At 49.7% G+C, this 283,537-nt stretch overlaps 9 protein-coding genes, 1 long non-coding RNA gene and 1 pseudogene across 41 annotated transcripts; 8 read left to right on the top strand and 3 right to left on the bottom strand.

Annotated features, from left to right (window-relative positions):
* Positions 1–46,092: 46,092 nt before the first annotated feature.
* Positions 46,093–195,201, bottom strand: RGS3 (regulator of G protein signaling 3). Of its 13 annotated transcripts, XM_081527905.1 has the most exons (24): positions 195,016–195,201; positions 180,568–180,748; positions 163,050–163,100; positions 159,793–159,851; positions 158,426–158,520; positions 157,378–157,446; positions 147,198–147,258; positions 145,760–145,850; positions 145,096–145,151; positions 138,584–138,665; positions 137,722–137,827; positions 136,402–136,753; positions 135,467–135,506; positions 130,135–130,331; positions 127,759–127,842; positions 121,127–121,238; positions 114,381–114,424; positions 107,775–107,897; positions 61,862–62,824; positions 53,441–53,505; positions 49,031–49,132; positions 48,602–48,663; positions 47,821–47,987; positions 46,093–47,055 (listed from the first exon to the last, which is right to left on the bottom strand). In XM_081527905.1, exons 2-24 carry the CDS (start codon positions 180,668–180,670, stop codon positions 46,870–46,872), a joined length of 3,270 nt encoding a protein of 1,089 aa, XP_081384031.1. In that variant the 5' UTR covers positions 180,671–180,748; positions 195,016–195,201; the 3' UTR covers positions 46,093–46,869. The 13 variants fall into 13 exon arrangements, with proteins under 13 accessions (XP_081384031.1, XP_081384036.1, XP_081384046.1 ...); XM_081527910.1 differs by lacking the exons at positions 180,568–180,748; positions 195,016–195,201 and adding an exon at positions 178,675–179,114; XM_081527920.1 differs by lacking the exons at positions 180,568–180,748; positions 195,016–195,201 and adding an exon at positions 178,675–178,872 and having other exon boundaries at positions 159,793–159,845.
* Positions 195,202–197,593: 2,392 nt separating this feature from the next.
* C1H9orf43 (chromosome 1 C9orf43 homolog) lies at positions 197,594–212,455 on the bottom strand. 8 transcript variants are annotated; one of them, XM_081528048.1, is made up of 14 exons: positions 212,321–212,455; positions 209,900–210,052; positions 209,649–209,796; positions 208,077–208,134; positions 206,388–206,479; positions 204,508–204,574; positions 203,476–203,606; positions 202,646–202,796; positions 202,202–202,262; positions 201,861–201,919; positions 201,553–201,640; positions 199,412–199,494; positions 198,262–198,328; positions 197,594–198,047 (listed from the first exon to the last, which is right to left on the bottom strand). In XM_081528048.1, exons 2-14 carry the CDS (start codon positions 210,048–210,050, stop codon positions 197,794–197,796), a joined length of 1,410 nt encoding a protein of 469 aa, XP_081384174.1. In that variant the 5' UTR covers positions 210,051–210,052; positions 212,321–212,455; the 3' UTR covers positions 197,594–197,793. The 8 variants fall into 8 exon arrangements, with proteins under 8 accessions (XP_081384174.1, XP_081384218.1, XP_081384185.1 ...); XM_081528092.1 differs by having other exon boundaries at positions 201,580–201,640; XM_081528059.1 differs by lacking the exon at positions 212,321–212,455 and adding an exon at positions 210,839–212,260.
* A 96-nt stretch (positions 212,456–212,551) lies between these two features.
* Positions 212,552–215,216, top strand: POLE3 (DNA polymerase epsilon 3, accessory subunit). The gene is made up of 4 exons (XM_081528127.1): positions 212,552–212,700; positions 212,801–212,886; positions 213,240–213,358; positions 213,641–215,216. Exons 1-4 carry the CDS (start codon positions 212,635–212,637, stop codon positions 213,811–213,813), a joined length of 444 nt encoding a protein of 147 aa, XP_081384253.1. The 5' UTR covers positions 212,552–212,634; the 3' UTR covers positions 213,814–215,216.
* Positions 215,217–216,149: 933 nt separating this feature from the next.
* LOC145520737 (small ribosomal subunit protein eS21 pseudogene) lies at positions 216,150–216,451 on the top strand (annotated as a pseudogene).
* A 2,498-nt stretch (positions 216,452–218,949) lies between these two features.
* On the top strand, positions 218,950–229,212 carry ALAD (aminolevulinate dehydratase). 4 transcript variants are annotated; one of them, XM_081527831.1, is made up of 12 exons: positions 218,950–219,018; positions 224,091–224,278; positions 225,705–225,755; positions 226,206–226,302; positions 226,731–226,866; positions 226,973–227,056; positions 227,163–227,251; positions 227,459–227,514; positions 227,602–227,689; positions 227,778–227,864; positions 228,285–228,414; positions 229,060–229,212. In XM_081527831.1, the coding sequence occupies exons 2-12, from the start codon at positions 224,166–224,168 to the stop codon at positions 229,116–229,118; spliced, it is 990 nt and encodes a 329-aa protein (XP_081383957.1). In that variant the 5' UTR covers positions 218,950–219,018; positions 224,091–224,165; the 3' UTR covers positions 229,119–229,212. The 4 variants fall into 4 exon arrangements, with proteins under 4 accessions (XP_081383957.1, XP_081383978.1, XP_081383949.1 ...); XM_081527852.1 differs by having other exon boundaries at positions 225,538–225,755; XM_081527823.1 differs by lacking the exon at positions 218,950–219,018 and adding an exon at positions 220,360–220,382 and having other exon boundaries at positions 224,162–224,278.
* Positions 229,213–236,509: 7,297 nt separating this feature from the next.
* On the top strand, positions 236,510–242,177 carry LOC145520704 (haloacid dehalogenase-like hydrolase domain-containing protein 3). 4 transcript variants are annotated; one of them, XM_081527893.1, is made up of 3 exons: positions 236,510–236,601; positions 237,365–237,413; positions 239,220–242,177. In XM_081527893.1, exon 3 carries the CDS (start codon positions 239,381–239,383, stop codon positions 240,134–240,136), a length of 756 nt encoding a protein of 251 aa, XP_081384019.1. In that variant the 5' UTR covers positions 236,510–236,601; positions 237,365–237,413; positions 239,220–239,380; the 3' UTR covers positions 240,137–242,177. The 4 variants fall into 4 exon arrangements, with proteins under 4 accessions (XP_081384019.1, XP_081383996.1, XP_081384008.1 ...); XM_081527870.1 differs by having other exon boundaries at positions 236,510–236,606; XM_081527882.1 differs by having other exon boundaries at positions 236,510–236,735.
* A 3,036-nt stretch (positions 242,178–245,213) lies between these two features.
* On the top strand, positions 245,214–246,068 carry LOC145520679 (haloacid dehalogenase-like hydrolase domain-containing protein 3). The gene has a single exon (XM_081527802.1). It carries the CDS (start codon positions 245,214–245,216, stop codon positions 245,967–245,969), a length of 756 nt encoding a protein of 251 aa, XP_081383928.1. The 3' UTR covers positions 245,970–246,068.
* A 2,909-nt stretch (positions 246,069–248,977) lies between these two features.
* Positions 248,978–253,842, top strand: LOC145520677 (haloacid dehalogenase-like hydrolase domain-containing protein 3). Its single transcript, XM_081527770.1, has 2 exons — positions 248,978–249,123; positions 250,900–253,842. Exon 2 carries the CDS (start codon positions 251,046–251,048, stop codon positions 251,799–251,801), a length of 756 nt encoding a protein of 251 aa, XP_081383896.1. The 5' UTR covers positions 248,978–249,123; positions 250,900–251,045; the 3' UTR covers positions 251,802–253,842.
* A 3,035-nt stretch (positions 253,843–256,877) lies between these two features.
* On the top strand, positions 256,878–260,676 carry LOC145520678 (haloacid dehalogenase-like hydrolase domain-containing protein 3). Its single transcript, XM_081527786.1, has one exon. It carries the CDS (start codon positions 256,878–256,880, stop codon positions 257,631–257,633), a length of 756 nt encoding a protein of 251 aa, XP_081383912.1. The 3' UTR covers positions 257,634–260,676.
* On the bottom strand, positions 260,002–282,831 carry BSPRY (B-box and SPRY domain containing). Of its 7 annotated transcripts, none has more exons than XM_081527702.1 (7): positions 282,393–282,571; positions 280,143–280,246; positions 278,715–278,813; positions 270,799–271,029; positions 269,404–269,429; positions 262,192–262,316; positions 260,002–260,680 (listed from the first exon to the last, which is right to left on the bottom strand). In XM_081527702.1, exons 2-7 carry the CDS (start codon positions 280,161–280,163, stop codon positions 260,154–260,156), a joined length of 1,029 nt encoding a protein of 342 aa, XP_081383828.1. In that variant the 5' UTR covers positions 280,164–280,246; positions 282,393–282,571; the 3' UTR covers positions 260,002–260,153. The 7 variants fall into 7 exon arrangements, with proteins under 7 accessions (XP_081383828.1, XP_081383856.1, XP_081383838.1 ...); XM_081527730.1 differs by having other exon boundaries at positions 269,404–269,426; XM_081527712.1 differs by having other exon boundaries at positions 280,143–280,897; positions 281,311–282,460.
* Positions 269,043–274,070, top strand: LOC145520695 (uncharacterized). The gene is made up of 2 exons (XR_014064728.1): positions 269,043–269,953; positions 270,747–274,070. It is a non-coding gene; the product is annotated as an uncharacterized LOC145520695 (long non-coding RNA).
* Positions 282,832–283,537: the final 706 nt, after the last annotated feature.

The raw sequence follows: 283,537 nt of genomic DNA, 5'->3' as shown, positions 1-283,537 counted from the left end.
TTGGGGTGGCCAAAAAGTTTGTTTGGGTTTTCCTGTAACATCTTACAGAATGACGTTATGGAAAAATCCTAATGACATTTCGGCCAGCCCAATATTTTTGGACCACAGTTGACTGCAGGTAACTGCAACTGTGGCAAGTGTAACGGTGGATAAGGAGGCTGGGGTGGGGGATGGAATCGACTATACTATTATTAACATTAACGCTGGAGAAAATGAAGAAGGTCCAGTTCAGTATATCACTTCCAATATATTTCCCCAAATGATATCGGCTTCTGGGTGTCCCTAGGCCACAACAAGGAGGACCAGAGCTGGAAGCCCCAGGGGGATGTGATGGGTCAAGCCAGACCTGGGAGCCAGGGTCCTGTGATGTCCCACCAAGCAGCCCCTGTGGCCTCGACCCCCCCCCAGAGAAGTGGGACCCACTGGCTCTGACCTCCCGGTTCTGAAACTCCAGATGTCCTCGCTCCGCAGGGCGGGCTTTAAAATCTATTTTAAGGATGAAGGACAGTAGAGAAAGGCTTATGAGTCCCCCGAGACAGAGTGACCTGCCCTTGGAAGCGAAGAGAGTGACTTTCCAGCCAGAGAGAGGCCACCAGGTCAACCTGACTTATGAGCTTCATTCCAGACACACCAAGGACAGCTCCGGCATCCAGACCAAGTGTGGGGGCTGCTTTATGTGAGACCCCACTCCCGGGACCTGGCCACTCAGGGAAGGGGACTGACTGCCCCAAGTCACAGCTTCATTCTTTCCCTGAGAATGTTGCCCTGCTGGTTCATTGGTGGGTGCGTGAATATTTGCAGGGGGCTTTCTTTGTGCTGGGCTGAGCCTGGGGACACAAAGGGTGCACAGACGTGGTCCCCCTGCTCCCCCGTCAGGACACAGGAAATACACACACGCACGTGAAAGAATTACAGCTGAGGACTGTGAAGAAAGCAAACCGAGGATGTGACTGAGAAAAACTGGGGGACGACTGTTGCCCCCAGGATGGTCAGAGAAGAATTCCTCAAGGAGGAGACAGAGGATGAGAAGGTACTAGGTAGAAAGAAGGGGCAGGGGCGAAGATGCTCCCACATTTCTCCTTTGCAAGGTCCTGTGACCTTGCAGCTCTTCTCACTAAAGAGGCACAGTCTATTTCCCCATCTTAAATCTGGGCTTGGCCATGGACTTGCTGTGGCAATAGCTTTCAGGAGACCTGACCTACACTGAGGCTTGAAAACATGCTTGCAGGAGTCTACCTTTCCCTGGACTCCTGCCTTCACCCCCAGCAAGCCTGCTGGAGAGGTGAGGAAGAGACACATGGATGAGAGATGCATTGTCTCAGCCTTTGTAGCCAAGGCCAGGCTAGACCAGTCAACAGCCCTTGAATCACCTTCACGTAAGGGAACCCAGCCAAGGTCAGCAGGGCCACTACCCAACCCACCACTGCCTGAAGATGCATGAGAGGCCCCAACCAAGATCAACCAAGCCCTAACCAGACCAGCAGAGCAATTTGGCTGTCTCACCGCCTCCTAAGAAAACATGGATGATTATTTTTTTAAGTCACTAGGTTTGGGGATGGTTTGTTACCTGGCAACAGTTAACTGATACAGGGGGAGAGCATTCCAGGCCACAGGAATAGTATTTACAAAGGCTCAGAGGCAAGGAAACAGCTTCATGAGTTGAGAGAAATGAAAAAAGGAAGCCAGAACATCTGAAATGTGATAAAAGGACCAGGTAGGAGAAAGAAAATGAGATCCAGGAGATGAGTTGGAGCCAGATCATGCATAGCCTTGATAGGGGCTGGGCTATTTTTCTAAGGAGAAAGGGGAGCTGGTGGAAAGTTGTAAGAACGTGGGGGAGCAGGGTCAGAGCAATGCAGGCATGTGATGGACTTACTCTCAAAACTCCCCTCTGGGTGTCCTACAGGAAATGGATTAGAAGGAGCCACAGAGCAAGTTAAGAGGCCACGTGTAGGCTTCTTCCCTGTGCAAAGCAGGGGCTGGTCACAAAGCCCTAGAAAGTAGGCATATGGGGAACTGCAGCCCAGGCGAAGGGACTGAAATGAGTGGGATGCAGCTTAAGAAGTGCTTAAGGGGCAACTTATAGCTTCAAATGTTTGTATTAGAAACAAGATAGGTTTCAAATCAATTATCTAAGCTTCTACTTGATGAAGCTCGAAAAAGAAGAGCAAATTTGAAGGACTTAGACTACCTGATTTCAAACCTATGATAACACTGTAGTAATTAAGGCAGGTGCTACTGGCAAAACTACTGATATAAAGATCAATGGAAGAGAATAGAGAGTCCCCCAAACAGACCCAAACATACATGGTCAGTTGATTTTGACCAAAGTGCAAAGATAATTCAAGAAGGAATGAATATAAAAAATAAAAGAAGTTGACATTTCCCTTGTGCCATATACAAAAAACCGATGTGAATTAGATCATAGACTGAGGCACAAAAGCTAAAATTATAAAATTTCTAGAAGAAAATATAGAAGAAATTCTTTCAACCTTGGATTAAGCAAGAATTTCTTATAAAGGACACAAAATGCAGTAAATGTAAAAAAAAAAGTCTTAATTGAACTTCATCAACATTTAAACTTCTGCTCTTTAAAGACATTGTTAAGCAATGAAAGTTTAGCCACCAACTGGGAGAAAATATTCATGATACAATGCTCTGACAAAGAACTTATATCCGGAATATATAAAGAACTCTTTCAAATTGATACTAAAAAGATAAACCATTTTTTATAATATATTTGAACAGACACTTCACAAATAACCAATAAGCACATAAGATGCTTGACATCATTTGTCATTAGAGACATGTAACTACAGCTGACAATGAGATGCTAGCACACACTCACCAGAATGGCTAACATTAAAATTACTGACAATATACCTCATGCTGACAAAGATACAGAGCAACTGGAATTCTCATATATTGCTGGTAAGGATATAAAATGATTCTTTGAAAACAGGCTGACAGCTGCTTATACAGTTAAGCATGAATTTACCACATCACCCAGCAATTCCACTCTGCAGTATTTATCTTAGAGAAATAAAAACAAATGTCCTCATAAAGACTCGTACATGGATATTCATAGTAACTTCATCTGTAATACCCCCAAATTGGAAATAATCCAAGTGTCAATCAACTGATGACTGTATAAACAAACTGGTACATCCATACAATAGAACGCTGATCCACAGCCAAAAGAAGTGAACTACTCATATACACATATGGATGAATCTCAAAAATGTTACACTGAATGAAAGAAGCCAAATACAAAATACTACACACTATATGTTATACTAAGTCGCTTCAGTCGTGTCCAACTCTTTGCAACCCTATACACTGTAGCCCTCCAGGTTCCCCTGTCCATGGGATTCTCCAGGCAAGAATCCTGGAGTGGGTTGCCATGCCCTCCTCCAGGGGATCTTCCCAACTCAGGGATCAAACGTCTCTTGGGTCTCCTGAATTGGCAGGTGGGCTCTTTACCACTAGAACCACCTGGGAAGCCAATATAACAACTATACAAACCTGTGAAAACAATCTCTGTAAACAAAAACTGCTTTTTTCCCCTGTATTTCTTAACTCACTTTTAGAGTCACTCATTATGTTACTCAGTTGAACAGCATGATCCCCATATATACATAAATGTCTGGAAAAGGCAAATCTAATCTATAGTGACAGTAAGCAGACCAGTGTGGACTGAGGCCAGAGGTGGCAGGCATTGTCAAGAAAGGGTCATGAAGGAACTTTTGGAGGTGACAGTCATGTTCTGTATCTTGATGGTGGTGGTGGTTACAAAGATGTATAAGGAAGGAAGGAAAGCTTTCGTCTCTCAGTCATGTCTGACTCTTTGTGGCCCCATGGACTGTAGCCCACCAGGTTTCTCTGTCCATGGAATTCTCCATGTAAGACTATGGGAGTGGATTGTCATTCTCCACTCCAGGGGATCTTTCCAATCCAGGAATCGAACTGGGGTCTCCCGCCTGCATTGCAGACAGATTCCTTACCATCTGAGCCACCAGAGAAACCTGTCAAAACACATCAAAATATACATTTAAATGGGTGTATTTTATTGCATGTAAAGTGATATCTCAAAGTTACTTTTTAAAAGAGTTCTTTAAACATTTGTGGACGTATTTGTTAGAAAAAGTGTTTGTTGGTAATATTTCATAAAATTGCATATCCTACAACCCAGCAGTCCCAGTCCTGGGTATAGACCCTAAAATCTGAGTGCACGTGTGTGCCAGGAGACAAAACAGAACGTTTATAGTGGCATAGTTAAAATGTCTGTTGGCAGTAGAATGAATAAATAAATGATATCATATGATTTTTAAAAAAACTATATTCAAAGAAAGTTAATGAACTGCAAGGATACACCCCAATGTGGCTGAGCCTCACAAACATAATATCGAGCCAAAGAGGCCAAGCAGGCACAAAAATATGTGCAGTGTGACTCTATACACATCAAGTTCAAAAAAGTGGGCAAAATGAAATCCCATGGTTTGGGAAGTTCTTTGTAGAAACAAAACTATAAAATAAAGCAAGAAATGATCAAAAGATCAGCACTGACTGTAGTGGGATAAGAAAGACACACAGGGAGATCTAGTTGCTGATTATGTTCTAAATCTTAACCTGGGTGGTACTTAAGTTGATGTTTGCTTTATAATTATTTGTTAAACTATACACATATTTTATGCACTTGACTCTGTGTATAAATATTCTAGAATTTAAAAATTCATAAACAGAGTAAGACAAGAAAGAAAGTGATGAGAAATATGCAGAGAGGAGAGAAACTGTCTGAGGAAATCAGGGAAGACTTCCTGGAGGAGGGGTCTATTTAGCAGATGTATACTGAAAGTCCTCCACATACCAGACCCATGATGACAAATGTAAACAAAGACACACTCTTCTTGTCCCCGTGGAATGTACATTCCAGAGAGGGAGATGGACAGGAATCAAATAGCACACTGTAAAAACATAACTGACAGAGCGCCTTGGGGATCTTGAGCATCTTAATGGCCTTGATGGTAAAGTCCAGGGGTCCTGGGTTCTGAAGAGTGAGTATGGTTTGCTTGGGAATGAGGGGTAGGAGGAATTGGAGGTGGCAGCATCAGCCCCAGTGAAGGTTCTCAAGCAAAAGAGAACTTGGCCCCAGAGAACTGCCGAAAATCTCACACGATCATGCAGAGAACCCTTGAGGAAGTGGCATGAGATGAATAGCATGGAGAAATGGAAGAAGATATTTGAACTGGACTTTGAAGAGTGGATAGGAGTTCACCAGGCAGAAATGATCCTTCAAGAAATCCTTGAAGACTGGGATTTTGTGTCTTGGTCACCTATGCCTAGTACATAAATGTGCTCAGTAAATAACATGCTAATTTCTCTTGGAAAGTAAAAAGTCAGAGAATAGAAGAATTGAGAGATTATAAAACTAGGGCCACTGGCCTTGGTCTCGGATAACGGGGATGTAGCCGTTTCAGGGCTGGGGGAGGGAGTTTGCTTAGCATCCTGGGCTCTATCTCATCTGTCAGCAGCTTCAGCGGTCCATGAAATGACCAAGAGAGGAAGGAAGGAGCTGGAACGGAAAACTCTGAGAGACAAGCCATCTGCTCCTGGAAGCAGCTGACACACTGGCCACCACTGCCGCCACAAAACTGGCTTGCAACGCCTCTTCCACACCCCCACCTCGAACCTCAGGGTCTCATGAGGGTGACGGCAGCCGGGCCTGGGGACGCTGGAGCCAGACGCAATCAGAGTGAGCAGCCGCGGCTGCGGTGGCTTCAGGAATCTGGTTGTTAGTGGGCAGCTGAGGGAGCCTCGCTGTCTCCCCTGTGTTTACTTGGCTCCACGGAGGGGCTGGAAATTTGATCTCCGTGGGGACCGGGCCCTGGTCAGCCCCTGCCCAGAGTCTCTGACGGAGCCAGGGTCTCTCAGAGCTGCTCAGAAGATACTCTGTTATCTGGGAAACGGAGATCAGAAAGCAGACAGAGGCAGCTATGCCCAATCATAACTAAATAAGGGCAGCCCCCATAGATGGAGGGCTTATAACACGTCAAGCCCAGGGCCAACCCTTTCAAGGAAAGTATTCTTGTTTAACAGTTGGAGAAACTGAGCCTCAGAGAGGGCAAGTAACTTGTTCAAGGCCACACAGAGCTAGAGTCGGGTTGAGTCCAGATCTGCCCAGTTCCAAAGTCTGTGCCCCTAATCACCTTACCATCCTATCTCCGAGGGCAGTATTCATCATATGTCTGGGATGCTGGAAACCCAGGTGCTCCAGCCAGATGCTCCTTGGAGATCTCCATCCATGGTGCCCTCCCCTCTACGACTGATCCTGGAGTTAGGGACTCTGTCCTCACCTAGCCTGACCACCTTCCCACAGAAAGTCTCCATCTCCTGTTGTCCTCTGGGATCTCAACTTCCTTGAGCCCCTGCACCCCTGCCCTGGCTTCTCACTGCCTTGGATGCTTCTGGAATGGTCTGCAGACACCAAATTTCCAACAGCAAGAATTCCTCCTCTGAACCAGCCATCAAGGACAAATTCATGGGGATGGGGGCTGGCCTGTTGTCCCTAGAGCCCCCACCATACGGCACAGCGGCTGGCACAGAAAAGGGATGAGAAAGGTCCCAAGCTCGGACGTCTAGCCTGGGAATACGTGGCACCTTGAGGAAAGACAGTTGTGCCGCTTGACTGCTCTGTGGCCCTGGGCATGGGATATAGCCTCTCTGAGCCCACTTCTTTCTCCTCCAAACAGGCAATGTACTATTTTGTTCATGAATTCCACGATCTCATGTGTGCAAAGGGCTTAGCACTCAGCAAGTGCTCAATAAATACTACATCCTGGATTTGTACTTTGAAAAATTTTTTTTGGAGAGGGGCTTTGATTGGTTTTCAGACTCTCTTCCAGCTTTGCACTACAAGTTTCTGGGGAATGGGTACCTGGGACTGATCCTGGAGTTGGGGTCATCTGTTCTGTACCTAAGAACCAGGTACCCATTGCCAAGATACCCAGCAGAGTACTAAGAATATGGCCGATATGACTAACTCCATTGATGATTTGAAAGCTTATCTTCCCCATATCTCTGCCTTTGAGTGATGCTTCTGTGGATTTCTCTAAGCCTTGTTAAACCTGTTTACAACTTCAGGCTGAATCCCTCTCAGTGTAACTGATCCGAGTGCTTTATCTGGTTAAACTAGGTGTCTGACCTTAAGCCGTCTTGCCATAATTCCAGCCTATTTTCTCACACTCCATCCTGACTGAGGTGGTAGAAGCTATTCTTTGTCCCCGGAGAGGTCACATTCCCTAAACAGGAAGAAAGCGCCCCCCATTCCCATTCCCAACCTAGGAATGTCCCTGATACCTTTCCTACCGGAAATTTCTGCGCCGAATTGCTTTCCTATTCTTTGATGCAATACTGCTTCCTTGGGCTAGTCATTCCCCCACCGGGCCTTTTAGGGGAATACTCCTGAGCATTCCCGGCTTGGGGAATTCCAAGGATGTCGAGCTAGACAGCCAGGGCCCTCCCCACCACCCAGGAGCCTAGCCCTGGCCCCTTCTTGTCTGGATGGGGGAAGCGAAGGTCCCCTCTGTGGGTTGGTGGCACAGCTGGTCCTAACTCACTATCTCCTACTCCCAGGCCCCTGGGCCCCCACCATGGAGCTCCCAAGATCACTGTCTCCCTAGAAGGGATCCCCCTGGCCAGCCCTGGAGAACAGAAGGGTCAAGTTTGCTGCATAAAGAATGTCAGGGATACAGTGGTCACCAAGCCTCCAGCCCTTCCCTGTCATTCTTCCTGGAATTTTGTGCCCATTTCCTGTGTCACCACCTGTGACCCTGAGTGCAGAATATTCCTTGTTAGGTGACCACAGCAGCAGGGCCAGGGCTCTTGACAAGAAAACAAAACAGTGTTGATTCAGCACACGCGTGCGCATACACACACACACACACACACACACACACACACACACACACACACACACGCCACACACACCACCTCTATATGGGTTAAGGCCAGTACAGTGGCCTTCTGGGTCTGTGCGCCTTCTTAGCACCCCCTGGCTCTCAAACCTCATGACCCAGGCCTGGAAGCTCATCAACAATTCCCACAACCCTTCCCAAAATCTAAAATTGAGTCACAGCATTGAGTCCTGGAGCCAAAAGTCATCTGTGCTCCTTCCCAGAGCAGAAAAATCCTCTTTCAGTGCCTGTTGACAGGAGTCTCATGACTTATCAAGGCATCTCACCCCACTGCTAGACAATCCTGGAGACTGCTTGGAGGAGGACGAGAAGCAGGACCACAGGGTCAGAGAGGCCTGAGCTCAAACCCAGAATTGCTAGCTGTGTGACCTTGGGGAAAGTTTCTTCGCCTCTCTGAGCCTCCATATTTTCATCTGTACAATAAAACATTTGCCTCATGGAACTCCAAATAAAACACTTACATCTGTAAATAGAACATTTGCCTCATTGAACTGACGTGAGAATTAAATGAGAGGATATATGGAAACCTGAATATCAGCTACAGTCTCCCCGTCCACCATCGGTGATAATGGAGCAGTGACCATCATGGCAACAACCACTGATTCTACTGAGAAATGAGTGTCCCGGACAGTGCTCTGTGCCTTCTGTGAGTTATGTTATTTAACCGGCCTCTAAGGTAAGCACTGACAACTGCCACCATTCCACATGGGGAAGCCACCACTCGGAGACGTGTGTGTAACCTGCCAAGGCCCCACAGGTAGAAAAGGTAGGGCTGGAATTTAGACCAGGACACCTGAGCTAGGAATCTGCTTACTTAACCACTGTCATACACGCCTCTTCAAACCTGCTGACAGTAAGTGCTCAGTAAATGCTAGTCATCATTAGGGCTATAATTACTGGACTGCCAGGAATCTTTCTCTCCAGTTGAAGGCCCTCTCCAAGATTTCAGCATGAGGGTTCTGCCTTTCTGTGGTCTCTCTGCTTCCAGACTTCTCAGAGTTGATTCAGTGTGGATCATTCATGAGCCCCAGGAGAGCTGTCTCAGTTCCTTGGTGCAATTACTGAGATGCAACACTGGGCCCCTTCCTCCCTCGTTGGCCAGGAAAAACTCACTCCCCCAAGGCACCTGGGAATGTGCCCTAGATTTAACAGGAAGATGGAATGTGGGAAAATGTATACACTTCTGAATACAACTTTATATTGAACATTTGACATCACTGTTTTTGAACATCCTTTTCTCCCCAGCCCCACACCTCCAAGAATTTTCCCTGCTCAATTTGCTTCGTAGAGCCTCTGCCACCCAAGGGTCCAGCACTCGACACACAAGGGTCTCCTCTCTCCTCCTCCCATCCCACACCCCTCCCCCCACCTCCAACTCTAGTCGGTCAGGGATAGGAATTTTGCTGCCACCAACCCTTCATCCCAAACCTTCCCATCGTCACACAGATGGAGGGGCTTTCTAGTCAACTAGACCCACCCTTTTCCATCTTCCCAGCTGACTCGGTGATAAAGAATCCGCCTGCCAAGCAGGAGACACAGGTTCAATTCCTTGGTTAGGGAGATCCCCTAGAGAAGAAAATGGCAATCCACTCCAGTATTCTTGCCTAGACAATTCCATGGACAGAGGAGCCTGGAGGGCTACTGTCTATGGGGTCTCAAAGTGTCAGACACAACTTAGCGACTAAACCAGCAACAATCACCACCCTTTTCCAGGGCAGTGGGGCCTTTGATGGGTCTTCATTCCCTGGCACCATAACCATAACAGCACAAAGAAATTCTTCCTTGGATTAAGTAGCAATAAGCCTGTTTTCCAATAATGATCTCAAAATATTAAAAGTCTCAGACCTTGGTAATTATCTTGCCTAGATTTTCTATGAGATACAACCAGCCCTCAGTGCTTGGACTATCCCATGCAGAGTGGGACATTTAGTGCTTTGTGACTCTATACCCCAACAGCATCCTGCCTCCATCATTGTGACAACCGAAAATGTTCCCCCCACATTGCCAGAGCCCCCTAGCTCTTACTCATGCACAAGCATACAAGTGTGTACACACACGTATACACACACACACAGTGCAGAATCACTCCTCCCTTTCTTCATGAAGAGTAGAATGTGCCATCCCAATATATATCTCTGGTGTGTCAATTATTTTGAGTTGTAGGCACTTAAAAGGCAGCAAATGCGGGGACAGACTTCCTCTGAACTCTCTTTATCTGCCTCTAGACAGATCCTGCAAAAGGAACTCAAATATCATCAATCTCCTCCCCTGGAGTATCCTCAACAGGGCGAGGGAGGCAGATTGAATCTAGACACGAAGAGACTAGAAGTCGATGCCACACCCACCCAAGCTCCATCAGACTGTCACACCTCCAGTCTATTCTTCTAGGAGTCCATTCATCTTTCCTAAAACTCATTTCCTCTCCTGTAAGAGAGCTGCATCCTTCCACCCCTTCCCCTATTAAGTCAGTGTTTCAGTCTGAGCTCTAAGCCACCTCAGGGAGTGACTCTTCCTGGCTTTGGCTGATGTGTGCCCGAGGGATACACGTTCATAAACTTCTGTTTGTTTTCCTCTTCTCAATGTCTTTTATGACAGGGGTCTCTGCTAAGAACTCAGAAGGGTGGGGGGAACATTATTTTTCCTCCCCTACCTACATACACCTGGGCTCGAGAGGTGGAGAGAGGCAGACAGCTCTGCCTGCGGTCGCAGTCATGGTCACGCAGCTAGTGAGGCTGGAAAGCTGGACTCCACCTCCAGAGGGAGGGTCTGGCCCAGGAGAATGGACCCCTCGCTGCCCCACTGTAGGGGCTGAGGCCATTCTGCTCCCAGGCCAGGAGCGGGGAATAGGGCCCCCCTCATTTCCTTCTGCTCCAGATCTCTGCAAACCCAAGTCCTTGGCTCCTCTGGAAGGGCCCACAGGGTGCCAGGCAGACAGCAGCAGAGAAAACCTCAGGCTCTCACATGCTGAGGACTCACGGGTTCTGCTTGGTTCCCAGTAAACCAGAAACATCGACGTCAAATGAGGTTAGCAGGAGCGCTGGCCCCGAGGTGGGGAGGGGAGCCAGCCAGACCTCATCCCAGCAGCTCTCTGGAGAGGCAGTCATCCACCTCTCAGCCTGGACTCCCAGCTTCCTGCAAGGCTGGCCGTGGAATTCCAGCTGTCGGCTGCCCAGACATAGAGGGTGGGGGGTAGAGGGGGCAATTTCCATAATCCAAAAGCTGAAGTGTGCCAGTAAGCTGGACTTTCCAGACGTGAGGACACACCAGGCCAAAACACACAGCTCTGGGCCCACTTAGAGTCACAGCACCTGGGAGATGGGGCAGAGGGCAGGCCCCATAAAGGCGGGCAGGGACCTTCACTCACCTCTGAACCAATCCTGGTTGTGACCCTGCAGGGTAGCCCACCGCATCCCCATTTCATAGATGAGTTTGTCCCAGGTGTTCTTGGGGTGTGGGGGTGGGGTCTGTGGCTTTAAGAACTGAGATTAGGAAGGCAGAGGATGAGGGGAGGGAGGGGCTTCCCAACTGGGAAAGAGGAGGGTCTGCAGGGAGGCTGTGAGGATGTCTAGGGAGGCTGAACCCCAGACACCCTCAACTTTCCCAACCTCCATCCCCAAGGAAGGAGGAGTAGGGGCTTCTCTGGCTAAGTGGACAGAGGCAGAGGGAAGGAACCCCAAATGATACCAAATTTCCCACTGGCCCACTTTAAAAGTCGAGACAAACTGGACATTTCTTACATACCTAAGTTTGTGGTTGTATATCTACCTGCTACTCTCTCTCCCTCTAAAAATTTTTAGAAATTGTGGTATATGTTGACTCTAGTAGATATCGTAGCTAGATTATGTAGCCTGTGTTCTCCCTGTAACACATCATGAGTATCTCCTCTATTATGGAATACACTTTTAATTAATTTTCTGAGATATAATTCACATAGCATAAAATCCATCATTTTAAAACGTGCCGTTCAGTGATTTTTACTATATTCACCATGTTGCACGGTTATCACCACTATCTCATTCCAGAACATTTCAATCAGCCCCCAAAGAAACTGGTACCTATTAGTGGTTAGTCCAAATTCTCCCCTTCCCTGATCTTCTGACAACCACTAATCTACTTTCTATCTATGGACTTGCCATTCTGTATAGGTCATATAAATGGAATCATAATGAATGGAATTATGTCTGACTTCTTTCACTTAGCATCATGTTTTGAAGTTTCATCCATGTTACAGCGGGTAACAGTACTTCCTTTCTATGACTGAATGATGGCTTATTGTATGGATATGCCATATTTTTCTTGTCTACTCATTAGTTGATCAACATTTGGGTGGTTTCCATTTGGGGGATATTATGAGTAATGCTGCTTTGAGCATCTGTATACTACAAGGTTTTGTGTAGATAAATGTTTTCACTTCTCTTGGATATATATGTAGGAGTAGAATTGCTGGGTTATGGTAATTCTATATTTAGCTTTTTGAGGAACTGCCAGACTGTTTTCCACAGTGGCAACACCATTTTACATTCCCATCAACAATGTAAGAGGATTCCAGTTTCTCCACATCCTCACCAAAACTGGCTATTTTTCTTTTGTTTTTTAAATTATAACCATTGTGGTTTTGATTTGCATTTCCCTAGTGACTAATGATGTTGGACATAAATATGCTTTTAAATTGTGATTTTAGTGGCTGTGTAAATTCCATGGTAGATGACTATAATGTATTTTTTAATTGGCTACTATTGAGTATATTTTAATTGGCTACTATTGAGTTGTTTCTATTTTTCTAATTCATGTGTGTACATATAAGCCTTTGTATATCATAATTATCTCTGATGCAATTTTGTTCATTCATTCATTCAACAGCTATATAGTAAGCCAAGCCTATTTTAGGTGCTTTTATATGGTGCTGACCAAAACAGGTCCAATACCTCCTTCCTGGAACATACTGTCTAGTGATTTGGTAAACAATCATGCAAAGAACTTCATCATTACAAAGGCTGATGAGTATTATTAAGGAAAAATATAGGAGGCACATGTAAGAGGACCCTGTCATTCAGAGCAAGAGGTCAGGTGAAGCCTGGGGAAGGGGAGTTAGCCAGGGTCAGATAAAGAATCTACCTGCAATGTGCGAGACCTGGGTTCGATCCCTGGGTCGGGGAAGATTGTCTGGAGAAGGGAATGGCAATCCACTCCAGTATTCTTGCTGGGAAAACCCCTTAGACAGAGGAGCCTGGTGGGCTACAGTCCATGGAGTCACACTCAGACACGACTGAGCAACTAACACGAGATGGAGGTGGGGGAAAGCACTCCAGGCAGAGGGAAGAGCACGTGCGAAGCCCGGGAAACGGCTCTGTCTATTTCAGCAACTTACAGTAGATGTGAGTGTCCGGGCAGACATGGGGAGAAAGAGCAAAGTGGGTGGGGTGGAAGGAATACACGTGGAGAGGAGATGGACAGTACTGACTGATAGCCAGCTTTGGGATGGCTAAATACAGAGACAATTGTTTTCTTTCCAATTGTGTCCATTCAAATAGCAAAGGAGAGATGGTGAGAAGAAAGGAGTAGGGGAGAGAGGATTTCTGAAGACAGCATACTTAAATGATTCTTGTCCTATTTGTCCCTGTGCCAGCCAGGCTGGTACAGGAGATCCAACCAGTCCATCCTAAAGAAAATCAGTCCTGAATATTCATTGGAAGGACCGATGCTAAAGATGAAACTCCAATACTTTGGCCACCTGATGCGAAGAGTTGACTCACTGGAAAAGACGCTGAGACGCTGATGCTGGGAAGGATTAGGGGGAGGAGGAGAAGGGGACGACAGAGGATGAGATGGTTGGATGGCATCACCGACTCAATGGACATGAGTTTGAGTAAACTCCAGGAGTTGGTGATGGACATGGAGGCCTGGTGTGCTGCAGTCCATGGAGTTGCAAAGAGTCAGATACGACTGAGTGACTGAACTGAACTGAACTGATCAGCCAGGCTGAGTAGTACTCAGTGGCCCAGACACTTCTGTCACCTGCCGGGTCCATGCCCATGCCATGTCCTTGAGCAGCTTACTCCTGGGCCACCACACACTACACCGAGCCATCATTTTTATCCCAGCCAGGGCTGCCTGGACAAAAGTGGGTGTTTGACCCAAGAGTAGTCAATCTTGAAGTTCGTTAGTGACCAGAGGTATGGCCAGTAGGCATAATTAAAACAATTAATATTTGGTTTTTGTCCCTGATTCCTGCCCAGAGGTCCTAAATCCCTTGGAATTTCTTTAGTATGCCAATAAGAAGACCTATGGGGAGACCCTGGACAGGTTCAGAATGGGAGCTGGCTGTCTTTACCCTTAAACTCCTGGGAGAGGAAAAAGGCTGGAGATTGAATTCAATCACCAATGGCCAAGGATTAAATCTATCATGTCTACACAATGAATCTTTAATTTTTTAAGAAAAACCCTAACAACAGAGTTTAGAGTCCGACAGTCCATGGAATTCTCCAGGCCAGAATACTGGAGTGGGTAGCCTTTCCCTTCTCCAGGGGATCTTCCCAACCTAGGGATCGAATCCAGGTCTCCCACATTGCAGGAGGATTCTTTACCAGCTGAACCACAAGGGAAGCCCAGGAATACTCTAGTGCGTATCCTATCCCTTCTCTAGAAGATCTTCCTGACCCAGGAATTGAACTGGGGTCTCTGGCACTGCAGGCAGACTCTTTACCAACTGAGCTATGAGGGAAGCACAACATTAATTTTTTAAGAAACACCCTAAACAACAGAGTTTAGAGAGCTTCTTGGTTAGTGACTCTATCAACTTGCTGGGAGAGTGGCGTGCCTGACGAGGGCTGGATACTGCCGCTCATCCTTCTATTTCATCCTCTTCCGTTTGGCTGCTGTGAGTTGTATCCTTTATGACAAACCAGTAACAGTAAAGCACGTTCCTGAGTTTCGTGAGTTGTTCTAGCAAATTATGGAACCTGAGGAGAGGGGATGTGGAACCCCCAGAATTCAGAGCCGGTTGGGAACACAGGGGGTCCCTGGGACTTGTGACGAGGTTCTGAAGTAGAGACAGTCTTGAGGGACTGAGCCCTAAACCCCTGGGGTCTGCACAGACTCTGCGAGTTAGTGTGAAATTGAATGGAATGGCTGGACACAAAGTTGGTGTCAAAGAATCAGAGACCTCGTATGAGAGTTCATTTACTCCATCACCTGTCTGGGACTTCCAAGCCAAGCAAGTCCTTTTCTAAGGGGACAATGAGTATAAGTTGAGAAGCTGGTGGTGGGAGTCAAAGCCGAGAGATGCATGAAGGAAAGAGAAACTCTGGGGCTACCGAAGGTGTGCGCTCACAGGACCATAGACATGAGGATGCAGAGGCCACGAAGAAACACACACCCTGAGATGGAGAAGAGAGGATGCAGCAGGGGACAGTGGCCAGGGAAGGAAGAAGCAGAGAGGAGTCGAGAAGCTTCCACAGGCGGGCGCAGGCTACTCCCAGGATGACCCTCCAGTCCTCCAAAAAGCTTTCCAGACTCCAGAGCCCTGGCTGAGCTGCAGTGGAGATACTGTTTTCCTCATTTCCTTGTGTGTCCTGCTGGCTGGAAGTGACCTGGCAGGATCTCTGCTCCTCACATGCATCTCACCTTCCAGGCACATGGGTCCTGGACTGGCTCAGGAATCCCCAGCCCCATTCTTGCTGAGGGAAAACTTGGAAGTGAGAGAAAGCTGTGAAAGGCATTAAATATCCTCAGCCTGGGCGGATGGGCCAGCTACTGAGAACAGGGAAACTGGGTGAGCACAGAGGGAGGCAGTGGGTGCAGCTCAGATGCAGGAGCCAAGAAGCCTAGATCTGACCCCGAGTCACCAGTAAGACCCTGAATAAATCCTGCACCCTCTCTTGGCCTGAGTTACCCCCACCTGAAAACATAGGTGATTTCTATCCCATTGTGAATGTTTGGTGAATTGCTGACACGAAAGGCAATAATCATCCTTCTAAAAAGAGTCTGGAGTCTCAGCAATCCAATAAAGCATGCATATTGTCATCATTTGTGTGAGAATGCGCTTAGCTGCTCAGTAGTGTCGGACTCTTTGCGACCCCATGGACTGTAGCCTGCCAGGCTCCTCTATCCATGGGGATTCTCCAGGCAAGGAAACTGGAGTGGGTTGCTGTGCCCTCCTCCAGGGGATCTTCCCAACCCAGGGATCGAACCCAGGTCCTCCACATTGCAGACAGATTCTTTACCATCTGAGCTACCGGGGAAGCCCAGTTTAAGAAACATAACATCGAAATTTTAAGGTGATCAATACAAGTTTATTTTTAAAATCTGAAATGAAAAGCGGCACAAGACCAGGATATTTGAAACACTGGGCTCCTACAACTAGTGGAAGGAGAGAGGTCAAGTCTGTAGGTGAGTGTTTATCTCCACATCAAAAGGGCACCTGCCACTCTAGGGTCAGAGCCCCTAGTTTAACATTCCAGACTGTCAAGAATCCAGGATGATTAAAGTGCTCCAGATTTTAAGATTCCGAAGGTGCTAAAATTTTCAAGATTGTAAGACTTCTAAAGATCCTGGAAGCTCTAAAGTTTCCAAGATCCTCAAAGTTCCAAACACTTCCACTGCTCAAATTCTAAAAGCTACCTCCCCACCCCAAGCCTGAGGACAAGCTGAATACCTGGGACCCTTTACTATAGCACTCACACCTGAACAAATGTCTCCTTGAGCTACCAAATACAAAGCCACAAGGGAAGCCCCTAGGGGCCCCCAATCCTTCTCGAGGAAAGAACAGTATTATCTGGGATCCTGAGCCAAAAGTATCATCTCCTCATTTATTTCAAAGCTCTGTGCCCCCAGAAAGCTCGCAGTCTAGTAGAGGACAGATGACCCAGCAGTAAGGAGCCCGGAAGGGACTTTAGCAGGGTCATGGCTCGGCCAGGCTTCATCCCCTTTTGGGGACCTGAGTTCCTGCCTCTTACTGCCTCTCCACCTGCCAGCTACTCTCCGGTCCCGCCCCGCTGACTCCTGCCGGCTTCCCTCTGCGACCTTCTGCTCCGCTCGTCCGTCCCAGGCCTTCCCCTCCCCCTCGCGCCCCACCTGGTGGTCTCCAGCTCAACTTCAGCTCCATTTCTGCAGCTGCCTGAGCTGGACCCTCCCGTCTGACTCTGATCCTCAGGAGAAAAGCCCACCTGCAGGCCTCAAGGAGAGAAGAAAGCCTGCTCAGGCCAGCCCCCACCCCAGTGAGCATCCGTCCCCCGCGGGCCGAGTCACGGCAACCGTGAGTGGAGGGAAGAGACCTCGGGCCGAGACAGATCCAGAGCCCACATCTGACTACACAGCCCTGGCTGTGAACTCTGAAAACTTCCAGTTCCTCCTTATCGAGCGAGATTTTCCTTGCTACCTCTCAAAGTCACAGAGAAACTGAGCCCCTTTTCGTTAAAGGACCCACCACTGCACTCCCCGCCTCCCCTCAGCCCCTCCCAGACCACGCAAAGCCTCCCCACCCCGGGCCCCCCCCCGGCCCCCCCGCCAACCCTGAATGAGTCTCCCCAATGGGCATCACAGAAAGGGCGGGGCCGAGGGGCGGGGCAGGAGAGCTGGAGAGTCGGTTTTAACACAAACCTAATTGTGGGTCTGCAGCGCGGCCCTGCCTGGCTCCATTCATGAAAGCGCTATTTTTAGCCCAGGACTGGCCGCCAGCGGTCCCAGCGGGGGTGGCCGGGCTATGTGTCAGGTCTGAGTGATCATGGACTCACTCTGGCCAGGAAACAGGCCCACGGGGACCAACTGCTGCATCTCAGAGCTGCCACCGCCTCTGGGAGGAGGTGGATGTTCAGCAGGAATAGGAGTTTAAACCTGCTCACCCCCGCAAGTGTGGGTGTGGAGCGCGGCAGCAAAAAAGAACACACACTGGACGCTTACTAGTGCTGGGGCACTGCTCTGACCTCTTTAATCCTTAATGTGGGGTGGATACTATGATTATCCCCAATTTATAGATGAGAAAACTGAGGCTGGAGCCATTAATTTAACCTCCTTGAGCCCACATGGTAGTAGCAAGTGGAGCAGGGGGATTTGAAGCCAAGCCCTTGAGCTATAGCATCCCTTCCCTTACTGTCCATTTCCTTGGCATCATGGGCAGACTGTCAGCTACTGCCTCTAGGTCTTCCTAACTCAGGCTCCAGAGCCTAGGCCCACTCTTAGCCCACAGAGTTTTCTAGGATCACAGGGAACATCCAGTCCCACCCTCCTTTGGAGGTGAGGGAATTGGGGCTCAGAAAGGAGTCCAAGGTTATGAAGCCAGTTGGCTCCGATTCCGAGGCCCAGACAATTTCTGCCAAATGATTCTGTGAGACTAGCTCACTTAGTAACCTTCCGGCCACCTCAGCCTATCCTTGACTCCAGAACTCAGTACCTGTTCTCTTTAGAGCAAGGAACCTGGGCTCTGGAAGCAGATTTGAGAGCTGCTCCTGATGTGCTGTGTGACCCTGGGCAACTCACCTCATGTCTCTGAGCCTCAGCTTCCTCGCCTGTAAAATGGGAGCGATTGGGCTATCTTCCTAAGGCCATGTGCTGGCTATAGACTGCCTGAGGACTCAGTAACTGTGGGTTTCCTTATCTTGGACTTTTCAAATCATTAATTAAGCTTTCCTGTGAACAAGATGCACAGTGTGCACCTGCCCAGAGCTGCTTCTGGAAATGGAAGATGATGGAATTGTAGATACCATGACCAGCTGTTGGAGAGGCATTTGGAACAAATTATGCCATGCCAGCATCTGCCTTGTCCTCAGATTCCCAGCAGAAGAGAATGTAGCAGAAGAGACAGGGGAGACATGGCCTGTCTGTCCTCTGAGCCAGTGGCCCAGATAGGAAAATAGAACAAGCGTGACCGAGATCAAGTTCAGCTTAGCCTCATCCCTTCAAGATGACCTTGGGTCAGTCTCTGGCCCTCCTAGGGTCTCAGTCTCCCAAATGCAGAGATCGGCCAGACCTCCACCAGGACTCTCCCTGCCCTGGTTTTCTGTGACTTGACTAGAGCAAGCCCCTCTTTCAGGGCCTTGGGACCCTTATGTTTTACTAGCAGCAGCAGCAGCAGCAGCAGCGCGCACACACACACACACACACACACACACACACACAAACATATAGATGTGGCACTCCCTGCATCTCTGCTCAGGAGACGGTCCACATCCTCCCTTCTGGATTCACTCCAGACTTGCCCATGACCCAAGTGAGCAGCTCCCCCCATGACGGTCTCCCCCTGAGTCCCATGGCCTACAAGGTCAGCTCCCCAAAGGTGACTTTTTCCAGTTCTGAATTCTAGTTGCAAATCTCCTGGCTAGAGGATCTAAGTACCCAAGTGGATCAAGGGAACTGGGTCATGTGTCCTAGGCTAGAGGTGGAGCAGCTGCCCCAAGAACAGGGTGAGAAGAAGGAGGAAATCAAAGCATCTCTAATTCAGAAGCAAAACAAGTCCACCTGGAATGTCAGTTTGTTACATGGAAAAACGTATCTACACTAGCTTCTCATTTATTCAGAAAGCCATCAGAGAGAGCTGGGCTTTAAATTACAAAGATAAAACTACCCCCATCTACCAGTTGCCAAAATAAAAGAAAAAGTTCATGCCCTTAACTCATCAGAGAATCTTCTCATTTGTTGTTTAATTAACTCTTACAATACAATTGTAACACACATGGGTTATCGGTTTTCCACTAGAGGGCATCATCATGGTCATGCCATGAAGAAGAAATGTTTTAAAATATAAAAATAAAAGCAAAACAAAACTTTTAACAGCAAACATGGAGATTTAGCGTCTTGGAGGACTTTTTGTGACGGATCACACAATTTAGGAGTCCCTACAAGGAAGGTGCACACGGTAGTTGAAGTTCATAGTGACAGCCCTCAGGCATCAAGAAAGAGTACAATTAAGTTACTTGATCTCCATTTAAGATGGTGTAAATAGGTAACACATTGGGAAAGCCTTCCATCTAATATAAAAAGAAAGAAAGAATTTTTTTTTAGTTTTTCACAGAAGGAATAAACCTCATCTGGAAAATGCATTCTTGTGGAATAATGCAGTTATAAATGATGTATGACTATACAAGGGTTTACAAGCCAATCCAACAAAAATAATAAACGGCACAATTTTGAAACCAAACTCTGTAACTAGCAGCTAGAGTTTCATCATTGTAGGAATAAAGTGCTTTAACAGTGACTTCAGTTGGATGGAGGACCCCAGAGACCTTGCCAAGAGCTTGAGAGCAGATAATTTTCAGGAACAATGCCCAGTGCCGAACCACCACATAAGTTTACCCTCTCGTCTCAGGCAAGACCCTCATATTTGGTTATAAGCGAGGAAAGGAGACCATGAAAAACTGTAGTATGTTCAAACTGAAGACCTGTAAGGAAGATTCCTTGAGTCTTTGGGACAGTGGATCCCCAAAAGTCTTCACACCTAGGGCTTTCTGGCTAGTGCAGTGGGAAAGCATCTGCCTACCAATACAGGAGACCCAAGAGATGCAGGTTTGATCCCTGGGTTGGGACGATTCCTTGGAGTAGAAAATGGCAACCCACTCCAGTACTCTTGCCTGGAGAATCCTATGGACGGAGGAGCCTGGTAGGTTGCAGTCCATGGGGTCGCTAGGAGTCGGACACGACTGAGCGACTTCGCTTTTACTTTTCACTTTCATGCATTGGAGAAGGAAATGGCAACCCACTCCAGTATTCTTGCCTGGAGAATCCCGGGGACGGGGGAGCCTGGTGGGCTGCCGTCTATGGGGTTGCACAGAGTCGGACGCGACTGAAGCGACTTAGCAGCAGCAGCAAGTACTCTACCTGGAAAATTCCATGGAGAGAGGAGCCTGGTGGTCCATGGGGTTGCAAAGAGACAAAATTGAGCAACTGAGCGTATGCACTAGCGCGCGCACACACACACACACACACACACACACACACACACATCCCCAAAAGAAAGCGCACTGAAATCAATTAGAAACTCAACAAACTTTAGGGCACCTAGGGGAGGAATCAGGAATGCGCATTTTAAACACATTCCCTATGTGATTCTGACGAATGTGGTCCACGGACCACACGTTGAGAAACACTCCTCGTCCCACTTCACAGATGGGGAAATTGAGGCCCGGAGAGGAAAAGAGCAAAGACTCAAAATCACACAACGAGTCAGAAGCTGAGCTGGCCTTTTGGCCTATCCAGGGCTTCTTTCCACCAAATTCCGCCTGCCCACGGACTGCCTCCCGGGGCTACTAACATTCCAAGGAAACTTGTAACAGGAAAGGATATGTCAGCTGTGGCTGTTCCGATGTTCAAGCATCCATCGTGATTCCAGGTTCTGCCAGACACAGCACTCAGAGCTCGGGCCGCCAAGCTCCGAGAGCCTGATCTTTCCAGATAGGATAGGAGATGTGATTACAAAAGCTAGCATTTATTTTTATTTCCCCAAGAAAATAAATCAGCAGTTTTGTGCCAAGAAAAGTGATCAGAGAAAGCAGTGTTTCTAGACAGGAGGAGGCCCTGGACCCTGGCCAGCCCCTCAACCCCTCCCACCCCCACCCGCCTCACCCTCGCCTCCAGCACTGCCTTAACATCCTGAAGGTGTGTCCAGCAGAGTCTGGTCCTTAGACAAAGACCCCTTTGGGCTTCAAATTCAAAAACCCTCTCCTTTAGCAGTGGCTAAAGGGCTCGGGAGGTGGAGGGTTACTTTCCTCTTGGGGACAAAAGGAATTTTCCCCAGCCTCTCCTATTACACCAACTTCCCCCAAAATATCTAAAAATGGAGGGTGGTGGAATATGAGATTGCTGCCAGGTACCACAGTTATGACAGTGGTTCTCAAAAGAGGACAATTTTGCTCTCTCCTGGGGGAGGGAAGGGACATTTGGCAATAGCCGGACACATTTTTGGTTGTCACGACTTGGCTGAGGGGTGCTACCAGAATCTAGTGGGTAGAGGTCAGGGAGGCTGCTAAACATTCTACAATGCACAGGACAGTCCCCACCCCTTGCCCAAAATGTCTAGTGCTGACGCTAGGAGACCTTGAATCATATGCAAGTGACCCAGGATGTTCTGGGTGTAAGTCCAGGTTTGCCTTGAAATGCTATGTGAGCTTGGGCAAGGCCCTGCCCTCTCTGGGCCTCAGATGCCCATCTGTACCAAGAAGAAGATAAGAAGCTCCTCTCTGGGGCTCTTGCAGTTTTGGTCATTTGGGGGTTGGGAGACCAGGAGGCCCGAGACCATGGGCCTGCCTTCTGCAACGTAGATGTGGCTGTGGGATGGTGGGGGAGGGGGTCTACTCAACAACCCCATGCCTAAGGGGTGGACAATCTGCTTTCCTGAGCCCCTCCCCCAAGGCACAATATCTGGAACTCCTGCTCCACCAGGAACGGAAAAATCATTATCTGCAGATGACATCACTTTGCAAAAATGCAAGTAGCGGGTGGTTGCCGAGCAGAGCTCCAGGGAAGGGGTGGGAAGAAAGGGCTGAGAGCATGCCAACCCCCAGCAGCGCCGGCATCCGGCACCTTCAAGCATCTCAGGACCACCTGGGACAAGCTCCTCAATGCCTATGACTTCAGTCTTCCCATTCCCAGTGTGAGAGGCCAGACCTGGGTGTGGTCAGGAGCCCTTGCTGTTGGGAGACTCCAGAACCTGACTCTTCCAGATCAAGTGTCAGAGGGCCTCTGGGCTGTCAGCACAAGGGAGGCCCCCCAGGCACAGGGAACCCAGGGTTGGTGGATGGAAAGAGAGGAAAGTGATCACCCTGCCAAACTGGGCCACACAGAGGACACTGGTGCCACCAAAGTGCTTGAAAACAGACTCTTCCTGCAGGGCTGGGCACCTGTCGCCCACCAGCCCAGTTTCTTTCTTGGCTGGAGTTTGCTTGAGCATCGTGAACCAGCAGCATGCTGGAAACAGAAGCCTGGGGGGCTTGCTTTCACGGATGGATGAGAATGACCCACAACCCAGTATCTTTCCACTTGGCGGTCCCCAGGAGGCGAGGGCATCATGAGGAGCAGCTCTGATGAGCAGAGTGGACTCAGCTACACTGAAGGAGCTCTGGGACGGCAGTCAGGACAAGCTGGGCTCTAGACCAGCCATAAGGACAGGGCCTCAGCTCTTCCTTCTAGACAAGCTTCATCCAGAGAGCCTGCAGGTTCACTTTCAGTTCTAGGCTTCGGTGTCTTTATCAAAGAGCTTGGCAGAGCGGGGTGTCTTTATCCCGTGACGGTTCCCTCCCTGCTCCCACCCTCATCCAGGACAGAATCACCATTCAACCCTGTTGCCTTCTCAGTGGAAAATGAAGGAGGGAGAAAGAGCTGGATCAGCCTTGGCCACACTCAAGGGTGGGTCTGGTACCCTGGCCAAAGGAGCACCCCTCCCCCACTGCACTGAGCACTGTCTGGAGGCAGTGAGGTCTAATGGCTGGAATATTCGGTCTGACATCACCAAGACCAGGGCTCACATCTTGGTCTGGCAACCTCCAAGCTGTGCCAAACTTGACTCAGTGTCCTCAGCTATGAAATGGAGCTAGCAACGTAACATCTCTTTGGGGGTGGGGGAGTAATTTGGTTTGCCCTGCCCTTTGCCCCCTAGATTCATTCTCGCCTCTCCCTCCCTGGTCCTCAGGAGGCTGACTCCACCCAGACTGAAGATCCGAGTGTGGGAAGGAGGGGAGAGAGGTCAGGGGGTGTCCTCGCTCCCTCTGCAGGGCCACAGTCCTTGCTGTGGCCGTGTCCCCTCCCAGGGTCCCTGCTCCCGTCAGAATGCTTCATCCCACACCTCCTGCTCTGGGGGGTTCTGGCAACACAATGCCAGCCTCTTGCCCCTTCAGGCCTAATGGGCTCACAGCTTCCTGCTGTGGCCGCTCTCTTGAGTTGTCACCACCTGCAGCTGGGTCCTTTAACCTCTTGACCATACTTCAGTAGAATATCCTTTCGTTATTCTCCCAAGATGATAAACAAATGCCCAACAGGCACACGAAAAGATGCTCTCCATCATGAATTGTTAGAGAAATGCAAATCAAAAGCACAGTAAGATAGCACTCACATTTGTTGTGAGGATGGTCGCTATCATAAAAACAGAAAATAACAAGTGCTGGTTAGGATGTGGAGAAATTGGGACGTTTGTGCAGTTGATGGGAATGTAAAATGGCACAGCTTCTATGGAAAACAGTATTGCAGATCCTCAAAAAATTCAAAATAGGATTACCATGTGTGTGTGCGTGTGTGCTAAGTCGTTTCAATTGTGTCCAGCTCTTTTCGAACCTATGAACTGTAGCCCGCCAGGCTCCTCTGTCCATGGGATTCTCCAGGCAAGAATACTGGAGTGGGTTGCCATGCCCTCCTCCAGGGGATCTTCCCGACCCTGGGATCAAAGCCGCCTCTCTTACGTCTCCCGCATTGGCAGATGGGTTCTTGACCACAAGTTTCACCTGGGAAGCCCCCAAGAATTACCATGTGATCCAGCAATCCCACTTCTGGGTATATATCCCAAAGAATTGAAAGCATGGTCTCAACAAGATATTTGTACAGCTATGTTCATAGCAGCATTATTCACAATAGCCAAAATGTGGAAGTATCCCAAGCGTCCACTCATGGATGAACGGGTAAGCAAACTGTGGTGTATACATTGAATGTAATAGTAGTCTTAAAGGAAGTTCCATAGAATGGAACAATAGTCTTAAAAGGAAGGAAATGGATGGACCTTGAGGACATCATAGTAAGTGAAATAAGCCAGTCACAAAAAGAAATATCCTGTATGATTCCACTTACATAGGATGCCTAGAGGTAAGTGGGGCACCTGAAGTCACAGAGACAGAAAGTAGTGAGATGGCTTCCAGGGATGAAGGGGTGGGAAATGGGGAGACATTGGTTAATGGGCAAAGAATTTCATTTTCACAAGATGAAAAAGTTCCGGAGACCCATTGCCCAACAATGTGAATATACTTAGCCTTATTGAACTGTATACTTAGAAACGGTTAAGGTGATAAGAATAAACTTATCAAAGTATATATTTTAAATATATGGGCCTTAGTATATATGTTAACTATACCTCCAAAAAAGTGTTTGGAAAAAAAAAAGACCCTTCATCAAACTCCCATCAAGATAACTGTTGGTTCCTGTACTGCTCAACACATTACAATCTTCTGGGATCTTTCAGAAATTTCAAAGCCCAGGCCAACACCCCAGACCAACTGAATCACACCCCTTGTAGGTAGGACACAGCACCAGATTTTTTTTGATGCTTCCCTGGTAATTCCAATGTGCCCACAAGTTTGAGACCCACTGAATAAATCCTTGGATTGGACCATGTGCTTCTTGTCAGGAGTCTGTATGATTAGCTACTTTTTAGGCTTATTGTGAGGATTAAGAGGAATAGCGAATGCAAAGTATTTAGCAGGGTTCTTGGTACTTAGTTAATGCTCCATAAAATGTACTGAAAATATCAATGACTTTATCATTATTATTTCTCTGTGCCTCCAGGTTGCCGTGGGTCTCCGAGAAGCTGCAGAGGATGTGAGGGGCTGGCTATCAGGACAGACTCAAGTCCTGGCAGGTAGGAGGCATTTGGCCTAAGGCAGAAGAAAGTGGGGATTTTGTGCTGGCTGGAGGGGCCCAGGGCCCAGAGGATGGCAGACCTGCCATGAATCCAGAGGCACCTTCCTCCAGGGGCTGCTGCCCCCTCACAGCTCTGGCAGAGCTCAGAGGCTCCAGAAAATGTTGGCGGAGGGGTGGGGGCACCCAGGGCTGGTGGATTAGTTGATCCAGGAAGCAGCCTGGCAGGTAACCAACAGACTTTGAGCTGATCTGCGACTCTAAGGCACCTTCTAATTTTTCACGGGTCCTCAACCACTCTTTGTAGCCCCAGCAGCCTTGAGGTAACTACTGACCACCATTGAGGGTCTGCCATGGTATCCACTCACCTTGCTGAGCTGGGCACGGTAGGGACTGGGGACCAGGCCTCCCTGGGTCGCTGCGTGGGAACTGAGAGGTGTCGAAGGGCCAGTGCATTGAGGTCGCCTAAAGAGGGGCATCTCTGCTGGCCAGGAAAGGGCTTTGGATGAGGAGGTGATGACCCAGCCTATATTTTCTCCCTAGGCCATCCATCCGTTGTCCGTCCATCCATCCATCCCACAAGCATTTCCTGAGCACCTACTGCGTGCCCAGTTGGGACCCTGAGACCTGATGGTGAGCAAGAGCTTAAGTCTGGCTGGAGGAGCAGGAGTGGCAGGAAGGAGAAGGTCCAGGGGCAGAGGAGCCCATGACATTCAGACCAGGGCTCACAACCCAGCTCCGCTCTGTATCTGCTGTGCTTCTTGGGGAAAGTCACTCCTCCTCTGGAGCCCCGGTTTTATCTTCTTCCAAAGGGTAACAGACCCATCCTCAAGGAGATGCTGATGTAGAAAAGGAGACGTAATGACGTACTGGTCCCAGCTTGAGGCTATCTGAAGCTCTTTCCCCAGGAGGGGAGGGCAGGGCCCTGAGCCCCGACCCCAGCCCAGGCCTCTTACCAGCGGCAAGGCTTATGGGGGAGGTAGCTTTCTTGGGACCAAGCTGTGGTCAGGAGCCAGGCCCAGTGGGCCCCCAAAACCACAGGTTCATACAAGAAGCAGTCCTCTGGAGACTGGAACCTAGGAGCCTGGCTCCGCATCCAGCTGGTGTGCTGGGTAACAGTGGGCAATCTTTCCCCCCATCTTCTTCCCATCTGTCATGAGGGCGTCCTCAGCCTGCCCAGCACTGATATTCCAGGGAGAGGTAATGACTTCATGGTCCCATTGTGCAGGTGGGAAAGTCAGGGCCTAGGAAGGATGAGGATCTATTCAAGGACACATGAGTCCATACCAGAGTCAGAACTAGAAGCCAGATCTCCTGGCTCCTCCCCACACTCTCCTCCAGAGGGGTCTGTGTCCTGAGACGAGGAGGATACCACGAAGTCAAGCTGGAAGTTTTGACTCCCTCTTTAAGAGACTCCCCAACAAAACCTCAGCTCCTACTAGGCAACCAGACTTCCCCTCCAAATATCCTCCAAGCAGCCCTCCCTCTAGACAAGTCCCTCCTCTGCTCAAGCACCTTCATGGCTCCCTATTACCCAATATAACACCTAGCATCCAGGGTCCTAATCTACCTCCCCAAGTTGATCTCCCCTTGTGCTCCCACATTTGCCTTACATTCTGGTCCCCTGGCCCCATCCCCAGGCCTTTGCTGATTCTGGTCCCTCCTTCTAGAATACCCTTCCTTGCCTCTTTTCTTTGTTTTTGTTTAGTCACTCAGTCGTGTCCAACTCTTTGTGACCCCATGGTATGCAGCACATTAGGCCTCGCTGTCCTTCACCATCTCCCAGAGTTTACTCAAACTCATGTCCATAGAGTTGGTGATGCCGTCCAACCATCTCATCCTCTGTCATCCCTTTCTCCTCCGGTCTTCAGTCTTTCCCAAAGTGAGGGTCTTTTCCAATGTCGGCTCTTCACATCAGGTGGCCAAAGTATTGGAGCTTCAGCTTCATCATCAATCCTTTCATGCCTCCTTCTTTTAGGTCCATCCAAACATCACCTGCTGTAGGAAGTCTCCCTCCTCCCCAAATCAGACACAGTCTCTCCTCCTCTAGGCTACCAGAGGACTCCCTTAGGTTAGTTCTTCTTGAGTGCCCACCTGTCTCCTCCAGGAGATGGGGAGGTACCTGCGAGCAGAGTGTAAGTCACACCCACCTCTTGTCATCTTCCCAACCTCAGCACCAAGCATTAAAAGCTGCCGCTGCTGCCGCTGCTATGTCACTTCAGTCGTGTCCAACTCTGTGCGACCCCATAGACGGTAGCCCACCATGCTCCCCTGTCCTTGGGATTCTCCAGGCAAGAACACTGGAGTGGGTTGCCATTTCCTTCTCAATGCATGAAAGTGAAAAGTGAAAGTGAAGTTGCTCAGTCGTGTCCGACCCTTAGCGACCCTATGGACTGCAGCCCACCAGGCTCCTCCATCCATGGGATTTTCCAGGCAAGAGTACTGGAGTGGGTTCTCTGAAGCATTAAAAGAGGAAAGACTAAATGACCCCCGGTGCCCTGAGCCCACACCTGGACGAACGGACAGGGACTGTTCCATGCCTTTTCGGGACCCAATTCCAGATCGGAGGTGGCTGGAGCCTGGGCCCAGAGCCTGGACACAGCCGTTGTCCCCGCCTCCAAGGGCTGTGTTTGTTTTCCTTCTCCCTAGGCAAAGGCTGCAGAGGCCATTCTGAGCCACAGCTGGTTTTTATTGCATCAAGACTCAAAAAAAGGCCTGAGCATATTTTTAGAGAGAAGGGGAAAAAAGAATATTTTCTTCCCTGACCCAAGATGAGGGCTTGCTCCAAGTTTCCATCTGTTCTGCCTTCTGGGTGGAGCTGGCAGGGAAGTTTCTCTGCAGCAGGATCCTCCAGGACACAGGTTTATGAGCTCATAGATATGGCAGCTTAAAGGCTGCCTGCCTCCCTCCCCTGACACACACACACACAAATGCACACTCACATACACGCCCACAACCTCAGGCCCGTGATGAGGAGTGGGGAAGCCATGCCTCAGACAGGAAGGTAGTGGATCAAAAGGGACCCAAAACCCCACTGGAAGAAGGTGTCCGAATGGTGGCCGAACCAGGGGTCTCCATGCTTGCACCCCAAAGCCCTGGGTCATACAGCATGCCCACTGGGTGGCCTGGATCCACAGGACCTGGGGCCAGAATGAAGAATGTGTTTGATGTGACTTTCAATGGCTGGTTTTCAACTGTCTGAAGATATTGTCAGGATAAACAATATACAAATCATTTCAAGTATCACAGAGCTTTTGTCAAAGTGCATTTTCTCAATCAAAGGATGCTAAGTGCACCAGAGTTCTGCTGGGGTGTGTATGTGTGAATATGGTCTCTATGTGTGACACATGTGGTGGAGTGTGTGTATGTGTTGTGTTTGTATGTTCATGTGTAGTATATCTGTGGCATGGTTTGTGTGTGTGTGTGTGTGATGTTTGATGTGTGCCCTGTGTAGGGTGAGGGTGTGTATGTGTGTGTTTGATACATTTCGTGTATAGTGTGTGTGTTTGATTCTGTGATCAGTGTGTGTATGTATTGTGTTTGCATGTTCATGTGTAGAATATTTGTGGTATGGTTTGTGTGTGTGTGTGATATGTTTGATGTATGTTCTGTGTAGGGTGAGAGGTGTGTATGTGTGTGTTTGATACATTTCGTGTATAGTGTGTGTGTTTGATTCTGTGATCAGTGTGTGTATGTATTGTGTTTGCATGTTCATGTGTAGAATATTTGTGGTATGGTTTGTGTGTGTGTGTGATATGTTTGATGTATGTTCTGTGTAGGGTGAGAGGTGTGTATGTGTGTGTTTGATACATTTCGTGTATAGTGTGTGTGTTTGATTCTGTGATCAGTGTGTGTATGTGTTGTGTTTGTATGTTCATGTGTAGAATATTTGTGGTATGGTTTGTGTGTGTGTGTGATGTTTGATGTGGGCCCTGTGTAGGGTGAGAGGTGTGTATTGTGTGTGTGTGATGCCGTGATCAGGCCAGAAGCACATCTGGAAGGGGGTCTGTGTTGGGGTCCGCACTTCCTCTGGCACACTTCAGAGAGGCAGCTTTTTGAGATTTTTCCAGGGTAATTAGTTAGGGAATGCACAGCACACAGAGGAAGACGTTGAAAGGCAGGGGCCACGTTACAAACTTCCTCCCCACCATACCCTGCCCCTAATACCGGAACTAAACTTTTTTGCCCCTGGTGACATCCTGTCCTAAAATCTCCCGTCCAAAAAGATGCAGACAATGAAGCTCAAGTTCAGAGAAGCCTGCGGCCCAGTGTTACCCGCAGAGTAGGAGCTACAGTCCAGCCTCCTACCTCCTCCCCACAGCAGGCTGACCTTCAGTACCAGAGCCAGCAAGCCGAGCCCATAGCATTCCCAGCGAAAGTGCAAGTTCTTTACCAGCTGAGCCACAAGGGAAGCCCAAGAATACTGGAGCGGGTAGCCTATCCCTTCTCCAGCAGATCTTCCTGACCCAGGAATTGAACCAGGGTCTCCTGCATTGCAGGCAGATTCTTTACCACCTGAGCTACCAGGGAAGGCCAGGCTTTCCACAAACTTGGCCTCATTTCCCTTTCATACCCACCTATCCAGGGGGCACGATTATCGCACTTTATCAGAGGAGGAAACGGGCTCAGAGGGAGACGAAGGTGAAAGCAGGCCCCTGGCAGCCACGAGGAGAGAGGCAGTCCCTGGAGACAGGCAGACACATTCTTGGCTGTGAGGATCAGACGGGGGAATCAGGAGGGGGCTTGCAAGCTTGAGGGCTTTTAGCTCCATGAAGCCTCTGCCTCTTTCATGTCTGTAGAGACATGGGCCCAGAATTGGTGCCAGGGGTGGGTGGGCAATGCATGGGGCTTTTCCCTGCCTGCCTGGGCATCCTTCCAGGCAGCTCAGCCAGCCCAGGCACCCTCCTACCCACGGAGACGCTCTATCCTCAGGCAGCTAGAGCTGCTAGAGGCTTGCCCCCTACTTCTTGGAAACTGAGGCAGCCCAGCAGGGGCCAAAGGGAGCTTCATGGGAGATAGGCTTTTCCAGCAGAAAAACTCAGGTTCCAGACCTTCCCAGCCTAGAGACCTTGGGCAAGTTCCCTTCCCTCCCTGAGCCTCAGTTTCCTCCTCTGTGACATGGGGAATAACAGCAGCTGCCTCCTGGGATAGTTAAGGGACCACAGGCAGGTGTGTAAAGCACTTGGCACAGGCCTGGCACAGGGAGGCACTTGATGGATGTATATGTCCTGTTCCCATCCCCTGCTGCCCTGGTCGGCACGAGTTACAGCAAGCTTGACCAGTCCAAAGGTTCCTCCCCTCCTGGCCCCGAGAGAAGCTGCAAAAAAAAGAGAAACAGCAGTTCTTGGAAAGTCACCATGAAGTCCTCCCTGGAACAGGCGGGACATTCACCAAGTTGCCATTGGGCGGTCACCCCAACCACCAGCCCGGAGAGGCCCTCCATGACCTCTCTGCTGCCTCACTCTGAGTTCCGTGGTCCTATGCTCCGTGTCTACCCCTGCACTGGCCACTGCCATCAGACACTTCCCTGCGGGTCTCATCTCACTCCACCCTCCCCTGCTCAAAGTCTCCCCTTGCCCCACTCCCACATTGGCGTAAAGTCCTTTATGCCAGAGCATTCCAGAGCATTCTCGGTCTGGCCGGTACCCACTGTGCTCTCTCCTGCACCTCCTCACCTGGTACCCTGCACATCAATTACAGCCAGTCCCACGTGACCACCTGGTTTCATTACCTGGGGGAAGAGCTTAGTCCAGGCCTGGCACACAAGGGACCCTTTAGCAGGGCAGGATCCACAGTCGGCAGGGACACCAGGCTTATGTCCCATAGGATTCTGGGCTTGGAATGTCACTGGTCTCCTCTGGCAATTTCTGACTCACACCTGAAGACCCACTTTAGTCTTCACCTCCTCCAGGAAGCCTGCCTTGATGCCCACCCCTCTAGGCCAGTGTAGGTGCCTTCCTCCCAGGTGGAGCTGCCTGGTGGCCCCAGCCCTCCTGTCACTGCTGTGTTATCTGGATAAGTTTAGTCCCCACCCATCAGCCTGGCATGTCTTCCCCACAGTCCTCGTGGATTTCAGTAGGGCTTATGTCCATCCATAGGGCTTCTTTGGTGGCTCAGTGGTAAAGAACCCACCTGCCAAGCAGGAGATGTAAGTTCAATCCCTGGGTTAGGAAAATCCCCAGGTCAGGAAGATCCCCTGGAGGAGGAAATAGCAACCAACTCTAGTATTCTTGCCTGAGAAATCCTGTGGACAGAGGAGCCTGGCGGGCTACAGTCCACGGGGTTGCAAAAAAGTCAGACAGGACTGAGCATGCACGCACAGCGTTATGTCCACGCATCGGCCCTCCTTGCTCTCAGGCCCTGCGGCTGCCATCTGTCCCCCCACCTTATCCCAAAGGCCTTGCAATGCAGAGTTAATTTGGAAAACAGAGTTTGCTGCCCTTCTGCAAACAGCAGAGAGCAATTCCTGCGCTGAGTACAAAACAAGCTGACATTCAGAGTCAGGCAGCGCGATTCTTAGGAATTTGTCAATCATCCCTCCCCAGAGAGAATCTCTCGCCAGCTGGGAGTAGGGGAAACCTGACCTCTGGGAAAGTTCTGGAAAATCTTCCCTTCCCCCAACACCCCCCCACCCCCGGCTCAGAGACCCTCTCCCCTTCCTGTTACGTTGAAGAACTTTGGCTGAGACCCTGGGTGTGGGGGTGGGGACCCACCTGAGACAGAGTAGAGTCACTGCAAAGGCAGCTGCTGCCTGTTGTTTCACGGAGCCATTACTCTGGCCTGAACTATGTCCCCTCCCAAGTTCCTATGTTGAAGTCCCAACCCCCAGGAACGCAGAATGTGCCTGTGTTTAGAGACAGGGCCTTTGAATAGGTGATTAAGTTAAAATGAGGGCCTGAGGGTGGGTGTGAATTCAGTAATACTGCCCTTATCAGAAGGGGAAACTCAGTCCTAGACTCACACAAAGGGCAGACCGTGTGCAAACATGGGGAGCAGGCTGGTGCTATCAGGGGAGGATGGAGAGAGATGGGCCCCGCAGGGAAGTGTCTGATGGCGGTGGCCAGTGCAGGGGTAGCCCAGGCAGAGCAGCCCTGCTGACACCTTGACCTTGGACTTCTGGCCTCCAGAGCTGTGAGACCACACACTGTGGTTGGTCAACCATGCGGTCTTCCTGTTCTCGTAGGGCAGCCCGAGGAAGCGATGCAGAGGTTTTGATGTCCCTCACTGTGCTCTCATCACCTGTTCGTGGGCTTGTCTCCCCTTACAGACTGTGAATTCCCCCAAAGCCCTGCGCAGAGCTGGCCTATTTATCCCTCGGAGCCTCATACCACACCCTGAGAGGTGCGGAGGCTATTTCCTGGGTGAACACTCCCAAGATAAACAGAACTATGGTTCATAGGCTCCTGAAGACAGCAAATGCTGGCAAGCAGAGACCCAACCATGGTCCCTTCCTTCTTGGTGGCCACCTGTGGAGCACCTACTTGGCCTCCGGTTCGACCCTCCATAGCCCTGAAAGGAAGGCTCCCGTCCATTTTACAGATGCGTAACTGAGGCCCAGGGAAGGCAAGCAATGGTGCCCAAGGTCGTTCATGGAGTCAGTGCCATTGGGCAGGCAAGCCGGCAGGTTCCAGGATGGGTCTGAGACGGGGAGGGTAGGGGTGGCCAGTTCTGCAGTATGGCAGGCATCGCAGTGTCCCACCCTCTGGAAGGAGAAACAGACAGGACCTGGGATTGCATCCTGACTGCTTCTCTTGGTTGCTGTGTGTGAGCAAGATATTCACCTCTCTGAGCTGAGCCTCAGGTTCCCTCATTTGTAGGACAAGGCTGAGAAAGATGAGCCAGCAGGTGTGGTGCTTAGCACGGTGTCTGGTCCACAGAAAGGCCTCAAGAAATGATGCTAGTGCTGCAGCTCATGACAACAGACTTCTGGAATATGCAGCTGGCCCAGCACCTGGCCTTGCAGGAAGTCTGACAAAGAGCTCACCCTGGAAGCTTTTCCTGCCGGTCAACGTGGGGGGTGGACAACCTCTGTCCCCCTGCTCCCGACCGCTGTCGTTCACCCTCCGCCCAGCCTCAGTGGCCCATTGTCCTTCCTCCAGACTCAAACCAGGCCAGGCCTGCCAGGAACCAGCAGCTAAAAATAGCCCCCCGCCCCCACCCCAGAGTGCTGGGGTCCAGCTGCTCACCTCCTTCCAGGGATCAGGAGCTGCCCCCCTCTTCCTGGCCACTACTCTGGGCGAAGTCCAGCTTGGCCGGCTCCCAGCTCCCTCTCAGGGAGGTCCAAACTCAACACCCGCAAAATATTTTGTGGAAAATTCGAGGGTGGCTATAATTCCCTAGGGCAGAGGCTTGGTGCAGACTTGTAGACTGCCGTGGGTTTGGGAGGAAGGGCCTGGAAGAACAGGCAAAGCAAAGAGAAAGAGGGAAAGGCAGTCCAGGTGAGAGGAACAGCAGAAGCAAAGGGAGGAGGGATGAGGCTGAACAGAGCAGTGGGAGGCTGTGGGACGCCTGTTGGGAGAGCAGGAAGGGAGTCTTCAAGGACAGCTCAGGTCTTTGAATGCCAGGCAAGGCTTTCCTAACCTTCAAGGCTACGCCTTGCCTGCAGCCGGTGCCCAAGATGCCTTCACTCCTCAGGCCTCCTCTGAGTCTCCTCCCTAAGGGGTAGTCACAGCCCTGAGAGGAGAGCCTCCGTCCTGATGAGGACGGAGAGAAGTACCTTCAGAACATCCCACCCCACCCCAGGAAGGGGCTTCTCACCAGTGACATCATTAGTGGACTCCAGAGGCTCTGCCTGGGGGCTGTAAAGACACTGAGCCTGCAGCCATTCAGGCCGGCTTTCAAGAGCCTGCTTTCAAGGCCCTGGGCTGGATGCCAGGGACCCAGACAGCCTTTCAGTTCTAGCCCTGCAGGGGCTCACGGTCTAGGATAGAAAGAGACAAGTGAAGAGGCAACTCCAGGGCTGGGTCACCTGAGCACAGAACTGAGAGGGCCCAGAGAAGAGCCCTCCTCCAGGTTTGGGAAGTCAGCAAAGAGTTCCTGGAGGACACACCCCTTGAGCTGAGTATCAAAGGTTAAGGAGGAGATGGCCAAGGGTAGAGGCAGCAGGAACTGTGTTCCAGGCAGAGAGCAGTGTATGCAAAGGCCCCAGGGTGCCAGTGAGCCTGCCTGGTGTGTATGTATGAGCAGAGACAGGGAGGAGATGTGAGGATAATGAGGCTGGAGAGGTCTTTGGAGACCAGATTCTAAACTTTTCTGAGCGTCCCCATGGACACAAGGATGGGAGTCACCCACAGAAAGGCTGGTGAGTTAATTTCTTGGGAAAAATAATGGAAATGTACCAAATCGAGTACATTAAATCCTATTTTTAAAACTCAGAGTCTGGGAATTTGATCACTGATAATTCAGTAAGGATGGCCTTACTTTTCGTTTGTACGAGTTTGAATTTTGTTAAATTTTTATCAATTGATATGATCATATGAGTTCTCTTCTTTAGCCTGTGAATATGGCGGCTCACATTGATCGAGTATCGAACCAGCTTCATATCACCGGAATAAACTTCACTTGGTAATGATGTATAGTTTTTAAAATATATTGATGAGTTATATTTGCTAATATTTTGTTAAGGATTTTTGCATCATATGCATAAGGAATATCGGTCTGTAATTTTCTTTCTTTCTACTATCTGTTTTGGTTTGGGTATCAAGGTAATGCTGGCTTCCTTAAAAAAATTGAGAGGAGCTCCCTCCTCTTTTATTTTCCTGAAGGGATTGTGTAGAATTGGTACCAATTTTTCTTTCAGATGCAAGTGTATTTTAAGCCTCCGTCTGAAACTTGTCTGCTACTATCCCATTGGCCAAAAGAAGTCACATGGCTGTCCCTAATGTCAAGGGTGGAGGAGGATGATATGCCTTCTGTATATTTCACCAGAACTAAGCTCTTCTCTCCAGGCTGCAGGCACCCACAGCCCATGGGCCTTCCTAGAACCCATATCTGATTGACTGGGCCCTGCCAGGAAGGACTTTTGAAGATTGTATCTGTGTAACATCAGTTCAGTTCAGTTCAGTCGCTTAGTTGTGTCCGACTCTTTGCAACCTCATGGACTGCAGCATGCCAGGCCTCCCTGTCCATCATCAACTCCTGGAGTCCACCCAAACCCATGTCCATCGAGTCGGTGATGCCATCCAACCATCCCATCCTCTGTCGTCCCCTTCTCCTCCTGCCCCTAATCCTTCCCAGCATCCGGGTCTTTTCAAATGAGTCAACTCTTCACATCAGGTGGCCAAAGTATTGGAGTTTCAGCTTCAACATCAGTCCTTCCAATGAATACCCAGGGCTGATCTCCTTTAGGATGGACTGGTTGGATCTCCTTGCAGTCCAAGGGACTCTCAAGAGTCTTCTCCAACACCACAGTTCAAAAGCATCAATTCTTCAGTGCTCAGCTTTCTTTATAGTCCAACTCTCACATCCATACATGACTACTGGAAAAACCATAGCCTTGACTAGACAGACCTTTATTGGCAAAGTAATGTCTCTGCTTTTTAATATGCTGTCTAGGTTGGTCAGAACTTTCCTTCCAAGGAGTAAGCATCTTTTTTTTTTTTTTTTAATAAATTTATTTATTTTAGTTGGGGGCTAATTACTTTACAATATTGTAATAGTTTTTGCCATACATTGACATGAATCAGCCATGGGTTTACATGTGTTCCCCTTCCTGGACCCCCCACCCACCTCCCTCCCCATCCCATCCCTCTGGGTCATCCCATTGCCCCGGCCCTGAGCCCTTGTCTCATGCATCGAACATGGAATGGTGTTCTGTTTCACATATGATAATATACATGTTTCAATGCTATTCTCCCAGAACATCCCACCCTCACCTTCTCCCTCAGAGTCCATAAAATTGTTCTATGCATCTGTGTCTCTTATTCTGTCTCGCATATAGGGTTATCGTTACCATCTTTCAAATTCCATATATATGCATTAGTATACTGTATTGTTGTTTTTCTTTCTGGCTTACTTCACTCTGTATAATGGGCTCCAGTTTCATCCATCTCAGTAGAACCGATTCAAATGTATTTTTTTTTAATGGCTGAGTAATATTCCATTGTGTATATGTACCACAGCTTCCTTATCCATTCGTCTGATGATGGACATCTAGGTTGCTTCCATGTCCTGGCTATTGTAAACAGTGCTGCGATGAACATTGGGGTACACGCGTCTCTTTCAATTCTGGTTTCCTCAGTGTATATGCCCAGCAGTGGGATTGCTGGGTCATATGGCAGTTCTATTCCCAGTTTTTTAAGGAATCTCCACACTGTTCTCCATAGTGGCTGTACTAGTTTGCATTCCCACCAACAGTGTAAGAGGGTTCCCTTTTCTCCACACCCTCTCCAGCATTTATTGCTTGTAGACTTTTGGATAGCAGCCATTCTGACTGGTGTGAAATGATACCTCATTGTGGTTTTGATTTGCATTTCTCTAATAATGAGTGATGTTGAGCATCTTTTCATGTGTTTGTTAGCCATCTGTATGTCTTCTTTGGAGAAATGTCTGTTTAGTTCTTTGGCCCATTTTTTGATAGCATCTTTTAATTTCATGGCTGCAATCACCATCTGCAGTGATTTTGGAGCCCCTCAAAATAGTCAGCTACTGTTTCCACTGTTTCCCTATCTATTTCCCATGAAGTGATGAGACCAGATGCCATGATATTAGTTTTCTGAATGTTGAGTTGCAAGCCAACTTTTCCACTCTCCTCTTTCACTTTCATCAAGAGGCTCTTTAGTTCTTCTTCACTTTCTGCCATAAGGGTGGTGTCATCTGCATATCTGAGGTTATTGATATTTCTCCCCGCAATCTTGATTCCAGCTTATGCTTCATGCAGCTCAGCGTTTCTCATGATGTACTTTGCATATAAGTTAAATAAGCAGGGTGACAATATACAGCCTTGACATACTCCTTTTCCTATGTGTAACATAGGTATGCTCTATTTTAAGACTTACAGAGCTACACAGTGGGGTTCCCTGGTGGCTCAACAGTAAAGAATCTGCTTCAATGCGGGAGACCGCCTCCAATGCAGGGGACACAGGTTCAATCCCTGGGTCAAGAAGATCCCCCTGGAGAAGGAAATGGTAACCCACTCCAGCATTCTTGCCTGGAGGATCTAGTGGACAGAGAAGCCCAGAGGGCTACAGTTCATGGGATCCCAAAGAGTCAGACACAATTTAGTGACTAAACCATCACCACCACCATAGCTACAGTACTCAAGACTGTGTGGCATGGATGGAAGGATAGAAATGTAAATCAATGAACAGAAGAGAGAATCTAGAAATAGACCCATACAAGTATGGCCAATTGATTTTTGACAAAGATGTAAAAGAAATTCAATGATAGGATGGTTATAAAAAAAATTACAACAAATCTTGGTAAAGATGTGGAGAGGTTGGAATGCTTACACTGCTGGTGGGAATGTAAACTGGTAGTTTGGCAATTCCTCAAAAGTTTAAGCTTGAGTTTATGACTCAGTAACTCCACATTTAGGTATATACCTAAGAGGACAGAAAACATATTTCCACACAAAAACTTGTACATGAAGTTTCATAGCAACATTGTTCATAATAGCCAAAACATGGAAACAACCCCAACATCCCTCAGTTGATGAATGGATAAATAAAATGTGGTATAGTTTGTCATATTGGAAATGTGATATATGCATTGAAATACTATCAGGCATTAAAAAGGAATGAAGTACTGATCCATGCTATAAAACAATGAACTTGAAAACATTATGCTAAGTGAAAGAAGTCAGACAGAAAAGACTACATATTGTAGGATTTCCATTTATGTGAAATGTCTAGCATAGGCAAATCTGTAGAGACAGAAAGTAGACTCATGGTTGCTCAAGGTTGAATGGGAAAGGGTATGGGGAAGGGAGTGACACCTAATAGGTATGGAGGATTTTTAGAGGCTGATGACAATGTTCTAAAATTTATTGTGGTGATAGCTGTACAACTCTGTGAATATACTAAAAACCATTAAGTTGTATCATTTAAATAGGTGAATTGTATATGTGATTACATCCCGATAGAGCTGTTATTTAAAAAAAAAATAAATCAATGGATGAAGGATATTCCTTCCAATAAATGGTCCTGGAGCAATTGGATATCCTTATGCAAAAAATAAACCTCAACTTACATCTCACATTGTATACAAGAATTAACTCAAAAGGGATCACAGATATTAAATGTAAAACTTTTAGAAAAAAACATGGGAGAAAATCTTCAAGACCTTGGACTTGGTGAAAAGTTCCTAGATATAACACCAAAAGCATGATCCATAAAAGAAAAAAAAAAAAGGTAAATTGGCCTTGGGCAAAATCCAAAGCTTTTCTTTGAAAAAGATGCTATTAGGAGGATGAAAAGACAAGCTATATACAGATGGAGAGAAATTATTTGCAAATCAGATATCTTGCAAAGGATTCATACATAGAAAACATACTTGGTTTTTCCAGTAGTCACATATGGATGTGAGAGTTGGACTATAAGGAAAGCTGAGCACTGAAGAATTGATGCTTTTGAACTGTGGTGTTGGAGAAGACTCTTGAGAGTCCCTTGGACTGCAAGGAGATTCAACCAGTCCATCCTAAAGGAAATCAGTCCTGAGTATTCATTGGAAGGACTGATGTTGAAGCTGAAACTCCAACACTTTGGCCACCTGATGCGAAGAACTGACTCATTTGAAAAGACCCAGATGCTGGGAAAGATTGAAGGTGGGAGGAGAAGGGGATGACAGAGGATGAGATGGTTGGATGGCATCACTGAGTCAATGGACATGAGTTTGAGTAAACTCCAGGAGTTGGTGATGGACAGGGAGGCTTGGCATGCTTCAGTCCATGAGGTTGCAAAGAGTTGGACACGGCTGAGCGACTGAACTGAACGTACATAGAATGTATAGGGGGCTCTCAAAACTAAACAGTGAAAAAGCAAACATTCTGATTAGAAAATGAGCAAAAGACATGAAGAGATATTTCAGCAGAGGATATAAAGGTGACAGTAAGTACCTGAAAAGATGTCCAATATCACTAGCCATTAGGGAAAAGCAAATGAAGACCTGGATGAGACAGCACTACATACCTGTTGGAACAGTTAAAATAAAACATGGGGGCCACATTACATGCTGGCTAGGAGGCAGAGATCCCTCACAGTCAGCTAGTCAGAGATAGTTTGGCAGCTTCTTAAAAATTAAATCTATATTGGGACTTCGCTGGTGGCCCAGTGGCTAAGACTCTGCACTCCCAATGCACGGGGCCCAAGTTCAACCCCTGGCCAGGGAATTAGATCCCACATGCTGCAACTAAGAGTTCTCAGGCCACAACTAAAGATCCCATGTGCCACGACTAAGACCTGGTACAACCAAATAAATAAACTATTTTTTAAAAATTACCTCTGTAAAAAAAAAAAATCACCTCTGTACATACTTATGATCTATCAATGGCACTCCTGGACATTGAGGACTGGTTTCATTTCCCTAGGGGGAAATGAAAACTTGTGTCCACACAAAACCCCCTCCACAATCGTTCATAGCAGCTTCATATGTAATAGCCAAAAACTGGAAACAACCAAAAGGTCTTTACCTCTGTACATACTTATGATCTATCAATGGCACTCCTGGACATTGAGGACTGGTTTCATTTCCCTAGGGGGAAATGAAAACTTGTGTCCACACAAAACCCCCTCCACAATCGTTCATAGCAGCTTCATATGTAATAGCCAAAAACTGGAAACAACCAAAAGGTCTTTACCTCTGTACATACTTATGATCTATCAATGGCACTCCTGGACATTGATCCTAGGGAAATGAAAACTTGTGTCCACACAAAACCCCCTCCACAATCGTTCATAGCAGCTTCATATGTAATAGCCAAAAACTGGAAACAACCAAAAGGTCTTTCAGTACGTAAATGGTGAAACAAACTACTATTCATCCATACCAAAGAATACTACTCACTCAGCAATAAACAGAATTGAACTACTGACACACACAACAGCTCATGTGGATCTCAAGGGTTTTATGGTGAGTGGAGAAGACAGTCTCAAAAGGTCACATACTGTGTGATTCCATTTATATAACATCCTTAAAATGACAAAATTATAGAGATGGAGAGCAGATTAGTGGTTGCCAGGAGTTAGGGATGGTGGAAGTGGGGGAACGAGTGTGACTATAAAGGGAGACCTTTGCGGTGAAATAGTTCTGTATCTTGATTGTGGTCGTGGTTATACAATCTACACATGGGATAAAATGACACAGAACTAGACACACACAGAGTACCAATGTCAGACTCTGGTTTTGATCTTGTACTATAATTAAGTAAGATGTAATTGTTGGGGGAAACTAGGTGAAGGGCACATGGGGCCTCTCTGTACTATCTTTGCACAATTTCCTGTGGATGTACAATTATTTCAAAATTGAAAACAAAAACCTCTTTCATGTCAGTGAGAACTTGCCCCAGGTGGGTTGCTGACCTTTCTGCCTGAGGGGCAGGGGCACTTGGAGCAGAGCTGAACTCAGCCCACAGTGAAGAGCCAAGTCCAGCCCAGCTCCTCCTGGATCAGTCGACTCTAGCTGACCTGTCAAAGGATGAGGGCAAATAAATAATTGTTTTTTTAAAGCTGCTAAGTGTTGGAACGATTTGTTTTGCAGCATTAGTTCAATAATAGCTGACTAATACACACCCACTTGCCACATCTCCTCTCCACTCCCCTAAGAGGATGGATGTCTGTGGCAGAAACACCTAGATGTTCCCCAACATCTGCTCTACACTTCTGTTACCCCAAAGTAATAGAACCTCTGTTTTTTATCTGGTCATATGGCTGTCTGGATTCAGACTACATTTTCCAGCCTCTCTTGTAATGAAGGGTGGCCCTGTGACCAAGTCCTGACCAATATGATATAAGAGAAAGTGCTATATGACAGTTTCTGGGAGCCTTTTCTCAGAAATAGTTGACATCCACCTTTTGCCCTCTCTATCCTACCCCTTCACCCTTCCCAGATGCAGATGTGATGGCTGGCGCTCAAGCAGCCATCTTGGACATCAAGCAGAAGTTACAGTTTCAGGATGGCAAAAGTAACAAAATAGAAGGAACTAGGGTTCCCAATGATCATGGAGATGCCATGCCAACCAGAGGCTGCATATATATCAATTTCCTTTTCATAAGAGAGGTTACAAAGTTCTATCTTACATTTCCTGTCATGCACAACAGAACTGAATCTTTACTTATTCAGTAGCTTCTTATCTTTTCTCATGAGCTCATCCTGTGCACCTACTAACCATGCTAAGGGCTACTATATGCTTCCCACCCTTTGAGTATTTATTAAGTACTTACTATGTGTCAGGCAATGTAAGGGGGCTGGGAAAATAGTAAGGAGCAACACAGACATGGTCTCTACCCTCAAGGGCTTTGTAGTTGAGAGGAAAAGACAGACAGCAATGAAATGAATGCATGTGTATAAGTAATTACCATCTATGACAAGTGCCTGAAAAGAAAGGCACAAGGCACTTTGTGAGCAGACAAAGGCCCTCTTTTTTGGGGCCCTCTTCTACTCACGGCTATCAGGGAAGGCTTCCCTGATGAAGTGACATCTAATCTAAGTTCTAGGGGAAGTGGGGTTAGGAATATAGCTTAGTGCTTGTTGCTTAGGCTGTTACATCATTCAATCAACTGTGACCTGGCTGATATTAGTAGATATTCTGTTTGGAAATATCCACCGTTATTTCATGGAAAACTTTGGTTCCTGATATGCATTGAATTATCTTAATAAAATGATACTCTGCCCCCCAAACTGTTACTTGTATATAATCTAGTGACAAAAGTGGTTGCAATGTTTTCTGGAATAAATTTTATGATTTAAGCCGAAAAAGGAAAAAAAGAAAAGCTCTGCCCTCAAGCCAAGGAGAATCTGAGTCAAGAGCCCCCAATCCAAGCCACTAAACTTCTCAGATTGGCACAAGGTGAGACTGCCTGGGAGTTAGGGTTAGGGTCCCAGTTCCTACTCAGCCACCACATATTTGTCTACTTTCTCTAAACCCTAACTTTCTCACTTGCGACATGAAAACGATCCTCAGACTTTCTCTAGGCCTGTTTCGAGGCCTGGTGAGGGTGAGGCATGGAACGCCCTGGGTGTGAGGCCTGACCTGTCATTTTTTATCTGCAACCTGACCCTGCCCTCCCCCAGCCCTAGCTATGCCTTCAATCCCAGCGTGCTGAGCAGACTCCTTCATCCTCAACTTGTCTCCTCCAACCCAAGGGAGGGGCCCCCCGGGGGCAGGGGGCCCAGGATACCCCCTTCCCTCCTTTCTGGCTGACCAGGGAGAAGACAGGAAAAGGCAGATGTCTCACAGATGTTGCAGACTGTAAGCAAAACAACAGCACAGGAGCGCCTTCTCTGAGGCCCCCGGGGTCTATTGCTTGAGGGACTGCGAGCACTGAGGGAGAGGCAGGGGTGAGGGGCAGGCTTCTCCGGGAGAGAAGTGAATCAGAGAGTTCCCAGGGTAGGATGTGAGCGGGAGGGATACAGGGAGGAGGAATTAGGCAAAGGGTCCAGCGGAGCTAGGCAGGGGGGTGGGAGTAGGGAGCTCAGGGAGTTTGGTGAGGGCGAGGGGGGTGGGACGGAGTGAAGGTGGCTAACTAGATGAGCCTGTAGGGGCCTGGCTGGACAGGAGACCTATGGGGGCTATTGCTGACCTACCTCCTTTGCCCCACCTCCACCCCAGGATTCCACTTCACTGGGGAAGAACTTTAGAACCAAGAGGCCCCCAGGTGCTCCTGAGCCACTCTGGAGGTATTGAGCTCCCCATCACAGGAGGCATGCAAGTAGAAACCCAAGAAGGGACCCAAGCACCAGCCAGCAGTTGAATCCAGATGGTCTCTTCCAGGTTGGAGAGTCTGGGAGGCTGTATCTGCCCCCAGCCAAGCCAAGAGGCCAAGAGCACAAGGGACTCGACTGGTCCACACGGAGCTGGGTGACAGGCAGGCCAGGGCTGAATCCCCTGTCACTGGTATCCACCAAGAGGCACTACTGTGCTGCCCTCTCCCCTTTTCACCCTTCACACCCAGTTAGCCAGCTGACCCCAGCTGCCCGCAGCCAGGCCAAGACTGGGCAGCGGTACAGGGACAGACTATTTGTGACCTACTCCCTGGAACAGGCTGGCTTCATTCTCCAGCAAAACCATTCCTGGAAGGACAGGGATCTGGGGTCTTCAGGCTTCCCATCCACTCTAACGAAGGTAGATAGTGAGCTTTGCCACTTCCCCGTGACCCTGAAAGTGATGTGGTTGATGGCAACTTGTGCTGGAGGAACAGGCCCCTGTGCCAGACCCTGGGCTCAACTTGCTGCAAACGGCCTCGCTGAGTCACTGCCACTCTGAGGCAGGTGCCAATCCGCACAATTGATAGATGAGAAAACTGAGGCAGAGAGGCTACAGGATTTTTTTTTCCTCCAAAGATTTGCAGCTTGTAGTAAATGGCAGAACCAGGGGCTAAGTGAACCCTAGAGCCTGACTCCAGGGCCTGGGCCCTGCACCTCTACACATTTGCTGCTTCCATCCCTCTGCCTCAGTCTTCCCATCTATGAGATGGGGAGGGAGGTGGACAGGATGTGGTGACCTCACAGCTCTCAGATCCCACATCAACTGGCCTGGAGTTGCTAGATGGAGATCACATGTGAAAGAAGAAAAGGGGAACAGTCCAGACACCATATGGATAAGGGGGCTGCGGCCTAAGGCGGTGAGGGCTGTGCCCAAATCCCTCGGGAGTCCAAGTGGGGGTAGGGCAGGCAGATCCAGGCGCTTTTCCAGGCTGCTCTCCAGCTGTTCTGTGTAGCCAAAGCAGCTTGGAAGCCAAGGGCGCCGGGTGTGAGTAATGGAAACCAGGCAGTGGGGCCTTCCGAAATGGGAATTCCATCTGCCTGACTTGGTTCTCCTGGCCTGAGGTTTCCATAGCAATTTGGGAATGGGAAGATGGAGGGCCCAGCCCAAGGCTGAATCCCTGGAACCTAGGGAAAGGGGAAGGTGAGTCTCCTCCCAGGCCCAGGGTCCCCTCCTTACCACAGCAAGGCCAGGTGAGCCCAGACCCTGAAGCCCTGAGCACCAATGTCAGCTCTGCGGCTACTGTTTTGGGGGACCAGGAATGGTGTTGCAGTCCTCTCTGGGCCTTAGTTTTCCCAGCTGTCAGGTCCTCAAATCTCCAGGCCTGGACGACACCTGAGAGTGTCATCCCTCACTCTGATCCAGGCGCGCATCTCTGTCCCCTGTCCCTCTGGGTCATCGAGGCACTGGCAGCTCCGCCCTGAGAAAGCCCTTCACCATTTACAGAGCCAGACAGGGTTCCCTGGCCAGGCCCGCGGCACTGGGGAGAAGACCCAGCCCCACTCCCAGAGGAGCTCACACACCGGTGCTGGGGGAACAGGCTGTGACACTTATTAAGCACCTATTGCCTGCCTAGCCCGACATTAGGACCCCAGAGACCACCATTTCTGATGTTCTCCATGCGCAGGGGGATCCTGGGGTGTCCTTGCCCTGGGAGACCAGCAAGGGGAGGCAGGGAGAAGCGTGGCTGCACAGCCCCCTATCCTTTGCATCTCCAAGTCCCCAGTGGGCAGCCCTGAACCCGAAACCCCACACAGGAAACAAGCTCCAAGGAGATGGGGTCCTCCTGCAGTATCTCTATCTGCCTTCACCTAAGTCAGCCCAGTGAGCCAGGCCCCACCTCAGGCCACACCCTGGTCCCTGCCTCCAGACCCTCGCAGGTGGCACCTGTGGGCATCAGGGGCAGCTTTTGCATCAGATTGGCCAGGCACTCTTCCACCTCTCTAAGCAAGCAGTCCAGGGACTCCTCTCAACCTGGCCTTTCCTAAATGTGTATCTCCTGTTAGGTACAGGGGGGAAGTCTCCCCCAGGACCACAGAAGGACCTGCCCTGTCACCTCCTGAGTTCTTCCTCTATCATAAAGGCCTCCATGAGCCCAACCGCCTGCAGCTGCCACTCTGCCTGGGATCCTGACCTCACCCACCTCCACCAACCATCCCTGTGCCTCCTGTAAGTTCCCCTAGAATCTCAGAGTGTGGCAGGGCAGAAAAAAGTGGAGGAACTGGCTGAAGGTCACATAGCCAGTTAGCAGCCCAGCTAGGATTCCATCCAGTAGCCGGCAGAGGATGGCAATCCAGAGAGCAGGCTGTGCAGTCAGGCGGGCTTAGGCTGAGCCCCTTGCCGGCTGCCACTTGCCAGCTGTGTGACCTTGGACAAGTCGCCTTACCTGCCTGGGTTTCATGTGCCTCATCTGTAAAATGGTGATAACCACCACCTCCCAGGCTTGCGGGGAAGATGAGATGGTAAGTGGGACAAGCTTGGCAGAGCTCACGCACAGAGGAGGCGACTGATTGTCAGGGAGCAGCACCGGCACCAGGATGGGAGGCAGGTGATGGCAAGAGAGGAGAAGCAGCATGATTGACAGCCCACCTACCAACCCTCCCAGCTCCAGTGGCCCTGGGAAGCCTCGAAACCAGGAACACAAGGAAAGGGTCAAGAACAAAAAATAACACAGGCCTTTTATTTGCTCCAGAACTTGGCCGCTGTGTGGTCTGAGGGTGCCATGCTTTCCCGGGGCCCCCCGGGGGACCTCCCCCTCACTCCGGGGGGCTGGATTTCGGTGTGAGGTCAGACTGCAGCCCCCGCCCCTCTGGGCCTTATCGGTCCAGCAGGCCCAGCTGCCCACCACGGGGCTCTGGACCAGTGAATCCCCTGAAACTGGAATATGGTGCCCACCTTCTTAGCAAGGCGGCTTTTTCACAAGGCGTTGGTTAAAATATTGCACTTGTAAATTAGGAAAACTGATGAGGCAAAGGTTTCCTATTACAGGACGACGTGCCAAGCATCCAACTACTGTTTAAATAAATAAAACTCAAGGCAGGGGTCCGAGCTGTGAGCCCCAGCAGCTCCCCTGAAGAGCCCCCGGAGCCCAGGCCTCGGCCCCTGCCCCACCAGCCAGTTCTTTAAGGAACTTGGTCGTTGCGAAGTCTCCGCAGCAGGGAGCAGCAGCTCCGGATCTGTCTTAGCCCGGGTCCCTGACCTGCCTGGGCCCTCGGGCCCCCTCGTACCAGGGCAGCGGGGACCCAGTGGGGCCAGTCCCTCTACTCCTCCAGTGGCCTGGGCCTCTCTTGCTCCAGGCCTCTCATCCAAATGTCCGTCTGTCTGTCCGGACGCAACCTCCGGGGGCTTGCTTGCCCCCTCTGTCACAGGGGGTAGGGAGGCAGGTGGGGAGGGGCCCAGCCCGCCTGGTGTGAACACTGAGCTCTACCCGCATGGCCCCTAAAGCGGGGGACTCATCTTCTTCTGGTTAATGAGGTCCAGGTAGAGGTCCGAGCGGAGGAAGCGTGGGTATGAGTCCTTCTCCATGAGCCCAAAGATGCGCTTCTGTGCCAGGTCAAAGCAGCCCCGAGTAACGCTCTGCAGGTTGTCCTTGGTATGCTCCCGTGTGTATGAGTCCAGGTTTACCTGCAGAGTGGAGGGCGACGAGGTCAGGGCTGCCTGCAAGAACCTGCTCCTGGGGGCCGGGGGCCGGGTCAGGACCTGTCAGCCTCTCATCTCGGAGCCCTTCTGCTCCACCTCGTAAGGTTCAGAGGGGAACCCCACAGGTTAGCAGAGTCAAGTCCTGGTTCGGTCACTGACTGGAGGGGTGGTAGAGTTTCTAGGGCCTGAAAACATCACCTCTAGGGTCAGGCTACCTGGGTTCAAATCCCAGCAGTGCCACATGTTAGGTGTGTGACCTTAAGAGATTCGCTTCAGTGCTCTGAGCCCTGGCTGTCTTAATTATAGGCTGGAATAACAGTACATTCCTCAAAGAGTTGTGAACATTAAGCATCACCATCCATTTTAAATAGATAACGCGTGGCAGACAGGAAGCACTCAATAGATGTTAGGTTCTCTGAGACTTTGTGTCTTCATTTTAAAAATGAAAATAATATTAAAACCTATTTCACAGGTTGTCATGAGGGTTAACTATGAGAGCTTATCTGTGAAGGGCTTTGCATGGGCCTGGCACCCAGCAGCCCTGACAGTGGCCATTTGTGTTATCAGTCAGGATTCTGTTCTTCCCAGGAACCCCAGTCTGCTTCCTCTTCACCTTGGGCACTTGGCCTCTAAGAGTCACTCTGGCCTCTCCCCTTGCTGAGCCCTTCCTTGAGGCTTCCAGCCAGCCCCCTCACCGAGAGGCCACTGGGCATGGGGACGGGGGCCTGAGGGCCCAGCCCAAAGCCCTACCTCCTTGCATGCCTGAATGGCGATGTACTCAGCAAAGATCTTCTTGGCCTTGGCCGCCATCTTGGACTGTGACTTGACCTTCTTGAAGTCCTCGCATGCCAGCCAGAATTCCAGGTTCTCCTCACTAAACTCAGTGCGGAGGAAGGCCTGGAACACCGCTAGACCATCTGTGAGGAGAAGCCCAGACCCTGAGGTGAGAGGCCAAATCAGCCCCTCCTGCCCTCAGGCCCCCCTGGCTGACCCTCTTGGCTCGTTCTGGAGGCAGATGCTGGGAGCTTAGTCAGGTGACCCGCTCCTGAGAGCCAGGAACCCAGGATATGGTCCCACCCCTGCACTGCCTCTTCATGGGCCTTGGCCAGGTCTCTCCCCATCTGTGCCTCAGTTTCCTCATCTGTCAAATGGGAACCACCTCCTGGATCCTAGTGAGGATCAGAAGGGGTTCCTGTCCACGAGATGACAGGCACATCTGGCCCCGTGTGCGCCCTGAGCACATGGAAGTGTTTATTGTTATTCTGGGAATATGGGTCTGAGTATGCAGGTCCCAAAGGCCCCCGGCAGGCAGTGCCAGCTCTCATGGACAGGGAGGGGCTGGCAGCAGCAGGCTCCAAGGCCAGACCAAGGGCTTCAGCCTTTCCCAACAGCGGGGACACCTGACCGGGCCTGGGAAACAGGGAAAGGCAACCTCTTTGGGGCCAGACGCACTCTCTGAGCCTGGGAGAGGCAGAGAGGAGGGCGGGGGAGAGGACACGGAGAGGGAACAGGCCGGGTGGCCCCCACTTACACTTGTGGACCAGCAGCTTCTCCAAGGACTCGCCCCACTTGAGCGCTTCCTCTGAAGTGGGCCTGAGGGGGAGGCAAGGGGCACAGTGAGGGGCCGGGAGGCTCAGGGAAGTGAGCTGACCTCTGTCAGCTGTCCTTGGCCCCAGAAAGTAGCTGAGCCCCATGAGGAGCCAGGAGGGGGCCTACCCCCTTTCTTGGGGCCGGCATCACTTCTACCGCCACCTCCGCCCCTCCCCGGCCATCCTTCCCGGGACAGCGGCTCCCCATCCGTGCTGCTCATGCAGGGTCTGAGGCTCCTTCCACAGGAGCCTCCATCACCCCCGAGCCCGATCAAGCCAACTGCATTCTCCCTTACACGCCCACCAGCCACCCTGCTCCCACGGGACCCGTGAGTGTCCAAGGGGGCCCAGGGGTGCCGGAGAGGACCTACTTGAATGACTTCATCACTTTGTCTGTCTTGCCCGTTGGCTGGGCCCCAGGGGATTCGTTCCGCCGCCTAAAGATGCCCAGCTTGTTCTTCATGTCCTTGGCTCTGGGGACGGAAGCAGAGAAGGGGGTCGGTGAGCCCGGTCCACTCGCCCGCTGCCAGTTCAGGGTGGGGAGGGCGAAGGCTGGGGTGTGGGGCACCTACTCCTTCATGGTGTGCCGCCTCTGGAGGTTCCCATTCCGAGTGAGGTACATGCCTCGGAGCATCGCTGTAGGGCCCCCCACCTTGTTGCCTGGGACGGTCTGCTGGAAGCACCTCCAGGCTCCTGTTCCCAACCTGGGTACCAGGCAGCAACGGTGCGGGCGGCAGCTGAGCACTCACTGGAATCCCAGCCCCCGGACGACTGGACTCCCAGGCACAGGCCAGGCTAGGACTCAGACAGGAGGAGCCAGGAAATGGGAGGGACCAGGATGGGAGCAGGGGAAAAAAAAATATCCCTCCTGGCCAACCCTGAGAGGGAGCCCGTGAAAGGGGCATGTGTCTGTAAGGGGCGGCCTCTGGGGCCCGCCCAGGCAGGAAGCCAAACCCGTTATTTGTGACTGGCCTCCCCGTTACCATGGCAGCGCCCTGGGAAGGAGGAGAAAACAAGTCAGCAAATTGCTGGGAGGGAGGGCGGGAGGGAAGGGAAGCCCTGCCCACCAGGGGTGGCAGGACCAGCTATTTTTAGCCAAGAGCCATTTTTAGCCCTGCCACTCCCCCTGGCAGATTTCAGCCTGTGGGCAAGCTGCTGGTGAGAAAGGGGTTAAGTGTCTCCTGCTCATGATTGCCTCCTGGTCCCTAAACCCCTATCTGGGCACCTCCCAGAGAATAGTTTCTGCCGGCAGACTGCTCAGTCTCCATCATGACTTTCAATATATCCACCCACGAATACGCAGGATGTCCCATGAAGTTTCAGTAGTTTTAAGCTGGAATCACTTCAAAAGTACAAAGCCCATAAACTCTCAAAAACATCATTTGAAACAAATTAACTTTTTTACACCTACTTAGTCTTATGACTTTTGAATAATACATTTTTTTGTTTTAGTTTTTGATCTCTGTCCTTCTGATTAAAGACGACAAATGCTGACTGAACCGAAAAATTAAATGCATAAAATTTAAAATGCGTTATCAAAATCATAAAGCTAAGTAAGTGTAAAAGAAATTTAAATAATGGAGCTTTCAAATGTGTTTTATACGTTGGGCAGCATACTTCTGAAGTTATCCGAGCTTCAAAGGGTACTAAGACCAACAGGATGCCCTGTTTAATGAAGGCAAGTGGTGTAGGTGGAAGTTAAGAGCAGAAGGGCTGCAGCAAGACCGTCTCAGGTTCAGCTCCCAGCCCCAGCCGTTACCAGCTGTGTGCCCTTTATCAAGTTCCCTAACCTCTCTGAATGTCAAGCTTTCTCATCCGTTAAACACAGATGATGACAGTACCTACCATCTGCTGGGGTTGTTTCGAGGCAAGGAAAAAATGCACATAAAGCTTTAGCACGGTGGCTGGGGCAAAGGCACTCAGGCTTACCTACACGGACCCTGAGGTCTTAGGGCAGCTGATTGAGATGATGACCCTTCTCTAGCAGATTTCAAGCCAATGAGATAAGGGCAAGGAGTCCAGGGATGGGCAGCCCTCTGGTGAGGCTCAAGGCCTTCTGAGAGCCTTGGCAGGGCTAGGAGTGAGAGAGCCCAGCTTCTTGGGGCACAGTGCTCTGTTTCAGACCCCTGCTCCTGGCCTGCTGTCAAGGTGAGGACATAGAACCTGGGGGAAGGCGGCGGGAGGGGGGAAGAGTTTGCCTAAGGTCCAACCTGCAGGCTGCCGCCATCCCCTTGGGCTCCTTGCTGCCTCAGAGACCACTGTGTTTCTCTGTGACTGGAGGAGGCTGAATCCCCTGCCCAGTCAAGACTTTCGCCCTAGATGCACAGCTGGGCAGACCCACAGCCACACGGCACAGCTGGAGAGGGCCTCAAAAGTCCCTGATTGCTACCTAGGTAACTCGAGAAAGGATGGTAGAGGTCAGAGATGCCCCACATGGGCCCAGAGAATAGAACCGGGACCCACAAGAGGAAGATAAAGGGACACTTTCCTCCAATCAGAGCCGTGAAAAGGTGAAACAAGTAGCCTCTGGGGAATGGGTTCCCATCACTAGGGGCTCAAAGCTACTTAGCAGGGGTGCTGCAGACCCCCTTCAGGGTACTCTGCTTAGAAATAACAGGCTCTGTGGGAATTCTCTGGTGGTCTAGTGGTGAGGATTCTGTGCTTCCACTGCAGGGTGCCTGGGTTAGATCAGATCCCTGGTCAGGGAACAAAGATCCTGCAAGCTGCATCATGAGGACAAAAAAATAAGTAAATAAATAACGGGCGCTGAAGAAAAAAAATAAATTAAAAAAATTTAAATATATGTGTATGCATATTTACTTTTTTAGAGCCATCATGCCAGGTTTCAGATCTCAACTCTCAGAAAAGCAACTTAACCTTGGAAAAGCAACTTAACCTCTTTCTGCCTCAGTTTATTCATTTGTAAAACAGGTTAAATAAGAAAAAAGGAAAGTAAGATAAAAATTATGGTAAATGTCACTTATATGCGGAATCTAGAAATATAGTACAGATGAACTTATTGCCAAAGTAGAAACAGAGTCACAGATGTGGAGAACAAACCTAATGCTACCAAGGAAGGGGTACGAATTGGGAGATTGGGTTTGACATATATACACTACTATGTATAAAACAGATGACTAATGAGAACCTCCTGTTCAACACAGGGAACTCTACTCAATGCTCTGTGGTGACCTAAATGGGCAGAAAATCTAATAAAGAGTGGATATTTGTATAAGTGATTCACTTTGCTGTACAGCAGAAACTGACACAATATTATAAAGCAACTATACTCCAATAATTTTTTTTTTTTTTTAAGTATTGTAAAGGCAGGCGGTGCAGTGGTAAAGAATCCGCCTACCAATGCAAAAGATGCAGGTTTGATCCCTGAGTCAGGAAGATCCTTTGGAGTAGGAAATGGCAACCTACTCCAGTATTTGTGCCTGGAAAAGTCCATGGACAGAGGATCCTGGCGGGCTGCAGTCCATGGGGTCGCAGAGTCAGACACAACGAAGCACGCATGCGTGGATGCAAAGGTTAAATTAGATAATATATGTCAGTGCACATAGAACAGTGCCTAGTGCAATAAATATGAGCTATTTATCACTGCAGGTTCTAAGAGTGCTTGCCTAAGCATTTAAGAATGTGAGCCATGGGCCATCAAGAGGCAGTGCCCCACTTGGGAAGAAGGCCAGAGTGGGTGAGGCAGGAGAGCTCTGGCACCCTGGATGCCTGCCCTCTGCTGCCCTCCACTGCCGCACCCCTGGGAGTGCCACTCTCAGCCGTTCTGGTGCTGCCTGCACCGGATGGTTGGTACAAAGAATCATCTCTGTGCATTTCACCTTTCCTAGAAAGTGCAACTGTTCCTGGCTGCAGAGTAAGAGGAGCCTAATGTTGCTGCAGGAAACTGGAGAGGGCAGGGGAAGCTGTGGAGAGTTTCTAGGGAGTGGACCCCAGCCAAGGTCAAGGTCAGGGAAGAACGTGGCGGAAGGCATCTGGGAAGGACTCCTCCCCCCATCCCGAGGCCGGCCTAACTGGTGTACCATGGTGGGCACTACAGGACCTGGAGGGGAGGGGGTTCCCTCTGCGGGCCACCATGTCCCTCTCCTCCTTCTCCTCTGTCCCTGCCCGCAGTCTCCATGGCCCGGGGTACAAGGAGACGGTGGAGAAAACCCCTCACTCTCTGTTAATGAAGCAGCACCTCTAACAAACCTCCGAATCGAAAGTATAAATTCTGCGGAGGGGATGGGGGCAGAAAGGCATGGGGCGTACGGGATCCGCTCTCTGAGCCCGCAGCACCCCCTCCTGGCAATGCCCAGGACTGCCAGCATTCAAGAGCTCAGTGGAAAAAGGGGAATCTCGCGACCAGGCCGGTCAGCCCTTTCTCAGAGGAAGCAAAGAACTTGTCGTGGTCACTTGGCCACCGCTTGGCTTAGTATCTGGACGGGGCCAGGACAACCCGGCTGTTTGCTTTTGCTTGGTTCCCCGTGGCTTCCAGATACTAAATCGGCACCTTGCCTCACTCTGTGTGGATGGACGCTGAGGGCAGTGCTGGGTGCTCAGGACCCTGGGGACCTCACCCTGGGGCCAAGGTTAGGTCGCAAGATCCCATTTTTCATGAGTGTCTGTCTAGGGTAGGACTGGATGCAGCCCCTTCTCCCTGCCTCTACCCCTGGCCCACTGGGCATGGAGAATAAAACGGAGGACAGGGGAAGAAGAGGGGTGCAAGGTCTGTTCCCCCGCCCCCATCACTAGGGTGAGGACCATAGATCTTTCCAACGTACAGGCTTTTGCTCTTTCTCTTCCGGGAGGTGTCATCATCGTCCCCTACTGTGTCAGGCCCGCTCATCTGCAGAGAAAACACAGACACGTTGCAGCCTGGGGTGTTGTCTGAGCAAAGAGAGGCTCAGCGCTCTAGCAGGTCCCGCCAGCCAGCCCACCCCCACCTCCATGCTCCCACCCCTTGAAGAACAGCGGAGGGAGGGAGACCCCGCTTCTAGGAGCAGCCTGTTCATGGAGTGTCCTCCTCGTGCCCCTAGGAACGCAGCTTGTAGAGGAGCAGCCAGAAACACAGAGCTCACGGCAGTAGGGCAGGACAGAGACAAAGCTTCAGTCAAGGTTCTGTGTGACTTAGCCAACTGCTGTCCCTCTTTGAGCCTCTAGTGCTTAATTGCAACATGGAGATCATAATGACTAACCAACTCAGGATTCTGAGGCTTTTAAAGAGACCTGGGATGGGTCAGCGGCGTATTAAGTGGATTATTACATTGGATAGTACTTCTCTTGCCTTAAAGCTTTCCATGGCTCCCAAGTACCCTTGAGATAATGTCCAAACTCCAGGACATGATGTACAGGGTTTACCATCTTAGGATCTGGGCAGAAAGCTCCGTATTGCCATCAGTTACAACTCCGTCGGTTATCTCTCTGGCCTGACCCCTGCTTCAGCAACCTCTTCAAACTGCCCTCCAACCAAAAACCTTCTCAGCCGGGCTCTGTATACGCTCTTCCTTCCACGGGAGATGTTTTGGTGACTCTCTCACCTCCCATTCCTTCCAAGACCCAGCCTCAGCAAAGACCTAGACCTCAGGTAAACTGCTTAAATGCCTCCTCACCCAGGAAGCCCTCCTTGACCCCTAGACCAAGTCTGTGCCCTCTTCAGCCCTTTGAGGTCCCCACTATATTCAACATGGCTTCTCTCCCATCTGTCTCCTCTACTGGAGTGTGAGTTCCCAAGAGCAAGGCCTCTGTCTGCCTTCACCTCTGTCTAGGTCACCTTGACTGGGCCTGGTGTATGTTAGGAGTTCAAGAAATACTTGAATGAATGAATGAGTCAAGAGAGAGGGAAAGCAGGTTGGGAAGGATGTATCTTGAAGGCTTCACTGCTTGATTAATGGCCTGCAATTTTATTTCCTGCTGCTCCAACTGAGCCCCCAGATTCTGCCCTGCCCTACCTCCACCCTCCTTGCCTTTGCCTATGCTGTGCCCCCTTCCTGGAATGCCTTCTCCTTTTCTGCCCAATCTTGACATCCTCCCAGTCTGTCACCCCTCCTCTCCTCCACACCACTCCAGCCTCCCACTGTCTCTACTGGGGCCGCCCCCTGTTGCCCTGCCCTGTGTGTCCATCCTCCTCCCAAAGAAATCAGACCCCTACAGCGCCACCCCAGAGCAGAAGCACAGGAAATGCACTGAGATGTTGCAATAACTGCGGCTGAGATGTCCTAAGACAAGACAGAGGCCACCAGGTGTGAATATCAGCTCTGACACCTCATGAGCCACACCTTGGAGCTCAGTTTCATTTGTAAACTAAAGAAAATGGGCTGAACTTTAAAATACCGTGTTCTCAATCCTGGGAGGAAAAATGGGCTTAATCCAGATATAGCAGGAGCTACCAGCCTCAGTGGGGCAACGACCCGGAGATGGATGGATGAGTTATAGCTTCATTCATGAATGGAGTTCATGCCATAGGCCAGATCTCAGAATGGACATTATCCAGACACCTTCTCATTAATCTCAGAGTAAGTCCACTAAGTAAACAGAACCTCAGAGAAGTTAAGTCATCTATCTGCCCAAGGACACCCAGCATTTACATGACAGCTGGAATCTAGGTCTGTCTGAATTTAAGGCCTGTTTCTCCACCAGAGGATGCTGTTACTCAGATGTAAGGACAGGACATATTTTGAAGGTTTTCAATGAACGACTCAGGGGAAATGCCGCCTCTTTCCCGAGAACGCTGCCCCACCAAGGTTGTAAACACGTGTGTACGTGCACACACAGGCACACGCCCAACTATGGTGCGGGACTCCGGATCTACAGTTTGCAGCCTGGGTATAGATGCTGCCTCCACTAACTTTGGAGACGTTCCCAGGCTTTCTCAGTTTCAGCTTCTTTAGCTCCAGCAGAGGCATCCACCCTGCTGTTGGGAGATTCACCAGGATAAAGTCTGGGCCCCCAAGGCCCAGACTGGTACACAGGGCCTGGGGGTTACCAGCATTCACCGCCCAGTAACTGCTGTCACTGTCACGCCCTTGCACACAGGTCACAGTTGTCTGGCCTGGCCAGGCAAGGCCTGAAGCCCCCACCCGTGGGAAAGGGCCCAGAGCGCTGGGCTTCCTCCCATTTAACCTCAGCTTCCGCACTTTATGGCCCCACACAATGGGCCTAGGGACCACTCCCGCCCCGCCCGCCACCCCCAGCCTCTGCACTGCTGGGAACGGGGCTCTTCCTTCCACTGCTGGGAGGGGGTCATCTTCTCCAGGGTCGGCTCTCATCAATCAGCCTGAGACAGGGGCCAGGGAGCTCAGGCCCTGAGAGTCGGCCTCCAAAGTGGCCAGCAAAACCCACACACCAAGAGGGTGCTATGTGCCAGAAAGAGACTGAGATAGAAAGTCGGGGCTCTTATTTCCAGTCTCAGAGTGGCTCCCAAGCCTCCTGTCTCCGGGAGCTGCAGTGAGGTCGGCCCGAGGCTCAGCACACAAAGGGTCTCTCCTTCCCATCTACTCCCCTGCTCTGCTCCTTAGCTCCTCCGTGCTGAAAGGGGACTGGGGACGAACTCAGAACCACTTTGCCCGCCCTTCACTCCAGACAGAGGTCCCTGAGGCCCGCCCAGCTGCCACCCGGCCACCTCCAGGGACTGGAGGAATAATTACTGTTTATATTGTAATTATAACTATTATAATAGTCATGGTTAAGAGTTAAATGCTAAACTGCCTGATTTGAATCCTAGCTCAGTCACTTATTAGCTAATCGACTTCGGCCAAATTACATCTCCTCTCTGTGTCTCGGTTTCTTTATTTGTAAAATGAGGATAGCGATGGGACCTACCTCAAAGGGGTGTTATGTGGATTAATGAACACCTGTGGAAGTGTTTGATAACTAGTAGCTACGGTGGTGTGAACTGAAACTGCCTCCTGCCATATCAATAAACAAGAACTGTCACAGCCTTCAGTGATTTCTGGCTTCCAAATGTGAACGATGGCTCCCAAAACTGCAGTCCAGCGGATGCTGCCCCCCACTACCAACAGTGACTGCTGAGGAGCTGGGGAATGCAAGAAGTAACTATCTGCCAACTCCTAATGAAACAGGATTGGCCCCAGACAGCTAAGGTGCACTGAAAGGAATGAATTCAGTGAGCCCAGAGGCTTGCATCTTCCCATACATAGAATGCTAAATTCCTTAACTTGATACATGATCTTTGATGTTCAGACTGTCTGCAAACTTGTATATAGCTTGACTTCCCCTCCTGTCTCCTTGGAGCAGTTTTCTCAGATCTGAGATGCTATCTCCCAGGCTCGGAGTCATTCCCACCAAACAAAATAACTCTCTACTTACAGATTGTGACTATATTTTTTAGTGGTTAGAGCTGTTACTCACTTTGTGCCAGGCAATGTGCTAAAGTGCTGTGTCATACTTTAATTTAACCTTCTCAACAATTCTAAGAGCTTTTTGCTGTTATTTCCCCCCAGTTTACAGCTGAGGAAACATGCCCAGAGCCGTGTGTTAAGTCACTTCAGTCATGTTCGACTCTTTGTGACCCCATGGACTGCAGACTGCCAGGCTCCTCTGTCCGTGGGATTTTCCAGGCAAGAATACTGAAGTGGGTTGCCATTCCTATTTGCCTGGGCTCTCCGAGCTGGCCAGAAGCAAAAAAATTTCAGGTCTGGCTGCAGACCCCACCCATGACTGAGGGGTCTCCTATAAGCAGGGCCTCACCTGATTCCCCTGTTGGTCCTGACCTGACTTCTGGGGCCACGTGGCCCCGCCTGGTTCCTCTCTCTGACCCAGACCATCCAGGCAGACCACATGGAACTTTGTAGAAACACTGGGGCTAAACTCTACACTTACTTGTTTAGACAGAGGAACGAATCCTTTAGGCTTTTTACAGGTAGGAGGCTGGAAGGTGCTATCATGAATTGGAGCTAGAAGGCATCTTAGGGGCTCCCTTGTCTGACCTGTAGCCTAGGTGGGATACCTAGTGCAGCAGGGCGGGCACCCTTCACTGACAGCCTCTGCCCAAGCTGGTTTCCTGCAGGAGGGGAGAAGGAAGCACCGCCAGGGAGGGGCCACAGCCTCTTCTCCCCGCTGTCAAAGAATGACCCATGATTCTGGGCTGAGCCAGGCCAGGCTAGGGTGAAATTCACAGATGCTCTTGGAGCTCCCTGACTCCCAGGAAAAGGACAAACACAGGCCCAGAAAATCTGTCCTGCAGGACCCTTTTGGAGCAGCCGGCAAGACACGGGTCTGGCAGCAGAGGGCACTGTGGGACAACTCAACCCAGCAGAAGAGCCAGCCAACCTCAGGGGGTGACCCACGGGATAACCCCAGGGGATCTTCTCTTCTCTAGACCTCAGGCAGCCCACCCATAAGATGATCGTGGCCAAGTCTTCCATCTCTCAGATCTGTCTGGTTCAGATACTCCTAAACACAGCAGAGGGGAGAGGTAACACAGGGATGGTCGCCTCTGTGACAGACAGATTGCGCTATGGCCAGCCTCGGTTTAGCCACACGGCAGTACAATGACTGGCCGAAGGCCACAGTAGCTCTGTCTGGCCCTCCTGGGTCTCATTGTATCACAGGATCACTACCGTGGGCACAGAGCTGTCAATATACTACAGTCGTCTTGAATCCCTGGGACAACTCCCTGAAGACTTAGCCACTCCCGTTTTATAAGAGAAAAAAATCGAAGCTCAGAAAAAACCAGCTCAGTAACTTGGCCAAGGTCTCAAGACCAGGAGGGAGGAGGCAGAGCTGAGACTGAACCCAGTCTGTCTGACTCCACAGCCCGAAGACCTCACCCCTCTCCTCTTCATCTCTTGCCTGGCTCTGCCTGGAAACTGTGGTTGGTTGGCATCCGTGGACCCTTCCTGAAAAGCCAGGCCCAAACCGGGAAAATGGAAGTCACAGGAAAACCTGCCGCCTCCCCCAGCTGCCAGTCGCCAACCGCCCGTCCCTCACCGGGTAGAGGTGTGCGGGGTTTAGGACAGGCTCAGAGAGGACTGGACAGGGTGAGGCCACTGTCCAGCTCCATCATCACGTGGCCTGGGACAAACCCTTCTCACTAGGCTTCAGACTCCCCACTGTAAGATGAGTTCGACTGGTCCCAGCCTGTGGCAGTGCTGTGAAGGCTAGAAAGGGGGGCTGGAGACGCCCAGTGAATGCTGGGAGGACTGCTACTACTCTTGCTGTCCTCCTTTTTCTCATCATAACCATTGTCGTCAGCATGATCCCAATTATGGAGAACCCAGCGGCAGCTGAGTGCCAGGCACTGCTCTGAACGCTTAACCCAAGTCAGACTCTTTAATCTTCCCAGTAACCCTACGATAGAGGTATTATTTACTCCTAATACCCATTTTACTGATGAGGAAACTGAGGCTCGGAGAAGGGCAGGGATTTGCCCAAGTCCCACTGCCACTGAGGGATGGAGGGGGGCCAGGGTTTCTGTCCAGCCTAGACCACACTTCCCCTTGACAAGGGTTAGCTTCTTACTGAAGCTGGCTGTCTGGAAGGAGGAGGATAGGAACAATGCTGAAGGACTCGAGGCCTGGTAAGCAGAAGACAAATGGTAGGGTGGCAGCCTCTGAGGTCCCTGCCAGCTAGTCACTCAAGCCCAGGAAAGGGGGCAACAGGCCAAAAGAGGGTGGGGGACGGGAGGATGCCAGTGGGAACCTTTAGCTCCCAAAGGAGGAAGCTGGGACAGGAGAGAGCTGGCCTAGGCCTGCTGGACTACCAGGCGGAAATATCTGCGCCTCAATTGGAGCTGAGATCAGCTGGTTTGGGGAACTAGAAATGTATGTGAGAACGTGTGTGAATGTATCTGTATATAAATATCTGTACCCAAGCAAGAGGGGATGGGACAGAACTTGGAAGGGTCTGGTGGGGACAGTGAAATTGGGAGGCCCAAGGTGGGTGTGGGTCCTTGGACCTCAGCCGTCGTCCAGAGGAGAGTGTGCAGGCCTGGCCTGAGTCGGCCTGAAGCCTCACTTCAGTAGGACAGAGGTCTGGACTCCTCCCTATAGAAACTGCCTCCAAAAAAACTGGCCTTAGCTGGTGATATTCAAACTATGGGAAATGTCCCAATCCCTGAGAGACTGGTTTAAAATGCAGGGTCTGGGCACTGCCCCCTGGAAATTCTGATTCCAGCTTCTAGGGAGGGGAATTAGAAATCTATATATTAACGACCTATTCCCCTGCTGATTTTGGAGCACATCAAAAGTGCTTACAGATGAGGGAATAGATCCAGTTCCCATGCCTTTAGGATTTGGTTCTAATTCCTGTATGCAAAGTTTAAGGCCCTTTTCTGGAGGGCCCCAACCTACCCTTCCAGCATAGGCACCTTTCAGCAGAAGATGTTCTCCCTCGTGCCAAGTGGCTTTATTGCTAGTGGCTGAGAAGCTACAGAGGCTTCTGAGGCCATGTCTCAATTTGGTGGGGAAGTGTGCTGGAATCCATTAGTCATGTCTGCCACAGGTTTGGAGGCAGGAATGGCAGCATGCATGCCATGCATCAACCATCCGTGCACTTTAGAAATCTCTTGTTCTAGCCAAATTAACTTCTATAGACAGTTTAGTCCAGGTCATGTTCTTTCACAGAATGCCTACCTCATCCTCTCTATTTATTCTAAACCCGCTAAACTTTCAAAGCAAAGCTGAGGAGCATCTTTTGCCAGAAGCCTTCCCTGGTGGCCCTATGCCCTGGGGTCTCTCCTCCCTGAACTTGCACCATCACCCCCCCCCCAAGCCTCACAATAGTTGTCATAACAACACCTTGCACCACACTGACTGTTAGCACCTCCACAGCATTTGCCTGGCGCCTAGACTAATGACATCAGGCATCAAGCTCTTTAGAAAGTGAAGTGAAAGTGTTAGTAGCTCAGCTGTGTCTGACTCTTTGTGACCCCATGAACTGTATCCTCTGTCCATGGAATTCTCCAGGCAAGAATACCAGAGTGGGTTGCCATTCCCTTCTCTGGGGGATCTTCCCGACTCAGGGATGGAAGCTGGGTCCCCTGCATTGCAGGCATATTACTGTCTAAGCCACTAAGGAAGCCGCAGGCTCTTTGTCTTCACCCTCAATTGCCATGGGTTGCGAGTGCTATTAATCTCTGCTTTTCAGAGAAGACGCTCAGGCTCAGAAGGGCTGAGTGGCTCATGCAAGACCACACAGTAAGTGAGGGACAGAGATCAGATTCAAACTGGCTAGTGGGTCTCAAGGGCTTCCCAGGTGGCTCAGTGGTAAAGAATCCGCCTGCCAAAGTAGGAGATGCAGGTTCGATCCCTGGGTCAGGAAGTTTCCCTGGAGGAAGAAATGGCAACCCACTTCAGTATTCTTACCTGAAAAATGCCATGGACAGAGGAGCCTGGCGGGCTACAGTCCATGGGGTCACAGAGCTGGACTTGACTGAGCCAGTGAGCATGAGCATGGTTGGGCTTCAAAGCCATGATGCAGCCTTTCCATTGTTAGGCCATCCCCCTGGCCCACACAGAGAACACAGTCCTCACAGGCTGAGATCAGCCTCATGCATCTCTGTGGCCCCTGCTGTGGCATAGAGCACAGGGCCTGGCACACAGCAGGAAATCAATAAACACTTATTCATCTATTTATAAATATTTGCAAGAGGCAAAGAGCATGGCGGTTAAGAACTCCCGCCCTGGAGCCTCATTCTAATTCTGGTTCAGACATTTATAAACTGTGCAACCCAATGTGAGTGACATAACCTCCCAGTACCTCAGTTTCCTCATCCGTAGCAGGCAACAACAGTGTCTACCTCATAGGGCTGCTGTGAGAGTTAATGAGTTCATATAAATTGCTTAGAATAATGCCAGCATGGAGGAAACACAGGTTGCCACGCTTGTGGGCTGACAGATTTCTAGTCTGGCTAGGCTTGGACCAAGTGTAAGTTATAACTATTTCTCCAGCTAGCATGTTGGATCTTATAGATCCAAATATACCTGCTCTACTTTCGGTGGATTCCCCTGGTAAAATGGAGCGGTAAGAATAGCTGGAGTCAGAAAGTCTTGCATTTAAGTCCAAGTTCTGCCTTCTTGATCCCTCTGGGCCTCAGTTTTATCATCTGTTAAAGGGGTGGAAGGCTTATTGGAAGGTTGGGACAAAAGCAGAGGTGGGACAAAGCCAAGACTCATTCCCTGCAGCACTTGGACCCATCCAACTCTGTCATGCGCCCTGTTCCCCTCCACCCTTGGGCTCCTTACCTTCCTGTGTCCTGTGAAGAAGAGAGAAAGGTGATGCATTGAGCCTCCATTGCGGCCCAGCTCCTTCTTGAGGGTGCGAGGGGAAGGCATGGCCCAGGTGGACGCGGTGCCCTCGCCATCCGAGCAGTGCAGGGTGGTGTCGGAGGAGAAGCAGGGCCCACGGTTCTCCTGCAGCAGGCTGCCCTCGCTGTGCGTCCGGCGCCGCAGCGAGTTCTGCACACGCAGCGAGAGGCCACCCTCGGCACCCTGGCCCGTCTCGATCATGCTGCTGCGCTTGGCCTCCCCACGCTCTCCGTAGTTGTCATCGCTTGTGTCCTCATCCTCGTCCTCCTCCCCCTCCTCGGCCTCCTCTGCGTCCTCCTCGTCGCCCGAGCTGCCCCCCTCCGCCCCTGCCTTCTGGCTGTAGGTGCTATCCAGCCGGACCTCGGGGATCACAAAGTTCGGCTTGGAGGCCACGGGCAGGTTCCCTGTGGCTGCTGGTGGGTCCCCAGAGCTCGTGGTCTCCTCAGCAAGGGGCTCAGCTGCCAGGGGAGCCTGGCTGGGGGGCAGGTCTTGAGGGGGTGGAAGGTCCTGGGCAAGGGGTTCCTGGAGGGCAGGGAGGTCTTTGCTGATTAGAGGGTCTTGGCCAGGAGAGGGTTCTCGCCTAGCAGGAAGGTCCTGGCATGGAGAGAAGACTGTGGCTGCAGGGTGTTCCTGGCCTGGTGGGGAGTCCTTGCTGGGCGAGCGTTCCTGGCCCATAGGAGGTTCTTTGCAAGAAGGTGAGTCTTTGCTGGGCGTTGATTCTGGGCCAGCAGAAGGTTTCTGGCCAGAAGAGGAGTCCTCTTTGGGTGGAAGCTCTTGTCCGGGAAGAGGCTCCTGGCCAGAAGAGGGGTCCTTGCTGGGTGAGGGGTCCTTGGCACCCAGCCCCTTCCCTTCCTCCCCGGGCATTTCCTTCTTCTCATCCGCCTCTGACTCCTCAAACATCTGTGAAATAAAGAGAAAATGAGAAGGGCTTACAAGAGGAGGCTACGTGTCAACGTCACAGAGGCTGAAAATGAGGCGGCAATCCGAAACCTGTACCCCATGGAGTGAAAGCCGAAGAGCACCATGGAAACCTGACAGCCCCTCTGGCTTAGCTGAGTGTGGGCTTCCCACCCTTACTGCCTTGCTGGAAACTTGCTCTCCATCAAAACATGGTCGGTCATTTACGGGAGAAGAGGGAGAGGTTAGTTACCATTATATGGCTCCTCTCATGTGCCAGGAGCCATGGCAGATTAAATCCCTCTTATGTAATGTTCCTGGGGGCTTCCCTGGTGGTTCAGAAGGTAAAAAAAAGAAAAATCCATCTGCAATGTAGGAGACCCGGATTTGAGCCCTGGGCCAGGAAGATACCCTGGAGAAGTGAATGGCAACCCACTCCAGTATTCTTGCCTGGAGAATCCCATGGACAGAGGAGCCTGGTGGGCTACAGTCCATGGGGTTCGCAAAGAGTCAGACACGACTGAGTGATTAACACTAACTAACATGCAATGTTCCCAATGGCCCTCGAAGGGGAGTGTCACGGTCCCTCTGTAAGTCTCTCTGTGAATAAATGAGGGGCAGACAGCCTTGGCCTTCATGGACCAGAATCAAACCAAGCCCCAAGCCAGAGCAACTACCAAGTGAGAGAATCCCAGACCCAGCCAAAGGATATCTTCCACCTGAACCAAAGTCTTTTAAAAGAGCCTTAGTGAGTCATTTGAAGAACTTGCTCTGAATGTTCAGCTCTTTTTGAAACTAGTAAACTGGAAGAAAACCAGAATTTCAAAATACTGCGCATACCTGTACTCGACTGATGTCATAGACACGTGGAACCTCACTGAGGGATCACTCACCCCGTGCTTTTTAAACTGTGTTTGGAGGAACCTCAGGAGTCGCACGTACAAACAAAAGAGGAAGCATTCCTGCCTCACACACCACCCTCAGAATCCTTGGAGTTTTTGCTGGGTTCCTGTAGATTTCATTTGCAAAGGGGAAAATACTGCCCTTACTCTGAGTCTGAAAAGCAGCTATCTCACAGGAAGACTGGGGCTCAGAGAAAGTCAGGGGTGTCCCAGTATCACAGCCACACAGGAAAGTGGGTCAGGCTTGGGTTAGGCTGCCCTCCCCTCCCCATCCCAGTCAAGGACCTGGAGTGCTGGACTGGGAACTGCTCAGAGCCCAGGTTCCGTCCATGAAGAGGCCACAAGGACATAGAACTAACGAAAGAGGAAGATGCCACACATTTATGGGAACTGTACAGATAAGCGTGCGCGCGCGCGCACACACACACACACACACACACACACACACACACACAGAGGCAGAGAATTTCAGGGTAAATGCCTCAGAACATAGGTTAAGAGCTCTTACTGTAAAGACCACTGATGTCCATTTGATGTATGAAGAAGCTGGGCCCAAAGAGCAAGGACTTACCCCCTATGGCACAGCTGCCAGAGACTGAAAGGCCATGCCTGCAGCTGGGAACGCTCTTAAGCCCTGGGCCGGCCAGGCCTCACATCTGGGAATAAGGGCCCAGCCGCAGCTCAGGGCAGCTGCCGCACCCACGTGTCAGGGGTCACAGTGGTGTCTGGGAGCAGCAGAGTGGATGTGAAAGGCCAGTGGGGTAAGAACCACCGCCTGGGAGAATGAAAGTGAAAGCCCCTCCCACCTCCACCTCCACCTCCACCTCCACCTCCGGGGTTGGGGGAAAGAGAAAGTTGCTGAGCCAGGAGGGGGAGCCTCAGAGGACTACAGGATGATCTGGCCAGAGTTTGGTTCCCAGGTACAGGCAAAGACAGGGGCCCACTCACCCCGAGGACTGCCTGCCCTGCAAATCCTGCCCGCAGCTCCAAGGTGCAGACTTATCCACCCAGGAAACCCTCAGACCACACTGCCTCAGACGCGGGAACTTTGGCGAGCCCATATCCCCACTGCATAGACGGGGAGACTGAGGCCCAGAAAGGAGAAGGGGCCAACCTAGAATCACACAGCGGGGCCAGGAAGAGCCAGTCCCTAAACCCTCTGGACCTCCAGCTCGCCACCTATGAAATGGGATAACCAAGGTACCCAAGTGACACACGAGGAGAGTACACTATAAAAGTCCAAAGCTCTGAAATGGGATGGTGGTGGTGGCGTGGTGGTTGTGGTGATGAGAACAATGTTCACGAAACTCAAACAGTGGCACATCTTTCTCATGGACCCCTGGAAGCAAACTGTTAAGGCTCCCAGAATCGAAGTTGGCAATTGTGATTCCAGGCGCCCCAATCCAGGAATCACATCTGGGAACCTTAGTTTGTTCCCAGGGGGGTCAGAGAGCCCCTCTACTGAACTGACAGGAAGACAGAGGGCCCAGCCTGGACAGTGACCTAGGGACTTGACCAAAGGCGCCCGTAAAGGCAGGGCTAAGCTGGGGTTAGAGCCTGACTCCTGGCTCTTTCTTCCCAAGCCCCCTTCAGATCTCAGTTCCCAGGGCAGCCCGGCCCCTGCCTGCCCCCACCCACCAGTGAGCTTTCTCCATCAGAAAAAGCAAACTGTGGGCAATGCCAGCCCCCTGATGTCCCACATTCTCTCACCTCCCCTTCTGCCAGACCCCTCCATCTGGAAGCACCGACAGTCGGAAGCAGCAATTGGTGCCCTCGGGGCCTGGCGCTGGGCCCTGAGAGAGGAGCAGGCCACCTTTCCCCTTCCTGGGGGTGGAGTGGGGCCAGGGCCGTCACCAGCAGTGACTGCGGCGAACTGCCTGCCCCTCAAGAAAGTGCAGCACCAGACCCCAAACCAGAAATGCAAGGCAGCCTGCCTCTGCCAATCCCTACTCAGCCAAAGCAAACAAAGCCGGGAGGGGAAGGGCCTCTGTCCTCAGGGAGGCCCCACCTCGGGGACGCTGAGAAACCACTTAGGACCCAGGGCTCTCACAGCACCCAGCGGTTCCTGTTCAGACGCCCGACTCAGACTTTGGTTTTGCTTCCAGCAGTCATTTCCTAGCTGTGCGAGAGTATGGCCAAGCCTCCCGAATTCTCCGAGCCCTGATTCCTTACCTGGAACGGAGCCGTGATATCACACCAAACTCACAGGACTAAGTTCACGCTCTTCACGGGGCATGGCCCCAAAGAAGCATTTGATAAAGCGGGAGTTATTCTTAGTATAGGCTTATCTTTGTCATTGTTGTTGAGTGGCTCAGTCATGTCTGACTCTTTGCACCCCCATGCACTGTAGCCCGCCAGGCTCCTCGGTCCATGGGATTCTCCAGGAAAGAATACTGGAGTGGGTTGCCGTCCCCTTAGAGATCAGGAAACTGAGGTCCCGAAGGCTAAGGGAATTACCTAAGAAATGGGGGGCTGATTCAGTACTAGAACTCCTGTCTCCCAGTCAAGGGTCTCTCCCCACTTCCCTGGATCTTTATACACAAGGGCGTGGGGCTCCAGGGGTCTAGAGGAAGAGGGAGCGGGCTGTGAGCAATGGCCCTTCACCCAGGCCCATCCCCCACAGGGCAGACATGGGCAAAGAAAGGCCAGCTCAGAACAGACCAGGTTCTGTTTCGTGTGAGCGCCTGAGTAGGCTTGGTCAGATCTGTGTTCCTGAGAAAGCTGGAGTATGTATGGGGTACCTGAGGGGGCAGAGGGGCCTCTGGAACAGAAAACCTCAGAAACTTTAAGGGAGAAGGTAGCAAGTGAAGAGAATTAGGACGGGAAAGGAGATAAAGGTGAGAGCCATGTTACAGAATGGATGCCACGCATGAGCCGGTCCTGTGAGCAGCAAAGCGACACAGCAGAGCTGAGCTATGTGAAACTGCTCTGGGCGGGGCGACAGGATGCGGGGGTGGCGGGAGGACTGGGGTGCACGCGTCCACGCAGTCATTCATTCTCCGGGCACTGAGTTAGGCCCTGGGGTGGGGGTGGGGACAGCAGAGGGCAAGTCAGACGCAATCGCTGCCCTCCCCTGAGCAGAAAAGCAGAGGCTGGAGAACTGGTCTTAAGGAATGCGATGAGTGCTCTGAAGGAAGCGCAGGCAGCTGGGGACACCCCGTTAGGCAGCTGTTACAACAGTTGGGGTGCCAAGAATCCAGCCAAGGCAGCTCAGAGACGAGCTGACTCGCCCAGGGCCCTGGGTCTGAGCGCTCCAAGAAGCTGCCCTTCTGCTGTGGAGAGCGTGTATCTCCCCCATCTCTCCCATCCATCATTTCTTTGGCTCGGCTGGACCAGGGTTAATTCTCTGCATGTCTCGCCTGCTAGAAGCACGCAGGAAATGAACCAGGCCTTCTAAATGGAGCTGCTGTTTAGGATATAATCAAATCCTCTCCCCAGTCCAATCCAGGGCTCGGAACAGGCTGGGGAAGGGTGGCAGGTGTGACACCCAGAGGCCTGGCTCACACCACCTACAGGTCCCCTGGGCCCTGTGGTGGCAGACTACTGGAAGTGACTGGCCCATGCCACACAGCTACTAAACGTGGAGCCAGGTTGGCTGACCCCAAAGTTAACCTGCAGCTCTAACGTGACTCATCACCTCCACCACAGATGCCGGGCTCACATCTGCCCTCGAAAACCACTTCCTGCATTGGGCAGGGCAGGGCTGGGCTGGGGTGGTAGAGGTCGGGGTTTGGGGTGGGGGGTGGTGTGCCAGGGTTTGCCTCTATCTCAGGGTGGCCCTTCTGCAGGATTTTCAGAAAGAGCCTGGACAGAAGGCCGGAAGACCCCAGCTGGAACCCTCACCCCATCATTCGCTAGCTGTATGATCCCAGGCGATCACTGCTAGGGACCAAGTCTGAGAAAGGACAGGAAAGAGCTCTGTGAAAGGGAAAGCGGCTGGACAAAGGGAGAGGCTGTGAGATTCCCACCCGGCCAGTAGAGCTCCAGGCTTTCCTTTTAAGATGGGGGTGCTTCTTTGAGTTTGGCAAGCTGGATCAATGCTGGCTTCCGGGAACCCCCGCTCAGCCTCAGTCCAGCTCCTCAGGCCTGGCTTCTTGACACCAGAGGCTGGAACCACTGCCCTGCCTCTGCCACGAGCTCAGGGGCCTCCAGGCTGTTTTCCTCCCCAGCCCCCACTGTGATGGGTTTGGCAAAGTCCAGGAGGAGGGAGGCAGCACCTTAAAATGAGGAGAGCTCCAGAGACTGATCCCCTCTTCACACTTACTGGCTGGGTGACCTCAAGGGTAACTTCTCTGGCCCTAGTTTCCTTAGAGGTAACATAGCATGCCAAGGAGGAGTGACTGAGCGGACATCCACCCAGAGCTCAGCCCTGTGCTGGTACATGAAGTGCTCTATCAACGGCAGCCAGGACCACCGCAGCACGGCCCGGCTCTGACATTTCCTCCCCTGGATCTCCTCCAGCTGAGCCGATGACCCCCTCCTCCGCCCCATCAGGGGGCCTCTCAGTCTGTGTCCTGCTCCTCACACCCTGCTCCGGCCCCCTCCCTTGTGCACCCCTCCAGGCCCTAGGCAACAACCACCTGACGACACCCAGTACCCGCTGCCAGCCCAGACCTGTCCTCTCTCGGAATGTTCTAGCCTCTGTGGACATAAGAATAAGAAAGACATGATCCCTGTCCTGGTGGATCTCACAGGCTGGAGAGGAAGGACTGGCGTGAACCAAATCATCATCCACAGGAACAATCTGAAAAACACTATGATCCATAACGTCAAGGAAAACTGCAAGGTCCCTGTGAGAAAACAGAGGGGCGTGCGGGAGAGGCCACCCTGTGAAAGGACCCTGAGGCTGAAATCTACTCAGGGGGCAGGGATGGGCTCACAAAGGAGCAAATAGCACAAAGGCCAAGAGCCTGGAAGGTGAGCGCCCTTGAGGGCAGAGAGGACACCTGGGTGGTTGGAGCCCAGGCACAGAGACGGAGACCTCCCTCCGAATGGCCCACCAGTGTCCCCAACTCGACGTGCCCCATTCTGAACTCATGACCTTCCCTCCAGTCCACTCCTCCTCTCGGAGTCTCTGAGTCAATCACACCCCTACCAGGTGCCCAAACCAGAGGCCTGGGTATCATTCTCTCTTCTCCATTACCCCCACAGCCAATCAACAAATCGCCCTGATTATCTCTCGTAAAATCTTAGGAATCTTTCCACCAGGGGAGGTTATGTGTGTGCAGGGACAGGAAGCATGGGGAATGTTCTGTACTTCCCTCTCAATTCCTAAAACCACTCTGAAAAATAACATTGATTAAAAAAAAAAAAAGAAGCCACACTCTCTACCTCCACTGACCACCACCTGCCTCAGCACCACGTCATCTGACCCTGGGATTGACGCTGACCTCCCAGCAGTGGCCCACACTCTTCTGCTCACTCTCTGCATCCTGCCAGAGGAGTCTTCTAAATGGGAATCTGACCCTGTCACTCCTTGGCTTGAAAACCCTGGTTCCCCAGGGCCCTCCAGAGAAAGTCCAAACTCTGTAGCCCTAGAAGAGTCTGGGCTTTGTGGGCTTTGTCTCTCCCTCTAGGCTTACCTCTCCCCACTCCCCATTCATTCATTCATTGATGATAAATGAATGAATGAATGGGCAACCCAGTGAACTTCACAAACCATCTAAATTGTTATTACTCAAAGTAATAACTCATGAACCAGCAACAGCAGTACCTGGGAGCTCATATGAAATACAGAATCCTAGGCCTTAACGAGATTAGAATCCACATTTAAAGATCCCAGGTGATTCATTTGCATATTAAAGTCTGCAAAGTACAGATCCAGCCTATCAGTTCTCAACAGAGAGACATACTTTAGAATCACCTGGGGTGCATTTTAAGAATATCTGTAACTGGGTCCAATCCCAGACCTACTGGATAGGAGACCCCAACAGGAGGGCCCAGGCATCTTGACTTTTTTCGACTTTCAACTCCCCCCAGAATTCTGGGGAGTTGCCTCCATTAACAGACAAGGTGACTGAAGCCCAGGGAAGGGAGGCAATACGCCCAAGGTCACACAACAGAATCAGGACTGGAATCCAGACCAGAACTTGGTATGGTACCAATTCAAATACACAGTGCTCCCTCTGTAAGGAAGTTCATAAAGAAGCAGCAGCCCCTGGCCCACGATGAGTAGCCAGCAAGCCCGCTGGAGTCAGCTACCCCGCTCACGCTCCCAAATGCAGGAGGAGAGAGGGGGAGGAGGAATTTGACAACACACTGAAAATTCTCTGTCCCTGAAGAGTCACACCACAACTCATGGATCTGTCAGGGGCTCAGGAAGGCAGGCAACACACAATAGTGGGGAACATACCCATTGTACTGAAAGCAATACTGAGACATGGAGGAGAAGTAGCTCACCCCCTTCAGAACCTCTCAAGACAAAGCCAGCACACAGGGAAGAGGAAGCCCTGAGGACTGAGAAGAGAGGGGACCCCCTTTAGAAACCTTCCCTCCTCTTGGCGCGGTCACCTGGCTGAGTCAGAAGAACATGCCCTCAGGCCTGCCCTGTGGAGCCAGAGATGCTGAGATGCTCACTCCCCTCTGGATGCCCAGTTTCTCACCAGGCAGTCTTCCCCCGAACCCTGCAGCCCCAAAGACCCCTTCTACGCCCCAGCCCTCTTCTCAATCTGAAGGCCATGCGCGTGGACAGCAGAAGTTCCCCAGGCTCTTCTGTCCCCGTGGTAACTGATGCTTCCGCCAGAAGGTGAGCGCGGCCCTGTGGGCCTCTCTGGCCCCACCCTGGGTCTCTGCTCAGAAACCGGTTCTGCTGTGGGCTCCACCACCACTCCCTTACCCCCGGCACCCTCCTTCTCTCCCTGACCCGGGTGTGTGCACGTGTGCTTTCTCATTTCCTTATTATCTCACCCTCCTCAAGTCCACTTCCTGCCCATCCCGTGGAGCCCAGTTAAAGGCTCCCTGGGATGCCCTAGCTAGAGGGCTCTCTGCTCTCCTGCCAAGGCCCGGCCTGCACTGCTCGTGTGGCCCTGGGCAGGCTCTGCTTTGGCTCATCAGGACTGTGTCCCAGGCTCACCCACCTCACCCCCACCCCTACCCCCAGAGTTACTCAGCAAATACCTACCCAGCGCCAGCCATGTGCCAGGGCCTGTGTGGGGCGCTGGAGCCCAACGGTGGCAAGACACATGTCTCTCCCTGAAGGCGCTGGGGCTATGGGTGAGAGCACCAGGTGAAGGGTCCGTGTCAGTCTCCCATCCACCTACCATCATCTCAGGGGGTTATGGACGCACAGAGGCAGCAGGGAAGACCGGGGTGGCTCTTGGAGGAGGTGGGGAAGAGGACAGGAGAGGGTACCCAGGCCACAGCCAGAGACGACATGGAATATTTGAGGAAGCACACGGTTATGTTAAGGAATTCGGACTTTATCCCGAAAGCAATGTTTACTTGGTGTTGTAAAGATAGGGAAGGTGGAGCTAGAGATGGTGAAAACAGAAAGCAATGGAAAAAGAAGAGTGGAGATGGGAAGAGAGAAATCATTAAGTGAGCATCTACTAGACCGCAGGCACTGTGACAGGTGCTACACATACGTCTCAGGTGCAGCCACATTATGAGGTCAGTATCACTGGCCCCATTTTGCAAATAAGGAATCTGGGACTCAGATAACTTGAGAAACTTATGCAAGTTCAAAAACTGAGTAAGTAGAGGAGTCAGAATGGAAACATGGTCTGCCTGGCTCTAAGCTGCTCTTTCTGCGGCCTCCTGACCGCCTTTCCTGCCCCCTTCACTCCCTCTTCCTCTCTCCCTCCCTCTCTGTCTTCAGAAGACCTCACCAAGCTCCCAACCTGGGCCTGGCCAGGCAGTGCTGAGCAATTCCAGATGCCTGATCCCTGTTCTTACCCCCAAGTTAGTGGAGATTGAAGGGCAGGTGTCTGACTCACCCGGTGGGCAGAGGGCTGGTACAGAATCACCAAACCACCTCCGTCCCAGGGACCCCTTGATGTGTGGGAAGAGTCAGAAGCGTGTGGTTTCTCTGTGATGTTCTACACTGCTGCTACTGCTGCTAAGTCGCTTCAGTCGTGTCCGACTCTGTGCAACCCCACAGACGGCAGTCCACCAGGCTCCTCTGTCCCTGGGATTCTCCAGGCAAGAATACTGGAGTGGGTTGCCATTGCCTTAAGCAAACGAGAAAGCTCTGCCAAGCCAGGGGGACCCCAGAGAAGGGCACAAATGGCACTGTGGTCAGGAGACGAGAATCTGGAATCAGGCAGGGCGGATTGAATCCCGCTTCTTAATGGTGTGGCTAAGTCAGTGGTGCCTCCCTCGCAGGGATGCTAGTGGGCAGGAGGCAGGGGGCAGGACCTGGGGCATAGCCCTGTTCGGCCCATGGCCATGACCTTCCTCTTGCTGCTCAATTCTCCCTCATGGCAGGCACTGGAGACCAACCCCAAAATCTCAGGCTTAACTCCAAGCAACAGCTTGGAGATGGGAAGCACTTTCAGAGCCTGGGGTGAAGGAGGAAAGCCTACTGCTGGTGAAGAACAGGGGTCTGGAGACAGGCAAATACAGGTTCCTATCCTGGCCCAGCCACCAACTAGCTCAGTGCCCTGGGGTAGGCTGCTTTACCTCTTCAAGGCTCAATTTTCTTATCTGTGAAATGGTGACAGAGGTAGCAAATACCTATACCATGGTACTGTTGTGAGACCACCCAAACAGAGGGGCCTGGCACGTAGTAGGTGCTCAATGTGGTTGTGCGTGCTAAGTTGCTTCAGTCACGTCCAACTCTTTGAGGCCCTATGGACTGTAGTCTACCAGACTCCTCTGTCCATGGGATTCTCCAGGCAAGAATACTGGAGTGGTTTGCCATGCCTTCCTCCAGGGGATTTTCCTGGCTCAGGGATCAAACCCACATCTCTTATGTCTCCTGCACTGGCAGGCGGGTCCTTTACCACTAGCGCTGCCTGGGAAGCCCAGTACGTGCTCAATAAATATTTGCAATTGCAAGGAAGCAATCATATCTCCTTCTTTCATCATCATCATTACCTGTCCCCTCCCCTGCATTCCACTCCAGGAGAAAGCACTTAACATATTCTGAACACAGCCCTATGGTAGCGGCGCTATTATCTGTACATTTCAGGGTAGCAGATTGAGGCCTATGCGAAGGGCCCTGGAGGCTGGGGGGTAGCTGAGCCTGTGCTCAGCTTCCCTTAGGCTAGGTCAGTCTGGCTCACTGCATGGCCCCAGGTCAAGTGACTCCCCTCTCCAGGCCACCCTCTCCCAGAGGGGATCTGTCCAGCTCTGAATCTCAGCCAGCCTGGGAGGGTCTGTTCTCAGGGCCCAAGGTGAAGCTAGGATCCTGGTGGGTGCATCGAGGGCGGGAGGAGTAGAAAATGCCCCCTTTCCAGAGACCCATCCCCACCCTTGTCTGTCTGTTCCAGTCCCTAAAATACTCCTCCTTCAGGGCCCGCAGTGCTGGGGGCATCTGGGTGGGGGACTGGGGTAGGGTGGGGGAGAACACTTGAAGGTTTATCTGGCTACTTGAAGGTTTATCTGGGACTCAGCCTCAACCTGCAATCAAAAGTCAACCTCCAAGGCCCCAGGCACCTCCACCTGCTACCTCCGTCACTGCCTCCCCAAAGTGGACACCCTGTGTCTCTGCTGGGGGTGTCAAGGCTGGATTTGTCTGGGTTGACCATCTGCTCCAAACTCACTCTCCTTTCCTGGGGAGCCTGAGCACACTCCGCCTGCTGCTTAACCCTCCCCTTTCCTCTGAGACAGTCCCAGCTCCCTCCCCTACGTGTTCTGTCCCTGCCAACCCACCTCCCACCACACCTTCTCTCCCCTCTTCCCTCCAGCCAGGCTGAACTATTGGTAGTTCCCCAAACACAGTCACCTCTCAGGCATCTCTAAACCTGTGCTCACTGCATCCTCCCCTCCTCTGTCCACCTGAGAATTCCTACTTATCTTTCAAAGCAGCTTACCCACACATGCATTGCCCCTTGATTTCTGACAAAGGTGATGGTGACCAACAGTGAGAAAGGATGATCTTTTGAATAAACTGGATATCCACCCAGAGAAAATGAGTCTTGACCTCGGTCTCCAACCTATCTAAGAATCTATTTCAAGTGGATTTTAAAGCTAAATGTGAAACATAAAACATCCAGAAGATAACATTGGAGAATATATCTAAAACCTTGTAATAGGCAAAGAAACAGGATTCAATAAGCATTTTCCATAGGGACAAAGATTGACAGGTTGGACTGCACTAAAATGAAGAACTTCTATTCTTTAGAAGACACCATGAAAAGAGTGAAAAGGCAAGCCACTGAGTGGGAGGAGATATTTGCAATGTGCATGTCCAACAGTGAACACATATCCAGAATATTTTTTAAGTTCCTTCAAATCAATAAGAAAAAAGACAGAGGATCCAACAGAAAACTGAAGAAAAGACTTGAACAGGCACTTTCCAAAAGATTATCCAAATGAACAATCAACATATGAAAGGGTGCTAAACCTCATTAGTCACCAAGGAAATACAAATGAAAGCCACAATTAGATATCACAATAGCTATTGTCAAATCTGCTGGTAAGGACGTGGAGCAACAGGTGTTCTACATTTGTTTGAAGAGGGTGTACTGGTGTCACACTTTAGAAAAGTATACAATGGAATCTACTAAAGCTAATTATATATAACTTTATGACTCAGCAATTGCAAACCTTAGGTATTTACCCAACAGAAAAGTATATTAGTGTACCAAAAGACATGCATGAGAATATCCATGGCAGTACCGTTCATGATGACCTTCAACTGGCAACAACCCCCAAATGTCCATCAATGATAGAATGGATATAGTTACACAAAGAAATGCCACACAGCAATGGGGGTGAACAAAATAAGACTGCATCCAATAACACTGGCAGATTTCACCATCAAAATGCTGCTCCAAAGAGGTCAGCATAAAAGAACACATAATCAAGGATTCCACAGACACAAAATTCAAAACAGGCAACACTACTCAATGAGAGAAGTCAGGACAGGAGCTCTCTTTGAGGTGGTAGTGACTGAGGTGGGTGGCAGCCAGGGGGTGGGGGAGGTTTCCAGGGTACTAGAATGTTCTTGACCTGGGGAGTTTGTTCACTTTGTGATAATTCATCAGCTACATACTTCCGTCCTTGAAATGAAAGACATAATTTAACATTGCAACTTAAAGTTTATTTATAAAGCAAATAAAAGCCCTCATCGCAGGGTCTGATAGCACATTCCAACTGATTCCTCCCTGTCCTCCCTCCGAAAGCTGCTATACCACCTTCCGTTCAGTGACTGCCTGCGCTGTGTCAGGTCCCGTGCCGAGCACCTCACTCCACCCACAGCATCTCATCTGATAACAGCCACCAGTAAAGGAAGGTGCCAAGGGCACCCCCACTGCCCCCAGGACTCTGTGCCAGCGTGCACGAGCCCTCCCCCCACACACATCATCTTATTACCCCAGTGAGGCTGAGCCCTTGCCTAAGGAAACGCAGGCACCGAGAGATTCTGGGTCTTGCCCCACTGCAAAGTGGGGAGTCTTGAGCCCAGGCACCTGCACACAACATTATACAGCCTCCCCTGAGATAAGCCAGAGCATGTGGCTGGAGACACAGAGGTGATTCCTATGGCTGGGTTAGAAATCATCTCTCCACCCCGGAGGGGTGGGCACACTGGGACGGAGACCTGCTCCTTCGATGAACAAGCGTCTGTGCCTCCAGATTCAGTCTCACCTCCTGCAGGAAGCTTCGCTGGGGCTCCCAGGCTGGGTTGGAAGCTTCCCCAGGGTTTCCTCTCCCCAGGCCTCCCCATTGAAGCTGTCTTGTTATCATCCATTACATACTCATCCCCAGCACTAGACTGAAGGCTGGAACTATACCTCCAGCCCCTGGCCAGTGCGTGGTACATTGTAGACATCTGACACACGTGGAGGGAAGGGAGGAGGGTGGGGGCAGAGAATGTAATTACAGAGCCGCTATTTGAATCAACGGGGAACTTCATGAATTGAGATCTGAGTAGTGGAGGTTTCAGAGCTCTGCGTGGACACAGTTGAAACCATTAACCTGAGGAGTGGGACAGACACACCACCTTCCATTCCATGTTCCTCCCTGTGGTGGTCTCCAGCCTTTTTTTCAAGGTTGTGGCCAGCCACCTGGCTCCCAGAAGCTCTGCCCAGCTTTTCCTCTGCCTCTCCCCTGCCCCCTACCCTCTGCCACCGTGCCCGGAGTTACCTGAGTTCTGCTATTAGCCTGAGGCTAATCCCACCAAGAGGCAACCCACTCCCATATTCTTGCCTGGAAAATCCCATGGAGGCAGGAGCCTGATGGGCTACAATCCATAGGGTCACAAAGAGTCGGACACGACTTAGCAACTAAACATCAACATCAACCCCACCAAGAGGTAACCAAGGATACCACAGAGAGCCGGGGCTACGTGGGGAACGGTGCGCCTGGTTCCAAATAACTCACCACCACCCCCCTCACCTTTCTAAGTTGGGAGCCGCTGACAGTTTTCCGGCAGCAGCCCGAGCCCCAGTGCCAGGTGCGGGCAGGCCAGCCCACGGTAGAGGGGGAGGGGAGAAGCCTGGGCCCTCTGGAGCAGAGGGCACACCTGGCAGCTCTCCACACATCTGGAGCCTTGACCTAGGCCCATAGCCAGAGGAACAGAGTCTCCTGGGACCCCTTCCCTCTCCTCCATGCCTGGAAGCTCCAATCTCTCAAGCGGCTCGTGGCCCCAGCACACCTCTGCACCAGTCCTGCCCCCACCCAGCTGGTTGTACAGGCAAAGGTGGTGGCTCCCTGGGGCTGAGCCTAGCTGGCCTGCTGTGAGCGGCTCCAACCTCTCCAGGCTTAGCAGGCTGAGCCATAAGCAGCCTGTTTATCCCTGGGAGGAATGACGGTTTTCCCTGAGCAGTGACATCTTGGAAACGGCCTGGCTCCACAAACAACAACAGACCTCCCAGCCTCAGCCCGGGATCCAGCTTGAATGAGAAGGCTTCTGATCAGAAGGGCCTGAGGAACAGGTTGGGGGCCACTTCCCCGAGAAGCCCAACCCTGGCCTTGACTGATGACTCTCAGGACCCAGGAAGAGGAGAGGGTGTGCAGAGAAAGGAAGATTCTCTGGATAGCAAGAAGGGGCCTGGCAATACCTGGTGCAGTCCCTGGTTGCTCCAAAGGGGAAATTGAGCCAGAGAAAAACGGAGATTGGCCTGAGATCAGCCAGCCAGCAGGGGCCAGACTGCGCCTCGGTCTCCAGCCTGCTGGCCGGGCCAGGGCTTTCTCTACCATATACACTGCTTTTTCAGAGGAAAGTTGGACTCCAGCCAGTAATATGGGGGTCCTGGAAAGGTATGTGTCACTAACGGGGTCCCCCAAAAGTGAGCACCAAGATGAAAGCCAGGTGCTCTGAGTCATGCAGCTGGTGTGATGGAGAGAAAGCTGGGCGGGGGACCCGGAGACCTGGGTTCTTGTCCTCACGGTGCCACTGAGTCGCATGGAAGCTCAGGCAAGTCCTTCTTCGCCTGCCTCAGGCCCACATCTGGCCAGAAGGTAAACACATTCAGCTATTCTGGGGCCTTGGGAGACCAAACGGGAAGTGGCTCTCAGGGTCCCCAGGAACCTAGCGGAGCGTGGGGACTCCCTCCTCAGCTGTATCTCTTTTGGGGAACCAGGCAGACCACTGGTTGAGAACCACACACCATCCCTCAACCCTCCGATCCACCTCCCTGGTTGGCACAGTCCCGATGGGGCCCAATCTGAGCTCTAAGCTGCCATAGTCTATGGGAAAGACCAGAAGCACTGCATTCAAACCAGCTGGGGCTTGTCCCTTTGGCCCTCCATGGCCCAGGCCATAGTGTGGACACCACACTACCCAGCCCAGCCCAGCCTAGCATGATCCCTGAGCAGGCTTTCCCTGTGGGCTCAACCAGGCTGAAGCCAAGGTTTTCCCTGCCTCATCGCCTATCAAATCCCATTGCCCAACCCTTGGGCCCATGGGAGCCATCTGACATGAAGAAACAAGGGCCCCTCCAAAGGGACTCCTCACCGGGGCTCGAACTGGTAGTGCCCACTGTGCCAGGCAGAGCTAGGAGATGAAGAGGAAGAGCTGACTTGGACATCAGAGCCTGTCCTCAAGGAAACCCATCTGAGCCCTTTCCTATCACACCCAGAGCCCCAGGCTGGACCCTTGGGACCAAAGGATGAATCAGGCTCAAACGCCACATTCATAAGACATGAAGCCACCACAGTGGGTACCATCACCACGGGACATATTCCAACTGCAGTGTTTGCTCTAGCTAGGGAAGGCGGGGTAGGATTAAGACCTGGAGAGAAGAGGAGAGAGGAGACGGGCTTTCTGGGCAGTGGGGACAGCATGTGCAAAGGCAAGAAAGCAAGGAAGTGGGGTGGTTTCACTGACACCAGACACTGATGATCAAAAGCCCCCTCGACCACCTCTGGTTCAAAGCCCCGGGGACACTCCCCACAGAGGGGCCACTCATCTCAGCTGTCTCCATCTTCACCACCCCCCGGGTGCAGCAGTTGCCAGCCTGGGCCAGGAGCGGGCCCTGCTGTGGAACTTGGCTTCCCAAAGGGCCCGCCCTGGGCTAAGCCTTGCCACGTGCTAGGGCTGGAGAAGAGGGGAGGTGCCCCTTCGTTGGGTGTGGAGGACTCAAGGGGCCCCAGTGGAAACTTTGACTGTGGCCGCAGTGCCCTGGCTGGGATCCCATGGGCACTGGCGGGGCAGGCACTGCAGCTCCCTCCTTCCAGGAGACATACCCACTCCAGCCATGAGGACAGGGGAGTCCAATAGCCCCAGCTGTGAGGCCTGAGGGTGGCACGATGTGGCAAGCTTTTGGTGAGGGACCTAGTGGCTCCATACTTAGCTAGGCACCTCAAGCCAGGAGTGGCAGATTCCAAACTGAATGTCATTGCTGAGGTTGGGGTGATGACACCCACATACCTGGTCCTTGCTATTCCAGGAGGCAGACATCCTCCAACCTGGTCCTGGCCAGAGATCTGCCATGTAAACTGAGGCATAGCCCCTCCACTCTCTGCACCTGGCTCTCCTCAGCCCCGAAGTCCCAGGGCAGGAGGATTCTTCTTGGACACCTCAGGACAAGAGGAGAGATGTGGGCTCTCTCCACGTTGATAACAGAATCGGCCTCTGTCTGCTCATAGCACCTAACTCTGTGGGGTGAGCCGGTCCCTAACAACAACACCCTTCCTCACAGGTCTCAGTGAGAAGCCAAAGGAGCAGGTGCGAGACCTTCCCCAAGGGGCTCAGGAGGCAGAGCATCTCTATCTCTGCCTGGACTTCCAGTGGACATTTCAGCAGATGCCTTGGGGATCAGCCACCGCACCCCCCTACCCAGACCAGCCGCCCGAGACCACCACCTCTTTCCCCTCATGGAACTCGGCAAGAGCGGCCATCCTGGTGCCTGGTGGGTGGTCAGCACCGCGGGCTGAGAGCTCCCTCCCCACTCAGTGTCCCGACTTCTGGTCACCAAACATTCCTTTCTCTTGGCAAGAAAAGCCGGCTGACCAGTCTGGAAGTGGGAGCAGCACACAGTACAAGCATGCCCCAGCCCTGCAGGGTCCCCACCCGCTGAGACAGACAGACAGACACACACACACAAAGCTATCTCAGAGCAGAACATAACATGGTTTGGTTGCAACATGCCTATCAATGGCTGCCCCGGGGAAGAAACAATAGAAACAGGGGCACGGGGTGGCCTGGACAAGAGCCCCCGGCCCACCACGCACGCACCCTGGCACCCAGGCACCTACCCAGCACACTCCAGCAGGGACCCGGGGACTCCTGGCTGCCGTTCCTGCCAGCCCGCCTGCCCGGGTCTCCGCCTGGCTCCTCCCGCAGGCGGGCAGGCGGGCGGACGGCCGTGACTGTGGCAGCTCCCGGCGGCCGTGTCAAGAGGCTGCCTTCCCCAGACAGAGCTCCTTTGTGTCAGCAGAGCTATTTATGGACTTACCCAAGTTCCCCAGGGGAGAGATACCTGCTGGGAAAAGCAGAACCAAATGACCAGGTTCCACCTCGCACATATAGGTAGCCGTTTTCAAAACCCTTGCATCACTCGTTCCTCCTCCTCTTCCTCCTCCTTTCTGCCCTCCTCCTCTTCCTCCCCCTCCTCCTCCAGCGCCCTTCCCAAACACACACCCGGTCCAGCCCGCGGCCGCCACTCTAGAGAGAAGCTGAATTTCTTCCTTCCACCAAACAGAAAACTCTGTAATTTCCCAAGACACTTTCATCCGAGCAGGAGTCCGGGATGTCTCGAGGAAGAGTCCTCAGCCACCCCGTCCTTCAGCCGGCAAGGGGCCCGGCGGCTCCGTGGGTGACAGGCTCACATGCACCAGCCCTGAGTCCCCGGCCGCGCCTGTCCCCAGGACAGGGGCTGCCCGCCCCCCGCCCCTGGAGTGCCACTCTGGAGAGAGAAGTGTCCACTGCTCACAGTGGCAATCCCAGGCACTGAGGATCCCAAGCCGATCGCACCGCCACACACATCCTGAAGGCTCCCCCAGCTGGGGCATCGCAAGCCACTGGCCGCAGCTCTGGGCTCCCCCAGCAGGGGCAGGACGGAGCCAATTGCTGAGGCTTTCCCGGCACACCCCCACCCCTACCCCAACCCCGTTCTCATCCCAGTGGGCGGCTGCAGTTTAACCCAGGGTCCAGCAGCCAACACGCACTGACTCCAAGAATGCCACGGCCCCCGCTGTGGGGGAGCGGCTGCTTCAGTTACCTCCCGACCGCACCATCAGCGCAGCCCAACACACATGTTTTTATTTAGCACTTTTGTGTGCCGTGTCTGGGCAATCAGAGGTGGACAGAGAGCTTGGGGCTTCCTTCCCCCTCAGTACGGGGGCTGAAAGGGGCATGTTACAGTAGCCCAAGAGTAAGGACCACAAGTGAAGGAGATGTCCCTAACAGAGGGACCACGGGAGTGGGAGGATGGGGGCGGGGGGAAGCCAGAGGAAGAGCACTGGACCAGGAGGCAAGGGTCCCCTGTTCAGGTTCCAGCTCCAGCCTTGGCTGTCCGGATATCACTGAGCAAGTCCCTACCATCTCTGAGCCTGGGTCTCCTCACCTGTAAAATAGGACTGACAACCTTTGACCTGCCCACTTGTGGGGTTATTAGAGGCTTCAGTGATCCTGGGGTCAGGCACTCTTGCAAGAGTCTGGCCTTCATTAATTCATTTAATCCTCATTGACACGTTGTGAGGCAGGCGCTAGTATTATCCTATTTACAAATGAAGGATCCGAGGTTGGGAATGGTAGTGGAAGCTGCCCACAGCTTGTTGTTTGAAGACCAGTAGGATTTGCAGGAGCTTCCCATGTGGCGCTAGTGGTAAAGAACCCGCCTGCCAATGCAGGAGACATAAGAGATATAGGTTCAATCCCTGGGGCAGGTAGATCCCCTGGAGAAGGGAATGGCTACCCACACCAGTATTCGTGCCTGGAGAATCCCATGGACAGAGGAGCCTGGCAGGCTATGGTCTGTGGGGTCACAAAGAGTAAGACAGGACTGAGTGCCTAAGCACAGCACAGATCCAACTCCAGGATGCCCACTCGGAACCACTGCAGGAAGCTGCCTTGCCAGCACAAAGCTATTTGATGGTGAGGCTACAGCTGCTGCAGACGCTTGTCTGATGTCCTCAAACACACCATGGACTGTGCCTGAGGCTCTAGTCAGGGATGTCTGTTCCATAGCCAGTTCCAACCTGAGGACACTTACCACCCTAGTGGCCAGCTCCCTGGATGTCAGCCCAGAAAACACAGGGCAGGAGGAGCCCCTAGCCTCTTTTTCCACCTCACCCCAACTCGGCCACCCTGGGCCAAAGTGCTCTCCCTCTGCCTCTTTCTCTCCCTAAATGAGTCTCAGTGTCTCTAAATGTCTACCTCTGCCTGCCTCCCTGCCCCTGCCTCCCACTCTCTAGTCCTGTCTCTCTCACACATACCAGCATACTCATGCATGCTGACATAAGAAAACATCCTTCATTAGGGTCAACTCAGAACAGCCCTCATCTGAGCTGGGCATTTACACTCCCCCATCAACACTTTGTCTTGTCCCTGGGGTCAGAGCCAAGGCAGTCCTTGCAGGGCCCAGGAACCTTCCAGATTGGAAGACTATCATTTGGCAGGTTCCTGGGAAGCAGGGCCCATTCCTGTCCTGGAAAACTAAGGAGGTGAGTCTTAGGAGATGGCCAGTTCTAATGGGGGACTGACAGTTCCCAGGATGGAATTTCTGGCGCTTGGGGTAGGATTTCTTAGTGTGGAGAGCCTGAATATAGGGTCTTTCTTGAGATGAGAGGAGTCCCCGAGTTCAGCTGAGTCTTCACTTCTCAATCAACATGAAGTTCCAAGCACCAACTACAGGCTGGGCTCTGTGCTGGGCCCTGGGGGCGGGGTGGAGAGCTGGCAGACCAGGACCCTGTCCTCACCAAGCCAAAGGACATCAGGTGCACAGTCAGACTAGCGAGCGCATCATTAGATACTGTGTCAGAGCAGCCCTGCCAACCCAGCGCGCTGAGTCGGGAACAGATCCAGGATGCATCCATCACTGCCCCCAGGAAAGGACACAGCAGGAAAGCGCCCTGAGGCCCAGGAGGAGGCCAGGCCGGCCTGTGAGAGCGCGTGGTGCCCGGGGAGCCCAGGGGGCCACTGCCCTCTGCCTGTCCACAGGTCCCGATGCAGATCCACAGGGCACGTGGCCCTCCCTGTGTACAGCGTGGGCAGGATGAGCGGGTCACTGTCAGTCAGGCCACCTAAACCAGAAGGACCCCTGGAGATCTGTCACTCCTATTCCCTTTTTATAGCCAGTGAAGCTGAGGCTCAGAGAGGGTAAGGGAGTTTCCCAAGGAAACAGAGCGAGTGAGTGACGGGGCCGGGACCAGAGCTTGCCAACTCCCAGTCCAGTGCTGCTTCTGTGGCATCCCAGTGCCTCTCAGACCTACATAAATGACGGTGCTGTTCAGTACAGGAGGATCTAGGGAACACCGAGGTCCAGGGGGCCCACAGAGCCTGGGCCCCATTCGCTGATCTCCATATTCTATTTAACAAACACCTATCTGACACTTAGGTTGTGTCAGCACTGTGCAAAGCACTTCCCAATTACTGACTCATGAAATCTTCATAACCCTATTAGCTATGATGTCTAGTCTCCCCATTTAGCTGTTGTTGTTTAGGCGCTCAGTCATGTTCAGCTCTGTTGCGACCTCATGGACTGTAGCCTTCCAGGCTCCCATGTCCATGGAATTCTCCAGGCAAGAATACTAGAGTGGGTTGCCATGCCCTCCTCCACGGGATCTTCCTGAACCAGGAATGGAACTCCTGAATTGGCAGGCAGATTCTTTACCACTAAAGCCACCCAGGAAGCCCATCCCCATTTTACAGAGAGGTAAATGGAGGCAAAGAGATGATTAAACCTGTTTAAGGTCACCAGTAAGTACAGAGCCATGGATCGAACCCAATCCACTGTGCCCTGCACCATTGCACAAGGCGGCCCATGGAACAGAGCCCTCCAGCTATGTAATGAGAAGCCTGCTGGCTACACAGCCCAACCATATAGGCAAACATCTCACTGTTGAGACAAGCTGGAAGCAGCTTCCAGGGCTAGGACCAGGGAGGGTTATCAGGGAGCTAGTGAATGTGCACCTCCCATTTGAAGAGGGGCGGCACTCATAGGCTCCAGGGAGGCCCCTTGGGAGGTGCAGCAGCAGCAGGATACGGCCCAGACGCCCTGGCCAAGCCGCTGCCCTGCAGTCGGACCACAGCACGGCTCCCTCCCTCTGTCTTCCCTCACTGCCTCCTCCCTGGTAAGCCTGGGACACCCAGAACTATGTTTGCAAGACCCTGTCATGAGCCTCACGCAGATGGAAACCCACCCACCTTCCTTCCCCACACAGACTCCACCTGGGGGAAGCGGGGCTTTGGCAATACCTTCCTCAAAAAAAAAAAAACAAACAAACAAGAAGGTACCTGCCGAAGGCTATTTAATGAGCTTTCCCGTCCTGGCTTCTGATGCAAAGTCCACTGGGGTTTTATTCCAGGGTGGGGAGGAGAGTGATGTCACTACGGCAGAAACAGGGCACCAAGCCAAGGGGGGCGGGGCCCCAGGAATTCCAGAGCATGTGACAGACTAAGACCACCCCCAGTCCTCACCAGCAGCGGCTCAGGCTTTCACTTCCTTGGACAATGAAGGGGCCAGGCCTGTGTCATGGGTGACAGGGGTACTGAAAGCCGGGGCCCGGACACAGAAGCCCCAGTTTCTACAGAACCCTGCCCCTCCTCCAACCTGTGACAGAAGAGACTGATGGCCCTGGGCTGCCCTGGGAGACTGTGGAATATCTGTATATGCCCCTCCAGTCCAAGCTCTGAATTTGCTAATCCACTTAGGGAGTTCTGGGCCTTTAACTCATGGGGTCTCAGAGCCTTGGTTTGGTTTGTGCAGTCTCCATGCACAAAGGCTATCCCCACAGAAGAGTGGGCCAAGAGACACTTACTGATTATTTCAGTAACTACTGAATCCTTGTCATGTGCTTGGAACTCTGGGCACAGACAGAGAAGTAGCCTGCTCCTGGGCTCTGACTTGGAAGGTGGGCACAGGTGACCCTGGTGCTGACACTTCAAACAGGAACTGTTCTGCCTTGTTCTTGGGGGCACATGCTGCAAGTGGGGGGCTGGGGCAGGACAGAGCAAGCATCCATCCTCAGGTTCAAAGCCACAGGGAGTTCTGGACTATAGTCTGCAGTCCCTGTTATGGGTCTCAGTCTTCCATCACTAAAATGAGGCTGGAGATGGGTGTCCAGTAGCCCCCTGGTTCCACTCTTCCCCTTCAAAGTCAGTTCCAGGCCCCACAAGCTCCTCTCACTAAAGGATTAGGTTCTGGCAGTGATATTTAGAAAGAGCATAGATTTTGCAGCCCCCCAAAATTTGAGTGTGAGTCATCTTGGGCAAGTCATTTTAACGTCTCTGAGCCTCGGTTTCCTAATCTGTAAAATGGGGCTATTACTGCCTGCCTCAGTAGGCCCTGTGGGAGAATGAGTGAGGTAGCAGACGTGGAATGCCTGGCACTCAGTAAAATAAGTGCTGTCACTATTGTTGTATTGTCATTGTTGCTGTAATCATCTGTCAAAGGACAGAATTCATCTGGAGTGGGTTGCTGAAGAGAGTAATGTAAAATGCGAAAATAGCTGTTGAAGGTCAAACAGATGAAGGCCTAACATGGTGCCTGTTTTGACTAACAGCTGATAATCACTAACATTTATTGAGCAACAAGCTATCATTATTCCCATTCTACAGGTGGGAAGACTAAAGACAGGTTACATGGCAAAAGCAATGGCAAAAATGGCAGCACGGCACCAAGGTGTATGCTCCTAAGCTGTGTGTCCTGCCCTGACTCGTGTTCCCCAAGTGTCTCTGCTCTTGATGTCGGCCTCTTCCTCAGCAACTTCAGGCAGCAAGCTCAGTCTCCAGTTTGCTCACGGGAACTGCATCTCCCAACCACAGCGAAGGGGAAGCCCCCATGCAGCAAAAGCCAGGAGTCCAAAGTCCCCCAGCAGAGCTGGTCCTTAGAACTGCGGCTGGCCGGCTTCTGCCTCCAGCCCAGGGCACGCAGGAGAGTCATCCCAGCAGCGTCAGCCTGACCTTGGGTGGCTACAACAGCACAGGATGGTCAAAAGCCACCACTGTCTTCTTTCCTGGCTCCAGTCCAACCAGCCACTCGTCGGCCTGGGATTTCAGGCTTTAGGGAGGAATCCTCGACCCATTGGGCTTGTGCCAGCTCCAGGGTCAGGCCATCTTGACCACTGGAGTTCCTGGGAAGTGTTTGGCACAGACTTGGAGGCCAACTCTGTGACCTTGGCTGCTAAACACCATTAATCCCCGGACTCCCCCAAGTTCAGCGCTTGCTTGGACTGTTAGGCCTAAAACCAGATTACCAAAACAGAGGGTCAGCAGTTGAAAGATTGGCCTGAAATGCTGGCTTTGCGGCTGTTTAATGCAAGACCTGGGGCAAGGCCAGTCCCCTCTTTGGGCCTCAATTTCCCTGTCTCTAAAATGGGTACAGGGGTTGAATGCGATCAGAGCAACCCAGCATGCAGTCTGCAGAATGCACTGGTCCATGAACTGCTTGTTACTGGTTTCTAATAAGATAAGCAACAAAGTCAAGAGTGTTTGGAAACTTCTGTAGCAACTTGACATGGCTGTGACATCCAAGTACAAGACCGTGGACTGGTCGGATTGAAGAGGTACAAGGCTGGGTTGGGTGCTGTCAAACCGGCATGAGAGATCCTACTCAGTGCACATTTTAACTAAGTATAAGGCTCTTCACCGCAGGTGATTAAAGAAGTCCTGGAGGAAATGATGCTCTTTCTATGAGAACTCACTAACTAGGCCTCTATAACAGCACTCACACCTGCAGGGGACTCACCATCCTGTCACCTGAGCAGTTTCCTCTCTGGGGCTCCCAGCTCAGAGAATGGAACCATCAATTGCCTATTTGCCTAAACCAGACACATGGGTGTCATCCCTCTCCCAAACTCTCTCTCCACCCAATGAATCTCACAGATCCTGCCTCCTCCACACCATGCAGAGCTCTCATCTCTCTTCATCCCTGTTGCCCACCAGCACCTCTTCCCAAGGTGAGGGCGACAGCCTCCTCACTGCTCCCAGCTTCTTACCTTTCCATCCTCCACACCATTCTCCGCAACGAGGCTGCAAGCTTTCTATGACACATGTCGAACACACAGCTCCCAATGCCCTAGGATAAAGCTCAGAGCCCTTACACAGCCTCTCAGGCTCCTACAGCCTCATCCTCATCTCTGGCTCCATTCCCCTCCCTCACGCTTTCAGGCACACTGGTCTGCCTTAAGGTCCTCACCCAGAATGATCTGGCCTCCACCTCCCTCCTGCCCCTTGCCGCATGTTCCTGACCACCCGCACTGGGCCTTTTGTTACAAATGTCATCTTTTCCTTACAGATTTTTCATACTTGCTTGGTGTCTGTCTTTCCTCCAGTTGTCCTCCACCACATCAGACTATGAACTAGATCTATGGAGATGAGAACTCTGTTGGTTGATGAACCAGAAATTAGAGGACATCTGGGACTTTGCCTGACCAGCTTCCAACTGCCCTTCTTTACCATCTGAGAAACTACCTGTCCTTCCCTCACTCTCAAACCAAGTGATTCACATGAAACTGACCCACCTCCTACTCCAGGCTTGGCCATGTGACTCAGCCCTTGGTCAAGCACTTTATCCCATCCTATTGTCTTCAGCGACTGGGATAGGCACATGATCCAGCTTAAACCACTGAGACTCAGACCCAGGAATACTGTTGAAATGATCGAGGGCATCACACTGTAAGGCCATCACCCTGGTACTTCTGGCAACTATCTGCCCTCACTAAAGGAGTGAGCCAACACATAAACAGGTAAAGCCCAGAGACAAAGCGAAGAATGCCAGTTCTGGTGATATTGCTCAAGGTCCTGAATCCAGCTATGCCTGAAGGCTGCCCTCCTAAATCCAATAAATTCCATTTCCGGGCTGAAGCTAATTTGAGTTGGGTTCTTGTCACTGGCAACTGGAAGATTCTTGACTAATGTGTGCTGAGTCACCAGTATTTAGCACAGTGTCTGACATACAATAGCTACTTTGAAATTATTTTTCATTCATGCAGTCATTCAACAAACATTCAGCAGTGAAACAGTGACCAGGCTTGCCCTATAGGAAGGGTCATCTTGGCTGCCATTTAGAGAGGTGACTAAAGGGAGAGGAATAGGAGCTGGAAGATCCACTACTACCATGCAATAGTCCCAGGGACAGAGATGAGACCTAAATAGCATGGCTGAACAGAGGGAAAGGGTGGGGAGAGGAAGAGTCTCAGTTCTGAATCCACTGGAGAACCTCAGGTGATCTTGGCTCCTCTCTGGTGCTCAGTTCCCCAGCATCTTTCAACTCTATCATTCTAGCAACCCTATGCTATCTCCCACTGCTTATAGAGCCCCTCGCTGTCAACACGCAAATTTTCACTGAAGGCTGTTGAGGTCAGCATTGGGGGCGAGTCCAGAGGCTGGTTTTGACAGGCAGAGTATAGCGTAGTAGCTAAGAACACAGGTTCTGAAGCCAGCTGCCTAGATTTGGATCATGGCCTACACCTCCCAGCTGTAAGACCGTGTATACAGTCTATTTAATCTCTCTGTTCCTTTGTTTCTTCATCTATAAAATGGGAATAATAACAACAGTGTTAAGCAGGTTAATATTATAGCAGAAGGAAAGCATATCTGATAACTATTAGGTGGTATTCTTATTATTTGCAATAGGAAATCCAGAAAGAGAAAATTTTAAAACACAGAAGATACAGTCTTCCCTGGTGTTCCAGTGGCTAAGACTCCATGCTGCCAATGCAGGGGGCCTGGGTTCAATCCCTGGTCGAGGAACTAGATCCCACATGCTGCAACTAAGAGTTCTCACGCAACAACTAAAAGATCCTGCATGTCGCAACTAAGACCGGACACAGGCAAATAAATATTAATAAATAAAATAAGTAAATATATTTTTAAAAAACATAGAAAATAAATTATTCCAAAAATTAGTAGAAAATTTCCCTGAACTAAGGAAAGACTTCGGTCTTTCGGCTGAAGGGGCTTACCTAGTGAATACCAGGAAAAATTACTGTAAGAGGACAAACAGCTAGAAATAATCTGGTGACGTTTCTAAATTCCAAAGATTAGAAAGAGAAATCCTGCTTGCTTCCATAAAGAGACTTCAGAGATTCAGGTGAGTACTGCACTTCTTACAACACCAAATGCTGGGACAATAGAGCCCTTCTTTCAGGTTCTAGGGAAAGACTGTTAACACAGAATTCACTACTTAGGAAAAGATGACTCAAACATGAGGGCAAATATTTTCAGACTTAACAAAGACTAAGAACGTATGTCACCCACAGATCTTTTCTGGAGAATTTATCCAAGAAAGCTCCCCAGACCAAAATGAATCAAAATCCAGAAGTCGATAAGATGCTGTTGGATTCAAGAGACTGGCAAGCAATGAAGCCAGAAGCATTTAGACATTTAACTACATATAACGTAACTGACTTCCCTGGTGGCTCAGACGGTAAAACATCTGCCTACAATGCGGGAGACCTGGGTTCAATACCTAGGTGGGGAAGGTCTCCTGGAGAAGGAAATGGCAACCCACTCCAGTACTCTTGCCTGGAAAATCCCATGGATGGAGGAGCCTGGTAGGCTACAGTCCATAGGGTCGCAGAGTTGGACACGACTGAGCGACTTCGCTTTCGCTTTTCGCTTTCGCTAACGTAACTGAGAAGTTAAATGCCATCTTAAGTAAATGATTTCTAAAATGTAATAGAACTAATGTTTAAGAATAGTAGCAATCAGAAACTAAAATTTCAGATGATTTCAGCAATACTTAGGAGTCATGGAGAAAAAAGCAAAGAGAAGTATGGGCCAGCTGACGTGGGTTGTAGGCCATGAGGACACACTCTTGTAGATCTGCTGTCATTCTCGACAGTAAAACATGTTTGTGAAAAAGATTTGGGTAAAATTACCAAAGGAGCCTGGCATGCTACAGTCCATGGGGTCACAAAGAGTCGGTCATGACTGAGTGACTAATACAACATATAACTTCCAAGGAAATTTTACAGAAGAATAATGAGAGGTTGAAAAGTGAAAGCATTAGTCACTCAGGCATGTCCAACTCTTTGCAGCCCCATGGACTGTAGCTTTCCAGGCTCTTCTGTCCATGGAATTCTCCAGGCAAGAATACTGGAGTGGGTAGCCATTCCCTTCTCCAAGGGATCTTCCTGCCCCAGGGATTGAAACTAGGTTTCCTGCATTGCAGGCAGATTCTTTACCACCTGAGTCACCAGGAAAGCCCAATGAGATGTTAGCCTTGGGATATTTAATACTACTAAAACATATTATGAAGCTACAGTGATGAAGTTTCAATCTGTTGTAGAACAGATGGGTTAAAGAGGGAAACAAGAATTTAGAAATCAATCCACTAATGCGTGGACATTTGGTCTATGATAAATGAGTAAAGGAAGAATAACTAAAAAAATAGGTTTGAAAAAACTGGTCAACTCTTGGGGAAAAAAATCAATAAGAGTTCCATCTGACATCATGTACTAGATTAAGTGCAGATGAATTAAAATATGAACGTGAAATGTAAAAGGTTAAAAGTACTTGAAAAAGATATAGGAGAATATTCATTATAATTTTGGAGAGGAAAGGCCTCAGCAAGTACAGCCCCCTATGATCCAAAAACAGAGTTGACTACAAAAATACTTGATTATTTAAAAATGTTAATTTCTGAATGACAAAAAAGAGTATAAATAAAGTTAAAAGACAAATGATAAACTGGAAAAAAATATTTGTAATCTACATAATAAGCACATGGTTAATATTCTAACACTATAAATAAAACAACTGCCCCAGTAGAAAACTGGGCAAATGATATGAACTGATGAGCCAAAGAAGAAGAAATATCAATGACAAATAAATATAAAGAGAAGCCCAACCTCACTAACAATCAAATAATTGCAAATTAAAATGACACTAGTGGTAAAGAATCCGCCTGTCAATGTAGGAGACATAGAGACGTGGGTTCGATCCATGAGTTGGGGAAGATCCATTGGAGGAGGGCATGGCAACCCACTCCAGTATTCTCACCCGGAGAATCCCCAGGGACAGAGGAGCCTGGTGGGCTACAGCCCAAGGAGTTGCAAAGAGTCAGACATGACTGAAGCAACTTAGCATACAAAATAAAATATAAATTTTCCCTTCTCCTATCAACAAAGAATTAAAAAGCAGTGACATCCAGTATTATGTTGGGTGTAGGGAAACAGTCACTGTCATTCACTATTAGGTAAACTGTACTACAGATGTACTTAACCTCTCTGTTTCTTTGCTTTCTCATCTAAGAAAGTGAAAGTGCTAGTTGCTCAGTGGGAATAATAACAATAATGTTGGGGAGATGACATATTTAAACAGAAGAAAAGCATTTGTAGAGCACTCTGGGAGTGTGAGTCGTGATCTCCCCTACAGAAAAGTGCAGTAAGATGTACCATACAGGACATTCTCAGAACATTTACTGCAGCAACGCTCATAATGTCAAAACATTGGAAACAACCTGATCACACATCGATATGCTATGCTATGCTATGCTAAGTCGCTTCAGTCGTGTCCGACTCTGTGCGACCCCATAGACGGCAGCTCACCAGGCTCTGCCGTCCCTAGGATTCTCCAGGCAAGAATACTGGAGTGGGTTGCCATTTCTTTCTCCAGTGCATGAAAGGAAAAAGTGAAAGTGAAGTCGCTCAGTCGTGTCCGACTCTTAGTGACCTCATGGACTGTAGCCTACCAGGCTCCTCCGTCCATATGGGAGCAATTAAATAAATTATGGTCTATTGGCTATGAAAAAGAAAGGAGAACTCTAATACTGACGGGAAAGATTTACGCTTCCCAGGTGGCGCTAGCAGTAAAGAACCCGCCTGCTAATGCCGGGGACATAATGAGACTTGGGTTCAATCCCTGGGTGGAGGAGATCTCCTGGAGGAGGGCATGGTAACCCACTCCAGTATTCTTGCCTGGAGAATCCCATGGACAGAGGAGCCTGGCAGGCTATAGTCCATGGGGTCGCAAAAAAGTCGGACACGACTGAAGCCATTTAGCAAGCACACACATTAAGCTTTAAAAAATGAGTTACAGAAACTTTTGTATGATACCATCTAGTAAAAATAAAATAGCATATGTCTACACATGTGTATGAAAAATATTTGGAGGAACACAGCAAACTTACAGCAATAACTATCAACTTGGAGATTTTCTTTATTTTATTCAGCTCAGTAATGTTTAGGATTTATCTGTATTAAGTATTACACAAGCATATCATCAAGGAACATATATAAATATTCCCATTTGTAATATATAAATAAATAAATAATTTCAATTTCTTCAAATAAGTTTAACAACAAATGTACAAAACCAACATGGAAATTTTTTTCCCAAAACTTTTCTTTTGAAACTTTAAAAGAAGATTTGCATAAACAAAGAGCCATAATCTGATTCTTGGATGGGAAAATAGTATTTTACAGACTTCAATACTCCCCTTTTTGATAGTTTTTTTTTCTGATGTGACTTTTAAAAATTTTTTATTAAAATAGAATTGATTTACAATGGTGTGCTAGTTTCAGGTATATAGCAAAGTGATTCAGTTTTATATGTGTGAGTGTGTATATGTGTATATATATGCTTTTTTAGACTTTTCCATTTTAGGTTATTATAAGATATTAAGTAAAGAGTTATATAGTAGATCCTTGCTGGCTATCTATTTTATATATGATAGTGTGTATATTTTAATCCCAAAGTGTATTTTAAAATATAATTACAATGAAAATCTCAATGAGATTTTGGGGGAGACACAGGGAGGAGGTGGGGACTGAACAAAATTACACTGAATTTCATTTGAAAGGATAAATATGTGAGAAAAGGATTTTTAAAGAAAAGTAATGAGAGGCTACTTATCCTAACATAATGTACAAGCACTGGAGCAAACCACTACTCAGAAAAAATGAAAAATGTTCTTGCTAATACTATATACCAAAGTAAATTCCAAGTAAACTAAGTGTTAAAAGTTGAAAAATAAACCATAAATTTCAAATGTGGGGGGAAGTGAATGTTGTATAATCCTGAGGTGGGTATCACAAAACTAAAGGCAAAAAAATTTTTTTAATTTATGTATATGATATTAGTCATCAGAAAAACACAATTCAAAACCACTATGAGATATAATTTCACAACCACTAGGATGGCTATGATTTAAAAAACAGGAAAATAAGAAATATTGGAGAAGATGTGGAGAAATCCTTATATGCTGATGGTGGGAAGGTAAAATCATGAAGCGACTTCAGAAAAGTCTGGCAGTTCCTCAAACACCGAGTCACCATTTGATCCAGGGATTCCACTCTAAGGTACATACTTGAAATAAATGAAAATATAGGTCCACAGAAAAACTTTCACACACTTACGGCAGCATTATTCATAATAGCCCAAAGGTGGAAACAATCCAACTGTTCATCAACATATGACTGAATAAATAAAACATGGTATAGCCATACAACAGAATGTTATTCCATCATTAAGAGGAGTAAAGTCCTGATACACGCTACAACATGGATAAACCTTGAAAACCTCATGCTACACGAAGAAGGCCAGTCACAAAAGACCTAATATTACATGACCCCATTTATAGGAAATGTCCAGAATGAATCTATAGAGACAGAAAGCAGATGGGCAGTTGCATAGGGATGGGAGAGGTGGGGGAATGGGTGGGTGGCAACCAACGGGTATGGTTTCTTTCGGAAATAATGAAAATGTCCTCAAGTTGACTGTGGTGATGGTTGCTCCAGTCTGTGACTATCCTAAAAGACCACAGAGTTGTACACTTTAAATGGATGAATTGTATGATATGTGAATAATACCTCAATAAACCTGGTACAAAGCAGTTTACAGACATGACTACCTATAAAGCAGAAACATCTATAGTTTTAAAATAATAAAAAACAAAAGGATAACATACAAATATCCTTCTTATATAAAGAGCTCTTGTGAATTAATAAACTATGAACAGCCCAACAGAAAAATGGGCAAAAGATTTGAACAAGCCACTCACAAAAGAGGCAGTGTAAATAACTAAAAAGGCATATAAATATTCAACATCTCTAGTAATCAAAGAAAGGAACCTACTAAGAATTGTAACAAGGCACATTGTTGGTGAGTGTGTGGGGAGAATGGTCTCCTACCCAGACTATTTCAATTTGCTTGGGACTGAGGGGTTTCCCAGGAAGCTAAAATATCCATGTTAAAAAAGAACAGTCTGGGGTTAAGCAGGATAAATTGCTCAGTCTGAAGTGGGATTATAAATTGGTACATTCATTCTGGAGAGTCATTTGGCAATAGGTATCAAGAACCTTCTTTACAGATATATATCCTGTCACCTGGAAATTCTACTACCAGGAGTTTATTCTAACAAAACGTCCATTCATCAACAAGTATTTGTAGGGGGTCAGAGATGTACACTGGATATTGAGGCTAAATCTACAGATTTTTATCTCAGGTTTTTATAACAATGAAATATTGGCAACAACCTAAACTATGTAGACCTAATGGAGATTTTTTAAAAACAAAACCAGTTTCATCTACACAATGAAATACTCTGTAGGCACTAAAAATGATGTTGTAGAAGAACATTTATTGATGTTACACTGCTAAATGGGAAAAAAGCAAGTCAGAAAACTGTGTGTACTAACAATGCTAATTTGCAGATAAGATATATGTGTGTACAAACAAATGCCCGACGGATACATACACCCTAAAATGTTAACAGCGGTTATCTCTGGGTGTTGGGATTAAGGGTGAACTTCAGTTCCTTCTCCTGGTTCAACTGTATTAAATGTTTTCTTCATAGTAAACATGAATTACTTTTGTAACAATACAACAAAAGTCAACTGCATTTAACAAAAAATCCCCACACTTGCCATGGCCCCATGGGTGAAGGCCCCAAGGAAGGGGGTTGCAGAGTCAAGCACACATTTACACTTGATCTAGCAATGACAGCTACCATTACTAGGTACAGTTGTCCCTCAATATCCATGGAAACCCAGCTGATACCAAAATACAGGAATGCTAGTCCCTTATACAAAATGGCATAGTATCAATATTTGCATGGAACCTGCACATATCCTCCCACATACTTTAAATCATCTCTAGATTACTTAAAATACTAAGTGATTAGGTGAAACTCATTCAGTTGTGTCTGACTTTTTGCGACCCCATGTACTATAGCCCCTGTAAATGTCATGTAAATCATTTTAAATGCAATGGAAATATTGTGTCAGTGGGACTTCCCAGGTGGTGCTAGTGATTTAAAAACAAAAAAAACAAAAAAAACCTGCCTGCCAATGCAGGAGACATAGGAGATGCAGGTTTGATCCCTGGGTCGGGAAGATCCCCTGGAGAAGGGCATGGCAACCCACTTCAGTATTCTTGCCTGGAGAATCCCATGGACAGAGGAGCCTGGTGGGCTACAGTCCATAGGGTTACAGAGTCAGACACGACTGAACTGACTTAGCACACACGCATACTATGTAAATAGTTGCCAGCTCAGCAAATTCAACTTTTGCTTCTTGGGAATTTCTGGATTTTTTTTTTTTCTATCTGAGGTTGGTTAAGTCTATGGAAGCAGAACCCACGGGTATGGATGGCTGAACATACCTATTACATGCCAGGCACTTTGCACAGACCATTCCCCTTAGTCCTCAGGAGAACCAGTGAGAGAGATGTCCTCTCGTTTGACAGAGGCTGGGTGACCTGCCAGTAATCCCACAGCTGGTGAGAAGAAGAGCTGGGATTTGAACCCTGGCCTGCCCACCCCTCAATCAGACCCTGCCTCTACCTTAGCTGCTCCTGTTGGTTCCTGGGGATGGGCAGAGAAAGCTCCCAAGCTACTAGGCCCTCTGTCCTACAGGCTGGTTCTATGCGGGCCCTTCCTCCCTGCAGACAGCCTGGGGGCGACACAAGGACAAGCCAGCAAGACTGGGGACAACAGCACAGGGAGGGCGTGGCGCTGGCAGGCCAGTTGGCCGAGGTCAGGGCTCAGGGCAGACTAACCGGGGACTCCTCGCCTGCTGGGCGACAATCAGGAAGCCTGACCACATCCGGCCCCAGGAGTTCCCAGGCCCTGTGCGCCGCCAAAGGCAGGGAGAGAAAACCTTGCCTGGCCTGCTGCCACCCTGGTAAACGCTGCAGGAAAACAGCTTGCCATCTGTGACCGTCTCCCTGGGCCCCGGACAGCTGGCCAGTCCTTTCCCCACTTCCGGGCCTCCTCTTCTGTGTGAGGAGGGGCTGTGAGCGCTGATGGCTCCAGGACCCTCCCAGGTCTAAATGCTTTGAATCCGTGGTGCGCTTCCTCGCAGGGGGCCCAGCAGGAAGAGGAAGGGGGTGAGGCGTCCCACCCAGGTCCCGAAGGAGCCCCCTCCCCTTCCCCTCAACTCCGGTCCCACTACTATTTTTAGAACAGGGAACATCTCCGCCAGCCCTGTCCTGCTCAGAGCTCCAGGTAAAACACAGCTGCCCCATTCATTCCACTCCAGCCAGAACGCGGGGGGAATTTATAGACAAGCCAGTCGACCAGGCAACCTCTCCCCAGGCCGTTAGCTGGGCCACTTCTCACTATTTCCATTACAGCCCAAAGCGGTGACTTACTTTTCCTAAGACGGCACAGCTGAGTGAGATGACGAGCATCTCTAAGACAATCTGTGCCCCTCCCTGTCCCCAACCTGTCAGGCTCCTGAAAGTCCCCAAAGAGGAGTGCTGGGGGGAGGGTCCTAGTTCCAGCTCCAGCACCAACTGCGTGTGACACTGGCCGGGAGTTCTTACCCTTCTCTTGTCTTGGTTTCTACAAATCAGCTTGTTAATCAATGAACCCCACTGGGGGAGAGGGTAGGCTTTTCGGTTCTACACTCAAAGATTCTGTAGTTCTATCAAAATTCTAGTCATTCATGAAATAAATATTGCATTCTCTATTGTTGGGTGTGTGTGGAGCTGTATTCCTAAAGTTCACCTGAGAATTGACAGTGGGTCTCAGAAAGCATTTTCCCATTGAAAATTGTGTTATAAACGGTGGTCAGCTTCCTACGCTAGCCTACTGAACCCTTAATGTTTTCCCACAAGGAGAACTAGCAGAAACCTATACTGTGATAGAATTTAACCAAAATGGAAAACCACTAACATTTAAAAGACACTGAGAAAATTTACCCTAAGTAGTGTTTGAGCAAAAGAAGGTAGACATTAAAGGCAGTGAGTTAGTGGCAACTTCTGGGGAAGTCTAAAGGAGACTTCTGACCACACTAGAAACTGCAGGCTTTGCACACCGATTCTTACAACTTTCACTAGAAGTTAACTGTATGCCATCAACCAGGAGTTAGAAAGATTAAAGAACATGTGTGTATCCTTACATACATGAAATTAAAACAAGAGTCCAGTGAGCAGGAAACAAGAAGGAATGGGAGAAGATTCTGGACTTGAAAGCTATTGTGCTGTCTTCCCAGAAGCAAGCCTGGAAGGAGGCACATTTGGTTGGGAGGGGGCAGGGTTGTGCTTATAATTTGAATTCTGAGATGAGGACCTCTTCCTGTATAAGATCCACTGATATATTTATTTCACTCAAGTACATGATGAATATTAACCATGTACAACACTTGCATATGGGCATTCCAGGTGGTTCAAGGGTAAAGAATCCACCTGCCAAGTGGGTCGGGAAGATCCCCTGGAGAAGGAAATGGCATCTCACTCCAGTATTCTTACCTGGAGAATCCCATGGGCAGAGGAGCCTGGCAGGTTACAGTCTATGGGGTTGCGAAAGAGTTGGACATGATTTAGCAACTAAACAACAACACTTGTATATATTCGCACACACTTGTTTCAATATGAAGACCAAAATGCCTGATTTCTTTTTGCTTTTAACATCTTATTAGAGTCCTGGGGCTTTGGAGATGACTCTTGGAGATCACCTAAATTCAACACCCTCATTTCTCTTGGTAAAGAAACAAATGGTCAGAGAGGTGAAGTAATTTGCCCAAAGTCACACAGTGAGTTACAAGCAAAATCAGGATTTGAACCAAGATCTTCAGAATCCTACTCTGGTTTTCTCTGAGGGCAAGGAGATCAGTGAGAGGGGGGCTCCACAAACCTAGGAGAGAGAACCATAGGAGCAGTTCTCATCAGGTCCCCTTCCCTGATGAGTCAGTATGGATATGAGGCATTCACAAGCCTGAAGTGAATCTTGCCAGACTAGATTGCTTACGACCAAGTGGGGATCCAGGCTCTGGTCTTACAAAACTGAAATGCAATGGAAAAAGCTTTGAGCCAAGAAAGTCAGCAGACCTGAGTCAAGTCCTAGCTCTGTCACTACCTTGTCTCATGAACCTGGCCAGGTCACTTCTGCTTTTTGAGCCTCGGTTTCCTCATCTAGATTCTAGAATGTGAGAGTCTTGAACCATATGGCCTAATCCAATTCTATAACATCTAGTGAGTACCTACCAAGGATCAGGCTTAACAGAGTCAGAAATAAATAAACTATGACCCCCACTACAGACCATATGCAATGCAAGTTTATTTAAATAACAACCCTGCACAGAGAGCTAATTTATAAGTATAAAAATAGATGGTTTGGCAGCCAAATACAAGCACCACACAGAAGCACACACACCATCGGGCCTTTGGAAGATTAAGGCAACATTAATATCTCAAGTAATTTTATGAGAATACTTTACTTATGATAGTCAGATGTTATTAAAATATCTCAAAATATGCAGAACCCACAAATTGCTGACCTCTAGAAGGACGGGAGAGGAGAGCAGTGAGGGTGGCAAGGGAGATGCCATAAGAGAGGCCGGGACCCTGCCTGGGAGAAGGGTGGGTGTGGATATCTGGCTCCCAAGAAGCTCATGGTCTTGCAGGTGAGACACATCTGCCTAACACATCGTGCTAAAGATGAACAAAATACTATGGAGCACAGACAGGGAAGCAGGGACTTCTGATGCAAGCCAGGGAGCCTTGTAGCCGGAACAGCAGAGGAGGGCAGGCAACATCAGGCAGAAGAAACAGCCTAAAGAGGAACATGCAGGGGGAATTTAGAGAAGGGAAATAATTCAAAATGGCCGGGCTGTGGGCTCAAAGCAGGAGGGCAGAGCAACCAGGGAGAGCACTGGGGTGGGACCACGGCCTCCCAGGATGCTCTTGAAGCAGGGAGTTGAACTCCTCAGCCTCCCCAGCTTTGGTGGTCGGTGGTGGCTGGGAAGTAGTAGAACAGAGCAATCCCCAGTCGGTGCTCTGGGGCTGGGCACCCCAGCTTCCAACCCTAGCCACCCACTGGCTGCGTGACCTTGGGCAAGTTTCTCCTCAAAGTCTCAGCATCCTCATCTACCAAGTGGGTATAGTGAGAGTAAATGTGTAAAGATGACAAAGAGGGTTAAGAGAGAATATGTAGGTGAAGAGCTTGGCATTGCTCCAGGCTCACAGTCTTAAGCACTCACTTATAAAGTACTTACTGTTATCATTCTACCCTTAAACCGAGGATCTCGGAACAATTTGGAGGATGATGGCCTTATTCAGAGAAAGGCTTGAAGAAAGATAAGGTCAAGACAAGACAGAGGGCAAGGTTGTGCAATCTTCTTTAAAGAATAACAACAAAAAAAGATAGCAAGATGGCTGAGGCCAAGAGGAAGGTGGAGAAGAGGGTAATCTTTCTACAGCAATGAGGGGAGGCTGGAAAGCTGGAGAGACTGGAAAACAATCTGGTGGGGGGGGTGCCTGTGGGGAGGGCATGGAGAATATCTGAAATCTAGTCCATTTGACACCCAGTTACTTATTATTGGGGCTTCCCTGGCGGCTCAGCAGGAAAGAATCCTCCTGCAATGCAGGAGATTCGGGCTCAATCCCTAGGCTGGGAAGATCCCCTAGGTGGAGGGTATAGCAACCCACTCTAGTATTCTTGCCAGGAGAATCTCATGGACAGAGGAGCCTGGTGGGGCTACAGTCCACAGGGTCGCAAAGAGTCAGACATGACTGAACCGACTGAGCACGCACACACGTACTTAGTGTTGAGATTTGAAATCAGTCAACTAGCAAAATCTGGGCCCAAAACCTGGAGTAAGCTCTCATCTCACCCTTAACCAGGCAGAGGTCAAAGGGCTGAACCTATCTCTTTCTGCCTTCAGCCACTGTTCTATCAAGACCAGGTACCCCAAGACGCTGTTGCTGGTCCTCTTGAATGCCAGACTGAAAAGGAGGATAACCCGACCGTCCCAGTGCTGCTGAGTGTCTGTCTTCTGGAGTTTCTCCTTGTCTTTCACAACAGATTTTTAAAATCTTGTATAACGCTATTCATCTTGTCAGCCTGGGCCACCCCTGGGTCATATGAACTCGAAGTTTATTCTCTAGTGTGTAGAGAATAAGACATCTCATTTTATTAGTCCTAAAGGATTCCATCTAGATCTTAAAGGGCCACAACTTCTACATGCAAGGTATCTTCCTCCTGGCTCTTCCTGAAGGCGATGATTGATTTCTCTTACTTCCACCCCCTAAAAGGCAAACCATTGTATCTGGAAAGAGCAATGGATTAGGTTGAAATGCCTTGGCTGGAGGACTAGCTCAGCCTCAGGACTAGCCACAGCCGAGAAGCTGTGTGACCTCACTTAACTTCTTTGAGTCTTAGTCCCTTGCATCCATAAAAGAGGGCTGTTGGGAGGCCTAGGGGAGATAATGCCTGGGGATCCCAGTTGACATCTCTGATGCCCATGCTCTCACTGGAGGCGCCCACCTACATGGTGAAATTGCCTGCGCCTTCAATTTGCAGAACACTCTAGGTGCTGTGTATGAGAAATAGAGGCTTTGGTGGCAGAATTTATGAAAAAGAATTTAAAATAAAGAATAAAGATAAACAAGTCATACATAAATAAATGTCTTCATTATTTCCAACAGGTCCCAATTCCCAAACTGCCAAAGGACCCAGGCAGCAGAGACCAGGAGTTTCAACAGATCCAGAGCGTGAGACAATAAAGAAAACAAGAAAATGGGATCAAAGGATGTGCAGGGGGTGGGGCAGGGAATTTAAAGAGTCACTCTGTATTCAAATCGCACAGATGGCCTTTTCAACAATAAATGGTTGTGCTCCTGTGCTCCCAGCTCATAGGTCCCCAGACACACAGCAAGACAATTGGGCCATCAGGAAAGAGACCATTGTGTGAGCTTCTTAGAGTGATTTGTGTGGAGGGAGGGGCTCAGCCATGTTTCCCGTGATTATGGTTCTCGAAGGCAATTTTGATGCATTCATCATCCTGGATGGCTGGGATGGACCGGGCTGCTGAGAAGCAATGGCCACTCGGTTGTATTTCATCTTCTCGAGCCCGTGGAGCCAAATTAATTGTCTCATCGATTTGAAAGGCAGAGCAGCAATGGCGTTGTGGCTCACCACAGTCACCGGGAAGACAGGCCAGGGCCCTCCAGGAGCTGATGTCTGTGTCCCCAGCAGCAGCTTGTTGGAACAAGCAGAGGAAAGCGCCATCCCCAGGGCCAGGTGCCGCATTTAGTGTCTCTGTTGCCCTGCCACCAGAGCTCCCAACCTCTGCACCTGTGCAGTGGACAGAGGTAGGTTCCCAGGTCCAGAAGAGAAAAGCTGGCTGCCTTTCCAGACAGGCGATTCTCCTGGGCCTCACTCTCCCCTTAATGTCATTTTGTAAACATTGTGCGGCTTGCTGTCTGTACAGACTCAGCTGCTTAGCCTCTCAGAATTAACCCTGCAGGCGGAGTCTCAGCTGATAGACACTGCTTGCTCCACTCTGGCCGGCTATTCCCCTGCTGGGTGGGGCACCGGGCTGATCCCCTGTTAGATTATTGATACCACATGTCTGATCTTTCCTAGGCTGGGAGGGAGGGCCATCTGTGGGAGGCTAAGGGAAGAATTCTCTACTGGGCCACCCTTCTTGAGGTTCAGGTAGCCAAGGCAGCTGAGCAAATTCAGCAGGGCACCAGACTCCTCTCTAGAACACAGAGAGGATCTTACGGGACACAGCACCGAGTGTTCAAGGTGACTTCCCTGAACTGAAGCCCAGCCTCTCTGACCTCCTTTCTAGGCAAAAGGCCCTGCTCCTACACATGCCCTTTGTGTGTGAGCTGTGTCTGGACAGTTAGAGAAGGGTGTGAAAGCTGCCCTACGCTGGCCTGCAGCAGGAGGTGCGGCAGGCAGTGAGCAGGCTGGGCTCTCATCGCTGTCCCCTGGTAGGTCGCCAATCAGCCTCACGGCCGGACGGGTCTCCCCTAGAGGTGCTGAGCCACACTTAGCCCCAGTCCCTGAGTCTCGGGAGCTCCACGGAAAGCAAACCCAGTCAGCTTCCCAGGGGCTGAATTCCAGTTTCCTATCAGACCATTCAGCACCGGATGGACAGACAGCACAGGCCACCCCTACTGAGGCCTGGAGAAGCCCCACTGCTCCCAACTTGGCCGGGAGAAGCGCCCACTACTCCCAGCTCCCGGGGACATTCTCAGAACTCAGCCCTGGTCCCTACCCAGGCCTCACTAGGAGGGAGCTCTGTGAGGACGGCCTCGTCCTTACTTGCATCCACTGAAAGTCAGACATGGTGGAGGGTGAGAAGGGTGGAGGACAGGAGACTCTTATCCCAGAGCCTCCGCTACCCCCAGGGTCTGGAGATCCACATAACCACCTCCCCAGCGCCCCTTCAGGACAGGTCGCCATTGCCCCTCACCTGAAGGACTTAAGGAACCCCCCGCCTTGGGTTCTACCATCTTCTAGAAATGGTCCCCGAGACTCTGTGATTCCCTTTCTCAAAAGCCTTCAGTGGCTTCCCACTGTGCCTAGACCCGAACTCTCAGTACAACAGGAACCACCACAGCCCTGAAACATCTGGTCCCTACCCCCTTGGTACTTCCCCCTCACTAAACTCACGCTCCAGCGGCCTGGCCTCTGTTCCTCCAGTACGCCGCACCCCTATCCTATCTCAGGCACTCTTCACAAGCCGTTCCGGTCTGCCGGGAACATTCCCTCCAGAGTCCTTGAATGGCTAACTCCTCTCTGGCCTACAGGTCGTGGCTTTCAGAGTCAGGCTTGTCCCCTGCCCCTCCCCCACCTCTATTGCAATCGACACAACATTCTCTCTTGAAAGAGTCCTTTCTTTTCCTTCATAGATTATCGCCGTTCGTAACCACGTGTGCACGCACGTGTGTGTGTTAACATTTACATAATGCTCACTCCTCTACTAAGATGAGAGCAGAGACCACGTCCATCACACTCTCGACAGTTACCTCAGGCTCCTAGCACAGAGTCTGGCATAAAGCACATGCCCTCAAAATATCCAACAAGTGAAGGAATGAATGCTTGAGTACAGATGACAAAGGAGCGAACGGGTGGACGTATCTTCTGGCAGCGGGGCATCTTGGCATTGTTCTCCGTCAGCGCCGACCTCTCCCCCTGCCCCCAAGGCAGGTGCTGGAACCACCGGAAGCCCACGTGCTATTTCACCTCCTTCTTCCTTGTAGGGAATAAGCTTCTGGTTCTTCTCCATTTGGGCCTTTCGGATCCAGTCTGCACCTGCCCACAGGGCCTGCAACACCACTGCGGTCCTTCTGATGCCAGTCCACACACACCCGTGGGGCCACTCCCTTCAGATGACCCTAGGCCCAACATCTTGGTCCTCTGATTTGGGTCCAGTTGAGGTGAGGTTACTCTGTGGTAGGGGATGCCCAAGAAAGGGTTAAGTTGCCAGAAGCAGAGTCCCGCCCTTGGGTTTTCTCAGCCAATCAGAGTCTGGCCTGATGAGGTAAAGCTTCTATCCTGGGTAGCATTGGTTGAGTTGGCCGGCCCCATCTCCTGCTGGAGAGAGCCATAAGGGTGGAGTTTCTGTGGAACCAGACAGAACTGGAATTAGCTTCGCTGTCGACTCAGGCCAGGGCTGCCTGACTCCAAGACCTGCCCCTGCTCCTTTCTACAGTGCTCACACGGACCCTGGCATCTCCAAGGCCCCATCTTTAGGTGCTGCAGTGGAGATGACATGTGGCATGCACCTTGGTGTCACAGCTAGGAGAAGTCTTACAGCCAGACCAGACCCAGGAAGCCTCAGTTTCCCTGCCTGGTCCCAGGAATATGGCAGGTGGCTACCGGGAAGTGACATGGAACGGTCATCACATGTGGTCAAAGTGGCAGCATTCAGCCTCAATAAACAAGGCCACTAGATGAATCTCCTATATAGACATAACTTTAATAATAATTCACAGAGTTTGCACATCTCTTTGCTGAGCACATTACATGAGCTTAGCCCTCACGAGAACCCAGTTCATCCATTCACCGTACTCATGAAAAACCCGAGTCTCAGAGAGGCTCGGTGCCTCACCTGAGGTCATAGAGCAGTTAAGCACTCACACCTCCCATATCACTCACTATGTTATTTTGGAACCATCTGCTGGCATATCTGTCATCACCACTGGACCACAATTTCCCAAGGAAAGAATGTGACAGATTCTTCCATGCATTCCCAGCGCTGAGCTCAGGGTGCACCCTGAACGGACGGAGCCAGCACGTGCTGCACCCCACCCTCTCCCTCCCTGACGGCTCAGTAGAAAACTTGCTTTCCTCAGAGGCATCCTATTGCCCTGGTTGGGGCTGTGCATGTGACAAGGGCTCAGCGCAGGTTCACTGAGTGGACAGTGAATGGGCAGCCAAGAGCTCCCCTCAAAGGACCCCAAAGGACCCAAACCAGAGTCTGGCCCAGAGCAGGCATTTATTTCTATGCTTCTGTGCTATGCTTAGTCGCTCAGTCGTGTCCAACTCTTTGCAACCCCGTGGACTGTAGCCCACCAGACTCCTCTGTCCACGGGGATTCTCTAGGCCAGAATACTGGAGTGGGTAGCCATTCCCTTCTCCAGGGGATCTTCCTGACCCAGGGATCGAACCCAGGTCTCCCGCATTGCAGGTGGATTCTTCACTATCTGTGCCACCAGGGAAGTCCAAGAATACTGAAGTGGGTAGCTGATCCTTTCTCCAGGGTAACTTCCTGACCCAGGAATTGAACTGGGGTCTCCTACATTGCAGGCAGATTCTTTACCAGCTGAGCTACCTGGGAAGGCCATTTATTTCTATATTTGACTGAATAACCAACCCAATATGTATTTGTCTCTCCCTATTAGCTTAGAACCTTAACAGCCATCTGTGAGTTATTCTAGATTAGCTTGGCTGCATTCCCCATGTTAGGGAGTTTAATAGAAGTCACCCCAGGTGAGAGAAGACAGGTAGTTTACTCACAAGGGTAGATGATGAGGCAAGAAAGGGTGAAGAGTGCGGATGAGGAAGAATGGGGTGGTGAGAAGAAGGGAGTTGGGAGAGGAGAGGAAGCTGGCCACTTATTTCTGCAGAAGGAGGGAGCACAAAGGCCCACCTGGAGCAGCCTCCCACCTGCTGTGGTCAGCCAGGAGACAGCCAGAGAAAGACAATGGAGCCATGGAGAAGGGACGCAGTCGAAATGCTGCCTGTCTCTTTATGTCCACCTGGTCCCAGCTGGGACCCCCAGACCTCCACACTGCAACCCCCAGGTCACTGCAACCCTGAGACACAGCACAGAAAGCCTATGGCCGCCCCTCCCCACCACCAAGAAGGGAGCAGACCTGGCCACTAAAGGCACACATTTCATAGGCAATCGACTGATGCAGAAATCTCCAGGGCAGAGTTCTCTAAAGGAGACTGGATGACCCCAGATCCTCAGCTTTCATGGGAATCACAAAGCTTGAGGAGCTGGGAAGAGCCACTTGACCAGTATGCAGATGGGACCACCAAGGCCCCCGACGGGAAGCGGTTGTCCAAGGTCACGCAGCAGGGAGTGGTACACCCACCTCACGACTGTTCTCTAAATCCACTTTCCTCCAGGACCCTCTGTCTTTCCCCAGGAGCATTTCATGTTCAGGGCATATCACATTTATTATGTTTTGCAAATGGGGGAAGAACTTTTGCATTCCTTGAGATGTTTGAGCACCAGCACGTTCCAAGGGTCAGCAAACACTGTTGAAAGGAGCAGGGTTGAGAAGGGGCAGCACAGGAGTTCAGGGAGCTGCTTGCAAAGTATCTTTTCTCAGAAAAGCACTGGAGTTGGGGGGACAGGGAGTGGCTTAGGCAGTAATTTCCATTCTGTGCACAAAGAGGAACAGTTCCAGAAAGAACAAAGAAATGGCATTAAAAAAATAATAGTAATGGCATGCTCCTCTAGTCAGGGCTCGAAACAGATTTCAAGCAAAGAAAAAGCAAAAGAGCTCCGCTTGACCAGTACAAGGAGCCAGTGTCCAGGCTCAGCTTGGCCTTCCCTCTTCTTTTTCCCCTGGTGGTGGCAAGCCTAGAAAAAAGACTGCAGCCCAGCCCTGGGTTCACGGTCGCCTGCAAGGCAGCTGGGACCTGATAGAGCTGAGCACAGGTGGACAGCCTGTGCCGGCTGGACAAGCCACCTGGTCCGGTGGTTAAGGTGATTTTTTTGCTGAAACACTGCTGGAACTGTGCAGGGCTGGAGAAGATCCTATTTACTGGAACTTCTCTCAGGGAACATTCTGCAAGCGACTAGAAGGAATGAACTGCTAAGACTTCAAGTGTGTATGATGTGGGTAGGGAAAGTGGGCAGCAAGATCCCTAAGGGGGACTGCCTAACAAAAGGTCATTACCAACTGCCGCCCAAGAAGGGTGGGCCAAGTGAGGTGTGCCAGCTGGGCAGGGCCCGCTCTCAGGTGAGGGGGCCATCCTGAGGCCATCCCGTGGTTAGACCTGCCTTTTTTCCCTCCTCCCGCCCAGCAGAGAGCTTCTCATTAAGGACACATTTAAAAGAGCTTTAATCTGAAGTCACTTCCAGCTGTTGCCTGCCCAGGATGCCCATATATCCTGATGTGGCCCTGAAGCCAGGCCCCAAACCCAGGGTCAGTCAGCCAAGCCTACAGCCCTGCAGGGACCCACTCTCAACCCAGCCTGCCTTCAGTCGCTCAAACTGTGTCCCGACTCCCCGACCGAAGATGGAGAGACTCCCCAAGGCGCTGAGAAGGCTGTTGCCAACCCACCCCAGAGCCGGCAGACACAGAAGTTGAGGCAAAATTTAGAACTTTTTCCGCAGACCAGGAGGAGCTAAGCCTAAAACACAAGAAAACTGAGGAATACAAGTGCAAGCGTGCAACATCCCAGCAGCTGCCCCCGTGAGGAGGAAGTGGCCTGTTTTCTGCTTGTGACCCACCCCAGATCAAGGGGGCCAGGCGGCCCTCAGCCTCAGCAGGTCTCTGTGGAGTAGCAAAAGCTGAGACTGGGAACCAGCCAGCCGAGCAGGAGCAGCTGGGTTGTGGTTGACTGAGCACCTACTAAATACCAGGCACCGTGCTATGAACTGTGGACGCACTGTCGCCTTTCATTCACACGACAACGCTTTGGAGAAGAAATTCTTGTCCCCAGGTGGACCCCTAGGGACGCTTACTGAGTGGTAAAACAAGATAACTGTCGAATCTGAGATTATATAATTCTCAGACACTATTTTAGGAGCTGCCGGCCACCACCGCCCCGCTGGGGCTATGCTGTCCCTTTCCCAACTCCCGTCCTTGGCAGCCTGCCCCGCCGGGCTATGCGCAGGGCGGCCTGAATGCAGCCAGAAGCAGCACGAGGCCTGAGAGTTGACCATGCGGCTCGCTTTCCTTTACCTTCTTCTCCCTGATTCCGGCCAGCCCACCACGTTGGCTCCTTTTGCAGCCAATCAGACCAAATCCCCAAATGGCTATCACATTCAGCAAGAGAAGGGTCTCACAAACGGGGGATACAACTGTGCCTGGCACGGGCATCCGGGGGACAGTGGGTCCAGCGCTGGTCCCATCGCCCTCCACAGGCACAGGACCAGCTGCCCGTCCCCAGATCAGTTTCAGCTGGGAGTCGCTAATCTCCCTGATGCTCCAGCTGGCAGGGCCCCAGTCCCCGGAAAACTCCATTTGCCTCCACTTGGCTGTGGCCTGCATCGAACCAGCATGGCTTCTTTCTGCCATAAATGTCCCTTCCCAATTATGTCTGCCTCGGGCCAGTTTTAAACACCAGTGTGGCTGTCCCTGGGCACAACCTAGAAGGGGGACCATGTGCCAGGCAGCAGCAGGAAGGCCAGCCCGAACCATACCTTGCCACAGGCGAATTAGAGAACAGGGCTGAGAATTGATGGGTCACACTCAGTTTGGCTCTGCGGCTCTACCTGAGCGGCCTCGAACTCGCTCAGCAGATCCAGTGACACGCCAGGGAGAGAGACGCTCTCACCTCCTTGCCAACAGCCTGCTGCCCAGTTCCAAGTTCTGAGCTTGGGCTGGTCCCGAGCTCAATTCGGAGGCTGGGGGGTCCAGGCTGGCCAGGGTAGGGGACCAGGGCTGTGGCCACCGGCGAGGCCCTTACCTTGCTGTCGGGGGATGGAGCCGCCAGCTGCTGCTGCTTTGCGATGTTTTCCGACAGGCACCAGCACACTCTCTTCTTCTGCTCCTGCGAGTGCGCTTCCAAAGTGAATAAGCACTCTGCCTTCTGACGTCAGAGGAAACAGAGAAAGGGGCAGTCAGGGCTGCTCCCTGGTTCAGGGGGGTCCCTCCACGGCCCAAGCCCAACCCTAACCATCCAGTGGGTGAGGCTGCAGCAGGGCAGGGAGTGACCGCTGAAAGCCACAAATGCGCACACTAATCCCCGGTGACATCGAGGCAGCCAGACGAGCAGGGGAGCTGGTTCGGGGGCCAGCTGGCAAGCCCTGTGCCCACGGACTAGGGGGAGGGAGGCAGTGGTTCTCAACACAGTGGAGGCCTATGGAGAGCCGCGGACTGCCGTGGTGAGGTCACCCCCGGGGACAGGCAGCACAAGGCAACCACTGGGGGAGCGCATGCGGGACCCAGAGGGCCAAGGTCTCTCTGCCCCTCTGACATTCCATGGAGCGAGGACCCCTCCCCGACCTTAGCACACTCATCTAATCACAAGACCAGGGTGAGATGGGTACCCATGCAGGACCTGGGTCCCTCCGGAAAGTCTTTGGAGAACAGTCGCATGGCCTTCAACAGCCCCGCTGCTGCCTGACACATGAGCTGGGTCTGATCAATGACTGTTCAGCTCAGTTGAGTGCAAGCTTCTGGCACTGCTGCCATTTAAATCTCGCTTTGCTATTTAACCTTGTTAAGTGCTGCAATCTCATCTCCCCAACTAGACCCGAAACCCCTTCTAGGAAGGCCTTTTTCATCCAGGCCTAGCATAGTGCTTGGCCAGTCAAGGCCTCAGTGAGCTCTGGCTCCCTGAAGACTCTTGGAATGAGGTCAAATCCAGGCCAGCCTTGGCACAGGCACCAGGGAACTGCGGGGACCCAGGGAGTCAGCCCCGAAGGAGCCAGAACATGCTGGGGGTGGGGAGGGGAGGAACAACATGCCCCGCGTTATCATCCTCTCCAGGACGCTCTGCGCAGGGAGTGGCGAGCTCTTTCTGTCTCCGCTGGAATTTGATTATAACCGCAGAGGGCTGCGATTTGATGAACTCATCCAGGGAGCTAAGGGTGTGAGCTGGATGGCTCAGAACAGAGAAAAGGACAGTGTAGAATTCTATGCAGTCCTTCCTTGTTTTGCAGTTGGATAGGACTGGTTTGAATCTCAGCTTTGCTGCTTCCTAGTTGTCGACCTCAGAGAAATCTGTAAGATGGGAATGACCATGATGTCACCTACCTCTCAGAGCTATCAGGAGGGCAAGCAATAACCCAGGCCTCAACAAATAGCTTCTCTAGTGGCTCAGATGGTAAAGAATCTGCCTGCAATGCAGGAGACCTGGGTTCGATCCCTGGCCTGGGAGGATCCCCTGGAGAAGGGAATGGCTACCCGCTCCAGTATTCTTGCCTGGAGAATTCCATGGACAGAGGAGCCTAGCAGGCTGCAGTCCATGGGGTCACTAAGAGTCAGACACGACTGAGCGACTAACACTTTCAACAAACAGCAGCTATCTTCGTTATTGGTACTTCATTTGTTTAAGAAATATTTATTGAGCACCTGTTTTGTGTCAAGGACTGTGCTAGGCCCCTGGGGGTGAAGAAGGAAATAAGAGAGGCTGAGTTCTTGCCCTTAGGATGGGGGCAGAGACAAGAAACAATTAAGCAATGTAATTACAAACTGTGGAAAGGCCAAAAGGGAGAGGTCCTATCTGAGCCCAATAGCCAGAGCCAGCCTTTCTGGAGGGGCAGCACCTAGCCAAGGCTGAATGAGAAACAGCTGCCAAGGAAAGTGCTAGGGAGAAACCGTTCCAGGCAGAAGGAACAGCAAGTGCCAAGGCTCTGAGCTGGGATGGTTATCAGCCTCACGGGGTACCATTTGAGCATGTTTTCTCCCCTGCTATCTGACGCAGCCCTCAGGGATACCACCCTTCAGGTAAGGGCCACCTCCCAAACTAAGTATTCCCAGGGTGCCAGCCCAAAAGTGCTCAGAGTTGCTCTTCCTAAAAGCATCAGAGGAGAGCGGAAAGAAAGCCCCACCTCTTGGTTTCAGGGAACTGAGTGGATGTGGTGAGGCAATTCTACCACTTAATAACCGACTTCCACTTGCCAGAACCCCCAGCCCACTGCAAGAAAGGACGCACCCCAAGATGCCCCAGAGAGAAGCCAGGTGGGGCAGGAGCTGATCAGAGAGCCATCTGCTCCCCGTCTTGTCACATTCACCCAGTGAGGGCAGGGGCAGGGCAGGGACTATGGTCCCTTCTCACTTGGAAAGGCTGTCAGTGTGGAAAGGCCGCAAATTTGGCCCTGGCCTGAACCCCTGGAGGAAGGCATGGCAACCGACTCCAGTATTCTTGCCTGGAGAATCCCATGGACAAAGGAGCCTGGTGGGCTACAGTCCATGGGGTCGCACAGAGTCGGGACACGACTGAAGTGACCTAGCGCACACAAGCCTCCCAAGGCCTTTCTCTATCTAGCTATTTGGGTTTTAATAAATCCTTTCAACTCCCTGAGCCCCAACTTCCCTGGCTCTTTCTGTTCTGAAGCAGATTCTACCTTAATAATAATTCCCTTTATCTAATTATCAATTTTAAAAAGCACCTTACCATCCATATCTTAAGAAGGTGTCTGAGGCCCCAAGAACCTAAACCTAGGCCAGTTAGGGGTTGGGGGTTGGCTGTCTTAGATGCTCACACATTCTGGGGAGGCCCTAGCTCCCAAGCCTCCTAAGTGCTGCCTGGAGTTTGGGAGGCTGGCCTGGACGAGAGGGAGAGCCTGGAGCCAGCCCCCTCCAGGAAGGCTGAATTCCCATCTGCCTAAATCAGGGGCCCCCACTGCCTGCCTGGGTCTCTCTTGGTCCACTCTGTGACCTGACTCATCAGTCTGAACACTCATATACACTGTATCCTCAAATATCAGGCTCCAAGGTCAAGGTTGCAAGCTGCCCTGAAACCATCCTCAGGAAACTCACTTGGAGGCAGGGCCTCCTTTATCAATGGCTGGTGAGCTAAACTCTCTCCAGATGCGACAACACTGGGGCCAGACCTCTGCATTCAAACATATGTGTGTGTGTATGTGTGTGTGCATGTGTGTGTGTGTTCAGTCGTGTCCAACTCTTTGCAACCTATAGACTGTAGCCCACCAGGCTCCTCTGTCCATGGAATTCTCCAGGCAAAAATACAGGAGTAGGTACCCAGGGGATCTTCCTGACCCAGGACTGGACTTCTCTTGTGTCTCCTGCATTGGCAGGTGGATTCTTTTGAGCATTCCCAAATCCAACTAGAAACCCGGCTCGTCTTGTCTTCCTTCTTTAAAACTCCATCTTGCCTCAACCTCCTTGTTCCTGAATTAATATTATCCTTATAAAAACAAAAACATCTTCTACTACAATTTACGTTTGTTCACTTGCTGTGACAGATGTTCTCTTACTTAATTCAATTCTCCCAGTGACCCTATGACATAGGGAGGAAGGAAAAACACAGCTGTTACCACCTTTTAGATGAGAAAACTCAGGCTCAAAGAGGTTAAGTCAGCAGCCCCAAGAAGTGTTGGGAGAGGAGGGATTCAGAGTCTGTCTTCTGCCTCCTCCAGAACCTGCAATCTTGCCTCCTTTATTTAACAGTATATGTACATTACAAAGAATGTGAGATACTCCTCTTAGTTTTTATTTTAGGGGATCGATAAATCATTGGCAGTGTCGCTAATGGAGAGTAAATGAATATGAAAAGCTCGCCCCCTGTTATGATGCTAACAGGAATAACAGCTACCATTTATTGAGTACTCACCATGTGGCAGGTTCCGTGCTAAGTGCCTTGGACACAGTATCTTATTGAATCTCTTTTAATCATTGCAACAACCCTTTAAGGTAGGCCTCATCAACCTCGTTTTAGAGATGAGTACATGACTTGCTCAGATCACTCAGTTAGGAAATGGTACGGTCAAGATTCTAGTCTAGGTTTTCCTAACCCCAAAGTGCAGACTCTTAAATTAATGGAGCCAGGGTCAAATTCTCTGCAGATAGTCCCTAACCCAAGTGGCCTTTGACCCCATGCCCCTGGTATAGCCAGTCGTAGGCTGCATCTGTCTCAAGGATTTGTAGGAGCTGAGGGACACCTGTCCAAGGAAATTAAGGTCCCAGGGCTGAGGACTGCTCAGGACAATCCAAGCCACTTGATAACTAACCAGGACCTACTGCTGGGGAACAATCAGAGCAGCCGCCCCCGACCCCCGCCCTCCCCAGGCAGTTGGCTCTCTTAATGCAGACTAGAAAACCGTCCCTAAAATCCTGACTCTCTTGCCCTGGTTTCTTCTCTGGACACCACCTGCGTGTTAGGAAACAAAGAGAAAAACCACTTGCTGGAAAGGCCAACTAAGACATGAGTCTGGAGTTCTCCGTGGGTTTCAAAACCACTGCTGGCAGGCCTGTTCCAGGCTGCAGGGCAGGCAGGGATCTTGTCTTCCATGTGTTACAGACATGCCTCTTGTAAAGAGCAGCCCATTAAGAGAAGAGAGGCTTCTGGCTGCCTGTGAGCTTCAATCCTCCAGCCCCTGGGGTCGGATCACCTGACACTTAACTGAAATAAAAGGCCCCAGATCAATATGCCTTCATCAGTCTTTGGAGGGCTAGGAGGTCACAGCTCCCTGGAAACCAAGGAGCAGAAGTGCTTTTCTCTGGGAAAAATAACCCCAGCCTGGCAGAAATAGCTCTCTTGGCATTAAAGATCTGGGAGCCTCATTTCAGGCCCCGCTGGAGAGAACTGGAATCCAGATGGGTGAGGCTGGAAAGGCAAAAGCTCTGACGCTTCCCAGCCTGCCTTCCAGCCTCTCCTAGGCTCCTCGCTCAGCTCCATGCCAAACGAGCTCAAGCCAGCCCTGAAGTGTCTCCACCAGCTACTTCCTGTGCTCGTTGGGGATACGCTGACACAGGAGGATACTGATGCCTTTTCAGACCTCAAATGGCCATCCCAGGCTGCCGGGGTCCCCAGCTGAGCTCAACAATGTCCACTGCCTTTTAGACTTCCTGCTGTCCCCTGAAGCTAACATCTCATCAACTGTCTTAAACTCAGGGGCCTGGTCATCTAAAGGGACATGCCTGGAACTGAAGGAATGATCTTCCAATCACAAACAACATGCATATTCCTTCTCAAAAGGGTGTACTCCTCTCGGCCAGCTGGTGCAGACTAGGCCTCACCCATAATGTGTGGTCAGTGCACACTCTCCCACAAGACGGACAGTTTCCCAGGGCTGTTATTGGGTAAGACAGACAAACAGAAGCAGAGGGAAGGAATGGGTCTAACAAATCCCTGCTTGGAACTAGTAGCAGACTCATATGAACAGAGGTATGAGGCTGGAGTAAGAAAATTTGCTGAAAATTGAAAAAAATTTGTATGGCTCAGTAGTTCTGTTTTTCCATCACCAAGCCCTCCTTTGATTAAAGCCCTGTGTAATGATATTTTTGGCCACCTGATGTGAACAGCTTACTCACTGAAAAAGAGCCTGATGCTGGGAAAGACTGAAGGAGGAGAAGAGGGCAACAGAGGATCAGATGGTTGGATGGCATCATCAACTCAATGGACATGAGTTTGAGTAAACTCCGGGAGATGGTGAAGGACAGGGAAGCCTAGCGGGCTGCAGTCCATGGGGGTCACAAAGAGTCAGACACAACTGAGTGACTGAACTACAACAATAAATGATATTTCATCTCCCAAAACACATCAAGCAATAAGCTGTTTGCCTCCAGTTAGCTCAGCAAACTGCACTGTCCAGCTGAGCTTCCGATGGGACTGGGATAACCAGCCTGAGGAAGGGAGGAGCATCCAACCCACTGAGTGAGTGTCACTCCAGCCCAAATTCAGACGCTGGATGGTTTCTTCCACGTGTATTCTCTGGCCCAGGTAAAGGTACAGTTACCTTCAAGCCTGTTAAAAACATTGATAAGACCCTGCAGGAGGGGGATGTAGGTGGTACCTTCCAGAAAGAGAGGAGGAAAGAGGTGGGAACGGGAATCAGGGCCCTCTCTAGAAGACTGTTGTTGTTAGTCGCTCAGTCATGTCCAACTCTTTGTGACCCCATGGACTGTAGCCCACCAGGCTCCTCTGTCCATGGGATTTCCCAGGCAAGAATCCTGGAGTGGGTAGTCATTGCCTTCTGTAGGGGATCTTTCCGACCCAAGGATAGAACCCAGGTCTCCTGCATTGCAGGCAGATTCTTTAGCCACCATGAATAGGGCGATGCCCGACTTGACAGGCCACATCCTCATTGTGACCCTTACAGGGACTGGAGACCAGGAAGTCCTGAGCAGGAGACCACAGCGTCCTTCTTTCCCCTTTAAGCATTTTCATGTTCACTGCTCTTCTACACAGAGGTAAGAGACACCGGGGCAGAGCACTCTGTCCCATTGCACAGAGCAGGGCACCGCCACTGTGGACCTGCCCAGAACCACTGCAGGAGCAGGTGTGGAGACAGCCTCAGAAGCCAGCACTGGAACCCAGCCCAACATCTTCCTTCCAGCCCCGGGGCACAGATGCCTCTCCTCAAACTCAGGGGAAAGGACTCACCTCTGCGAGATACAGCACACAGAATTTCAGGTCTTCTGAAGAACCTTTGAGGGAATAAAAAGGAGGACTTGCATCAGAATTGGCTACAGAGTCTCAACTGTTTGCTTGAGCACCACCAGCTCTCTCACTCAGAGGGCTGTGTGTGGTACTTCCTGTAAAAAGAGGAAGAGGGGGCAGGCTCTCGGGGCAGGGAAATCTTAGGAGGAAAGCCCACTTGATCACTAACTAGGCTGAGGTACAGCTGTGAGGCCTCTGCCCGCAGGTCAGCCTGACCCAAGGAGTGCTGAGCTCTCCCTCCATGAGAGGTAGCCAGAAGCAGCCTCTGGACGCCAAGCGCGGGGTGCAGGGGGCTGTCGGCCACCCCAGGAGGCATCTTTCTCACCATGCCCCTGGTGATGAGAGACACGGAGGCAGCACACTGCCTTTGTCATTTTGAAATGCCACAAGGAGCCACCAAGGAATGCATGGACTATGTGGACTGTGCGGTGGGGTGAGGGGAATCCCTAATCACAGGCTAGGTGGAGCCTAGGGATGGCTTCCCAGCCCTGGCCCAACCCCTCAGTGTGTTTTCCTAGGTCTCGAATCCAACACTCAACCACTCAACAAACCCTCTCCACCGGGGCCACAGTTGGGAGGCCTGTCGGCTGCTTGCCCCTTCTCCAGCAGAGCAGCTGAGACGGAATACCCACCCTAGGGCAGAAGGTGATGTGGTCTGCGTGCTTTAGAAACACAAGAGCCAGGAGATGAGCCCCAGGTGTCGGGGAAGGCTTCCTGGAGGAGGACCCTTTCGAGCTTGAGCTCAAAATGGGAAGAAATGGCACTCCGGAAGGTGGGAACAGCATGAGCAAAGGCATGGGGATGGAGAAGCACCAGCTGTGCTCAAGGGATCACCAGGGTAAGTAAGCTCTGCCTCCTCCTCCAGGCTGCCTTCCCTGACCACTGCAGGTTGCTCCGCAGAACCTGGCAGCCCTCCCCACGGACCACTCATCTGAGCACAGGCCAGGGGTGGTTAGCAACTTTCAGTATTTCAAGCATTTGATCTCACCAGGCAGGTTGTCCTTTTTGAGGGAAATAACCACACAGCACATACAACAGCAAACACTTAAATTGCCACAGAGCTTTAGCATACCCAGTGCTCGGTGCCAACCATGGTGCCAAAAGTTTCATGTGCATAAACTGGACCTTCATGGCAATCCCTGTGAGGCAGGGGGTATGCTCACCCATGATTCATGTGAGAAAACTGAGGCAGAGGGGATGAGTAACACGTCTCAGGTAGAAGGAGGAAGAACCAAGATTTATACCCGGGAAGCCTGGCCACAGAGCCCACACTCTGAACCACTGCACAGCCACCTCTCAAATGCTCACCACGTAGGCCTGGCCCAGCCCCTTGTCTCCTTGAGGAAGCAGAACCAGTGCTAGGCTCAAAGCAGAACCCTCAACATACACTTGAATCACAGAAATTATCAAAAAAAAAACCCAAGAAACCCAAAACCAAAATGTGTTGCAAAGTAAAAGTGGCGAGGAAAAAACAGAGACTTTTTTTTCCTAAAAAAGAGAAAAAACTTTTCTATTCCTAAGAAAAGTAGTAAATGAGGCCCTCATGTGGGTGGAGGCCAGGCCCTCTTGGAGCAAGTATATGGGCAGTTTCCTGGGCAAGTCTATCCCTAAGGTCAGGGATGCCAGCCAGAGTCAGATAAAAATAGCTCCTAAGTAAATGGGGGTTTGCTGTGGACTTAGAATAAATCCTTCTGCTTCTCCCCACCCAGAGATGGGCTGGTGGGGGGAGGGGAACCCTGCATAAGAAGTCAATCATGTTGAAGAAACCTCTAATTTCAAAGCTTCTGCCAGTTACTTGCATTGCTGAGGGTGGAGACAAGGGGAGGTGGTTCCTTTTGTTTAAGAAAACAACCAGGATGTTTCCTTGACTTTTCAGAAGCAGACTTTAGTGCCAAGGGAGAAACAAAAAGATCTGTGTAAGTAAATAACAGAAATTTGGGTTTTAGAAGCTGGTGGTGAGGGAAGAGAAGGTTCTAGAAGGGAGGGGAAAGCCAGCATGCTGGGAGCCTCGGGGAGACAGGAGGCCAAGGTCGCAGGGATATGACCTAGGACATATATGCCCAGTGGCAAGGGATCACTGACGGATTTCCTTGAAACTTCTCTGTGCTTCAACACCCCCATCCCCGCACCGCACCCCCACATTACTGCAGACCCTCACTGACATCCGCTCCGTGTCATGGCCTTGTGCTGGCAGTGCTCCGGGAGAAGGACGGGATGGTGGCAGCATACAGCATGGCTCAGAGCCTCACATAAGGACAGCAAGACTCAGAACCCAGGGCTGCCTGTAAGGAGCTGCAGCTGCAGAAAGGGGAGGCTACAGGGTGGCTGAGCCAGGAGAGAAACCTCAGCCCCACCAGTAGACCCTTCCAGAACCCAGGACTGGGCTCTGGACTTTCCAGAGTATGGAAACGGGGCGAGTGTAAAGGAAAGGGGACATGGGGCAGCACTCATTTGGGCCTTCCATCCAACACTCCAACCACTTGCACCATTTTGAAGTTTAACAAGGAGCCACTTGGTTTCTGAGTGAACCCCACCAAGGAATGTGGGGCCGTGGACCTTGGGCTGGTTAGGTAGTGGTTTAGTCGCTAAGACGCGTCTGACTCTTGAGATCACATGGAATGTAGCTTGCCAGGCTCTTCTGTCCATGGGATTCTCCAGGCAAGAATACTGGAGTCGGTTGCTATTTCCTTCTCCAGGGGATCTTCCCGACCCAGGGATCAAACCCATGACTTCTGTATCTCCTACACTGCAGGCAGACTCTTTACTGACTGAGCTAAAAGGGAATGGGCTATGCAAGGGCAATCCTTGATCATGGGCTAGGGGAGCCCAGAACTGGCTTCCTGGTCCAGGTCTGACCCCTCTGGCACTTTCTCAGAGCCCTCTCAAGCCTGGCCTTAGATCCCAAATCAACCAGTTACCAAGTACTCTCCACCCGTGAGACAGGACAGGAGGGCTGTTGTTTCCATTTTCCAGATGCAGAAACTGAGGCCCGGGGAAGCAAAACACCTTGCAGAAGGCAAGTAGTGGGCAAACGGCAGAGCTGAGACTTGAACCGAGGACCACCTGCCTCCAAAGCCCATGTTCTGACCACGAGGTCACACTCTGTCCCTCTCCCGGTTTACTCATCTGTCATTTCACCAGGCCAGGGGCTCCTTAAGTGGGACTATGTTTCTGTCTCTGCTATTACCCTGGCGGCCAGCACTGAGCGGGGCTCTGAGCAGATGCTCAGAAAATGTCAACCGTCTAAATTTAACTCCGAGCACTCCCGCAGCCAGGACCCAAGCAGCTGAGGCTCCAAGATGCGGCGCCTGGGCTCCTCAGGGAGGTTGGGGAACCCAAGAACCAGCTGGACATTTCCAGGCCATCCTGAGAGACCAGGGCAGGTCAGGAAGACACACTGTGGGCGGGATGCGGGCCGCCTGGGAGGCAGAAACACAAAGAACAGCAAAGCCAGTGGGCGGCAGAGGCAGGAAGAGACCACAATGGGTCCCGGCTGACCGGAGATGTCCCGATTGTTAGCACCAGCTCTCCGCCTGTTCCCATTACACTGCCTTTCAGCCCCGGCTGAAGCTTGGGAGAAGCTGGGCAGGAGGAGGCGGGGCAAGGTTTAAGTGGTCACCAGCCGGAAGTGAGGGAGGCGTGCACCCCGGCCCCCAAACCCAGGCCTCGCTTCCCATTGCCCTTCGGACCTTCATTCATTCACCCAACAAACGTTCACTGGGCACCCACGATGTTCCGTGCCTGGGCCCGGCCCTGGGAGTGGGCTTGGCCAGCGGAGCCAAGCACCCTCCGGACACGTCACATGGAGAGTCCTTGTTCCCTGGGTGGGGCAGACTCTCCTGTGCCAGGGAACGGCCCTCGCCAGCCCCAGCCCACAGGAAAGGCTGGGTGTGTTCTGTGTTTACCATCTTCTCTGCCCCAAACTGAACTCCCCACACATGTCGATTTGAAAGAGACAAGAAACCTTAGGAGTCATCAGCAATGTTAATCGGACACCATTCTGCCAAGAGAGGCTCCAGCTGAGGCCCCAGATACATCTCCTAAAAGCCAGCCCCGTTGCTGCAGCGAGTCTCTGGGGGCGTGGAGGAGGAAGGCAGGAGTGTGGACGCCAGGACTCAGGACACTGGGCCCAGCGGCTCCAACTCCAACGGCTGGAGAAGGGATCGCTGGACTCTCCAACCCCAGGATCCACAAGGCTGTCTCAGGGAGTGGGGGCAGGGGAGCAGGCGAGAGCTCCACAAATGCCTGGAAAGAAATCTAAAGTGATCTAAGCGTTGGAACGTGCACCTTGAGGGCTCACTGTTTTTGGGCCATTCTCTTTGCTCCCAGCAGTTCCTGGGTTCCATGGAAAGCCATGCTTGCTATATTTGCTGACCGACACTGCTGGAGAAAGGTGAGACGGTTTACACCAGAACATCTGGCAGGCAAGCCAGGACAGGCACATGAACACCCCTCATACAACAACCCAATAAGCTCCAGTGGCTGTGGGCATCTCTTCTGAGCACGGCTGGCTGTGGCCACCCCCAGTCTCCAGCTCCGGGAGGCCATGACTGCACAGGTGACTTAGCATAGGGGAGGTTTCTCCACAACACCCCAAGGCCTCACACCACTCACCCTGGCCAGCTGCCACCCAGTGGCAGATGGCGCTCACCCTGCCTCTCCCTTCAAGCCTGGGGTTGTGGCCTCCAGCAGGGGAAGATTCAACCAGTTCTCAGTAGACTCCACCTACCCCATCTCCCCAAACCACCCACCCCCCAGGCCAGAAGTGGAGGCCAGATGAATGGGCGCTTTCCATCTTCTCACAGCAATCTCAGGTCCGTGTGGGCATATCAGGGCTGGGAGGGAACATGAAGGACTGTGTTCCAACCCTGGCTACTGATAGAGAAACTGCAGCCCAGAAAAGGGAGAAAGGAGCAGCTGACGCTGTTCCCCAGGTCAGCAGCAATGTGGAGTCTAGGACCCTCCCCTCCCAGAAATGATCCTCAATTCTTCCTCTGCCTGATGGCTCCCAACCCCCACCCAATGCCCAGCCAGTTTGTAACTCTTCTTTTCCCTCCCTCCTTATAGTAAGAGGCTGAGCAGACCAGGGTCCTGGGCTTGCAGGCCCCACACGTGTGTGGTGAACACAACAGAACAAGAGATGGCTCAGATGGTAAAGAATCCGCCTGCGATGCTGGAGACCTGGGTTCAGTCCCTGGGTCGAGAAGATCTCTTGGAGAAGGGAATGGCTACCCACTCCAGTATTCTTACCTGGAGAATCCTATGGACAGAGAAGCCTAGTGGGCTACAGTCCATAGTGTCACAAAGAATCAGACACGACTGAGCGACTAACACACTTTTCACTTTGGTTCTTATCATCAATCAGTGTGTATTACCAAGCACAGCCTCCCACCAGCACCCCTCAAATCTGACAGGGTCCTATATTGTGTGAGCCAGGGGTGGGCAGGCATGTGAGTGCATGTGTGTCCAAAGAGTGGAAGGGACATGGGAATGGGTGTGCAGGGGACAGAGTCGGGGGGGCGGGCAGCAGAAAAGTCAAGGGCAGAGTCGCTCCCCTCCCACAGGCACTTGGGAGCTCCCTGGAACCTCAGGATCTGAGCTGGACTTGCTCAGACGGCTGCTCCTCACCATGACCTTGGTCAGGCCCAGCCCACCCCACAGGAGCGCCTCGGCCCCCAGCGAGGTGACTTGCTTTTTCCCCTCGGTGGTCACCCTGCTCTGTGGGCAGGAGGAAGCCAGAGGCAGAGAAGGAGAAGTTGTAAGTGACTTCCTGTGGGGCTGCAAGAGTGGAGGTTCTCACACGGCCTGGGTTTCTAAGGAGGAAGAGCCATGGGGGTACCGAGCACGCAGGCCGGGTTTGCAAACAGGCAGGAAGTTTTCCTGGAGCACAAGCCGTCAAAACAGAATTCTTTCGCTGGGTAATGTTTTCCTCCCTGCCCCTGCCACCCGTGCTCAAACAGGTCTGGTGTTGTTTTCATAACCTGGGAGAGGAAACCGAGCCCCTTTCAGCAGAGACCTCGGGCGCCAAACCAAACCACTCAGCAGATACTCCCGCTGGTTTCCCGTTCCCGAGTGGAGGGCAGGGCAACCGTGGCAAGTTCGGGTAGAGACTCGCTCCATGCTCCCACGTGCTCCTGCTTGCCAGCGGCCAGCCCTTGCGCCAGCATCCCGGGCTCTGGCCTGGGCCATGTGGCTGGGGGAAGCAGCAATGGTCTCCTGTCCTGGATGTGTGTGATGAGTTGGGAGCCATGAGCTTTGCCTGGGTGCGCGGTGTGAGCCAGTCACTTTGCATAAACAACCAAATTTAATCTAACCTCCACCGCAACCTTCTGAGATACTACAGGCATCCTCACCTGCATAGGAGGAAACAGGCTCAGAGAGGTCCAAGGACTTGCCTGAGGTGACACAGCTAGCGAGGGGCCGGGCCAAGATTGGAACAGAAGTCTGTTTGAACCCAACACTCTGCCCACTCCACTCCCGAGCCTTTCCAAAACCTCGCTGGAGCAGAAATCTCCCTGGAAAGTTCAGGGTGTACAGCAGGGACTGCTAGCCCAGACTGGAACACCAGTGACTGAGAGCCAAATCCACAGGCGGGGCCTGACCACACATCCCATCCGTGCTGCCCAGACCAGGAGGAGGACTCAGGGCGAGAGTGGAGGCAGTCCAGGGTATCTCGGGCAAACACTCACCTTCCTGCAGCTTCACGCTCTGGAGGTAGAGGGGGTTCCTTAGGACGTTGCAGCGGCCCGGCTCATCCTCCTTGGTGAAGAGCAGCAGGTCTGAGTAGGCAAACAGCGTCACCTGCACGGGGAGACAGCAAACAGAGCCGGCTGCCCCACAGTCCCAGAAGCCAGAGCCACAGGCTTCCCTGGAGGGCCAGGGAACAAGGTGCCATCATCCTGTGTCTCTGTCATCTTGGGCAGAACCAGGAGCAGATGCTCAGCATGGCCTCAGCCAAGGGCAGAGACCTGCCCTTCTGCCTGCTCTTCACAGTGGGAAAAACTAACAGAATAAAAGTCAGCCTTCATCCTCGACCTCCAGGCCTGATGACCTCTGCTAGCCTGTCAACGTAGCAAATGGATGGGGAAAAGTGAAAACAGTGACAGATTTCCTTGGGCTCCAAAATCACCACGGATGGTGACTGCAGCCATGAAATTCAAAGACACTTGCTCCTGGGAAGGAAAGCTATGACAAACCAACACAGCATATTAAAAAGCAGAGACACTGCTTTACTGACAAAGGTCTGTCTAGTCAAAGCTATGGTTTTTCTATTGGTCATGTATGGATGTGAGAGTTGGACCATAAAGAAGGCTAAGCACCGAAGAATTGATGCTTTCAAACTATGGTGCTAGAGAAGACTCCTGAGAGTCCCTTGGACAGCAAGGAGATCAAACCAGTCAATCCTAAAGGAAATCAACTCTGAATATTCATTGGAAGGACTGATGTTGAAGCTGAGGCTCCAATACTTTGGCCTGATGCAAAGAGCCAACTCACTGGAAAAGACCCTGATGCTGAGAAAGATTGAGGGCAGGAGGAGAAGGGAGCAAAAAAGGATGAGATGGTTGGATGGCATCACTGACTCAATGGACATGAGTTTGCGCAAACTCCAGGAGATAGTGAAGGACAGGGGAGCCTGGCATGCTGCAGTCCATGGGGTCGCAAAGGTTCAGGCATGACTGAGTAACTGAATAACAACAAGTCTCTCAACAGCCAGACACCTCACAGGCCCACCTTCCTGACCAAATGCCTCTGCAATCTCCAGACCCAGGCCCTTGGCTTGGAGCCACCTTGAGCTGCAGGAGGTACCACATTCGTATGCATCCTCCTCTAAGTGTCTGGCTGAAAGAGCACTGGACTGGGAGTCAGAAGTTGAGGCTCCTGTCCCACTAAGTAGCCGTGCAAACTTGGTGAAGTCCCCAAATCCCTTCAGCCTCGGTTTTCTCATCTGAGAAAACCATGCAAACAGGGGAAAGTCCCTGCCGGGCTCCCTACAGGCTTCTTTCACAAGCTCTGTGTAGACTATGAATTGAAGCATCATGCCATGTGCATGTTCTTAGCAAGTTCCTTGCAGATAATTTCAACCGCATCTATGCACAATCACTTCAAGAAAAAGTCAGTTACTTATGCTCCAATACAGACATGCACAGAACTTTTATCTCTTTGATGCACTAGCTGCTCCAAAAATAAAGGAGAAAGATATTTTTAGACATTATAGGTAAACCACCAGGCATGCTCCACATATTTTTATGCTAAAAAAAATCCACTTGATCCTCTAATGCCAGTAAAGATTACAGTGAGCTTTGTTTTGCAAATCCTGCAGTGGCCTTTAGTCAAAAGCAATAAAAAATCCTATTTTAGATTCTCTGAAGAAAACAAAATATTATTAATTATGTGGACTTCCCTTTGAGGTATCAAAATCTGACATTTCACATCATCTGGAGTAGGAAGAGTCCGCCAGAGGGTCGGCACGCACTACAGAAGGGCCACAGTGAGTGTGCGCTGGCTTGTTGCTTGAGTTTAGATGGTCAACATGTTGCCATTTAGCTGTCAGACTGTTGGAGATGACCTAGCAACTCCACCTCTAAGACTCTAGTCTATAGGAATTCTTACAAGGACATATAAATGTGAACACGTAGGGACGTTCTCAGCAGCATTTTTGTAATGAAAAAAAAAGAACATAAACGCCCATTAAGAGAAGATGAATAAACTCAATGATGCTACCTTCATATGGTAGAATTTTCTGCAAGTATTAAAAGAATAAAATAGAGCTATGTGGACAGAAATGGAAATCTGTCTGTCATAAATCAGAATACTGCAATGGCAAACATACCTAGCATATAATCCAAATTTGTAAAGCAGAACTGTAAATCTGTCTATATTTTTGAAAATTATTTATTGGGCTGGGCTGGGCCTTAGTTGTGACATGAGGGGCCTTCATTGCATCATTTGGGCTCAGTAGTTGTGGCCCATGGGCTTAGCTGCTCAGCAGCATGTGGGATCTTAGTTCCCTGACCACAGATGGAACCCACGTTGCCTGCACTGGAAGGTGGATTCTTAATCACTGACCCCCAGGGAAGCCCCATAAGTCTGTCTATATTTCTACATATTTTCATGTCTAAGATACTCATCACAGTCTTCACTGTGGGGAGGAGGATTTTACTTTATACATTTGTTTGATTTGCATTATTTGGCAATGAGAATCTGTTACTTTTGTAATTTAAAAACACGTGTTTTTCTTAGGATGACTTGGCACACAGAGACAACAGAGGGCACCCTTGAGCAGGAGGCTCCCCGGGGGCTCTGGCTTCTCCGACGGGGACCGAACATGAGGGCTCCTGAGCACTGGGCTGGAAAGGATCCTGGTGGGGACTCTCTCCAACCCCCTTCCCATCACAGCCCTGACCCAACATGGCCCACAGAAGTCTCCATTTATTGAGCACTTACTTTCTGCTCGGTGGATCCTCACTTGTAAACAATATCATTGCCCTCATGGATAGAGGAGGACCCTGTAGCTCCGAGAGGTTAAGTGACCTGTCCGAGGCCACACAGCCAGGGACGGACCAGTGCCCAGGTCTGGCTGACCCCAGAGCTCTCACAGTGTGGGGAGGCAGCAACATGCCTACAGCTGTCCCATCTCTGAATGTGAAAGAATCCGAGCTGGGACCCAGAGAGAGGGGCAACGGAGACAAGAGCATCAGGTCAAGAGAGGAGACGAACATGAGCCAGAGTTCAGAAGGATTTTAGGTGTTGGTTCCTGAGAAGACTTCAGCATCCAAGCAGTGGAAAAGAGAAAGGCTCTGCACTAGGCAAGCACAAGGCAAACCCCTCAGGCTCCCCTGACCGACTCAGTGGAAATCTGGAAGCCTCCGGACCCACAGGGAAGCTGGCAGGGGAGGGGTCAGAGGAGACAGCCTGTGAGGAGCCTTAAAAGTCAAAAAAACCCCCAAAAAACAGCCCCAGCCCATGAGAGCCAGCTGGAGGGCACTTGGGAAGAGCTACTAGCAAGGTGAGAAAAGACCCAGGCCGCTGCTCTGGCCCCGATTCCCAGAGCTGAGAATGTGGTCTAGACAGGAAGTGATTAAGGCCTGAATGAAGAATTTCCCCAAAAGTCAGGTCAGGGAAAGGACAGGGCTGGTGCACGGTGGGAGGCAGGGCAGAGAGGCCAGCGTGCCCAGGGAGGGCAGGTGGGCCCCTCTCCCACCTTACCAGCATCTCACGAGAAGTCACGGCAGCCCACAGGGCGGTGACATCCATCTCCACAGCCCAGTGACCGGCTGCCTCCCACTGGCCTTGGGGGCCGCCAAGTGGCTCCTCACACTTGCTCCAAGGACACTTCTGTTTTCCAAAAGGGTCAAGAGTTGAGGGCCTGTTTGGTTAGGAAATCCTTGCAACTTAAAGGATGACTAATCCCATGTGGTCCTAACCAAGCTTCCTCCCAGCAATCTTACCTAAGGGCAGGTTGGCAGAAAAGATCTTGGTGCCTGAGTTAATGGTAAACTCAGTGAGTCAGCGTGTAAAGTTAGGATGTGTCCCTGAGCCCCACGGAGCTCCTGGAGCCTCCAACACAGGGCCTGGCTCCATTGCAGAATGCTCGATAACCAGTATTTGAATGTAGAAACAAGGCTGTGTCCAAAAGCTGGTTTGGTCTCAGGGCACATTAGTCAAGTCTGTGACTTCTGGGAGCAGGTGTGACGAGGGCAGTTCAGGGTGTGGGGTTGGATCGGCTCGTGGAGCATGCCCAGAGAAGAGAGGAGACAAAGAACCAAGGAGGAACATTCCATGAGGTAAGATTTCTGTTGAGTACCAGGGAGAACTTGAGACAAATTAGCACTCTCTAGTAAGAAAACCACTGTCCAGAGGGGCTGCCTCTGCAGACTCAAGAACAGGATGGAAGACAATCAGCTGGAAAGTTCCAGGGAAGCAGTTAGAATGGATGACTTCTGAGAACCCAGCCTTTGCTGTGATTCTCCAAACTTATCCAAACTCCTCTTGAATTGCTTTATATTTTTGGCCTGAATAGCATGACAGGCTACCAAGATATTTGCTTCCTATCATATTTCAAGAAAAAGAAATGTATTATTTTTACTTGTCTTCAAATCTCTTCTTTCAATCTTCAGAAGGGGTCTCTTAGTTCTAGGGCTCCAAAGACCCACTGGACAAAGAACTTTTGGATACACTGTAGCTATCATCAGACCCTGGCTTCAGCTTCTGTTTGTTAATTTGTTTTTAAACAAACACTCCAGAGGCAGCATGGGATCCTGGAAAGCACTGCTGAGCCAGAGAGATCCCAAGTGCTACTTGTGGCTCCATCTTTTTGGAGCCTTGAGACGCTTGCATGCATGCTAAGTCGCATCAGTCCTGTCCAACACTTAACGACCCCGTGGACTGTAGCCCACCAGGCTCCTCTGTCCATGGGATTCTCCAGGCAAGAATACTGGAGTGGGTTGCTATGTCCTCCTCCAGGGGATCTTCCCGACCCAGGGATCGAATCCATGTCTCTCACGTCTCTTGCATTGGCAGGCAGGTTCTTTACCCCCAGTGCCACCCTGGGAAGCCCATTGGGTGCTAGTTAATCTCACTGGAGCCTCAGTTTCATCTACTGACTGGGGTCAAATGTTCCTCTCTTCAGGAAGCTGCAAGAATTAATCAGGATCAGGATTTCCCTGGTAGACCAGTGTCTAAGACTCCATGCTCCCAATGTAAGGGGCCCAGGGTTCGATCCCTGCTCAGGGAACTAGATCCCTGCTCAGGGAACAAGCCGCAACTAAAGACCCTGAATGCCACAATGAAGACCCAGCACAGTCAGATTAACAATTAAATATTTCAGGGGAAAAAAAGAGTTAACCGGGATCAAGTATGGAAAATGTACACACCATAAGGCCATACAAGAAGTGTTTAATGTTTGTAGGCTTAATGGTGAGTGAGCGAGGGAACAAAAGAGCACATTTGGACATACAGGTGTACGCCAGGGTGGCTGCCGCTTCTAACTGTCTTCTTCTGAGTCTTGTGAATTTGTAGCCACACCTCAGTTTCTGACCTTCGGCTACCTGACTGAGCTCCACTACACACTTACTCACCAAGAACAGCTCCAAAGGACTTCCTGTTCTTAGAACTGAAATCCCCCTCAACAGATGAAGTTTTACTCCCATGGAGACAATTCAGAAGCTATGCCAAGGTTCTTAAGAAAGTTCCGGAAGAGGAGGTCCAGAAATGTGTGGTGGAAACCAGTGTGGTGGAAATAAGCCCGCGGTCTCCCCAGGGAAATCCCCCTGAAAGAGACAATGCTCATTTGGAAAATATGAGTTCTGGTCTGCTTGTCGAACAAACAAAATGACAGCAGCCTGCTTTCACTGCAGCTACACAAAATGTCCCAGAATGCTGAGGCTGAAATGCCCATCGAGATCAGCCAACCTCAGACTCTGCCATGGCTGCCTCAGACACACACACACACCCACTATTCAGATGGGAAGACTGAGGAAGAAGGAAGAAGTCATAAGTGAGCCAGCAGCAAAACAGAGCTGGCTATAATCTTTCTGCTTTCAAGTTTCCTGATCTTTCCACCACCCAAAGCTGCCTCTCAACTCTGCCAAACCACACTCCCAGCTCTGAATCAGGGCCTGATTGGCAACAAGCCCCCATTCTCTCTTCAAGGCTCTCAGGAAACCAGTCAGATCCCAGGGTTCCAACCTCTGTTCCCAAGTAGACTTAAACTCACAAAGACTGAGCCGGAACCTGGCCAACTCTGGGGACTGCGGAGGTGAGTGAAATCCCCCCAGTAAGAGATACGCCGGGGCCAGCTCCCAGGAAGAGCGGCGTGGCCTCCACACCCAGGCCTCTGTTGGCAGAGCTAGAGCCATAGAGAGATCATAGACTTATCCCTCAAAAGAGGACTTGTGGTTTGGGTTAATACACACCCAGAGAACCTGGGTAACTGATGCTCTTCTAAAAATTCTCTGGCTAACAGCTTTAATCTTCTCACCCATAAAGTCATTCGTTACAGCTGGGGTGAACTGCCATCTCTTCTGCTCCTTAGAGGAAGTTGGGGTAAACAGTGGAATGTCATTAGGGGTTGGGAAAACCTTCTGACCGCCAAAGATCGACTATATAGCTTTGAAAGGTGGTGAATTCCCCGTCACTGGATGTATCTAAGGAAAAGTTGGGTAGCCATTTGGTAAAGGAGAGCATGGAAGATTTTTCTACCTGACTTTTCTACCCTGACTGTACAATTCTGCGACCATCAAGAAGAGGGGAAATGTAGGGGCCTGGAAGATGGCTGGTGAAGCCCACCGGAAACCTCACCTGGGGAAGGCGCGGGTCTTACCTCGGAAGCCTTGTTTCGCCCCTCGTACAGCAGCAGCTCCTCTGACAACAGGAGGGTTCGGGCAGGGTTACAGAGATCTAAAGGCTGTAAACAAAGGCAACTGTTCAAAGAGGCCTGGTGGAGAAGGTGGGTGGGGGCGAGGGGGAGGCAGCCTGCCAAAGCCAGCCGCAGAAGACTGCCAGCCCTGCCCCCATGCCCCAAGAACCCACACGCCCCCTCATACATGGACAGAAACAGAAAGACAGAGGCGCTCATCCTGGGCGGAACTGCCGCTGCGACCTTCCCCAGCAGCCTTCACACACTTGCCGCAGGAAGTCGGACCACATGGCCGGGCCTCCCCGCCCCACCCCACCCCCAGCTCCCTGACTGCAGTGAGCTCCCGGGCCCTCCCAGACCCCACACTCCCTCCTCTGTCCTACTCATGATGTCAGGCCCAGGCTCTCAGGGCACCTCTGGCAGTATCCTGAGAGCCTCAGGCCAGATTTGGTCACTTGAGCGCTTTTGAAGGCCAAGTCAATCCCTACTCCACATTCATTAACACACTTGAGTTCACTGACTCCTTCTCTGCTGTCAGTTCCCAGGGACCAAGTCTCACCCAAACCTCTCACCCCACTCCATGACCGTGCCCCGTACCCACTGCAGAGCCCCAACTCCCACTCTTAGTGGTAAAGAACCCGCCTGCCATTCCAGGAAACATAAGAGACGCAGGTTCAGTCCTTCGCTTGGGCAGATTCCCTGGAGGAGGGTACAGCAACCCACTCTACTATTCTTGCCTGGAAAATCCCATGGACAGAGGAGCCTGGTGGGCTACCCTCCATAGAGTCACACAGAGTCAGACATGACTAAAGCAACTTAGCACGCACAGGAAAGCACATATAGGTGGTAAAAGTAAAGAAAAGCAAGAAAACGAGTATCATAAAGTCAGACTAGTGGGTACATCTCTGGGCGAGGAGGGTATTATAATCAGGAAGAGAGACACACGGCCTCTGGGGTGGTGGCAATCGTCCAGGCCCTTTTCTTAGTGGATATCTACTTCATAATTACTCATTAAACTCTCCATTTAAGCGTTATGCCATTTTTGGCTTATATATTTTACAACTCAAAAGTTTTTGTGACTTCTTAACACTAATTTTAATTTTTTGGTAAAAAATTTTAAAATGAAAAATAGGCCCTGTGGATTCCAAAACCTTTGGGGTCACATCCCAAGAAAGAGGAGAGATGGAAAGAACAGCAAAGGGCAGACCCTGCCTACGGAGCTGTCCGGGGAGAAGCACGTCACCTGCCAGAGACACGCTGCACGCATCCTAGAAAGTGTGAATTCCAAGAATCACTAGCCAGTGACAGGCCCAGAAGGATGCCAGGGAGCGCAGAGAAGGCAGGCATGGTCAGAAATGAAGCTCTTGGGGCCATGCCTCCTCTAGGTTGCTGATGAGAGGATAAACTGAGTCTTTCTGGAAGGCAATTTGTCAAAATATGTATAAAGAGCCTTTAAGATGTTCATGACCGATGACCCAGTCGTTTCACTTCTAGGAATCTCTCCCAAGGAAAATAATCAGAGAGGCAATTCACGCATGAGGATTTTCATCACAGAGTTATTTACAATAACAAAAGAGCAGACATAACACAAGTGTCTGAATAGAAGAGAGGACTGGTTAAATAAATATGAAACATCCATGTAATGGTGTCCAACCACTACAAAACACAGACTCAGAGAATATTTAATGATGTAGGAAATGTTCACGCTGCAATTCTTGTTTAAAAAAAGGCAACAGAATAGAAAATGTACAATATAATCTGTTTGGGGTTTTTAATATGACATGCACAGGAAAGATATCTAAATGCTCACATGGGTTATACCTGGATGATAGAATAAATAAAGGTTTGGAAATGGAGAGGAAGAGAAGGAAAACAGGAAAAAAATAGGAGAAGGGAAATCTAAATAGTCTCAGGCCACCAGCTAGTACTGGCCAGACGTGTCTGCTAAGACCAAGGAGACCAGACAAGATGCCAGACCTCGAGGCTCACTCGCTTGATCGTCTCCAAACAACAAAGCGCTAGAGGAGCCAGGAAAAGAAGCCTCAGCACACAGGCCCTGCGAGATACAGCAGGCAACTGCAGCGTGCCTGCAGTGTGCCCGGAGAAAGGGGAGTGGAGGCGGACCCCCTTGATGTTGAGCCTCCTTGCCTCCACTCTCCTGTTCCCCCTCCTGGAAGCGTCTGCTCCCTTAGCGTCACCCCCAGAATCCCCAGCCCCGAAGCTTTTTGGCTTTCCCCCAGTCCTGGAACGAGACACCATCTCTGAGCCCCAGAGCGAAGGGCCCTCTCTCTCTCTCTCACCTACCCCAGAGGGAGTCCTCGGGGTCGGCCATCAGCTCACCTGGACAAAGACGGGGAACACCAGGACCTTGGGGGCCAGGGTGACGTAGGTGCCATAGCTTGAGTGCGGGGTGTGCGGCCTCATGACTGGGCAGTTCTGATAGTTTCCATGGCCCTTCATGGTCTGCACCGTCTTCATCAGCCGACACTTCTTCCCCAGGCCCGTGTAAGACTTCCCTTTACTGGGACTCCCTGATTCTGTGGAACAGAGATAGGGGGTGCACTGTGAGGCATTTCCATCCCCCCGCAGAGGCATCACCTCTGCAGAAACAGGGCACACGGTCTCGGTCCATCAGTTGCCATTTCCAACAGCATCTATCTTGAGCCTGGCCCTGAGCAAGGTGCTGAGAAGATGGAGAGACCTCAGAAGGAAGTCTCTCTCACACTCTGGGGGGGAAACTGACATGCAAACCTCCAACTCCAGGGCGAGGACAGGGCAGGGAACTGCCAGCTATGATAAAGGTGGCCCAGGACCTGAATCAGGCCTATTGGTTTGGCATCGTACTTTTAAAAATCAGAAAGTCTCTCAGATTTGAAAAATCGGAAGATCTGGCCTCACCAGGCCCACAGGCCCATATCAAGCCTGCATTCCCACCCTGGGCACACCCAGCACTGCCCCCCAGGACCCTCAAACAAAGAGAGTGGAGGTCCTGTCTCCACAGTGATAGCAGAGACAGTGGACTTTCCCAGGACGTGTGGGGTCAGCCCTCAACTAGCCAAGGGAGCTGGAGTGGCCTGGCTGACCGAGTCATCCTGGGATAAGGGGTGGCACTGCCACTCCTGTTACCAGGGAAGCGTACCAGCTCTGAGCCAGAGAAGGAAAAAGGGGCTTCCCTGTGGCTCAGACAGTAAAGAATCTGCCTGCAATGCAGGAGACCTGGGTTTGATCCCTGGGTAGGGAAGATCCCCTGGAGATGGGAATGGCTACCCACTCTAGTATTCTTGCCTAGAGAATTTCATAGACAGAGGAGCCTGGTGGGCTACAGTCCATGGGGTCACAAAGAGTCAGACACAACCAAGCCAGAGGGCTACACCCAAATTCCACTTCTCTGCTCCCTGCTTGGTAACCACCAGCAACTCACTTCCCCACTCAGACTCTTGGTTTCCTCACTGCAGTTATAGTGCCAAGCTCATGGGGTGGCTGTGAGGACTAAATGAGGGCTTCCAAGTGAAGCCCCTGGAACAACGCCTAGGATCTGGTAAGGGCGCCATAAAAGTGAGCTGCTAACTCATTATGGTTCTTGCTGTGATTCCTCCACTTGGAAAAGGAAGTTGATCAGGTGCTCCAGGGATACTGGGAATCCCTGGCTTCATCACAGACAGGAAGTACTCCCTGGCTTGGCCATCAGAAATTATTCTCATCAGAAAAGAGAGAAGAGAGGAGAAACGAGACAAAGAGAATGAACCAACCCCAGGCAAGAGAGCAGAGGGCTGCAGGGAGTCCCTCTATAAGGGGACACTGCAGGACACATGCCCTCCACTGAACAAGGAGTGGCACACAGGTCTTTATCATGTCTCATCCAATGGGTAGAGGTGCACAATGCGGAGTATCTAAAAAGTCAGGAATTCTTGAACATAAGCAAGGAGGAGACAAACTCCAGGGTATTCAAGCTCCACACACACCTGAGCCCCTTCCAAGAGTCCCTGCTGCCAGGCGGGCAACTGACCAGCCCTTCCTGATCTGCTTGCCCAGCCCACTAGGTCTCCTTCCGCCACCCCCAATCCTGGCAGCCAGAGAGTGAACAGGTGACCTGACCCTAGCTATATCTCGGGGAAGCTCCCCACCGACACACAGTCCAGGGCCTCAGAGGAAAAACCAGCTCGGAAGGTTTCACCCTTGCTTCCTCCACCCACCCCCTGCCCCTTCTCACGGAGAAAGGTGAGAAAAACAAGTCACCCCCCTCCTCACACACACACACACATACAAGTGACCACCCATTGCAGCAGTATCTTGGGGCAGCGCTCAAACTATAATAACCTAAACCACTTCCTGCCTCTTCAAGGAGTCACTTAGAGGAGAAAGAGCATGAGCCCAGGAAGGGGGTGGGGGCCAGATGCACCACCAGACACTTTTGCAGCTCCTCATCTGCTCTGACCCTGGACGTCAGCCCCAGAGGGCTCTGTGCTGGCAGCCTCTGCTGAAAGAACCCATCCAGACACTCAGGCTCTGCACTGGCTTTGAGTTGGACCAGAGACCTGAACTGGAGCACTGGCCTCCTCGGAGACTGGCTGTGCAACTCTAAACAGGCTCCATCACCCTCTTAGCCAGAGTGTTCTCCACTGCAAAGTAGAGATAAAGCAGACTGCTGCCTTGCCTGACCCAGGGCAGGTGGGGGGCTCCCACAAGAGACCTGATGGGCAAGGGTTTGGTGAATGGTACCAGAGTCTGAGGGCACGAAGATTATAAACCCAAGCCAATGAATGATCTACTCATCAAGGCTGGCGTTAAGACGAGGATGCTGGGCCACAAACCATACCATGGATGGGGATCCCAGGGTCAGTCTGGAACTAGTCTAATCTGACACAATCAAGCCTAGACCAGACAAGGCGAAACCACACAGGACTGACAAGGCAAAATAGATCCAACTTAGATGGGCTGGGTTTGCTAATGCCAAAATCTGGGTCCTGTGTCCCCCAGTCTGACCTTTAAAGGCATCCATTTCTTTCCTTCCCAAGCCCAGCTGCACAGGGCATTGTAGAATCTTTGCCTTGGGCCTAGAAAGTCATGAGTAAACCACTCAATACATACCCCTGCCTTTGGGAGAGAAGCAGTCCCATTTTATAGACAAGGCAACTGAGGCCTGGAGTGACTGGAGGACTTGCCCAAGGTCATCTGAACAGTAACTGGTACAAAGTGGGATCACTCCAACCTATGTGGTATGTCTTCATGTCCCCTGTCCACATACCCTGGATAATGTGTAGCAACTGGGCTTGATTCTTCAAAACTGATTTTTGAAGTATCTGTTTTAAAGAAACAGTCCAAGTTGTAACCCGGCTACTGAGCTCTGTGAAGGCAAACTCCTTAACTTCCCATCTGCTACCACTTACACCCTCTGGTCCAAACCTCAATCCATCCCTTCAACACCTGCTTCACTGACCAAGCACAGTGATTACTCAGCTTCTGAGCAGAGCCCTGGCAGCCATCCCACCCCAGCAGCCGAGAATCTGAGGCTGGGCCACCTTCACAGGGTAGGGGACAATGCTGGGGCATCAGCGGGTTGGGAGAAAATAACAATGACAAGCGGGCAAGCACCCCAGGCCCCAGAAGGGCACTAGACCCCATTCAACTCAGGTTGGCTCAACCCACTCTCCTGAGAAGAGGCCAGGAGTCCAGGCAGCCTGGCCAGAGGAGGGGACAGAAGCCAGCACGCTGGTGACAGCCTTTGCCTCTGGAGACCCCTAAGTGCATTTAAGGAAATATCTGTGCCCTGAATTCTACCCCTTCCTCTGAACCCGAGGACCAGGAGCTAGGAACGCTCGATCCCTAACAAGTAGAAAAAAATGTCCTTGGATCCCCAAATAATTATTCTCATGAAGAATAAATGAAGTCAGGTCAAGTTCTTAACATAATGCATTCAAAAGTTACCACTGTTATTAACAACATCATCATTTCCTCACTTGTCCCTTTCCCACGGCCTTCATGACTGTGCCCATCTTGGTTTGCTAAGTACTGTACTGTCAGAGGGGAACCGAAACCTGGATAGGAGTTGGGAGGACACCAGAAGGCATCTCTCGAGAAGGATCCACGCCTGCCCGCCTCCGGTGACACACCTGTCCAACTCCCTTCCCCCCTGAGCAGTCTGCAAACCCTCAGCGGCAACCGAAGTCACTCTCCTTCAGCCAGTCACTCAATTAAAATTCTGTATTTGCTGTCTGTTAGACCCTGGGACCAGCACCAGACACATGGAGAGGAGCAGGCCTAGGCCCTGCCCTTAATGGAGTCACCGTTTAGCAGTGACATCTCCTCTTTAACCTAATGCACCAACTAAAAGCTTTCTTTAAGACTCAGTGTTGAAACATTATCAGACTTCTCTCCGGAAGGAACACGGATTCACTTCCAACCAATCAAGCCCAAACACCCAAATACCCCACCTGGAGAGAATGAAGATGGCTTCCATTTTCAACCCTGAGCCTGGTGGCAGCCCTTTCCCCAAAAAAGACACCTCAGCAAGCATCTTCTTGCTACTGACAGAGGGAACTGGGAGGGAGCAGGTCAGCAAGTGGCTAGGAAAAGTCCATTCTCAAGGCAGGAGGTCAAAGGACATTCTGTGGGCTCTGAAGGAAGGGCTCAAGGAAATCAGGGTCAGTACCATGGACCACCAGGCAAGGCTGGTCTCAGCCTTCCAGATCCCATCTGGCCTTCGCCAGTGCAGAAAGGACCTAAAAGAACTCCCAGCCCACTCCAGCATCAACTCTGACACCTCAGGCCTCCTGGGAGAAGGTGCTGGTTTTGAGACCAGCTTCTCTCACTGGCCCTTAAAAACTAAGGCCAGGATTTTCTGGACAAGAGAGAAAAATCCATTCAAACAGCAGAGACGTTTGTGCACTTCAAAGACAACTATCTCCTGTGTAGCATCGCTCAGTAAACAGGCTGCTACTCAAAACCATTATCTCCCTCATCCCTTCCAACAACCCTCTAAAGTGGGAATTATCAGCCCTGTTTTACAGATAAAGAAACTGAGGTTCAGTGAAGGGTCATCAGTTGTTTAAACTCACACAACTCCAATTTGAGACCTCCCAGCTCTGAATTCCATGCCTCTTTCCTGTGTCAGACCGACCATGGTGCCTACACACCTTACACATAGTAACATTGGTTGAGGGGCTTCCCTGGTGGCTCAGTGGTAAAGAATCTGCCAGCAATGCAGGAGATGCAGGAGACACAGGTTCAATCCCTGGGTAAGGAAGATCCCATGGAGGAGGGCATGGCAACCCACTCCAGTATTCTTGCCTGGAGAATCCCATGGACAGAGGAGCCTGGTGAGCTGCAGTCCACGGGGTCACAAAGAGTCAGACACGACTGAAGAGACTGAGCAAACACAATGTTGGTTGAATCTCAGCTGAATGCCTGAGTCCTGAACACCACCTCCTAGACTGCTCTGGAAAGATGCCCTCGACTCCTTCTCAGTTCAGGATCCGAGGAAGAAAGACACTAGCTCAGTGAGGGAGGAGAGATCCCAAGAGGAGACAGTCTGTGTCAGTCTGCAGGGGGGTAGGGGGATCCTGACTCTGTTGGGAAGGCCTCCCAGCCAGAGGAGGAGGCAGAGCCTGGCCTCTCAGCTGACCTTGCCATCTCTCTGGGGCTTGGAGAGCAGAGCAGCAGAGGACAGACTTACCTTCGGGGATGGCGTCCTCCTGGTACACGGGCCGCAGCAGCTGCAACGGAAAAACAGAGAACCCCTCAGCCCAGCCACGGGGCAGACGACCAGGCAGGCGGCTCAGCCCTGGCCTCGGGATAGGACAGCAGCCCCTCCGGGCATGAGGGCAAAACCGCCATCCAGCTAAGGAGCAGAGAGGAAGCCTGTAGGGAACAGAGGCTCTAGAATCCTCCAGAATATTTGAGTGTAGCGAGGCGTTAGCTCTCATTGAGTTTAGCCTCTGGACTGGATCCCCCACTTCCTTGACGGCAGCTTGTTCCTAAGGGTGTGCTGTGCAACACTGGCCCTAGGGCCACTACCAGCTCTGCCACCGAGGGGGACGCCATCAGGGGAGTTTTGGAACCACTCGGGCGAACAAGGGTGAACTACCTTCTTCACTGCAGATGCCCTCAGAGCCTCAAACAGGTGAATACACACTGGACATCTGCTCCAAGAGGAAGACAGTAGGAGGTATTTCTCAAGCTTATTTGACCTCAGGACACATTTTACCCAAAGTATCTCAGGGGACCAGTGTCTTGGGATACACACACACCATCATCCCACCGCACCATCTTGAAGTTCCTTCAACAGGCACTCACCACCCACCATGTGGCCCATTCTGCTATGGAAAAGCGCCATCTGGCAGAAGGCGCTTCCTTCTTTAGAGGTGAAATCTTCCACCCCATGACATCCCCTGGTCCTGGATCTGTGCCCTGAGGCCACCAAGACCCACCTGTTCTCTCTGCCCAGGACAGCCCAACAGGACGGCCCTATGGAGTTAACGCTTACCCCACGTCCCTGCTCCCTACGCCGAGCCCCTGGAAGGCTCCTCCCAACACAACTGAGTCTTTGCATCTTTCTGGCTTCACTCAGGGACCCCTGCCCTTCAGCTTCTCGGAACCAGCTGTCCATACCTGGCTCCCGGGGTTCAGCGGGGCCAGGATGATGTAGTTGGGGTCGGTGGGGGCCGTGGCGCGGGACAGTGCGGGCAGGGTGTGCTGGCTCCCGCGCTTGGTCAGCTCGGTGTAGCGCTCCCAGCCGCCGAGCAGCAGCCCATCCGAGCTGTCACACACCAGGTGACAGCTGTGGCGCTGCTCCGGCCGGGCCTGGGCCCCATGGGTGCAGTTCTTCTCCCGCTTATTGGGGGGTGACTGGAGGTCGAGGGTGGACTTGCAGGAGGCCCGTCGCAGGACCCCTCCATCTGGCCCTGGCTTGACCTGGGGGACCATGCGCCATACAAGCAGGATGATCTCGCTGGGGCAGCTCCTGGAAGTTGCAGGGAGCAGGGATCACAAAGAGAAGTTGAGTCTGGGGGAGACCAAAGTCAGGCAGGGTAGGGTCCTGCAGGGGCAGAAAGGAAGAGAGGGGAAGGGGGCAGGGGCAGCCCCCAGTGTTAGAACAGGAAAGAATGCAGAGGTCAGCTAAAGCAGAGACAGCAAAGGAGTCCCTGAGGTCAATTTGAGTTGACCGGCAGGGGCCAGGAAGGGCATTGGTAATAAAGAAAGAAGACCAGATTCAACTAATGACGTTCCTCCCGAGCACAAAGTACAAGCAAGCAAGCCACCTGTGTAAACCCCTCACCCAGTCATTCTAGAAGCAAACCTAAAATGGGGCTGCAACTCAGAGGGTCAAAATTGAGGGGCCCCATACATTTTAAGTCTTTCCTGGTGGCTAGACGGTAAAGACTCTGCCTGCGATGCGGGAGACCTGAGTTCGATCCCTGGGTGGGGAAGATACCCTGGAGAAGGAAATGGCAACCCATTCCAGTATTCTTGCCTGGAGAATCCCATGGACTGGCGGGCTACAGTCCGTGGGGTCACAGAGAGTCGGACATGACTGAGCCACTAACACTATGTACCAGGATACATTTTAAAGAATAACTGTTTAATCATACAACTGAAAAAAAGTCTGCAACACCTACACAGCCTAGAAAACAGAGGGCTTAGCTCTGAGGTAGCAGAACTAATGAGCTCAAGGAGAAAGCGACCCCTTGGAGCCACGCCAGGGACCACAGGGTGTGTCTGAGAGCTTCTTGCCCACTGTTTGCTCTGGGATTCAAATTCGCTTGGCGCCTGAACCTTCCAGTGTCAGGCCAAGTAACTGATTTTCTGAGAAGCAAAGCAAATGGCTCGCAGCTGTGAAGGAGGGATGGGCCAGGCGTGTGCCCAGGGCTGGGGAGGGGAGGGGAGGTGCGAGGCAGCCCCAGGCCCCAGGCCGCCCGCCGTCCCAGTCACCGGATCTCGTGTGCCAGCTCCACGCATTTCCAGTGCTCCACGGGCCTCTCGTTCAGCCGCAGCACCGTGTCTAGCTGCTGCAGCCCCGCCCGCTCCGCCGGGCCCCCTGCAGGGACAAGGAAAACTCCTGGAGCCCACGACCCCCTCAGAGGGCCTGGGGTCCTTTGCCTCCACAGTGACCTTGGACAAGGACGGCTCCCTCTGTTTCTTCATCTGTGAATGAGGGCCTGACCTCAGAGGTGCTCAGGAAGGATCTTGAAGGGAGGCTCCCCTTTGCCTTCATTTCCTCCCTGCCTGCAGACCCAGTACTGGCTGACCTCTCTGCTGCCCACCTCCTCACCAGGCCCCCTCCCTCCCCAGGGTCTCCCACCCTTCAAGAACCCTTCCTTGCTGCCAGGCTCAAGGCAAGGGGGGTACCCAGATCGCCACGTCCAGCTTCTCCTCTTAGGATGCTCACTCTGTGACTAGGAGGAGTCTTTTCTTTGTGAAAAGTAAAGAGGGAATGACTATTTTAAAGGGCTCATCGGGCTGGACTAGGATAAAATACTGATTCCAAATCAGGTTCATAAATGACTCTCATCTTCCCATGCAGCCATTGCTGAAAATATAGGTTTAGTTCCTGTTTGAAATGATTGGGAAACAAAATATAAAAGCCTATCTTCACTTTGATTAAAAACAAAACAAAACAAAAAAAGAGTAGGTGTATTTTCATAGACCTCACTTTCATCTGTGATCATTTAAAAATATTATTCTTTTCATTTTGAAAGGGCAGGACACTTCAGTCCGGGTTGGGGCTCCCCTTTCAGTTCCAACATCTTGTTTGCTAAGCCCAGGGCCACCATCACCCAAGATGCTCACTCACCGGAATCCACAGCCTGGACTCGGACCGGAGAGTCGCAGCAGATGGTGAAGCCAAAGCCGTCCTTCCCCCGCGGGATGGTGATCTAGGACACAGCCCTGCCCAATTAATCCCAGAAGCCGGGAGGCTGCCGCCTCTGCTCCAAGGTCGGGAAGCCCACGGGCCCCACCCCAGAGCCACCTTCCTCTCCAAGGTTTCTGGAGCCAAGAAGGAGGCTGGCCGGCCCCTCGCTGCCCCTATCTCGGCCCAGGCGTCTCGAACACTGGGTTGTGGGCCAAGTAGGAAGGCCGGGAGCTCAGGAGGTAAGCCAGGCCCGGGACCAACAGAGCCCTGGAAGGGTGCATCTCACCATCTTCAGCCCTGGCAGGAGTGTGACCTAGCCCTTTACCTGAGGGCCTGCCGCACTGCCTGGCTCCACCTCGCCTGTGCCCCACTGCTTGCTCGGTCCTTTTCTCCCTCCCCCAGCTGCTCATGGAGCATCAGCCCAGGCCTGGCCCTGCACTGAGGGCCCAGAGACGAAGCTGACCTGCCAGGTATCTAGTGAGGGCTCCCAGGTGAGGGGGCAAGTGAGGGCATAGTCACGGCTGAACCTGAACTAGCCGGTGACCTCGTTGTGCCTGCTGCGGCCTGTGTGCATGGCAGGTCCACAACCCCTCCTTTCAGGAGCTCCCTGAGAGGGGCCCTGCCATCTGCAAGCTCCTTTCAAAGCAACAGGCAATTCCTGGTCTTATGCAGATCTCTCCAAAGCAAAGCAGGACATGATAAGTGTTAGAGCCAAAGGTGAGGAGAGTGCTAGGAAGACTCCTCTGTGCTTTGACTTTAGAAGACAGACTTGGTGCATGGCAGGAACCAGCCAGTACTCTGTTCATGAGGATGGCACAGCAGTGTCCCACCAGCAGCGGTCTGCTGGTTTAGTTCAGTGTGGCCTTGCTGCACGCCCTCTCTGCGCACCCCAGTTAGGTTTTGGGGAGAGTGCAGAAGGCCTAGCCCCCACTTATTCCAAGAGCAATTCCTGGCTGCTAAGAGCAGGGCTATGAGAGCCACAGACTAAGGCAGCTGAAGTCAGAAAAGGGGTCTGGCTCCCTGGATGTGGGGTGGCCCCTGGTGCAGCACAGGGAAAGGGCACCCCCACCCCCACCCCAGGCAGGCTGAGGAGGAAGCCAGCTCAGCAACCCTGGAGGAGGTCAAGGGTCACGGCCTTGAGGAGACTTCTATCTCCTTCCTTTAGGGGCTGCCTCTTCCAGGTTGGGTGCCTGGCATTCACCTGCCAGTTGACCCGAAGGCCAGGCATGGGAAAGGGGAGGGCCCGGGAGCCTGGGGTGGCCAAGGCACTTGGATGCTCTCAGGAGGCCCCTGAGGCTCTGCTTCCCACCAGCCCTGGGCCTGGATTCAAAGCGAGTTTGTAAAACAGGAAATCTGACAGACAAGGGGAAGGGGGGGGGCAGGAAAATACCCCGTTCCCATAAGAATTCTGGGAAAACACACAGCTAAGGCAGGAAGAGAAAAAAATGGAAAGAAAGAAAGAAAAACAAACTCTGGAGTGAGTGTGGAAAGCCCAGGCTGAAGCCAAGGGACGATGACAGGAGACCAGTCCACTCCAGGCGACTGGCGGAGACTTTGGGGGCCTCAGGACGACCCTCAACCCAGGCCGAAGCTGGGATGCCAGCACTTTCCCCATCACCCCAATGAGAGCCAACGGCCCCTCCTGCCAGGGGCACGGCTCTGGAAAACATGTCCCAGCACCCATTGCTGACAGTCTGGGGACAGACCTCCAGGGCTGAATCTGGAGAACAGGAGGGTGTGCCAACAAAGCAGACTGCTCCCCACATCCAGGAAGGACTGTGGACAGGAGACCCCTCTGCCTTTCTCGGCACCAGCCTGAGCAGAGCCAGTCCAGATAACAATCCAGGCCAGCTGGGAAGAGGGGAAGAAGAGAAGGTGTGTGCTCAGTGCGAGGGGTGGGATTGTGAGAAGGAAGCAGGATCATGCTCTGTCCGTCGTGACCACCAACCTCGCTGACAGTCTCTGGAGAATGTGATCATCACTGCAGCCCTGATGCAGGGCCAGTTTCAGTGTGCCCATTTTACAGAGAAAAAAACTGAGGTCTAAAGCAAATGAAGCTCTCAGGGTCAGGAGGCAAGGGGAGCAGCCCTGCCCTAGCTCTGGGATCTCAGAGGCCATCCTTCCGGGGTGGGTCTTGCTGTTTCCTATCCAGAGCAGGAACTGCTACTGCTCCCGGATCTCTCCCATGTCAGCACCTCCCTTCTACCCTCCTGCCTTGTTTCAGACCCTCCATCATGCCTAGATTTCAACCCTAATCCCCAAATGCCACATTTATTGAACACCCTGCACCAGGCACTTCACGCACATTCCATTTACTCTCACGGGCATCATCACATCATCACCCTATTCCACTGACGGGAAGACTGAGGCTCAGGGAGGTAAACATCATGCACAAGAGCCAGAGCTCAAAAAGGACCGAACTGGATGAGAGCCCGGGTCTGGCACAAAGCTAGTGCTGTCAACCCTGCACCACATTCTCACAGAGGATCCATTTGGAACTTCAGTCTCAGAGCCCTGGGCACAGATCGGGGGCACTCATGCCTGACCCTACTCTGACTGCCAGCGAGCCCCGGTCCTCAGACCTGTGATCCCACATGACCGAGGACTTCTCAGCCCCCCATCCAGTGCCCCCTCTGCCTCACCACCCTGCCACCCAGTTGCCAGTGTCGCCAGGGCTGCTCCGCAGGCTCTGGAGGCTGAGAGGGCCCTGAGAGCTGGGGACTGCAGAGAGAACACACATGTCCCACATAAGGTACAGGAGGCCCCCTCTGAGCATCTCCCCAGACCTAAGCCTGCCTGTTTGGAAGAGTTCATGACCCAGATGCCAGTCTGTTTATTAAAACACAGAGGGACGTTGTATACTAAAGAGTCATCCCAGAGTCCTATCAGCTTGGATATTCCCGAAATCTGGATATCCCATGCCTTCACCCTGCCTACATCATGCCTTTTTTATAAGAAAAAATGTCCCTCACATTTCCAGAAGAGTCCTGGGGACTGAGGGATCATCCTTCCCATGCTGCCCCACATCCTAACAGCGGAGCCTCAGAGGCAAACCCTCTCAGTGAAGCTGAGCTCCAGAGTCAAAGGACTCTGGATCCACCTCAAGGCATCACAGCTACTGGGAAGGAGAAACATGTGTGCATACAGACAAACAGACACAGCCTATCTCACACACAAGCACACACCAACACATGCTAAAACACAATCACACATACACGACACAAGACAGGCGCTGCCATCCCATCAGAAGTAGGAAAAGTTAGCAAAAAAAAAAACCCAAAAACACAAATCCAGTTGCTCAGCAACCTAGCCACTTCCAATCTTGGGCTGGAGATGCTCTTTGTAACGCACACTCCTCCCAAATAACAATGACAGAAAATCAACTAGACGGTCTCAGCTCAGACACCACCCTGCTAATGGTTAGGATGGCACAGAGCTGGCCTCGGCTGCCCCTAGGGAGGGGCAGCAGGTACAGGCTACCTGGGGTCCAGTTCCTGCCTCTATCTTCCCCCCAGACCCCAATGAACCCGTGAGGGGCAGGAGGAGGGAAGGAAGGCCCTGTAGCGAGAGAAGCCCTTCTTGGTGAGCCCCCACCCCGGACCCCTAAAGACACCCCGTGGACTGCTCCCCCCGCCCAGGGGACAAGCACCCACCTGGCGGTAGCGTCTCTCCGAACACACCTTGCAGAGCCCGTTGAAGCGGTTCATGACTGCAGGTCCTGCCTCGGCTGCCGCCCCATGAAAACCCGGCTCTCCCCACGGCAGCGGGAGCCCGCACTGCGCCCCGTCAGCCTGGCATGACCGCCCTGGGAAGCCCGCCCCGCAGAAGAATGGCAGGAAATCACCTCTCACCTCCCCAAGCCCTGTCTGTGCTGTGTGCCTCTGCACGATAAGCCCGAAGGCTTCCTGAAACCTCCGAATGACAAGGAAGAGGGAGAGTTTTATATTAAAATTCCTGTCAACTAGTTAGTACTCCCCCGGCCCTGGCGGGGAGAGGGCGCCTTTGTTCTGGCTGCATCCTCCGCCATGGGCCACTCTGTGATTCCAGTGTTCTCACAAACACCCCTGGCTGCAGGAGAACCTGGGCAGAAAGCACGGCCCACTCTGTAACAACGCCGCCTCCCCCTGCAAATCCCAGGGTCCTCAGTAGCAAATACAGGTAACTAACTCAGTCTAAGGACTTAAGGATGCTTGGGACAGGGTGGGGTGGGGTGGCGGTTGCACCCACAGATGACTTTCCATGTCAAGACAGGGAATACAAAACATTTGGAGTCTGCCTGCCACCCAGAAGGCACTTAAAAGTCAGTTTTTCCATCCATGTACACAGGCTGCTTTAAGGATCTGATGTGACAGTGTTAGTCGCTCAGTCGTGTCCAACTCTTCAGCGACCCCATAGACTGTAGCCCACCAGGTTCCTCTGTCCATAGGATTTCCCAGGCAAGAATACTGGACTGGATTGCCATTTGATGACAGACCATAAAGTCAAGTCAGGAAGGGATTTCCAGTCACTAGATAATCCCTTTACTGGTGAAGAAGTGGGGGCTTGAGATGACAAGCAGGGTGGGATGGGGCTGGGATCAGAGCCCCAGTCTTGATCTCCAACTTGTAGAGCAGAGCCTGGGGAGCCAAGAGCCCCTTCCACCCACCTGAGGAAAACTACCCCCCCACTCACATCCTTGATGCCAGAGAGGGCCCCTCGGTCCAGCTCAGCTTTGGTTGTGACAGTGGGCAAGTCACCCAGATTTCCCAGCCTCCATCACCCCAGGCACACCTCTCGGGGTTCTCTCTGTGCCCTCAACAAGCCTCTGACAATCACTCCCACCTTGCTGAGTCCTACAGACATCTCTGAGTGTACAAGCCCAGGAAAATCAAACACACCTCGCAACAAGGTGTCTGTGTGCAAAGTCCGGCCTGAAGCAGGGCTCTCCCAGGCCACCTAGAAACCTGCAGTGTTGATGCTCATGCATTCCCCATGAATCCCCAGGGAGGTTCCCGGGTCACCATCCTGTGCGCAGCACGTACAGAGAGGGGCCTTTCAGCTCCCCCACTGAAGCCAGAGGAAAGCTTTGAAACTCGGCACGAAGCCACAGAAAACAGAGACCTGGCAAGTTTCTCTAATATTGTACTATCCTATATGGTAGTGATTAGATACAAGTGCAATTGAAATTCAAATTAATTCAAATTAAATACAATTTAAAATTCAGGTCTTTGGTCATACTAGCCACATTTCAAGTGCTCAGTAGCCATAGGTGGCTAGTGGCTGCCATACTGAAGATCACAGCTCTAGACTCCACACTCCATGAGGACAGGGACCTCTGAACTGTGGACAGCTATAGATCAGCAGCTGGCACAAGGCCTGGCCCATGTAGCTGTTCAATAAATATCTAATGAATGAGGCACTTCTTTGGTGGTCCAGTGGCTAAGACTCTGTGCCCCCAAAGTAGGGGGGGCCCAGGTTCAATCCTGTCAGGGAACTAGATTCCACACACCGCAACTGAAGATACCATATGCTGCAACTAAGACCCAGCACAGCCAAATAAATAAATATTAAAAAAAAAAAAAACCTAATGAATGAATGAGTGAATGATTTGAGTAAATGAAACGGGAAATGTCTTAGAGATAATAATACACCTAAATGTCATATGTTCTCATGGAAAACATCACCATCCTGTTTTCGCAACTAGGCCACTTGCAGGAGGCAGCCATACCTGAAGCCGTAATTCAGATGCCACCTCTGCTACTTGCTGGCTGTATGGCCACGGAGAGTGACCTAACATCTCTGAACCTTACACATCCCGCCCATCTGTGGGAGTGGTAGCAACCACCACCTCAGAGGTGGCAGTGAGGGTCACGTTAGGGAACAACAGTGGGCCTGCTCATGCGCTGGGAGCTTTTTTCTCCCTGTCTGAGTTGTTAGGGAAAACCAGAGATCACCTGCCATGGCTGGCAAAGAGACGGATTTGGATAAATACCCCAGAATTCCCGTGGGAAGGTTCCTCTCCAGATTCAAAGCCCTAAAGAAGTGAGAACCCATCTCATGGTCTCGGGCTCCGTGACAGCCGCTCCATGACACTGGGGGCGGGGGCGCCAAACCTGAAGGGGAGCTGGGTCACAGCACGGTGCGGGGGGGAAGCGAGGGTCTGAGGGGACCTCGGGAAGGAGGACTCAGCTTCAAGAGACCGGAAGTCAGCACGACCCAGACGCCTCCATCTCCAGGGACCGGGGCCTGGCTCTCTCCCGACTCCTGTATCGAGTGTGAGTAACCCGAGGAAAGCACAGAAATAACCTCTTAAAAATGCACAACTTACTGGGTCTCCAAGCACCAAGTGACTCGGAGTCTCAGGCACCAAATGCTGCCCTGTTCAGGTGTCTCCTGGGCCAAGGGACTGACCAGAAGCAGGTTAGAGCCCAGAGCAGGGCCTGTCAGTCCCACCCAGGCTCAGCCCCACCTACCTTGAGTTTCTCCCCGTTCTCAGCATCCTCACCTCCCGACATGCTCAACAACGGGTCTGGAAGGTGACACAGCAGAGTCAGAAAGTCTCTATTGGCATCTAAGTGCCCGTTCCACAGACCACCCAGAGGCCCAGGCCAGGGTGCCAGGCCCACGCGGTGGCCCAGGCCACTGCCGGCCTCCAGGCTGTGGCAGTGCCCCAGCTCGGGCCAGGCAGAGGTCAGGAGCCAGGTCTGTGTGCAGGAAGGGCAGAGCACAAGGCGAAAATCCGCAGGCCCCACAGCAGGGCCCACACGGCCTGTCTGCAGAGGTGGGCACCCCAAGGTCAGCCAGGCAGCCTGTAGGGGGTCCTGAGACCACTGACCCTGAGTAGGGGGCCATGCGGGAAGGTCCAGAAGCCAAGCCCTCCATGATCTAGAGGCCAGGGGAGCTGAGCCACTTGGGGTCAGGCCACAGTCCTCTCCAAGAAAAGCCCAACCAGATAAGTAAAGGCGTCATGGGCAGGGGGCTACGTTCTAGCAGGTGCCTGGACCCAGTGTCTGATGGCAGCCTGGGATGAGGTAATTCATGCCACAAAACACAGTGACCGATGCTGCTATGCAGGAAGGGAGGGGAGCCCCGGGCCAGCAGAGTATCTGGGCAGAACTAAAGGTGGTGTGCACGCACCTCTCAGGGGCCTCAGTCTCCGCCTGGCCACCTTCAGGTGTTTGGTCCGGCCCAGGTCCTCCCCCAGCAGGTAGTACCAGCCATTGATCTCCTGTCATGAGAGAAGGCGTGACATTCTCAGAGGGGGCAGAGGGCACAGGGCAGGCGGCCACCAATTCGCTGAGTGCCTCCCTCAGGAGCAGAATCTCTGCAGGGACAGACACACCAGCCTCCCTTCCACAAAGGGAGCTGCCATGCCTGCACCTCCAGGAAGCCCTCCCTGATGCTCCGGGCAGAGCTGGCCTCCCCTCTGCTGAATTCCCACCATCTCTTGTCCCTGAAGAAGAAGTCAACTCACAGGTCTGCCTCCCCAGCTAGGCTGTACAAGGCTCTGTGATGTGTCTAGCACTGCTCCTAGTACACAGAAAGCGGAAGTGTTAGCTGCTCATTCGTGTCTAACTCTATGCGACCGCATGGACTGTAGCCCACCAGGCTCCTCTGTTCATGGAACTCTCCACACAAGAATACTGGAGTAGGTTGCCATTCCCTTCTCCAAGGGATCTTGCTGACCCAGGGATCAAACCCAAGTCTCCCGCGTTGCAGGCAGATTCTTTACCATCTGAGCCACCCGGAAAGCCTGCTACACAGAAGGAGCCCAATAAAGGTTGACAAAACAGAAGGGAGGGAAGGGAGGAAAACAGGCATCCTGAGGCTCCTGAGCAGGCCCCAGGTGGGGTGGAGGGACATCTCCACCCAAGAAGAAAAGCCAAGGCTGCAGTTAAGACAAGATACTTGGGACCCACACGCAGAATAGAGTCCTCAGCCACCTACCCCAGACTTCACTTCCAAAACACAGAGCTGGGTGGCAGGCCACCTGGCAACTCCATGGAGCAGGCCACCAGGACATCTCCAGGGATGTGCGAGAGGAGCACTCCCTTCCCTGCTCAGAAGCCTCCAATACGGGGAATACAGTCCAAGTAGAGATGGGTAAGGGTCTGGCCACCCAGAGACAAGGGCCTGCAGTTCCCAGAGTCCTCGCCTGCCTGAAGGAAAGCTCCACCAGGACACTCACTCCATCCCCAAGTACCTGCTAGGCTCAGAAACACAAGACCTGGCCCACAACATCAAGGGGACCCTGGAACAGACTACGAGAAACACCCAGCCTTCATCCTCCAGGGCAGGGACTACTCTGAACTCCAAAGGACCTGCCAGTGTTCTTAGAGAAGACACCAGACCCAGAGTCTCCTGGGAGGACTTGGAGCTGCCTAACAACTGGTCTCTGATATGAATAAGCTAAGATGGGGGAGCCACGGTCACGCAGGTGACAAACAGTGTGGTCTCAGTGGGGCACCACCTCACAGACAGAAGCCCCGCCCCAGGGCTTCCAGACAAAGGCCCCTGCCTGTACCAGCCCGGGCCTAGATGGCCTGATTCTGCCAGAAGCTTCTCTTGCACTCACCTTGTCCGGAGTCAGGAGGGACTTCACCCCAAAGCTCATGCAGCCGATAAGTCCACTCTGTCTGGGAGAACAAGAGACGCTTGCATCAGCACCTTCTCATTGCACCATATCAAGAGGTGGACTGTCAAGTGTAACATAGGCTTGCCTGGTGCACTGCGGTTTACAAAGCACTTTTAACTGCATCATCTCATTTGATCTTTCCAACTCTGTGAGTTAGGCTGGAGTGGAGCTATTCTCTCCCTTTCACAGAGGGAAAAATTGAGGCTGAGTTGATCCCCTTCCTAAGGTCACAGGACTAGTTAGTAGTTGAGCCCCATGGGAAACCCAGCAGAGAAGTTCAGAGCTATCTTGGAGGTTTGAGTTTTTCTGGTGCTATAGGTCTGAAGAGCTGGTCCCCACAGGGATTTCAGCTCCCACATCAGCTGGTGATGCTGAATTCAGGAGAAAAATGATGGGACCTAAAGCTCAAGAAGCTTTGTCTTGGGTCCAGGCAGGAGCTGGTTAGTTCTTAGACAGTTTCAAATCAAGGTTCAAACCAACCTGACACACAAAAGTTCCCAATACCAATCTGACTTGACTGCCAGCTGGGCAGGTAGACATGAGCCAAGGTTAGGACTCATGGGAATGTCATGCTGTGTTGACAGGCTTGAGTTCAGCTGGATCCTACTTGACTAAGAGTAATTCAAAGTTCCTGAAAAATGTTCATCGCTGAGTTCCAATGTCCAACAATCAGGGACTGATTGATACTTGGCAGCTTTCAATAATGACAGTATGTGATGTATTCTTAGTTGCTCAGTCATGTCCGACTCTTTCTGACCCCACGGACTGCAGCACACCATGCTCCTCTGTCCTTAGGAATTCTCCAGGCAAAAATACTGGAATGGGTTGCCATGCCCTCCTCCAGGGGATCTTCCCAACCCAGGGATCGAACCCAGGTCTCCCGCATTGTGGGCAGATTCATTACCGACTGAACCACCAAGGAAGCCCAAGAATGACAGTATAGATGAACATTACTGAAATGCAAAAAATAATCCTGTTATTATGTATATGAGCAAAAAGCCAGTTGACAAATCTATGTTTAATGAGAAAGATGCCCACCAGAATATTAACAACAGTTGTATCTGGTTGGTGGAATAAGAAAGGATTGTGTTTTCTCCTTTGGGTTTCTTAGCATTTTTAAATTTTCATAGGGAACAAGCACTTCTTTTAGAATCAGAAAAAAAAAACAACAGTATAAATGTATTTGAAAGTATTCTATCCTACCACATCTTTCTCTAGCCTAACACTAGAGTCACTTTTTTTCCACCTCTCTTTTCTTCTCTCTTAGCACATCCCCAAGTCAGTTCCCTTCAGAGACTGGTTTAATATTAATAGCTATTAATCAAGAAACAACATAGGTATTAAGACTGGAGCACGCGTGTACCCCAATGTTCATCGCAGCACTGTTTACAATAGCCAGGACATGGAAGCAACCTAGATGTCCATCAGCAGACGAATAGATAAGAAAGCTGTGGTACATATACACAATGGAATATTACTCAGCCATTAAAAAAAATACATTTGAATCGGTTCTACTGAGATGGATGAAACTGGAGCCCATTATACAGAGTGAAGTAAGCCAGAAAGAAAACCACCAATACAGTATACTAATGCATATATACGGAATTTGAAAGAAGGTAATGATAACCCTATATGCGAGACAGAATAAGAGACACAGATGCATAGAACAGTTTTATGGACTCTGAGGGAGAAGGTGAGGGTGGCACGTTCTGGGAGAATAGCATTGAAACATGTATATTATCATATGTGAAACAGAACACCATTCCACGTTCAATGCATGAGACAAATGCTCAGGGCTGGAGCAATGGGATGACCCAGAGGGATGGGATGGGGAGCGAGGTGGGAGGGGGGTCCAGGAAGGGGAACACATGTAAACCCATGGCTGATTCATGTCAATGTATGGCAAAAACTACTACAATATTGTAAAGTAATTAACCCCAAACTAAAATAAATAAATTTATTAAAAAAAAAATTATTAAAAATTTATTTTAAAAAAAATTAAAAAAAAAAAAAAGACTGGAGCAGAAGGGACTTCTCTAATGGCCCAACAGTTTAGGATCTGCCTTGCAGTGCAAGAGAGGCAGATTCGATCCCTGGTCAGGGAACTAAGATCCCACTGCCACAGAGCAACTAAGCCAGCGTGTCGCAACTAGAGAGCCCACATGCCGCAACTAGTAAAGCCTCCGTGCGCTGAACCCCATGTGGCGCAGACTAGAGAATCTGTGCTCTGCAACGAAAGATCCCACATGATGCAATGAAGATCCCACAGGCTGCCATTACAACTCAACGCAGCCAAATAAATAGATAAATATTAAAAAATAAAAAGCCTGGAGCGGAACCCTGATGGTTGGCTTCAATATCTGAGGGACCCACATGGACGAAAGAGTCAGCATGTTCTGGGGAAGGTGCAATTTCAAAGCCAAGGATGGAATGAACTGCCTGGAACAAACTAACTCCCTGGAGATCAGCCCCCCCGGAGACTGGGCTACAGTGGGGGCCCTAAACCGGTCCACTGAACCCCCTGAAGAGCCTGTCTGAGTCTTGTGCCCCAGAGCTTGCTTCTGGACTCCAGACCCAGAAGGTCCAAGGTGGGTTCTGGACACAGGCGTCTGGAGAAAGCTGTCCAGGGGATCCTACAGGGCACCCACCCAGGCCTGCCCCAGTGACGACCAGAGGTCTACAATGTCTTTATAAATACGTTTTGTTTGGATTCTCCAGAAAGGGTGGCGGTGGCCTACCACCCGAAAGTCTTAAGCAAAACAAAACAGGTTCTCGCAGATAGCCAAGCAGAGTGAGGGGCAGGGAGGCAGGATGATGGCCGCTGATCCTCAGACCCGGCGCCCCTCCCTGCAGAGGCACCCTCCGCCCCAGCCCTGTCTCACCAGCTGCTCTCATTCTGCTACTCCTCACTCCCCGCGCTCTCCTCCTGCCCCCCTTTCCTGTAGCCTGGGCTGCGCGTGCTCCCTCCCCCTTTCTAGCCCCCTCCCATCTCACCAGGCCGGATTAATCTTCTCCCCCTAGAGGACAGTGCAGTCACTCCATTAAAGCCTCCCGTCCACATCCACCCCCCCTACCACCCACCAAAACAAACCCTCCTCCCTCCTGGCGAGTGGCCAAGTCAGCACTAACAGAGGGGCAGCCGCAGTGACCAACACGAGTGGCAGCCACTGACCCGAGCTGCCGCTCCAGAAATGCCTTGTCAAGACTTTGCCAAAGTCCTCATCACGGATTTCATTTTGTTTGTCAACACATTCAAGAGCAACCCAGCTGGTATCCAGGTGCCCACACTGCCTTGCTATACACTTTCCTTTCACACTGGGTATGGCTGTAGCTGTCTAAATCTCCCAGGCACGATGCTTTAGCTGTAATAAAGGCTGCCTCTTCCTGCTCTTCAGTAAGTGGAGTTTTCATCCCCTGACGCTCAGAGAATGCTAAATGGTTGATAGTCTCCCATGAGCTTTGTTTCCTGCTAAGGGGCCTCCAATGATTTCATGATAATTCAGGCCCAGCAAATTGTCACAATCAATGTCCATAAACAAGAACCTCTAAGTGTTCTTCAGTTAGCTACTTCTGAAGCCTGTTTTTAAAAACTTTTGGAAGAAGAAAGACTTCTTTTACGTGCAACCTGAATACATGGCAATCTACTGGTCAGGTAATAAACTTGTGGTAAACGCCTGAAATTTCGCTAGGCACACAGTCTCAGGGGCCAAGACTTGGATACTTGTGAATGCTGAATCCTGAACTTGGTGAAGGTTTGACAAATGAATGAATCCATCATTCCCATGTTGGCAGGCACTGGGCAAGGAGCCCCAGCATTAAGGAAACAAGACAAACACTCAGGAATTTAAACAGCAGTTCAAGGCAGCAATACAAGGGATGTCACGAGACAGGGTGAGATTGACAGATGAGCCAGGCAGGCAATAAATGCTGAATGCTCAGAGGCAAGAGGTGCTTGAGAACTGAGATGTTCAAAGAAGGCCTAAGGAGTTAAGCCAGAGAGAATGAAAGGAAGAGCATTTCAGGCAAAAGGAGTAGCTGGTACAAAGGCTCAGGGGTAAGGCTTCATGGAACATTCATGGGCAATAGTACAGCCAGTCTTCCATATGCAAGGATGAGGAACCCATGGATATGGAGGACCGACTGTACTACATCACTTTATAGAAGGGACTTGAGCATCCATGGATTTTGGTATCCACGGGGGTCCTGGAACTTATCCTCAGTGGATACAGAAAGATGGCTGTACTCGGCTCAGTTTATTTTTGAGCACACGGTAGGAGACCCACTACAAAAAGAAAATGCATTATTTTAAGGGAATGCACTTTACTTTTCTCTCTCAGGGGCCTTAAACTATTTCTGTTACAGACTTATCCCATTTAATCTCAATTTATTTTTAATTTGATGACTTAAATTGCACACATATTTTTCCATTCATCTTTTCTTTCCTTGGTCTCAGTCCCCATCTCTGGTCAGAAGCTTTCTAACTTTTACGGTGCTATACTTGGCACTGGGGTGGTTTATAAAATCGTTAAAAGGAAAGAGCACAGGGTACAAAGATAGTGTGAAACACACAGCAAACAGCTTCTCCATATATGTAATTACTATTAGCATAAAATATTATGTTCTTCAAACATATGTTGTGTGTTTTAGGTTGTTTTTTTTTTAACTTGGTGCATAACAGTACAATTCTCTCTAGGACTGTTCTCTTACCACAAGTTCTGAAAACACTGTGACTGACACTAGAAGCTTCAGTTTAGCTTTTTCCACATCACTGAACAAAACTTTTAAGTATTTCAGTTCCACAGTCAGTGATATTAAGGAGTTACTGTTAATTTTTAAATGTGATAATGGCATTGTGGCTGTTTTTTTTTAAGTCATCTTTTAGAGAGATCTATAGCTCAGATGAGATGATTTGCTTTAAAATAATCCACTGGAGGAGGGGGAAAATGGGTGAGGGCGTAAATGAAGTAAAATCGGCCACGTATTGATCATTGATGAAGCTGACAAGTATGTGAGGGTTTATTATACAATATCTTCTAACTTTGCATATGTTTGAAAATGTCCATAATTTCTTAAAAACTCACAGAACCCCAAGTCGAAAGAACCCTTTGGGATCACTGCATTTTACAGGTGAGGAATCTGGGGCCCAGAGCCAGGAAGTGACCTGTCCACGGTCTCACGGCGAGGAGGGGCTGTGCCAGAATCTACTGCCCTGAGGCCTGGTCCTCCTCAGCTCCCACCCTGCTCACCACAGGAGCCCAAATCAGCCTGCCCCTCCTGGCACTGGACCGTTTCTCTATTGCGTGTTTACAGCAGTCTCTGGAAGGATCGCGAGAATTCATGAAACAGATGTGCCCCCTTTCATCTCCTATCAGTCTCAAAACGTAACCGCCACATATTCAGCTGGATGACTTACATAAAACTGTATTATAAATGCTATGAGAGGTGGCCTGAGGCCTGAGGCATAAGCACACTGATACAGAAACGGTTTGGCTTTGGAGCTTTTTATCACCTGTGTGAGCCAGTCAAGTGTACTATATCATGTGATTTGATGCCAGGCTACCTGGATTTGTGTCTTGTTTTCACCACATGCTGGCTGTGTTACCTTGGGCAAGTTACTTAACCTCTCTGTGTCTGTAAAAGAGAAACATTAATAATGCCTACCTTATATAGTATTGTGAGGATACTGTGTCCACACAATAGATAATGATTAAATACGCTTAAGGTCCACACACTTGGTGAACATGAAGTGCTTGATAAACATGAGCAATGATATCACCTTGGGCAAGTTCCTTGGTCTTAGTAAATCTCGGTTTCCTCACCTCTGAAGAGACAGACAATAGTAATTCCTACCTCTCAGGGTCGTTGTGAGGATTAAATGAGATAATGTATGTAAAGTGCTTGGCACAGAGAAGGGTTCATAAATGTTTGCTTCCTTCCTTCTGTAATTGTCCTTCACGTTGTTAAGTTGCATGTCCATCCATCAGAGACGCACAGTTTGATGTGAGTGTTCAGTAGGGCAGGGGTTTCCAGCAATGGCTCTGCCTGTCTCCCGCAGCTCAGAGACCTTCTCATTCAGAGATGGATCGATAACCATTCCTCCTGCCCGCCGAGCCAGTCACTGTTGTGCTGGCACCTCGGGCAGGGCCATCTGTTCGGAAAGCAGGCCTGTCTGCGCCTGCTCTGTCCCTCTTTGAGCTTTGGGTTGGGACTGTGACCATAAGCTTGACTGTGTTTTGTTTAATAAGGAATCTCGCTTTGCCAAAATAGGCAACAAGTGGAGACACTGCCTCTGTCACGCTGCCTCCCTGGGTGCTGACTCACTTTCCCCGGCCTCACTCTCTTTTCCAAAAACCGACAAGTGCATTGCTGCTACTTCTCTGGCCGGCTCCTCCTGGCTCACTCTGCTCTTGCAGGGGAGCAGCCATAGCAGAGGAAGTGGCGACTCCCGCAGTTTGGTGTCTGCCTCCGGCACCCGCTCCACTCCTCGTCTCCATCCAAGGGGCGTCCAAGGGGCTCACCAGGCACCGTTCTGTCTGTCTGCCACTCCTCCTCTGCCTGCTTCCCAAATGGCACTGCTGCTGCTGCTGCAGCTAAGTCGCTTCAGTCGTGTCCGACTCTGTGCGACCCCATAGACAGCAGCCCACCAGGCTCCTCCGTCCCTGGGATTCTCCAGGCAAGAATACTGGAGTGGGTTGCCATTTCCTCTCCAATGCATGCATGCATGTTAAGTCACTTTAGTCGTGTCCGACTCTGTGCGACCCTATGGACAGCAGCCCACCAGGCACTAGTGGTAAAGAACTCACCTGCCGATGCAGGAGACATAAGAGACACAAGTTCGATCTCTGGGTTGGAAAGATCTCCTGGTGAAGGGCATGGCAACCCACTCCAGTATTCTTGCCTGGAGAATCCTAAGAACAGAGGAGCCTGGTGGGCTATGGTGCATGGGGTCACAAAGAGTCAGACACGACTGGAGCGACTCAGCATACACGCTTACTCTGTCTCCTTCAGGGCTTTCCCTTCCTGTGTCCATCCCTTTAAGACAGGATTCTGACCCTTAGTCCTGGGTACCCACTGTCTTCCTGGGTGCTCTCAGCCGCTCGAAATTTCCCCCATCACCTTGGCAGCCATGGCTCCCACATCTCCACAGATCTCTCTCTCCCCTGCACTCCAGGTCAGCAAAGGCATCTCTCCTACACAGCTCTCAGCTGGTTGCCCTCCAGGGACCTCCATCCTGCCCTATCCAAAGCTGTTCTCCCTTCCCCTCCAGTGCACTTTGACTTCACTAGAGACATCACTGGCCACCCACGAGTCATCCTTAGCTTCTCCCACTGCGCTCACAGCCAAATCACCAGTTAAGTACTATTGGTTTAGGCTCCTAAATGCATTTGAGTCTGTTTCCCACCTCTCTATCCCTAAATCATCTCTCTCACAGATCACCACAAGAATCTCCCAGCTCCTCCCCAACATTCCAAAGACTTATCAGAGTGATAGAGCTAAATACACCCCTGTCATTCCTCTGCTCAGCACCCTTCAGTATCACCCCATCACCAGATTCCCAAACACCAAACTGGCTGCATGAGGTTCACCCTGAGAACTTGTGTAAATGCAGATTCCTAGACCCCGCCCTTGAAAATCTGGACTTAATCAATCTGATGTTCCAAGGTTCCCCACAAGCATCCCCAATGATTCTGATGCCTCGCCAGGATTGAGAACTACTGACCCTTCGGAGAAACTCACACTCCAAAGAAAACCTATAGACTCATCCGTTTAGTGTACGCCATCCTCTTCATCTTATCTCCAGCCATCCCTACTTTGTAATCAACCCTCCAGCAACACCAAATTTGCAAATCCCACCCCACGCTTGCCCTGCCCTCTGCACTCTACCCGCTGAGACTGAAGACTCCAGGGTCTAAATACCTGGGTTTCCATCTTGCCTCTAGAAGGCAATGGCACCCCACTGCAGTACTCTTGCCTGGAAAATCCCATGGACAGAGGAGCCTGGTAGGCTACAGTCCATGGGGTCGCTAAGAGTCGGACACGACTGAGCAACCTCACTTCCACTTTTCCCTTTCATGCACTGGAGAAGGAAACGGCAACCCACTCCAGTATTCTTGCCTGGAGAATCCCAGGGACGGCAGAGCCTGGTGGGCTGCCGTCTATGGGGTCACACAGAGTCGGACACGACTGAAGCGACTTAGCAGCAGCAGCAGCTACTGTTCACTGCCATGTGACCTTAGGCAAGTTACTCCCTTTCTTAGCTTCAGTTTCCTTTTCTGAAAACTTAAAGACAAACATGTACTTTCCTTAGGGTTGTCTTAAGAACTAAATGAGATAAGGCACTGTTAACCTCTGGCTTGCGGTTAACACCCAGGAAATGGTTGCTCTTGTTATCAACGTGTCTCCTCCTCACCCACACTCTCAAGTCTCTGTCAGAGGTCCTCTCCCAAGCAGGACAGTCTCTGACTGACCCCATGTGTGCCCAGCACCTGCAACAATGTTGCCACATAGGTGGCCACGAAATGGCCGCTCAATGAATGAGGTCCACGGTACCATGATAACAAGCAGATATTCTACTGAAAGACAAATCTTTCGTTATGCAGGTTGTTGTTCAGTGCTCAGTCATGTCCAATTCTTTGTGACCCCATGGACTACAGCACACCAGGCTCCCCTGTCCTTCACTATCTCCCAGAGTTTTTTCAAACTCATGTCCATTGAGTTCGTGATGCCATCCAACCATCTCATCCTCTGTCGTCCCCTTCTCCTCCTGCCTTCAATCCTTCCCAGCATCAGGGTCTTTTCCAATGAGTTGGCTCTTCGCATCAGATGGCCAAAGTATTGAAGCTTCAGCTTTAGCATCAGTCCTTCCAATGAATGGTCAGCATTGATTTCCTTTAGGACTGACTGGTTTCATCTTGCTGCCCAAGGGACTCTCAAGAATCTTCTTCTCCAGTACCACAGTTCAAAGGGGGCAAGAGTACTGGAGTGGGGTGCCATTGCCTTCTCGGAATGCAGGTTGAGGAAGGCTCAACTTAAAAAGTTATACTGGCTATCAAATTTAGGGTACCAAAAAGCATTGAGCCCCCAAATATTCTCTGGCTCTAACCTGGTGAGTTGAGTCAATTTTCATTCACCTGGGCCCCTTTTCAGTCACCATTTTCATTTCTATGACTGTTGGATGGATGTTACTGGCCACAGCCTCCCGGATTTCTTGCAATGCACCAGCTGAACGAGCCCCAGCTGCTCACAGGGGGCCACACAGTCAAGTGTTCTCACCCTCTTCCCTTCCCTCAGCAGCCAGTTCTCACCCTCACCACCCAGCAGTTCTGCCCTGCTCTGTACTGGCCGCCATGACTCATGACCACATCCGCCTCCTGTGTCCTGGGCTGCCTGCAAGATCGACCCGTGTGGATTCTCCTACACACAACTCTGCAGCTCCTGGCCTCCTCATGGCAGCCTGAGCCCACTGTGCATGCTCCTGCCTCCCTGCCTCAGCTCGTGCTGTGCCCCTGCCTGCCATGCCCTTTCCAACCTATTCTCCTTGTCTCATTCTTGCGCTCTGCCCCAAGTTGAAGATCTCACTTTTTGCATGAAGCCTTCCTCAGTCGCCTCAGCCCATAACGAACTCTCCTTCTTCCCATACTTACTATCCTAGTATTCACTGCATTCCTGTATTCATTTACCCAATAACCATCAGATATCTACGTGCTAGGCACTGGGTACAGTGGTGACTAAAAGAGAAATGGGCCCGTGTTTCATGGAGCTTCTACTCCCGTGGGGCTGAGCCTGTGTGTGCTGTGACTATCGCTTGCCTCCACACGGAGCCTGTTTTCCCCTCCTGAAAGTAGGTGGCTTGGGAGCAGAAGCCACACGTAGGCTGGTTGGCATTTCAGTGGCTAAGACAGTGTCCTGTTGATACCAAGGTCTCAGCAAATGCACCTTGCTAACATGATCCGTGGCATCACCTAGAGTGACAGGAACTCACAGGGGTGGCGGTCTCCCAGATTTAACCACTACCGTTCATTCATCCAAGCACTACTTGAGCCCCCCCTATATGCCAGCTGTCTGGCTGCCACCCACAAGCCCAGAGCAGGTCTCCCCTCAGCTCAGCAGTTCCCCTTACCTGGAGTCACCTGCCCTGTTCCACACAGTGACCAGGAGGCGCTTCTGTTCGTCTTCCTCTTGGACAGGGCTGCAAAGCAAACCACACAGCGTGTTAGCAGAGCCAGGCTCTGGTCCAGACCCACATAGTCCCTCATAACAGCAACTCTCGGAAATAATCTGAACATCCAACCATAAGGAGCCGGTTAAACAAACTAAAGCCCAAATAGAGTGGGATGTGAATATTTATATTCATGAAAGAGTTTACATTACATTGTTAAGGATGAAAAGGAGGTTACAACACGATATGATAGAACAATTCCATCTTTGTAAACACACGCCCACACAAATTCAAAGATCTGAAAAGAAATGCCACAAAAATCTCAGTGAGTAGCAGGACTAGAAGAAGTACTTTCTCTCTTCTTCTTTCTGTGTACCGGTCTTTTGTATTTTTCTACCATAAGCAAAATTACCTGGTGTAGTAAGGAAAATAACAAAATATGATTAATTTTCACTAATAAGAAAATACAACATGTCCGTTGCCTTCCCATTGGCCCCAGAATTCAGGGAGGAGGGAAAGAAATAATAATAATTACACCACCGGACACTCGGTGTTACACTGTCTCATTTACACCTCCGCTCTCTCTGAGCTCAGCACTATTATTAGCCCCATTTTACAAATAAGGAAGCCAAGGCTCAGAGAGGTTAGCAAGTTGGGGAGAGGAGGGTGGGGAAGCAAAACAGCCCTCAGCTTGGAAAATTCCTTCTGCTAAAGGAGAAAGTTTGGCCCGAGGCACAGTGGGAAACTGCCTCCTTTTTTCAGGGGCTCCCAGCCTCAGGCTGGGTGTTTTAGTTCTGAGAAGCAGCCACGTGACACCTTATCACCGTGGACCTCGCTGCCGGGCCGGGTGCCAGGGATGCGAGGACACAAGTGAATGAGAAAACAAAGACATCCTTTAGAAGTCACTGTTTTTCTGCTTAGATCTGGTTCTAGATTTGGCAGACAGAGTTGTTTCAGCTAAACACTCCTTGTCTCTCCTCTCAAGGACCCAGCCACACCAGACTCTTACAAGAAGAAGTGCTTGTGGAAGACAGGATCTCTGCAGTCCGGAACGGTCTGTGTCTTCTGGTGGCACAGTCGATTATCTTCAGGGATCAAAGAAATCTTGAATTGGAGAAAAGTAAGGGTTAGATGATGTCAGAGCCACATAATCACCTAAGCCCGATGGCTGACTCTGTATTTCCAAGTTAAAGTCTTCTCCAGCACCCTTCGGGACTTCCCTGGTGGCTCAGACGGTAAAGCGTCTGCCTCCAATGCAGTAGACCCGGGTTCGATCCCTGGGTCAGGAAGATCTCCTGGATAAGGAAATGGCAACCCACTCCAGTATTCTTGCCTGGAAAATCTCATGGATGGAGGAGTCTGGTAAGCTACAGTCCATGGGGTCGCAAAGAGTCGGACACGACTGAGTGACTTCACTCACTCACTCCAGCATCCTTCAAACCAGCCTCTGCAGAGGACAGAGTAGAGTCCTCCATCAGATGCCAGGAAAGAAAGAGGAGCCCTGGGCCAGAGGCACTGTGGTCAGATGCTGGGACAGGGCCTCTTAGGGGTGGGTACCAAGGAGGCAGCCCCAGGACCAGGAAGAGATGGGGTACAACCTGACCATCTCTGCTCTTCCTCCAAGCAGAGAGGTTCCCCCCAAGGCACACGGCCTCTTGTCATCTAAGTCCCCAGCAGCCACCGAGTGCTCCCTTCCCAGGAGGCTCCAGGTCATCATCCGCCAAGACCCCCCATCCACGCTCCGGTCCTCATGTCGTTCGCCGCCTGCCTCAGGTTCCCACCCGGCTCCTGACATTGGCCTGGCCCACAGGGGCCTCTTACTAGCCTGGGGGCTGCGGGAAGACGGCAGAGTGGTGCGCCTGACACCTGACCACCATGCTTTGGGAGGTGCCTGGCCTTTGGCTCCAGCTGGAAGTAGCCGCCACCTGCCCCCGCCCCTGTGGTGTCTCTGTTTTCACTGCAAGGTCTCCACTCAGAAGGACCCTCCAGTCCTCAGAGATCCTCTCTCCACCCTACCACCCAAACTGCCATCCTGCCTCTGGTTTGTGGGAGGAGAGGAGTGAAGACATTGCTTTTCATGAGAAGGTTTGGGATCACCTCTGGATTTCCGCTATCCACGCGGTCAAGGTGCTCACCCACGTGGTGAAGCACAAGCTCACTCATAAGGCTCCAGTCCTTGCAGGAAGCCGATCTCTCTTAGCTCAGGGCCCCTCGCTAGGCCTAATAAATGCCTACTGACCAAATGATGGAACTGTAGCTGCCACATTGAATGGCCCCAGGCCCACAGATATGCTGGGAACTTGGCACTCAGTGATGTGGTCCGTCACCAACCCCCACCCCATTCATACCCACCCCAACATCCTGCTCATCATATACCTTCACGTAGGAATCACAGACGACACGTTCCTTGCTCATCAGGCCTTTGCCTTCTATGACTAAAGAGAGAATAAAAATGGGGTGGGTGGATGGGCAAAATCATTACCAGGCTCTTAATCTGCATAACAACCATTGGATATTAACCCTTCTCTGGCCCAGCTCACTCCCACCATCTCCAACGCTCGGGCAGCACCTTCACTGAGACATTATAGGATTCAATTCCCTGACTTCCCAGAAGAGAATGTAAAGTTTATTGAGTCCAAGCCCTCATTTAATGGCAAACATGAGGCTATGAGGCAGCAAGAAAATTGCCCAGTCACACAGCAACAGGAATGACAGAGCTGGGTTTAGATCCCCAGCTCTAGACTCTGAGTCCAGTGCTATCCCACAAGACTGCCTCCTGGGATGGAGGTGCCAAGCTGGAGAACTTAACCTGTCACTTACTAGTCATGTGAGTAAGCTGCTTTACCCAGGAGACTGAATTTGCCCCTTCTTTAGTGGGTCAGTGATAACAATGGGCTAGTGATGATAATATCCATTTCACGTGGTGGTGGTTGTTCAGTCGCTAAGTTGTGTCCGACTCTTTGCGACCCCATGGACTGTAACACGCCAGGCTTCCCTGTCCTTCACTATCTCCTGGGGTTTGCTCAAACTCATGTCCATTGAGTCGGTGATACTATCCAACCATCTCATTCTCTGTCGCCCCCTTCTCCTCACACAGTAGTGGCCAGATTAAATGAGATCATGTACTCATGATCTGCTAAGGTGCTTAGCAGAGTGCCTGGCAAAGTAACTGCTCAAAAAGATTTGCTAAAGAAAACAAGAGGAGATAAAGGCAAGGGATAGGTGTGGGGTGAGGTTCATGTCTGGCCATGAATGCAAGTGTGGCTCGCTTGTCTGAGGCCTGTAGAAATCAGACAGTAGACCTGACAGAAGCTGAGCCTCTTTTCTCTTTTCTTTTCTGTTTGGTTTTGATTGAGCCCTAGGCCTTGGCTCAGACGGAGCCCCTGTAGTCTGAGGTATGAGGCCTGGGAAGCCAAACGAGAGAGGGGGACAGGTTGGAAGCGATGAAGGGCCTGAGACTGGGGTGAAGCCAAAGCAAACTGTGCAGGACAAATGGACTGGGGGAGGCCAAGATGCACTCGGCAAAAACTGTTTGCACAGCTGGAGTCAGGCTCTGGCAGGCAAAGAACCCCCCTCTGCTGGTCCTTGGGAACTTCACCTTGGCCCCCCCAAGGCCAGGACCAGAGGACCCCAGGCGCCTGCTGGTCCAACCTGCCTGGTATCCTAGTTTCTGTTCCTTCCTGTGGATGTGGTTGCTGAGGGCAGTATCCAGGCCTGCTGAACCCTTGGGCCTCCCTGGCCCCCCGTGGAGGTGAGGCAGATCTGGTCCCACTCTCATTACCCTCCTGTCTGCTGCAGAAGCCTCCTGTGCCCCTGGACACACCAGGGTATACAGTATAACTGGGACTGCATGAGGTCACAGAGCGGAGCAACAGCCCTGCAGGTGGGTCAGGGGGTGATTCCTGGAGGGGGGAAATGAGGCAAAATGAGCCTTCCTTCCTGAGTCTTAATGAGATTCAGACAGGCACATTTCTTACAAAATCAGAGGAAGGGAGACTTACTTTTCAAAAGCAGTTCAAAAAGAAGGCAGGCTCAGAAACAAGGAACCGCAGGTGCGAAGGCAGAGGCATGAGCAAGCACGATATTTTCAGGGGGGAGGGGGGAACAAAACTGGATGGAACGGGGGGTGGAGGGTACCCAGAACAGCAAGAGCCAGGAGGGTGGGAGAAACAGGCAGGATCTGCTGGGCCAAAGAGAAGAGTAGGGCCATGACGGGAGCTCAGCAACTACTTGTGTGCTGGATGGAAGGACGAACAAATGGATAAATGGTGGGTAAAGTATAGAATCCTCTGGGCGGCACATCAGACCTTCACAAGCTGGTCCCAGCTCACCCCTGCACCCCTCTGTGCCACAGGCATGTAAGACAGTCTTCAAGTGCATCGTGCCCTCTCTGACCCCTGGCCTTGGCACCTGTGGCTCCCCCTTTGTGGACTGCCTGGCCCGCCTGCTCCCCTCTGCCTGGCTCAGGCCCCTTCCTCCTTCAAGATGGAGTGTGGACATCGTTCCCTCTGCCAAGTCCTCCTAGCCACCCTATCAGCACCACCCCGAGGTGGGCGCTTCTCCTTGGCGTCCCCAGCCCCTAGCACAGGGACAGTGTTCAGTCACTATTTGGGGAATTTATGGTTTTCTATATTACTTAACAAACACTCATATAGGGTTAACCACATGCTAGGTACTGTCCTAAGTGCTTTACTAAAATTGACTCCTTTAATCCATGTCACAACCCATAAGATAGGTACTATTATCATAAGATAGGTACTAATATCACCATCCAGCAGATGAGAAGCTGAGCTTGCTTAAGGTCACTCAGCAAGAAAAGAATCAAGAGACAAGATTCAGACACAAGCAGTCTGGTTCCAAAAGCAGTTTGATCTTCCCTGGGTTGGGAAGATCCCCTGGAGCAGGACATGGCAACCCACTCCAGTATTCTTGCCTGGAGAATCCCCATGGACAGAGGAACCTGGCAGGCTACAGTCCGTGGGGTCGCAAAAAGTCAGACACAACTGAGCAACTAAGCACAGTCTGGTTCCAAAAGCTTCCTTGGTAGCTCAGCTGGTAAAGAATCTGCCTGCAATGCAGGAGACCCCTGTTCAATTCTTCCATCGTGAAGATCCCCTAGAGAAGGGCATGGCAATCCACTCCAGTATTCTTGTCTGGAGAATCCCCATGGAGGGAGGAGCCTGGCAGGCTATAGACCATAGGGTCTCAAAGAGTCAGACCTGACTAAACACAGTCCGGTTCCAAAGATGGAACACCACCCTAGCTGTGACACTACACTGCCATCAGGGAACAAACAAATAGATGAAAAAGCTACAGAGAAAGGAAGCAAGAAGAGGGGGAGGCGAGGGAAGCTCTTCTGTGGCCCCACTCCAATGGAGCCAAGGAGGATGTTGAGTTGCCAAAGACTGCTCCAGCCTGCCATGGACTCCACATCAGGGCGGGACCAGGGGATGGTCTCTAGGAGTCTCAAGTGAATATCCATTTCTTTTCAATGGACACATGGCAGGACACTATACCAAGAGGGAAAGGAAGCCTTGGCCACCATAACACTTCCACTCATCTCTGGCTCCACGCAGAAGGTCAAGTGGCCCACCCCTTCCCCAGTGACCCCTGATGAACACAGCCATACTCACTGTGGAGCAGCAGAACCCGGTCCTGGGCATCAATGGACAGCTTTAGCTGACCTGAGGAAACAGCAAGAGAGACAGCTTCACCTCATTTCCTTCCCAGCTGAAACATGGAGTGACATTGACAGGTATGCGCTTTTGTTCATGTGAAGCGATTCAACGTTTCATACAGTCTTGGGGTTGAAAGGGAGCTCAGAAACCACCTAGTTAAGCCTCCTCATGGCATCAGTATCTCCAGCGGTGGTTTTCCATCCTAAGTTTACACTCCCCTGGTGATGGGGAGCTCACTACCTTACCAGGTAGCCAAGCTCTCACTGTTAGAGAGTCAGAAAAGTTGTTGCATCCACATGACAGTAAGGCTAGATTTGAGAGTTAAGGACCCTGGGTGGGCCTCAGTCGGGAGTCCACACTAAGGGACTGGCCAAAGCTCTCCAGCTGTGCAGACAGCTAGGCTATGTTCTAGGAAGGCAGAAACAATACAAGGACATGGGATGAATGAGTTGGGGGAAAAGCAAAAGGAAAGAGATCAGCTGTGGGCAGAGAGGTGTTTCAAAGTCAATGCTACTGCCCCCAGTCCTTCCACAGACTCCTGACCTCCTTAGAGAGAAGCTGAGGAGACTTTCTCTGACCTTGGCACAGAGATTTGCTACTCAAAGTGAGGGCCAAGAACCAGCAGCATGAGAAGCACGGAAGCATGAGAAGCATCTCATGAAGCACGGGAGTTAAAAATTCAAGACTTCCCTGGTGGTCCAGTGGTTAAGACTGTGCTGCCAGTGCAGTGCGCCTGGGTTCGATCCCTGGTTGGGGAAGTACAGCTCACGTGCCACAAATCAACTAAAGATCCTGCATGCCACAACTGGGATCCTGTGTGCCGCAACGAAATTTTTAAAAATTCAGCATCTCAAGCCCTGGCCCAGGCCTACTGAATTCGAGTCTACAGTTTAACAAGATCCCCAGGGAGCTGCATGCATATTAAAGGCTGAGGAACCCTGGGCCAGAGCACACTGAAGAGTCTCTTCACGTGTTTCTTGGTTAGGAGAAGGCCTTCTTAAGCAAGACACAAAAGTGTAGAGGTCACGGGGAAAAGAGATAGATTTGACTCCATGAGACTTTTTAAATGTCTGTTACAATTAAACATATCATAAACAAATTTATGAGACAATGCAATAAGAAAAACAAGCAAAGGACAGCAAATTGGAAATTCAGAGATGATAAAATGGCCAATAAACATACAAAAAGAAGCTCAAGCTCATGGAGATCTGAGATATGCAAATTCACAATAAAATATCATCTTCCCTCCATCTGACTGGCAAGAAATCTAAGAGATGATAATGTCAAACGTTGGTAAAGACAAAGGAAAACAGATACCCTCATGCCCTGTTGGAGGAAGTATAAATGGAGGGTAATTTCTGACAATATCTATTAAATATAAATGTCCTTATATTTCAACCTAGCAATTATACTTCCAGGTAACTATCATAGACAAAAACTCAAATGGCTCTATAACATTGTAAAAAATTGAAAAACACTCAAAAAACCCATCAATGAAAATCATTAAATGAACCAATTATAGTTGTGCTGTGGGATAGTATAGGCTAATATAAAAAATGGGAGAATGCTATGCATCCTGGAATAGGAACATTATTGAGACAAGATTATTATTATTATTATTATTTTGGCCATGCCAAGAGGCATATGGGGTTTCAATTCTCCAATCAGGGGTTGAACCCATGCCCTCTGCATTGGAAGCATGGAGTCTTAACCACTTGACTTCCAGGAAGTCCTGAGACAAGTTTTTAAGTGGAAAAAGCAAATTGTGGAACAATACGCATGATACATACCTCTCTGTGTTTGGTGTGGTGTCTATGTATGTGTGTGTGTGTGTGTGTGTGTTCTGAAAGGATGTCAAACTAAAAACAGTGATCACCTCTAGGGAACAGATCGGGAATTGGAGGGAGGGAAGTCAAGAGGAATTTCAATCTAAAATTACTGGAGCTGTTGTAACAATACAAATATATCCATGACCTATAGCACTTCTATAATTAAAAATAAATTAAAGAGGAAACACACGGAGAACAGACTTGTGGTTGCCAAGGAGGAGAACAGGTTGGGAAGAGAAGGAATGGAAGTCTAGGATTAGCAGAGGCAAACTATTATATATGGGATGGATAAACAACAAGGTTTCTATTGTATAGCACGGGGAACTATATTCAACATCCTGCGATAAACCTTAGTGAAAAGGAATATATATATACAAAACTGAGTCACCTTGCTATACAGGGGAAATCAACACAACATTGTAAATAAACTATACTTCAATAAAATTTTTTTAAAAACTAAAGAGGAAACAAAGCAGGAAAGAAGAGAAAGAGAGAAAAGAGGGAAGCAGGAAAGGGAGGGAGAGGGGAAACATGAAGATAATCGAAGGACAAGGGCTGGAATACAGATGAAGAACTGAAGGGCTGCATGAGGTTTCTCCTGTGGCTTTTACAATTTTTATTTTTAAAAACACAATATAAAAACAAAATAGAACATCAGGTCATCCTCATAGGCATCCAGCAGCTCTCCAGAGACAGGGAGAGGACCACGCTCTTCGTCCTCAATGACATGTGGAAAAATCGTCTCTCAAGTCAAATAGACTCCTCCTAGAACCTCAAGAAGCCACTGAACTCCATCTACCCAGTGGACACAGGGCCTGCAGAGAACCAGTACATCAGCCAGAAAGCCTGTATCTGCTCCATCCATGACAACCTTGTTTAGCAGTTATCTGCCTCTGCTTGATCACCTCCAGGGATGGGGAGCTCACTTCCTGAAATGAGAGCTCTTTCCCTTTTGAGATAATTCTGGCTGTTCAATGCCCCATCTCTATAGAGTTAAATGTGGTCTCTTGGTACCTTTCATTGACTGGACCTCACTCTGCAGTCTCTAGGCTCTCTTTTTTAGATCAAAGTCTAAAGTCTCTCCACCATTCTTCAGGGCACAGTGAGACATCCCTCATCATCCCGACTTTTCATCTCTGGACGTGGCCCATGAAACTGGGCTGGTGGCTGGGGTTCATGCTTTGTTGCTGGCTGCAGGAAGGGCAGGCAGAGCACAGAAAGGAGGGAAGCTCTGCATCTATAGCTCTGCAGCAGTCCACCAACCACTATGATCTTGCCTCTCATATTCTGGACTGCTTAGGCTACAGTCCCAAGCAATTTAGACTCCAGCCAACCCCGATCCAGCTCTTCACCCATTAGAAATCTCTGCTGCTTTTCTGCCTAGCACACTGATTTCAGAAGCCCAGGAGGCCTGTTCCAGTTCCAGCCCCAACGACCCTTGTCTCTCAGAGCCACAATGTCCTCGGCTGTGGGGTGGAGTAATAATAGGGGTTATCACACTCTCTGAGCTGTGTGGGAATCAGATAATGCTGGAGGGTGAGGAGGTCCTTGGATGAAAGGCGCCAGGAGAATCCACAGTATTATTAGCTCAAGGTCTGAGCAATTACCACTTTGGGGCTCCCTAGAGCTGAGAAACCTCCTACAAACACTGCCCGATCCAGTGTGGGGTGGGAGAGGAAGGTTGGCAACAGACAAATAGGGCCAGCAGCCATGGATGGGACCTCATCAACCCAAAGGCATCTGTGTTTAACACATTTTTTTTTCTGAAACTCTACCAATGCAAACTCTACACAGCCTTTGACTGTGTGGATGACAATGAACTGTGGAAAATTCTTAAAGAGATAGGAATACCAGATCACTTGACCTGCCTCCTGAGAAATCTGTATATGCAGGTCAAGAAGCAACAGTTAGAACTGAACATGGAGCAACAGACTGGTTCCAAATTGGGAAAGGAGTACATCAAGACTGTATATTGTCACCCTGCTTATTTAACTTATATGCAGAGTACATCATGAGAAATGCTGGGCTGGAGGAAGCACAAGCTGGAATCAAGATTGCCAAGAGAAATATCAATAACCTCAGATATGCAGATGACACCACTCTTATGGCAGAAAGTGAAGAAGAACTAAAGAGCCTCTTGATGAAAGTGAAAGAGGAGAGTGGAAAAGTTGGCTTAAAACTCAAAATTCAGAAAACTAAGATCATGGCATCTGGTCCCATCACTTCATGGGAAATAGATGGGGAAACAATGGAAACAGGGACAGACTTTATTTCTGGGGGCTCCAGAATCACTGCAGATGGTGATTGCAGCCATGAAATTAAAAGACACTTGCTCCTTGGAAGAAAAGTTATGACCAACCTAGACAGCATATTAAAAAGCAGAGACTTGACTTTGCCAACAAAGGTCCGTCTAGTCAAAGCTATTGTTTTTCCAGTAGTCATGTATGGATGTGAGAGTTGGACTATAAAGAATGTTGAGCTCCAAAGAATTGATGCTTTTGAACTGTGGTGTTGGAGAAGACTCTTGAGAGTCTCTTGGATAGCAAGGAGATCCAACCAGTCCATCCTAACGGAAATCAGTCCTGAATATTCATTGGGGGGACTGATGCTGAAACTGAAACTCTAATCCTCTGGCCACCTGATACAGAGAACTGACTCATTTGAAAAGACCCTCATGCTGGGAAAGATTGAAGGCGGGAGGATAAGGGGATGACAGAGGATGAGATGGTTAGATGGTATCACCGACTCAATGGACATGAGTTTGAATAAGCTCCAGGAGTTGGTGATGGACAGGGAAGCCTGGCATGCTGCAGTCCATGGGGTGGCAAAGAGTCGGACACAACTGAGCGACTGAACTGAACTGAACTGAACCAGTGCAAAGCCAAGCTAAGCCCAAACAGGCTTCCCAAGGCCACTGGAACCACTGTGCTGCCCAACACCTATCACCTTCCAACAGCCCTTTCCTGGAAATCGGAACCGAGAAATCTCCCAACACAAGGGGTCACTAATTCCATTTGATAAACTTCTGATGGGCCTCTGCACAAAGGCCTGAGGGAGGAAGGGCAGATCTGAACAGTGCCTGCCCTCTGGGAACTCAGAGCCCAGGGGCTAAGGACAGGAGCCTGAGCAAGCTCAAGGGTGGAGCCAGAGCAGAGGACAGGCCTGGGGGGTAGACTGACTCAGAAACCAGATGAGTCTGCACAGCTCCCCACAGCTCCCCTTCCAGGCCCTGCAAGCGGGGCTCCTCAGGGAAGGCCAGGTTGCCTACAGCCTGTTACAGCAGAGAAACCAAACCCAGCAGCCCAGGCTCCAGGCCCCCAAGGGCAGTGCAACCCTACTCCAGGCCATCCTCAGGCTCACAGATGAGGGAGGGTAAGAGGAAGTGTGGGACCCCTCCCTCGGCCATGCCTGTCCTCTCTGTCCTCCCCCTTAGCCCAGTCCCTCAAATGTCTGTTGCTGTGGTTCAGTTGCTAAGTTGTTCCCACTCTTTGCCACCCCATCAACTGCAGCACGCCAGGCTCCCCTGTCCTCTACTACTCCCCAGAGTTTGCTCAAACTCATGCCCACTGAGTCAGTGATACCATCCAACCCTCTCATCCTCTGTTGCCCCCTTCTCCTCCTGCCCTCAAGCTTTCCCAGCATCAGGGTCTTTTCCAGTGAGTCGGCTCTTCGCATCAGATGGCCAAAGTATTAGAGCTTCAGCTTCAGCATCAGTCCTTCCAATGAATGTTCAGGGTTGATTTCCTTTAGGATTAACTGGTTTGATCTCCTTGCTGTCCAAGGGGCTCTCAAGAGTCTTCTCCAGCACCGCAGTTTGAAAGCATCAAGTCTTCAGTGCTCAGCCTTCTTTATGGTCAAACTTGAACAACTGAGGCCGCTGAAATCATCTTGTCCAAACTTCTCATTAGGTAGGTGGAACAGTCTTGCCCAGAGATGGAAGGTGACTTGCCCTGGGCCCAAGGGGACCAAGGTAGGTCAAGCCAGAGCTAGAGCCCAGAAAATGCCCAAACTCCAGCACCTTTCCTGTGCACAGAACTGGTTTTCCAAAACACTCTTCTGTGCACCACTGCCTCTGCCAATGAAACCCTGGGGTCCAGGAGCAGAGAGAGCCATCAGACACATGCTTAGAAGCCAAGAGGAGGCCCAAAAGAGGGCAGGCTCCAAGAACGTCTCCAAGTCTAGAGAAATGAACCACTGGGAGGAGAGGAAGTCAGGCTGAATCCCTGGGGCCTCCAGCGGGTTTAGGTACCAGCTCATCAAGCCCCTCACAAGCCCCCAAATCTCTGGTCTTGTCAGTATCCCCACTTTCTCCCCTGGCTCAGGTGCGGGCTGTGAGTGTGCAGGAAGTTCAGGCTAGAGGACCTGAAGTCATCCTCATCGGGTGATCAGGAGCACTGGAAAAGGCCCGGCCCCAGATCCCGTGGGGCTACAGGTGGGCACCAACTCTGTCTACAAAGTTGTGGTGGCGCCAGGTACCCAAAGAGCCTGCAGGAGCGCACCAGGGAGCAGGAGTCCAGAGGTAAATGGAGACCAGACGAGCCCCGTATGTCAGGAAAAATACTAGATGAGCGTGACCTTCCAAAAGTGCCGGCAGGGATGGCAACAAACCCAAATTCTGCTGGGCACAGGACTTGGGGGTTTCAGGCTCATTGGACCCTGTGGGGGTAAAGGTATGGAAGCCGGCTAAAGAAATTCCATCCAGCAGACCTTACTAAGTAGGGGACTGCGGGAAGATGAGCTCTGACTCTCAGGACACCATCAGGAAGAGACCTATCCAGAGAAAGAAGGAAGAAGATGGAGGTTGCAAACCACTGCTGGATGCAAGGTTCAGCAAGACTGTGTCCTAGAAGGAATTCATGCCACCCAGGGGTGTGTAGAGAATACAGCTCTGAGGGACTTGTCTGGCTAGTGTGGAACAGCAGTCACCTCCAAACTCTATTCACCTCTAAATCAATTCTCCATTTAAGAACTGCCATGTGTTGAAAGCCACAGGAAGGAGGACGATAACAGGACAAACGCACAAAGAGGTTGGGTCTACGTGGAGCCAATTGCTAACACTCAGAGAGGGTTATGTTATCAATTTCACTCCCTGCCCCCCAAGGGAGATATGGTAGCTGCAGTGGCGCTGAGGAACTGGAGCCACTCAGCTCTTAGGAGGTGGCCTTGTAGAATTTCAAGTGTCTTGTTTTAAGGAGGGAGAATCTTGAGTTCCATTTGGAAAAGCAGCCCTGGCGTTTAATGGTACCACGACTGAGTGACTGAGCATGCACGCATGCACGCTGGCAGAACAACAGTGAGCAGGGGGCTGAGGTGGCAGAAGAAAAATTTTGATGGGTCAGTCCAACCCCATTCGTCTGACTCTCTGCTTCTTGTGAAATTTGACATTAATGTGGCTTCCCAAGATGTTTTTCCTTCCAGTAACAGATTGTGCTGCCAGGACAAGTCTGCTAGCATCTTGACTGCAACCTCTGTGAGAGACTCTCAGAAAAAACCACCTGGCTAAGCCATCCCCAAACTCCTGACACACAGAAATAGTGAGATTAAAAATGTTTGCTTTTTTAAGCCAACACTTAATGGGACCATTTGTTATGACACAGTAGATAACTAATACATCCTCATGTTGCCTCCACAGTTGGATGACATAAATTCTCAAGCAATTTTTCAATTTTAAAATTGTTAATAAAATACACTTCTAAGATAAATCACTATAGTATGACTGAGGATAAAGAAGACTTCCAGTTTTTGAGGTCCTTGATTTTCTTAATAAAGAATTTTGATAGATTTATACCATACTCACTATCACCAAACTGCAAAATCTGGAAATGACCCATATTAACCCAAGGACTCTTGGGAGTCCCTTGGACAACAAGGAGATCAAACCAGTTGATCCTAAAGGAAATCAACTCTGAATATTCATTGGAAGGACTGATGTTGAAGCTGAGGCTCCAGTACTTTGGCCTGATGCAAAGAGCCAACTCACTGGAAAAGACCCTGATGCTGGGAAAGACTGAGAGCAGGAAGAGAAGGGGGTGGCAGAGGATGAGATGGTGAGATAGCATCACTGACTCAATGAACATAAATTTGAGCAAACTGTGGGAGATGGTAAAGGACAGGGAAGACTGCCGTGCTGCAGTTCACGGGATCGCGAAGAGTCGGACACGACTTGGCAACTGAAGAGCACCAACAACAAAACCACAGCTAAACACGGTTCCACACAGGACTGCAGCTCAGCAATCCAGTCCCTAACACTGAATTAAGGTTATTCCAGGTTGCTAGTGACCTCAAGCCCCTGACAGAAGCAAACAAAGATCACGTTAAAGGAAGAGATCATTCCAGGGCTGTATTACGAAGAAAAACATAACAAGTCTGTGCCTGCCTTTTGTAGTAGACACGGCACCTAAAATGTAAAGAAACAGAAAGATTTAAAGAAACATGAGGGAAAGAGATATGCAATTATTTACCAAAAGAAGACTAGCTATCTGTGTCAATGTCAGGAAAAGTAGACTTTATCTCCACTAGAAATAAAGAGAAGACTTCATAACGATAAAAGAAGATCATAATAATGAGAGTTTCAACTCATCAGAAAGATAATAATTCTAAATTTGTATGCTCTTACTATTGCTTCAAAATACATAAAGGAGAAAATGACAGAACTAAAACGAGAAATTGATAAATTTACAGTCATAATAGGAATTTTAACATACTTCTCTTAGTAACTAATGGGGAAAAAAAATCAGCAAAGACAGAATATGTGAACAACAAAAGTAGCAAACTTGACCTAAACCTGACATATACAAAGAACACTACACCCACCTACTACAGATCTTTTCAAGCACAAAGAGAACATTTATAAAAATTGACATTATGCTGGGCCATCTAAGGACTGAAAGGATGCAAAATACATTGGACAAAAAAACTACCAAAATCCCCAGTACATGGAAATTAAGAAGTATACTTCCAAATAACCAATGAATTCAACAAGAAATTACTTAAAAATTAGAAAATATTTTGAACTGAATGATAAAGAAAAAAAAAAAGCTACACATCAAATGTGAGGCTTCTGGATTCTGGCAATTTTAACCCCAGGGAAAGTTACACAGTGTTTGCTTCATGATAAACCACTGAACTGCACTTCATTTGGAAGGACACTTTTCTGTCTGTGTGCTGTATTTCATAATAAAGAGTTTCATTTTGTTTTGTTTTTTTAAAAAAAGAAGAACATAGAGGGCTTCCCTGGTGGTCTAGAGGTTAAGGTTCCATGCTTCCACTGCAGGGAGCAACGGTTTGATCCCTAGTCAGGGAACTAAAATCCCACATGCCACGCGTGGCATGGCAAAAAGAGAAAGAAAAAGAACATAAAAAGCAGAATTGGACAAGAGAACAAAGGGCTATTGACAGGTCAGAAACTCTGAGAGTTTCTGAACACTACCAAGCAAATGGTATCCAATCGACAGGAAAGCCAGTAAATGCTGAGGACCCTGACCAGCAAAGGACAAGCTCCTGAGAGATGGTTAATGGGTTTCCCAGCCAAGCCCAGGGAATACTGTGGGCTCAGGGCAGCAGAGTGAGCCAGGGGCAGCTGGCAGGGCCATGCTGCAGGCCTCCAGTTCAGGGCCTGACTTCTCACTGCCCAACACATCATTCTCCTGGCATCTGTTCCCAAGCTTCATTCTCACTACGGAAAATGGACTTTTTATCTCTGTGGCTTCTAATGTGAGGCAGAGAAAGGAGAGGGACAAGTCCCAGCTAACACGGTACTAGCACAACAAACACAGAAAAACAAAGAAGAGGCCCAGTAAGTCAATGACATTGCTTGGTCCACTCTGCCTTCAGAACCACATCGTTCTGACTGCCCTGTAGTGAACCAAAGATTCCGGGCGCTTCCTCTAGAGTCGACATGCAGAGCCGCTACCCACAGCTTTTATCCTGCAGGTTCATTTGGGGATAACAGTTCTAAAGAGAGGTGGGTTGCATCTTGTGTCACCCAATGTTCACAGTTCCCTCCAGCCCTCAAAACACGTCCAGACTGCCTATCAGTTCCTGGCCCAGACACCCTGGAGGAAAGGCAACCTGTTCTCTTCCATGACCACTCACCACATTCAGCTCCTGGACCAAATCCCAGGTAGGTTAATTATCTGTTGCCTCAGGCAAGCTAATAAGTTGGTATCCTTTCAAGAAGATACTCTTTAAATATTTATCAAACATTTTTATGAACTTGAGTTTATATTTTCTACATAAAATATTGTGCCTAAAATTCACATAGAAACTCAGACAATCCAAGATAGTCAAATAATCTTGAAAAAGAAGAAAAAAATGGAAAGATTCACACTTCCCAATTTCAAAACTTACTACAAAGCAACAGTAATCAAGATAGTGTGATACTAACATAAGAATTTTGTTGTTCAGTTGCTAAGTCATGTTGGACTGTGCAACTCCATGGAGTACAGCACGCCAGCCTCCTCTGTCCTTCACTGTCTCCTGGAGTTTGCTCAAATTCATGTCCATTGAGTCAGTGATGCTATCTAACCATCTCATCCTCTGTTACCCCTTTCTCCTTTTGCCTTCAATCTTTCCCAGCATCATTCCAATGAATAGACAGACCGATCAATGGAAAAGAATTAAAAGTCTGAAAAGAAATTCATGTATGTATGGTCAATTAATTTTCAACATAGGTGCCAACACCATCCAATGACAATATAATGGCATTTTCAACAAATGATCCCAAGACAACTGGATACCACATACACACGAATTAAGTTGGATCCTTTCCTCACACCATATACAAAAATTAACTCAAAATCTTTTTTAAAAAACACTGCTTAAACTCAAACTCAAAGACCAAAATCTAAGAGTCAAAACTATAAGACTCTTAGAAGAAAACACAGTTAAATCTCTGTGATCTTGGATATGACAGTATATGCTGAGATTTGACACCAAAAGTACAAGCAAAAAATGTAAAATGGATTAACTGGACTTCATCAAAATGAAAAGCATTTGTGCTTCAAAGGAAACTATCAAGAAAGTGGGTCAAAAAACCCACAGATTGAAAAAAAAATTGTAAATAGTTTATGATAAGGGGCTAGTATCTAGCATATACAAAGAACTCTTGGTGATAGTAATTTAATCACTCGTCATGTCTGACTCTTTGTGACCCCACAGACTGTAATCGGCCAGGCTCCTCTGGCAACCCACTCCAGTACTCTTGCCTGGAGAATTCCAAGGACAGAGGAGCCTGGCAGGCTACGGTCCATGGGATTGCAAGAGTAGCACATGACGTTGCACTATCTTCACTAGCTTTATTAACAGCAGTGCTTCTTAAGGTCCACTTGACTTCACACTCCGGAATGTCTGGCTCTGGGTGACTAACCACACCATCGTAGTAATCTGGTTCATTAAGATCTTTTTTTATACAGTTCTTCCATGTATCCTTTCCATCTCTTCTTGATCTCTTCAGCACCTACTAGGTGCCTTTTTTATCCTTTATCCTTTATTGTGCCCATTTGGGGGCAGAAAGCTCCCTTGATGTTTCCAATTTTCCTGAAGAGATCTCTAATCTTTCCCCTTTTGATGTTTTCTTCTATTATTAAACACTATTCACTGAAGAAGGCCTTCTTGTCCCTTCTAGCAATTCTATTCCAAGGTATACATGCAAGAGAATTGAAAACATTTGTCCACACAAAAACTTGTGCATGAATGTTTGTAGCAGAGCAGTATTCGTAACAGACGAAAGACAGAAGCAATCTAAATGTCCATTAGTGAGTGCATAAACAATATGTGGTATATCCATACAATGGAATATTACTCAGCCATAAAAAAAATCAATGAAGTATTGATACATGCTACAACATGGGTGAACCTTGAAAACATTATGCTAAGTGAAAGAAGCTAGTCATGAAAGACCACATATTATATGATTCCATTTATATGAAATGTCCAAAATAAGCAAATCTATAGAGACAGAAAGTAAATTAGTGATTGCTTAGAGTTGAGGGACAGAGAGGACTGGGAATTGGGGGGTAATAAACTAGGGCTTCCTTGGTGGCTCAGACAGTAAAGAATCCACCTACAATGCAGGAGACCTGGGTTCCATCCCTGGGTTGGGAAGGTCCCATGGAGAAGAGAACGGCTACCCACTGCAGTATTCCGGCCTGGAGAATTCCATGGACAGAGGAGCCTGGTAGGTTACAGTCCATGGGGTCGAAAGGAGTTGGTCACAACTGAGTGACTTTCACTTTCAAACTAACAGGTATTGTGTTTCTTTCTGAAGTGATAAAAATGGTCTGAAACTGACTGTGCTAATGGTTACACAACTCTGTGAATATGCTGAAAACCACTTTAATTGTATACTTTAAATGAGTGAATTGTAGGTATGAATTATATCTCAATAAAGCTATTTTTTAAAGCCAACAAATATACTAACAAAATTAAAATATATAATCCTGAAGGAAAAAAAAACTTATGTGCACCAGTAATGGCTTCTTCAAATTATACCATTTCTCATAAATAAAAATCCCTCTGAAGGTGTTAGGTTCAAACTCCAGTTTACTTACTCCTCTCCCCTGAAGCCAGGTCATCTCCTACAAGGCAACTTAAAGTTTGGCCAATTAACGTTACTTGAAGGTGCCCTTAGTGGGAGATAAAGGTTTGTACTCATGCACACAAACACACATACAAATACATAAACCACAACATATTCCATACAGTATTCTCCCTGAAAGGAATTCTGGAAATTTACCTCCCTGTAACTGTTTGTGCTCAGGAAAACTACCAGCTAGGCAGCAGCTTCATCTGTTTCAACCCTGGCAAAGCCCACAGCTGAACACCAGCAGCTACCTGCCATGCTGGGGAAAAGCCAGGGAATTGAGGAAAGCTTAACAAAGACCTTCATTTTAAGGGAGTCCATGGTGGCTATCAAAACTGACTCTGAATCTATAGCTTCCAAACCTGGCTGATCATCAAAATACTACTTCTGTGACTTCTCGACTCTACCCCAAACCTGTTAAACCAGGATCTTCAGGAGAAGATTCTAGGAATCTGTAGGGTTTTTTGCTTTTGTTTTTTACTATTTATTTATTTATTTGGCTGCACCAGGTCTTAGTTGCAGCACTCAGGATCTTTGTTGCAGCCTGTGAGATATTTTTGTTTGTTTTTTTAATTGCAGTACATGAGAACTAGTTCCCTAACCAGCGATCGAACCTGGGGCGGTACAATAGGAGCGTGGAATCTTAGCCACTGGACTACCAGGGAAGTCCCTGCATATTTAACAGGCTCTCCAGGTGCTTCTAATTATTGGCCACATTTGATAACCACTGATAAGACTCCTCATTCACAAGCAGACAAGCAAAGGTCACTCAGTGTACAAAGAAAACCAGCAGCCTGGTAGAGGGCTGGTTTTGTCAAGGAAACCGTTAATGCAGGAAACCAGAGGAAACTTTTCCAGTGTCAGTCCTCAGAGAGAGTTGAGAGGAGGCTACATACACAGAGCAAGAGGCTCCCCACCCCACCAGGCTCCTGCCCTCTGGCTGCACACTCAGGGCACAGTCACTGGTTCACGTAGCAACCTTCCCTGATACCCACCCAACCCAGCCCGGAGGCCGGAGGCCGTGGCTGGGCAGGGCGTCCACTCCCTGCTGGGCTGGACTCTCCCCAGTCTCCCAGATCTGGCAAGGAGATTACTTCAATAGAGGAATACAGGCTGATACAAGGAAACAGTCCCATCACACCAGTAAGGAAATGAAATGAGGTACAACGCTGTACATACAATAGGATCGCAATTTTGTTAAAGTCAGGCAGGCACACACACACAGAAATAAGTCTGGAAGGATATAAACCATGTTAACAATGGCTTTCTCTGGGGAGTCAGAAGGCAATGGCAACCCACTCCAGTACTCTTGCCTGGAAAAACCTATGGACGGAGGAGCCTGGTACGCTGCAGTCCATGGGGTCACGAAGAGTCAGACACGACTGAGCGGCTTCACTTTCACTTTTCCCTTTCATGCACTGGAGAAGGAAATGGCAACCCACTCCAGTGTTCTTGCCTGGAGAATCCCAGGGACGGCGGAGCCTGGTGGGCTGCCGTCTATGGGGTCGCACAGAGTCGGACACGACTGAAGCGACTTAGCAGCAGCAGGGGAGTCAGATTACAGGAGATTTTCACCTTCTTCTTACTGTGTTCAACAATGAATACATCTTACCGTGATAATAAGGAGGAAAAACAATGAAACACATTTTTTACTTTTTAATCAGGACACAGCTAAGGTACCAAGGCCTCTGCCACCACAGCTCTCTCCCACTCTTTCCTGATCACCCCAGCCCCACCAACACAGATCATTCCAGAGGCCTCCCTTGTCTGGTACTGTCCCACATCCCCATGGGGTTCACGAGAATTGCCTCTAACAGTTGGGAGAATTAAATGAGATGACACAGGGAAAGCACTTGGCATGTGGCATGGCGAAAGATAAACATGCAACAAATGGTGGCAAGTTAATTCCTCTTATTGTTACCCTCTACCAACTGGACCCATGAATTCCAAGATGCCAGATCACAGGTCATTTCTAGGGGCCAAGCCACTGCTTTTCCGTCACTCCTTCTGCCCCTAGAGAAGAGGCAGGGTGTGAACACCCAAGTGTACTGATAGAGGTAAGCCTGTGAATAGGAGAGGCAGAACCCCAGGGAGGGCGTAACTCCTTCGGTGCTCTCTCTTTGAAATGTGGGCAAAGTCCACTTACGTTGAGGTAACTACCTCATTCTTCACCAAGAAAATTGTATAAAAGTTGTTTTGCACATGCACACACATGGCTGAATCCCCTCGCTGTTCACCTGAACTACCACAACATTGTTAATCAGCTATACCCAAATACCAAATGTTTTTAGTGTTTAAAAAATTTGTTTTAAAGTTTGGTTTTTTTAATGTGCTAGACATGGCATCTCAGAAGGCTTGAGCTTAGGTACCAACTGGCTCACTGGGAGACAGTCGCCTCTTATATCTCAAGTCTTCAGGGAGGAGATATAACTCCCTCCCCACAGAGTTGCAGAACCAGTTAGGAGACAAGGGCTATGAAGGGGGTTGCATCCTAGGTCAGGGCTAATTATCTTCACTCCGGGGACTCAGGAGGCCGGCTTTGCCCAGACCATTGGGAAGGCTGCTGCCCTGCTGTTACTGGGGGAACTCAGCTGTGCTCTCGAGGGGTTTGGAAGCAGGTGCCTACTGCCCACTTCTTTCTACCTCCAGTCCCCAGGGCAGCCCTGTGAACCTTCGGAGAGCCAGGGAACTCCTGGAGGAGAGAATCCTTCCACCCCTGCTGAGGGTCAGGTGTCCACGGGAGCCACCACACTGCTGTGCCCAAGGTGAGCCCGCAGGAAGCCAAGGTTCCCTGGGCTGACCTGGCACCTGTCTTGTCCCTGAGCCAAAGGAAAGAGGACTGATATCTCAAGATGTAGTAACAAGACCTTGATTTAACCCTGAGCAGCTTGCTAATGGGAAACTCAGCGGTGGCAGACCGGATCTCTCAAGTATTAACTGGGCATGATTATTCCAGCCAAGAGAGCCAGCAGCAACTACACTCGACACCAATGGCCAAGCAGCAGGTGGTGTCCAGAGGCTTGCTCGGCCTGAGCCTGTGCCCTGAGCCCCTCCTGGATGACCACGGGAGGCAGGTGCTCCCGGACTCACCTACCCCGAGGGGGTTGCCCTCTCTGGGCGTGCGGGCAGAGCGAAGCCGCCCCGGGCGGCAGCCGCGGCGGGTACTTACCAAAGGTGGTGAGATAGAAGGACAAGCCCGGCTGGGCGCGCCGGCTCCCGAGGGAGACGCGGTGCAGGGAGCGCTCCATGGCCGCCGCTCCGCTCCGGCCGGGCCAGGACGAGGGCGCCTGTAACTCAAGGCGTCTGTGTTGCTCCCAGTAACCGAGGCAGCAGGTTCACCCGCCCCCGCGCCAGTGTCTCCGCCACCAGGCGGGAGGCCGGCTGCAGCGCACTTTTGAACCGGCGGCGCGCCGGGTTCTGATTGGCCCGCGCCGGTTTGAATGGGGAGATTTCCACCTGACGGAGCCGACGCGGGCAGAGGGAAGGAGGCGACAGCGGGCCCTCAGCAACAGCAGCACGGCGGCCGGGACGGGCCAGGGACCGCGGTCCTCCCGGTGGAGCCGTGGACGGCGACCCTATGGGGGATTGGGGCTCTCGGTCCGGGCTGGGCTGCAAGTACCAGCCCTAGGCCGGGCCCGAGACTCCTGACTTGCCCACGCCTGGCACCCTCAGGCCAGCAATTAGCCAGGTTCAACATGCTTTGAAGTTCAGACCTGTAATCACCCTCCCTAAGCAAGGACAGAGGAGCACCCTCCTGGCCCAATGCAGTGGGGGTTGGAAAAATGTTCTGCACGCTTGGACCCCTGACACCCCCCCCCCGCCCCCGCCCACCACCAGCCAGGCTGCAGGCTCCTCCCCTGACCCTCGCCCCTCCATCGCTTTCTCTTGGGTGTGAGCAGCCTGGCACAGGTCCAGACCAGAGCAGCTTCCTCCAGCCAGCCTCATGGCCCACCACCTGCAGCCTGGTGCCACGGGACAGGCAGACAGGTCCCCAGCACCTGAGAGGACCGAAACGCACAGTATAGTATGTGGAGGGGGGTGCATGTGCTCAGTAGTATCCGACTCTTTGGGACTCCATGGACTAGTCTGCCAGGCTCCTCTGTCTATGGGATTTTTCCAGGCCAGAATACTGGAGTGGGTTGCCATTTCCTACTCTAGGGGATCTTCCTGACTTAAGGATCGAACCCGCGTCTCCTGCATTGGCAGGCGGATTCTTTACCGCTTGCAAAGCCCACGTGGAGGGATAGGCCCTTTCAATCTCCTGAGTGGTGGGAGGAAGCAGAGCTGGAAGGAGAGTCAGCCCCTGTGCTGCTTTGTCGGCAAACATTTCATGGGATGCCTCTGGGAGGAGTTTCACACCAAGACATCTGCTCTGCAACCCTCTGACTGTTGCTGCTAAAGGAGGGAAAGCTGCTGGTCTTATGTAAATCTAAAAATGGGAAGTGTTGGAAGTTACCAAATGGATATTGGTGACTCATTGAGCCACTCAACACAAGATTGGGGGATGCAAGAGAGAAAGTGGAGAAAAAAGCTTTATGTACTGAGTACCTAGCAGCAGTGGCTGAGCTGTGCAGTTTACAGCCATCTTCTCAGTTAATCTTTACCGGTAACCCTAGGAGGTATTAGCTCCAACTCACCAGGGATAAATCTGAATCTCACACAGAGAGAACAGGTGACTTGTCCAGGGTTGGCAGAGCTGAAAGTTGAGCCCAGGCCTGTCTGCCCTAAGGACCATCCTCCTTCTGTTCTTCCTTGGCCTCCATGCCTGCCCCATGGCCAATGGCAAGTGGAGGTAGCAGACCTGCCTTCTTGAGGCAGGTAAGGAAACTAGATGCCACAGGGCCAACTGGCCACCTGCGGGGAGGAGAAACTGGAAAAGAGCCCAGAAATCTACAAACTAGTGGTCAACTGCAAATGACTCACGTAAAGGCCAGTGGATGGTTTGAATCCTGGCGCATTGTAAAGCCCTTTCTCCTCTTTCTCCACACCCACTCGTTGAGCACTGCCCATAGCAGGGACAAGCCTGCTTCCCTGGCCCCAGCCCAGTGGTAGACAGACTTACCTGCCCCCTGGACTTGAGTGGGCCTGATCCTTCTCCTGGCTGGGGAAGTCTGAGTCCAGGCATCCTTTCTGGCCAGGGAGGTATCCCGGTTCTGCCACTCCATGCAGCCAGGGAAAATAGGCAAGTTTAGGCTCAAGCCATAGGATGCAGACAGGACACTGAGGCTGAAAGGGCTGCAGACCTGTGGAAGCAAGATGGGACCATGAGTCAGACACGGCCTGAGGATGTCCCCGAGACAGGGGTTCACCCCAGTAGGAATTAGAAAGTATGGTATTCCAGAGCCTGGGCAAAGGGCAGTCTGTCAAGGGAAAAGTGACAAGCCCAGGTGACAGTGACCCCTTCAAAGCTCTGCCAGGGACCACTCGCACTAAGGAAGACCACCTTGAACTCAGGAAGCTGAGAGCAATATCAGATGGACGGACATTCTATTGTGGCCCATCGACCTGTTTGCCTTCTTTCTACATTATTTTAGGACTATTTAACATCTGTTAAGTCCTGCATGTGTGCATGCATGCTAAGTCGCTTCAGTTGTGTCCAACTCCACGAGACCCTACGGACTGTAGCCCACCAGGCTCTTCTGTCCATGGGGATTCTCCAGGCAAGAATAGTAGAGTGGATTGCCATGCCCTCCTGCAGGGGATCTTCCCGACCCAGGGATCAAACCCACATCTCATGTCTCCTGCATTGGCAGGTGGGTTCTTTACCACTAGCACCACCTGGAAAGCCCCAGTAAGTCCTAGTCCCCTCTATTATTATTTTTCCAAATTGTTTTGGATATCAGACTGGGTGATATCTTAGAGGTACTAAGGTACAGCCAGCAGAAGGGCTGGGCAGACTTACATTATCCGTATGTGGCCTGGGGGAAAAAAGACTAAGGCCCACACTGGGTCTTTCACCCCCCACTCGGGACAAGGTCCCGCTGCCTCGCAGGTTCCCTCATGACTCCTTCTGCCCCGTCAGCAGCTAACCTGTTCAGCTGGGAGACCCCAGTGCCACTCTGATACTAATCTAACTCCACCACCCTCACCACCAAACGTTAGACCCCTTTCCTTAGTAGAGAAATGAAGCTTCCTTCTCTTAAAGGGGAAGGTTGCTCTTTTCTCAGGAGGGGGAGGACAGAAGTGAGCGGAGCCTGGGCAGGGGCACTGCAAGAGACACTGGCCCTTTAACCCACACTGCCTTCGACAGCGGATGTCCTGAAAGGGTCGACGTCCTGAAAGGGTCGACGTTTATGGCTGGGCTTTCTCCAAAAAGGCAGGGGAGTGTGAGAACCAGCCCTGGCTTTGTGACATGCCCTGAACACTCTAGCTCCCCCTGGCCATGAGCCTCAATATCCCTCTTATACTTACACACACTCCACACATACATAAACAAACTACACAGACAATGTAAACACTGCACACATACACCTGCATACCATAACACTTCTGATGTACATTCACAAATACCCCAGATACACAAATGTATCATATATATATAAATACACACCCCACACACAAATCAACATACCACATACACATCTCATACATACATATAATCACATCTCACAGATTATACATCCATCTTCTGGACATACACAGGTGCATAGCCATATGCTAGACACACACACACACACACAAAAAAAACCCACTTAAATGTCCTATACACATACACCACATCCACATATAAAGATTCATTCTAGACATTTTTTTAAGACTGGCTATGTTTCTAGAAGAATAAGGACTGCTCATGTTTGGATGGCAGGGACTAAAGAGATTTATCTGGGTGCATTTTCACATTAGCTATCAAAGAACCCTAGTGCCTTTAAGATATCATCTGACCTGATATTCAAAGCAATTTTGAAAAATAATAATAAAGGGGACAAAGACTACCAGATGTTGAATAGTCTTAAAATAATATAGAAAGAAGACAGATCAATGGAATAGAGTAGAGAGTTCAGGAAAATATGATTTGATTTAGAAAACAAGAACAATTTTCAAAATTCTTTAAGGACATTTTAAACAGTTAAAAGTGGAACAGCTAATGCAGATGAAATTTTAAAAGGAAATAATAAGGTTAAAGTTGAAATTTATCTTTAGAAAATAGACTTCAACCATAAAACCATGGCCTGGTTCTTTTCAAAGAACAGAATTCTGGCAAAACAAAGAAAACCATAAATAAGCAAGTTTAGGAAAGAGAAAGATAGCCAAGATACAAGAGTAATTCTTTAAATTATGAGAGAAAACCATTGCAACCTTATTCGTAAATTTGAAAATCTGGGGGGAACTGATGCTTCTCTAGAAAGTATTAATTGTTAAAAATGATACAAGAGTTTGAAATTTTTAATAGATCAGTAAACATAGATAAAATACAAAAGGGAATAAAAAATCTACCTGACAAAATTATAGAAAACTCAGATGGAAATGGCAACCCACTCCAGTATTCTTGTCTGGGAAATTCCATGGACAGAGAAGCCCAGCAGGCTACAGTCACGGGGTCACAAAAGAGTCGGACACGACTAAACAACAGAGAGTTTTAGAGACCAATTCTATCCGCCCTTCAAGAAACAAATAATGCCTCTGTAGTTTAAAACTTTTTCAGAACTATAAAAAACACTGAAAGATTTGTCAGCCCTAGATACAAGGCTAAGAAAAGACAAAAACCAGATAAGGTTAGCAGCAGTAAACCACAGACCAAAGGCCAAAGATAAAAACGAGTAGAAATTGATAAAATAGAAAACATAGAAAAAGAAGATCTATTAAAAATGTGACAAAACTAGGCCCACATCCTCCCAGTTTTGCCACCATCCTTTTTTAAAAGAAAAAATCAGAAATCTCTAATTTTTAATATATTTCCCAATTTTTTAATACTGACAATTCAAATCTTTTTAAAATATTATGTAAGCCAAATGAAATATATCTATGTCCTATAACTAGCTTGAAATCTCTGTTAGGCCAATCTGACTTATGAATATAGACACAAAAATCCTAAATAAAATAATAGCAAATCAAATCCAGCAGTAAATTCATGATTCATTCAAATGGTATTTATTCTAGGAACGCAAAGATGGCTCAAATTTAATGAACATATTAGTGCAGGGGTTGGCAAACTATGCCTACAAGCCAGATCTGGCCAGCCAACCTACTTTTGTACAGCAAGTAAGCTAAGAATGGATTTTACAGCTTTTAACGGTTGAAAAAAATTAAAATAAAAAAAGTTTCTCTATGGCCATAAAAAGTTAAAATTTTTTAAATTAAAAACTGAGTTTAGGACTTCCCTGGTGGTCCAGTGGTTAAGAACCCACCTTCCAATGCAGGGGACTCAGGTTCGATCCCTGGTCTGGGAACTAAGATTCCAGATGCCACCGGGCAACCGGAGGATAAGCCCATGTGCAGCAATGAAGGTTCCACGTGCCACAGCTAAGACCCAACACAGCAAATAAATAAATAATTTTTTAATGAATTTAAGATATTTACAAAATATATGGCAAATGTGTATATAGGTATGAAGTAGTCTTACAAATCAGTAAGAAAAAAATGTACCAAAGAATATGAATAATCATTGCACAAGAGAGAAAGTGTAATTGACTAATATATAAATACTAGTAACCAAAAAAAGAAAAAAAAAATCCCACCATTTGCCTTCAGGAATTTCAAGCCTTTGTATTTATAGATGAGACAACTAAGTTTCAGAGTTGTTAAATGAATCAGGTTGCTAGGGTAGTAAATAAACAGTGGAGGAATAAGAGTCCAGCCAAAGAACCATTATAGAATGTCATCATTCACACTAATCTTCCTGCTCAGAGTGATGAGGCTGCAAACTAGTAGGTCTAAGACCTCCATGGCTTCTGACACATCAAGAGTCAATTCAACAATGTTTGCTAAGCTAATAAGCACCTATGTTGTGTCAAGCCCTATGCCGAACACTGAGCATACAGAAGTCAACAAGATGGAGTTTAAAATCTGGTGGAAGACTGGATGAGTATTACAACAGAGGAAACACGGTAACCTGCAGAAACACGGATTAATATCTCACTTAGCCTGGGCAGCTGGACAAACCAGGATGAGAAAGGAAGTCAGAGAAGACTTCTCAAAGAAAGTGAGACCCAAAGGATGATTCAGCCAAGCCAAGGGGGTGAAGGAAGGGTTACAGGCAAAGAGAGCAAGACATTCAAAGACCAGAAAGTGAGAGAAGCTCACACATTTGAGGAACAGAGCAATGGGATATATGGCAGGGAACTTAGCGTGTAATGAAGGAAGTAACACACAAGAAGATAAACATCTTACAGGGCTTTATGTATTATTAAAGGGAGCTCAGGCTCCTAAATGTAGGACAGTCATTGAAAGATTTTAAGTAAGATCCCAACAGGTTTTGTGCTTTAGAAAAATCATGCTGGCTAGAGTGTCAAAAGTGGATTGGGTAGATGGAGGGGTGGCATGAGGGTTGGAATCAAAAGTGTTATTAGGCAAAATCTTTTCCAATGACCCAGGTTAAAAGAAAACTAGTGCAGTAACAGTAGGGCTTGTTGTTGTTGTTCAGTCACTAAGTCACGTCCGACTCCTTGTGACCCCATGGACTGCAGCATGCCAGACTCCTGTCCTCCACTATCTCCTGGAGTTTGCTCAAATTCGTGTCCATTGAGTCAGTGATGCTATCTAACCATCTCATCCTCTGCCGCCCTCTTCTTTTGCCTTCAATCTTTCCCAGCATCGGGGTCTTTTCCAATAAGTCAGCTCTTCACTTCATGTGGGCTAAAGTAGTGGAGCTTCAGCATCAGTCCTTCCAATGAACATTCAGGATTGACTTTCTTTCAGTTCAGTTGCTCAGTTGTGTCTGACTCTTTGCAACCCCATGGACTGTAGCACACCAGGCTTCCCTGTCCATCACCAACTCCTGGAGTTTGCTCAAACTCATGTCCACTGAGTCGGTGATGCCATCCAACCATCTCACCCTCTGTCATCCCCTTCTCCTCTTGCCTTCAGTCTTTCCCAGCATCAGGGTCTTTTCCAGTGAGTCGGCTCTTCGCATAAGATGGCCAAAGTATTGGAGTTTCAGCTTCAGCATCAGTCCTTCCAATGAATATTCAGGATTGATTTCCTTTATGATTGACTGGTTTGATCTCCTTGCAGTCCAAGGGAATCTCAAGAGTCTTCTCCAACACCACAGTTCAAAAGCATCAATTCTTCAGTGTTCAGCCTTCTTTATGGTCCAACTCTCACATCCATACATGACTACTGGAAAAACCATAGCTTTGACTATATGGACCTTTGTCAGCAAAGTGGTATCTCTGCTTTTTTAATATGCTGTCTAGGTTTGTCATAGCTTTCTTTCCATGGAGCAAGCGTCTTTTAATTTCAAGGCTGCAGTCACCATCCACATTAATTTTGGAGCCTAAGAAAATAAAATCTGTCACTGCTTTCACTTTTTCCCCTTCTATTTGTCATAAAGTGATGGATGGAAAAAGGTAGAATCAACAGGACTTGGTGGTTGATTGAAAGGTGCGAGAAGAAAAATTCTGACCTGAGAAATTAGCTCAGTTCAAAGTACCATTTACAGAGATGAAGAACATGAGAGCAACTCTGAGCTTGCTAAGGTCAAGTTACCTACTTGTTATCCAAGCGAAGATGTCAAGTGAACTGTTGAATACACTGGATATACATTCAGGAGAAAATAACTTAGGCTGAAAATATAGGTTTAGGAATTCCCAATGAAGCCACGGTATGGATAAAAGAGCCCAAAGAAAATGTTTATTGTGAGAAGAGGGTTCAGAAAAGAACTGAGAAGAATACCAACTGAAAAGACAGGCAGAGGAAGAAAGGCTGGAAAGGGAAAAGGTAAGCCAGGCAGTGTATTAAGAAAAGATAATAGTCAACCATCTCAAACACTGTTGAGAGGTCAAGGAGGTGAGTAACTGAGAAGTGTCCATTGGATTCAGCAACAAGACAATTGCTGTTGACCTTCCATCCTAGAATAAGATGCTGGGAGGCAACAGCTCCACATGAATGAAACCGTACCAAATTCACTCTAAAAGGAAAAATACCCTGGGCTCAAAGCCAAGAGAATATTCTTGGGTCAGGTTTTTTCTTGTTCTAAATTTAACCAGCTGGAATGTTTTGCTAAGTGGCATTTTTTTCACCCTTGAAATGCAGGATTTATCTTTTAAAAGTATGTCTGTAATTCATCTTCAAGGTAAAATACAGTATCTTGGGTTAGTGTTTCTCTATGGGAGCAGGTGCTAGTTGCTGTAAATACCACTGAGAAATTTTAATTTGCCTCAGGCATAGAAGCCTTTGGTGACCCAAATACACAAACAGGGTCTAAGTAGGAACCAAGTTAAAAAAAAAAAGCTTCAGGATTTCAACTAAGCTGAGAGATATTGTTTCAAAACAGAAGAGAACAAAACCTTCACTGTCAAAGGAATGTAAAAGAGTAAGTTCAGTCCAATGATAAGAGCCAAAGACTTGATAGAAAGGCAGAGTCCCCTGTCTCCCCTAGAATAGCTCAGTTTCCTCATAGTTCCTCGGAAGCCCTTTAGTCGGAAGCCCTTTCAGCCTCTTCAAGAAGCACCCCTTTTCCTGACCTGATGATAAGCAGCTTGCCTTAGCATAGCCAAGGGCTCCAGAGCCCCTCAAAAAAGTTTTCCAAACTTAAACAATATAAACTTCTGCCTCCCACCAAGACAGAGTAACATCTTGGGACTGGATCTAATTCAGGGACTGGATTTTCCCTCTCACCTGAAACAACTAAAAGATGAGACAAAACGCATGAAACAACCGTTTTCAAGATCTGGGACATCAAGCAACAAAGGAAGGTGATCCCTGAGAAACAAAGCCAGCAAGGTGAGCCCCACGATTGCCCCAGCTGCCTGGAGAGATCGACTTCAAACCCTGTGTTGAGGAGGTCAGGAGACGAACGCAGCTAGAGTTCACAGGACAGAGCATCAGAGAGGAAACAGCTGCACAGAGAGCTCCAGAGATCTACAGAGGTCTCCCTTCAAATCTTCAACTAAGTGCTGATGAGCTCATAGACATTAGGAAAGCACCCTGAGGCTGGGGAAAGAACCACCCAAAAAGATTAGAGTTACTAATCTTTCCCAGGCTCTCACAGGACCAGGATGAGTTCCTATTCTTATCAGACAGACTGGAAAGACCTTCTAATTCATGGGGGCATTGGGTAGGTACTCGGAAGGGTTTTACCTCAGTTGTGAAGGATTATTAGCCCTAAACTAAATGACTCTCTGTTCTCATCTAAGAAAACGTAAAAGCAAGAGCCAAAAAGATCAGAAACTTCCTAAGTAACATAACTGCATCCCAGAACAAACTCAAGAATACTTAAAAGAATACACCCAACAAGGTGTAACACCCAACAAGGCAAAATTCAGTGTCTAGTATCCAATAACGGAGAAGGCAATGGCACCCCACTCCAGTACTCTTGCCTGGAAAATCCCATGGATGGAGGAGCCTGGTAGGCTGCAGTCCATGGGGTCGTGAAGAATCGGACACGACTGAGCGACTTCACTTTCACTTTTCACTTTCATGAATTGGGGAAGGAAATGGCAACCTACTCCAGTGTTCTTGCCTGGAGAATCCCAGGGACAGGGGAGCCTGGTGGGCTGCCGTCTATGGGGTCGCACAGAGTCGGACACAACTGAAGCAACTTAGCAGCAGCAGTATCCAATAAAAGTTACTAGGAATGCAAAGAAAAAGGAAACTGTGACCCATAATGAGGAGAAAAATCAATAGAAACCAATCCAGAAATGACACAGATTATAGAATTAGCAGACAGCACATTAAAATCGTTATAACAACTGTATATTTTTATGTTCAAGAAACACTTTAAGAGCATGTTAAGTAGAGATATGGAAGATGCAAAAAAAAGACCAAATCAAACATCTAAAGGTAACAAATATATCTGGGATTTAAAAAAAAAGTTGATGAGATTAACAGTGGATTAATGTAGAAAAAAGGAAAAGATTGGTGAACTTGAAGGCATAGCCATAGAAACCATCCAAAATGAAACACAAAGAGGAAAAAAAAATAAAAACAGAACATCAGTGAACTGTTGGACAACTTCCAGCAGTAGGAGATAAAAATTATATTTGAAGAAATGATGGCTGGAAATTTCCCAGATTTGTTGAAAACTGTAAACCCATGTGGGTTTCCCAGGTGGTGCAATGGTAAAGAGTCCACTTTCCAATGCAGGAGATGTGGGGTCAATCCCTGGGTCAGGAAGATCCCCTGGAGAAGGAAATGGCAACCCACTCCAGTACTCTTGGATGGAAAATCCCATGGACAGAGGAGCCTGGTAGCCTGCAGTCCGTGGGGTCGCTAAGAGTTGGACACGACTGAGCAACTAAGCACACATACATACACACATAAACCCACAAATCCAAGACTCTCAATGAACCCCAAGCAGAAGAAACATGAAGAAACTTATGTCAAAGCACATCATAATCAAGTTGTTTTAAAACCATTAACAAAGAGAAAAATCTTGAAAGCAGCCAGAAAACACACACACACTTACACACACACACATTATATACAGAGGAACAAAGACAAGCGTGATATTGGACTTAGAAATATGTACCAGAAGACAGTAAAGCAACAACTTTAAAGAAAAACAACTGTCAGCCTAGAATTCTTTACCCAGTAAAAATGTCTTTTTAAAATGAAGGTGAAAAAAAAAGATTTTCTCAGACTTACAAAAGCTGATTGAATTTATCCACAAGAGATGCTCAAGTCTTAAGGAAGGAGGACGACAGTACCATATGGAAGTCTTGATCTACAAAAGAAATGAAGAGAACACCAGAAATGGTAACTACATGGGTACATAAAAAAAGAGATTTTTTTTCTTATTATTTAAATCTCTTTAAAAGAACAATCTAAGTAGGACAAGGAACCATTAACTAAAAAAACACCCAGAGCTCTCTGGAATTTATCCTGGAATAAATTGTTATATGTTGCCTTGTCTAAATTCTGATGAGGTAATTGCAAGAAGCAAACTCCAGGGAAGCTATTAGCAAGTTCACATGTGCAGTCATGTGGGAATGTGGATTCTACTTATGGAAAAAAATAATATGGATATGTTTAGTGCAAAATGCAGCAACCACAGCTGAGATCTGTGGCTCAGCTGGATTACACTCAAGCTTGAATATAAAGTTTATGTAGACCAAAGCCTTTTTCTGGATCAATGTATTGTGATGATGATGTGTCTTCTAGTGGACAGGAACAGATCATACCGGGACAGAGGTCATGGCATCCAGGGATCCCAAACATTCTCCAGAGGAATTTCCTAGGGGATCTAGGGGATATATCTAGGTTGGTTTTATGGGAGCTGTAATTGACAGCAGTGGCATGTATTCCTTTTGCTTCCAGATTCTTACCATTCACTCTTGGACCCCTTTTTCTGTTTCTACCACTTACTGAAACTGTTCACTCAGAGGTCACCATGGACTTCCTTATTGTGAATATCACTTGCCTCATCTCAGTCCTCATCCCCTTGCCTTAGCTTTCCTCTCACTTCTCTGAAAATTCCTCTATTTTATGACTTCTCCTGACCCCAAGGGAGGCTATGCTACCCAGCTGTGCCCTTTAGTCTCCCTCCTTCCTCAACAGTCTCCTGGTCTGAGATCTCATCCACTCCTATTTCACTCTCAGCTACTTGTTCTGATGATGACTCCCTGATCTCTCTCCAAAACCAGGGCCCTGGACCACCTCTGCTCTCTCTAACCAGCAATTTCCCTTCCTCTTTGCACCCACCCCCTTCTATCAATGGCTCACCTGGACTGTAGCCCTAATTGTCTGCTTTTGATTCTTTCTACCCAACTATTCTGTAATGCGGTGACTGAGATATGTCTTCTTAGTAGCTGCTACTGCTCAGTCTAGTGTCTGGCACACATTTTAAAGAGCCAAATCTTGCCAGAGCATTCAAATCTAATCAGCATATAAAGCATAGACTATGAATAGTCAAAATTACCCTCGAATGAGCCCTTAGTCATCCATAAAATGCACATGGTATTGTAAATCAAAAGGGGAACAGCAAATTCACCTTCCCCATCTCACACTCCCTCTGGGATGTATTTTTCTGAGTGCAGAGCCACAACAACCCCCACCAGCTGCATATATTCTGTCACTCCCTCCCACTTGTGCTTTATTTTTTGGACCCCGCACAAAATTTCTGTAAGTGAAAAGCATAGATAGCAAGGACTCCATTGTAAAGGTCTGACGGACAAATTCCTTTCTCTCTCCTTAAAATGGTTCTTGCTTTTAACTTCACAGTTTCTAATAATGACACCGCCTCAACTGAATCAGGTTGAAAATTCTTTGACTCTTCCCCCTCCCTCATTCTTTTCTTTCCACTTTCAGCTTCTTCTTAATCCTTCCTCTGCACAACATCCCTTTGATCTCCCGTCTTATTGCCACCTACATGATCCAGGCCCTGGTCACCTTGCATCTTGACTTCTATAACAGCCTCCTAACAGGTCTCTCCAATTCATGTTTCACTGCCATTATATTAACCATTTCTAAACTTTAGAATTTTAAAATGTTAGAATCTAAAGCCCTAATTTAGTTCTAATTGCTCCTCTGTTCAAAAGCCATCAGTGCCATCAACTAGAGTCTACTCTCTCCAGGCTGAACTGTCTAGGCACAAGCAACCTCCAGTCCTACTTTCCACTCTTCCCAGACGGGAACATTACTCCCCTTGCCTACCCCCCAAATGTTTCTCACGTCCCTCCACTTAAAGGCCACCTCTACAAACATCTCCATTTACCAAAACTTGACTCAGCCTCAGATGGCAGCACCCAAGGTACCCCTTCCTTCTTACCAATATAGCTCCTTCTTTGTACCACTCAGCTCACACTGCTACATTATACGTACCCCCAAAGAAAGGCGATACGTCACCATGTTTTTTTTACTCATTCATTCATTCATTCAGCATATACTATTGAGCACTTAAAATGTGCCAGGCACTCAATCAGGTACTAAAGACACGTAGTGAAGACAGATGCCAATCACAGAACTGATCATCTGGCAGTGGAGGGTGACAATGGACAGGCTGTGAACCTCACAGAGGCTATGAGAGGAAAAGAGAAAGAGGGGGACCTCACTGCGACAGTGATCAGGAAACCCCCCCCCCCCAAAGAACAAGACAAGCTGAGATCTGAAGAATGAGTAGAAAGTCGCCAGGCAGAAGGAGGAAGAATTTTATAGGTTGAAGGAAAAGTATGGGGGAAGAAAAAGTCTGAAGGTCAGAGAGAACAGGGCTTATTAAAAGAACCAAAAGAAAAAGTCACGGCTAGAGCACTGAGGGAGACAAGCAGGGCGTAGCCGGGTCACAGCCCATTTTGTAAGGCAAAAGAGGTTGGGTTTGACCCTGAGGGGAAGGGAGAGTTTTCAGCAAAGGAGTACACACGACCATATCTGCACACTGGACTGATGGGAAAATAGATGGGAGTGGTAAAGATTAGGGATCGATGCAGCGACCCAGATGAAAGGAGATGGAGGCCAGGGCTAGGGAAAGAGCGGAAGAATCAGAGGGGAGCATAGACGTGGACGCTGCAACCAGTAGGACCGAGTGATTAACTGCAGTCAGAGGAGCCATGATAGGAAAAGGTCAGAGATGATCACACAGCCTAGGCCAGGGCTCTGAACATCATAGTTCTTCAGTGACTATCTGTGGACTGAGTGAATGAACAATAAATAAATTACAGAATAAACAATTTACCAATGAATGACAGGCAGAGAGGAGGACATTATTTTTGGAGATCCTTTCCAAGACAGAGCCATCATTAGAAGTAATATAGAAGCAAGCAAAAAATTCAAATTTGTTGGTTTACAACTTCCCTATATTAAAAAGGAAGAATTTTTTTTTTCTCCAAGAGCAATTTAGGAAACACAAAGCAATAGAAGAGCCTCATATCACTTTTGATGTTTCTACCTTCCCAAACGCTGCCTCCCTGAGTCGCTGCCCAACTGATAACCCATCAGGATCATCAATAGCCCCGAACTTCTCCAAATCCTAGGCCTCTGTACGTGTTCCAGGATTTTCCACACTCTTGAAATGGTTCTTCCAATGACCATCTAAATGGTTCAAAAGCTTTACGTATTTATTGAGTGCCTATTACACTATTAATGAGCTATATAAGCTAGGGCTGTAAGCACGACAACAGACACAGCCCCATCCCTCCTGGAGTTTCCAGTCCCCTTGAGCGTTTCAATCAGATCACTATGTAAAGGATAAAATACGGCTTTTCCTCCATTTATTCACAAAGAAGTCTCTTTGACTGAAAGACCGTGTACACACGCGATCTCAGAGATAACCGCAGGCCTCCAGTCCGCAGAAGAGTATCATTTTCGTAAGGTGATATTGCCACCTAGTGGTCAAAAGCAACTTTACCATTTGATCCAGTAAAATTTCTAGCTGTATTCCTGAGAAGGACTCCAAATCTCTGGAACATTTCCTTTCTCTATCAAGATAATATAGGGGTTGATTCTCTAACATATAATAAGTACTTAATATTTTTAAATAAATGTATAAACAGGAGAGCAAGTGAATTTCATACCTTGGTACCTTATGGCAATTGAAAATTTACATTTTTTCCCCCATATTCCTCTGGATTCCAAAGTTACCTCTGAACATTTCTATCTAAAAGCCAGAGGCAAAAAAAAAAAAAAAAAGATACCATGCTGAAGGTGAAACTCCAATACTTTGGCCTCCTGATGCAAAGAGCTAACTCATTGGAAAAGACCCTGATGCTGGCAAAGATTGAAGGCAGGAGGAGAAGGGAATGACAGAGAACTAGATGGTTGGATGGCATCACCAACTCGATGGACATGAGTTTGAGCAAGCTCCAGGAGCTGGTGATGGACAGGGAGGCCTGGCGTGCTGCCGTCCATGGGGTCGCAAAGAGTCAGACATGGCTGAGTGACTGAACTGAACTGATAAGATATGAATTGGATACTTTTTCTAGTTGGTAACAAAGGAGTCACATTTTTCAAGACAGAGTCTTTCTCCTCTAAGTAATTTAAAATCTGATCCTTGTTAATGCTTGGAAACCTTAAGCCTGTTGAAATTATGAAGTTAAACACATTCTGAGAGATCTATTCAAACTAAAATTCTTTTTGCACACTTTTGTGGTGAAAAAAAGACTTCATTATTTGTAAGAAAACGTGCTTTACCTTAGAAATAGTGTTCAAACATTAGCTTACTGTTTTGTAGAAGGAATATGCTTATGGAGCTGACACGAGATTGTCTCAGACGAACTGGGCAGATTTACTGTTTTTGCTTGCTTTTCTGCACATTTGTGAATATTATACATTTCTTTCTAACATATTCCAGAGTATGCAAATATTGATGTATGAAACACAAGTATACAGGAAAAATTAATAAATTACTTTAATGATGGACTCGAGCTAAATGACTGAATATCATATTCACAGATTTAAAGCCATGAGATGTGTACAACTTCTGCGTTAAAATTACTGGCCACCAAATTTATATCTGTTTCTTCAGATGCACCTCTTGGTATTTAGAATTTTTAATTTTCTGAATTTTTAGAATGTGATGTGTTGGCTGCTTTTGTGAAGCAATTTATAATTGTATAATTTCTGTAAGTAAACTGAATGCTTGGGCTTCCAATCAATATTCCAGAAGCAATAAATATTAATGTTATGCTATTTAAAAAAATAAATAAATAAATAAAAGCCAGAGGCATTTCTGTCCTTAATTCAGCAAACAATTCCTTCAGGTGCATTTGAATAAACTGATATTTTAAGGGTCATTGCCACCATGAATGAATGAATGAATGAAACCCTGACTCCCTCTCACCAAAGGAAGCATTCTGTAATCTAAAATCAATGAGGAACAGAGTCTGTTACCCCAGATATCAGGACCAATAGCAAAACAAAAGATGGTTCTACAAGGAGGAGAGCATAGGCAGAGAATGTCTGAAGATGCTTTCACTGACTGTTTCTACACACAGGTCAAACTGAGCCAGGTGTCACTGGAAGGTATGCTCAGAAAACTAAGGTGACTCTAAGTGGCCTATCCCTAATAGAGATCACAAAGAAAGTAGAAAAGAACAAAAGAAATCAGCATCTAGTTGCTTAGGAACTCAAAGCTCCAGGACAATAGTCCAACAGGCCAAGGCTCAAGTCCTCTTGTCTGAAGTGAAAGTTGCTCAGTTCGACTCTGCAACTCCATGAACTATACAGTCCACGGAATTATCCAGGCCAGAATACTGGAGCAGGTAGCCTTTCCCTTCTCCAGGGGATCTTCCCAACCCAGGGATCGAACCCAGGTCTCCCACATGGCAGGCAGATTCTTTACCATATGAGCCACCAGGGAAGCCTACTTAAGTGTATAAAGTGGATCTCCAACTGATCCTGGGGAGCCTCCTGGCTGTTAGGCCTTGATTCTCCTGATGTCTGCGGCCCAGATGGTAGGAAAATGGCAGTTAGCAACAGTTACCTGGCTCCTCCTCCCTCAGAACATCGAGAGGCTGAAGCAAAGGCTTCGGGAGGGCTCCTTGCCATCAGTCAGTTCTTTTCTACACGGCCGCATCCCTCCTGTCTAAGATTGTCGTCTGTGCATAAAGAGAGGGAACCAGAGAGGCATCAGAACATGGTGGACTGAAGAGCAAGGACTTGGGTTCTAAGCCCAACCCCCTTCACTTGCCAGCCTTGGATGTCTGGCAAATTACTTAACCTCCCCAGCAAGGCCAGCAGGTACTATTGTGCAGGTTGTGGGCCAATTCTAGGGGTGTTGTTCAAATGGTAATCACTGTAGATTTGTTTATTCATTGAAATAATTTTTTAGCAAATAGTTTGTAAAGTGTCTTGAAGGGTCCCTTTCTCTAATTCACCCAAAGGCCCCCAAATGGCCTAGCATCAGCCCCGTATTCTGAGCTTCAGTTTCCTAAACCATAAAACAGAGACAATCCCCGTCTATCTATAGAGTTGGTCAGAGAACCAATCAAAATAGTGGATATGAAGCACCTTGAAAACTGTAATGTGCTCTTTAGGCTATATTTCTCTATATTTGGTTTGTGATTATCCAAATTTGAGGGATTGGCATAATAAAGATGAAACAAGTTTCAGCCTACAATAATTTTTTCTCTCTTTGAAAAGAGAAGCAAAGGCCAGTATTCAGATAACAATTACTTTCTCACTCAAAATATGTCACAATTTAAAAGGTAACTTTGTACGTGCCAGTTTCCAGGAGCTGCTTTACTAATTAAGCAAAGTAGTTGAATTTGTTTTGAAAGAGTTTGACCTTCTCTGAGTCTTCAGATAAAATGAGTGATTTAAAGCTAAGCCTTGTGCAACCGCAAGCCCCCTATTGACCACTGGAAATTGGGTTTTCTCGGGAAGACAGTTCTGAAGGTAGGCTAAGGAGAAGTGGCAAAATTTATAAATTTTTAAGTTAGCCCACAGAAGTCATTCTGCAACGCAACGTGTATTTGAGGAAAAAAATTTCAGAAAAACAGCCCACATAATGCCTCTTGTGGAGAAGGCACTGGCAACCCACTCCATTACTCTTGCCTGGAAAATCCCATGGACGAAGGAGCCTGGTAGGCTGCAGTCCATGGGGTCGCTAAGAGTCAGACACGACTGAACGACTTCACTTTCACTTTTTACTTTCATGCACTGGAGAAGGAAATGGCAACCCACTCCAGTGTTCTTGCCTGGAGAATCCCAGGGACAGGGGAGCGTGGTAGGCTGCCGTCTATGGGGTCGCACAGAGTCGGACACGACTGAAGCGACTTAGCAGCAGCAGCAGCAGCAGCAATGTTTCTTGGCTTCTTCTTACTGGGAAGATTCAGCTAAGAATAGTTCAGTCTAGTAACACAAATGAGGTCATATAATTTTGAGTTATCTTGAAAAAGATGAAGAATGGATAGGTAGCAGTTTCAGCTTTCTAATTTGGTCTGTTTTGAGACAATGTTAAAAAAGGAGTTGAATATTGAATCTGCCTTTCTTGGCTGAACTGTATTTAGAGTAACCAAATAATTGATGAGGGGTAAGTTTCTCTTTATAAAAAAATTTCTAGGCCCAGTTTAGAGTTCCACTCTGGCCTTACAGTACAAGGAGCTCCACAAACAGCTCTCCAGTGAAACTAATGAAAATTGTTTTGATTTGTTTAAGTCTCTGGAAATGGCTCTACGAACATACAACAAATGAAGAAACAGTTGTTCAAGAAAACCTACAAAACCTCGGTGAGCACTGCAAGTCTACGATATGTGAAGGGAAGACCCTTTCCCCACCCACTCCTTTCCCCCCACTTCAGTGAGATGACTCTCCTCCAGACTGCTGCAGCCCAAGAACACAGCGCTCCCTCTCTCCCGAGCTCCACCTCCGAGGGCTACATTCCAGGAAGGACACAATGTCATCGTTTCTCATCCTGCCCCTACCTACCTGTTGCAGAGACTAAGCTCTGATGAGTACAGCCTATGGATGGAATCTCTCTTCTTCCATCCAGCCCCTAATTATGGGAAGGAAGCTCGAGCTCGGGTACGGAACCACTGAGAATACTGGGGCCTCACCTGCCCTTACCTCAACTCATGGGGTGTGGGGCCCAGGCTTTTATAACTCAAAGCTAAGATTCTGGGTACCTGAGAGTTTCAATAATTTTACATAATTATTTTACATAATTTTGAATTTTTTCTGTATTAAAAAAGTTCAAGGACAAAAACATTGTAACAATTCCTTGCAAAAACCAAGCACAAGGGACCCTGAGACTCTGAAATTTTGAGTCTTTACAAGCATCACTGAAATTTTCCTGCAGACTCAGTAACTCGGGAACTGGATCCTTGGACTCTTCTTATGTCAATCCGAGTTCCCTACCATATACACAGGAATACGGCACGTAACAATGAACGTTATTTGATAGATACAGATGTTATCCTCAAGATAAACCATTTCCAGAGACTAAAAGGAAAAGCAACACGTTAGGGGTTTCCACAGGCCAAATTCATCTTCCTATAACTAGAAACCTTTCAGCATTTCAGCGAGGAGATAAAAGTGACCCAGAAACAGAGAAACGAGTCTTTTGATAAGCAGCGTCTGTGTTTGTTTAATCACTAAAATTACCCTGGGCCCTAATGGGAGAGAAACAATCCAAGTTAGAAAGGGCTTTTTCTCTCTCACTTATTTCAGAAGCAAGTAGAAGCAAATGAAGAAAACAGAATCCCTAAGGTCAGACCCTGGTAAAGGTCCAGGGAGTCGAAGTCCCCTCTCCTTCCTGCCCTCATGTCCAAGGTCGCTGTGCTTGGGAGCCCGAGCACCCTCCCACCTCCACCTCGGACCCTTCGCTCTGTGCCCCAGAGGCATGGTTCTCCTCGTCCTCTTCATCTGTGGCCTGAAGAACCCTCAGCAGTTTGAGCTCAGGGCTCCAGTCGATGCTAGAAGCACTCTTTGGGGTCCTCACTTGGTCTTCCAGCAAAATCTCCACCTGAGTCCTGATGTCCTTCTTAGTGTATTCTATTTGGGGTAATTCAGGACCTAAAAAAAGACCCAGCCATTAACTGCACCTGTAGCCTTCTCCCAATTAACTATGAAAAATGGAAGACAGAAAAGGAAGGGCTGGGGGAGTCTGGAGGACTCTTCTGAGCTGTGAGGGCTGTGCCCTCCAGGGAGGTGAACCACCCTGATCAACAAGGTTCCGCTCCCCCTGTGTTCAGACACTTTCTAAAGTTCCTCCACCCTAGGGTCTTACTCTTCTTACTGCAGGAGGAGTCCAGGGATTTCTTAGCAACGTTTGTCTGTGGTCTCTCTGTGGAATCCTGAAATTCATAAATGTAAAGAAACTTGAGTCAGGATTTAGGAAACAAAGGGCTTTTCTAAACGATACTTTCCTTGGAGAAATTAACGTCTAAGACAGGACAAAATGCCACCATCTGACACTGAAGACAGAAGCTTGTGTCACAGGTTCTTTTGCCCTGCAGGCTGACCACATGAAGCCAGAATGCAGTTTTCCCCAGTCCCAGCAGTTAACTAAGGGTAAACTGCCTCCAAAGGTGTGTGTGTTAGTCACTCAGTAATGTCCAACTGTTTGCAATCCCACGGACTGCAGCCCGCCAGGCTTCTCTGTCCATAGGATTCTCCAAGCAGGAATACTAGAGTGGGTAGCCATTCCCTCCTTCAGGGGATCTTCCCAACCCAGGGATCGAACCTGGGTAGCTGCCAGCAATTCTTCCCATTCCTATAAGCACATGCTGTTCTTACCATTATGAGACAAAGTCAATTTCCTCTCCTCTCTAATCTGAACTGGACTTGCGATTTTTTTAACAAATAAAATGTGCCAGAAGTGACATGGTTCCAGTACCAGGCCCATCCCTAGGAAAGTGCCTTCCTGAGACTACTTCTTGGCTGTCAAGAAGCCCAGACTAGACACATGGAGAGGCCTCATAAAAGAGAACTAAAGACAATTTGGCCAAGAGCCCCAGCCCAGCCTCCAGCTGAATGCAGCTGCATGAGTGACCTGAGGCAAGACCAGAAAACCATCCAATCAACCCACAGAATCATGAGAAATAACAAACCACTACGGTTCCACTTTGGGGTGGTTTGTTATACAATAATAGACAACTAAGGGCTTCCCAGGTGGCACTAGTGGTAAAGAACCTGCCTGCCAATGCAAGAGACTTAAGAGGCATGGATTTAATCCCTGTCTGGGTCAGGAAGATCCCCTGGAGCAAGGCATAGCAACCCACTCTAGTATTCTTGCCTGGAGAATCCCCATGGACAGAGGAGCCTGGCAGGCTACAATCCACAGCGTCACAGAGTCGGACACGACCGAAGTGTCTTAGCACGCACGCCATAGCCAACTGAAACAGGGCCCTAGCAGAATGGCGCTCATACACCCTCACCTGTTTCAAGGTGGGGCCTTCTGTCTTCATCCGCTGCTGCTGCCGCTTTTTGTTGCCTTCCTGACCTCGTAGAGTTTTGCGACCTAGTGACCACAAGATCAATTCAAGTCTCTTACTGGTATTCCACACCCCATTGCTGGGCTTCTAGTTGACCCCTGGTCTACAGGTGACTCCCCAGCCAGGACAATATAGGACCTTAGAGGCGGGTAAAAGGGAGTGAGGCTCTCTTAAGTGCTATTCGTGATTCTGTTCGCCTGGGACTGTGACCACATCTATTATAGAATTAGTGAGTAAGGTAAACTGTGTGTTAAAAGATCCAGGATTCCTCAAAGAAACCTAAGGGGCAAGCACCTGTATGTCATAGTAGCAAAAGAACCCCTAGGTCTATCTTTTCAGTTTATGAATCCTGTTCTTACTTTCTTGTGTCATCCCTAAGTTGCCTCTGTTGACTTATGAAAATGAACATCTTCCCACCCCCAAAATTCTAGATCTATGACTCTTTTGTATCAGATCTTTCTCCCAACTAGTTATGAAATGCACTCATTCTTTCCCTTCTGTTTCCCTTTCTTTAAATGAGCAATCTTCCAAACTACCACCAGCGGTATGACGCTAAAAGGGAAAGCCAAACAAGGAAGTCCCTTGCTCCACACTTGTGCTGGCTCCCTGTCAGCACTGGGTCTCACCTTAGTTACACGCTGGAGCATTCTGAAAACCACCGAGGCCTGGACCCAACACCATACACTCTGATTTTAATAGGTCTGGGGTGCAGCATGGGTGTTAGGGTTTTGAAAGCTCCTCAGTTGCTCTCAGGGTGCCATCAAGGCAGATCACCACTGGCCACCACTGAGGATAAAGATCAAACATCTCAGCAGGCCATCTCGTTGGCCTGATCCGCCTTTCTCCCTTAAACACCCAACCCCACAGCCACAGCAGACTGCTCAGTGCTCCCTGCAGCCACGCTCCTCCAAGACACATTCACCCAGCCCATCCCTGCTTCCAGAAATTCTCTTCTGTATTGGGGAAACTCTCACAAATATCCATGATCCAGTGCAAAAATCACCTCTTCCACGAGGCCTTTCTCAACTCAGACAGGACAAGCCACCGCTCTAAGAATATAATTCAAAAGGGAGCCCCAATCACCCAAGCAAAGCTGCTCCTACTGGAGGCACCAGGAAGAGGAACAGAAGGCATCAGAATGAGACTCAGGGGAGTTGTCATCACCCTGGATACAGGGCTAACCTTGAACAGGTGCCTCCGCGGGGGGCCACAGCCCCAGTGTGAGGGCTACCTCCCGTGTGAGGGTCAGGAGGCTTCTTCGATCTCCAGGTTAGAAGACACTTTTAGTATCAGAGAGCAGGATGAGTTGGGAGATCAACCAAGAAAAGCATCCTTCTCAGGAAACACCTCACCCTCAGCTTCCCAGTGCCCCAGGGTTGGAGGGTGAATTCTGATGATTAAACAGTTATTTCCCCATCACAGACAGCGATGCCCAGTCTATTCAGGGCAGAAGAATCTGCCGCGGTTTAGGGGGATTCTTTCTCCTTGATTCTCATTCTGCACTCAAACTGAGAAATATCAGAGGGACCGGGGTAAGTATATCCTTCAGCTCAGACATGATGAGAACTCCAAAAGGGGGAGTCTCTTGTCTCTGGCATGAACGCTAGAGGAAAGGGATCTCTGGTCAAGAACTAGCCGCCTGCCTCCTGGATGGGGCTGGACTGTGAAAGGTAACTTGTGGCTAAGAAATGGTTGACTCTGCTTCCTTAGAACTTTCCTGGGGCTCTCCCCTGTCTCACGGGCCAGTGGGCCCTTGAGGATCTTCTCTTCAATAACCCGAGCTAACTCTTCATCCCCAAACCGCTGCCTTTTCTAAAGTAGGACCTGAGGAGTAAGTGACTCTGACTCATGCTCATGGCCATCTCTCAAATCTCCATGTGAAGCAGACATCTGGCCCAGCTCACTTGCTGAGTAAATATTTGATGGAAGGCTAATACATGGTAGACCAGCCAAACCGAAGTATTCCAAGGAGAATTCAAGTGCCTGACAAACATGGATCTTCAAATGCCAAACGTGTTCAGCTTTTCCTGTCCTCAGCTAGGTTCTGGGATTCTGTCATTCCCAAACCCATATATCCTCCTTACCACAGCATGGGTCATAAACCATGGCACCTGAATGTTTGTGCGAGGTGTTGTGGCTCCCTGGTTCACTCTTGCATCTCTTTTTAGCCTCCTGAAACCCACATGAGGAAGTGAATTAGGGCTTTTGAAAGTGAAGAAATCTTTTCCAAAAGGGTTGAAAAGAAGGCTGTTAGTATAACCACACAGGAACTTTGTATCTACAACCAGCAAACAGGGAGAATCCCATCCCTCGTACACCCCTTCCTGTTGCAGGCTGCACCCACGTGCTCCAACCCCAGCAGGTCCCAGGCATCCCTTCGCTGTCACTCTACCTGTTTCCTAGTGGCTGTCTTCGCCTTCCTCTGTTGCTGCTGCTGCTGCTTCCTATGACCTGGTGACCAGACAGCCAGCTCAGCCCTCTTCTCCCTGACAGCTCCCACCCTCTCCCTGGGCCGCCTGCTGTGCCCTCCCACCCAGTGGTGATGCGCTTTCCCCGCTGATCAGGACCAAGCTGGGAGGGGGTGCTTTTTGAAACTGCGGTCTCCTAAGTTCTACATGTGACCCTGTATGACTGTGGCTGCAAACATCACTGAGTTGGGGCCAAGATCAAATGTAAGAAATGTGGGCAGAGGGGGGATGGTACCTGGAGACCTAGCAGCACCAGAAAACCTACCATCTGTTTTCAGGTTAGAATAGTGTCTCTTCAAATGTTCAGGATATCTCAATGCTGGTTTCTAGAGCAAAAAAAGAAGAGAAACGAAAAAAGCTCTACTGTAAGTCTTTCTCTTTCCCAAAATGTATCCCCAAATGACTTTATCCATTGAGTCAATGAGCACTTTTTTGAGAAGCCCAGTGTGTGCAAAATTATACCAGGGGCCCGGGAGAGGGGAAAGGTGTGGGAAGCCAAGTGCAGAAGAAACAGAGAATGCCGCTCTCCTCCAACCTCTCCCTGTACATCCGCTTTCACCCACACACAGCCCAGTCCTTCTGTGGCACCTGGATCCAGAGTGGAAGAATAGAAGAGGAAGAAGTTAGAAAGTTAAGTCCTCCAGCCTTGAGGACAGGTGAGTTTGGACTTGCACGCAGACATCTTCCTCTGAGGGTCCCTAGCTCTTACTTGTAGGGTGAGGCGATGTACAGATAAATACATCTTAGCAGAAATGGCACTGTCGGGTCGGCTCTTTTCCAGGGGAGGTTTCTTTTTCATCATGGCCAACTGTGTCCGTATCTCTGGATAAAGTATGGTTTTCCCTTTATCCAGCAAGAGGCTGAAGGGAACAGACACAGAGACAGTCAGAAATAGCTTTTCTTGGCTGGGGAGAAAGAGAAGAAAAGGGCTCTACACTTGCAGACATGTCCACCCTGGGCCTTAAAAGGCCTGTACCAATAGGTGCTCATTCAGTAACGGCTTTCAGATGCAACTATGGCAATCATGGCTAAATGGATTAAGTTTACTATATGTCAGGCTCATGTGCTTTACACCACTGAATCCTTACCACACCCCAGGGACAGGTTTATGATCTTCATTTTGCAAATGAGGAAAATGAAAATTAATGAGGCTAAATAAATTGCGGAAATTCATGAAGGCAATAAAATTCAATACAAAATTCAAAGGTGGTCTTGCTCCAAACCACATATCCATTCTGTCTTCCACTTAACCCATAACTCACCTATAAAAAGAACAGTGTGTCTACCTACCAGTGAAGGTTTAAATGAGAGATATAGGTAGTGTGCTAATTATTAAGCACAGGGCCTGGCAGGTGGTAAGTACTTAAATGGTGGTGATTATCGTCTTCACTGCATATGGGTAAGTCCACAAATTCAGGGACCAAGTAGGGGGACAGTTTTCTCCCCTCCCTCCCCAGAAAGAGCACACTGCTTAGACCTTTCTTAGCTTCCAGAGAAAAAAGGATGCTCTGGTTCTCCCACAGCTTACAGGACACTCACTCCTTCAGTAGATCCTGAGGCAACATGTCAAACTGATTCCATAAAGGTAAGGATTCTAAATTCAGTTGCTCATACAAGTGTACTGGGGTGGGAGGCGGTACAATTATCCCCGGAAGTTCCAATTCGTGTTTCTGGAAGAGGAACAACGGAAAGAACTCCCTGTAGCACTCTCGTCAATGCCACATTGTCCCACCACTACTCCAGCCTCCAGACACAACCCTGGCATGGGAAACTCCTTGTTTCCAGACCTACTCCAGCGTCCTCGCCCCCTCTACACTACAACCCACCACATTTTTACCAATCTGGCTCTTAAACCATATTGTTGAAGTCAGATCACACAGGGATTGATGGACTTGTTTCATTTTTCCCCCAAAAGGCTCCGAACAAATATTTATTGGCCAACTATCTGCCAGGCAGAGGGCTGGGGCTAGGAATTCAGCAACGAACACAATGGGCCAAGATACTATTCTCCTGGATGTAGCAACCTTCCAGCTTTGTGACTTATCCAAGGCTACATTTACCCAATAATTGGTAGAAGTAGCATTAGAAGCACAGGTTTCTGGAGAAGGAAATAGTAACCCACTCCAGTATTCTTTCCTGGGAAATCCCATGGGCAGAGGAGCCCACCAAGCTACAGTCCATGAGGTCACAAAGTGTCAGACACGATTTAGTGACTAAACCAACCAAACACTGAAAAAAAAGCAGCACAGGTCCACTATAATTTCTAGTCTGTTGAAATTTTATTCCCATCACACTGAAAATTAGTTTCCAATCAACCTAAAATTCCCTCTGCAGTTGCTCCTAACATCTCTTCCAGGTGTTCTTTTACCTTCCTACAGGGAGGAGGTAGGGAAAAGACCTAGTTCTTCATTTCTCTGCACAGAAAATGGTTTGGTAATTATACTCCTTCCTTAAGATGGGTTTTCTTTTGCAGATGTTGTTCATTTAAAGAGAGAATGGGAGAAGGGGAAAAACAAAAATAAACTCTTACAGATGAAGATCAGGAAGGTTTGGCCACAACATTAAACTTACCCCTGGAGATTTCTTTCTTTTCATATTGCCATCCTGGCTGCAAATAATATGCTTCTCCTCAGCTGGGCTTGAAATAAGAATAACCACAACTTATTCCCAGACATCTTAAGTAGAAGCATCAAGGATACTTATGAATGATGACCATGAAGATTTCTATCCTCCATTCAGTATTCAAAGATGTCTGGTTAGGAACTCAGAGGTACCTGCAGTTCAGAAGCTGCTAAAAACAAGAAACCCCCTCTCACCTTGCCCTCACATCTAAATTAGGCTCCCCTCCATTCTTTCAAACAATTCAGTTATTTACTTTCATAGTATTAATCCAAATTAGTAATTATATACTTTGGTGCAGGGATGTTTATAATGTCTGAATCCTACCACCACCATAAGACTCCAGGAGGATAGGGACAAAGTATTTAGTTCTCGACTGAATTCCACTGCTTAGCCCAGAGGTGCTCAAATATTTTTTGCTCTGTCATCTTCCTCCTCCTTCTTACCTGGAATACAGATATGATGGCTTAAACTCTATCAATCAACTTAGACTTTGAAACCCCCAAGAAGCACCTCAGAAGGTGGGAGCCATGGCCCAAAAAGCTATTAACAGAAGGTGTTCTGGGGTCTGATTACCTCGTGGAGCTGAGATATTAGCCCTGGACCACCTAACTCTGGGCTTCTTTTATATGAAAGGAAAGAAACCCTTAGAGGTTTTTTTGTTTACACCATATATATTCACACAGACACACATACACACAATACATATATGTATGTATACACACACACACACACACACACACACACACACACACATATATATATATATATAAAAGCATTCACAGGATTTTTTTTAAAGAAAATAAAGTCTCATCATCTCTAAACTGAAGATGGCAACCCACTCCAGTATTCTTGCCTGGAAAATCCCATGGACAGAAGAGCCTGGAAGGCTACAGACCATGGGGTTGCAAAGAGTCAGACACAACTTAGCGACTTGAACAACATGTCTAAACAGTCACTCTAAAAGAATCTGAGAACCTCAGCAGTCATGAAAGAAAAAACACTTTCTTCCAATGATTGTCAATATTAGCAAATCTTTGGACCTTCACCAAGCGATCTTTATCACAGCTGCTTTGTACACAAGTTTTATTTGCTATTAATTTTGCATCACTGCACTAGTCCTTAGGCTTGAGACCAAAGATTAGGGTGCTTCACTGAAAACTTTTACCAGTTGCTGATGACTAACAAGAAAAACTGATAGTCAGAAGGCATCTGTTTCTTAATCAGACCTCATAAATACATTGGGCCCTATCTTGTATGCTACTTACAGACAAGTAGAATTTGATGTAGAAAAGACCCAAAGCATGAATCTCAAAGTGCACTAACAAGATTTCCAGGGTAGCATTCAGGGCTTCCCTGATAGCTCAGTTGGTAAAGAATCCACCTACAATGCAGGAGACCCTGGTTCAATTCCTGGGTCAGGAAATTCGCTGAAGAAGGGATAGGCTACCCACTCCAGTATTCCTGGGCTTCCCTTGTAGTTCAGCTGGTAAAGAATCTGCCTGCAATGTGGGAGACCTGGGTTCGATCCCTGGGTTGGGAAGATCCCCTGGAGAAGGGAAAGGCTACCCACTCCAGTATTCTGGCCTGGAGAATTCCATGGACTGTATAGTCCATGGGGTCACAAAGAGTCAGGCAGGCATGGATGAGCAAATTTCACATCACTTCAAGAGGTAAATGCAAGAGGCCATGGCCTTCTGCTCTGCTTGACCTCCTCCTTCATGCAAAGAGGTAGCTAAAAAGGAATTCACAAAGAGAAGGCTGGCAGAAGACAGTAGGCATTTGTAGAACACAAGAGTTGAAGATTCCCAAGTTCTCAACATGATACTCACCTCACATGCTTCTCTGGGATCCAGATGACATCCATATTTCTTACACCTTGAGGACAAGGAAGCTTTGTCTCATTCAAATTCAGCACCGATAGCTAAGAGAAATATATAAAACCTATGTATGGCTTAAAGGTACCACTCCTGATGGTATTCAGTACCAGGCTAAGGAATGAATCATCATGCTAACCAAAAAGGTATGGTGGTTCAGAAGATGATTAAAAAATAGAATAAAATAAACATTTCTTATCCCCAAAATAGCTTCATAATATTCCTTCGAGAAACCAAGGTATCAGGAAAGGTACTCTGCAAGAGTGAGCACTGATAAGTGAATGGTCTCCCCTGCCTCCCTGTGACATTAGGGCAGCATTTAGCAACTCCCAACCCCACCTCATAGGAGGACACCTTGGGGCTTACCTAAGGGAACACTACTCATTCTGCCCACTGCATCCCAAAAACTAAGATCCCCTGCAGATAAAACAATACAGTCTGGGAGCAGGGAGAGAACTGAAAGAAGCAGAAGCAAGTTTTTCTCTTTTATAGCCTGTCTACAATTACAAGCATCTACATAAAAGTTAAAGTCATAATTTTTTTTCACATTTTGCTATTTAGGACACTAGATTTATAAGGAAATTTTATAAATCATCTACTCTATACCCCTGGCAGGATCCATGCAGGAAAAAAACTATTAAAAATCGGTTGTCCCCATGAAAAGGAACTGACCAACTTGGGGGAAATGAGATATTTTGGGCACCATAAGCCCTCCTACGCATTTTGAATTTAGAACCATATGCATGTATTATCCTAGACAAACAATTAATTTAAAACTAATTTAATCTAACACTCTCATTCTGAAGAGGCCAAAGAGGTAAGCGATTTGTTCATTCATCTATCCAAACCCACCTGCCCCCCCTCGGTTCCTTACACTCTCCACCACATGACACTGAAAAGTGAAGGATCTCCTAGAAAAAAATAAAAGGCATCCAGTAGGACTATAAAGAATAGTAAATCTCTATTGCAGACAAGCAGAAGGGTTTTTTCTTCTTAATCCTAACTAGCTGTGCTTTTAAAAAAATCACTTCCTATCTGGGCCTCAGTTTCCTCAACTGTAAGATAAATGAGACAGACCACAGAAATAGTTTTCAAACTGCAGTTGTAACTTATTCATAGGTCACAAAATCAAATTTTGTGAATCACAGCCTCCATTGCTTTAAAATGAAATAGAAAAGGATAGAAACTTTCAGAGTATAGGGTAACTTACAGTTAGGGTAAAGATTGTCCCATGGTAGTTTATTGTAAAATATATTTCTTACCATAAGCGATAGCTAAAAAAGTTTTAAAATCATGAGTATAGCCTATCTTGAGGCTCATTTTAGATCTGACGTTCCAGCATTCTAATTTCCCTGTATTATGAGATGACAGTAGCTGAACACACTCTATACAGGAGAGATAGAAAATTCTTAACTATGGAAAACTGCCACAAATAAATCCCACTAGGTCTGGGATTTCTAGAAACAGTATAACATGGAAAAGCATTAGCACAGAGTCTAGCAAATAGTAAGGGCTCAGTATTAGGTAGTTATCATCATCATTATTCAGATTATAGTCATCCTCAGTATTAAATAAAGGCAACATTTTACTCCCAGTAGTAAAGAGAAAATGCTGAGGAAGTACCTTTTTTAATCTGTGACTTACTTTGGGAGATCTATCAGTACGGTTCATTAAGTCTCTGTCAGGTAAATCCTTCCCAGGCCTAAAAAATGAGTTTCCAAACATGAAACAGAGTCACGAAAGACTTACTGGGATAATACAGTTCATGCGATGAGGAAAAGCCTCCTACTTACCTACAGAAAACCATGGACTTAATACCTACCAAATGAATGTCGGGTCTTATCATCTTCTTAAGTTTTGCCGATTTGTTTTTCCTTGAGCAACTTCTAGACATTGCACATTGCAAACCCTTCACAACTATTTGTTCCATCAAACTGAATTCCTAGCCTACGCCTTTCTTCAACTACAGACAGTTACACCACCATCCGTAAAAATCTATTCAGTACTTTTGATGGAGATGTTGAAAAGCATGCTGCGCTGTGCTTAGTCGCTCAGCTGTCTCCAACTCTGCGACCTCACGGACTGTAGCCCGCCAGGCTCCTCTGTCCATGGGGATTCTCCAGGCAAGAATACTGGAGTGGGTTGCCATGTCCTCCTCCAGGGGTTCTTCCCAACCCCAGGATCGATCCCAGGTCTCCCTCATTGCAGGTGGATTCTTTACCATCTGAGCCACCAGGGAAGCCAATAAACAAAATGTGGGGCTTCCCTGGTAGCTCAGTGGTAAAGAATCTGCCTGCCAATGCAGGAGACACAGGTTCAATCTCTGATCCGGGAAGATCCCACATGCCAAGGAGCAACTAAGCCCGAGCACCATTGAACCTGGGCTCTAGGGCCCAGGAGCTGCAGCTAACGAAGCCCATGTGCCCTCGAGTGCGCACTCCACAACAAGAAAAGCCACTGCAATGAGAAGCCCGCATACCTCAACTAGAAAGCAGCCCCCACCTGTCACAACTAGAGAAAAGCCCGTGCAGCAAAAAAGACCTAGCGCAGCCAAATAAATCAATAAATGATTTTTTTTAATGTGGCATTGACATACAATGGAACATTTTTCAGCCTTAAAAAGGCATGAGGTTCATTCATGTGACAACATGAATGAAGCTTGAAAACATTATCCAAGGTGAAATAAGCCAAACACAAAAGAACAAATGTTGTATGAGTCCACCTATATGAGGTACCTAGAACAGGCAAACGCATAGAGACGAAAAGCAAAACAGAATAGAGATCACCAGGGAGTAGAGGGAGGAGGGAAAGGAGAGTTATTGTTTAACCAACTCCTACAAGACAAACAAGAATACTTTCTGTTTTCCACACTGCCTACTCATTACTCCTTTAAGTGAGCTGCTAAAGGGTTTGTATGTCTTGTTTGGTGCTGGGGCGGGATGGCGGGGGTTGCACAGGGCCTGGGGTGCGTGGTTGTTTGTTGGTGTTTTTTTGGCTTTACCACGTGGTTTGTGGAATCTTAATTCCCTGACCAGGGACTGAACCCCAGGCCACAGCAGTGAAAGTGCCAAATTCCAACCACTGGACCTCCAGGGCATTTCCCATTAACGCTTTGTTTTTAATCTAGCTTTCTCAAAGTTCAGTACATAGGCAAAGAAAGTTGACCCAAAATTTTGAGGTATGAAGCCGTTTAAGGAAGATTCCATGATTATTTACCTGCCTTGAAACTTGGAGTCAAACTTTAAACTCAATAAAGAGTGAGCCTTTGTGAAGGAAAGTCCTGGTAAGTGATGCCGATGAATAACTCTCTTGGCCGGGAAGCAGGAATCTGTGATGTTTACAATGGTAAGCACTGGGAGCTTGTCTGAAAGACCAGACCAGAAGAAAACATACAACATGGCATAAGGAAGCCAAATAGAAACAATTCAAGGATCTTGAAAGGGAGGAGACAGGGCTGGCTAATTCACCTTCAGCATCCAGAAAAGATTTGGAAGAGGAGTCCAGAAGTCGAGGGTGGCCCCTCTCAATCCGGCGGATAGTTGCCCAGCATTGTGGATGCTGACAGACAGCCAGGTCACAGGTGGTTTCATCCCACTGGCTTTTATCTGGCAAATCCATATCTACAAATAGTTTAGGACAAAAGCCAATCTTCCAAGTTTCTAGCCCTCTGGAGAAACCACCACCATATAATTAGGGAATATTACGACCCCATGAATTGTGGTAGGCTACAATCCATGGGGTCGCAAAGAGTCAGACACGACTGAGAGACTTCACTTTCACTTTCACACACATTAGCTAGTCCAGATACTAATTTGGACTCAAAGCATAAAATGTTTTTATTGAATCATATCGATAAACAGTGGTTACAGGATAGTTAAGAATGGGGTACCCATGAAAGTATGAAAATCTCAGCATGGAATAGAGTGACAAGAATTTGGATTCAGACTGACTTCAGAAGGCCTCCCAACTGACCATTTAATTAATAGCTGAGTGACCTGAGATTTAACCAATCTGAGCTTCAGTTTCCTTAGCTGCAAAATGAGGAAAAGCCTATTTCACAGGGTCACTACAATTAGTTAATGGATATTAACAGGTCTGGCAAACAGTTTAAAATAATTATTAACATCCTTTCCTTTCCCCTTTCATTAATCATTAGGGAGAGGATGCCCCAGTCTCCAAAGAGCCTTATCAAATTATAACCAACGTACTTGGGACCTGAATATCCACAAATTATGGTATACACAGGGGCTTCTGGAACCAATTCCCTGTGGGTATCATTATCAAGGGACAGCTGAGTCACAGAAGTGCTTTAGATGGCTCAAACCTTTCGAAGAGATGCTTAATTTTTCAATATGCTCCATTTTTCAATATGTTCCAGTTCTCATACAAGCAGCTAAAATACCCACCAGAAATGAATGGGTTTGCTGAACCAGCAAGTCAGTCGACTCAGAAGTCGCATCAGAAGCCACTAGCTTTTCATTTACTGGCTCTATGGTCTTGGGCAAGGGAATTCACCTCTCTCAGCCTGTTTCTTCATATAAAGTAGGAAAGGGGAAATCCCTAAGTAGGACTGCAGAAGCATTAAGTAAGATAATGTACTTTTATGTATGATATATAACAGGTGCTCAATAAATGTTATCTTTCTCTCTCTAGAAATGTTTTAGGCAATCACTACCACCAGATCCCTAATAACTTTTTTTAAGTACAGTGTCCATTTCTTTTTTTACTCAAAACAATTATTGACTACCAAATATGTGAGAGGACCTGTTATGAGCACTGAGAACAATAATGAACAAAATAAGTCTCTGTTCTAAACAGTTTATAATTTAAACCAAAGATAACAAAGGAGTAGCCTGGAATTGCACCTGACCTATGACTTGTTTTGTTTCACCTACACTTTGAGCCATTACTTAAAAATGGAAGTAGTTCATATAATGTCGATTTCCGGCTCCTCTTAAAGATCAAAACATCTAACAACACGGAGGCCCAATTCCAACTACACAGCAGCTGGCTGAAGCTGAGCACTTCCTGACATCTTTAAACCAGTTGTATTCTATCCAAGTGGAGACTTCCCCCACCAAACTCTGTCATCTGTATCTGAAGCAGTTTCAGTTGCCATTTATCATCACTTTTGCTGCTCTTTTTCTTATAACAGAGAAATAGTTCTCTGTGCTCATGTCTCTAACACAAACAGGAAAACTAAAAGTGACCCGAAATAGCAGGTTTCAAGGGAAAAAAAGAAACAATTTCTGCTCAGTGGGCGTGAGGACAATTTCTACATATGTAATAGAAAAATGATGGAACTTAAAAAGCCACTGCAAAACCATGAAAAATATTTTTGACTAGGAAAGATGCACGATGAACAATTCAGTGAAACAAAAAACAAATACAACTGTAACAGGGTTTGTTTTTGAATGCTTATATAATGCTATGTTACTCTTACAAACGGCTGGGTGTTGACCTTTTGTTACCCAACCAGCCCGAATTGAGCCCAGAGGTCTAGTCGTGCCTGTGTCTATGTTGCCAGCTTTGGCAACACGCTGGCAAAGCAGTTTGTATTAAAAAATTTTAGGTAACAGCTATCCTTAATACCATTATTACAAAGTTGAGAAGGCTAAAAAGATTAGTGGGAGGATGCGGCAACAGATGGCCGCGATTCCTCGAAACCAAAGCAGAAACCACGTTATTAGGACGCCGAGGCCCACGGGAAAAGGCAGCTCCCGAAGGGCGAAGAGGTGGTCGAGAAGCCCCGCTTCTCGTCCGAAGGAGCCCCGCCCCGCCGGCTCCGTCCACGCCTCCGTCTCCCGCGCCAGCCACCCGGCAGCTCCGTCGCCAGGCAGCGGCGCAAAGCACTATGGGGAAGGGACGGAAGCCCCAGTGAGCCATACTTAATTTCTAGATGTGATGGAGGCGTGAAGCAGGGAAACGAGTCTGGGAAGGGACGCCAGGTGCCTGCGAGGCCGGACGGAAGGCCCTCGGGCCAAAACCATGGCAGCGTGGGGAGTTCAGAAGCACCGGCCACTGGAGGCGGAGGCGGGGCTGAGGGGGAAGGCGGCTCTGGCGCGCGGGGCACTGTGGGACACGGTGTGGGCCACGCGGGGTGGGACGGAAGCCTCGCTGGGTCAGACCGTGGCGACGCGGGAAGTCCGGACGCCGTAGCGGCCTTAAGAGGAGGTCTCAGGTACGGTCCCCGGCCGCGACCATGGCGGAGAGGCCCGAGGACCTAAACCTGCCCAATGCCGTCATTACCAGAATCATCAAGGAGGCGGTAAGCAGCTCCAGCTGGCGGCCGGACCAGGGACGGACAAGCGGGCAGGGGGAAACAGGTGCTGGGCCGGTAGCTTTGCTCACCCTCGCTTTTCTCACAGCTCCCGGACGGTGTCAACATCTCCAAGGAGGCCCGGAGCGCCATCTCCCGCGCCGCCAGCGTCTTCGTGCTGTACGCCACATCCTGGTAAGGTGGGCGGACTTAGCCGAAGCTTAGTTGGGCTAAAGCCTAAGGGAGGCGTCAAGAGATCCCCCTGGTTTGGAGTTCGTAACCTGGACCCCGCAAACCCCAATAATTATGTTCTACCTCAGTGGAGCGAGGTTCCGAGCCCTCGTTTTAGATCTTGAAATCTCTGAAACAAAATAAGACAATTACTTTAACCCTTTTGTATAGGGAAGGGTGGGACTTACCGTGTCACAAATAACCACGCAGGCACCTAAGACGCAGGCTTTCCCATTCCACCTTTGGGTGCTTCTTTTCCCACCCACACCATACGCGGCAAGAGGGCATCTGACAGCCCTTAATCTTTCTTCTTTCAGTGCCAACAACTTTGCGATGAAAGGGAAACGCAAGACACTGAATGCCAGCGATGTGCTGTCCGCCATGGAGGAGATGGAGTTTCAGCGGTTCGTTACCCCGTTAAAAGAAGCTCTGGAAGGTAACTGCTCTTTCGTCTTCTTGAACATCCAAGTAGATGTTCATCCTAAATGACCTGCTCAACCTGGCCCTCAGAGTTGATCAACTTGAGTCTCTTTTAAAAGCCCAGTAGCAAGAATTGGATGCGACTCAAATGGCAGGTACCACCTCATTATCTGTTTGGTGATGCTGGGCAGATTATTTTTCCTTTTGTACCTCATTTTTTCCGGTTACCCAGTTGAGTTAGCTGCTGCTGTCTTGTCTGGTTCAGCCTTGCTTCCTAACCTCCTCTTTATCCTTACAGCTTATAGGAGGGAGCAGAAAGGCAAGAAGGAAGCTTCAGAGCAAAAGAAGAAGGACAAAGACAAAAAAACAGATTCGGAAGAGCAGGACAAGAGCAGGGATGAGGACAATGATGAAGATGAGGAAAGGCTGGAGGAAGAAGAACAGAATGAAGAGGAGGAAGTGGACAACTGAAGACGATGGGGAGACGCCCCTTGGAAGGAACCCCAGGAAAACCTGGTACACGTTTGTGTGAAGCTTTTTCCGGCTGGCAGAGTAGTCTTAGGCAGAAGAGCCTGAGAAGATTGAAATAAAAACTGAATGATTGTCAGGATTATCATCAAAGCCAGTGCTTCCCAGACTCAGAGCATCTGAGTAGCAGAATCCTGTTTTGCTTAATCAGTCTCAAGGTTATAACTTTTTGGCAAGAGGGGTTCTGAATGGCTAATTTAATTGGTCAGTTTGATCTCTTTTGTTTACATACACATATAGTTAGGCAATTGTTGATCACCAGTTCCCTCCCTGCCCCCCAAAAAAGTAATAATAACTTCCATGCTGCCGGCTGTGTTCCAGATCACAGAGGCAGTTAAGGCTCAGGAAAAATTGGAGTTTGATCACAGTCAACCTATTTGATTATACAGTATTTGGCAATACTAGCTTATTTCAAGTGATCAGAATGGCTTAGCTTTAGGAAGCTACTAAAAAGGTTGAAGAGAACAACGAAATCTGCTGTGTCTTCACTTGACAGTAACATTAATTGAATTTTGTTTTCTACAGACCCACTTGGCTTAGAGCCCTTCTATATTGCCTGTAGGCCTGTAACCTGCTTGGGAGGCTACCTTCTAGGCACGTATTGTTTTTAAATCCACAGAGTTGAATTAGTTAAGCAAGGTTGCCAATGTCTTACTCTTATAAAACAGATGGTTTAGTCGTAAATACACCTCACTGCCTGCCACTGTACAGCTTCAGGATTTGTCATCACCTCCTGAAAGGTATAAAATTCCGGGTTTTTGTGTCCCATAGTTAGTCCATCTTCCAGATTTGTGACTATGGCTTTTCATTTTTCCAATTCATGACAAGTTCCAAACTTTATTTCTTCTAGGCACAACTTCGTCCCTCTGTGCTTCTCACCACCTGTCTCTGTCCTGCCTCTCCTCTGCTCCCCATTCCCAGTTTCTCTGTCCCTCTTTTACTTCTGCCAACCCAGGAACTTGGATGACCTGCAATATCCCAGAGTATGGGTTCCTCTGATTCCCTAGTTCTAATCTCATGTCTTAAACTGATTTTGTAAACCTCTTTGACCCATGAGGGAAATCTGATGGTGCTCAGGAATTTAATTCCTCCCCTAACCCATCCCCTTTAACTGCTTCTAAGTATCTCTGTTGACCTTTCCAGGTTGTCTTCTCTTTCCATTTGGTGCTCCAAGCACTTTTTTGTTGGTTTCTTTAAGTTGAGTGCTTGGAGGTTGAAAGGTAGTGAAGTGTAGTTTGACACTGTTGATTTGTTAAATGAATACAGTGGAAAGTTTGTTGATAATTGAGTGAAAAATATTGAGACAATTATAATGCTTTGTATAATAAAAAACATTATTGTTAAAAGTGATGACTCCTCTATCATCCTTCTTGTTGATACAAGTGTGCTTTGGCTGAGGACCATGGATCATGTTCTATACAGTTCTTGTGTGAACTGGGCCAGACCCTTGTAAATATGGGCTCTTGCATCACCTTGGACCACCAGCAGATGTTGGCTGTTAACAGGTAAGGGTGCTGCTCTTCAACCACAGAGAGCTTTCCATGGCTCTGCTGGGCACCCTATACATACTAGATGCAAACATTTATTGAATCCCTGCTATGTGTCTGGCAGTGTTCAAACTGCTATCAAGTATTAACTCTTAAACTCTATGAAGGAACACTGCTGTTACCTCCATGATTTCAACTGTAACACCATATTACCTCTGATCTATATAGCTGTTTCAAAGCATTTTTCATACAAACACAACCCCAGTGGCTTTTCCTTCTCCACAGCAGAAACATCCCTTTTTTTTTATCCTGCTCTCACATTGGTATTTGTATGAAAGACAAAGTTATTCAATATATATTTATTATTTCTCCCTTGCAATTTATATTAATGATACATCTCTAACAGTTAGCTATAATGTGACAGTATTACATCTTTGGGAAAACAGTAAACACGAGTCCTTCATAGTTGGTTACTGTACAAGTTTTTTTTTTTTTTTTAATACACTAAAGTGCAGTTTTTTCATCTCTAAATTGGCAGTATAATACCTATCTTGCAAGGAGAATTTTAACACAAGATTCTTAACACAATGGCATATACACAATAAGACCTTGTTTTTATCTTTTTCTCTTTTGTACACACGTTCATTTCCCTTTGAATTAACAGAACAGATTCTGAATTGGAAAGAAACCATTTTGTAAGAAGCACTGAGATTCTTTGAAAGGATCAGTGCAACTAGGTGGGCTGGTGGACGGGCAAGGGGGACAGCTCAGGGCCCAAGACGCTTGCTCAACATGCAGAACAATGCCTGAAAGTTCGTGGATCTGTATGTGCTGTGGAACCATATCATTGGCACCAAGGACCATGCGTCCATCCAGATGAACGTGGCTAAGGTTGACAAGGTGACAGGCAGGTTAAACTGCCAGTTTAAAAACTCTGCTATCTGCGGGGCCATTCACAGGATGGGTGAGTCAGATGACTCCATTCTCCAGCTGGCCAAGGCCAATGACATCATCTCAAAGAACTTCTGACTATAGACGATCCGGGACATGGAATATCTGTTATAAATAAATAATGAAAACCTAAAAAAAAAAAATCAATGAAACTGATAATCTTGTCTAAGATAATTAGTTTTCTTTCATACTAGCAGACTAAGAAAAATGTAAAATCTGGATACATATACAGCATAACATTTGTACTCTGTGATGAAATTAAAGACTAATCCCTGTGGCTTCTGATAGACATCAGAGGCACTGTCAAGTATTTGATTGTTTTTGGAGCAGAAGAATTTGAAATAAATTTCAAGTTTCAGTTTGCTCATTTATGTTAATATATTCATTTCTAATTATATAATTTAATTTTTTTTATTTAGGTAATATTGATTTCTAACATAAATTTCATGTGTACCTACCTGGGAGGCACTCAAAATAGTTTACTGGGGCTTGGTTTTGTTTGTTTTTATTTTTATTTAGTAAGTACAGTATACATACTAAAAGTACAAATAAGAGTAGAGTTTTATAAAATTTCACAACACATTCATGAAACACACTGAGATCAATAAACAACATGACCAGCACCCTAAAAAAGTCTTTGATTTCCCTTCTCACTATTCCCTATCTACCCAGTAGTAGTTGTGATCCTGACTCCCAGCACAGATTCATTTTGCCTGGGTTCTACTTCATATAAACGAAATCATGCAATATGTTCTCTTGTGTCTGACTCCTTTTGTTCAACATTATATTTAAGATTTATATTGTTGCATTCACAGTACTTTTTATGGTTAACAGTAACAGATTAAGGTAGAATTATATTTTAAAGGCTTCAGGAAGTGGAAACAGGTCTGTCAGCCAAGAATAAGAGATAGAGGGGCTTCCCTGGTGGACCAGTGGTTAAGACTGAACTCCCAAATCAGGGAGCACAGGTTTCATCTCTGGTGGGGGAAATAAGATCTCGCATGAGACGTGGAAAAAGTAGATTATACCAAACAGCACTAAGATCCTGAATACGGCATGGCATGGCCAAAAAGACATGGGAAAAATAGATTAAAATTTCCACCCTGTGATTACCTCTATGAGGGGGGCTTCCCAGGTGGTGCTAGTGGTAAAGAATCCTCCTGCCAATGCAAGAGACTCGGGTTCGATCCCTGGATCGAGAAGATCCCATAGAATAGAAAATGGCAACCAACTCCAGTACTCTTGCCTGGAAAATCCCATGGACAGAGGAGACAGGCAGGCTATAGTCCACGGGGCTGCAAAGGGTCAGACACAACTGAGAGATTGAACACACCTCTGAGTTGAAGGAGTATGGTAAACATGTATTGAAGAGAAATCCTAGTGGTGACATGGGGCAAATTAATCTCCTGGCAATTGTTTTCCCAATCTATAAAATGAAGGTAGTAACATAGTTGTCATCAAACATAGATAAGTGAATGTAAAACTTATGGTAATGTCCCTGGACTCTTTAAAGAACAAAAAACATTACTTTCTTTCCACCACCTTCCTTATTTGAACACAGACCAGAATCCCAGGGATGGGGGAGCCTGGTGGGCTACCGTCTATGAGGTCGCACAGAGTCGGACGCGACCGAAGCGACTTAGCAGCAGCAGCAGCAGCAGAACTCTAGTAGCTAGGAACTAAGCAGTGTCATATTTTCCCAGCTTTAAGCCTCTCTGTCTCTTAGCCTTGGAATATAAAGAGGTATAAAATAGGTTTGGAGTACAGATTTTGGAATAAAACCTGAGAATAAGTGTAATACATCCCACTGGCATCCTTCACAGTTCAAAGTCAACTGGTCAATAATCCCTGTCTCACTTTTACAAAGGAATTCCTTTGCTATGGTATTGATCCCGGCCCTTACTTCACTCATCCGATGCTACCAGTTCACCCAAGCCCCATAAGACTCACCAGATCCCTCCTGCCCTTGCATATACTCTGCTGCACCTTGCCCACTTACCCTCAGACTTTTGGTCAAATCTCTCATTGTACCCATGATAGACAGGTCTGATTCTCCTATCAGACTTGAAGCTTTTCCAAACTGCCCATGTCTTTCACATCACATCTCCCAAACGATGGCACAGAGTAAGCCCTGAAAAATTACGCTGGAATAACTTTTCTCTGAAAACTTGGAGGGCAGCCTGCTGCTGAACTCAACAACTTTGAAATGCTCAGTCCGCAAAAGTGGACTTAGTTATTGTGTTAGGCACGATGGTGTTGTTTTAATGTCCTAGACATCTAATTATTCTTTCAACAAGCAACCAGCGCCAAGTATACGCTAGGCTGGGATGAGAGGGGCTTTAAACAAAACCATCTTCGAAGCCAGTCCACAAGCAGAACAGAACAACACCGCCCTTGGCCCCCAAGTGGGCTCTCTAGGGCCTTTCCCTGCACATGCGCGAATCTCAGCTAAGGGAGGGGTGGGCCCGCCAACCCTTCGGCACACCCGATTGGCCAGGCCTGCCGACGTGTGGGAGGGGCCGCGGCCGGAGCCTACCAGCCCTCAGGCAAAATGCCCGTGGGGGCGTGGTCTGCGCGCCGTCGGGGGCGGGCTGCGGGGGTGGGGAGTGCTGCTTCCGAAAGCGCCGCCCCGCCCCCACGTGGGCTCCGGGAGACTAAAGCGCGCAACCGTGGTGGCGGGAGCGGTGTCTCGGATTCCTTAGGGAGCCAGGTGAGTAGAGTCTAAGGAGCCAGGTGAGTAGAGTCCGGCCTCGGGGAAATGGCGGACTTGGAGGCGGAGGCTGTGGCACCAAAGTCTAGTGTCCCCAGACCCGGGTTGTGCTGTACGCCACAAGCGCTGGCTGTGCAGCCAGGGACGGAGTCACTGTGCGACCCCTATCTGGGGCTCTTAGAAGTAGATGGTTCAGCTGCAGCGGGGTTGGGGGTGGTGGTCTCTGTGTGGCCATTGCCCTTAGAGACCCGGGTCTGGGCTCCGACTCTCCTCTGGGGTCCTTTCCGGGGCTCTCTCCTTCAGTTCAGAGCCCGAGGTGCCTCGCAGGATGCGGGAGGGCGGTGCAAACAATGACAGACCAGTGCCAGGTGCTAGGATTGCGTGTACGTTTTCAGCGTTGGCCCATTCCATCTTATAACAGTCTATTGAGGTCGGTTCAAGTCCTTATTTACCAGGTGAGGAAACAGAGGTCTTACAGCTGAAAAGTGACAGAATCAGAATTTGAACCCGTATCCACAGACTCCAAAACCCACACGCTTAACCGTCGTGCTACCAGCTTCAGCCAGGTTCAGAGTCACTGTTCTGCCTCTTCCCTCCCCTATCGCCTTCTCGCGGAGCTCTCCAGGAGCCCACCTCTGCTGATAGGCAGCTTTGAAATCTGTACTTAAGTATCCAGGGGTAATGGTGGACACTGAGGAATTCTCTGCTGGAGACCTGGCTTCTAGCCCCCTTCACCCTCTGTACAATCTTGGACCAATGTCAGCCCAGATTACCATTATTTCAATGATGTAATCAACACGCTTTAAGGAACCCTCTTAACCAGTATGTTCTAGGAGTTTGGAACTGGCAGATTTGCCTTTTAGCTCCAAATAGCTAAGCCCAGATGAGACTGGGCTCTTCAAAGTCAATTCAAGGCTTGGGTCTCCTTCTCTTTAATCCCCATTCCAAGTCCTGGGACTGGCCTTAATAGATATTCAGGAAATGCAGGTTGAATAAACAGGCAGCCAGTCAGATCCTTTTCAGAACTGCCTATCAACTGGGCCCTTCTGGGGCTTTGGATTTCTCAGCCCTGAGCACCTTTTACCTAGCTGGCTCTTCTGACCGTCTCCTCCCCTGCTAGTGGCAGAGCCAGCCTTCCCTGGCAGCAGCTTGCAACCCTTTGTGCCAAGACCATAGCCTCTGGAATCCTCAGAGGAACACAACATGGGTGCGTCAGACCCAGCAGCTCTTCTCAGCTCCTCCTGGTCGTGGTTCTCTAGGGTCCAACTTAGGTTACTCCCAGGTTGGGGAGGTTACCTTCCAAGGAAGGAGATACTTTCACAATCAGTCTGAAATTTACTTATGCCTCAGTGTCCCCTCTTCCATGAAGCCACCCATTCTTGATTCCTAGAGAGACAGGTCCCACCCATAGCCCAGGTCCACCCCTCTACTGAAGCATCTGTATGGTGATGGTTTCTCCTCTACCATATAAACTGCTAGAAGGCAGGAACCCCCACTTCAGATATCCTGGAAGACCCTGTGGCCCATCCCAGGTTTGAGGGAATGTTCTCCCTTCTGGGTGCAGAGGGCACAGCTGTGAGGACCCTCCTGGAGGTCTAGTCAGCTCACTTCTGCTCCTGATGATAGTAAAAGTATCAGCAGCTGTGAGTTTACCGTGTGGCTCCTTGTGCCAGGCACATACCTCTTCACTATCTCTGATCTTCTCTGCAGCTTTGCGAGTTAGATAGTATCGTTCCCATTTGATAGATCGCGAAATGAAGATTCTGCAACCTTGCCCGGAGTCACACACAGACAAGACCTGGGACTGTTTGACCCTGAAACGTTGTTCTTTCTGCACCACTTGCTACAGCCTGCCAGTTAAGCTACTGTGTTCTGAATCCCATGGTGACTTGCCTTTGTTTTTGGTGTGGTGTCACAGGATTTGAGCTCTGGCTTACAGGTTCTCTTAATTTAGGAGAAGGGCCTCTCCCAGGTTTGTGACAAATCTTCCAGTCTTTGAGGGTCTTTTGGGAAAGCAAAACTTCCATCTGGATTTGGCTCTGATGCTCAGAGGGGTGTTGTTCTGCTGCATAAATATTTTTTAAGCTTGTATGTAACAGGATGACTGCGTGGGGCAGGTAACAGGGCACTTGAGTGGAAGCCAGGTCAAGCTCAGAGCTGTACATGACTTGCCGTGGGTGTCAAACAACTCCTGTCGCTTTCTGCACCCTGCTTCCGCAGCAGAATGTGAGAGATGAAACAGGATTGGTGATTTCAACTCTTTTAATGTTTTCAGCACTAATACCCATTTCTCAAATCTTTCTCTGAAACCTAAAATTAAAAAACAAACAAAAAAAAACAGGTAAAAGTGGAACTGCCCTAGTAAGGCCTGCCCCTTACCACTCTCACCCTCCTCCCTTGCCCGCCACCCCTAAAACCCCCCGTCTCCTCTGGGTAAATTGGGACTGCACAGCCCTAGGCAGCCCCGCCGTGTTGCTTCTGAAGGCATTTGTTCCTTCAGCAGCCTTCTAAAGTAGATGCAGAGTTGAGACCAGTGGAATGCAGCCTTGAATTCCAGAAGCCTGGGGCTGGCTGCCATAAAGGTTGTTCTCTAGAAAGTAAGTTAGAACCTAGCTTCAGAATGTGATGTGAATGACGTTGAGCAAGTCACTTCACCTCTCTGAGCCTCCATCTTCTTAGCACCAAAAGTTAGGACAGTTCTCTGCAATTACATGAGATAATATATGTGTATAAAGTATCTAGTGCAGTGCCCAGCACATGACACACCCTCAGTATTTTTTCCTCTGATATCCTGCACCTCTGCATCCTCGAGGCAGAGATAGTATAGGCAGAGAGACTTCTGCTGAATCAAGTGTTTATCAGTAGTATGGGGTATAGTAGGCTAAACCCTGTAGTCATTGTCTGCAACAAACTCACAACAAATTCGCTCACATTCTGGCTCAGTCACTAACTAGCTGTGTGGTCTTGAGCAAGAGAATTAACCTCTCTGAGCTGGGCTAATCCTTGGCAGACCTGAGAGCAAAATCTTGCACAGAATGGGCACTCAGGACTTTGTATCTTCTGAACGGTTGCTCATATGGGGGTTGGGCCATCTTTGGAGAGGCCTGGCTTGCCCTGGTCAGATGATGTGGCTGGCCCCAGGGGTGTGGTGGTGAAGTGGAACCTGTGTGGCTCCCGATAACCCCAACCCCGCCAAGGAGGAGGATCAGACAAAGCCGGCCCCTGAGCTAGCTGGGAGGAAGCCAAGGGGGCCTGGGAGAACTAGGGGGCAGAGAGAGGGGAAGGCATCATCAGTGTACTGAAGGACCCCCCTCCCACAACAGGCCCGGAGTCTGTGCAGCTTTGGGTAAGTCCCTGCCCCTCTCTGGGCCTCTAGGTCCCATTCATACAAGGAGATATTGGTGGCTCTTTGTTTTCCCCCCTCGCTGGCTGTTAAGCACTTCCAAAAGGAAGTGTCTAAAACAGAGCTCTCCACCTCCTCTCTCTCCGAGCTCAGCTTCCCACAGCCCTCTTCCTGCCTGTCACTGGCTCCGCTGTCCTCCAGGTCAAGCAAGCTAGAGCATCTGCCCAAAGAGACTGCCTCTTGGCCGCCTTAGGATGGCCCTTCCTTCCCGCCCCTTTAGCCCCACAGCCTGTGTCCTCCTCTACTCCTAGTTGGCTCCACTAAGGCTGCAAGAATGATCTCCCTAAAGCCAGGCTCTGGCCAAGCCCCCCCCACCCACAGCTCAGAAATCTTCCCTGACCTCATCCTGGCCGCCCCCTACCCACCCCCGGCTCCTCTCCTCCTAACATACATCCTCAATTGCCTCTCCCAGCCATCCACACCCCGTCCTCCTGCCCCCGCCCCACCCCGGCCCCTTCCTTCCCTTCCGGAGGGAACGTTCTCCCATTTCCCTCTACCAAGCTGAACCCACTCATCCTGGAAAACCAACTTCAAGTCCTGTCTTCTTCCAACAAGCTTCTGATGTCCTAACTCACATTGGAAAAGTCCTCGCCTGTTCACAGTGGGCTCGGCCTCTCCGAGATGCACTCAGTCAGCCCAACTTGCCACTACAGCAGTGCCAGTTGGATGAGAAACCACGTGTACGAGAGCCCACCGTGGCCTGGCATGTGGTAGATGCTCAAGAAACACATGTTAATGCCGCAGCTTTCTCCTGTCTTATTTGGCATTGACGGCACGTTGTCTTTGTACTTCATGTGATTAAATATTTACTGTGTGGCAGAGTGCTGTGGGGGAGGCAAAAATGAACTAAGTGTGGACCCTGCCCTGCAGAAGCTCTGCCTACTGGGAAGGAGATAAGATAGGTCCACAGAGAGCTGTTATATAAGAGAGACTGATCTGGGCGAGAGGAGATGGTGCACAGGGACAGGGAAGGAGGGACTGCCTCGTGAAGAGCCTGGTTGGATTTGGGAGTGGGGGAGTTATGGAAAGAGGAGCACAGCCTCCTAGGCAAAGAAGGTGAACCAGAAGGTGGCCAAGAGTGGCAGGTGCTTGGGGAGCAACATGAGGCTGTCTGGCTGGAAAGGACAACATCCGTGGCCACTCCCAGGGGTGTTTGTCTGTCGGACATTGTGCCATTTAATCCTGTTTCAGTGTGTCCCACCTGATAAGAAGTCCATGTGTCAAGAGGTTAGCAGTGCTTTTCCCTAGAGGCAGAACTACAGGACATTTTTCTCTTTCTGCTTATCTGTACTTTTCTAAAATTCCTGCCAGGCCCATGGATGTCATTCAGGGAATAGGCAGAGCTGAAGTGGTGGCTGGATCAACGATTCTCATAGTAATTAATGTCCGGTCCATCCCAGACTCAAGTACAATGAAAATAAATTATTAGAGACATGTTTTTTGTTTTTTGTTTTTAAAGAGAGACCACGTAAAATACAAATCCAGATTTTATGTTATTAGATTCAGCTTGCTCTGGAAGTTTCTGAAGGCCTACTATCATGGGTCTCCTTATCTTGATGCAGACTGGCAGGGACTGATGAACCCCAGTAGCACTGGGTTAGAGCCTGAGGGAATGTGACCACCTCCTGGTACCAAGGACCATGTCTCATGTGCCTCCCGTTGCCCCCAGAGCTGAGCACACAGCAGACCCCCTGGGAGACCTCCATTCCGACCAGCTGACTGTCCTGTGCCCTCCGTGCCCACCATGCATCCTCAGTCAGTTCTGCACAGCGGCTACTTCCACCCACTGCTCCGGAACTGGCAGACAGCCACCACCAGCCTCAGCGCCTCCAACCTCATCTACCCCATCTTTGTCACGTGAGTCCCCCAGTGAGCCAGGTCTCTGATCTACAGGGGGTGGGGTGTGTGTGTGTGTGTGTGTGTGTGTGTGTGTGTGTGTGTGTGTGTGTGTGTGAATGTGTGTGTGTGTGAACAGAGCAGGTGTCTGTGTTGTGAGGGGTAAAGTGAACTGTCAGTTTGGAGCTCAAGGTATTGGAAGTGACCTATGGGTTTAGGACAACCATCTTTGAAAAAAAACAAACCTTGAAAAGAATACAGTCCTCCTTGTTGGAAAATAAAAATAACCCTTGCCTGTCATCCTGAGTTTGTGCCATAAGACAGAAGTTGAGATCTTCTGTAGGTTCCACATGTAAAAGGTGGCAGTCATGATCATTCATGATAGCATCTGACTCTTATTGAGGGCTTGGTGTACCCTGGGTACTACTATGCTAAGCACCTATATATATTACCTCATTCTACCCTGACAGTATTCAGATGAGAAAAATACAGATATGATCCCTTAGAATGATCCCTTAGTATGATCCCTTAGAATGTCATCTCCACAAGGGCAGGAATTTTTGTCTGTTTTGTTCACTGTTGGATCACCAGCCCCATAAACAGTACCTGACACATAATACTGCTACTGCTACTGCTACTGCTACTGCTGCTAAGTCGCTTCAGTCGTGTCCGACTCTGTGCGACCCCATAGCCGGCAGCCCACCAGGCTCCGCCGTCCCTGGGATTCTCCAGGCAAGAATACTGGAGTGGGTTGCCATTTCCTTCTCCAGTGCATGAAAGGGAAAAGTGAAAGTGAAGTCGCTCAGTCGTGTCCGACTCCTAGCGACCCCATGGACTGTAGCCCACCAGGCTCCTCCACCCATGGGATTTTCCAGGCAAGAGTACTGGAGTGGGGTGCCATTGACTTTATAAGTGCTCAATAAATATTTGTTGAATGGGGCATTCCCTGGAGGTCCAACAGTTAGGACTCCGTGCTTTCGCTACTGAGGGCCCAGGTTCATTACCCAGGTGGAAAACTAAGAGCCCACAAGCTGTGCAGTGCATCCCCAATATGTATATATACTTGTTGAATGAGTGAGTGAATTGACCCAGGATACGGATCAAAGAGGATATCATGTGGTCAAGGTCACCCAGGCAGTAAGTGACTGGGGCTAGCAGCCAAGGACCTTCTGACCTCAGAGTCCAAGTTCTTACCCGCTTGACTCCTTCCTGTGAGTACGGTTCTTCTAGCACAGTTGCTTGTTGTCACTGTTATTCTTGTTGTTCCATTATTATTTCAGGCCCTGGGCTTGGCCAGGCAGGGGAACCAGACACTGGATCCCATCCTCCTCCCACCACCTCCGCCTCCATATCCCTTCCCAGCTTCCCAACCATCCCTCCCAGTCAACCCCCCACCGCTGGCCCTTCCCACAGCTACCAATCCATAGCCCATCCCCGGCTCTTGCAGGGACGTTCCTGATGACAAACAGCCCATTGCCAGCCTCCCAGGAGTGGCCAGGTATGAACTGGGGTGGGGAGGGCAGGGTTATGATAGAGGGAGCGATTTCACAGGTGGAGGTGCCAGGAAGCTGATACAGACCCAGGAAGGAGACGATCTGGAGAGGCTGACTTCCGGTCAGAAGGGTTTTCTTGGGGGCAGAGTTGTTCCACAACAGAGGAGGCAGCCTAGTGCCTATCACCAAAGGCATCACAGCAGAGAAGAGTTGAAGTTCAGATGGGAGCTCAGTAACAGAACCTTGAAGGGATCTTCAAAGCTGAATCCCACAGCTCTGCCACATGGGGCCTCGGTTTGCCCATCTGTCTGATGGGTGCATTCCTGCCCCACCCTGTACTGTGAAACTTGAGCCCTCCTAATGCCGTCCACAACTTGACTCTTAACAGAGGCACAGACCAGAGGGGTGGGGGGACCCTTGCCTGGGCCCTGCCTCACTTCAGCCCTGGCAAACAGGTACGGTGTGAACCGGTTGGAAGAGATGCTGAAACCCCTGGTGGAGGAGGGCCTGCGCTGCGTCCTGATCTTCGGTGTCCCCAGCAGAGTTCCCAAGGTGATGAGTTGGAGGAGGAGTCAGAGGAAGTGGGGGGAGGGGTGGATAAGCTGAGGTTCCACAATGACCACACCCTCGTTCCAGCCTGGTGCTGGCCCAGGGCTCTACTACATGAGGCCTCAGCTTGCCCATCTGTCTGATGGGTGCGTTCATCTGTCTGATGGGTGGCCTGGGGTCACCAGTGAAGGAACACAGCCCCTGCCCGGGAAACAGCAGCCATGTGGCATCAGGAAGCCAAGCAGGGCTGCAACTCTGAATGGGCAAGTCAGGTCTCCTGTACAAAGTGGGAACAGTCCTCCCCAGGCCTCCTGGTCCAGGGGCGGTGGTGGTGATGAAGGAGTGGGCTGGTCTGCTCTGATAGTGGGCCACCGTGCCTCCCTAAGGCTTCATGTAACAGACACATCACGTTGTCCTTCCCCTGCCACTAGGATGAGCGGGGCTCCGCAGCCGACTCCGAGGACTCCCCGGCTATCGAGGCCATCCGTCTGTTGCGCAAGAATTTCCCCAGCCTCTTGGTGGCCTGCGACGTGTGCCTGTGCCCCTATACCTCCCACGGTCACTGTGGTGAGCTCCCGCCTCCCACCAGCCCCATTGCCACCCGTACTCCCACTGCACTGGGGATGCGCCAAGGCCTGAGCTGTTCCCCCAAACCCAGCTGTCTGTCCTGCAGGGCTTCTGAGTGAGAACGGGTCATTCCAAGCAGAGGAGAGCCGCCAGCGGCTGGCAGAGGTGGCTCTGGCCTATGCCAAGGCAGGTGAGTTGACTCCCCAGCAGGGATGAGCACCCCCAGGTCAGGGTGGAGACAGCAGGATGGGTAATGGAGGATCCCAGAGTTCTGAAGGCCACCCTTTGCTCTTCAGGATGTCAGGTGGTGGCCCCGTCGGACATGATGGACGGACGCGTGGAGGCCATCAAGGAAGCTCTGATGGCACATGGATTTGGCAACAGGGTAGGGGAGGGGTGGGTGGAGGTGAGAGAGCCTGGGCCAGACCTGCCCCTATGTCTGCTCCTCACTTGGACAAAGCAAGGCCCAGAGCTCCAATGGGCCTAGGACACAGGCTCGTCTTTGGACCTGGGTCCTTCCTCTCCTTGTCACTTCACGCTGGGACATGTGGAAAGGGCTGGCTGAGCTGAGACCCCTGTTATCTCCCTGTAGGTATCAGTGATGAGCTATAGTGCCAAATTCGCTTCTTGTTTCTATGGACCTTTCCGGTGAGTAGGGATGGGTAAGGGTCTGCTGTTGAATCCCTGACCTGTTAGCCCAAAGCTGGAGCCCACCCTCGTGTCTCTGCTTCCCAGGGAGGCGGCTCAGTCAAGCCCGGCTTTTGGAGATCGCCGCTGCTACCAGCTGCCACCCGGAGCACGAGGCCTGGCCCTCCGCGCGGTGGTGAGTGACCAGAGCTCGAGCCCCACCCACCCTCCCCCCACATCGCTTCGCCTCCCAGGCACTGCCCACACCATGCCTCACCTCTTAGGACCGGGATGTCCGGGAGGGAGCAGACTTGCTGATGGTGAAGCCAGGAACGCCCTACCTGGACATCGTACGGGAGGTAAAGAACAAGGTGAGAGCAAAGGTGTCACCACCTAAGACTGAGTCCAGATCAGGTCAGTCCCGGCTCTGTGTACCATGTGACCTTGGGGAAGGGATTTTCTGGGCAACAGATTATAAAGAACAAGGGCCAGAGCGGGGACTGGGGAGATGAGAGTGTGTCCACAGATTCTGGGACTTTGATCGAGGGACTCTCGGAGTTGGAAACAATCTGCTCAGGAACTAGAATGCTCCCCCACCTCCCGTATCCCATCCCTGCCAGGGAAACACTGTGGGCCTCTGTGCCAGGGCTTGCAGGAGCCTTTGAACAACTCAAGAGTGGGCCAGGCTGCCAGCAGCAATGACTCAGGGCTTGTGGCAGGGAGGAAGGGACACCCAGAGACACAACCACCCCTGCCACTTCAACCTGCCTGTCCCCACGGCTTCCCCACAGCATCCTGAGCTCCCCTTGGCTGTGTACCACGTTTCTGGAGAGTTCGCCATGCTGTGGCACGGGGCCCAGGCCGGGGCATTTGATCTCAAGGCTGCCGTACTAGAGGTCATGACTGCCTTCCGCAGAGCAGGTGAGCAAGCAGGAGTGGGGGATTTTGACCTGGGCCACAGGGAACTGAATAGGCACCTTGCCCAAACAGGGAAATAAAGTTAGGGGACAGCCTGGAGTTGCCTGTCTGGAAATGCCAGTGATCTAAACAGACAGGCTGGGGAAGGGACATGAAACTGCAGGGCAGAAGGTGAGCAATGAAGCACACAGAGCCCTCAGTTACTTCTTGATTTTGAGACCTTGGGCAAGTCATTCCTCTAACTTCAGTGTCCCTGTCTGTAAAGTGGGGATAAGACAGATGGTACATGGTCATCAAGGGGATTAAATGAGATGCTGCGTGTAATTGGCATATGCATGTCATTTCAGAAATGAGAGCTGGTTTCGTTGGTTAGGCACACGGCGTGGCGGGGGAACTCACAGCTTGCCTATTTCCCCCACTGTGCAATTTTATACATTGCCACACGGAGGCCCAGAAAGAGAAAACGCCTTCCCCAAGGTCACACAGTGTATAGAGCTAGGACGGACCAGAACTGGACTCAGTCTTAGGTGGTGACACCCTTGGGCTGTGCCTCTTCATAGTAGCCTTCTTCCCACCCCAGCCCTCACCTCCCAGAAGGTATTTCCCAAGCTGATGCCCTGCCTGCTGCCCGCTTTTCTCCCCACACAGGTGCCGATGTTATCATCACCTACTACACGCCTCAGCTACTGCAATGGCTGAAGGAGTGATGGAGAAAGTGTACCAGATCCAAGAACTAGAACTTTTCTATTCCTGAGCCTTGGAGAAGTGAAAACCAAAGTAAACAATGCTTTTAGAACTGTGCATTCCTGCCCTCTTCCTGCTTATGTGCTAGCAGGCGCCTAGAAGCCCTGGGTGGGTTTCTGCCAGCCTGCCAAATCTCCCCACTCACAGCCACATCCTCACTGGCTCTCCCAGGCTTCCCAGTCCCTCCTCTGGGTCAGTCCTGAAGCTCACCTCTGCCAATCCCGCTCCTTCCTCTGGGGTCGCTTCAGCTGGAAAGCCACCAGGACTCATGGCGTCAGCTCAGTGGGGCCTGGGAGAAGGGCTTGGAACATTAAGGGAGAGAGAGCAGTTGATTCTTGGACCCTAAGAAGCTCTGGAAAGCTGGAGGCCTCTGGCAGCAGAGCTCGGCACACAGGCCTAGATTGACACCCTGGGTTTAGAGTTGACATTTGCTGCAATTCCACTGGAAAGCGATCCCCACATAGGCCAGTGGTTGCCAGGCTGCCTGAGGTCTCCTGTTGTTCTCTGAGCCATAAACCCGGAGAAGAATTACTCGTTAACAAGCAGAAAAGAACTAATTCATGAACAAGCAGGAACGCTGCTAAAGGATTGAAATTCAGAAGCAAAGAGAGAATTCCTGACTGTTGGCGATGGCACCACCGAAAAAGGCTCTTTATTGCAGAGATATTTCTTGAGAAGGTCTGCTTTGTGCCCACGCACAATACCGGGTCCTGGGGATATATAGCAGGACGGACTTCAGCTTGTCTCTGCGTGGAATCTACACAAGGGAACCAGGGTGACAGACGCCAACGAGAAAATAGACAAGGCAGTTACAGATCGTAATAGTGCTTCCAGGGAGAGAAAGGGTCTGAGACAGAATCATAGATGATGGGCCTCGCTTGAGAAGCCCTTCCTGAGATTGAGGTGAAGGAAAGGCCTTTACCAAGAGGAGAGGGAAGCGGACGTCAGAAACTGTGAGAATGACGGCAGAGTGTGCAGCTTCCTGCGACAGCAGGAACCCCATTGTGGGAACCAGATGAGGAAGAAAAAGGTGGCTGACAGCACTGGAGGTTGGAAAGGTAGATCCCACACTTCGTAGGAAGCTTGGTTTCTATTTTGTATCTGATAAAAAGCCATCTGAAGGGTCTTAACCAGTGTTATATGTGTTCCAGTTTCCCCCATTCTGCTGCCATGAAAAAAAATGGAGGGGCGAGCCAGAAACAGCCTGGTTGGGAGGCTGCTGCAGACCCCAGGGAACCATGGCAGTGGCCTGGACCAGGGTGGTGGCAGTGGAGAGCAGAGGAAGCAGAATGTGTTCAGGATACATTCTGAAGACCAAATAAGCAGACTTTGCCAGTGTTTTCCTGTTCGGGAACTGAGGCAGGGAATGAGATGCCTTCATGGGCTTCTGGCTTGAGAAACAGGTCTCTTGGTTCTTCTAAGGGGATGTGATGTAATGTTCCCCACCCCCAGTGAAAGTTCAGACCCAGCTAAGGAGGGGCCAGTTTGCAAGTCCACCTGCCTGTCTGCAGAGTGACAGAGAATCCCAACTCTAGAGCCAAAGCAAGACTATTTTGGATGTTAAAGCAGTACAACCTATTTTAAAATGGAGAAATATTTGATTTAGAGGCAGCTCCCCTCTGACTCCTGGTGCTTTTCCCCAGAGCTATGGCCACCTCATTCTGTTCGCAGCTTTTGGGACATGAAGAATCACCTTGAGACCTAAAACATGAGAGATGAGCCACTGATGGGTCTCAGAGCTTGGACCACGCCAGAACCTTGCACCACCTTCGTTTTTGTGTTCCCTGGCCCTAAGCTCATTCATGGTTAGTGTGAAAGGGAACGTTCTTCAAGGCCGTCACACACTCATCATTGCCAAGCTGAGAGGGGGCCCAGCTCTGTTCTAGGCACAAAGAGATGGGAGGCAGACATGCCCTTTCGGTACAAACCATTCTCAGGAAGCAAATAACTGTGTCCCGAGTCCCCAGGAGTTAACACTGAGCAGAGTGATGATGGGGCTCCCTGAGGAGAATCAATAGGCAGACCTGTTACCACTGATGTAGTGACAGGTGCTGTGAAGGCCACCAGGTATGACCTGGTATGAGGGATCAGAAAACACTTCCTTGAGGTCTGACATATAAACCTAGACCTAGAAAGCAAGCAGCCAAGCTGACACATGTTTAGCGACGATCATTCCCAGCAGAAGGGTTCTTGGGGCCAAAGTGAGCTGGATGGCTGGGGTGGCTGGAACACAGGAAAGGTTTTTAATGGTTTTTTTTAAAAATCTTTTTTAGTTTTTAAATTATGAAAATATGATAATATATTTACAGGAGACTTGGAAAATACAGTACAAAGTTAAGATTTTTAGTTGGAATTTCAGGTTATAGAAGCATTTTGACAGCACTGTGGCAAAGCACAAATAAGAAATGTGGCCTAGACTGGTGACTGTGGGGATGGAGAAGAGAACAGATTTAGGACTTAGGTGAGACGTCAGGGACGAACCTGGCTTGAGCTCCTGGGTAGCTGATAGGCCATTGACTGAGGTGAGAAAGCTTGAAAAGGGAATCCTAAATTTAGCATGGGTTTGCAGGGAAGTCTGTTAGTTTATGTTTATGTGACTCTCTCAAGGCTGCTCAACAAAGTTTGTGGCAGAACTGGGTCTAGAACCCCAGTCACCAAAAACAGCAGAGCTGGGATTTGAAATCACATAGCCCAACTCGAAGGCCTCCACCCTTACCCACTATGCTATACCACCTCTCAATAAGCAGTAACAAAATTATAGCTCTTAACACTGATGCTCTTAGTAGCTCTAGTAATGGGGCACATCCAGGGGCTGAGCTGCCTTCAGGCATATGGGCTATGTGAGTGGCGCCCTCTGGAGTCAGGACTTAGCACCTGAGGTACTGTAATTTTATCCTTGGGCAGAGAACTCAGCTTTCACAAGCAGCGAGGCATATTATTCTCAGATTTCCAGGGCCTTTCTCAACATTAAGGGCCTCTCTCAACACAATATGGTTTTCTTATTTTCCTCTCAAGACGTGCCAGCTTGGATGGTAGTTTGTCTCTTAATGCGGCATCCCGCAGACCACCACAAATAACCAACACATTCCCTCATCCTCAATTTTCATTTCACTAAGGTTCCTAAAACTACCTCAGTGGGCATACGGTTGAGGTCCCCCCAAACAACAAGCATTTAAACCAGACATTTTACAACCGATTTCCCAACTAGGGAAGGGGGTGTCCTGACCTTGCCCCGCGTGGACTCTGCCAGTTCCACACGAGGGCCTGTCACTTGCAGCACCCGATATTCTGCTTTGTTCTGGGTGCTCTTGGTGGCAAGAGACAGATACAGGCTCTCCTAGAAGCCTGTATCCCTTCCTATCTCTCATCTGTGTTTGCCTCAGCTTGCCTTTATTTTAATATGGGTTTTTGCCACTTGACAGCAGCAAGGTCCTTGTGTGTGAAAGTCGCTCAGTCATGTCTCACTCTGCGATCCCATGGACTGTAGCCTGCTGGGCTCCTCTGTCCATGGAAGTCTCCAGGCAAGTATACTGGAGTGGATTGCCGGGCCCTTCTCCAGGGGATCTTCCTGATCCAAGGATCGAACCTGGGTCTCCTGCACTGCAGGCAGATTCTTTACCATCTGAGCCACCAGGGAAGATGGTCCTTAATCCTTCCTATCCCAGTATTCACATAGCAGATCTCTGGAGGTCTCTGATTGATCCTGCTCGGGTCACACGACCAGCCTGTTTAGTCCCTGTGAACAGTGGCGTGGGAGATGTGGCAAGGAGATGGAAGGCTGGTAGGATCTCAAGAGCTTTTGCACCTGTGGTTGTCCCCTTTGCCTGGAATGCTTTTTACCTAAAAGCTTTAATGGCTGTCTCCTTTTTCATTGTTATGATCTTGGTTTGAATGTCATGGCCTCAGAAAAATCTGCTCTGACATCAGATTTAAAGTCGTTCCCCAGTTACTCTGTATTAGTCAGGATTCATGCTCAGTAATTATAACAAAAGCCAAAATAATGATAGCTTAAGATGGAAATGTGTTTCTGAGTAGTCTGGGCTATACGGTCAGCTATATGGTGTGTGGGGTCATGGCTCCTGCCTTATTCTGTCATCAACACATCTTGCCTTCCATCTCATGATCACAGTTGGTGGATCCAGTTCCAACCATCAGGCCCTCTTTCAGTCAGCAGAAGGAGGAGACGAGCAAGTAGAGGGCATAACACTTCTTCACAACCCAAAAGTTGCACACATCATTTGCCCTTGTCTGAACTTAGTCTCTTGGCTACACCTAGTTGTGTAAGGAAGGCTGGAAAAGAGTCTGGTGGGGCAGCCCTGTGCTCAGCTAAAACCTGAAGATTCAACTACTAAGGAAGATGGAGAGATGGATATGGGGGCAAATGGCCATCCCCACCACATGGAGTTTTTGTAATGACAGACACAATGGCCAGAATATCGAAGAAGTCCTTAGAGACCATCTGGTTAAACACTCTAATTCGATAGATGAGAGACAGACTCAGAGAGGGGACTTGTCCAAATTCACACAAACCAGTGTTAGACCAAGGCTGGATCCGTATCTCCTAACTCTAAGCCCAGTGCTCAAAACTAGGGGAGGGATTACAAGGTGTAGAGGTGAGAGATTGCTTAGGACTTTATCTTTTATGTATTGTCTTAGCTTCAAGTACATTTTTGTCTTCATGTATTATGTCTAACAAGAATATATTCATGTGTTATTCATGTAAGTGAAAACTTGGCCAATATACATGAAAAAGTATTACCTTCACTACTTAACAGAGAAAGTCAAATTAAAACCATAATGAGATACCACCACATATCCATCAAAATGCCAAAAATTAAAAAAAAACTTATTAGACTGCCAATTTTTGAGAATGTGGAGCAAGTGGAACTCTCCGGCATGATTGGTACAACCCTTTCAGAAAACTGGCCCCATCTACTGAAACGACATACACACACCTATGGCCTAGTGATTCTACATCTAGAGATTTACCCAACAGAAATATGTATGCATGTGACCAAAATACGTGTTCAAGAGTATCCATAGAAGGCACTATCCTGGTGGTCCAGTGGCTAAGACTGTGCACTCCCAACGCAGGGAGTCTAAGTTTGATCCCTGGTCAGGGAGCTATATCCTACATGCCACAACTAAAGATCACTCATGCCACAGCAAAGATCTTGAGTGCCACAACCCACATAGGGGAGATGAAAGAATGAAACCGTCTAGGAATTCCTGTCATCTGCCTTAGGGAGGAAACTATATCTGTGACATGGACCTATTTTTGAACTGGCTAATTAAAAAAAAAGTTTATTTCAAAATAGCAGGACTTATTGGCTTTCCTGTGACTCTGAAGGCTCCCTTCTCTGCTGAAAAACTTACTCGAGTCAGGCTCTCCCTTGCCAGCCAAGGTCTGTGACTCTGAACTTTGTATTTCCTCCCAGGCCTGAGACCAGTGAGGGTGAGGCAGTTCTGAATAAAATCAACAGAGCAGCCTTGGAATACAGAGGGATGTTTTGTTTTTATAAAATGAAACAAAAAACAAAAGAAGTGGAGGGAAGAAAGGAATAAAATTGCATGCATGTTTGTGTGCTCCTAGAAAATGGTCAGGAGAAGGCAATGGCACCCCACTCCAGTACTCTTGCCTGGAGAATCCCATGGATGGAGGAGCCTGGTAGGCTACAGTCCATGGGGTCGCTAACAGTTGGACACAACTGAGCGACTTCACTTTCACTTTTCCCTTTCATGCACTGGAGAAGGAAATGGCAACCCACTCCAGTATTCTTGCCTGGAGAATCCCAGGGACTGCGGAGTCCGGTGGGCTGCCGTCTATGGGGTCGCAGAGTCGGACACGACTGAAGCGACTTAGCAGCAGCAGCAGCAGAAAATGGTCGGTTAGCGTAAAAACCCAAACTGCAGCAATCCCTGGGTAGTGGTTGGACAATGAGGAGGCCATTGCTTTCGCTCAGCTGTACATCCTTAATCTTCGCTTGGTTGCCCTTCAGATCTTTGTCCGCCCCCCCACCCACAACTGGTTCATCCAAAGAAGTCCCCTGTCACTGTTCATGAAACCACTGTTTTCTACCTCCATAGCTCTTAACCACCTGTGAGATCTTGTTTATATACTTGATTTTTTTTTCTGCCTGCCCCTGTTCCTTGAAGGCAGAAACCCTGTCTTGTTTCTCATTGTATATATCCTCCGTGAAGAACAGGGTGTCAGACATAGAGCAGATAAGGTCAGCACAAAGTTAGTGCCCTTAATAAGCAGTTAGCGAATGAATGAGGCTGGGCTGTTGCTTTGTATTTTTAAAGATTTTTGAGATGAGCGTGACTACTTTTGGAGTAGGAGATAGATGGGCTCCTGGGCCAAACAGCTGATGTTCGTCAAGTGGAATGACACTGAAATTTTATCCTCAGTCAGATGAGAACAACGCCTGATCCCCTTCCTCCATCAAAATGGAAGAAATGAACTAGCAGTGGGGAATTTGTTAAACAGAAATGGAAAAGTGGGGTTTTTTTACTGCTAACAAGCAAAGGAAATGAAGGAATGAGTAAACAGCTATAAAACCCCCAAGAATAGGCCTGGAAGAGCCCAGCGATCCTGGTTTTACTCTAGCTGTTTCTACTGCATGCAACTAGACTTGTCCTTCACAAATTTAATTCCTTAATCACTCTGACTGAATTCTATCATCCTGCACCTGGCATTCTTTTCCCTTAAACACACCCTTGTAACTCCCTTGGCATTCTTCATTTCAAAAAGATTACCAGCCAATAACCTCGTTGACGACCAGACTCAATGTAATGGCCATTTTAAAACTTTGCAGAAAAAAGAATGCAAGATTGTCACTGCCTTGAACCGTATCACATACCCCTGAGCCAAGCCTAGACTATAAGACCTCTCCCTTTTCCCCAGGGAAGGGGAAACATTTTTCTGAGGCATTAGCCTGCTGCATTCCCTCTGCCTAGCAAAGAAATAAAGCTATGCTTTCTCTTTCCTCCAAAACTGTCTCTCTATTTCTACGTGGCATCCCTGCGGTGCACAGACGCCTAAGATGATGACTTCTTTTTTCATCAAAAGAAAGAAAAAAAACCAACAGGTTTCTACAGAGGACTCTACCCTCAGCAAATTGTCTTGGGTTAAGACAAGTTTTCAACAAAGCAATTCTCTCCGACTGGGGACTCAGACCAGAGAGGGGCAGCACCTTGCCCGAGTTTACCCAGCACTCACCAAGCCAGACCGGGACAGAAATCCCATCCTCCCAATCAGCCTGGGCACCAGGGTGGAGGGGGGCTCCGAAGCCAGGGGAGGCGGAGAAGGAACTTGGTGGGGGGCGGAAGGAGCGGGGAGAGCAGAGAGAGCACAGTGTAAATGGGAGGGACCGCGAGATCGCCTGGGCGAGGGTGGGGAGGCCGGGGGCACGCAGAGAAGGCCTAAAGCGATCAAGCTGACTGGTGAGGTGCGGGACCGGGAACCGAGAGGGTGTGGGGGTCTTACGAAGGGGCACAGAATGTTATGGAAGGGACGAGGAGGGCAGTGAAGGGTGGTGACAGCTGATGACGAGAGCGCCGGATTCAGTGAAGTGAAGGTGAGGCCGGAAGGAGCTGAGAAGACCGGAGGGGAAGCAGCTGGTGCGGGGAGAGGCCGAGGGGCGGGGAGAGTCGAAAGGGCGGGGAGAGACGGAGCGGGGCGCGGAAGTGGAGGAGGCGGGGCGGAGGGAGGTGGAGGGGCGGGGCGGAGAGAGGAGGAGGAGCGGGGCGGAGAGGCGGAAGACGTGGAGGAGGCGGGGCGGTGACAGCCGTGGGGCGGGGAGAAGCAGAGGAGGGGGGCGGAGGGAGGTGGAGGGGCGGGGCGGAGGAAGGTGAAGGGGCGGGGCGGAGAGGCTGAAGACGTGGAGGAGGCGGGGCGGTGACAGGCGAGGGGCGGGGAGAAGCGAACGAGGAGGGGCGGAGAAAGGACGAGGCGGAGCGGAGGGAGGCGGGGCGGAGAATCGGAGGCCGAGGGGCGGAAGAAGAGGAGGAGGCGGGGAGGACGAGGCGGGGAGGAGGAGGCGGGGAGGAGGAGGCGGGGAGGAGGAGGCGGGGAGGAGGAGGCGGGGAGGAGGAGGCGGGGAGGAGGCGGGGAGGAGGGGGTGGAGGGGGCGGAGGGGCAGGAGGAGGGCTGGGATTCCCAAGAAAGGGTTTCCGCCGACCGTCTGCGGATTCTCCGTCTCCCCAGCGGCATTGGGGCTGCAGCTTCCTTCCTGACCTACTTCCCGGTGAGGCAGGTAGGTCGTGGGGGCCGGGGCCTGGCGCCACTAGGTCCTGTTGCATACCTCAGGCGTATATAGGTCGCCCTAGGGCAAGCTATCCACTCCAGTGTTCTTGCCTGGAGAATCCCAGGGACGGCGGACCCTGGTGGGCTGCCGTCTATGGGGTCGCACAGAGTCGGACACAACTGACGCGACTTAGCAGCACCAGCAGCAGGGCAAGCTACCTGTGTGGGCCCGTTATTCTAGTCTTAGCTGTGCCAGTGGCTCACTGCCTGACTCTGGACGAGTTCTTGACACTCTGGGCCTCCATCTACCCACCTGCCACGTGGGAGTATCTTTAGACGGGGCTCCCTAAGTTCCAGACTGACTGAAATTTCATTTAGTTGTCAAACTTCCTCTAAGGGTTGTCCCCAGATTCACCAGCCAAATCTGTCCTTCAGCAACGACTTAGCTGCACTTTGAACTCTGGTCGCTTAGGTTTCTACTGAACAGGTTGGGTGTCTGGAATCAGCTCTAGGGCAAGAAGCTGCCTCCAGCCTCTAGATTTTAGGCTGAGAAACTTTTCTGTGCATTGAATCAGGAACCCTTCACTGGCTCTCCACCCAGGCGGGCGTTATCATCGGGGCTCAGGGAGGTTTTAAGACGGGTAGGACCAGGCTGCTCTGTCCTGTCTTTTGCCCTGAGCTGTAGAGGTTCACCAAAATCAGATTCTTGGAAAATCCAAGTACGTCTAAGCAGTGGAAGGAAGTACTGACCAGCAGTTCTAGTCCTGGCAGTTCTGCTGACTGGCTGTGACCTGAGGAAGATCTATCCCTCTCTGGCTCAGTCTTTCCCCTTGATTAAGGGGTTGATCAGATGGTTTGCTAAGACTCTCCTGTTTTTCACATTCCCAACAATAGTAATAGCAGTCAAAATAATTGTTTCCTTATCTTGACCTACAAGGCCCAGGGCTTCCCTGGAGGCTCAGATGGTAAAGAGACTGCCTGCAATGCAGGAGACCTGGGTTCGATCCCTGCATCGGGAAGATCCCCTGGAGGAGGGCATGGCAACCCACTGCTGGACTAAATGAGATTTCCTTCCCTGGTAGCTCAGCTGCTAAAGAATCTGCCTGCAATGCTGGAGACCCCGGTTCGATTCCTGGGTCAGGAAGTTCCCCTGGAGAAGGGATAGGCTACCCACTCCTATATTCTTGGGCTTCCTTGGTGGCTCAGACCATAAGGAATTTGCCTGCAGTGCGGGAGACCTGTGTTGGATCCCTGGGTTGGGAAGATCCCCTGGAGGAGGGCATGGCAACCCACTCCACTATTCTTGCCTGGAGAATCCCCATGGACAGAGGTGCTTGGCAGGCTACAGTCCATGGGGTCGCAAAGAGTCTGGCAGGAGTGAGTGACTATGTGCAACCCAGCACATTTGCTGACTCGGCATTCTCCAATCTCCACTGAAACTTCACTTGCTTAGGAAGCTCCCCGACAACAAAGTCTAAATCGGGTTCTGGACTGATATCCTCATGGTACCTGCTGCCTTCCCTCTTTGTCTGATAGCTGTATCCCCTGTTCTTTAATGCCTGTGAATGTCACGAGGGCTACAAATCTTTCCCTTTCCTAGCATCTAGCACATAATAGGTGGAAGGAACAGAGAAATCTCATTTGGTTCAGCAGTCTTGGGAGGTTGAGTCACTCTGCTCTCCTTACACATGAGGAGACAGAGCCTCAGAGACAGACACTCCAGGTCACACAATGAGTTGGCAGCATCCGAATTTGAACCCAGTCTGTCTCTGACTCCAAGGCCTGAACTTCCACCTCCCTTGCCCTCTCATTCCAGGATTTACTGCTGTGAAGATGTTACCTACGTGCCAGCTGATCTAACCCACGAAGTCTGGAAAGAGAAGACCATCAGGTTGGGGGTGGTCTTGTCCAGCTCAACATCCTGGGACCTGAGGCAAGGGCCGACCTAGGGTGAACTGGCACCCGTCCTGCAGACCCATGGCGCACCGGCTGCAGTTACGACTGCTGACATGGGACGTGAAGGACACGCTGCTCAGGCTCTGCCACCCTGTGGGAGTGGAATATGCCACTAAGGCCCGGGCCCACGGGCTGGAGGTGGAAGCCGCGGCCCTGGGACAGGCCTTCAGGCAGGCGTTCAAGGCTCAGAGCCAGACCTTCCCCAACTATGGCCTGAGCCACGGCCTCACCTCCCGCCAGTGGTGGCTGGATTTGGTCCAGCAGACCTTCCACCAGGCTGGTGTTCGGGATGCCCAGGCTGTGGCTCCCATCGCTGAGCAGCTGTACCAGGACCTCAGCGATCCTAGCACCTGGCAGGTGTTGGAGGGGGCTGAGGCCACCCTTAGCGGGTGCCGAAAACGAGGCCTGAGGCTGGCAGTGGTCTCCAACTTTGACCGACGACTAGAGGACATCCTAGAGGGTGTTGGCCTGCGGGAACACTTCGACTTTGTGCTGACCTCTGAGGCTGCCGGCTGGCCCAAGCCCGACCCCCGCATTTTCCGTGAGGCTTTGTGCCTTGCTCAGGTGGAACCGGCAGAGGCAGCCCATATCGGGGACAGTTACCAATGTGATTACAAGGGAGCACGGGCTGCAGGCATGCACAGCTTCCTGGTGGCTGGCCCCGAGCCTTTGGACCCTGCGGTCAAGGATTCTGTACCCCAGGAACACTTTCTCCCCTCATTGTCCCATCTCCTGCCTGCCCTTGACCACCTGGAGGGCTCCCCCACAAGGATCTGAGTCTGGTGAGGGCAGTGGTCGGGGCCAACCAACAGTGGAGACGGGGAGCCCTTAACTTCCCAAATCTGGCCTTTGCCCCTCCCCCTGCAGCCTCTAGAAGATGTTCTGACTATAAAGCAGTGAGTGCATGTTTCAGTCCTGCCCCACTAACCAGCTCTGGTCTCTGAGAGGGTTCATTCATCACACCCATGTCCCTATTTCAACGGGGGTCCCCCTCACCTCCAACAAGACTCACTAGGGCCCAACTAGCTTCAAAACCAGCACTTTCAAACTTTCTTTTAGCAGCAGGCCTTTTTTGATGGGAGTACTTATGTGGAACCCAACAGGAAAAGTGAGAAACTGCTAGGGTTGAAGCAGAGGTCTTGGGGTCCTTCTGCCATCCGTGAAGTCTCCGTGACTCTCCCCCTGGGAAGCCTAGAGATCAGAAGAGCTCAGTTAGGTAACCAGGACACTAAGCTGAGCTGTAAGGACACTGCTCTCTAGGATTGCACAGTCTGAAAGGGAAATTTAATTTTTAAAAAAATTTTTAGCTGTGCCGTGTGGCTTGTGGGATCTTAGTTCCTTGACCAGGGATCGAACCCCGGGTCCTCAGAGAATTCCCTGAAGGAAATTTTAGACAGGGAACACTGTAATTGCAGTTGTGAGAAGACACTGCTGATGTAGGCCTGCAGTGTGTTAGATCCTCTGCCAAGGCCTTGTGTAGTATACATGACCCTGGTGGGCCTTGCAAGTCTGACTTCCACCTTACAGATGAGGAAAGGGATTCGTGGGTTAGGTAGCCTGCCTGAGTCACAGCTAGCACCTGCAGGAGCTGGGGTTCTCATTTAGGCAGGTCTGACTCCAGAGCCCATTGGCCTGACTTCTAGTAGGAAGTGATCTGTGTCACGAGAGACATGACGCCGTGGAGATCTAGGGAGAATAGGGAAGATGTCCTAAGGATGGCATTGTTGAAGGGCACCCAGGTCACAGGGATAGTGTGGGGGTGGGACAGCACAGGGAACAGGGACTGGAGCTCCAGTGGCAGGAGTGCAGGGAATGGGCGGGGTGGGGCGGGGATCATTGGAGAAATTCCATGTCTCTTCCTGCCTTTCCCCTTTCATGCTCCTCTCTGGTTGGTATTTACTGGACACCTGTGTCCTGCCCAGTGCCAGGCCCAGGGGTACTAGAAGTAAAAGGCACAGACAAGCACATACACAGTGTATGTCCTGGTGCCAACGGCTGGGGAGGGCTCTGGAGTGGACCCTGGACTGGGAGTGGCCCACAGATGGGCAGACAGATAAGAGGGGCACTCTTGGCAGCAGGCCCATGAACTGTGGACCCAAGGCTGCTGTGGGGAGGTAGATTGGTGGCTGGGGGAGGGAAATATAGCATGAAGACCTTTAGGTGCCGCATAGAAGAAATGGCTTTGACCTAGGCTTTAAGCAGAGTCTGTGCTCAGGCAAAGACAGGTAGCTCTTCTTAGACTTGGCCAAACCTCTTGTGGGTCTGTCTTCTTTGGGCTTTGTGCCAAGATCGAGTGACTAAACATTAATTCCCAGTTGTCAAGCAGTGAGCACTCAAGGGTCATGAGCTGTGGTTTCACAGCTGCAAGGGCCTCAGAAGTCATGGCAGCTGAAAAAGTTGATAAGCCCACCCAGTGTTTAAGTAAATTCTTGAATGAACTTCAGAGTGGGGAAGGCCCTGTCCTCCATCTTTGAGCCCAAGAGCCTTACAGGTAAGTTGCAGGTGAGAATGCCTTGGAACCGTGTTCCCAGGTGAAACAAAACAGGAGGACCACTGTTCTCAGTGACCTCAGAGGACAGGAAGGGACTTGACCATGGTCTCAGCAATGTGGGCCCAGAACCCCGTCCCCAGGCCCTTTCAGCTGTATGTGCTGAGCTGTCTCCTGCTTGTATCTGGGGATGTGGATAGCGGGTGAAGAAGACATTCATCTCCCAGCAAACACAACACTAGATATGAGCTGGCACCTGGGGGGTTTGCCCAATTACCAACAAAGATCATGGAAGAAATTTTTCAGTGTTTTAAAGTCTTTAATAACGTGCATGTTCTCTAAGGCTGGCTCTCTTATTCCCTTGGCTCTTTCTGGTTTGAAGGCCTCACCCTGGTCTCACTGTATCATAGAAGGCATTAGGTGAGGGCATGCGTCAATTGCAGTTGGGAAAGAAGTTCGTCCCTGTGACCACAGGTGGGCACTGGCTGGAGCTCTGCCTAGTCAGGCAGTGCTTCCAGTGGGTGTGTTGCAGGCAGGCACCCTCAGAGGAACAGATGGACAGTGGATTTGAAAAACCAAGCCCCGGGGAGCAGCGGGTTCCCCCAGATACCCAGCATTTAATGGTTGGCCCAGATTCCCCCCAAAGCCGCCCATGGGGCACAGGCCGCACTTGGGAAGAAGACACTGGGTAGAACCATGGCCTGAGAGGGTGGTGGGGAGGGACAGCTGGCCTCCCTGTGGCTACTGGTCAGTGGACGATGGAGATGGTCTGGTCAGCCACAGCAAAGACCGGGAAGAGGGGCCCAGGAAAAGATGCCTGGTGGATGTGGAGCACGGTGCTTTTTACCCAGCACTCACCAAGCCAGACAGGTGCAGAAATCCCTTCCTTCCAAGTCAGCCTGGGCACCTGGGGTGGGAGTGTAGGGGTCTGAAACCACAGGAGGCGGAGGAGGGGCTTGCCAGGGGTGGGGGGTAGGGCGGTAGGAGGGGAAAGAGCAGAGAGAACACAGTGTAAATGTGAGCAACCTGGAGGCCAACTAGGCGAGGGTGGGGAGGCCAGGGGCACGCAGAGAGGGCCTAAAGCGATCAAGGTGATTGGTCAGGTGCGGGACCGGGAACTGTGAGGGTGTGGGGTCTTATGAAGGGGCATAGAAGGTCCTGGATGGGACGAGGAGGCCAGAGGAGGGTGGTGAGGGATGATGACTGGAGCACCGGGTCCTCGGAGGTGAAGGAGAGGCAGGAAGGAGCAGAGAAGACCCAGAGGGTATGTGGGGTGGGCGGGGAGAGGCGGGGCGGAGGGGGCGGGTTGGGAGAGCTGGAGGGGCAGGAGGAGGGCTGGGATTCCCAAGAAAAGGGTCGCCGCCGAGTGTCTGCGGCTTCTCCGTTCTCCCTAGCGGCCGTGGGGCTGCAGCTTCCTTCCTGACCTACTTCCCCGTGAGGCAGGTAGGTCGTGGGGCCCGGGGACTGGCGCCACAGGTCCCGCTGCATACCTCAGGCGTAGATAGGTGGCCCTAGGGCAGGCTACCTGGATTTTGCCGCCACCGAGTCCTGGAAATGAGGAGGGAGGTGAGCAATTTAGGCCGGCAGGCAGAAGCCCCAACTCTGGCTTCCAGAAATGGAAAATGCTGTGGACCCGTTGTTCTAGTCTTAGCTGTGTCAGTGGCTCCCTGCCTGACTCTGGACGAGTTCTTGACACTCTGGGCCTCCATCTACCCACCTGCCACGTGGGAGTATCTTTGGACGGTGCTCCCTAAGTTCCAGACTGACTGAAATTTCATTTTGTTGTTAAACTTCCTCTAAGGGTTGTCCCCAGATTCACCAGCCAAATCTGTCCCTCAGCAACGACTTAGCTGCACTTTGAACTCTGGCCCCTTGGGTTTCCACTGAACAGGTTGGGTGTCTGAAATCGGCTCTAGGGCAAGAAGCTGCCTCCAGCCTCTAGATTTTAGGCTGAGAAACTTGTTTTCTGTGCATTGAATCAGGAACCCTTCACTGGCTCTCCACCCAGGCGGGCGTTATCATCTGGGGCTCAGGGAGGTTTTAAGACGGGTAGGACCAGGCTGCTCTGTCCTGTCTTTTGCCCTGAGCTGTAGAGGTTCACCAAAATCAGATTCTTGGAAAATCCAAGTACGTCTAAGCAGTGGAAGGAAGTACTGACCAGCAGTTCTAGTCCTGGCAGTTCTGCTGACTGGCTGTGACCTGAGGCAAAGATCTATCCCTCTCTGGCTCAGTCTTTCCCCTTGATTAAGGGGTTGATCAGATGGTTTGCTAAGACTCTCCTGTTTTTCACATTCCCAACAATAGTAATAGCAGTCAAAATAATTGTTTCCTAGTCTTGACCTACAAGGCCCAGGGCTTCCCTGGAGGCTCAGTAAAGAGTCGGCCTGCAATGCAGAAGACCTGGGTTCGATCCCTGCATCGGGAAGATCCCCTGGAGGAGGGCATGGCAACCCACTGCTGGACTAAATGAGATTTCCTTCCCTGGTAGCTCAGCTGCTAAAGAATCTGCCTGCAATGCAGGAGACCCCGGTTCGATTCCTGGGTCAGGAAGTTCCCCTGGAGAAGGGATAGGCTACCCACTCCAGTATTCTTGAGCTTCCCTGGTGGCTCGGACCATAAGGAATTTGCCTCCAGTGCGGGAGACCTGTGTTGGATCCCTGGGTTGGGAAGATCCCCTGGAGGAGGGCACGGCAACCCACTCCACTATTCTTGCCTGGAGAATCCCCATGGACAGAGGTGCTTGGCAGGCTACAGTCCATGGGGTCGCAAAGAGTCTGGCAGGAGTGAGTGACTATGTGCAACCCAGCACATTTGCTGACTCGGCATTCTCCAATCTCCACTGAAACTTCACTTGCTTAGGAAGCTCCCCGACAACAAAGTCTAAATCGGGTTCTGGACTGATATCCTCATGGTACCTGCTGCCTTCCCTCTTTGTCTGATAGCTGTATCCCCTGTTCTTTAATGCCTGTGAATGTCACGAGGGCTACAAATCTGTCCCTTTCCTAGCATCTAGCACATAATAGGTGGAAAGAACAGAGAAATCTCATTTGGTTCAGCAGTCTTGGGAGGCTGAGTCACTCTGCTCTCCTTACACGTGAGGAGACAGAGCCTCAGAGACAGACACTCCGGGTCACACAGTGAGTTGGCAGCATCAGAATTTCCCCAGTCTGTCTCTGACTCCAAGGCCTGAACTTCCACCTCCCTTGCCCTCTCATTCCAGGATTTTCTGCTGTGAAGATGTTACCTATGTGCCAGCTGATCTAACCCACAAAGTCCGGAAAGAGAAGACCATCAGGTTGAGGGGTGAAGGTGGTCTTGTTCAGCAGGGGCTGACCTAGGGTGGACTGAACCCCCTCTTGCAGACCCATGGCGCACCAGCTACAGTTACGACTGTTGACATGGGACGTGAAGGACACGCTGCTCAGGCGCCGCCACCCCGTGGGAGTGGAATGTGCCACTAAGGCCCGGGCCCACGGGCTGGAGGTGGAAGCCGCGGCCCTGGGACAGGCCTTCACGCAGGCATTCGAGGCTCAGAGCCAGAGCTTCCCCAGCTATGGCCTGAGCCAAGGCCTCACCTCCCGCCAGTGGTGGCTGGATTTGGTCCAGCAGACCTTCTACCTAGCTGGTGTTCGGGATGCCCAGGCTGTGGCTCCCATCGCTGAGGAACTGTACCAGGACCTCAGCGATCCTAGCACCTGGCAGGTGTTGGAGGGGGCTGAGGCCACCCTTAGCGGGTGCCGAAAACGAGGCCTGAGGCTGGCAGTGGTCTCCAACTTTGACCGACGACTAGAGGACATCCTAGAGGGTGTTGGCCTGCGGGAACACTTCGACTTTGTGCTGACCTCTGAGGCTGCCGGCTGGCCCAAGCCCGACCCCCGCATTTTCCGTGAGGCTTTGTGCCTTGCTCAGGTGGAACCGGCAGAGGCAGCCCATATCGGGGACAGTTACCAATGTGATTACAAGGGAGCACGGGCTGCAGGCATGCACAGCTTCCTGGTGGCTGGCCCCGAGCCTTTGGACCCTGCGGTCAAGGATTCTGTACCCCAGGAACACTTTCTCCCCTCATTGTCCCATCTCCTGCCTGCCCTTGACCACCTGGAGGGCTCCCCCACAAGGATCTGAGTCTGGTGAGGGCAGTGGTCGGGGCCAACCAACAGTGGAGACGGGGAGCCCTTAACTTCCCAAATCTGGCCTTTGCCCCTCCCCCTGCAGCCTCTAGAAGATGTTCTGACTATAAAGCAGTGAGTGCATGTTTCAGTCCTGCCCCACTAACCAGCTCTGGTCTCTGAGAGGGTTCATTCATCACACCCATGTCCCTATTTCAACGGGGGTCCCCCTCACCTCCAACAAGACTCACTAGGGCCCAACTAGCTTCAAAACCAGCACTTTCAAACTTTCTTTTAGCAGCAGGCCTTTTTTGATGGGAGTACTTATGTGGAACCCAACAGGAAAAGTGAGAAACTGCTAGGGTTGAAGCAGAGGTCTTGGGGTCCTTCTGCCATCCGTGAAGTCTCCGTGACTCTCCCCCTGGGAAGCCTAGAGATCAGAAGAGCTCAGTTAGGTAACCAGGACACTAAGCTGAGCTGTAAGGACACTGCTCTCTAGGATTGCACAGTCTGAAAGGGAAATTTAATTTTTAAAAAATTTTTTAGCTGTGCCGTGTGGCTTGTGGGATCTTAGTTCCTTGACCAGGGATCGAACCCCGGATCCTCAGAGAATTCCCTGAAGGAAATTTTAGACAAGGAACACCGTAATTGCAGTTGTGAGAAGACACTGCTGATGTAGGCCTGCAGTGTGTTAGATCCTCTGCCAAGGCCTTGTGTAGTATACATGACCCTGGTGGGCCTTGCAAGTCTGACTTCCACCTTACAGATGAGGAAAGGGATTCGTGGGTTAGGTAGCCTGCCTGAGTCACAGCTAGCACCTGCAGGAGCTGGGGTTCTCATTTAGGCAGGTCTGACTCCAGAGCCCATTGGCCTGACTTCTAGTAGGAAGTGATCTGTGTCACGAGAGACATGACGCCGTGGAGATCTAGGGAGAATAGGGAAGATGTCCTAAGGATGGCATTGTTGAAGGGCACCCAGGTCACAGGGATAGTGTGGGGGTGGGACAGCACAGGGAACAGGGACTGGAGCTCCAGTGGCAGGAGTGCAGGGAATGGGCGGGGTGGGGTGGGGATCATTGGAGAAATTCCATGTCTCTTCCTGCCTTTCCCCTTTCATGCTCCTCTCTGGTTGGTATTTACTGGACACCTGTGTCCTGCCCAGTGCCAGGCCCAGGGGTACTAGAAGTAAAAGGCACAGACAAGCACATACACAGTGTATGTCCTGGTGCCAACGGCTGGGGAGGGCTCTGGAGTGGACCCTGGACTGGGAGTGGCCCACAGATGGGCAGACAGATAAGAGGGGCACTCTTGGCAGCAGGCCCATGAACTGTGGACCCAAGGCTGCTGTGGGGAGGTAGATTGGTGGCTGGGGGAGGGAAATATAGCATGAAGACCTTTAGGTGCCGCATAGAAGAAATGGCTTTGACCTAGGCTTTAAGCAGAGTCTGTGCTCAGGCAAAGACAGGTAGCTCTTCTTAGACTTGGCCAAACCTCTTGTGGGTCTGTCTTCTTTGGGCTTTGTGCCAAGATCGAGTGACTAAACATTAATTCCCAGTTGTCAAGCAGTGAGCACTCAAGGGTCATGAGCTGTGGTTTCACAGCTGCAAGGGCCTCAGAAGTCATGGCAGCTGAAAAAGTTGATAAGCCCACCCAGTGTTTAAGTAAATTCTTGAATGAACTTCAGAGTGGGGAAGGCCCTGTCCTCCATCTTTGAGCCCAAGAGCCTTACAGGTAAGTTGCAGGTGAGAATGCCTTGGAACCGTGTTCCCAGGTGAAACAAAACAGGAGGACCACTGTTCTCAGTGACCTCAGAGGACAGGAAGGGACTTGACCATGGTCTCAGCAATGTGGGCCCAGAACCCCGTCCCCAGGCCCTTTCAGCTGTATGTGCTGAGCTGTCTCCTGCTTGTATCTGGGGATGTGGATAGCGGGTGAAGAAGACATTCATCTCCCAGCAAACACAACACTAGATATGAGCTGGCACCTGGGGGGTTTGCCCAATTACCAACAAAGATCATGGAAGAAATTTTTCAGTGTTTTAAAGTCTTTAATAACGTGCATGTTCTCTAAGGCTGGCTCTCTTATTCCCTTGGCTCTTTCTGGTTTGAAGGCCTCACCCTGGTCTCACTGTATCATAGAAGGCATTAGGTGAGGGCATGCGTCAATTGCAGTTGGGAAAGAAGTTCGTCCCTGTGACCACAGGTGGGCACTGGCTGGAGCTCTGCCTAGTCAGGCAGTGCTTCCAGTGGGTGTGTTGCAGGCAGGCACCCTCAGAGGAACAGATGGACAGTGGATTTGAAAAACCAAGCCCCGGGGAGCAGCGGGTTCCCCCAGATACCCAGCATTTAATGGTTGGCCCAGATTCCCCCCAAAGCCGCCCATGGGGCACAGGCCGCACTTGGGAAGAAGACACTGGGTAGAACCATGGCCTGAGAGGGTGGTGGGGAGGGACAGCTGGCCTCCCTGTGGCTACTGGTCAGTGGACGATGGAGATGGTCTGGTCAGCCACAGCAAAGACCGGGAAGAGGGGCCCAGGGAAAGATGCCTGGTGGATGTGGAGCACGGTGCTTTTTACCCAGCACTCACCAAGCCAGACAGGTGCAGAAATCCCTTCCTCCCAAGTCAGCCTGGGCACCTGGGGTGGGAGTGTAGGGGTCTGAAACCACAGGAGGCGGAGGAGGGGCTTGCCAGGGGTGGGGGGTAGGGCGGTAGGAGGGGAAAGAGCAGAGAGAACACAGTGTAAATGTGAGCGACCGGGAGGCCAACTAGGCGAGGGTGGGGAGGCCAGGGGCACGCAGAGAGGGCCTAAAGCGATCAAGGTGATTGGTCAGGTGCGGGACCGGGAACTGTGAGGGTGTGGGGTCTTATGAAGGGGCATAGAAGGTCCTGGATGGGACGAGGAGGCCAGAGGAGGGTGGTGAGGGATGATGACTGGAGCACCGGGTCCTCGGAGGTGAAGGAGAGGCAGGAAGGAGCAGAGAAGACCCAGAGGGGAAGTGGGGTGGGCAGGGAGAGGCGGGGCGGAGGGGGCGGGGTGGGAGAGCTGGAGAGGCAGGAGGAGGGCTGGGATTCCCAAGAAAAGGGTCGCCGCCGAGTGTCTGCGGCTTCTCCGTTCTCCCTAGCGGCCGTGGGGCTGCAGCTTCCTTCCTGACCTACTTCCCCGTGAGGCAGGTAGGTCGTGGGGCCCGGGGACTGGCGCCACAGGTCCCGCTGCATACCTCAGGCGTAGATAGGTGGCCCTAGGGCAGGCTACCTGGATTTTGCCGCCACCGAGTCCTGGAAATGAGGAGGGAGGTGAGCAATTTAGGCCGGCAGGCAGAAGCCCCAACTCTGGCTTCCAGAAATGGAAAATGCTGTGGACCCGTTGTTCTAGTCTTAGCTGTGTCAGTGGCTCCCTGCCTGACTCTGGACGAGTTCTTGACACTCTGGGCCTCCATCTACCCACCTGCCACGTGGGAGTATCTTTGGACGGTGCTCCCTAAGTTCCAGACTGACTGAAATTTCATTTTGTTGTTAAACTTCCTCTAAGGGTTGTCCCCAGATTCACCAGCCAAATCTGTCCCTCAGCAACGACTTAGCTGCACTTTGAACTCTGGCCCCTTGGGTTTCCACTGAACAGGTTGGGTGTCTGAAATCGGCTCTAGGGCAAGAAGCTGCCTCCAGCCTCTAGATTTTAGGCTGAGAAACTTGTTTTCTGTGCATTGAATCAGGAACCCTTCACTGGCTCTCCACCCAGGCGGGCGTTATCATCTGGGGCTCAGGGAGGTTTTAAGACGGGTAGGACCAGGCTGCTCTGTCCTGTCTTTTGCCCTGAGCTGTAGAGGTTCACCAAAATCAGATTCTTGGAAAATCCAAGTACGTCTAAGCAGTGGAAGGAAGTACTGACCAGCAGTTCTAGTCCTGGCAGTTCTGCTGACTGGCTGTGACCTGAGGCAAAGATCTATCCCTCTCTGGCTCAGTCTTTCCCCTTGATTAAGGGGTTGATCAGATGGTTTGCTAAGACTCTCCTGTTTTTCACATTCCCAACAATAGTAATAGCAGTCAAAATAATTGTTTCCTAGTCTTGACCTACAAGGCCCAGGGCTTCCCTGGAGGCTCAGTAAAGAGTCGGCCTGCAATGCAGAAGACCTGGGTTCCATCCCTGCATCGGAAGATCCCCTGGAGGAGGGCATGGCAACCCACTGCTGGACTAAATGAGATTTCCTTCCCTGGTAGCTCAGCTGCTAAAGAATCTGCCTGCAATGCAGGAGACCCCGGTTCGATTCCTGGGTCAGGAAGTTCCCCTGGAGAAGGGATAGGCTACCCACTCCAGTATTCTTGAGCTTCCCTGGTGGCTCGGACCATAAGGAATTTGCCTGCAGTGCGGGAGACCTGTGTTGGATCCCTGGGTTGGGAAGATCCCCTGGAGGAGGGCATGGCAACCCACTCCACTATTCTTGCCTGGAGAATCCCCATGGACAGAGGTGCTTGGCAGGCTACAGTCCATGGGGTCGCAAAGAGTCGGGCAGGAGTGAGTGACTATGTGCAACCCAGCACATTTGCTGACTCGGCATTCTCCAATCTCCACTGAAACTTCACTTGCTTAGGAAGCTCCCCGACAACAAAGTCTAAATCGGGTTCTGGACTGATATCCTCATGGTACCTGCTGCCTTCCTTCTTTGTCTGATAGCTGTATCCCCTGTTCTTTAATGCCTGTGAATGTCACGAGGGCTACAAATCTGTCCCTTTCCTAGCATCTAGCACATAATAGGTGGAAGGAACAGAGAAATCTCATTTGGTTCAGCAGTCTTGGGAGGCTGAGTCACTCTGCTCTCCTTACACGTGAGGAGACAGAGCCTCAGAGACAGACACTCCGGGTCACACAGTGAGTTGGCAGCATCAGAATTTCCCCAGTCTGTCTCTGACTCCAAGGCCTGAACTTCCACCTCCCTTGCCCTCTCATTCCAGGATTTTCTGCTGTGAAGATGTTACCTATGTGCCAGCTGATCTAACCCACAAAGTCCGGAAAGAGAAGACCATCAGGTTGAGGGGTGAAGGTGGTCTTGTTCAGCAGGGGCTGACCTAGGGTGGACTGAACCCCCTCTTGCAGACCCATGGCGCACCAGCTACAGTTACGACTGTTGACATGGGACGTGAAGGACACGCTGCTCAGGCGCCGCCACCCCATGGGAGTGGAATGTGCCACTAAGGCCCGGGCCCACGGGCTGGAGGTGGAAGCCGCGGCCCTGGGACAGGCCTTCACGCAGGCATTCGAGGCTCAGAGCCAGAGCTTCCCCAGCTATGGCCTGAGCCAAGGCCTCACCTCCCGCCAGTGGTGGCTGGATTTGGTCCAGCAGACCTTCTACCTAGCTGGTGTTCGGGATGCCCAGGCTGTGGCTCCCATCGCTGAGGAACTGTACCAGGACCTCAGCGATCCTAGCACCTGGCAGGTGTTGGAGGGGGCTGAGGCCACCCTTAGCGGGTGCCGAAAACGAGGCCTGAGGCTGGCAGTGGTCTCCAACTTTGACCGACGACTAGAGGACATCCTAGAGGGTGTTGGCCTGCGGGAACACTTCGACTTTGTGCTGACCTCTGAGGCTGCCGGCTGGCCCAAGCCCGACCCCCGCATTTTCCGTGAGGCTTTGTGCCTTGCTCAGGTGGAACCCGCAGAGGCAGCCCATATCGGGGACAGTTACCAATGTGATTACAAGGGAGCACGGGCTGCAGGCATGCACAGCTTCCTGGTGGCTGGCCCCGAGCCTTTGGACCCTGCGGTCAAGGATTCTGTACCCCAGGAACACTTTCTCCCCTCATTGTCCCATCTCCTGCCTGCCCTTGACCACCTGGAGGGCTCCCCCACAAGGATCTGAGTCTGGTGAGGGCAGTGGTCGGGGCCAACCAACAGTGGAGACGGGGAGCCCTTAACTTCCCAAATCTGGCCTTTGCCCCTCCCCCTGCAGCCTCTAGAAGATGTTCTGACTATAAAGCAGTGAGTGCATGTTTCAGTCCTGCCCCACTAACCAGCTCTGGTCTCTGAGAGGGTTCATTCATCACACCCATGTCCCTATTTCAACGGGGGTCCCCCTCACCTCCAACAAGACTCACTAGGGCCCAACTAGCTTCAAAACCAGCACTTTCAAACTTTCTTTTAGCAGCAGGCCTTTTTTGATGGGAGTACTTATGTGGAACCCAACAGGAAAAGTGAGAAACTGCTAGGGTTGAAGCAGAGGTCTTGGGGTCCTTCTGCCATCCGTGAAGTCTCCGTGACTCTCCCCCTGGGAAGCCTAGAGATCAGAAGAGCTCAGTTAGGTAACCAGGACACTAAGCTGAGCTGTAAGGACACTGCTCTCTAGGATTGCACAGTCTGAAAGGGAAATTTAATTTTTAAAAAATTTTTTAGCTGTGCCGTGTGGCTTGTGGGATCTTAGTTCCTTGACCAGGGATCGAACCCCGGGTCCTCAGAGAATTCCCTGAAGGAAATTTTAGACAAGGAACACTGTAATTGCAGTTGTGAGAAGACACTGCTGATGTAGGCCTGCAGTGTGTTAGATCCTCTGCCAAGGCCTTGTGTAGTATACATGACCCTGGTGGGCCTTGCAAGTCTGACTTCCACCTTACAGATGAGGAAAGGGATTCGTGGGTTAGGTAGCCTGCCTGAGTCACAGCTAGCACCTGCAGGAGCTGGGGTTCTCATTTAGGCAGGTCTGACTCCAGAGCCCATTGGCCTGACTTCTAGTAGGAAGTGATCTGTGTCACGAGAGACATGACGCCGTGGAGATCTAGGGAGAATAGGGAAGATGTCCTAAGGATGGCATTGTTGAAGGGCACCCAGGTCACAGGGATAGTGTGGGGGTGGGACAGCACAGGGAACAGGGACTGGAGCTCCAGTGGCAGGAGTGCAGGGAATGGGCGGGGTGGGGTGGGGATCATTGGAGAAATTCCATGTCTCTTCCTGCCTTTCCCCTTTCATGCTCCTCTCTGGTTGGTATTTACTGGACACCTGTGTCCTGCCCAGTGCCAGGCCCAGGGGTACTAGAAGTAAAAGGCACAGACAAGCACATACACAGTGTATGTCCTGGTGCCAACGGCTGGGGAGGGCTCTGGAGTGGACCCTGGACTGGGAGTGGCCCACAGATGGGCAGACAGATAAGAGGGGCACTCTTGGCAGCAGGCCCATGAACTGTGGACCCAAGGCTGCTGTGGGGAGGTAGATTGGTGGCTGGGGGAGGGAAATATAGCATGAAGACCTTTAGGTGCCGCATAGAAGAAATGGCTTTGACCTAGGCTTTAAGCAGAGTCTGTGCTCAGGCAAAGACAGGTAGCTCTTCTTAGACTTGGCCAAACCTCTTGTGGGTCTGTCTTCTTTGGGCTTTGTGCCAAGATCGAGTGACTAAACATTAATTCCCAGTTGTCAAGCAGTGAGCACTCAAGGGTCATGAGCTGTGGTTTCACAGCTGCAAGGGCCTCAGAAGTCATGGCAGCTGAAAAAGTTGATAAGCCCACCCAGTGTTTAAGTAAATTCTTGAATGAACTTCAGAGTGGGGAAGGCCCTGTCCTCCATCTTTGAGCCCAAGAGCCTTACAGGTAAGTTGCAGGTGAGAATGCCTTGGAACCGTGTTCCCAGGTGAAACAAAACAGGAGGACCACTGTTCTCAGTGACCTCAGAGGACAGGAAGGGACTTGACCATGGTCTCAGCAATGTGGGCCCAGAACCCCGTCCCCAGGCCCTTTCAGCTGTATGTGCTGAGCTGTCTCCTGCTTGTATCTGGGGATGTGGATAGCGGGTGAAGAAGACATTCATCTCCCAGCAAACACAACACTAGATATGAGCTGGCACCTGGGGGGTTTGCCCAATTACCAACAAAGATCATGGAAGAAATTTTTCAGTGTTTTAAAGTCTTTAATAACGTGCATGTTCTCTAAGGCTGGCTCTCTTATTCCCTTGGCTCTTTCTGGTTTGAAGGCCTCACCCTGGTCTCACTGTATCATAGAAGGCATTAGGTGAGGGCATGCGTCAATTGCAGTTGGGAAAGAAGTTCGTCCCTGTGACCACAGGTGGGCACTGGCTGGAGCTCTGCCTAGTCAGGCAGTGCTTCCAGTGGGTGTGTTGCAGGCAGGCACCCTCAGAGGAACAGATGGACAGTGGATTTGAAAAACCAAGCCCCGGGGAGCAGCGGGTTCCCCCAGATACCCAGCATTTAATGGTTGGCCCAGATTCCCCCCAAAGCCGCCCATGGGGCACAGGCCGCACTTGGGAAGAAGACACTGGGTAGAACCATGGCCTGAGAGGGTGGTGGGGAGGGACAGCTGGCCTCCCTGTGGCTACTGGTCAGTGGACGATGGAGATGGTCTGGTCAGCCACAGCAAAGACCGGGAAGAGGGGCCCAGGGAAAGATGCCTGGTGGATGTGGAGCACGGTGCTTTTTACCCAGCACTCACCAAGCCAGACAGGTGCAGAAATCCCTTCCTCCCAAGTCAGCCTGGGCACCTGGGGTGGGAGTGTAGGGGTCTGAAACCACAGGAGGCGGAGGAGGGGCTTGCCAGGGGTGGGGGGTAGGGCGGTAGGAGGGGAAAGAGCAGAGAGAACACAGTGTAAATGTGAGCGACCGGGAGGCCAACTAGGCGAGGGTGGGGAGGCCAGGGGCACGCAGAGAGGGCCTAAAGCGATCAAGGTGATTGGTCAGGTGCGGGACCGGGAACTGTGAGGGTGTGGGGTCTTATGAAGGGGCATAGAAGGTCCTGGATGGGACGAGGAGGCCAGAGGAGGGTGGTGAGGGATGATGACTGGAGCACCGGGTCCTCGGAGGTGAAGGAGAGGCAGGAAGGAGCAGAGAAGACCCAGAGGGGAAGTGGGGTGGGCAGGGAGAGGCGGGGCGGAGGGGGCGGGGTGGGAGAGCTGGAGAGGCAGGAGGAGGGCTGGGATTCCCAAGAAAAGGGTCGCCGCCGAGTGTCTGCGGCTTCTCCGTTCTCCCTAGCGGCCGTGGGGCTGCAGCTTCCTTCCTGACCTACTTCCCCGTGAGGCAGGTAGGTCGTGGGGCCCGGGGACTGGCGCCACAGGTCCCGCTGCATACCTCAGGCGTAGATAGGTGGCCCTAGGGCAGGCTACCTGGATTTTGCCGCCACCGAGTCCTGGAAATGAGGAGGGAGGTGAGCAATTTAGGCCGGCAGGCAGAAGCCCCAACTCTGGCTTCCAGAAATGGAAAATGCTGTGGACCCGTTGTTCTAGTCTTAGCTGTGTCAGTGGCTCCCTGCCTGACTCTGGACGAGTTCTTGACACTCTGGGCCTCCATCTACCCACCTGCCACGTGGGAGTATCTTTGGACGGTGCTCCCTAAGTTCCAGACTGACTGAAATTTCATTTTGTTGTTAAACTTCCTCTAAGGGTTGTCCCCAGATTCACCAGCCAAATCTGTCCCTCAGCAACGACTTAGCTGCACTTTGAACTCTGGCCCCTTGGGTTTCCACTGAACAGGTTGGGTGTCTGAAATCGGCTCTAGGGCAAGAAGCTGCCTCCAGCCTCTAGATTTTAGGCTGAGAAACTTGTTTTCTGTGCATTGAATCAGGAACCCTTCACTGGCTCTCCACCCAGGCGGGCGTTATCATCTGGGGCTCAGGGAGGTTTTAAGACGGGTAGGACCAGGCTGCTCTGTCCTGTCTTTTGCCCTGAGCTGTAGAGGTTCACCAAAATCAGATTCTTGGAAAATCCAAGTACGTCTAAGCAGTGGAAGGAAGTACTGACCAGCAGTTCTAGTCCTGGCAGTTCTGCTGACTGGCTGTGACCTGAGGCAAAGATCTATCCCTCTCTGGCTCAGTCTTTCCCCTTGATTAAGGGGTTGATCAGATGGTTTGCTAAGACTCTCCTGTTTTTCACATTCCCAACAATAGTAATAGCAGTCAAAATAATTGTTTCCTAGTCTTGACCTACAAGGCCCAGGGCTTCCCTGGAGGCTCAGTAAAGAGTCGGCCTGCAATGCAGAAGACCTGGGTTCCATCCCTGCATCGGAAGATCCCCTGGAGGAGGGCATGGCAACCCACTGCTGGACTAAATGAGATTTCCTTCCCTGGTAGCTCAGCTGCTAAAGAATCTGCCTGCAATGCAGGAGACCCCGGTTCGATTCCTGGGTCGGGAAGTTCCCCTGGAGAAGGGATAGGCTACCCACTCCAGTATTCTTGAGCTTCCCTGGTGGCTCGGACCATAAGGAATTTGCCTGCAGTGCGGGAGACCTGTGTTGGATCCCTGGGTTGGGAAGATCCCCTGGAGGAGGGCATGGCAACCCACTCCACTATTCTTGCCTGGAGAATCCCCATGGACAGAGGTGCTTGGCAGGCTACAGTCCATGGGGTCGCAAAGAGTCGGGCAGGAGTGAGTGACTATGTGCAACCCAGCACATTTGCTGACTCGGCATTCTCCAATCTCCACTGAAACTTCACTTGCTTAGGAAGCTCCCCGACAACAAAGTCTAAATCGGGTTCTGGACTGATATCCTCATGGTACCTGCTGCCTTCCTTCTTTGTCTGATAGCTGTATCCCCTGTTCTTTAATGCCTGTGAATGTCACGAGGGCTACAAATCTGTCCCTTTCCTAGCATCTAGCACATAATAGGTGGAAGGAACAGAGAAATCTCATTTGGTTCAGCAGTCTTGGGAGGCTGAGTCACTCTGCTCTCCTTACACGTGAGGAGACAGAGCCTCAGAGACAGACACTCCGGGTCACACAGTGAGTTGGCAGCATCAGAATTTCCCCAGTCTGTCTCTGACTCCAAGGCCTGAACTTCCACCTCCCTTGCCCTCTCATTCCAGGATTTTCTGCTGTGAAGATGTTACCTATGTGCCAGCTGATCTAACCCACAAAGTCCGGAAAGAGAAGACCATCAGGTTGAGGGGTGAAGGTGGTCTTGTTCAGCAGGGGCTGACCTAGGGTGGACTGAACCCCCTCTTGCAGACCCATGGCGCACCAGCTACAGTTACGACTGTTGACATGGGACGTGAAGGACACGCTGCTCAGGCGCCGCCACCCCATGGGAGTGGAATGTGCCACTAAGGCCCGGGCCCACGGGCTGGAGGTGGAAGCCGCGGCCCTGGGACAGGCCTTCACGCAGGCATTCGAGGCTCAGAGCCAGAGCTTCCCCAGCTATGGCCTGAGCCAAGGCCTCACCTCCCGCCAGTGGTGGCTGGATTTGGTCCAGCAGACCTTCTACCTAGCTGGTGTTCGGGATGCCCAGGCTGTGGCTCCCATCGCTGAGGAACTGTACCAGGACCTCAGCGATCCTAGCACCTGGCAGGTGTTGGAGGGGGCTGAGGCCACCCTTAGCGGGTGCCGAAAACGAGGCCTGAGGCTGGCAGTGGTCTCCAACTTTGACCGACGACTAGAGGACATCCTAGAGGGTGTTGGCCTGCGGGAACACTTCGACTTTGTGCTGACCTCTGAGGCTGCTGGCTGGCCCAAGCCCGACCCCCGCATTTTCCGTGAGGCTTTGTGCCTTGCTCAGGTGGAACCCGCAGAGGCAGCCCATATCGGGGACAGTTACCAATGTGATTACAAGGGAGCACGGGCTGCAGGCATGCACAGCTTCCTGGTGGCTGGCCCCGAGCCTTTGGACCCTGCGGTCAAGGATTCTGTACCCCAGGAACACTTTCTCCCCTCATTGTCCCATCTCCTGCCTGCCCTTGACCACCTGGAGGGCTCCCCCACAAGGATCTGAGTCTGGTGAGGGCAGTGGTCGGGGCCAACCAACAGTGGAGACGGGGAGCCCTTAACTTCCCAAATCTGGCCTTTGCCCCTCCCCCTGCAGCCTCTAGAAGATGTTCTGACTATAAAGCAGTGAGTGCATGTTTCAGTCCTGCCCCACTAACCAGCTCTGGTCTCTGAGAGGGTTCATTCATCACACCCATGTCCCTATTTCAACGGGGGTCCCCCTCACCTCCAACAAGACTCACTAGGGCCCAACTAGCTTCAAAACCAGCACTTTCAAACTTTCTTTTAGCAGCAGGCCTTTTTTGATGGGAGTACTTATGTGGAACCCAACAGGAAAAGTGAGAAACTGCTAGGGTTGAAGCAGAGGTCTTGGGGTCCTTCTGCCATCCGTGAAGTCTCCGTGACTCTCCCCCTGGGAAGCCTAGAGATCAGAAGAGCTCAGTTAGGTAACCAGGACACTAAGCTGAGCTGTAAGGACACTGCTCTCTAGGATTGCACAGTCTGAAAGGGAAATTTAATTTTTAAAAAATTTTTTAGCTGTGCCGTGTGGCTTGTGGGATCTTAGTTCCTTGACCAGGGATCGAACCCCGGGTCCTCAGAGAATTCCCTGAAGGAAATTTTAGACAAGGAACACTGTAATTGCAGTTGTGAGAAGACACTGCTGATGTAGGCCTGCAGTGTGTTAGATCCTCTGCCAAGGCCTTGTGTAGTATACATGACCCTGGTGGGCCTTGCAAGTCTGACTTCCACCTTACAGATGAGGAAAGGGATTCGTGGGTTAGGTAGCCTGCCTGAGTCACAGCTAGCACCTGCAGGAGCTGGGGTTCTCATTTAGGCAGGTCTGACTCCAGAGCCCATTGGCCTGACTTCTAGTAGGAAGTGATCTGTGTCACGAGAGACATGACGCCGTGGAGATCTAGGGAGAATAGGGAAGATGTCCTAAGGATGGCATTGTTGAAGGGCACCCAGGTCACAGGGATAGTGTGGGGGTGGGACAGCACAGGGAACAGGGACTGGAGCTCCAGTGGCAGGAGTGCAGGGAATGGGCGGGGTGGGGCGGGGATCATTGGAGAAATTCCATGTCTCTTCCTGCCTTTCCCCTTTCATGCTCCTCTCTGGTTGGTATTTACTGGACACCTGTGTCCTGCCCAGTGCCAGGCCCAGGGGTACTAGAAGTAAAAGGCACAGACAAGCACATACACAGTGTATGTCCTGGTGCCAACGGCTGGGGAGGGCTCTGGAGTGGACCCTGGACTGGGAGTGGCCCACAGATGGGCAGACAGATAAGAGGGGCACTCTTGGCAGCAGGCCCATGAACTGTGGACCCAAGGCTGCTGTGGGGAGGTAGATTGGTGGCTGGGGGAGGGAAATATAGCATGAAGACCTTTAGGTGCCGCATAGAAGAAATGGCTTTGACCTAGGCTTTAAGCAGAGTCTGTGCTCAGGCAAAGACAGGTAGCTCTTCTTAGACTTGGCCAAACCTCTTGTGGGTCTGTCTTCTTTGGGCTTTGTGCCAAGATCGAGTGACTAAACATTAATTCCCAGTTGTCAAGCAGTGAGCACTCAAGGGTCATGAGCTGTGGTTTCACAGCTGCAAGGGCCTCAGAAGTCATGGCAGCTGAAAAAGTTGATAAGCCCACCCAGTGTTTAAGTAAATTCTTGAATGAACTTCAGAGTGGGGGAGGCCCTGTCCTCCATCTTTGAGCCCAAGAGCCTTACAGGTAAGTTGCAGGTGAGAATGCCTTGGAACCGTGTTCCCAGGTGAAACAAAACAGGAGGACCACTGTTCTCAGTGACCTCAGAGGACAGGAAGGGACTTGACCATGGTCTCAGCAATGTGGGCCCAGAACCCCGTCCCCAGGCCCTTTCAGCTGTATGTGCTGAGCTGTCTCCTGCTTGTATCTGGATCCCCTGAGTCTCCCTAGTGTCTAGGGAAAACCTGGGGGAGGACAGAGGCTCAGAGGCCAGAGTCCTCTGGCCAACAGCAACCTGGCAGGAGTTCTAAATCTCTTCCAGGTTGTCCTTGTGTGCTCGAAAAATATTTTCTTTGTGCCATGTCATGAAAAGGATGGACGAGCACCGAATAGAGGGGATGAAAGAGCTTCAGCCATAAGATTTTCTGCCAGAGGACAGGGTGTCCTGGGGGCAGGAGTTCTCCAGAAGAGCCTACCACATGCATCCGTTTACCTGTCCCTCCATACATCCACCGATCCATCCATCCATCAGTCCCTATGTCCACTCACTGATCACGTTTATCACATGCTCACTCTGCACCAGGCACCATGCTGGATGCAGTGATGAAGGGGCAAAGAAGACACCCTCAGAGGAACAGATGGACGGTGGATTTGAGAAACTAAGCCCCGGGGAGCAGCGGGTTCCCCTAGATACCCAGCATTTAATGGTTGGACCCAGATTCCCCCCAAAGCTGCCCATGGAGCAGAGGCCGCACTTGGGAAGAAGACACTGGGTAGAACCATGGCCTGAGAGGGTGGTGGGGAGGGACAGCTGGCCTCCCTGTGGCTACCGGTCAGTGGACGATGGAGATGGTCTGGTCAGCCACAGCAAAGACCGGGAAGAGGGGCCCAGGGAAAGACGCGTGGTGGATGTGGAGCACGGTGCCCGAAGCGGGCTCGTAGAACAGGAGCTCCTGTGCCTGCAAGTCCAGCAGCACCCCCAGCTGAGCTGGGCAACGAAGCAGCGCCAGGGGCTCGTGCTGCCCATCGTGTGAAAAACGGAACTCCTGGCCGTAGCGGGAGAAGACCCAGGAGAAGGCATTGCAGCCCAGACGAGAGTCACTACCAGAACCCTTGCGGGGCATGTGGCCTGAGGCCACGCCCACCTTGTAGGCACAGCTGTTCTGGACGTTCACCGTCCAGGCGTGCAGCCCAGCCTGGAAGGACGTGTCGGCCAGGGCATTGGGCCAGTGGTCAAAGCGTTCTGGGCCATCTGCACAGGGCTTGGACTTCTTGGCATTGAAGGTCAGAGTCCTCCGATCATCTGACAGTTGCAACAAGGGGCTGACCGTCCTCTCATCCATACGCACGTCCTCTGTGCCTGCCAGAAAGAATTCTCCAAGTTGCCCAAGGCCCACCCTCAGCCCTCACCTGGTCCTGCCAGGTAGCAAAGGGCTTCCTCACCACTCACTGGCAGGAAAAGCCATTTACTCTCTCTGAGCCTCAGATTCCTGATCTATAAAAGTGGGGATCAGAACAGGACTTATCACAGGGTGGATGTGAAGATCAAATGAGACGATACCTCTAAATGGCCAAGCATTAACAAGTGATAGAAATAAGGCCCAGAGAGGACAAGCAAGTTGCCCAAGGTCACATACCAAGTTAGTGGCAGGGGCCAAATGAAGACCCAGCATATTGTTCCTATATTTAGCATCAGCACTGATTGGGCTTCCCTGGTGACTCAGATGGTAAAGAATCTGCCTGCAATGTGGGAGACCTGGGTTGGGAAGATTCCCCTGGAGAAGGGAATGGCTACTTTAGTATTCTGGCCTGGAGAATTCCATGGACAGAGGAGCCTGGCAGGCTAAAGTGCATGAGGTCACAAAGAGTCAGCCACAACTGATCAACTTTCACTCACTGATTGTAGTGTACTTTAGTTGGGCATATGCAGTATCCAGATCAGACTTGTCCTAGTGACATGGTTCCTGAAAGCTTGAAAGCATCAGATATGCAGTTTCCAACAACTAAGTAAATGGGACTGCTGGCAAATCAGGCACCACTGGATTCCAGAATCTAGAGAAGAGAAACTGTAGCTTGTACTAACATTTTAAGGATAATGTATAGGGAGGCAGGGTTAAAACTGAGAAAAATTCAATCCATTAACTTAACCTTTCTGTGAATTGTGAAAATACTACAACAGGCAGTGTGGAAGCTTCCATTTAGCTTGGGGGAGACCTGCTTTGAGAACCCTCCCAGTGGGGGAATTCCAAGAGGCAGGAATCCATGTCACGTCCACCTCTGTGGCCCGAGCGTGCAGCACAAGGCCAGACCCACAGCTGCCCTGAGTCAACGTTAAGTGAGTGAGACGAATTCAGGAAGCTCAGTTCTTGCTCCAGATGCTCTCCAGCTAGGCACAGCAATTGCATGTGCCAAGTCACTTCAGTTGTGTTCCGACTCTTTGCGACCCCATGGACTGTAGCCCACCAGGCTTCTCTGTCCATGGAATTCTCCAGGCAAGAATACTGGAGTGGGTTACCATGCCCTCCTCCAGGGGGTCTTCCTGACCCAGGGACCAAACCTGCATCTCTTGCGGCTCCTTAAAGAGAAACTAGGTTTCCAAGAAGTAGTACTGAGCTGTTGCACTAGGGCAGAACATAAGGAGGACGTGATTTCTGGGAACAGGATTTATCCCAGACCCAACCACAGAGCAGGCTGGTCTGAACAGAGAGAACCTGGCCTAGCTGCCCCAACCCTGTCCAGAACTTAGGCTCCACTGACAAGCCTGCATCCAGCATCACTGGTTGCTTTAGCTACGATGCCAGACACGCCAGTCCCCAGTGTGACCCAGCAGCACAGCCCACAGACAGGAGCCTGGCTCCAGCAGTTCCTAACCTGAGAGGGATCCAAGAATGGCTGTTGCCCAGAGTTGGGTCAGTAATGGACTCCGAGTGCACTTCTCATTAAAGTTTAACTTTTCCGACTCCTTGGGATCCAAAATGCCCTCTGCTTCCTCCGTCCTTGTGCAGGAAAAAAAAAAGATAAGAGATTTAGGAAGGTTCTGGAAATGTATCTGGATCAATACAGGAGGGGGACGGAAGTAAAATCCTCTTCCCATAAGGGTGACAGCAAGAATGGCCAGGCCCCACATAGGAGCCCCCAAACAGAAGGGGCTGGAGCCAAAAGAGAAGGTGGGCATTCCCTCTATGCCCTGGAGCCTTAATTCCAGCAAGGCACATGGCTTATAGGGAAGGGAATACTTGGTGTCAATAAGTTCTGTGGGGAAAGCAAGTCGCCAGTGTCTCGTGAGTTAGCTGGGAGGAGGACCAGAGCTACAAGGAGGATCTAAGCCTCTTGTGCCACGGTCTTTCTGCTCCACCAGCATGCATGGAGAAAAATCCCGTTTTCCTTCAAAATCTACTGCAGCAAAATCTATTGGTGTGGTCAGAAGGTACAGCCATTCCTCTGCTCTTAAAATCAAACACCCCTCAGGAGTCACATAAGAAGAAACGATTGGTTATCACCCCAACCATAAAGTAATCATAGCACCTTGCTCCCAATAGCCACCTCTTTTCAGCTCGCAGCGGGGACTGGGTTTTGCTGGAAGAGATTTGGGAACACAAGATGCATAGGAGGGGAGTACTGTCATGTTGTAAGCAGCCGGGCTCTAGGCTTGCTGCTTCTACATAGAATCTCAGGATCTTTGCTCTAACCTAGGAGGCAGTTGTTATTTTATTGGACAGGAAGGAACAGAGATTCAGAGAAAGCACTCAGCTAAAAAGAAGAACCTGGATTTAAGTCTTGCTACCCTGCAGAAACCAAAGAAGCCCAGACTGGGGTCCAGGCACCATTATCTTTCCCTTGACCTGAAGTGAAATCTGAAAGGCTGTGAGGCAAAGTGAGGATTCACTTTAGGGCCTCGCAGACCTCTGAATTGGCTTCTGAGAAAGAACTTTCCCTCTGCCTCTTATCCTGAAGGTAGCTTTGAGCTCAGGCAGCAAAGAAGTGAGAACATACACTCTTCTCCCTAGATCTCGTGGCTCTGTCCACAATCAGAGGAGGAGGCTAGAGGGCGAGCATGTCTCCTCATGGATGCCAGCTCTTTTTTTTCAAGACTGGCACCGACTGTCCTGCCTTGGGAGGAGCGAGGTGAACAGAGCCCTAGGAAAGCTGAGAGCAGGCTCTGGTTACAAAGACTCTTTGCGGACGGGACAAGAAAGGCTCTGTTGCCATCTTCTCAAAGCACTGAGGCTGGCTCTGGAGAAGCCCCAGCCACCAGGTGAGGAGGAAAGAGGAGGGGGTGTCAGCAGTGCTGAATCATCATCAGAGCAAATCTGAGGCCAGTCATAGACACACCAGAGTCTAGAGAATCGGCTGGTCCAGCTACCTCATGCCACGGAAGAGAAAACTCATGACCCCAAAGAAGTGGGAATGAAATGGGGCTGGCATGCACCAGGGCCCTGGCCAGGACCAGAATACCCAGTCTGTGCAGCGTGACCTTCTGTCATGGCAAACCAGGGCTGAGCTCAGCCAAAGATGTGGAAACGTTAGGGGCCAACAAACAGGTTTTGAAAACAGTACAGCCGTCCCTCCATATCCTAGGGGGATCGGTCCCAGGACCCCCAGGGATACTAAAATCCATGGAGCATTCAAATCCTTTACAGTCAGCTCTCTGTATCTGCAGTTCCCCATCTGCAGATTCAAAACCACTCAAACCCTTGGTTGGTTGAATCTATAAGTGGGGAGCCCATGGAAATGGAGGGCCAACTCTACTTTGAGAGTACGCACCCTCAATCTAAAAGCACAAAGCACTACAAACAAATCCTGAACTCTCCTTGTAGGTTTGCCAACCATACTATGGGTTTCACAACTCTCAAACAGCTGTTCGTGTATTGTAGGTCTGAACAAATGAATAGATATGTTGCTGTTGCTGGGAGCCACGGTTCTCACTGTGAAAGAAGAACTACATAATTATAGAATAAGGGAAGGCATAGGAAAAACCCTGTGGTGTTTGACCGGAATTAGAAGTTGTGATACAAACTTAGGAATAAAAAAGTTACGTGCACACACACTCTCCGTCTCTGTCTGCTGTCCACTGAGAAGGCTTGGAAGCAATGCATCAGTAGCAGGGAACACACCTAATGCCTAAATCTTGGTTTTTAAATACCATTCACCACTAAAAGGAACCAAGACTCCCTGGAGAAATAGGTGATTCCAGAGCTGGGGCAGGAAAAGAAGTTGAGCCTAGGATATTTTCTTGTGCCAGAAAACAAGAAAGTGCTCTAAGAATGATGAAACATTGTCAGAAGGACACAGGATCTGGCTTGAAGGAGCTCCTACTGGCCAAATCTGGGACAGTTTGAAGATCAAAATTAATAATAATAGTAATAGATTACAATGCACTGAATAAAACAAGAATCTATGATTCTGTGTTGATACTAAATAAGTGAATGAATAAACATAGTCCTCGACACAGCAATCAGACAAGAGAAAAAAATAAAAGTAAAGGACTCCAAATTAGAAACCAGTCTTTGGAACCAGTCTGTTGTTCCATATCCAGTTCTAACTGTTGCTTCCTGACCTGCATACAGGTTTCTCAAGAGACAGGTCAGATGGTCTGGTATTCCCATCTCTTTCAGAATTTTCCACAGTTTATTGTGATCCACACAGTCAAAGGCTTTGGCGTAGTCAATAAAGCAGAAATAGATGTTTTTCTGGAACTCTCTTGCTTTTTCGATGATCCAGCGGATGTTGGCAATTTGATCTCTGGTTCCTCTGCCTTTCCTAAAACCAGCTTGAACATCTGGAAGTTCACGGTTCACATATTGCTGAAGCCTGGCTTGGAGAATTTTGAGCATTACTTTACTCAAAATACCAAAGGCATTTTTCACATAACTAGACGAATAATTTTAAAATTTGTATGGAAACACAAAAGACCTCAAATAGCCAAAACAATCTTGAGAAAGAACAAGGCTGGAGGACTCATGCTCTCTGACTTCGGACTATACTACAAAGCTACAGCAATCAAGCCAGTAAGGTACCAGCCCAGAAACAGACACATAGATGGATGGAACAGAATAGAAAGCTTAGAAATAAACCCACACAGCTATGGTCAGCTAGTCTACGATGATGGAAGCAAGAAGATAAAATGGAGAAAATAGAGCCTCTTCAACAGTGGTGCTGGGAAAACTGGACAGCCACATGTAAAAGAATGAAATTAGAACATTCTCTAACACCATATACTGAAATAAGTTCAAAATGAATTAAAGACCTAAATGGAAGAAGGGAAACCAAAAAACACCCAGAGGAAAACATGAGAAGAACACTCTTTGAGATAAATTGTCGCATTTTTTTGTCTGTTTATTTTTTGGCCACATTGTACAGCATGTGGGATATTAGTTTCCCAACAAGGGATCGAACCTGCGAACCCTGTGCTGGAAGCATGGAGTCTTAACCACTGGACTCTCAGAGGAGTTCCACGTAGCAATACTTTTTTGGATCAGTCTCCTAAAGCAAAGGGAGTAAAAACAAAAAAAACAAATGGGGCTTAATTAAACTTAAAAGCTTTTGTACAGCAAAGGAAACTACCAACAAAATGAAAGGACAACCTAACTGGGAGAAAATGTTTGCAGATCATATGACCAGTAAGGGGCTAATAGCCAAATATATAAACAACTCATACAACTCAACATTGAAAAAATAAAAACTCAATTAAAAAATGGGCAGAAAGGGAATTCCCTGGGAATACAGTGGTTACTCCACACTTCCACTGCAGGGAACTGGGATTCAGTCCCTGGTGGGGGAACTAAGATCCCACAAGCCACATGGTGCAGCCAAACCCTGCTCCCCCAGAAAATAAACAAAAACAAAAATGGGCAGAAGATCTGAATACACATTTTTCCAAAGAGGACATACAGATAGCCAACAGGCACCTGAAAAAATGCTCACCATCATTAATCATCAGGGAAACGCTAACCAGAACCACAGTGAGCTATCACCTCCCAGCTGTCAGAACGGCTGTCATCAAAAAGAACACGAATAGCAAATGGTGAGGAGTGGAGAAAACAGAATTCTCATATACTGTAGTGGGGATGTAAACTGGTGCAGCCACCGTGGAAAACAATATGGAGGTTTCTCAAAAAAAAAAAAAAGCTAAAAATAGAACTACCATATGACCCAGCAACTGTATTACTGCGTCTATACATACACACACACACCCAGAAAAACACTAATTCAAAAAGAGACGTGCACCCCAATGTTCACAGCAGCATTATTTATAACTGCCAAGATATGGAAGCTTCTCCAGGCCAGAACACTGGAGTGGGTAGCCGTTCTCTTCTCCAAGGAATCTTCCCAACCCAAGGATCAAACCCAGGTCTCCCACGTTGTGGGCGGATGCTTTTCCAGCTGAGCCACCAGGGAAGCCCAAGAATACTGGAGTGGGTAGCCTATCCCTTCGCCAGGCGTTCTTCCCAACCTAGGAATCGAACCAGGGTCTCCTGCATTGCATGCAGATTCTTTACCAGCTGAGCTACAAGGCAAGCACCATATACATACATACACACACACAAAAAAAAAACACTAATTCAAACAGACATATGCACCCCAATGTTCACAGCGGCATTATGTATAACTGCCAAGATATATAAGATACCTAAATGTCCATCGACTGATGAATGGATAAAGATGATGTGGTACATATATATATTTACAAATACACATATATATACAATGCAATATTACTCAGCATAAAAAAGAATGAAGTTTTGCCATCTGCAACAATATGAGTGGATTTGGAGGGAATTCTGCCAAGTGAAATAAGTTAGCTAGAGAAAGAAAAACACTGTATACCACTTATATGTGGAATCTAAAAAAATACAACAAACTAATGGTTATAACAAAAAAAAAAACAGAAGTAGAGAACACAGATGTAGGGAACTAGTGGTTATGAATAGGGAGAAGGAAGGAGGGAAGATAGGGGTAGGGGATTAAGAGTACAAACTATTATGTATAAAGTAAGCAACAAGCCTACATTGTACAACATAGAGATTACAGCCAATATTTTATAATAACTACAAATGGAGTACAACCTTTAAAAATTGTGAGCCACTATATTGTACACTTAAAACATACATCAACTATACTTCAATTTAAACAAACTAATACAATGCTGTATGTCAATTATACTTCAATTAAAAAAGTTAGTATCTCTGATAATGGGACAAAATGACATCAATGTCCCCTAGTATGACAGACTGAGGACATCACGTATGAGATACTCTTGCCTGAAATGTATAACCTGAATCTAATCATGAGGTAACATTAGATAAACTCAAATTGAGGGATATTCTATAAAACTGTCCTAGACTCTTAAAAAGTGTTTAGGGGGAAAAGGGTGAAGGAAAAATTACAGATTAAGAGATCAGATGGATTGGGTATGGGGGGAATGGGATTCCAAAGACTATTAAGAACATTTTTAGTACAATTGGCAACATTTGAATACAGACTATATATTAGATAGTAGTGTTATGTGGACATGGGATTTCCTGAATTTAATAATTATACTATGGTATGTAAGAGAATGTCTGTTTTTGGAGATTCATGTTGAAGTAGGCGATAAGATAAAAAGTCATGCTATCTACAACTTACTCTCAAATAGGTCAGGAAAAACAAGTTTTTCTATATATATATACACTAGATAGACAGGAAGAGAGAGACACAAAAAACAGCAAATGTGGCCAATTGATATCAATTAGTATTTCTAAGTTTATTATACTACTTTAGCAACTTTTCTATACGTCTGAAATATTTCAAAACCAAAAATAAAGAATTTTTTAAGAAATCAGATCAGCTTGATATTGAGGACAGACTGTACTAGAGGAAGATGATGAAGATAAGAGAAAAAGATTAGGAGAAGGACGTCCCTGGTGGTCCAGTGGTTAAGATTTCGAGTTCCCAATGCAGAGGGCCCAGGTTCAATCCCTGGTCAGGGAACTAGATTCCACGTGCCACAACCAAGAGTTTGTATGCTGCAACTACGACCCAGCGCAGCCAAGTAAATAAATTAAAGAAAGAAACGGAAAAAAAAGAGACTAGGAGAAGTGTGGAAAAGATCATAAGGAGACAGTAATCTAAATTTAGGAACATCCATACCGAGGAATACTTCACAGACTTCCCAAAAAGTGAGGTAAATCTAAATGTACCAGGATAGATAGCCTGATAAGTTATAAAACAAATATGAAATGATCCCATCTGTGTTTTCAAAACAAAATTTTAAGAGGGGAAAAAATCCCCCACACTCTTTTGTGACTAAACACGGGAAAGCCTATAAGACACACATGTACCTGTTAAAGCTGATCACCACTCAGAAACAGAATTGGGAAGAGGTGACAGAGACATTTTTCATTTTAAATCATTTTCTACTGGTGAAAATTATTTTCTTTATCCCATGTACATATATTGCTATTGATATCTATATTGCTATCTTTATAAAAATAAAGAGGAATGGACTGTGCTCCCCAAGCACACATTGTGTCTGTGAGCTCTGAAATCTCACACACACAGGGTAAGAATTTAATTTCTTTGCCTGGAAAATTATCACCTCTTGGCCACTTCCTCCGGCTCTTGGGTCTCAGAACCTTTCAAGACTTTTCAGAACTCAGGTAGGGCCTGGTGAAATTCTTTTATTACTGCATAATTAAAATAGAATTTTCCTGGTAATGCAGACTTAGATTTCAGATTCTTTCATTAGAAGAAGGGGGTATGAAGTAGAGAAGACAATACTGGGTCAGGTGTCAGCTGTGGGTCCAAGCCCCAGCTCTGGGGCTTAGGCAAGTCCCTTCCCCTCTTTGAGCCTCAGCATTCTCATCTGTAGATGGAGGTGGTAAAACCCTCCCAGCAGGGTGACTGTACATTTTTTAATAGGATAATGTTTAAGAAAGCCCATGACAAGCCTCAAGCCTGGCTTCAGGGAAGCCACTCAGCTGCCCACCCTGAGCTTCCTCCCAGGAGCAGTGGGGCCTGACAGCAATGGACTTGGTAGATTTCGGAGAGGTCAAAGGCCATGGTTTCCATGACCGCTCAAGCAAATACCAGGGCCATACTCACCTCTCAAAAATCTCCTGCTCCTTCTGCTGTGAGAAAAGAAAACAGAGTCAGGCTTGGCACCAGAAACCCAGCAGGTCGTCAAGACTTGACTATAATTAACTTGCATGGAGGGCTCCACGTGGAGAGAAATTCTAGAGTAAAAACATCCACTCCTTCTCTAAGACCCTGCACAAGTTTTATGGGTCCTTCTTCACAGACCTCTCCCATCAGGCACTCAAAATGAATCCCTCTGTGCCCTGAGCCCCGTGGCACCCTAGGTTTCCCTCAGACTACTCTTCTGGACAGTCACCTATTTACCCAACATTTCATCGCCCATCGGCTCAATGGATGGGACTCGTTGCATTTTCTGTTGTGACCCTCCCAGCGTTTGGGACAAAATGTGCTCGGCACACGACAGCTGTGTGACAAAATGAATGCGCAATCTGGGACAGTCACAGAAACCACGACTGCACAAGAGGGGAAACTTGAACAACAACAATGTTGTTCCACATTCTCATTTCCCTGCTTGGCGCATCTACTAAGATGTCACACGGTCACCTTAAAACTGCAGGTACCAGCATATCTATATAAAATACATCGAAAGAATATGAACCAACATATTAGACTGTGATTTCTGGGTGGTGGCAGTGAGGATGAGCTCTGTACTTGCAGCGGACCTCTCGTCAGTACAGTATTCTCTCTGTCAGCTTCTGGACTCTCTCCCTCTCCCCACTTCCTTTAACAAAACTATGACTCTTGTCTTTGAGGCATCAGCTTTTAAGTTGCTTCATTCAGGAAGGCTTCCCTGACTACCACCCACCTCAAGCCAGGACTGCAGGGGCCCCAGCTCCCAGTAATGCCCTCTACCATAGCACATATCCCTCCATGTCTTAATTATAGGTTTATATATTCGCCTCTTCTATAAGGCTGTGAGTTGCTGACAGCTGTATCCTGTACCTCCACCCACCCTTAGGGCTTTCCTGATAGCTCAAATTGTAAAGAGTCCACCTGCAATGCAGGAGACCAGGGTTTGATCCCTGGGTTGGGAAGATCCCCTGAAGAAGGAAATGGCAACCCACTCCTGTATTCTTGCCTGGAGAATTCCATGGACAAAGAAGCCTGGCAGGCTACGGTCCATGGGGTCACATAGAATCAGACACAACTGACCAACTAACAACACACATAGATAACACAATGCTTAGCATACATTAGGCACTCAGTAAATATTTGCTCACTACTGAAAGAACGGTTACCAGTTGGAAAAAAAAAAAAAATCCCCATATAGTTATATTGCCCTGTCTCATCCTGGTTCCAAATTATCATTTTCCACTCACCTCCTGCCAATAAAACATTCTCATTTTCAGACTTTGGGGGAATCTGGTCAACTTGTGGTGTCCTCACCCCTGCCTGACTTACAATCAACTGGAGGTCATCCAGATGAGTGAGCATGTCCACCAGGCTGCCGCGGATGGTGTCAAGCTTCTGCAGCGCCTCGGCCCAGTGTACTCGCTGCGTCAGGATACTCTGATGGGCTCGCTCCTCTTCGCCATGCACCTGTTCCAACAACCTCTGCTCTTCGCTCTCGCACAAACTCCTCACCAGACCCAGCCGCTGGATGACCAGTTCCCGAGCTGCGCTGGCTGTGCTCTGACCAGGAATTAAACAAGGAGTTGGGTCCTGGCATAGCCCCAAGCAAAATTAGGACGGTTGGGGCTCCGCCGGAAGAAGTACCGAGATTGATTAGCCATGTCTGACGGGTACAGTAAGGGCAGTAATAGTGCTTAAAACACCCGAGCCCTAAGATTTCCCAAATGTGGTTCAGGGAGAAGAATGCTGAGATCCAGACATCCAGGCCACATCTCATGGAGCTAAGATGACAGAATGAAAGTGCTGGGTAGGACTCAAAGATCCAGCTGGAATTACTTGTTTATTTCACAGTTAGGAACCCCAAGTTCAAGAGACCAGGTCAGAGAATCGTAGAAATGCAGAGGAGAAAGGCCTAAAATGTCTTCCATCAACAGAATGCACACAAACAGTAGTCCAGTTCCTATTTGGACCATGGTGGTGGTTTAGTCGCTAAGTCATGTCCAACTCTTGCAAACCCATGGATTGCTAGGCTCCTTTGTCCATGGGATTCTCCAGGCAAGAATACTGGAGTGGGTTGTCATTTTCTTCTCCAGGGGATCTTTCCAACCCAGGAATTGAACCCAGGTCTCCTGCATTGCAGGTAGATTCTTTATCAACTGAGCTATGAGGGAAGCATCTATTTGGACCATGTCTGAGGACAAAAAGCTCATTACTTCCCAAATCCGTACATTCCAATTGATTCCATGGTAGAATTCTTAGTCTGCCACACAAGAGGGCTGAAATAAATTCTAAGTCAATGAATTTAGCATATGTCCCCTAGCAACTAGCACAGTGTCTGGCAAGGAGCAGGTGCTCAAATATTTACTGAATGATCGACAGGAAAAATTCCTTCCAACTCAAGTCAAAAATCTCTTGGTGGTACTCACATGCCAGGTCAGTGGCAAATCAGGGGCTAGAACCCAGTTTTCCCAACTCTCAGTCCAACACTCTTTCCCTCCATCAGTGCCATCTGGTAACCCATCCTCCCCAATGGCACTGTTGTCTGAAGCTCCTGCACTCTTGCCAGACAACTGAGGGTGAAACTATTTCCCTCATGCCAGAAAGTCAGGGCTAGTCAGTGGCTCTCCTTGTTTCCTGCCCCTAAAGACCTGCCTTGTACAGTGCAGGGGACAGTTAGGCCTGTTTTTCAGAAGAGACTGAGACACACAATTTGCCCAAAGGAGAAGAGAGAGGGACTGAATGAATGGCTGAGTGAACCCAGGGGTTCAGATTCCAACTCCAGTGTTCTTTGGAGGCAACATAACACAGTGGTTAGGAAATTAGGCTGTAGAGACAGTGCCTGGGTTTAAATATTAGCTGTTCTATTTACTAACTGTGGAATGTTGTTACTTATCTTCCCTGAGCCTCAGTTTTCTAATCTGTCAAGTGAAGATACTAATAGTACCAACCTCATAAGGCTACTGTGAGGGTCAAGTGAGTCAATATATATAAAGTAAGAAGAACAAAGAGCACAAAGCCTGGCACATACATATTTGGTATCATTAGCTCTTGCTCCTCTCTCTAGCCCAGCTCAATGCCTTTCCCATGGGTGGGTCTCTGCAGTCCCGTTTGTACTGTGTGAACAGGATCAAGAACAGACCCGAGATGCATTAGATACTCCCTGACAAGAAGGCTGCAGTCAATTTCAACACGTTTCTTCAGTCATTTTCAGAAAAAAATAGCAGAGGGAAAAAAAATTTTGCTTTCCAAAGATATGCCTGAAGAAACTAAAATTCCTCCTATACCACAACACAGGCTTCCCTGGTGGCTCAGACGGTACAGAACCCACAATGCGGGAAACCTGGGTTTGATCCCTAGCTTGGGAAGATCCCCTGGAGGAAGGCACAGCAACCCACTCCAGTATTCTTGCCTGGAGAATCCCATGGACAGAGGAGCCTGGTGGGCTACAGTCTATGGGGCCACAAAGAGTCAGACACGACTGAGTGATTAACAAACACACACAGACCAAAACACAGAAATGCTGGAAAAACAGACCAAAACATCCTTTTAAAGTAAAGCTACTTCTGGCAGCTTAGAAAAGGAAATCCCTTGGAGTCCAAAAGTAGAAAGGAAACTGAAGTCCAGTGTAATCAAGAGCTGAGGACTCAACTAGCTTCTCTGAATGGGGCTTGTGATTTACTTTAGAATTGTATACTCATCTAAACCATCATACAAAAGTACAATAAAGATCTCTCTGATTTAAAAAAAAAGGAAAAACTTTCTATGAATGAGGGAATTATTAAAAGATGTGCTTTAACTAAAATGAATCCTGCACACAGCAGCTAGAGAATGCCTGTGTGCGGCAACAAAGCCCCAGCATAGTCAAAAAAGAAAAAAAAATTAATTAAAAAATTCTTAAGGGGACCAAAAAGAGACCATAAATAGAATACACAACTTTCAAGCTAGCACAGGGAAAAAGAAGGGAAGAGGGATTGATTAACTCAAAAGAAGGGAGGAAAGGAAGGAAAAAAAGCATAGAAAAAGTGGACTACAGCAGGGGAAGGATAAATTCGGAGGTTGGCATTGACATATACCCACTACTATATATACAATAGATAACTATAAGAACCTACTGCATAGCACAGAGAACTCTACTCAGTTCTCTGTAGTGACCTATATGGGAATGGAATCTAAAAAAGAGTGGATATATGTATATGTATAACTGATTCACTTAGCTGTATAGCAGAAACTAACACAACACTGTAAATCAACTATACTCCAGTAAAAATTAATTTTGAAAAACTGTAAAAGTGGACTACATAGAAAATAGGCTTCCCAGGTGGCACTAGTGGTAAAGACTCCACCTGCCAATGCAGGAGACACAAAAGATGTGGGTTCGATCCCTGGGTCAGGAAGATCCCCAGAGTAGGAAGTGGAAACCAACTCCAGTATTCTTGCCTGGGGAATTCCATGGACAGAGGAACCTGGCAGGCTCTAGTCCATCGGGTCACAAAGAATCAGACATGACTAAGCATACACAGAAAGCATAAAATGACAGCCATAAATCTAAGTATATCTGTAATCTCAATAGCATAAACTGATTAAACTCACTAGTTAAAAGGCAGGGATTATCAGATTGGACTTTTTTTAATAAATATTTTTTTAACCTTTCTTTAAAATTTAATTAATTTATTTATGACTGTGCTGGATCTTTGTTGCTGCGTGGGCTTTCCTCTGATTGCTGCAAGCGGGGCTACTCTTCACTGTGGAGTACAGGCTTCTCATTGTGGGGGCTTCTTTCACTGCAGAGCAGGGGCTCTAGGGGCGCGGGCGTTAGTAACTGTGGTGCATGGGCTCAGAAGTTGCAGTTCCTGGGCTCTAGAGCACAGGCTCAACGGGTATAGCGCAGGCGATTAACTGCCCCATGGCATGTGAGATCTTCCCAGATCAGGGATCAAACCTGTGTCTCCTGCACTGACAGGCAGAATTCTTTACCACTGAGTCACAGCGGAGAAGGCAATGGCAACCCACTCCAGTACTCTTGCCTGTAAAATCCCATGGACGGAGGAACCTAGTAGGCTGCAGTCTACGGGGTCGCTAGGAGTCGGACACGACTGAGTGACTTCACTTTCACTTCTCACTTTCATGCATTGGAGAAGGAAATGGCAACCCACTCCAGTATTCTTGCCTGGAGAATCCCAGGGAAGGGGGAGCCTGGTGGGCTGCCGTCTATGGGGTTGCACAGAGTCGGACACGACTGAAACGACTTAGCAGCAGCAACACCAGGGAAGCCCTGAACTTTTTTGAAACGGAAACAAAATCCAGTTTCTAAAACACACCTGAAACAACATAAGAAGTTGAAAGTAAAAGAAAAGAAACTGATATATCCAGAAGACACTTGTTGGTCTGCTGCTGCTGCTGCTAAGTGGCTTCAGTCATGCCCGACTCTGTGCGACCCCATAGACAGCAGCCCACCAGGCTCCCCCATCCCTGGGATTCTCCAGGCAAGAACACTGGAATGGGTTGCCATTTCCTTCTCCAGTCCATGAAAGGGAAAATTGGAAGTGAAGTCCCTCAGTCGTGTCCGACTCTTAGCGACCTCATGGACTACAGCCTACCAGGCTCCTCTGTCCATGGGATTTTCCAGGCAAGAGTACTGGAGTGGGGTGCCATTGCCTTCTCTGGGGATATCCCTCTATCAATACTAAAAGGAAATATATAACTTAAATGCTCACTTTGAAAATGAAAAAAAACTAAAATCAATAGGCTGGTTCAGCTCGGGAAGTTAACAAACTACAGAGTAAATCCCAAAAATATCAGAAGGAAAAAATCATAAAAAGGAAATAATAATGGAAAATAGATGCAATCAGAAGCTCTAAGAGAATTCAACAAGCTCTGCCCATCACCTACCCTCTATCTGCACCTGTGCCCATATACTCTGTTTTCCCTATTTCAGTGGATAAACTGTCTGTGCTCTTACCTATGGCCAATACTTCCACTTATTTACTAGCTCCCACCCCCTTTGCTAAACCAGATTGTCCCCTTTTCTTGTATCATTAATTTTCCGCTCTCTACTGGGCAATTCCCATCAGCATACACACACAGAGTCATTCCCCGCATCTTAAAAACAAGCAACAAACATTTGCTTGTTTGTTGATGGCATATCCATCTCTTGATCCACCATCATCCCATTTCTCAGCTTCCTTCTACAGCAAAATTCCTCAAGAGTCATCTGTGCCAACCATCTCAACTTGCTCTTTTTCTACTCTCTCTGAAATTCACTCTGATCACACTTTTACCACAATACTCTACCAAACTCCTGTCAGGATCTCCAATGAGGAGCATGTTACTAAAGAGTCCATTCTCATGTCTCCCCTGACTTGATCTCTCTGCAAAATCTGAACCCACCTCCTTGAAACCTATTGTGGGACACAACACTCTTATTAACAGTGTTATTCCTATTTCACCGATTGCTTCCTTCTTGGTCTACTTTGCTTGCTCCTATCTTCTCAATGGTTAGATGTCAAAATGCCCTAGGGCTCAGTCCTTGGACCCCTGCTCTTTTCTATCTGTATTTTACTCACTTAGTGATCTCATCATCTCCCATGAGTTTCACTTTATACCCTCACTTATTAAAAAAAAAAAAAAAGACAGCGCTAAGTCGTGTCCGACTCTTGCAATCCCGTGGACTGTAGCCTGCGAGGCTCCTCTGTCCATGGGATTCTCCAGGCAAGAATACTGGAGTGGGTTGCCATTTCCTTCTCCAGGGGATCTTCCCAACCCAGGAATCGAACCCAGGTATCCAGCATTGCAGGCAGATTCTTTACCAACTGAGCTACACAGGAAGCCCCATCCTCACTTACACACTGATACATTTATGCCTCCAGCCCAGTCCTCTCCTAACTTGTGTACCCAGCCATCTGCTCAACATCTTAACTTGAATGCCTAACAGTCATCTCCAGCTGAACACGTACAAAACTGAACTCTAGTCTCCTCCCTTACCAACCATCACTCTACACGCAATGTCTCCCCACCTTGGTAAATGGCTGCCCCATCCCTCCAGTTGCTCACATAAAAAAAAAAAAAAAAGTTAACTTGATCCCTCCTCCCTTTCTCTCATAAAGCCTACATCCAATCCATCTGCAAATCCTGCTCTTTCTTCCCTCAGAAAGTATATATTAATACACGCTGCTTCTCACCATTCCTACCACACTCACTCAGGTCCAAACCCCTCTCAGCTCTCACCTGGATTACTGCAACACTTCCTAATCAGTCTCCCTGTTTTTACCTTTGCTGCCTGTGGTCACTTCTGAACACAGTAGCCACTCCTTTTAAATCTTAAGTCATATCATCTTACTTCTGATAACTTCCTGCCTTCCCAAATAAAAAGCAAAGTCTCTGTGGGACCCGTGAGGAGTCTACCTAGCTCCGTGCACTGCTCTCTGACTTCATCTCCTCTGTCTTCTTACTTGTCTACTCCGCTCCAACATGTCAGGTACGCTCCCATCTCAGGGCTTTTGCACCTGCCTTTCTCTTTTTGAAACACTCTTCCCCAGGATATACAGTCCATTCCCTCACCTCTTGGAAATTGTGTACAAATATCAATCTTCTTAATGAGGCGATTCCTGTTCACAGCATATGTAATTACAACCCCATCTTCAACATGACCCACCCCCTTCCCGTGTTCTGTTTCTTCATAGAGATTCTCACCTTTTGACATAGCATATATTTTATTTGTTATTACCCTCTCCACCGGTGGCTCAGCTGGTAAAGAACCTGCCTTCCAGTGTAGGAGTTCAATCCCTGGGTCGGGAACGTCCTCTGGAGAAGAAAGTGGCAACCCATTCCAGTATTCTTACCTAGAAAATTCCATGGACAGAGGAGCCTAGCAGGCTACAGTCCACAGGGTCACAAAGAGTCAGACATGACTAAACGTGCATACACACACACACCACCCCCCTGACTAGAATGCAGGATTCACAAAAACAAGCATTTTCCTATGTTTTGTTCACTGTGGAACCTCTAGCACATAGATCAACTGTGCTTGGCGTGTGCCAGGTGCTTACAGAGGTTTGTTAAATAATCAAATAAATGGCAAAAATGTTGTAAGTATTCCCCTCAAAATCAGCACCTGCTACGAAAGCTTCTATTTGACATTGTGCTGAGATCCCAGCCAGTGCAGTTAGGACAGGAAAAGGAAAAGGATGACGAAAATGAGAGAGAAATCATCATGCAAAGAGAAGCAGGGATGGACAGAGAAGAGCTGCCTGGACTTCTAGCAGCTTGTTTGTTCCTGCTTCTCGTCCTCTTTAGGTTCTGAAAGACTCATGCATCTAAAATCCAAGAAATTCTGTTTTGCTTATGCTATTAGTAGTTCAACTGGATTCTATTCCTTGCAATCAAAATCATTTATTTTTTGACTAAAATAGTGCCAAGTCTGCTCCATGTACTTTTGGGGAAGGAGGGAAGGGATGCGCAGGAAGAAACTCATAGCCCCTGCCCTTGAAGGGCATACTTGAGACTAAGAGGTAGCAGCGGCAATGAGTCAACCAAATAAAGGATCAGTAGTGAGGTGCTGTGGGCTTCCCAGGTGGCACTAGAGGTAAAGAACTTGCCTGCCAATGCAGGACATGCAAGAGACATAGGTTCGATCCCTGGGTCAGAAAGATCCCCTGGAGGAGGGCATGGCAATCCACTCCAGTATTCTTGCCTGGAGAATCTTATGGATATAGGAACCATGGTGGGCTACAGTCCGTAGAGTTGGACACAACTTGGCACGCACGCACTAGTGAGGTGCTGCAGAGGGATCACCTTCTGGGAGTCAGACGATCCAGCTCATAGAACTGACTCTGTGAGTCAATTAACCTCTGGAGGACCCATTTCTCCATCTGTAAACAGGGATGTTACTACCACCTACTGCCTAAGACTGTCATAAAGAATGTGCAATGTAAAAGCCATTGGTTATTTTATAATACTGGGGCTGAGCACAAAATAATTAAAATGATAGAAGAATCATCTGATCTTTTACCTGAAGAAAGTTATTTTTTAATCAGTCTTTGCATCAAATGCATTCTAGGAACAACCCACTCTGCCCAGATGTAAAACCAAGAAAGAGGAAACCATCCTTCCTGAGCATCCAGCTTTGTCGGCAGCACAATGGGTCTGTGAGGTTGGGAAGGGACTCTAGACTGGTCCAAGCCCCTAAGGCTGAGAGCTTATCCTAGGAGGGGGGCCAGAAGAGAGGGGGAAGGGGAAGAATTACCTACCACTGCTCTCTGGTTCTTTCCTGGCAGGACATCAGCCACATATTTGGTGATGGTAGCACTCTGTAACTGCAGCCTCTCACACTGGTCCACAATCTTGTTCTGCAACACAAATGACATCCGTGGTATCTGGATCCACAGTTGGTCCATTCACTCCGTTCCAGTGATTTTTTTTCCCTTTCACCCCACCTCAGCCACCTACTCCCATGGTCATATCTCGGAACTCAGCATTATTGAAAACTATGCCACTTCCAAAATCTTCAAGGATCCCACATCTTACCCACCACTTTCCATCCTAGACCACACACCCTAGAATCTCCATTTCAACAATCCTTCAGCTTAGATGGAGTCACCAGTACATTAGTCTTAGCACTTTTCACTGTCCATCATCCCTTTTTGTGGCCTTGCTTCCCTCTTGATCCTCAAATCCCATGGCCCATCATAATCACTTTCTTACATACACTCACTCTTCCTTCATATCCAGCCCCCTAACTGTCCACATCTGCAACTGAGCACAAAAACATGGCTTCCTAAGCTGCTCTTTCCCAAGGAATCCCCATTCATTAAACAGTACTTCCAATCATCAATCTCGCTACCCAGACCAAAACTCCAGGAGTTACCCCACCTCTAATCCATCAGTGAGTCCTACCAGCCTCTTCTCCAAGGTCTGTCTCTCTCCTCTGGCCACTTATGGTCACCTCTACTTCTGCTGTTCCACCCAGATCATCATGATCTCCCACAGGAACTGCTGATAGAGTCTCCTAACAGGGTCTTTATTCTTGACCACCTCCCCAGACTCCTCATTAGCCATTGCCACCTTTGGTAAGGAAATCAGATCAAGTCACATCCCAGCTCAAAACCCTCTCATGGCTTTCCAATGCACCCACAGTGAGACTGTAACCAACAAGGCCCTACCTGATGGGACTCTGCCTTTCTCTCCAATGTCCTCCTACTACTCCGGCCTTCTTGCTGCTGCTGCTGCTGCTGCTAAGTCGCTTCAGTCGTGTCCGACTCTGTGTAACCCCATAGACGGCAGCCCACCAGGCTCCACCATCCCTGGGATTCTCCAGGCAAGAATACTGGAGTGGGTTGCCACTTCCTTCTCCAGTGCATGAATGGGAAAAGTGAAAGTGAAGTCGCTCAGTCGTGTCCGACTCTTAGCGACCCCATGGACTGTAGCCTACCAGGCTCCTCTGTCCATGGGATTTTCCAGGCAAGAGTACTGGAGTGGGGTGCCAATGCCTTCTCCGTCGGCCTTCTTACTGTTCCATAAATACACTAAACCTGTCCTGACCTCAGTGCCTTTGCACCTGTTGCTCCTTCTGTCTCCCACTTATGTCTTGTTCCTCGACTCCATGTCAACCTCTTCAGAAGCCTTCCCTGACCATCCCACACCTCATATCATTACTTTTTTTTCTCCCTTGCACTTACCACTCCCTGACTGTATATCATGAGTCTGTTTACTTCTTTGGTAGCTGTCCTCCCCACAGGAACATAAGCATCATGACTTTAACTTGTTCTCTATGTCCTACTACCTAGAAGAGAGTTTCTATACATAGAAGGCCCTGAATAAATATTCAGTATTTGTCGAATGAATGAACACCCACTTCCTTGGCCATAAGAGTTTCAGCAGTTCACAGCTCCCGAAGCTGTGAGCATCGGCCCTGAGACCAGGGGAGAGTTTTCAGAAATGAAGATGCCGAGGCCCACAGAGAAGTGACTTGCCCATGGAGACGGCCAGGTCCCAGCTTTGCCACTCCACTTCTCCAGGTAACACCTGGAGCACTTCCCAGCAGCAGCTCCGTCACCATTTCCCCTAAGAGCTTTGCCCCAGTTCCATCTGCCAAGGGCGACTCAGCTGTCTCTTCCAGGCAGTTCTTGTAAATCCTTCCCTCCACAATCAGGAATCAGTCTTACACTTCACTGGCCCAAGCACAAAGTTAAAGAAATGAGTTGACTGGAAGAAAGCTGTGGCCACCACACACCACAGAACTGAGGGAAGTGAGACTAGCTTCTGAAAAGCTACAGGGCAGGTATCCAGAAGGTAACAGAGAGGTTGCTGAGCTGGTGGTGTTTTTGCCCAGTTTAGTAACAATCCTGCCCTGGGGCAAAATTTCTTTGATTGGCCAGTGGGACAGGGAAGTCTGCAAAGAACCCACAGTTCACTCAAAATTGGAGGCAGGGGGCTTCCCCTGTGGCTCAGTGGGGAAGAGTCCACCTGCCCGTGTAGGAGACTCCGGTTTGATCCCTGGTCCGAGAGGATCCTGCATGCCTCGGAGCAGCTAAGCCTGTGCCACAGCCATTGAGCCTGTGCTCTGGAGCCCAGGAGCCATAACTACTGAGTCCATGTACCCTGAAGCCTGTGCTCTGCAACAGAGGAGGCCACTGCCGTGAGAGGCCCGCACACCGCCACTAGAGAGTAGCCCCTGCTTGCCACCAGTAGAGAAAAGCCTGAGCAGCATCAAAGACCCAGAACAGCTAAAAATAATTTTTTTTCAAAAATTGGAAGGAGAGAAGGCAAGACACATCCACTCCAGGCAAATAAGATGAATATGCTAAGGGCCTTAGGAGGGCTCAGGGAAAGCCCCCTGCCCCAGGCAGAGTCCATTCCAAAGCAAGTAGCAGGCTTGCTCCCCTGGTCCAGGCTTCAACCCCTTCTACCACTCAGATTCAGCCCTGATGGTGACTTTTTTAAAAAGGTCTTATTAAGTTCTCACTCTCGTTTGCATCACTTCCTCCCTCCAACCACTGACAAACAGGGGTGGTTTTTCTCTGGCCTAGTCAATGACTCCTCTGGTCCAGCCCCTGAACATTAGGTACCTTGAGAAAGTTACTGCCCTGTTCTGGGCCTCAGCTCCCTCATCTATTAAAGGCAGGTAGGACCACACCTTCAAAGGTCTGGATGGGATGAGATGACGGATATTTAAGTGCTTCGGAACTTGCAAAGTTTCTATCCATCGTGCCAGTTCATTATACCACATTATCCAAGCTTATTTTCATCATCACCAACTTGGTGGTCCTACTTGTTACCCACCAGGAGCTTTTCAGGTGCTGTTGGATAACTGAATCCCTCTCCCCAGCACCCTGTTGGGTGTGTTTATTACAGTCCAGTCTGAGCCCTCAGGCGTCACAGCTGCGCAGACCTCCAGGGAGAGGTTGGGAGAATCAAGCAGGTTAATCAAATTGCAAAGAAACCCCCAGGGACCAAAGGTGGGGTGGAAGGAGATAGGAAGCCCCATGATGACTTGACTCTCCAATCTCAGCAGCTCAGGAGAGGTTGGTGGCAGGAAGCCAAGCTGGAAGCGGAGGTGAGAAAGAAACCCTAAGTGAAGGGTTCCAGTAGGAACCTCCTGACGTCCTCCCCGCCCCGCTCCGTTTACCTAAGTGAAACCGGCTTCAAGCACAGTCCAGGCCAATCCTGAAAGGGAAGAGACATCACCTCACCAGGAAGGCTGAAGGGTGGATGAGGGGAGGAGCTTTGAGTCGAGGGACTAGGAAACGAGGAGAGACCGAGTTTTACCAAGTTTCCAAAGGGGCGGTAGCCGGGGAACGCCTTGTCCCGGGCACCTGGAGCAGCGGAGCCCTTCACTGCCCAAAGCCAGCCCCACCGAGCAACACCTTTAATAAATGTCTCCAAACTACAAATGAGGACAACTGAGGCTCAGAGATTACGAGACTCACAGGGAGGACCTGATGGAGGTGGGACTCGAACTGGGGTCAGCTGGACTCCAGAAGCCACACCCTCAACCGCCTCGCTCTACAGCCGGTGCCTCTCGCGGAGCCACGACTCCCCGACCCGCTGCCCGGCCCCTGCCGGGTCTCGCCCAGCGCCTCCCCCCACCACGGCGCCCCCTTCTTCCGGCGCCCACGCCCGCTCACCCGCAGCTCTTCCGCGCGCTTCTCGGCCCGGCGGATGCGGTGCCCCCGGCAGCGGCCGCCCAGCCCCGTGCAGGCGGCGCACACGAGCCGTCGCTCGGAACAGCAGAACCAGTTGAGAGCCCGGCCGTGTTCGGGGCAGAGTGGCCCCGGCTCGGGCCCCGGCTTCGGCCCCGGCCCCTGCCCAGCGCCCTCCGCGGACATGGCCGAGCGCCGGGCGCCGAGCGCTCCACCTGTCGCAGGTGGTGGCTGGGCGGGGCCTCCACGGCTCCTCCCCCGGGGCCCCGCGGAGCGCCCGGCGCGCGCGAGCCGCGCCGCTTCCTCCCGCCCCGCTCCCGTCGCCGGGTGGGCGCCCGCCCCACACCCCGCCCCAACCCGGGCCAGATCCCGCCCGCTTCAGCAGTCTTCTTGATGTTTTACTGAATCGTGTTTTATCGCGTGTTTGTTTTGTAATAAACATAAAACACATTAACGTGACCGTAGGAAGTTGAGCGCCGTTAATTGAGCACTTACTAAGTGCCAGAGTTTTGCTGAGCGCTTTACAAGCATCCCATCATGTAATACTCCCAACAACTCTTTTTGACAGGCAACTTTAAGCAAGTAACTTAAAGCTAGATTCTGGTTTCAGGCTGTCTGAGCTCAAATCCCATTTAGCTGTTTATTGGCTGACGACCTTGGGTCTCACTTGTAAAACGGGGGTTACGTGGGTAACTACCTCACCGACTTGTGCTGAGGATTAAATGAGTTAAAACACAAAACAGTATCTGGAGCGCAGACGGTGGTTGCAATTGCTAAGTGCCTGCTAATAGTAAAAGCAAAGTGCTACTATGATCCCCATTTTTATGGAGGTTAAGGATCTTGCCCAGGGCTCACAGTTATTATTTTGGTAGCAATATGACTGGAATTCAGGCAGTTGGACTTGTGGTCAATATGATTAATATTTTCTAAAT

The sequence above is a fragment of the Giraffa tippelskirchi genome, chromosome 1 (assembly GCF_054371585.1).
Source record: "Giraffa tippelskirchi isolate mGirTip1 chromosome 1, T2T-mGirTip1v1.2.pri, whole genome shotgun sequence".
NCBI classification, from domain to species: domain Eukaryota; kingdom Metazoa; phylum Chordata; class Mammalia; order Artiodactyla; family Giraffidae; genus Giraffa; species Giraffa tippelskirchi.
Note: the sequence above shows the minus strand (reverse complement) of the source record. Positions and strands in the feature narration are given on the sequence as shown.

Excerpts from the sequence above, each read along its gene's own strand:
- RGS3 (XM_081527905.1), bottom strand. The coding sequence starts at position 180,670 with ATGGAGTGGCAGAACCGGGATACCTCCCTGGCCAGAAAGGATGCCTGG. Across the intron at positions 127,843-130,134 it reads TGTTCCCCGTCTTTGTCCAG|CCTTTAGATCTCTGTAACCC; the intron begins GTGAGCTGATGG and ends CTTTGTTTACAG. Across the intron at positions 47,988-48,601 it reads GAAGCTGCTGGTCCACAAGT|ATGGTCTAGCGGTGTTCCAG; the intron begins GTAAGTGGGGGC and ends TTCTCCTCACAG.
- C1H9orf43 (XM_081528048.1), bottom strand. The coding sequence starts at position 210,050 with ATGGATTTGCCAGATAAAAGCCAGTGGGATGAAACCACCTGTGACCTG. Across the intron at positions 204,575-206,387 it reads ATCCCAGAGAAGCATGTGAG|CCCAGCTGAGGAGAAGCATA; the intron begins GTGAGTATCATG and ends TCTTATTTCAAG. Across the intron at positions 202,263-202,645 it reads TACATCGCCTCACCCTACAA|AAACCAGCATTGAGATATCC; the intron begins GTAAGAGCTAGG and ends TTTTTGCTCTAG.
- POLE3 (XM_081528127.1), top strand. The coding sequence starts at position 212,635 with ATGGCGGAGAGGCCCGAGGACCTAAACCTGCCCAATGCCGTCATTACC. Across the intron at positions 212,701-212,800 it reads CCAGAATCATCAAGGAGGCG|CTCCCGGACGGTGTCAACAT; the intron begins GTAAGCAGCTCC and ends CTTTTCTCACAG. Across the intron at positions 213,359-213,640 it reads GTTAAAAGAAGCTCTGGAAG|CTTATAGGAGGGAGCAGAAA; the intron begins GTAACTGCTCTT and ends TTATCCTTACAG.
- ALAD (XM_081527823.1), top strand. The coding sequence starts at position 220,360 with ATGCCTCAGTGTCCCCTCTTCCA. Across the intron at positions 220,383-224,161 it reads CCTCAGTGTCCCCTCTTCCA|CACCATGCATCCTCAGTCAG; the intron begins TGAAGCCACCCA and ends GCCCTCCGTGCC. Across the intron at positions 227,690-227,777 it reads GCCTGGCCCTCCGCGCGGTG|GACCGGGATGTCCGGGAGGG; the intron begins GTGAGTGACCAG and ends CTCACCTCTTAG.
- LOC145520704 (XM_081527893.1), top strand. The coding sequence starts at position 239,381 with ATGGCGCACCGGCTGCAGTTACGACTGCTGACATGGGACGTGAAGGAC.
- LOC145520679 (XM_081527802.1), top strand. The coding sequence starts at position 245,214 with ATGGCGCACCAGCTACAGTTACGACTGTTGACATGGGACGTGAAGGAC.
- LOC145520677 (XM_081527770.1), top strand. The coding sequence starts at position 251,046 with ATGGCGCACCAGCTACAGTTACGACTGTTGACATGGGACGTGAAGGAC.
- LOC145520678 (XM_081527786.1), top strand. The coding sequence starts at position 256,878 with ATGGCGCACCAGCTACAGTTACGACTGTTGACATGGGACGTGAAGGAC.
- BSPRY (XM_081527693.1), bottom strand. The coding sequence starts at position 282,791 with ATGTCCGCGGAGGGCGCTGGGCAGGGGCCGGGGCCGAAGCCGGGGCCC. Across the intron at positions 269,430-270,783 it reads TGATTGTAAGTCAGGCAGGG|CAGAAGGAGCAGGAGATTTT; the intron begins GTGAGGACACCA and ends CTTTTCTCACAG. Across the intron at positions 262,317-269,403 it reads GAGCAGGAGATTTTTGAGAG|GACGGAGGAAGCAGAGGGCA; the intron begins GTGAGTATGGCC and ends TTCCTGCACAAG.